Here is a 233,107-nt window from a genome sequence, read left to right on the forward strand (position 1 = left end):
GGTTTTGGCCAGTGGTGATCAAATGGCGACAGTGTTACTCAAGAATGAGGGATCGCCTTATCTTTTATCTGCAAAACCTCTGTCCTTTCGAAAAGATGCATGCACCCCAATGTTCACTGCAGCGCTATTTACAATAGCCAAGGCATGGAAGCAACCGAAATGTCCACTGACAGAGGAATGGATCAAGAAGCTGTGGTACATATATGCAATGGACTATTACTCAGCCATAAAAAAGAATGAAATAATGGCATTTGCAGCAACATGGATGAACCTAGAGATTATCATACTAAGTGAAGTTAGGCGGTGAAAGACAAACATCATATGATATCACTTCTATGTGGAATCTAAAAAAAGGATACAAATGAACTTATTTGCAGAACAGAAACAGACTCACAGACTTTGAAAAACTTATGGTTACCAAAAGGGACAGGTGGGGGAGAGGGGGATGGACTGGTGGTTTGGGATCAGCATATACACACTGAGGTACATAGAATGATTGGCCGGTGGGGACCTGCTATATAGCACAGAGAACGCTACCCAATATTCTGTGATAATCTATGGGGGAAAAGAACCTGAAAGAGAATGGATGTGTGTATATGTATAACTTAATCACTGTTGCAGAAATTATCATAACCTTGCCAATGAAATATACTGTAATAAAACTTGAAAAAAGTAAACAAGGGTGTTCCCATCATGGCGCATCAGAAATGAACCTGACTAGGATCCAAGAAGATGTGGGTTCCTTCCCTCGCCTTACTCAGTGGGTTAAGGATCTGGAGTTGCCATGAACTGTGGTGTAGGTCACAGATGTGGCTCAGATCCTCCATTGCCATGGCTGTGGTGTAGGCTAGCAGCTGTACCTCCAATTCGACTCCTAGCCTGGAACTTCTATACGCTGCAGGTGCAGCCCTAAAACGCAAAAAAAAAAAAAAAAAGGTGAAATAAAACATCTGTCTTATCACCCATGCTTGCCTCCTGGACTTCCTGACTCCTGGTTACTGGAAATGTCTTCCTCTCCTGGCCCCCTACCTTTGCAGAAGCCCCCAGTGGTCCTGACTGCTGGGTCTGCGGCCTGGTCCTTGTCTCCAGTGCCCAGGGGCTGCCATGGACAGGTCACTCATTCAACCACACCCAAAGGGAACCTTGGCTTTCTTTTTGGTGACCTGACTTTCACTGATGAAATTTCTCGGTTTGATTATAATGACCGTAAACAATATGTTTTTTCCCTGGTTGGAAAACCCGTCAAATGATTCCTGAATTCCCACTGGCTTGAGGTGGTTGGGCTAAACACAGAGTCTTGAGGTCCGCAGCCCCCACCGGCATAGAAAAGACAAACCATATCCAAATAAATCATAGATGTAGGGAGTGTCTTCCCTGTGAAGTAACTCACAAGAGATTACACACTGAATGGACAGGAAAAGAAGCAGCTTCTTACATGACAGGCACTGTTGTGCCTCCCAAACAAGGGATCTGGGTGTGTGGAGCCCGTTCTCGCCTTATCTGCCCTATAGGGGAACAGGCCCACGTACCTTGGGGTTTCCTTCTCTCCTGGGTCATGTGTGTCTGTGTGTCTCTGTGTGTATCTCTTCTAATGGGAAGTTTCCCATAACCTTCCTGCTATTAAGTCCAGGTGGCGGGTCCGTCATGGTTTGTCATGGTGAGAACGGTTGACATCTGTTTTCCTTCCTCAGCACCTGGGTATAGGTGCCATATTGGAAATACTGGAAATCCACGCGATAGCAAGGATTTTTTTTTTTTTTTTTGGTCTTTTTAGGGCAGCACCCACAGCATATGGAGGTTCCCAGGCTAGGGGTCAAATCAGAGCTGTTGCTGCCGGCCTACACCAGAGCCATAGCAACACCAGATCCGAGCCACAGCAGCAACCTACACCACAGCTTGGATTCGTTTCCACTGCGCCACAGTGGGAACTCCTACCACATCAACTTAGAATGACCCCCTCCAGAGCATCTCTCTGCCAAACTAGGAAACCACGAAAAGGAGAAAGATGGTGCTGCAAAACCATCTGGCGCTATGGAGTTCCCGTTGCGGCACAGCAGAAAGGAATCCAGCTAGTAACCATGAGGATGCGGGTTCAATCCCTGGCCTCACTCAGCGGGTTAAGGATCCAGCGTTGCCGTGAGCTGTGGTGTAGGTTGCAGACGCGGCTTGGATCTGGCGTTGCTGTGGCACAGGCCGGCAGCTGTAGCACTGATTTGACCCCTAGCCTGGGAACCTCCATATGCCGTGGGTGCAGCCCTTAAAAACAACAACAAAAAAAAACCCCACACATCTGGCTTTAGACATGTTGACAGCCTCGCAGGAGAAGCTTGTGCCTTTATTGGGCAGGAACGCTGTGTATATATACTTTCATCTGAATCCAACATAATGGATTTACTTTCCCATGTGAAAACAGTCATTAATCAAAGTTTCCTTTATTGACGCTTTTACCCGCTGGCTTACTTCTCTCCTGGGTAAATGTGGAACCATTGTTCTTAGTGTCCTTTGTTCTTGCTGCTGCTTATCCTGCTGCTGCCAAGAAGGAATGCAAGCCACGTCCTCCATCTGGCCCTAGGGTCTACACAGAAGAATGATACATGAGGCTGCACGGCCATCAAGACTTCATCAAGGAGCTCCCGTTGTGGCGCAGCGAAAACAAATCCGACTAGGAACCATGAGGTTTCGGGTTTGATCTCTGGCCTCGCTCAGTGAGTTAAGGATCCGGCATTGCCGTGGGCTGTGGTGTAGGTCACAGATGCGGCTCGGATCTCAAGTTGCTGTGGCTCTGGCATAGGCCGGCGGCTATAGCTCCGATTGGACCCTTGGCCTGGGAACCTCCATATGCTGTGGGTGTGGGCCCAGAAAAGACAAAAAAAAAAACAAAAAAAAAAAACAAAAAAACTTCATCAAGAGGTCAGGGGTGGAGTCTGGCTGCTGGCATGACTGACCCATCTTGGCTCATTCAGCTCCTCCAGTCCTTCCACTGACCCTACCCAGGACGGTACTGTGCAGTAAATACTTCTCTGTGGTCAAGGGCTTTGTAGTTAATAGATGTTGTTTAATGACCCTTAGGTCCAGGTGGTCTCCATTTAGTCTCCAAGGATGAAGGCCTTTGATGGCATATTCCTGTGCCCACCAGACTCGTCACCCATTCATAATTCTTGACTTAGGAAGGCACTTCCCATTTCCAAGCACCTACCCCCATACCCTAGGTTAACTAAAAAATTGCCCTCATGGCCCCTCAGCAGTGCAGAGTGAAGCTGCAAATGCCTTTGGATCATTGGCCACTGGATCCCACTCTGTGAGTGAGTTACCCTATAATAAACTCAACCATTGAATATATGGCACTGTTTACTTCATTTGGTGGTCTCATGATACCTTGTCAGTTTGGTAGGCCCCCTTTTTTTTTTAATCTTTTTTTGTCTTTTTAGGGCCGCACCTGCGCATATGGAGGTTCCCAGACTAGGGGTTGAATCGGAGCTGTAGCTGCTGGCTACACCACTGCCACCCCAACGCAGGATCCAAGCCGAGTCTGCGACTTACACCACAGCTCATGGCAATGCCAGATCCTTAACTCACTGAGAGAGACCAGGGATCAAACCCGAGTCCTCACGGATACTAGGCGCGTTTGTTAACCACTGAGCCATGACGGGAACGCCCGTTGGGCACCTTTTATTTCCTCCACCCTCTAATAGTCATCTCTTAATTACCTCTAAGCTTTTTTCCTCTGGAAGAGTGAGTCCAAACAGAAGACAGTTTTTGGCAGCTCCCTCTCTCCCTCATGATACATAATATCCCTGAAATAAGAACAGGATGAATGAGAAGTAGAATTTTATTTTATAATTTATTTTTCTTTTTAGAGCCACACCTGTGGCATATGCATGGACGTTCCCAGGCTAAGGGTTGAATCGGAGCTACAGTTGCCAGTCAACGCCACAGCCACAGCCACAGCAATGCTGGGTCCGAGATGCATCTGTGACCTATGTCCCCACGTTCGGCAACACCAAATCTGTAGCCCACTGAGCAAGGCCAGGGATCAAATCTCCATCCTCACGGACACCATGTTGGGTTTTTAAGTCACTGAGCCACAACAGGAAGTCCTGAAAAGTAGAATTTTATTATTTATTTATTTATTTTGCTTTTTTTAGGGTTGCACCCACAGCATAGGGAAGTTCCCAGGCTAGGAGTTGAACTGGAGCTACAGCTGCTGGCCTACACCACAGCCACAGCAATGCCAGATCCGAGCCCCATCTGCGACCTACACTACGGCTCACAGCAAGGCTGGATCCTTGACCCACTGATTGAGGCCAGGGAGTGCCAACCCTGCATCCTCTTGGACATTAGTTGGATTTTTTTCTGCTGTGCCACAAAGGGAACTCTGGTCCTTGACTTTGTTTAATAGCTAAACTATTATTATTTAGTCTTGCTCCACTGTATTTTTTTGTTTCTGCATTTTCTCACTTCTCTGATTAAAGTTATTCTTTAAAACTTGGGGAAGACCTAGGAAGCTGAAGTTTTTCTACAAACAAGAGGCAGGAGAAGGAGTTCCCACTGTGGCTCAGCGGGTTACGAGCCTGACTAATATCCATGAGGATGTGGGTTTGATCCCTGGCCTCAATCAGTGGGTTAAGGATCCGGCATTGTCATGACCATGAGCTGTGGTGTCGCAGATGCGGCTCGGATCCTGCGTTCCTGTGGCTGTGATGTAGGCCAGCAGCTGCAGCTCTGATTCGACCCCTAGCCTGGGAACTTCCATTTGTGGCCCTAAAAAGCAAAAAAAAAAAAAAAAAAAAAAAAAAAGAAAAGAGGTAGTGGAGGACGTGGCGGGGGGAGGGGGGTTTGGTCTGTTCTGGGAACAGCACCATGGGGTACTCCCTTACAGAAGTTTCTAGAAATAATTTTTTTTTTTTGTCTTTTGTCTTTTTAGGGCCACACCCGCAATACATGGAGGTTGCCAGGCTAGGGGTCAAATCCGAGCTGTTGCTGCTGGCCTACGCCAGAACCACAGCAACACCAGATCCGAGCTGCATCTGCGACCTACACCATAGCTCATGGCAACGCCGGATCCTTAACCCACTGAGCGAGGCCAGGGATCGAACCCACAACCTCATCAGTCAGATTCGTTCCTAGTCAGATTCGTTTCCGCTGCGCCAAGACAGGAACTCCACTGGAAATAATTAAAAATAGACAGCAGAAACTTTCAAAAGTGGTAGAATGGTTAAAAGATGAAGTCCATGAAATCTGGAAGGTAGAACAGAGCTCAGGGAGATGAAGAATCGGTCCAGAAAATACAACATATAAACAGAGTTCCCTGGGGCTCTTGCTGTGCTGCAATGGGATCGGTGGCGTCTTGGGAGTGCTGGGATGCAGGTTTGATCCCTGACCTGACAGGGTTAAGGATCTGCTCTAGCTGTGGTTTAGGTCACAACTGCAGCTCAGATCTGGTCCAAATGCCTCAGGGTGGCCAAAAAAGGAAAAAAAAAAAAAAAAAAAAAAGATGAAAGGAGCTCGCAAAAGAGAGAAAAACGGAAACAAATGACAACCACACACACACCCGTACAAAAACCAAAGGAAGTTTCTAGAACTGGGCATCTATTAATACATCCTTACTGTAGTAAAAATATCCAAAAGTGCCCAGAAGCAAGAATGAAAGACCTGCAGAGGACTGAGCATGTGAAAAATCAGAGCCCCAGGACAGAGAGAAGGCTCCCAATCATCTCACATAAGGAGTCTGGACTAAGAATGACTTGGATTCGCAACAGTAAACATGTTACTCCAAGACCATGGAGCCATGTTCCAAGTTTGGGGGAATATTGTTTGCAACAATATTCATTACCAGCCAGATTATTGTTGAAGAATAAGTGATGCTGTACGTTGGATTTAGGCTTAGAAACTGTTTGAGCTACATTTTTTTTTTTTAAAGAACATGATAAAACACACAAAACATAATGTTTACCATCTTCAGGGGGAGGAAGTGGGGTGATTGGGGAGCTTGGGGTTCATAGATACAAACTATTGCCTTTGCAATGGACTAGCAATGAGATCCTGCTGTGTAACACTCGGAACTCTGTCTAATCACTTATGAGGAAGCATGATAATGTGTGAAAATAGAGTATGTACATGTTTGTGTAACTGGGTCGCCATGCTGTACAGTAGAACAAAAATTGTATTGGGGAAATAACTGTTCAAAAAATAATAACAAAAAAAATTTACCATCTTAAATATATATTTTTTTAGAGCTGAACCAGCAGCATATGGAGGTGCCCAGGCTAGGGAATCAGAGCATAGCTGCCAGCCTACACCAGAGCTCACAGCAGCGCTGGATCCTTAACCCACTGATCGAGGCCAGGGATTGAACCCAAGCCCTCATGGACACTAGTCGGGTTTGTTACCGATGAGCCATGACAGGAACTCCATCTTAACCATTTTTAAGTACAAAGTTCAGATGGGTTAAGTTGGTTGTACAACCAATGTGTAGGACTTCTACATCTTGCAAAACTGAAACTTGATTAAGTCATAACTCTCCTCTTTCCCTTCCTACCAGGTCCCCACCCCAGGCCCTGGCAACAACCCTTCTGCTTTCTGTCTCTATGATTTTGTCTACTCTAGCCACCTCACATAAATGCAATTGTACAACATTTGCCTTTTTGTGACTGGCTCATTTCATGCAGCATAATGTCCTCTAGGTTCATCCAAGTTGTCTCATTCTGAGAATCAATCTTCCTTCCTTCCTTCCTTCCTTCCTTCCTTCCTTCCTTCCTCCCTCCCTCCCTCCCTCCCTCCCTCCCTCCCTCCCTCTCTCTCTCTCTCTCTCTCTCTTTCTCTCTTTCTTTCTTTCTTTCTTTCTTTCTTTCTTTCTTTCTTTCTTTCTTTCTTTCTTTCTTTCTTTCTTTCTCTTTCTCCCTCTCCCTCTCTCTCTCTCTCTTTCTTTCTTTCTTTGCCAGGCCTGTGGCATGCAGAACTTCCTGGGCTAGGAATTGAACTCACACCACAACAGTGACAATGCTAGATCCTTAACTGCTAGGCTCAGGGAACTCCTCTTTCTTCGAGGCTGAAGCATCTTCCATTTTATGCATATACCACATTTTGTTCATCTGCTCATCTGTTGATGGACACTGGGGTTCCTTCCACCTCTTGAGTATTGTGAATTCCACTGCTGTGAATACAAGTGCACCCATATCTGTTTGAGTCCTTGCTTTCAATTTTTTGGGGTATACACCTAGATGTGGGATCGCTGGGTCACATGGTAACTCTATTCTTAATATTTTGAGAAAGAGATGACTTCATTTAACCTCTGCTGAAAGGAGAGAGAGGACTCAGCTGTTCCTCCCAAACCCAGAAACCATGTAGCGGTTTCTGCAGTGTTTGGAGCCCAAAGTCTGCTCCCTGCTCCCAGAACGGGCCCACTTCCTTCCCTCTGCATGTGGCCAGGCAGCTGCTGCAGTCCCTTCTGGGAGAGAAGCATCGGATGCAGAGAGCAGGGATTTTTTGGCTTCCATCTGGTTTCAGCAGGACTTCCCCAAGCCCAAGACTGTGGTTCCACTTTCTGCGTTCTTGCTCCACTCTGCTGGCTTCCCTGTTTGGGCCCTAGCCTGTTCCCGGGACTGTGCAGCTCCTGCCCAGCCCTCCTTAGCCACCACCCCTACTGGTCCTGGCCCCTGCAAGACGTCTCGGGACTCTCCCCTCCCCCTACCGAGGGCCAGAAGCCACTGTGCCTTCCCTGAGACCTTGTGGGAGCTTCTCTGGGCTTGAAGAGGGCTTGCAGGTAACTTTCCATCACATGGGAGGGAGCAGAGTCAGTCCTAGGAAGCTTCACAAGCAGACATGGCTCCTCCTTGAGGAGATGCGGATACTGACTACCCTTTTCCCCCAGTGAACACCTGCCAGTGGGGGAGGCATCTTCCAGCAAGGTCTCCATAACCACCTCAGGGAAGCCTTGGCAGAAAGTTGCTCATGTTTATACACAGAAAATCTAGAAACCATGCTTCAAGCTCTGGGAGCATTTCTGGTCTCCGGTGAGTTTCCCACCTCACTCTCCCCAGGAGAGGGCAACTCAACATGTGTCTGCTCTGGTGGGTGCCCTGCACACCCAGAGGTGTCATCACGTGGCAGACTGCCATGGGACTTGTGAAAGGGCACATGTCTCACAGCCAGAAGGGCCCATGGCAGAGGAAGAAGCTCAGGGTAGCCTCCAGGCTCGGAGATGGATGCCCTGTAACCTAGCAACCAGCATGCAGAGGGCAGCTGCCTCCCTCTCCCCTGGACCAGAGGCATCTTCCTCCTCTCACCCACACCCTGGTCTTGACCTTCCTGACTGCTGGAGTGTTTCCCACCACCTTAGGCCAACGTGCCACAGCAGGCGGCAGGACACTGTCACCACCACATCCAGTGCGGCATCAGTGTTCGTCCACTCCCCGCCCCTGGAAAGCACACCCTGCCCCCTTGCGTGCTGCCGGAAAACCACAGGCCACGTGATAGCATATTCAAGACTGGATGATGCCAATGCAACAGCAGGGTCCCTAGTTACCCTGAGTTACCCCGGCCAGTCACTTTCAGATCCCAAAAGCCCAAACAAGACTGCGGAGGAAATTCCAGCGAGAGTCCCCAGCACGTCCCCAGCCCCTGCACGAGCCCGGGCTTCCCTCTCCACAACCCACGCAGCTCCTGAGGGCCCAGGGGAGGCCCAGGCCAGGGTTTCCCATCTGGAGAGGTGGAAGGGGCTCAGGCAGAGGCAACCCATAGGCCTGGCTTTGAATTCCATTTCCTCCATTTGCATGTTGTGTAACAGCAAACCAGAGTTTCCCACTCAGAATCTTATTTTCCTAAGATAGAAACAGGGTGCTTCATGAAGGAAACGAGAGCTGAGATCTCTGAGAAGTGTCACAGGGCACAGGAGGGCCCCAGGAAATCATGAGAACAGAGAGCTAGCACTTGGCATGTGCCCAGATGCCTGTGTTACATTCTCATTTGCACCAACACTCCTGTTCTGGCCAGCCCCATTATACAGAGGGGACTGAGACTCAGAGAGGTTAAGGAACTTGCCTGAGGTCACACAGCTAAGTGATGGAGCCAGGATTTGTGCCCAGTTTTATCTCCAAAGCCCATCTTTATATTCTTCATCCTCTCCTGTAATTCTAGGCAAAACTGGGCTGCAAAGAAATGTGGCAGATTCACATGGCCTGCTGAAACACATGGGGGAGAGACGAAGAACTGCCATTTCCTCCAGCCTGCTGGAGGAGCAGCAGAGCTGGGTTAAAATCCTAGCATCTCCACTCTCTCTTTGCATGATCTTAGGCTAGTCCCTTCACTTTTCTGAGCCTCAGTTTCCTCATCTGTAAAGGGGGAATGATTTTTGTCTTGCCTACTTACAGGGAGGATTAAACAAACAAGTGAAAGGTTGTATAGGGCCTGCTCAGAGTAGGTGCTCAGAGAATCCCTTGGTGATGCTTCTGGAAACCTGTGGAAATGTCCCTCTCCATCCCATCTGCTCTGCTTAGCCGACCCTCCTTCTGAGCCCGAGGCCCCTTGCATCCTCTGTGTTCTGCTGCTCTCAGCTCTTGCAAACGTCTCTCTCCTTCTTTATCTTGCTGGGCCCAGCAGAGACTCAGCAGCTGTTCACTAGGACTGAAATATACCCTTCGAGGCTGCAAAAACACACACACTGGAGTTCTTGTTGTGGTGCAGTGGTTAATGAATCCAACAAGGAACCATGAGGTTTCGGGTTCGATCCCTGCCCTTGCTCAGTGGGTTAAGGATCTGGCGCTGCCGTAAGCTGTGGTGTAGGTCACAGACGCGGCTTGGATCCCCCGTTGCTGTGGCTGTGGCGAAGGCCAGCAGCAACAGCTCTGATTTGACCCCTAGCCTGGGAACCTCCATATGTTGTGGGAGCAGCCCTAGAAAAGGTAAAAAGACAAAAAAAAAACAAAAACAAAAAAACCCCCAAACAAAACACACACACACACGCGCGCACACACACATGCGCGCACACACACATGCGCGCACACACACATGCGCGCACACACGCACACACCGTTTGACCCAGAAATTCAACTTCAGGAATCTAGTGCAAGGAAGTATTTTTCTGTCTAATGATTGAAGAGCAATTAAGCAAATAATTACACAGATAAGTGTAGTAGTCTTCTACTACTTTTAGAGTGACAAAAAATGAAATCGAGCTTTTTGCACAATATCCGTATCATCTCACTTAATCCTCACAACCAGCTCAGAAAAGATTCTTTCCTCCATTTTACAGATGAGGAAACGAAAACTCAAAAATTGAAGTGATTTGCCTAAAGTTATATAACAAGCAAGAGGAGGAGCTGGGATTTAAACCTCAGTTTGACTGTCGAGGGACAAGGAAAAGACTTATCTATTTCTTCTTTGTTCACTGGAAGTGGTTGGTCTCTTTCCTAAGCAGATTTTTAGCTCAAGGAAGAATTTTTCAGGAGAATTGTCCAGAGGGTAGAGCATCCTGGAAAGGTAATGAGTCCCCAGTGAGTAGAGGGCTTGGAGTGTCCCGCAGAGGGATTCAGGCGACCTGACGCTCTACCTCCCTCCTCAGACTCAAAAGGCAAGGCTGCTCCTTTCCTGTGAGACCCAGAACTACTCGGCGCGGGCGGACTTCCTTTCCCGGTTCTGCTGTGAGGACCGGGGGAATGCAGGGGGCGGGGGGGTTCCTTCATCTTCATCCTCGTCCTTCCTCCACGATGGGGTACATCACTGACGACTGGGCACGTGGGGACCAGCTTTTATTTACTCAGAGCCTCTCGGGGGTCAGGTCCTGATTTGGACCCTCCAAATCGTGCCACCAATGTGAGAGCCGGGTCCTGCAAACCCCCCGTAGAGGTCGGGGAACCTGAGTCCTGGAGAGGGAGGCGGCGCGTGCTGGAGCGCAAGGTCGCGGCCCTCACGCCCCTGGGCGGGGCTCTGGCCCCGACTCCGCCCCGCTGGGCCGGCCGAGGGGAGGGTGCAGGGCCCGGCGGCGGCGAGCGGGCCACTCGATCAGGTCCCGCGAGCTGCGCGGACCATGGAACCTGTGTCGCTGCAGGACTACGTGCGCGCCCTGGACCCCGCCTCCCTGCCGCGAGTACTGCGGGTCTGCTCGGGTGTCTACTTCCAGGGTGAGTGAAGGGCCGAGACCCCTCCGACCTCCCGACCCCGCTGCGGATCAGGTTCTCTCTTCCAGAGCGTTAGAAACCCGGGACGCTGTGCCCGGGGTTCGAATCCCGAAGCTGCCGCTGCCCAAGCTGTGTGCTCTGGGGCTACCCTGCAACTTCTTGGGGACACGGTTTTTTGCTTCTGAAGGGGGTTGGCCGACCCCGGTGATGGGACTTCAGTGAGCACAGATACTCAGGGGGGTGGAACCGAACCAAGCTGGGGTGGAACGGCGGTGCGCAGTGCTTGAGGTCGGACTCTGTGGGGTCGCAGCCCTAGGATGTTGGCGACGCCGAGCTTGATTCTGAAGCGACAGGTCAGCTCTCCCCTACATGTGACCTCCCATTCCTTCCCCTTCGACACCTGTCTACGCGGCCTTCCTTCAATCCCTCCATCCCGTCTTTGCTCTCTGCTTGGCTGCTTGGCAATGGATAGTATTTGATCTGATCAGCTCTTCAGGTCTCAGCTTAAATGACTCCTCCTCCAGGGAGTCTTCCTGGGTCTCTCTGCTCCTTGCCTGAAAGGGATTGACAGGCCATGAAGGGACAGGTGGCTGCTCTGAGGGTGAGGGAGGAGCTGTGGTCAACTGAGTGGGGAAGTGGGGGGTGGAGGAGAGAGGGAAGCTAGAGTCTGGGTGGGCTGGTGGGAGGCTACTTCCTTAGAGGGCAAACTTCACACCAGTACCCTGCCCATCCTGTTCCCTCCACCCTCTCCCTTGTTCTGCACCGCAGATCAAGAGTGATACATGCTGGAGGGCCCCTCACGGGAGCAGGACAGGCCACCACACCATAGCATCTTGCCAGGCCCACTTGGGAATGTAATGGGTCTGGGTTCGAAAGCTCTTGTCTCTCTGGGGGCTTCCTGCAGGCATCTTTGATCTATTTGCTCTCCTTCCAACATCCCCCACCCGCTGTGTGTCACAATACTTGGTTTCCTCATTTTGCCTAATGAGAAGTGGTGAGAAGTGGTGGGAAGTGGCGGAAGGGGGACGGTAAGAAAAGAGCTAGATGGGGTGTGGGGGAGCTAGAGGAGGGCCGATGGTGATACCCGTGGGGCAGGTGGCCGTGACCGACACTCAGCCACTACCACTCGACACTTGGCAGCGGTTGCTCTGTGCCAGCGGTGGAGGCAAACATCCAGGGCTGAGTCTTACTCTTTTTTTTTTTTTTTTTTTTTTTTGGCTGTGCTCACTGAATGCAGAAGTTTCCGGGCTAGGGATGAAACCCCTGCCACAGCAGCAACAGTGCCTGGTCCTTAACCTACTGAGCCACCAGGGAACTCAGTTCTGCCTCCTACCTGATATTCTTGTGCTGCCCATTCACCCTTGCCAACCCTCAGCTTCATTGTTTAAGAAAAGGAAATTGTCCTTCCCTCCAGCAGTAGGCATGGGTCTTAAATGCAGCAGCACATCTGCAGTACTGAGCAGAGTGCCGAGCATACAGTAAGCACTCAGCACGGCGGGGGGGGGGGGCTGCTGCTCTTACCAGGCCCGAGGTTCTGTATTCCTAACTCTGTGTTTTATGAGCCTGTGTGTATTTTCCTGGGGCTAGAGGTGGGATTTTCATCAGTTTCTCTGGGCTGTTAGGGAGGGCTCTGCTGGGGCTGTGCTGGGAGTGGGGTGGAGTGAGGTGGCCTTGAGGCTCGCCTACTGCATCAGCAGGATGGAGGGCCTGTGCACCAGCCTTGCATGAGAGCTCTTCATCCGGAACCTCTCATGTTCTGGACAGGAAGATGGGCTGCTTGCTTGAAGGTGGGGGCCCAGAACCCTGCCTACTGGGCCCATCCTGTTCATGGCCTGCCACTCTCTTCTGTGCTTCCTTTAAAAAATGATTCACCTGGAGTTCCCGTCGTGGCGCAGTGGTTAACGAATCCGACTAGGAACCATGAGGTTGCGGGTTCGGTCCCTGCCCTTGCTCAGTGGATTAATGATCCGGCGTTGCCGTGAGCTGTGGTGTAGGTTGCAGACGTGGCTCGGATCCCGCGTTGCTGTGGCTCTGGCGTAGGCCGGTGGCTACAGCTCCGATTCAACCCCTAGCCTGGGAACCTCCATATGCCGCGGGAGCGGCCCAAGAAATAGCAACAACAACAACAACAACAACAACAACAAAATGATTCACCTGAAAAAAAGAAAAGAAAAAAGGGGAGTTCCCATTGTGGCTCCTCGTAAATGAATCTGAGGAGTATCCATGAGGGTGCGGGTTCGATCCCCGGCCTCACTCAGTGGGTTAATGATCCGGCGTTGCTTCGAGCTGCGGTGTGGGTTACAGAGGTAGCGTTGCTGTGGCTCTGACGTAGGCCGGCAGCTGTGGCTCCTACTTGACCCCTGGCCTGGGAACATCCATATGCTGTGCTTGCGGCCCTAAAAAAAAAAAGAAAAAAAATTCATCCAAAGAAGGAAGCACCAGCATGAGTGTTTGGCTCTGTGGGACCTCCGGGCAGCACTGAAGATCTCTGGGCCTGACTGTTTAGCTGTTTAATGAGGGAAACAGGATTTGCTGTGTTGTTTACTTGTTCATGACTTGCTTCGAGGCTGGGATGGATCAGTCCTGCCCTGTGAGCTGAGTTCAGGAGGCGGGGGATGGGCCCACAGAGGGGTACAATCAGCATGCAAAGAAGGCAAGGGCGGCGTTTATGCTGGCTGAGGACGGCTGAGCCGGGGTCTGTTAGGCAGGGAGGACAGGGAAACGCATTCCAGGCGCTGGAACAACATGTGCAAAGGTGCGGCAGAGTAGCACCCATGGGAGAAGAGGGCAGGGGCCTCCCAGCGCTTGGCCTTTGCTGAACCGGTGAACCCGGGTCTGTGTCTCCGCAGGCTCCATCTATGAGATCTCTGGGAACGAGTGCTGCCTCTCCACAGGGGACCTGATGAAGGTTACCCACATTGGCCTCCAGAAAGTGGTCTGCAAGGACCCGGAGACAGGCCAGACCATGGAACTTGCTCCCGATTTCCAGGGTAAGGTCAGCGCCTCTGTGCCTTGGGCCTGGAACCTTCCAGGCACACCCTCGGACACACTTGACCCCAGCACGAAGCCACACGCCCCTCCCCAGTGTGTGAGAACACACGCGACTCTCACATCCACCACTCCCCAGCACTCAGGCCCGGATGTCCTGAGTGCTCTGCCGATGCCCTGAGCTGGCATGGCTGCCCCCTCTCTGTATCCGTCTCTGCCTTTTGGCCGGGACGCTCTTTGTACTGGGTCTTTGTCCACGTGCCTGTTTCTGTGTTCGCTCACACATTCACTCACCAAACATGTATGGACACTCCGGGTGTGCCAGGCCTTGTGCTGGGGGCTGGGGGGCGTGGGGCTCAGGATGAACTAGGTGCAGCCCTCTCTCCGGCGGGGAACTCCCAGGAAGGCAGAGATCAGGAAACAGGAGAAGTAGGCATGAGTTTAGAGAGGGCTCTGGAGGTCTTCAAGAGGGGCTTCCTGGAGGAGGTGGCACCTGAACTGGAGGAAGGATCCCAGCTGGAGGGAGTAGCATGTGCACATGTGGTGCTCCAGAAACCCCTGGAGTTGGGGGGACCATGGGCCCTGATGCTGAAGCCAGCAGCCTGGATGGGAATCCCAGCTCTGCCGGCTACTAGCTGTGGCCGTGGAGTTCTGTGGCCTCTGTGTGCTTCAGCTTCTTCCTCTTTAGTGGGGGTGATCAGGCTTGATGTAAAGATTAACTGAGTTGCCATGTAGGGAGCAGTTAGAAGAGGGCCAGACACAGAGCAGGCGCCCTCTGAGGGCTTGTTCTCAGTATAGTTTCCTGTGCCAGGTGAGGGCATGGGTTCCAGGTGGGGAGGTGAGCAGGAGCCAGACCACAGGGGTGGTGGGGGAAGGTCGTGTGGGAAATAGACACATTTTGGACTTTTTCGAAGGCATTGAGTAGCCCCTGAGGGCTTTAAATAGGGAAATAACAAAACCTTTGTATTTTGAGGTTTTGGGGTTTTTCTTGAGGTTTTAAAAATTTCGTTGAAATAATTGCAAGTTTACAGAAGGCTTGCTAGAACTCCTCCTGTACACCAATGATTAAACATTTTGCAACATTTGCTTCCCCCCATATATATACACATGAACATATATTACTATATATGTGAGTGTATGTGTATATATATATACATACATGTTCCCAAATATATATATATATATACATTCCCAAATCATTTTAGAGTAAATTGCAGACATGATGCCCCATTACATCTAAATATTACTCCTAATATTTGGTGTATCTCCTAAAAAACAAGGACATTCTCTCCCGAAACTGTAGCTCCAATTCAAGAAACTTACTATTGATACAATACTGCCATCTAACCCATAATCTATTCAGATTTCACAAGGTGCCCTTAATGATGTCCTTGATAGCTGGTTTTTGCCTTGATCCAGAATCCAGGAATTTCTGTTGTGGCTCAGTGGGTTAAGAATCCCAATTAACATCCACGAGGATGCAAGTGTGATCCCTGGCCTCACTCAGTGGATTAAGGATCTGGTGTTGGAATTCCCGTTGTGGCTCAGTGGAAACGAATCTGACTAGTAACCATGAGGACACAAGTTGGATCCCTAGCCTGTCTCAGTGGGTAAAGGATCCGGTGTTGCCGTGAGCTGTGGCGTAGGTCGCAGACGCAGCTTGGATCCTGCATTGCTGTGGCTGTGGTATAGGCTGACAGCTGTAGCTCCGATTCAACCCCTAGCCTGGGAACCTCCATATGCCGTGGGTGTGGCCCTAAAAAGAGAGAGAGAGGGGAAAAAAGGGGGGATCTGGTATTGCCGCAAGCTGCAGCGTAGGTCACTGATGTGCTGTTGTTGTGGCTGTGGCATAGGCTGGCAGCTGCTGCTCTGATTCAGCCCCTTGCCTAGGAGCTTCCATATGCTGAGTGTGTGGCCCTAAAAAAAAAAAACAACAACAAAAAAAACCATAATCCAGTCCCAGATCGCATGTGACATTTGGCCAGCCTCCTTTAGTCCCCTGCAGTCTGGGACAGTTCCTCAGCCTTCCTTTGTCTTGACATCAACTTTTTTTTTTTTTTTTTTTTTTTTTTTTTGCTTTTTTAGGGCTGTACCCTGGCATATGGAGATTCCCAGGCTAGGGGTCGAATCGGAGCTGTGGCTGCCAGCCTACGCCGCAGCCATAGCAATGCGGGATCCGAGCTGTGTCTGCAACCTACACCACAGCTCACGGCAACACCAGATCCTTAACCTACTGAGCAAGGCCAGGGATTGAACCCACGTCCTCATGGGTACTAGTTGGGTTCGTTAACTACCTGAGCCATGATGGGAACTCCCGGACATCAACATTTTTCAAGAGTCCAGGAGGTCAATACTTTTGCAGAATGTCCCTTAGACCGGGTTTGTGTGGTGTTTCCTTGAATTGATTCATTTGTGTTGAGTGTTTTGGGCAGGGAGACTCTGGGAGTGATATTATAACCAGACATGGGGCATTTTAGGCCTGTCTGGTGGCGGAAGCCATGGACAGGGTGGTGGGGGGTGGGGAGGGTTAGAGGGGAATGAGCAGTGGGGCAGCCAGATTGGCAGATGGGATTCGGGGTAGAGGGGGTGGTCAGAGGTCATTTGGCCAGCAGCTCCTGGGTTTCTAGCTTGGGAGAGAGCAACTGAGGTGCTCACCCACCCAGGATGGGGTGATACTGCTGGTGTGTGGGGTTGCAGCACTGGTGAGGTATCTGGCGGTGAAGACGGCATATTAGAGGCAGGTGGGGTCGCAGGGTGGGTAGATGCAGTGGCCATCAGTGTGTTTGTTGGGAGATGAGCGCCTGTTCTGTCGTCTTTGTGACAATCCCTGTGTCCATGCCTGTCTGTGTCCGAAGGAACTGTCCCCACCCTGCCCTTCTCTGTCCATTCACCCCGTGCACTTGCTGCCTCCCCCCTCAGCCCTGCAACCTGGTTACCCAGATGCTGGCCTTCTTGGCACCTGTCCTTGGGGGATTTTGGCTGGTTCTCTGCAGCCAGACCCGGGCATGGGATATGCAGCTCTTGGTGCGGCAAAGGCCTGCCCCATCCCAACACCCTTTTCTGTGCCCCATAGGTCTCTTCAGCCCCATCACCAGCCCCCGGAGCTATGGAACCCTGGAGGAGCTGGTCTCTGCTGCAACCCAGCATTCCAGGAAGCTTCCCATCTGCTTCATGTCAACCCACAGAATCACCACCGAGGCCAGGATGGTGACCGAGGCGCAGCCCCTCAAGCTTGAGGCTGTGGAAATGCACCACGGGACCTACTATGCCCGCTGTGTGCTGGGAACTGGAGTCCAGCAGGCTTTTCTGCGCCTGCCCCTGTCCCAGAAGGGGTGCTTCTGGGAACTGAAGCTGGGGGACCCTCAGACCCTCCTCCAGGTGCTACAGGACCCGGCCCTGAGGGACGGCCCCCTCACCTGCCCCGTCCTCCCCTGGCACTTCCTGACCCTGAGGCCAGAATATGAGGTTGAAGCCATCATGCACTGTGAGTTCCCTGGGCAGGTGGGTGGAGACAGGGGCAGGAGGCACAGAGGGGGCCCCAGGGATCTGCTCTGATGGAAGATGCCCCCCATCCCTGTGGACAGTCCAGGGATTCCAAATGGCTTACCCAGTGCACACGTTGTAATGGAGTAAAGATCCCTCAGGAGTGGAAGTTAGGTGTAGAAGGAGATAGGAAAATGAGACAACTTGAATGAGGGCCCATGTACTTTATAAAACTGTGCAACAGTTGGGTTGTTAGCTTGCTACAACCCACAATGGCGAGGACGAGGAAACCCAATGTTACAAATTGAAGCTTTGGAGTTCCCGTTGTGGCTCAGTAGGTAAAGGACCCAACTAGGATCTATGAGGATGCGGGTTCGATCCTTGGCCTCACTCAGTGAGTTAAGGATCCAGCATTGCTGTGAGCTGGGATCTAGGCCACAGATGCAGCTTGGATCCCACATGGCTGTGGCTGTGGCATAGGCCAGTAGCTACAGCTCTGATTTGACCTCTAGCCTAGGAACCTCCATATGCTGCAGGTGCGACCCTAAAAAAAAAAAAACAAAAAAACAAATTGAAGCTTTGACCATTTATTTGCTCAGGAGAAATATTTTCTGTCCCTTGAGACAGCAGGATCGTTCGTGAAGGTGCTCCTGACTGGAAGGGCACTGCCTGGGTGAATTCCCCAGCTGTTTTTTGGGCTGGTGACTGAAAACAAAGGATTTGGTGAGACGGAGGCAGAAGCTGGTCAGGTCCGGTGTCAGAGGCCAAGCTGGAGCAGAGGTAGAAGAATGGATGCCTAGGACCTCCTCCCTGGAGGACAGAGGGCTTGTGGTTCCGCTCCCTGGTGTTACCTAGAGGAGGGCAGGGTTGCTGGCAGACTCCAGAGTCAAGTTTTGATTCTTTGTTTTTTTTTTTTTTTTTTTTTTTTCTTCTGTCTTTTTGCCTTTTCTAGGGCCACTTCCCGCAGCATATGGAGATTCCCAGGGTAGGGGTCTAATCTGATGTGTAGCCACTGGCCTACACCAGAGCCACAGCAACTCGGGATCCGAGTGACATCTGCAACCTACACCGTAGCTCACGGCAACGCTGGATCCTTAACCCACTGAGCAAGGCCAGGGATCAAATCCGCAACCTCAGGGTTCCTAGTTGGATTTGTTAACCACTGCGGCACGACAGGAACTCCTCGATTCTTTGCTTTTTTTAAAAAAAAAACAACTTTAGGAGTCCTGTTGTGGTGCAGTGGAAATGAATCCGACTAGGAACCATGAGGTTGTGGGTTTGATCCCTGGCCTCACTCAGTGGGTTAAGGATCCGGCATTGCTGTGAGCTGTGGTGTAGGTTGACGGCTACAGCTCTGATTTGACCCCTAGCCTGGGAACCTCCATATACTGTGGGTGTGGCCCTAGAAAAGATAAAAGCCAAAAAAAAGAAAGAAAGAAAGAAAAGAAAAACCTCAAAACCAAAACAAAACAAAAACTTTAAAAACTGCTTTATGATGGAAAAATTCAAATATATACAAAAGCCAAGAGTAGCATAACAACCCCCACATCCCCATCATCCAAAATCAGAGTTGTCAACTCACAAGCTCTCTTGTTTCATCTCTCCCCACTCTGCCCCACCTGATTATTTCGATGCGGACCCCAGATATCATCTCATTTCTTTTGTAAATGATCCAAAACACATCTCTTTTTAAAGTGACTCTTGGAGTTCCCTGGTCACCTAGTGGTTAAGGATTCAGTGATGTCACTGCCATGCTTTGGGTTCAGTCCCTGACCCGGGACCTTCCAGATGCCACAGGCATGCCCCACCCCCCCCAAAAAAAAATTGTGGAAGTCTCAGGGCCAGGGATTGGACCCAAGCCACAGTGGCGAACCTGAGCCACTGCAGTGACAATGCCAGATCCTTAACCTGCTGTGCCACAAGGGAACTCCAGGGTAGACTCTTTTCTATTTCTTTTTTAACAAACACACAATGTCATTCTCACGTCAAAAAAGGAACAGTAACTCCTAGTACCACCGACTTGGAGGTAACATCCACTTGGTGTTTGAATTTCCTTTATTGTCTCATAAATTTTTTTACAGTTCATCCATATCAGAATCCACATAAGGTCCACAATATTGTTGATTGTTAGGTCTCTTAAGCCTCTCTCTCTCTCTTTTTTTTTTTGTCTTTTTGTCTTTTTAGGGCCATACCTTAAGCATATGGAGATCCCGAGAGGCCAGGGTGGAATCGGAGCTATAGCTCCTGGCCTATAGCAATGCCAGAGCCACAGCAATGCCAGTCTGAGCTGCATCGACGACCTACACCACAGCTCACAGCAGTGCGGAATCCTTAACCCACTGAGCAAGGCCAGGGATCGAACCCACAATCTCATGGTTCCTAGTCAGATTTGTTTCTGCTACACCACATTGGGAACTCCTCTTAAGCCTCTTTAATCTCTAGGTTTCTCTCCTCTTGTTTTTTTGGTAACTTACCTGTTGAAGGGACTAGGTCATTTGCGCTGTAGGCTTTCTCACATTTTGGATTTTGTGGCCAGCCTCCTTGCAGTGTTACCATGTTCCTCTGTCCCCTGCACTTTCTATTGTGTCCCCCTGAGACTACGCTGCATTTCAGTGATTCACTAGGAGGGCTCCCCGGATGCACTGCAGTGAAAAGACACAAGGCAGTCAGCAAAGGAAAAGGCGGAGCTTCCCAGAGTCCTCTCCTGGGGCAGTCACCCAGGACACGCTTCATTCCTCCAGCACTGAGTTGTGACAACACGTGTGAAATACCTTCTACCAGGGAAGCTTGTTGGAGACCCAGAGCCCAAGATTTTTCCTGGGCGCTGGTCACCTGGGGACCCTCTGCCTTGTACTTGCCAAAATCCCAGCCTCTCAGGAAGAAAGCTGGGGTTCCGCATCAGCCATCTTGTTTGTAGGTGTGGTGAGCCACTCTTATCGGGGAAGAGTGGGCACCCTCCTAAAATCCACCTTCCCACATACCAGCCAAGGACCAAGCTTGAGGGCGGGCAGGGCTTTCTAGAAAAGGCAGTGTCAGGCCAGCTAAGTTAGCTCTTTTCTGCCCACCTGTAAATGCGTACTTACCTCCAGCGGCCTGACTTGTGGCCAAGAAGGCATGTGGTTTCTCCTGGCTGCATGAGGTGGGGGCCAGGCATCCCCACTGAGCTGGGTCTGCCCCCAACCTGACTTTCAGCAGCAGCCCTGCCATGTGGTGTAAATCAAATAACACCATTGGAGTTCCCGACATGGCTCAGTGGTTAACGAATCCGACTAGGAACCATGAGGTTGTGGGTTCCATCCCTGGCCTTGCTCAGTGGGTTAAGGATCCGGCGTTGCTGTGAGCTGTGGTGTAGGTCACAGACACAGCTCAGATCTGGCATTGCTGTGGCTGTGGCGGAGGCAGGCGGCTATAGCTCCGATTAGACCCCTAGCCTGGGACCCTCCTCATGCCATGGGTGTGGCCCTAAAAAAAAGACAAAAGAACCCACCTGAGTTGGCTCCCCTGGATAAAGAGGCAATTCAGCTAATCCATAAGGCTTTTTTTGTTTTGTTTTGTCTTTTTAGGGCTGCACTTGTGGCATATGGAGGTTCCCAGGCTAGGGGTCGAATTGGAGCTGTAGCTGCTGGCCTACACCACAGCTACAACAACGCCGGATTCGAGCTGTGTCTGCAACCAACACCACAGCTCACAGCAACACCAGATCCTTAACCCACAGAGTGACGCCAGGAATCAAACCCACATCCCCATGGATAGTAGTCAGATTCATTTCTGCTGAGCCACGATGGGAACTCCCATAAAGCATTTTGAAGTAAAAAACAGAATAGTATAATGAACCCACATGTGCCCACCTCCCAGCTTCAACCAATTATCAGCTCATCTGGCACAGAGCAAAATTCCAATAGTGTGACCTGCAGGAAGTCACGGCCACTCCTCAGAGCCTCAGTGTTCTCATCTACAAAATGGGGAGAGAGCTTTCCTTGCTCTGTCTTCCACGTAGTGTGGCTCAGACACCGTGGGTGGGACAGTTTTCCTCATATTAGAGTTTATGCACAAGGCACTAATCAATGCCCAGAAGGGAAATTTTCCAAAATCATCAAAGTCAGTGTTTTTCTTTTCTTTTTTTTGCTTGTTAGGGCCACACCCTCCACATATGGAGGTTCCCAGGCTAGGGGTCAAATCAGAGCTGTGGCCGCCAGCCTACACCACAGCCACAGCAACGCTGGATCCAAGCCACCTCTGCGACCTACACCACAGCTCATGGCAATGCTGGATCCTTAACCCACTGATCTAGGCCAGGGATTGAACCTGCAACCTCATGGTTCTTAGATTCATTTCTACTGTGCCGCAATGGGACCTCCCACTAGAATAACTTTTTTTTTTTTTTTTTTTTTTTTTGCTTTTTAGAGCCGTACTCATGGCATATGGAGGTTCCCAGGCTAGGGGGTCTAATTGGAGCTACAGCTGCAGGCCTACAACACAGCTGCAGCAATGCCAGATCCGAGCCGTGTCTGCGACCCACACCATAGCTCACGGCAGTGCTGGATCCTTAACTCGCTGATCGAGGCCAGTGATCGAACTGGCAACCTCTTGGTTCCTAGTCAGATTCGTTTCTGCTGTGCCAGAGCAGGAACTCCTAGAATAACTTTTTAAAAAAGAGGTTGAGGAGTTCCCATTGTGGATCAGTGGTTAACGAACCCGACTAGGATCCATGAGGTTGCAGGTTCGATCCCTGGCCTTGCTCAGTGGGTTAAGGATCTGGTGTTGCTCTGAGCTGTGGTATAGGTCACAGAACACGGCTCGGATCCCGCGTTGCTGTGGCTCTGGCGTAGGCCGGCGGCTACAGCTCCGATTAGACCCCTAGCCTGGGAACCTCCATATGCCGCCAGTGCCAGAAAAGACAAAAATAAATAAATAAATAAAATAAATAAAATAAAATAAAAAGAGGTTGAAGGACAGATGGGCAAGGAATCTGGCCTAATAGGAAAATGCTGGTAGGAAAGGTCTGCCGACCTCTGTCGGGGCAGAGGGCATACCCCTGAGCCGACCTCTTCCCCCCTACAGTGCGCAGGACCGTCGTCAAGATCCCCTCCACCCTGGAGGTCGACGTGGAGGATGTCACTGCCTCCTCTCAGCACATCCACTTCATCCAGCCGATGCTGCTGAGCGAGGCCCTGGCCCGGGGTGGCCCCTTCCCCCTGTCCACGGAGATCCTGGAAGTTCCGGAGGGGCCATGCCCCTTCCTCAGCCCGTGGGTGGGCTGCTTGCAGAAGGGCCAGAAGCTCTGCATCCAAGGCCTGGCTTCGCCACCCTGGCGGTTCCTGGCCTCAACGAAGGGCCGGAAGGTGCCCAGACACTTCATGATCTCCGGAGCCTACCAGGGCAAGCTGCGGCGGCGGCCAAGAGAGTTCCCCACCACCTTCGACCTCCTGGGTGCTCTCCAGCCAGGCCGGCCACTCCGGGTGGCAGTCACGAAGGACTGTGAGGTTGACGGGTTAGAGACCCCCGGCTTCACGTCCCTGGCTATGGGGGACAGGCTGGAGGTGTTGGGGACTGGCCAGGCCCTTGGGGCTCAAGAGAGGGACATAGAAGTCTTGGTGTGTCAGCGGCTGAGTGACCAGACGGGGGAGGAAGAAGAAGAGGATGGCGAGTCGGAGGACCAAGAGCAGATTCTGCTGCCCCTCTACTTCCCTGGCAGCTTCGTGGAGGAGTTGAGGGATGGCCGGCGCTACAGCCTGCAGGACCTGACCGCCCAGTTCTCGCTGCCCTGTGAGGTCAAGGTCGTAGCCAAGGACACTAGCCTCCCTGTGGACCCTCTGCCCTCCTTCCCGGGCCTGCGGCTGGAGGAGAAGATCATGGAACCCTTCTTTGTGGTCAGCCTGGACTCCAACCCTGAGATGTGCTTCGAGATCTCTCCCCGGTGGCTGGACCTGACGGTAGTGGAGGCCAAGGGGCGGCCAAGCCAGCCGGCGAGGCCCCTCCCCGTCGCCACAGTGGAGGAGCTGACGGAAGCCTTCTACTATCGCTTGCGGAAGTTATCAGCCTTTGAGAGTCAAACCCCCCCGCCCAGGCCTCCGAAAAGTAAGAGCCTCGATGGGCAGAAGAAGCCGGGCAGAAAGGTGAAAGACGCGCAGGTACCAACAGAACCCAAGTGGGCAGGGAGGGGCCGCCTTTTGGGATCATTCAGGTCTTGCCGTTTCTTTTCCTTTTTTTTTTTTTTTTTTTTTTTTTTTTTTGCCTTTTGGGGCCGCCCTCGAGTTATATGGAGGTTCCCAGGCTAGGCGTTGAGTCAGAGCTGCAGCTGCCAACCTACACCACAGCCACAGCAATGGGTGATCCGAGCTGCATCTTCGACCTACACCATAGCTCATGGCAACGCCGGATCCTTAACCCACTGAGCGAGGCCAGGGGTCGAACCTGCATCCTCATGGATACTATTCGGATTTGTTTCCGATGCGCCACAATGGGAATTCCTTGCCGTTTCTTTGTCTGGCATCACGTTCCTTACAGTGGTGCAGAAACTGCGGTTTATAAAATTGCAGACGTTGTGCTATTATCATTCCGTCCCGACCATCCTGACGTTGGTGTGATTATCTATATTATATGGTTGAGCACATGAGGTCCCAGAGACTGAGACTCCCCTAAAGTCACAATTCAGAAATGGGGGGACCTGAACTGGAGCAGCATGCTGACTCCTAGTTCACGGCACCTCACCTCTCTGCTACCCCTGCTGTCACGCCCTTCGGGATTTTTCACCTAAATTGGTTCAGCAGCCACGTCAAACCCCTACCCACAGCTGTCAGAATGGCCTCCCACAGCCTTCCCTGCTCACAGGGACCGTGACCCCATCTTCGGTGGCTCCACATCCCTCAGGGTAACACGAACCCCCTAACGTGGCCTCCAGGGCCCTTTGGAGCCGTCTTCAGTCTCACCTTCCCAGGCCCATCTTCCACCACCGCTCAGCAGCCCAGGCTGCAGCCCCAGAGAAACTTCTGATGCTTCCCCCATATGCCAGGATTCCCGCCTCAGCCCTTCACACACACAGAGGCGAGGCTCCGATTTCCTCCAAGGCAGTGACGGTCCTCTCTCCTCTGCATCCACACTGCACTTCGTACTTAGCTTAGCGGTGGGGCGACGTGTGGCTTTGATTCGTTGTACTCGGACTCTGGCTAGAACGGAATTCTGTGGGGAAGGGGCCTCCCATTCCCAGGCAGGCAGAGAAAATGCCAGTGAGTCTGAACAGAACCAGACCGAATCACGAGGAGGGGAAAGAACTTTGGAGTCAGGAACGCCAAGTTCATGTCCCAGGTTACTCAATCTGTGGCCTGTACACCTTCTCTTCAGGTGAACCTGGGATAACATCACTCTCAGTGCTGTTTTGCCAGCCTCCACTCGTCGGGCGCTGACTGGGGCAGGCACCTTATAGGTACTGCCCCACCCAGCTCTCAGGATGGTCCCTCTGAGGTGGGCACTGAAAGCCCTTTCTCCAGTTGAGACGTCGAGAGGCACAGAGAGGTAAAGGAGTTTACCTGAGATCACACAGCTAGCAAGTGGCAGGCTGGGCAGTTGAAATTGGGTCTGAGCACACAGCCTGAGCTCCAGCCATGTTCGGCTGAGAACAGGGGTGGATGGGGTGTGTGTGTGGCGGGGAGCCGCACATACATGCGTCGGGGTAGAGGGGGATGATCTGTACAAAAAGCACTTTGAAGGAGTTCCCGTTGTGGCTCAGTGGTTAACAAATCTGCCTAGCATCCATGAAGATGCAGGTGCGATCCTTGGCCTTGCCGTGAGCTGTGCTGTAGGTCACAGACAAGGCTTGGATCCTGTGATGCTGTGGTTGTGGAGTAGACCAGTGGCTACAGCTCCGATTTGACCCCTAGCCTGGGAAGCTCCATATGCCACAGGTGCAGCCCCAAAAAGAAAAGACAAAAAAAAAGGGCTTTGCTCCAGGACTTGGAAAGACTTGCATTTTGTACCACGTGGGGAGGTAGTAGAACAGCAGTGGAAACTAAAGAGATGAACCCTGAGAGTCTCAGCCCCAGAAGGGGCTCGTATCTGTGGAGCAGAGGGTAGAGCGGTTGTTTGCTGACAAAACCAAGCGTGGACGGGGGCATCTGAAACAGGCCTTGGGACAGTGCCAGAAAGACTGTGGTACAAAGAATTGACATTTCAGTCCCTGCCATGGTTCCTGATGGTTCCGTTGGGCTCAGTTCTTGCTTGTTGCCCTAGAACCAGGAACTTTCCCTCCCCGGGCATCAGTTCGGTCCGCTGCTCCTCAGGGAGCTGTACTGTTTGCTCTTGAAAGCGCGGTGCTCGTGTGGTAGCCAGAGCAGCGGCTTGAGAGGACACAGCCATGGTTCTGGGTCTGAACCTTGGCCGGGCCCGGGATTCCGTGTGTCAGGCCTGACGTGGCACGTTCTCTCTGAGCCTGTTTCCTCACGTGTAAACGGGGAACTGAAATGGTTCCTCAGGCACCTAAGGGATGAAAGGAGCAGATACGCATACAGCCTCTGGCACAGGCAGTTCCATCCAAGGTGTCTTCCTTCTGGGGACCCCCCACCTCGGGCCCGCGCTCTGTTCTGAGGCTTTGTGACTGCTTTTTTCTTCAGCAACAGATGTGAAGGACAACCACCAAATCCCTGCGGAAAAACGCAGGGACACCCCGTCTCTAGTCCCCAACCCTATCGTCTCTCACCCTGGCCCCTCCCTCCCCTGCCAGAGGACATTTCATGTGCTTGTAGCAACACTCTTGGGGTCCTGAGAAGCCCCACCCTGAGAAGGAAGTGGAGAGGGGAGAAGGGGAAGTCACATGCGGAGGAAGTTGCATTTCATGGACTCCGCTGCCCGGTTCTCGGGACCCTGTTGACTTCTGCTTTTTCTCCTGCTTAGTCTTTTCAGGTCTTAGAATGGCAGGAACCAGCTCTGCTGCCCAAACCCAAGACGAAGACCTTGCCAATGGTCAGAAAGGATAGGTCAAAACTGTACAATGAGGTTTCCGGCCACAAGAAGGGCCCCAGGCCCACTCAGCCCATCAGGCAGGATACAGGTGAGTCCGCCAGTCCCTGTTCGTCCTTGTCCTCCCCTCCCCCATACCACTCCTCTGCTGCTGCTTTTGCCTCTGACGGTGCAAGCCATACCCTCCAGCACCCTGCCCAAGGGCAGACCCTTCTGCAGTCCCAGTGGGGTATAGACCAAGTGGGGTGGCCTTGGGCTAAAGGGTCCCTACTGTCCCTCTCCCAGGAGTTCCAGGGCCCTGGCAAGGAAGACGGGTTCATCCTCTAACATCCTTCCTTTCCCAAGGCGCATGGGGGAGTGTTTGCAAAGGGTTTAGGCACAACAAATTGTGGTTTCTTTTCTTTTTTTCTGTCGTTTTGCCATCTCTAGGGCCGCTCCTGCAGCATATGGAGGTTCCCAGGCTAGGGATCTAATCGGAGCTGTAGCCACTGGCCTATGCCAGAGCCACAGCAACACAGGATCCGAGCCACGTCTGCAACCTGCACCACAGCTCACGGCAACACCGGATCCTTAACCCACTGAGCAAGGCCAGGGATCGAACCTGCAACCTCATGGTTCCTAGTCAGATTCGTTAACCACTGCACGATGATGGGAACTCCAACAAATTGTGTTTTCTGGGCAGGCAAGGACCTTAGAGCATCCAGACAAAGCCCTTCCCTGTCCCCGGGGAAAGTGCCCTACGGAGGAGAAGGAACCTCTGGCCAAAGGTCCTCACTGACTTGAACTCTTTTGCAGATGATGGACATGATTATGAAGAAATACTCGAGAAATTTCCAAAAACCCTCTAGGTGCTACAGGAACCTCACTTCCTAACTGCTGCTTCTCAGGGAATCTGAGATACCAGCCAACTGTTACAAGCCTTTAGAAGACCTTGGACAAGGTCTCTCAGACCTCGGACCGCGGACAAGGAGTGGCCGTTTGGGGATTGGCTGCAAATGGGATGGACACTGCACCAGCTCCTTCCGGGTCTAGGTTCCTGCCATGGAGGGCGGGCTTCTCTGGGCCCAGACCTTGCATTTGGCTCCCTCAGCCTTGGAGCTTTGGTATTTAGTAGCCAACTGGGTTCTACTCAATCCTGTGTCCCCCATACCAGTTGTCCCACTGGTTACTGCACAAAGGGATCCAAGACACTGGCCGCCCTGGCGATGGCAGGACTGTGCCTCCTGCCTCTCAGTAAAAGGGACTCAATCCTGACCACACATGGCACTGAGAGCCTTTTTGAATGTTTGCTGCTCCCTGCTCCACTCTCTCCTCCCTTTCCCCCTCCCCCAGTCTGGCCCTGAGGGACCCGGACTGTCTTCCTCATGTCTGCGGCACCCAGCACAGGACACCTGTAGATGACTATCCAAGGTTACTTTAAGACCGTAGAATAAAAATGACACCTGAGCTTCTGGAAAAATAAGAGATCATCACTTATTAAGTTATGTCTGTGTCTGACTCTTTACAAACCCCCCTCTTTTTTTTTTTTTTCTTTTTCGGTCCCACCCTCGGCATGCGGAAGTTCCTGGGCCAGGGATTGAACCTGAGCCACAGTAGCGATCCAAGCTGCTACAGTGACAATGCCAGATCCTTAACCCACTGCGCCACAGGAGAACTTCACAAACCCTATCTAAATCCTCAGTGCTCTGAGGCAGACCATGGCTTGATGTTAAAGACAGGAAATAAGCCAGTCAAGGGCCTGGGTTAGGATCCTTGCTCACCAGCTATCAGCCGTGACTTACGAGTTATTTTAACCTCTCTAAGCTTCAGTTTCTTCACATGTAAAATGAAACTAAGTTAACTACCTCAAAAGATTGTTTTAGGGACCAATGGAGAGACTATCTGAAAGCATTTAGCATAGTGCCTGGGACATCGTAAACATTCAATAAATAGGTCACTATCATTATTGCTGACCAAGATCAGAGACCTGTGCCTGCCTCTAAAACTAACACTCTAAAAAAAGCATATATATATATATATATATACACACACACACACACATGCACATATATACGCAAACATGCACACATACACATAACAAAAAAAGCAAATGAAGATAAGAATAAAACCAATACCCTGTCTACAGGCTCACCCTATCCCCTACTTATGGAATTCATCCCAGGGTTTCAGACATACCATGTTTGGAGTTCCCGTCGTGGCTCAGTGGTTAACGAATCTGATTGGCATTCATGAGGATGCAGATTCGATCCCTGACCTCGCTCAGTGGGTTAAGGATCCGGCATTGCCGTGAACCGTGGTGTAGGTTGCAGATGTGGCTCGGATCCTGCGTTGCTGTGGCCATGGCCATGGTGGCAGGTATACCTCCGATTAGACCCATAGCCTGGGAATCTCCATGTGCTGTGGGTGCAGCCCTAAGGAAAAAAAAAAAAGATATACCATGTTTCTGGGCTGTGGAGACAGAGTATTCCAACTAGTGGGAGAGCCTCACTGCCCGGTATAGTGAGCTAAGAAAAGAAATATAATGAGTTCCCCTGGTAGCTCACCTGACTAGTATCCTTGAGGACGTGGGTTCAACCCCTGGCCCCGCTCAGTGGGTTAAGAATCCTTCGTTGGTACGGCTGTGGTGTAGGCCAGTGGCTACAGTTCTGATTTGACTCCTAGCTGGGAACTTCCAAATGCCACAGGTGTGGCCCTAAAAAAAAAGAAATATAAGCCTATGACTATGCAGAGTGGAAATCAGCTTCCAAGATCAGTTGAAGCCTGTGCAATGAGGTAAGACCGCAGACCTCACTTCCTAAAAGCGGTGGGACTTTGGTTTCTTGAGTCACTGAACTAAACACCATGGTCAGCAGAGGACAGAAGAGAGAGAAAAAGATGGTGGGAGTCTCCAGCTAGGTGGGAGCCGGAAGAGGGTCAAATTTCCAGTCCTGGATTCTAGGCACCACACTGTGTGTGTCCTTCCTTGCCTACCCACACCCCTCTGCTCTCATGTGCTTCGCAGGCCTCCTGGCTCCTGCTGAGCAGTTACCACATGCCGCTGCGCCAGTGCCCAGCGTCTCGCACCCATCCTCACCTTCACACTAGTTCCCATGCCCTCATCTACAGGCAGGAGGCTGCCGAGGTGGGAAAAGCAATAAGAAAGTGAGACAAAGTTCCTTCCTGCCACAGAAGCCCCAGGGGTTGGGACCACATGCAAAATGTCAACAGTTTTCACTTCCACGTTTGCACTGTTTGCATTTAATCTTGGCAACAAATGAGCAAGATCACAAAAGAGGGGGCAGAGGAAAGGGCCACCAGCTCCCACGAAAGGGGATTTCTGAGTAGCCAAATGCTGCATGAGAAAGGAAGCAACGTCAGAGCAGGGAAAGCTGGGCTAAAGAGGAAAACAAGTCTGAAAGCCACAACTGTGAATGTCTTCCCAGAGCGATGGGGCGGGCGGGGCGGGGCGGGGAAGGACCAAAGGCGGACCCCACCCTCAGGGGGTTTTATCTTCCTTATCTCTGGAATAAACCCCTGGGCGGTGGGGAGGGCTAGAGACACCCCTGAGCAGTGGTCTCCAAAGGACATCCGACCCTTGAACGAGGGGGTTAGAGTGCTGACACCCCCCTCAACACACAGTAAAAAATCCACATACAGCGTTCCCTCTGCACCTGTGGGTTCAACCAACTGCAGACTGTGTAGTATGTATTTATTGAAAAAAAATCTGCGTAAAAGTGGACCTGCACAGTTCAAACTGTGATATTCAAGGGTCAACTCTATTGGCATGTCCCTTCTTAATTATTTTCATATCCTCTTTCATTCCTAATTCTGTTTTGTACTATGTATAACATACTAATGTAGTAACAGATGTAAGGAGCTGCGGAAATCAATGAATACAACCTCGGGAGGAGTTCCTGGCACAGCTCAGCAGTTAACGAAGCTGACTAGTATCCATGAAGACACAGGTTCGATCCCTGGCCTCACTCAGTGGGTTAAGGATCTGGTGTCGCCATGAGCTGTGGTGTAGGTTGCCAGCTCACAGCAACACCAGATCTTTAACCCACTGAGCAAGGCCAGGGATCGAACCTGTATCCTCATGGATCCTAGTCGGATTCATTTCTGCTGCACCAGAGTGGCTGGTATTCTGCTGAGGAGTGTCCTGCCTCTGCTTGGCCCCACGGGCCTCCACAGTGTTCAAAAACCACACAATTCCCATGAGAAAGAGTAATGCTGAGGTGGCAGGGAATTCAGTATTTCTGAGCAGCTACTCTGTGTTATTGGCAACACTGAACCAGCACGTCTGAGATACCAATCTCTTAGTCTGCTTTACATTCCTAGCAGCTGACCAATGGGCTGACACAGTAGGTATGCAATAAACACTGAAATAATGAGTAAGCACTTTTTGACTGCTACATCATCAAATTTAAAATCAATAAAATCAAGAGAGAGGAGTCCCTGTCATGGTTCATCGGAAAGGAATCTGACCAGCATCTACGAGGATGCAGGTTTGATCTCTGGCCTCGCTCAGTGGGTTAAGGATCTGGCATTGCCATGAGCTGTGGTGTAGGTTGAAGACTTGGCTTGGATCCCGTGTTGCTGTGGCTGTGTTGTAGGCCGGCAGCTATAGCTGATTTGACCCCTAGCCTGGGAACCTCCATATGCCTCAGGTGCAGCCCTAAAAAAAAAAAAAAAAAAAAAAAAAAAAAAAAAAAAAAAAAAGATGAAATCAAGGGAGCAAAAGATTTCCACTCAGAACCACTGCTATTGCCCATTTCAGGGTACTTAGCCTGATAACTAGAAAGAGAAGTCCACCACCATTAACCTATCCTACCATGCATTCCATATTCAAATGCACATGCTTTTTAAAACTTGGTTTTTAGCTACTGTTCTTTCTTTTAGGAAACAATCAAGAATGGACATACTAAATCAACTATAATGGAAAAAATAAAAATCATAAAATAAAAAAATTTAAATTTTTAAAAAATGGATACACTTGCAAATAAACATACTGGTTGACTGATTTTAAAGCATCCACAGAGCTTCCCAAGTGGGAACTACTCTGTATGTCTAGAAAATAACCACATTGTTGTTCAGTCAGAAACCAAGGGGGTGGAGACTTCACAAGCTACTGGCAGATCTTATTTAGAAACACGGTTAAAGCAGTTATAGAACTTTTATTTGCATGTTACAGCTCATAACATTCTTAGGTGAAAAATGAAACAAGGCCTAAAAGGACAAAAAAATCAGGGAGTTCCCGTTGTGGCTCAGCAGAGACAAATTGGACCAGCATCCATGAGGATGTAGGTTCGATCCTTGGCCTTGCTCAGTGGGTTAAGGATCCAGTGTTACCTTGAGCTGTGGTGTAAGTCACAGACGCAGCTTGGATCTGGCATTGCTGTGGCTCTGGCGTAGGCTGGCAGCTATAACTCTGATTCTTTTTTTTTTTTGTCTTTTTGCCTTTTCTAGGGCCGCTCCCGAGGTACATGGAGGTCGAATCGGAGCTGTAGCCACCAGCCTACACCAGAGCCACAGCAACTGGGGATCTGAGCTGCATCTGCGACCTACACCACAGCTCATGGTGATCTATGCCACAACTGTGGCAATAGGGGATCCTTAACCCACTGAGCAAGACCAGGGATCGAACCCGCAACCTCATGGTTCCTAGTTGGATTCATTAACCACTGTGCCACAATGGGAACTCCTATAACTCCAATTTGACCCCTTGCCTGGAAACTTCCATATGTCGTGGGTGTGGCCCTAAAAAGCAAAAATAAATAAATAAAAAATAATAATAGGACAAAAAATCAGCACAACCCAGCGGAATCCAGACTTGCAGACTCCTCCCTGTCAAACAGGCCCATGTAACAGATTGAGATCCCTAGAACAAAGACAGTGGAAATGACTCTGACTAGGAACCATGAGGTTGCAGGTTTGATTCCTAGGGTTAAGGATCCAGCGTTGCCATGAGCTGTGATGCAGGTTGCAGACGTGGCTTGGATCCCACGTTGCTGTGGCTGTGGCATAGGCTGGCAGCTGTAGCGTCCATTAGACCCCTAGCCTGGGAACGGCCATGTGCCACAGGTACAGCCCTAAAAAGACAAAAGACAAAAAAAAAAAAAAAAGATTTAGTTGCGATGATACAGAATTAATTACAGCACTGTAAAAATAATGTTTTTACAAGTTACCGCAATAATAGAACTATTTTATTAAACACATAAATGCACTTATTTTGTACAAAACAGGGTAACACATCATCCTTTATTCTGCCCCACGAAGTCACCACTCAAGAACCTTATGTTTAAAAAAAACACACTTGCGGCAGCAATTATTATGACAAGATGAAAGTGCAGTTCTAAAAGTAACAACACACAATTAAAGCGGGGAACAGAAACAGGCAGAAGTTAGTGGGCCTCTTGGCTACCTCTGCTGACGGTCTTTAGTCCTGCTCATCTTCTCTCAACAGGAAACAATTTAGGAACACAAACTCCTGAGTATTATTTAAGTAACACCACCCAACTCTCTGGGATCCTCCCTCTTCCAATTCCATCTGACCTGATGCTGTAACTAAGTTGTAATTTCTTTAAGAAATTCTGCCCTCATTTATATCCCTTTGAGCTTCAAAAAACAGAAGAGGAGTAAGTTTCAAAAGGATGTCAGTTGAGACCTTTTATACAGGAAATTTACTTCCTAGAGTCAACTTGCCAAATATACGCACAGCTGGAGACAACAGATTGCGAAAATAGGTCCAGCTGGAAAATATCTCAGGTACCCGGTTAGATCCAGTTATTCTGCATCTGTGGATTTAAAATGATCATCATCCACAGTTGAATAGATGTGTCCCTCGTTGCTTAGAAAATCCACAGCTTGCCTAGAAGGAAAAAAACAAATGCTGAAGAAAGGAAACTGCCTTTTGGATATGGACGAATATGTAAATGTGACTCATCTCCCTACTTGCTATCTTGGCTGAGAAGAGTTTGTAGCCATTTTGCTCACAAAAAGCTCTTGCACAGAAAAATGCCAGTAAAATTGCAAAACCAAGGTAATCCATGGAAGCAAAGGTTTTTAGGGCTACAATGGATTTTTCTCGCAAACTGTGTAAAGACAAGATAATAGGATCTCATTTCAATACCAGTCTAAGCAAACTGAAACCAGGATCTAAAGCCGTAGTTTAGCTTGCAAGTAATATCTCCTAGTATAAACAGCTATTTAAAAAAAATAGCTTCAGGAGTTCCCGTGGTGGTGCAGTGGTTAACGAATCCGACTAGGAACCATGAGGTTGCGGGTTCAGTCCCTGCCCTTGTTCAGTGGGTTAACGATTCGGCGTTGCCGTGAGCGGTAGTGTAGGTTGCAGACGCGGCTCGGATCTGGCGTTGCTGTGGCTCTGGCGTAGGCCGGTGGCTACAGCTCCGATTCGACCCCTCGCCTGGGAACATCCATATGCCGCGGGAGCGGCCCAAGAAATAGCAAAAAGACAAAAAAAATAAATAAATAAATAAAAATTAAAAAAAAATAAAAAATAAAAAAAATAGCTTCAGAGTTCCTGTTGTGGTGCAGCAGAAATGAATCCGACTAGGAACCATGAGGTTGTGGGTTCGATCCCTGGCCTTGCTCAGTGGATTAAGGATCTGGCGTTGCCGTGAGCTGTGGTGTGGGTCACAGACACAGCTGGGATCCCGCGTTGCTGTGGCTCTGGCATAGGCCTGTGGCTGCAGCTCCGATTAGACCCCTAGCCTGGGAACCTCCACATGCCGCAGGTGCGGCTCTGAAAAGACAAAAAATAAAGAAAGAAATAAAAAATTAAACCACTCTGAGGTACCACCTTACACCAGCCAGAATGGCCATCATCAAAAAGTCTACAAACAATAAGTGCTGGAAAGGGTGTGGAGAAAAAGGAACCCTAGTATACACTGTTGGTGGGATTGTAAATTGGTGCAACCACTGTGGAAAGCAGTATGGAGATTCCTCAGAAAACTAAACAGAGAACTACCATTTGATCCAGCAATCCCACTCCTGGGCATCTACACAGAGAAAACCACGACTTGCAAAGACACATGTACTCCGATGTTCACTGCAGCACTATTTGCAACAGCCAAGACATGGAAACAACCTAAATGTCCAGAGGAGTGGATCAAGAAGATGTGGTACACAACGGAATATTACTCAGCCATTAAAAAGAACGAAATACCAGCATTTTTAGCAACATGGATGGACCTAGAAACTATCACACTAAGTGAAGTCAGCCATACAATGAGACACCAACATCAAATGCTTTCACTGACATGTGGAATCTGAAAAAAGGACAGACTGAACTTCTTTGCAGAACAGATGCTGACTCACAGACATTGAAAAACTTATGGTCTCCAGAGGAGACAGTTTGGGGAGTGGGGGGATGTGCTTGGGTTGTGGGATGGAAATTCTGTGAAATCAGATTGTTATGATCATTATACAACTACAGATGTGATAAATTCATTTGAGTAATAAAAAAATAAAAAAAAGAAATAAAAAATTTAAAAAAATTATAAAAAATAGCTTCTCGGCCATCCACTGACCTTCTAATTTCCCTCTGGGATATAAAGTTGCGGGAAGGAAAGAAAAGGTATGACACCTTCAAATCCTTTTAAGGCCCTCAAGATCAGCGTGAGTTAACACACTGAGTAACATTAACGATTTACAGAGCACCTACTGTGTGACAGCCATTTTGCACCTTATCATCACAGTAACTCTAAGAATTGTTAACCTCATTTATAGGACAAATAATGCAATTAGACCTGAGCATTCTTTTCCATCGAGACCTAGAATGTCAACTGATTCGTAGTAACAGCTATCATAAATACCATAGTACTTGGTTTGTTTGATTAGTTCATTGGACTTAGGAAGCTGCTTGTCTAACGGGTTATCAGGACAAGGATGCTGGAAAAATTGTTGAATTGCTTCAGGTCCAGATAGCATGATGCACATTCTCCACAGTGGGGCAGTAATGCCAATGTGATCACACACCTGAGTTCATTCCTCCAGACTAAACTCCACAAGAGGTATCACGTCAATTTTTGCTCAAACTTATGTCCCCTGCATGTCATGGGACTTAGTATTCATGGAATGAAAAAAATAAATGAGTGAAGTGATGGGTAGCATCATCTCTGTGAGTCCTTCTTCTAGTTTTCCTTGGCTGGGCAACTTCTCTTTGTCTGTCAACAGGTTTTGTTTTTTGTTTTTTAACTCACTTCTCCTTGCCAGGAAACCCTGCTGAAGGGAAATGGGTACAATTCCGGAGCCCTAGCTCACACAAACCAAATACTCACTTGATCGAGGCTACACTCATGTGTTGGAGCTGGTTCTTGAGATCCTGAAAGTTCAGTCCTTCAGGCCGGGGACAAGCCTTAATTAAATTCAGCACCTAAAGATTCAAATCAGAAAGATTTTGGCAACTACTTTGAATTAGCTCCCCTGTGTAAACCAGAGTCCCTTTATAAGAAGGAGTACTTAGCCTTAGCACCAAGAAGGAAGTAACACATTTTATGATTTTCCGTGTCTTACTTTTTTTTTCCTGCTGACTTTTTATTTATTTATTTATTTTTTCCCTAGGGCCGCTCCCATGGCACATGGAAGTTCCCAGGCTAGGGTTCTAATTAGAGCTGTAGCCACCGGCTTACGCCAGAGCCACAGCAATGCCAGATCCGAGCCATGTCTGCGACCTACACCACAGCTCATGGCTGATCCTCAACCCACTGAGCGAGGCCAGGGATTGAATCTGCAACCTCATGATTCCTAGTTAACCACGGCGCCACAACAGGAACTCCCCGTGTCTTACATTTTTAAAGATACTCAGGTGTTTACCTGGTTCTGGGCCACAGTGAGGCCATTTGCTGGCATGAAGCTATTCCCACCAAAGCTCCCAACTTCACCCATTCCTGGATTGCTGACAGGTACTCTCCCTGCTAGGAGCTGGATTAAGAAATAAATTTATAATATTAGCAAATTTGCCAATTTAAACACGGTCCTTGTTTTTTCAAACAGCTTAATAAGTGCTTAACAATAAACAATTTAAGCAGAGTTTTCCCAATAACAATTGCTTACATTGGAAAGGATAGCTGTTATTTAATGAGTACTTCCAAGCGAGGTAACGTCAGCCTCTGAAGAACATCATATCAGAGAGAAAGATACTTCTGGTTCCTCCTTTTCTTTGTGATGTGAGGGGAACCAGAGGAAAAACAGCACTGAGAAGAAAATCACCTGGAGATTTTCTAGAGTGGTATCTATCTTTTTGTGGGGCCTGGGGGCACCTGTGGCATACGGAGGCTCCCAGCCTACGGGTCTAATCGGAGCTACAGCTGCTGGCCTACACCACAGCCACAGCAACATCAGATCTGAGCCACGTCCGTGACCTACACCACAGCTCATGGCAACGCCGGATCCTTAACCCACCGAGTGAGGCCAGGGATCGAACCGCAACCTCATGGTCGAATTCCTTTCTGCTGCACCATGACAGGAAGTCCAAGTGGTGTCTGTCTTTGATGCTCAATGATGCAAGCATTTACTGTGTCAACTAGGCATGATGCATCACAGGGAGAGAAAAAGAGACATGGTTCTCCTCACTCTCTTCTTTTTTTTTAACCACCAAACTTTAAAAAAAAAAAAAAAAAAAAAAGATAGACTCTAGTCACTGTTTTCATTTCCCAGCACTGTTTGGATTCTCACCAAACACACCTTTGAAATCATTCTCACCAGTCACCAATGCCTTTTTTTTTTTTTCCATCTTTTTGCCTTTTCTAGGGCCCGGAGCTGTAGCCACCAGCCTATGCCAGAGCCACAGCAACGCAGGATCCAAGCTGCGTCTGCAAACTACACCACAGCTCACAGCAATGCTGGATCCTTAACCCACTGAGCAAGGCCAGGGATCAAACCCGCAACCTCATGGTTCCTAGTCGGGTTCGTTAACCACTGAGCCACGATGGGAACTCCTAGTCACCAATGCTTTTTAACCAACACACCCAGCAGCCCCTTTCAGTCCTGGTGACCCCTGACCTCTCCAAAGCAGACACTGTTGATCACACTCCGCTCGAAACATATCCCTCCGTAGGCTTCTTGATCCCATGTTCTTCTCATTCTCCAGTTAATTCTCAAACTGTACCTTCTCAGCAGCCCTTCTCAGCCTTTGCTACCTACCTCCCAAGAGGCTGATCGCTCTCCCAGGATTTCATCCCAGTCCTCCTAGGCTACAAATTTTTGTTCCCAACCATTTGCTGAAGACCTCCATCCAGATAATTCACATACTTCCAAGAGTTCACTACTCTCCTCCCCAAATGTGCTCGCCCTGCTATATTCAATCTCAGTTAGTAAACCTGAACCCAGTCCTGCAGACCTCAGCCATCTAAATCTCCATTTGGTCACCTTCCACAGTCTGTCAGACAACCTATTTTTATTTTTTTTTTGTCTTTTTAGGGCCACACCAATGGCATACGGAAGTTCCCAGACTAGGGGTCGAGTTGTGGAGCCAGAGTCACACCAGATCTGAATCACATCCGCAATCTACACTGCAGCTTGCAGCAATGCCAGATCCTTAACCCACTGAGCAATGTCAGGGATCGAATCCACATCCTCATGGATACTCATTGGGTTCTGAACTCACTGAGCCACAATAGGAACTCCACTACAGCCTAGTAACACAACCTTCAGCATAGCTCAAGTCTAGCCTCATCACCCCTGGTCTCCAGACTAGTCCCAGGGGCTAATCTCTCCTATTCCAATCAACCCTCCTCATTGCTACCAAGTAATAACTTCTGATCATGTCTCTTCTCTACCTAAAAGCTTTCAGCTGGCTCCCCCTGCCTGTGAAAATAATGTAAAACTCCTGGACATTCAAGACCCACTACAACGAGACATCGAAATCTGCATTTTATTCTTGACCACCCCCTTTCAATGCACGGACTGTGTGCCATTCACAGATGCTGCTGGATCTGAGCCGTGTCTGCGACCTACACCACAGCTCACAGCAATGCTGGATCTTTTAACCCATTGAGTGAGGCCAGGGATCGAACCTGCATCCTCATGGATACTAGTCAGATTCTTAATCTGCTGAGCCACAACAGGAACTACCCCAAGGGCTTAGAATAATGATTGGCATATACTAGGCCCAATAAAGTGAATGCATTTATCTCCATATCCCTAGTGCATAGCAACGTGCTTGGCACAGACTAGGACGCAACAGCTCATCAGTTCTCTAGTCCCTCCTACTGTAGCCAGTCTTACACCTTGTCACCAGAATCATTTAAGGGCACCCTAATAGGAGAATCAACAAATCCTTTGTGTGTTCCTGGATGGACTTGCCAAACTGAGTTCATATGACGGAAAATAATGTTGAGAAATTTCAATAGGAACCAAGAAATATAGTTTTAGGGACAAAATAATGGTGCATAAAATTTCTTGTTTAGCCAATAGGTTGGAAGGAAAGCAGCAAAATGCTGTCTTAATTGGGGTTTTTCTCTGAATATGGACCAACAACCCTGAAGCTAAGAGCTCAGCCTGTAACTGCGTCTACACCTGAAGGCCGTCTTGGCCTCAGCCATCCGAGCCAGTGGGTCAGGGGAATGTGGAATTTTGAGAGGCACGTGAGTGTTTCATATGGAATAAAATAATATGGTAAAGCTTATGGAGAAGAATTTTGAGGAATGAATGATGCTTTTCTTCTGGCTCAATCTTCAAAATGTCAAGGACATCAAAGCTAGAGCACAGAGTGGTCCATGGTCTTCTGGGGAAGAGAAAAAAATGAAGAGAGTGAAGCGGCTCACCTGGCTGTTAGACTTGTTCAGCAGCATGTGTGCATTGACTACTTCTAGAATATGTGTGGTGAATTCATTCATATCCTCCAGGGGCATGATCTTAAAAGCGACCAGGCTTTTCTTGTTCTATGAAAATAAAGAGAAAAATGTGAACGAAGGATGAGCACATGCTAGTCGATTTCAGGGCCAAACATCGTGGCTCTATTCTTGGTTGTAACATTTTACTAAATGAGAAAAACATGTTACATACTGAAAAATTGTACGTCAAAGTTAATTCAAGTATGGTCAATTAAATATAGTAAAAAACAAAAAACAAAGCTAGCTCAGAGATGTCCAATGACTTACGCAAGGTTATACAACCACAGTCTAGTCTCCAGTCCAGTATCTATTCTTCTGTACCTAATGAATCCTACCAGTGGCAACTGCAGGCTAAGATCTTGTTCTTTCTCTATCTTTCTGTTAGTGTTATATTGAGGGAAACTGTTATTTCGTTTTGAAGAAGAAAATTATGAAATAACTCCAACATAACTCCTACTGAACATGGAGTTTATTTAAGTATCCCAAACTTAAAGCATGACTCCAGAAATTGCTTCATGCAAATACATTTCAACTGTCATTTTTGCCTCTGACTTTACCTGAAAAGATCTCAGATGACCAGCTACTTTCACATATGTTTCTGGAGGAACCACAGTGTTTTCACCACTGGCATCCTAGCAGAAAACACACAAACATATCACTAAGGTTTTAATGATGTTGGTGCAAGCTTCTTTAAAATTTCTAGGTTATGTACAGAAAGAGAAAGTTACAAAGGGCTAAAGGATCCTAATGTAGCACGAACTAGTTTGCCTTAGAATTTAATTTTTAAAATAACATTAGGAATTAGAATAAAAATATCTTGGGAGTTCCTGTCGTGGCACAGCAGAAACGAATCCAACTAGGAACCATGAGGTTGTGGGTTTGATCCCTGGCCTCGCTAGATGGGTTAAGGATCTGGCATTGCCGTGAGCTGTGGTACAGGTCACAGATTCGGCTAAGATCCCATGTTGCTGTGGCTGTGGTGCAGGCTGGCAGCCGTAGCCCTGATTTGATCCCTAGCCTGGGAACTTTCATATGCTGTGGGTGCAGCCCTGAAAAAAAAAGCAGGGGGAAAAAAAAAACCCTCTAAAGGAATTTCCAGTTCCAAGTTCTATGTTACACACATCATTAAAAAAAGTAAACAGCACTCCCATTCTGTGCTCTCAGGCACACAACTTTTTTTCCTTTTTTGGCCTACTTGTGGCATATGGAGCTCCTGGGCCAGGGAACAGATCCAAGCTGCAGTTGTGACCTACGCTGTAGCTGTAGCAGTGCCGGATCTTTCAACCCACTGTGCCAGGGTTGGGGGTCAAACCTGTCCTGGTGCTGCAGAGATGCTGCCAATTCCACTGCGCCACAGTGGGCACTCCAGGCACACAACTTTCTAGTGGATATATTTATTGGCATAGCAATTCTGCTTTTAAAAACTAAGAAAATAATTAAGAACATGCATTAAGATTTAGCTTTAAGAATATTTAACACAGCATAGTGTTGTTGTTTTTTTTTTTTTGGAGGGGGGGCCACGGCCATGCCATGCAAATTCCCAGGCCAGGGATCAATTCTGTGCCACAGTAGCAACCCAAGCTACAGCAGTGACAACCCCAGGGAACTCCATACAGTGACAATCCACGCACCACCAGGGAACTCCATACAGCATAGTTTTGAATACTAAAACATTCAAACAGCCTAAATATCCAACAAAAGGTGCACATTCATATAATGGGATACTTTATACAGCTGCAAATGATAATGAAGAATTCTATTTATTATCTGTGAAGAACAGCTGTGACTCATGGAAAAAAGCTTATTCCCCATGTGGAGGAATATATACTCATTCTGGTGCAGAATCAGGACTCCAATAATAACTGTTGAATAAATTCTCCTGTATTTTTCTGGGGTACAAAAAATAAAGAAAGCATAACTATCAAGTTAATTCTTCACAGATGCTTGTGGTTTTTGAAGTGAAAATAGCTTACAAAGTACTTATTATCCAAATTGTCTACAATGAATTTATTTTAAAAACAACATCAAAAACCAAAAGCAGCCTTCTTTCCAATTGGAAAACAAAAAGGGTAAAAAGAAAAACAAACAAACAAAAATGGGTAAAAAGCATATAGTTTCTTTCAGTCTATTTTTATGCAGATACTCACACATGCTTCTTTGTAAAAGTGAGGCCACCCAATGGATACTATCTTTTTTTTTTTTTTTTGGTCTTTTTTGCCATTTCTTGGGCCGCTCCCACGGCATATGGAGGTTCCCAGGCTAGGGGTCCAATTGGGAGCTGTAGCCACCAGCCTACACCAGAGCCACAGCAACGTGGGATCCGAGTCGCGTCTGCAACCTACACCACAGCTCAAGGCAACGCCGGATCGTTAACCCACTGAGCAAGGGCAGGGACCGAACCCGCAACCTCATGGTTCCTAGTCAGATTCGTTAACCACTGCGCCACAACGGGAACTCTGGATACTATCTTTTACATGCTCTTCTTCTCTCCACAATTTATGGAAAACACTTCTTTGTGATGATACATACATTTCTATATCATCTGCGGTATTTTACAAATATACCTTGGCTTGATTTATAATCTATTGGTAACACTGAGATTCCTTTGCGTGTTCCATTATTATAAATAATGTGATCATCAACAATCTTACAACCAAATCTTTGCATGTGTCTTTAATTTTTTCCTTAATGTAAACTTCTAGCTGTGGAGTGCAGGTTCAACATTTCTGTGATGGATGATTTTGATCATTGGTTGATTTATGAGAAAGGTTACACTCATAACATCGACGAAGGATGGTATCCACTTCCCCAGATAAACACTGACAAATCACCCGACAAATTAAGTGCCTGTTGTGGTTCCCTCATGGCTCAGGGGGTTAAGGATCCAGTGTTGTCACTGCTGTGACTCTGGTCACAGCAATGGCATGGATTCGATCCCTGGCCTGGGAACTTCCACCTGACATGGGCGAAAAACAAAACAAAACAAATTAAGTGCTTATTGCTCTCAACAGAAGTGGACATTGCCATTTTTTCTTTTCTTTTGCCAATTTAATAAGTTTAAAATGGTATCGATGTTTATTAAACCTACTTTTATTGTTGTTGCAATCTGTATCTCATCTATTATAAATATTTGTGCATTTCTTTGCCCATTTTCCCAAGGTGCAGTAGCTTTTTGCTTTTTTCTTTTGACCACGGCATGTGCAAGTTCCTGCCCCAGGGATCAAACCCATGACACAGCAGCAACCAGAGCAGCTGCAGTGACACGCGGGATTCTTAACCCACTGGGCCACAAAAGAACTCTGCTTTTCTCTTTGTAAGAATATTCATTAATTAAAAATTTTAAATGTTTGTAATATGTTGCAAAAAAATTTCCCTCTCATTTAAACAGTATTTACTGGGGCCCACTATGTACTGATACTGATCTAGGGGCTGGGTGTACAGTGCCAACATAAAAACCCTTATTCTCTGAGTCTGTGTTTTAGTGTGTCCTGTCACTTGCCCTTTGTTTATTCTATTTTGGGAAGTTTAAAACATTTAAAATTTTTATGAAATCAAATGTATTAGCCTTTCATTTTAGGGTTTCTGCCTTTGATATCTTGTTTATGTTTTATTTTTATGAGGACCACTGTTAAAAAGTGAGACTAGGAGTTCTTGTTGTGGTGTAGCCAAAACAAATCCGACTAGGAACCAGGAGGTTGCAGGTTCGATCCCTGGCCTTGCTCAGTGGGTTAAGGATCTGGCGTTGCTGTGAGCTGTGGTGTAGGTTGCAGATGCAGCTCAGATCCTGTGTTGCTGTGGCTGTGGCTGGCAGCTGTACCTCTGGTTGGACCCCTAGCCTGGGAACCTCCATATGCTGTGGGTATGGCCCTGAAAAGCAAAAAAAAAAAAAAGTGATACTAAAAAAGTTCAACATCTCCAAAGTCCCAAAGTAACCCCACCCTGATTCAAACACAACTGCTTACATCTGTGTCAACCCACTGGCGGACATCCATGGGTGCAGCTGTCATGTCATCTATTTTGTAAACAATGTTGGTTGCAGCCTTCTCTGCATGTCTGATTATCCCCACAATAGTCACCTAGACAAGAAGAAAAATAAGTTTGGTTTTCTTAGAAACCAAAGCAACATGAATCTATTTTTAAATGAAGTAAGTTTTATTTCATTCTTCATATGATTGAGTGACTCTTCCACAAATTATTTTACATACCTGTGAAATCTCAACATTCCCAATTTTGAACACTTCATCAACCAGAGTAGCAGAAAGCAGCTGAGATATGGTACAGGGTACAATGTGCTGAGCTCGGGCTCTCTGAAAAAAGTATGCATAAATTCAATTAAGAAAATAATAACTACTGTCCCTTAACACCTCCTATATGCCCAGCACTTTACGGATATTGTAACACTAATCTTCAAAAGAAACCTCATTGTCCCTACTTCACAGAGAAGAAAACCAAGGTTATATAGTTAACCAACGCCATATTCTAAATTTCAAAACCACGTCTGTCTGACTCCAAAGCTCCTGATGACTGGATAAGTTTGTGCTATACTAGGGATCACCAAAATGAGTCAGCCAGAGTGTGGACAGCAAAGGAACATGACCTGCTTCTGGAAGAGACTTTGAAAAGGCAACTCCAGCTTTAGGATGAAGGCAAGCTTGAGCTGGCTTTTCATCACTGATGAGAAGAGATAGTATTTGGAAGGAATTTGGGAAATGGCCAGCAAAGACAGAACTCTGAAGCTCTTCTAAGTTAAAGTATAACAAAAAGTTGGAGGTATATAGCTTTAGGTAGATGTTCTGACAATCCCATGTGAGTATGAGGAAAATGGGATAAGGGCCTGGCCACACGGGACATCTTAAAGGGACAGGATGTGACGGGCAGAAGAGGACACCTAAATCACACCCAGAAGCAGCCTAACCATGTATACTCTTATGTTTGTCTCCCACTGGCCAGGGTTTGTTTGGGGGAAATAAAGATGAGTAAAATGGAACAGGATTTGCCCTCAACACATGCTACAAATGTAAATAACAAGCCTGATCTTGAAACACTATAGAATGTGGGATCTTGGAAAAATTTATTGGCAATTTCAAGAAGAGGGAGCATTTAGGCTGGACCCTGAAGCACGAAAATTTTGACAGTGAAAAAATAGTGAGTGAAGAATGTGCATTACAGGAGTTCCCGTTATGGCTCAGTGGTTAATGAATCTGACTAGCATCCATGAGGACGCAGGTTCAATCTCTGGCCTTGCTCAGTGGGCTAACTGCTGAAGCATACTTTTGAACGGTGAATATTGCCAGGATGGTAGAAAGTAAGCCCAGTCAACTACCAGCACACATGTCACAAAAGGTGGCAGCCAGCTGGTGGGCTGAGATTATGGCTCGACCACTCAGGAGCAGTGTGCTCTTGATCACATTTCTTTTTTTCCTTTCTGTTTTTTTTTTTGCTCTGCTTTTTAGGGCCGTACCCACGGCATATGGAGGTTCCCAGGCTAGGGGTCAAGTCGGAGCTATAGCCGATGGCCTACACCACAGCTCACAGCAACATCAGATCCTTAACCCACTGAGCGAGGCCAGGGATCGAACCTGCATCCTCATGGATCCTAGTCGGATTCATTTCTGCAGCGCCAGAATGGGAACTACCCCTGGGGCCATTTATTGAAAGCAACTCTGGGGCAGGCATAACTATATGTAATGTTATTAATCTCACAACAACCTTGTAAGATATGTATCATTAATCCCATTTAGTGGGTGCAAAACTGATTCCCAGTTTTGTAATTGTCCAATGATACCCTGCAAGCAGTGTCAGAGCAATAGTGGAACATAGATCTACTAGACTCCAAAGACCAGGCTCTTTCCACCTTATCAGATGACCTCATTACATTTCATTTAAAAATGACTTCCAGTATGTGAAGAATGTAAAATAGGCTACACATACAAGTTCGGTTTTTCCCACAAGACTAATTCATTAGTTATATTGGTAACTTTCAAAATAAAGCCAAGGAAACAATGTATGCAAAATTAGGAGACGTTTGATTTTTCAAACTTACAAGCACGTCCAGTTTACCACCCTTCCTTCCCCGCCTAAATTTTCTCACAGATGCGTTAGGAGCTTCAGCAGAGGTTAAAATAAAAAGAAATGCGCTTGCAACCTACAGATTTCTTTTCAGCCTGGGAAGGTGTCGGTGATCCAAAGCCCCCAGGGGACTGTGTGTAGCCGCCGGCTCCCCCAAAGGAGGAGCTGCTATAGCTTTCAAATCCACCTGGTTTTAAACAACAGCAGTATTAATACTTGTGCCACCCTCCAAGCCTCTGAAAAATCCGCAAGTCCCCCCAGACTTCACCCCAACCACTCCCAGAGTCTCCCTAACCTTCCCACCATCTTCCCTACGACCCGCACGCCCCCATCACCGGCCCTCGCCCGCCCCCTGCCGCCACACGCCTCCCCGGGCCCTCCCTTGCTAAATCCTTCTTGCGATTCTCATCAGGCGCCCCACTCATCATTACTATTCCACATCTTGGTCACTATTCCCTCAGTGTAGAGCTCCAGAAGGCTCCGGTCCGGTGGGTTAGCCGAACCCCCTCAGGACTCCGCTGTTGCAGCTGCGCTGTATCTACTTTTCGCTGGAGCCACAAACTCCTTCCCGCGAAGGACGGAGCCAATCAGAGTCCAGAGCGTTTCTCCCCTCAGCCAATCAATGCTTAAGAATCCCACGCCTTTTCCCGCCTTCCCGCGCCGAGCTCCGGAGAATGCGCACTTCGCTCCGGGAAGATCCGAAGCCTCTGCAGCCATCGTTACTTAGGGCAAAATAGGCTGCGGCTGCGGAAGGGAGACCTGAGAGATGCAAAGATAGGCCAGTGTCTCAAGAAAATAACCAATCAAGGAGTTCACTTGTGGCCCAGCAGGTTAAGGATCCGGAGATGGCTTGAGTCGGATCCCTCACCCGAGATGCTGTGGGCGGTTGCCCAAAAAGTAAAAGATGAGAACCAATCTGGATGATACTTCCACATCTCAGGCCGTTTAATCCCACCCCCGGCAACTGACTGACACTTTACATCACTTCCTTTGTTCCGTGTCTTGTTTCGTCCAAAACCTTACCAATCGAGTGATGCCTCCTAAAGCGTTATAGTAGTAGGACTTGCCATTAGCACAATATATACACATACGGGGAGCTCAATGTAGTAATTTCATTGCACCTCGTGGGGTTGCGTATTCTTTTCCATAAAGAGCCAGGTTCAGTTCTGGTATTGCCATCCCGTCGTCCTGATTCTCCGCAGAGAAGCTGTGAGAAGCCTACAGTCTTTTTCCCAGAATGGCAAAAGATCTGAGGATGACATCCCCCCAACCTTTCTGTCCCCACCCCAGTCTAGTCCGGATCCGTATCCTCGGTTGCTTCAACTATTCTTCATGTAATACGGTTGTGTCCCTCTTACGTTTTTCTTTTCTTTTTTGTGGTCTTTTGTCCTTTTAGGGCCGCACCCGCGGCATGTGGAGGTTCCCAGGCTAGGGGGTCTAATCAGAGCGTCTGCAGCCTACACCACAGCTCACAGCAACGCCTGATCCTTAACCCACTGAGCAAGGCCAGGGATCGAACCCACAACCTCATGGCTCCTAGTCGGATTTATTTCTGCTGCTCCAGGACGGGAACTCCGTGTCCCTCCTATGGAGAGTGGAACATGTCTGTCAGTTCTTTGCTCTAAATACTACTACACTGTTAGGAACAGATCCTCATTTATAAATTTAAAAATATTTATTGATATCTCTTGTTCCAAGCTTTGTGCTGGCCACTGGGATTCAGTGGCAAATAACGAAGACATGGTCCCTGGGTTTCTGGGCCATTGCATTTCCTTTTGCTAAAACTGCAGACACTTTCTTCTCTCTCTCTCTGTCTTTTTTTTTTTTTTTTTTTTGTCTTTTGTCTTTTTAGGGCCGCACCTGTGGCATATGGATGTTCCCAGGCTAAAGGTCCAATCGGAGCTGTGGCTGCTGGCCTACACACCACAGCCACGGCAATGCCAGATCGAGCCATGTCCATGACCTACACCACAGCTCATGGCAACGCCAGATCCTTAACGCACTGAGTGAGGCCAGGGATCGAACCGAAACCTCATAGTTCCTAGTTGGATTCCCTTTCTGCTGTGCCATGAAGGGAACTCCATGCAGGTATTGTCTTAAACATTTTACATTTTCTAACACAATCCTATGAGGTAGGTAAGTACTGCTGTTGTCCCTGTTTTTACAGATGAGGAAACTGAGGCTAAGTTGGGGGAGTCTTCATAAACCCAGGAAGTCTGATTCCATCAACCAATGTAATTACCATGCCTTCCTGAACATCCTAGAACAGTGTCACAAACTCAAAAGACAACTGGGGGAGTTCCCATCGTGGCACAGTGGAAACGAATCCAACTAGGAACCATGAGGTTGCGGGTTTGATCCCTGGCCTTGCTCGTGGATTAAGGATCTGGCATTGCCATGAGCTGTGGTGTAGGTCAGAGATGTGGCTCAGATCTGGCATTGCCATGGCTCTGGCGTAGGCCAGTAGCTACAGTTCCGATTAGAACCCTAGCCTGGGAACCTCCATATGCCACAGGTGTGGTCCTAAAAGGACAAAAGACAAAAAAAAAAAAAAAAAAAAAAAGATAACTGGGGTCTGCAGGAAAACAGAAGATAGAGTGGATTGGATAAGAGGGGGGATCTTTTTTTTTTTTTTTAAACTTTCCCCCTCCAGATTAGGAAAAACAACCACACAGGCATAATGGCAAATAGCAACTGACATAAAGAATGTGGGCTCAGGGTTGCCACGTCATCTGTTTTTTTTTGGCAGATGCTGGAAGGCTGCACTTTTATGTAAAAATGTCTAAATTTTAAGTGTTCATAAGTAAATTTTAAAATTAAAACACACTACATAGGTGTTCCCGTTGTGGCTCAGTGGTAATGAATCCAGCTAGTATCCCTGAGGATGCAGGTTCGATCCCTGGCCTTGCTCTATTGACAGATGTGGTGTAGGTTGCAGATGTAGCTCGGATTGCGTTGCTGTGGTGTTGGCTGGTAGCTGTAGCTCTGATTTGACCCCTAGCCTGGGAACTTCCATATGCTGCAGCCCTAAAAAGCAAAAACAAAAAAAACAAAACAAACAAACAAAAAACCCAAAAAACTATGTAAGTCAAAGAAAAAATATCTATGGCCCACAATGTTGCTTGTGTGCCATTTCCTTCCTGTGTAAGTTCTGTCAGCCTCCAAGTGATTGCTGAGAAATAAATAAGATACAACCAAGAACAAAAGTCATACCAAGATAACACTATTGTATTAAGCCTAACGTGATTGAAACTTATGTAGTCTGACAAGTAAGAGAATATTTATGATATGTGGGATAAAATATTTGCAATCAAGGGTATCTGGAAATTTAAAATGTGGGTTCACTTGGGGGTAATCAGCCTCATTTGGGGTTCAAGTAGTATAAATTCAGCTGAGAAGATCATAATTTTTTTTGTCTTTTTAGGGTTGCACCTGCGGCATATGGAAGTTCCCGGGCTAGGGGTCCAATTGGAGCTGGAGCTGCTAGCCTACACCATAGCCAAAGCAATGCAGGATCTGAGCCACATCTGTGACCTACACCACAGCTCATGGCAACACTGGATCCTTAACCCATCGAGCAAGGCCAAGGATGTTAGTCAGATTCATTAGTCCTCATGGATGTTAGATTCGTTTCCACTGAGCCATGATGGGAACTCCCAAGAAGATCATACTTTTAAAAATAAAGTGAGAATGTCTTAAAATTTAACAATGCAAAATATCAAAATAAGATTTTCACACATTTATTCAAGAGTTTGATGATCTATTTAATTGAGCAGAAGGCTCAGTTCTTAATTGGCTCTAAAATAATTGGCATTTACCTTTTAGGGGGAAAGAGGGGCAGTGAATTTGTCTCTCAAGGTTTAGTTTCATCAAGTCAAAGTCTTCTTGTCACCTGGAAGTGATTTCTGAGAGGTCTTCCATTTCCCTCTCCAGGTAGACTGCTATCAGGGAAAACCATAGCAAAACTGAGAAGAGGGGAAATCATCCTTTAAAAACAATCTGGTCTTGTTGTACAGCAGAAATTTGTACAACATTGGAAATCAACCATACTTCAATTAAGAAAATTTTTTTTAAATCTGGCAACACACCCATCAGGATGACTTTTTTTTTTTTTTTTTTTTTTTTTAGGGCTGTACTTGAGACATATGGAAGTTCCCAGTCTAGGGGTTGAATTGGAGCTGCAGCTGCCGGCCTTCGCCACAGCCACAATAGTGCCAGATCCAAGCCGCATCTTCGGCCTACACCACAGCTCACAGCAATGCTGGATCCTTAACCTACTGAGCAAGGCCAGGGATCGAAACTGCATCCCCATGGATTTTAGTTGGATTCTTTACCGCTGAACTACAATGGGAACTCCTAGGATGGCTACTTTTTAAGAAATAAAAAACTGGTTGTTGGTGAGGATATGGAGAAGTGGAATCCTCGGGCACTGTTGGTGGGGATATAAAATTGTGCAGCCACTATGAAAAACACTATGACATTTCTTCAAAAAATTGAAAACAGAATCATCATGTGATCCAGCAGTTCCATTTCTGGCTATATAACCCAAAGAACTGAAAGCAGGGACTCAGCTACTTGTATACCCATGTTCAGAGCAGCGTGATTCACAAAAGCCAAAAGATGGAAGCAAGTCTCTATTGACAGATGAATGGATGAACAAAATGTGGTATGGAGGTGCAATGGAATATTGCTCAGCCTTTAAAAAGGAAGGAAATTCTGATACATGCTAAATATGGATGAACCTTGAGGACATTATGCTAGGTGAGATAAGCCAGTCACAAAGGACAAATATTATATGATTCCACTTATATGAGGTACACAGAAGAGTCAAATTCATAGGAACAGGAAGTAAAATAGTGGTCACCAGGGCTTGGGGAGAGGGAGGAAGGGGGAGTTGTCATTTAATGGATATGGTTTCCATTTGGGAAGATTAAAAAATTCTGGAGATGGAGAGTGGTTTGTTTGGACAACAGGAATATAGCTAATGCCACTGAACTGTACTTGAAAATGGTTAACATGGGGAGTTCCCGTCATGGCTCAGTGGTTAATGAATCCGACTAGGAACCATGAGGTTGCAGGTTTGATCCCTGGCCTTGCTCAAGTGGGTTAAGGATCCTGAGTTGCTGTGGCTGTGGTGTAGGCTGGCAGCTACAGCTCTGATTAGACCCCTGGCCTGGGAACCTCCATATGCTGCGGGAGCGGCCCAAGGAAATGGCAAAAAGACAAGAAAAGAAAAGAAAATGGTTAACATGATACATTTTGTTATTAGAATTTTATCACACTGAAAAAAATTGAATCCACCTATGTTTACTGAGTGCATACCGCATGCCAGATACATGCATTATCTCTGCTAAATTCTTCACGGCATTATCTCCCCAAATTTTTGACCTGCCATTTTAACCTCTCAGTTGATCTTGCCGCCACATTATAAACACACATATTTTATTTATTTATTTATTTATTTGTTTGTTTGTTTGTTTGTTTTGTCTTTTTGTCTTTTTAGGGCCACAGCTGTGGCATATGGAGGTTCCCAGGTTAGGGGTCCAATCGGAGCTACACTTCCTGGCCTACCCCACAGCCACAGCAACATGGGATCCGAGCTGCGTCTGCGATCTGCACCACAGCTCAGGGTAATGCCAGATCCTTAACCCACTGAGCGAGGCCAGGGATCAAACCCTCAACCTCCTAGTTCCTAGTTGGATTCATTAACCACTGAGCCATCATGGGAACTCCTATGACGAATTTTCATTTGGACTTAATTTTCTGTTCAATTTTTTGAACAGTGAGGTTTTTTTGGTTTAGTTTTTTTTTTTTTTTTTTTTTTTTTTTTTGTCTTTTTGCCTCTTCTAGGGCCGCTCCATGGCATATGGAGTTTCCCAGGCTAGGGGGTCCAATCGGAGTTGTAGCCGCCGGCCCACACCACAGCCACAGCAACGCAGGATCCGAGCCGCGTCTGGGACCTACACCACAGCTCACAGCAACGCCAGATCCTTAACCCACTGAGCAAGTCCAGGGATCGAACCCGCAACCTCATGGTTCCTAGTCGGATTTGTTAACCACTGAGCCACGACAGGAACTCCTGAACAGTGAGATTTAACCATTTCAAATTTTTTCCATTTTCAATTTTGCAGAAATCATTTTTTTTTCTTTTTTCTTTTTTGGCTGCCCTGCAGCATATGGAGTTCCTGGGCCAGGGATCAGATTTGAGCTTCTCACTGGATCCTTAACCCGCTGTGCCAGGCTGGGGATTGAACCTGTGTCCCAGTGCTCCCAAGATGCCACAGATCCCATTGTGCCACAGTGGTAACTCAGCAGAAGTCGTTTTTATGTGAATCAGTTTTTTCTGGGGCAAACCTTATATTGAGGGTTAAATTCATGATTCAAACTTAATTCATATCACATGTTTCTGGTTTTTCACATCTGCTACTACGGTTTCCTGGGTGCTCATTTCTACAAGTACAATTTGTATTTGGGGGATTTCTGGTAGTTTCCAGTGTTATAAACAAGATGTGATGCTCTTTTTTTCTTTTTTAAACTGGATAGAGTAGCCATTTTCAGTTTTATATAGTACTGATTATTTCTACCAGTAATAATCATTATGGAATTGGATAATACTGATAGAAAAATGTTGATATCAAAGAGGCTTTTATAGGTTGTGCAGAACACCCAGAGGTATTGTTTAATTATTGAATGCTCAATTTATTGAACTCTTACAGCTAATAAACCCTAAAATCAATCTATTGGGTATTTAAACAAATGAATTTAAATATCTTTAATTTTTTCTAATGTTTTTAATTCAAATTTTAGTATGGCTGATTCTTATGAATACTTCAAATATCTTAAAGAGCAGACAAAATACAAAAATGATAGTTGATTCTGAAGCTAATGAAGTTTAGGTTTCAGGGCCTCATCCTTGCACAGCCTCTTCCAAGGCCCTTCTTTTGTCTAGATTCCTGTTTACTTTAATACCTTACTTTGCATTCTTTTTCCTAAATAGGGCCACACAAATTGTTTAAGCCTCAAGCCCCACAAAACCTGGAGCCTCCTGCGCCCTGATTCCTTCATTTATTTTGTTACTATCCTCCGATTTCTATAATATTATTTTTATTCCTTTCTGGGGTTTCAGAAATCCATAGGCCTGAAAAAAAAAAAAAGAGAGAGAGAGAGATTTTCTTAGTGCAATTCAGGTTATTGGATCTGGGTCTTCAATCAATTGATTTTTGGTCAGGACTCAAGACTTGCTTGTGTGGTCCAAGAGGACTGTCATCAGGCCACAGATGACTGAGCTTCCCTTTTGGGAAGTGACAACACCAGATCCTTAACTCCCTGCTCCACAAGGGAACTCCTGTAAGACTGTTTAAATCATACCTTTCTCTTAGGTTTTGTTTCTCAAAATCATGGGCTTGCAAACTATATCCAATCTCTTGGGGGCAGACCACGATAGAAGAGAATATAACAAAAGGATATATCTATATATATGTATATGTGTGTGTATATATATATTTAACTGCGTAACTTTGCTGTTCAACTGGCACAACATTGTAAATCAAATTTACTTTTTATTTATTTATTTATTGTCTTTTTGCCTTTTCTAGGGCCGCTTCTGCGGCATATGGAGGTTCCCAGGCTAGGGATCTAATCAGAGCTGTGGCCACTGGCCTACACCAGAGCCACAGCAACTCGAGATCCGAGCCGCATCTGCAACCTACACTGCAGCTCACGGCAACGCCAGATCCTTAACCCACTGAGCAAGGCCAGGGATCAAACCCGCAACCTCATGGTTCCTAGTTGGATTCATTAACCACTGAGCCATGACAGGAACTCCAAATTTACTTTAATAAAAATTAAATTTAGGAGTTCCTATTGTGGCGCAGCAGAAATGAATCCAACTAGGAACCATGAGGTTGCGGGTTCAGTCCCTGGCCTCGCTCAGTGGGTTAAGGATCCGGCGTTGCCATGAGTTGTGTAGGTAGCAGACGTGACTCGGATCTGGCATTGCTGTGGCTGTGGTATAAGCCAGCAGCTGTAGCTCTGATTAGACCCCTAGCCTGGGAACCTCCATATGCCGAGGGTGCAGCCCTAAAAAAGGAAAAAAAAAAGCAAAATAAAAAAATCTTAGGCTTTCAGTCTCACTAAGGTGGTGTTATATAAATTTTTTTACTGTTTGATACATTGATGGGAATTTTGCAAGTTTGAAACTACGTGTATTCCTATTGAGGTATTATGTTGTTATACTCTTAGGGCCGCCTGGAGGCTTCACGTTCTAGAAGAGGAGGTAGAGAATCTCTGGGCTTAGCAGGACTCTAGGATGGTTGGCTAATTAGCTCTTGGCGTGCCCTGTCATCCTCCCCTTCATCTCGGTTATTGTGTGTGAGCAGCCCAGCCTATCAGCCCGTCTTGTTCTGGGCACAGTTCCCATTGTCTGGAAGTATTTGACTTCTCAGAGGCCAGTGAATTGCTTCTTTACCCAGATGGGAACAGTTCATATGTATACTTTATAAATAGGCATCTAATTAATAAAAGAAGCAAAGTATCCATGTGTGTTTATTTATTAAAATAAAAAAGTTAGGGAGGCATTCCCATCATGGTTCAGCAGTTAACGAATCTGACTAGGGTCCATGAGGATGCAGGTTTGATCCCTGGCCTTGCTGGGTGGATTAAGGGTCTGGCGAGCTGTGGCATAGGCCACTGGCTGTAGCTCCAGTTGGACCCCTAACCTGGGAACCTCCATCTGCCTCAGGTGCGGCCCTAAAAAGCAAACAAACAAAAAAAAAAGTTAGGGAGTTTCTGTCGTGGCTCAACTACCTTTTGGTGCTCTTTTTCTATTTGGATTGCTATCATGAGTGCATGGCCTTTCACAGATACAAATTTTTCTAATAACTGTGATAAAATAACTATCATGTCAATATTAATGCCACAGTTGTCACATCTTGGCGAGTAAGGTTGGTTCCTTTGACTTACCAGCACTGCTGATTTTTTTTTTTTTTCTGGCACCAGGAAGACGTTCCATCCCATCCAGCCTGATTTTTTTTCTTTTCCCAAGACACAGACTCAGAGCCCCTCCTTTGAATGGAGAATGATACAGGGGACTGCTGCTCTTAGAGCTCTCTTAGTAGTCACTCAGGGAGGGAAACATTTATTTCTTTATTTATTTAGCTTTTTTTTTTTTTAGGGAACTTCCCGGGCTAGGGGTCCAATCCGAGTTACAGCTGCCAGCCTACACCACAGCCACCGCAGTGAGGGATCTGAGCCGTGTCTGCGACCTCCACCACAGCTCATGGCAACACCGGATCCCCAACCCACTGATCGAAGCCAGAGACTGAACCCGCATCCTCATGAATACTAGTCAGATTTGTTTCCCCTGTGCCACAACGGAACTCCTGGGAAACATTCATTTTTTTAAGGTTTGGAGTTTACATTTATTTTACCAGTTTAGCATAACATGTTGCTGTACCTCACATTTGTAACACTGATGGAAAAACCGTGGGTAGTTTTTTTTTTTTTTTAATATCTTGGAGCAAAGGGCATTAGATTGGCAAAGACGTAGGATCTTGGTGTGCCTCTGGGTTGAGAGGGCAGGATCAAAGGTTCTGCTTTATTCACTCAATCTTTACAACAACCAAATGAAGTAAGCACTGCTGTCATCCTCATTTTACAGATGAGAGCACAGTTTCCCAGCTTTCTCTAAGTCACAGTCACATGTAGAAAATAGCAGTCATGTGACCCCAGCACTAAACACATGAGGCTGGCGAGGCCAAAGGTGCCGGCTGACCAGTTTGCCTAGGGACTTCCCAGGTTTAAAACTCAAAGCCTCTTGTCCTAGACACCCCTCCAGTCTCAGTCAAACCAAGATGGTTAGTCACCCTTCAGAGATGTCTAGCCAAGGTCTCTCTGGCTGTACCACGCCCAGCCTGCCTGGCTGACCTATTGATGAATGTCTCCTTTCTCCGGTACTTTTAATGACGCACTGGTCTTCCTGGACCTTCCGGGTGAGACTGAGTAATCAGCTTACAGTCACGGAGCTAATAAAATGAGGAACTGAATTGCACCAGCTCTATGTGACTCCTGAGCCCAACTTAATGCTTTGTCCTTTCTGTGCCTCTGTGTCAGCGCTTCTTTACCGTCAATTGTTCAGTACTTTGGTACTGTTGCCACATCAAACAAAAAGAGGCGAAAAGGGCTTATTCTTTCTTACCCCCTCTTTTTTTTTTCTTTTTAGGGCCGCACCTGTGGCATTTGGAGAGGTCGAATGGGAGATGCAGCTGCTGGCCTATGGCACAGCCACAGCAACGCCAGATCTGAGCCATGTCTGCGAACTACACCAGAGCTCCCAGCAACACCAGATCCTTAACCCACTGAGCAAGGCCAGGGATTGAACCCCAAACCTCCTGGTTTCTAGTCAGATTTGTTTCTGCTGTGCCACGACAGGAACTCTGAAAGGGGCCTTATTCTTGCTTTTCCCCAACATACTTGCAATTTTAAAGAGTGCTGTGGGTTCATTGCAATAGCCAAAACATGGGTGTAACCTAAATGTCCATTGACAGATGAATGGATAAAGATGATACATACATACAATGGACTATTACTCGGCCATAAAAAGAATGAAATAATGCCATGGATGGATCTCGAGATTATCATACTAAGTGAAGTAGGCCTCAGCAGTGACCCAAGCCACTGCAGTGACAATGCTGGATCCCTAACCCACTGAACCACCAGGGAACTCTAACTATAAACTATCTCTGTTCATTTGAATCACCAGCACCCAGCCCAGGGCCCAGCACATGGAAGCTGCTTAATAAGCATTTGTTAAATGAATGAATGCACAAAAATAATGTGTCTCTGCTTTAGAGTGACGGGACTAGATGTCAGCGTTCATGGATTCTATCCTGGCCCTGTTCTTGACCTCCTTGGACTAAGCCCTCTACAGATTTGAACCCCAGGCCACCCACAGCCACAGCCTGGCTTCCCAGGGGCTCTGAGGCCAGGAACAGACAAAGGTCATAGGTACGCTGGCCCCCCTCATCCCATTAAGGCATTTGTTTTATATGCCCTGCTAAGGTGATAGGACTGAAAGGCCAACAGCAAAAGCATGAAGAATGCTTGCCTTTATCAGCTCTTATGCCGTGTGCTCTTCTTTCGAGTGATGGGGATTTTCTAGAGATTATAGTTTCCAAGAATCAAACAAGCACTTTGGACAATTCGAAGTCCAGTACCTCTGGGGAGGCGGGGGAAGGAGTGGGATGGACTGGGAGTTTGGGGTTAGTAGATGCAAACTCTTACATGGAAACGGATAAGCAATGAGGTCCAACTGTGTAACACAGGGAGCTATTCAGTCTCTTGGAACAGAATGTGATGGAAGATACTGTAAGAAAAAGAACGTATAGGAGTTCCCGTCGTGGCTCAGTGGTTAACGAATCCGGCTAGGAACCATGAAGTTGAGGGTTCAATGCCTGGCCTCGCTCAGTGGGTTAAGGATCGGGCATTGCTGTGAGCTGTGGTGTAGGTCGCAGACATGGCTCAGATCCCGTGTTGCCGTGGCTCTGGCGTAGGCCGGTGGCTACTGCTCCATATGCCACAGGTGCAGCCCTAGAAAAGAAAAAAAAGAAAAAAAAAGAAAAGGAACGTGTATGTCTGTGTATATATACATATATATGTATATATACGACTGGGTCACTTTGCTGTACAGCAGAAATTGGCAAATATTGTAAATCAACTACGCTTTAATAAAAAAGTTTTAGATTTTAAAAGAAGAGTGGCTGTTTTGTACTTAAGCAGGCAAGGTCCCAATCCTTTGGATTTCTCTGCCTCGATTACCTCTTCCAGCAAACTTAGATCCAGCAGACCAGACTGAGCTCAGGAAGAAGCCATTATCTTTTGGGTAAGTGGGGGCAGAGGGCCGAGTGGGGCCCGAAATGCCCCCTGGCTCTACCCCAAGCCCTGCTATGTCTCTCTGGGGTGGAGGCACCTTTTTCCTGTACATGCAAAGGGCTAAAGGGGTACCTTTTTCTATTTGTGAAAAATACCTTCTGGATCAGTGGTGGTGATAGCACTGGGGACTTTCTGGGGACATTAACCAAAAATCTGAGCCATTTAATTAATTAATTAATTATTTTTAATTAAAAAATTTAAAAATTTTTTTTGGCTTTTCTAGGGCCACACCCTTGGCATATGGAGGTTGCCAAGCTAGGGGTCTAATCGGAGCTGTAGCCGCCAGCTTATGCCAGAGGCACAGCAGCGTAGGACCCTAGCCGAGTCTGCATCCTACACCACAGCTCACAGCAAAGCCGGATCCTTAACCCATTGAGCAAGGCCAGGGACTGAACCCGCAACCTCATGGCTCCTAGTCAGATTCGTTAACCACTGAGCCATGATGGGAACTCCCCTATTTATTTATTTAACCAGCAAAAAGGGTTTACTCAGGAATGGCAGAGAAAATTTGGGACAAGCAATCTTGCCTGTGATTCTCAGGCAAGTCCAAAGAACAGAAGAGAGGGTCCTGTTTTTGTTCAGTTTTAGGAGAAAATTGAGGAAGTTTATTTGCTGTTTTGTTTGTTTGTTTGTTTGTTTTTAGGGCTGAACTTGTAGCACATGGAAGCTCCCAGGCTAGGGGTTAGGATTAAGCAGCTGGCCACCTACACCACAGCTACAGGAACGCGGGATCCAAGCCTCGTCTGTGACCTACACCACAGCTTGCTGCAACTCTGGATCCTTAACCCACTGAGCAAGGCCAGGAATTGAACCTGCATCCTCAGGGATACTAGTTGGGTTTGTAACCTGCTGAGCCACAACAGGAACTCTGGGAAGGTTGTTTTGAACAAAAGTTCATTGGAGAAGAACATTGTTTCTCATTGGCTGCAAATGGTGGTTAGAGCATTATTGCTGGCGCAGGGAGGTGCTGACCTGAAACGAAGAGACTACTGGATATTTCTCCAGAAAACACGGATTTATTTGAGGTCAGCGAGAACTGTAATTACGGGTGTGCAACCAAGGGAAGGGAAGGGGATGCTTTTATAGAAGGGAAAAGGAAGTCGGGAGGGCTACAGTAAAGAGTTTATGGATTTCATAGGTGGAATCCTTGCCAGTAAGGAGAGAGGTCTTTTTTCTTCCTGTTGGGCTCTGCTATTGATGCAGGTGATGAGAGCTTCCTCTTCTGCTCATCTGACTCTATTTAATTAAGATTTCTGGGAGTTCCCATCATGGCTCAGTGGTTAACGAATCTGACTAGGAACCATGAGGTTGCAGGTTCAATCCCTGGCCTTGCTCAGTGGGTTAAGGATCCAGCACTGCTGTGAGCTGTGGTGTAGGTCGCAGATGCAGCTCGGATCCCGAGTTGCTGTGGCTCTGGTGTTGGCGGGCGGCTACAGCTCCGACTGGACCCCTAGCTGAGAACCTCCATATGTCGCAGAAGTGGCCCTAGAAATGGCAAAAAAGACAAAAAAAAAAAATAAGATAAATAAAAGTTTTCAGTTCATTAATGTTTTACATTGGGGTGTTCCTTTTTCCTCTTTTATTTACTTATTTTTAAATTTTTCCTTTTTTTTTTCCTTTTCTTTTTAGGGTCACACCTGTGGCATATGGAAGTTCCCACGCTAGGGGTTGATTTGGAGCTGCAGCTGCTGGCCTACACCACAGCCACAGCAATGCCAGATCTTTAACCCACTGAGCGAGGCCAGGGGATCTAATCTGCATCCTAATCTGCAGATTCCTATTGTGGCTCCCCCTTCCTTTTTTTTTTTTTTAAAGCAAGAGACAAAATAGGAACTCCCCTTTCCTTTTTTTTTATTTTTTTCAAGCAAGAGACAAAATTCTTATGTGAAAATGTCCTCTCTTGTACCAGATGAAAAATAACATTCTCATTTTCCTTCTTCCTGCTGTTCATGAAGGCCGGAATGAGTGGTATCTGAGTGAGAGCTCTCCATTCAAGGCTTTCTGACTACATTTTTTTTCTATTGAAGTCTATTTGATTACTAACACTGTGTGAGGTGTTCCCATTGTAGCTCAGTGGTAATGAACACAACTAGTATCCATGAGGATGCAGGTTTGATTCCTGGCTTCGCTCAGTGTGTCAGGGATATGGCGTTGCTGTGAGAAGCAGTGTAGGTTGAAGATGCGGTTTGAATCCTGCATTGCTGTGGCTGTAGTGTAGGCAGGTAACTGCACCTTCAATTGGACCCCTAACCTGAGAACTTACATATGCAGCAGGTGCAGCCCTAAAAAGCAAAAAAAAAAAAAAAAAAAAAAGTTCTGCTGTACAGCAAAGTGATTCCATCACACACACACACACACGCATATATACATATGCATTCTTTTAATAAAAGAGTCCTTATTTTTTGAGATATATACTAAAGTGTTTATGGGCAAAACGACATGCTCCCTGGAATTTTCTTTAAATAATTCAATGGGATTGGGTTAGAGTGCAGATAAAGTAAGACTGGCTACGAGTTCATAACTAGGGTTGCTGGAGGATGGGTACTGGGGGTTCCTTACACAATTTTCTCTACTTCTGAATATGTTTATCAATTTTGAATATAAAAGAAGAGGGGTTCCCATTGTGGCTCAGTGTTAACAAACCCGATTAGTTTCCACGAAGTTGGTCTCACTTAGTGGGTTAAGGATCCGACGTTGACTTGAGCTATGGTGTGGGTTGCAGATGTGACTCAGATCCTGAGTTGCTGTGGCTGCAGTGTAGGCCAGAGGCTATAGCTCTGATTTGACCCCTAGCCTGGGAACTTTCCTATGACCCAGGGGCCGCCCTTAAAATAAAAAAGTAAAAAATAAAAAAAGAGATGAAGCCTGTGTCACCTCCTCCCAGTCACCTCCTGTCACTTTCCCCAGAAGGTTAGATCTCTCATCTGGGCTTGTCAAGCCACCTAACACGCTGAACTGCAGTCCAGTGGTTTACTGCCCTCTGGAGGGCAGGGCCTGCCCTGGGCCCCCGCCATTTCCCTGGGACCTGGTTCCTGGCATAAATGAGCAGATGACTCAAGTCTTGTTTCCTCTGTGGTCAAGCATGTCTATCTCCAACTAGCAGCTAAGTTCCTGTGATGGCAAAGGCCAGACATTTAATACTGGTCTGTTTGTTCTGTGGGCATGATACAACACGGAAACTCTGAAGTAGGTATTTGCCTGTCAGCGAGCGACTGGAGTCGGGTGCGTTTCCCAGAAAATCCAGTTGCTGACTGGACTGACATGCTCTGAAGAACTGGCAGGACGGGTGCTGCTTCCAACTTCAGAGTCCAAAGGCCTGGCAGGTGCAGCTCTTTGGGCAAACCCCGCTCACACCCCGCTGGGCAAAGGATGAAAAGTCAGAGGAGCCAGACGCCTCCCGTGATTTGGTACACCCAGTGGCAGGACAGAAAGTTCTGCTCTGGCTCGTGGCCACCAACACCTATTTAGGAAGCCCGTGGCTCGAATGACAGCTCCAGGAGGACCCCACGTTTCCGTGAGGCAAGCCCCAAGAATGAGGCTGCCTGTGCTGCTGATTTTCCTGGCCCACTGGGGAGTCACCAGAGCTGGACAAGGTAGGCACTGCGAATGCCTGTGATCTCTCTGTTTTGTACTCTGAACTTAGGGTTGAGGGCTGCTAGAAACTGCCCACGGAAAGCTAAAAGACTGCTTAAAATAGCAAGGCAGGGAGCTGGGCAGGGAGGCTGGGTGAGAGAGTTAGCGAGTGGTGGGGGTGCTGTTTGAGCCTGAAGATTTTTTTTTTATTAAAGCAGACTTGAGGAGTTCCCATAGCGGCTCAGCAGTAACAAACCCGACTAGTATCCATGACGTTGCAGTTTCCTTAACTCAGTGCAGTGGCATTATCATGAGCTGTGGTGTAGGCCAGCAGCTGCCACTCCGAGTCGACCCCTAGCCTGGGAACTTCCATGTGCCACAGGAGCAGCCCCAAAAAGAAAAAAGAAAAAAGAAAGTATATTTGATTTACAATATTGTGTGCCAATTTCTGCTGTAGAGCGAAGTGACCCAGTTATACATATATACTTTTCTTATAGAGCCTGAAGATTTTAAGTGGGGGTGACAGCTGGCCCCAAGAGGGACAGTGACATTGTTAAGAGGTGTGGGTACATAAAAGCCAGACAGCTGATAGAGGTAGAGGGTGGCAGGCAGATTCATGAATCATTCAACACATATTGGTTGGGGGCCTTCATGGATCATGGGCTATTCTAGGAACCAGGGATGTGGCAGAAATGAGAAGAAACAAAGTCTCAGTCTTGGTGAAGCATTTCTCCACTGGGGGAGAAACAGACCAAAAGACATGCCAACAAGAAAATACATATTCCAGGGAGTTCCAATCGTGGCTCAGCGGAAACGAATCTGACTAGCATCCATAAGGATGCAGATTCGATCCCTGGCCTGTGCTCAGTGGGTTAAGGATCCCACGTTGCTGTGGCTGTGGTGTAGGCCGGCAGCTGAAGCTCCGATTAGACCCCTAGCCTGGGAACCTCCATATGCCACGGGTGTGGCCCTAAAAAGACAAAAAAAAAAAAAAAAAAAAAAAAAAGAAAAAAAGAAAAGAAAAGAAAATACGTATTCCAGGAAATAACAAGTGTTATGGAGAATAATAAAGCAGACTCAGGGCCTCGCCAGGCTGACTGGAGGTTTAGGACTGACTGAAAAAATCTTCACTCACCCCCTGACTCCTTCACTTTTAAATGTTTTCTTAGAAGCCCAAATGCCAGAGTTCCTGTTGTGGCTCAGTGGTTAATGAATCCCACTAGGAACCATGAGGTTGCGGGTTCGATCCCTAGCCTTGCTCAGTGGGTTAAGGATCCGGCATTGCCGTGAGCTGTGGTGTAGGTTGCAGACTCGGCTTGGATCCCGTGTTACTGTGGCTTTGGTGTAGGCAGGCGGCTTCAGCTCTGATTCGACCCCTAGCCTGGGAACCTCCATATGCCTCGGGAGCGGCCCAAGAAATGGCAAAAATACAAAAAAAAAAAAAAAAAAAAGAAGTCCAAATGCCAGTGGGCACCCCCTTCCCAAACCCAGGGTCTTAGTGGTTAAGAGTAATCTCCCCTGCCCCAAGAGATGTTTGCTGCAATATTGTTTATAATAATGCTCACAATAATAGAATAGCTGAATAGATTATGGTAAAATCACCAGGCAGAAAAGTTTCAAGAGGAAATATTAAGTAGCATTTATTAAGCACTTATGTGGCAGGCATTGCAAACATTTTTACACAATATCCCTGCAATAGCCTTGGGATTTGGGATTGTCAGCAAGAAAAACAGAGCCTTAGAGAAGTAACTCACCCAAAGTTACATATCTGGTAAGTGTCTTGAGTCTGGACATGAACTCAGGCTGTATGTCTTCGATCCGCATATAAAATAATGTTATATGAAAACAAATAAACACTAAAGAAAATAGCTAAGAAGAGGTAACATTTATTTTCTGAGCACTTACGCTATGCCATGCTTGTCCTAGGTGCCTGATATATGTTGTCTTTTAAAAACAAAAACATATTTGAGGGTGGTGCCGTGGGTTAAGGAATCCAGAGCTATTACTGCAGGGGCTTGGGTCCTGCTGTGTTGTGGGTTCAGTCCCTGGCCTGGGAACTTCCACATGTGTGGGTGCAGCCAAACAAAATAAATAAAAATAAATAAATAAAACCTATTTGAGGAGTTCCTGTCGTGGCACCGCAGAAATGAATCCGACTAGGAACCATGAGGTTGTGGGTTTGATCCCTGGCCTCGCTCAGGGGGTTAAGGATCTGGCATTGCTGTGAGCTGTGGTGTGGGTCACAGACATGGCTCGGATCCCACCTTGGCTGTGGCTGTGGCATGGGCTGGCAGCTGTAGCTCCAATTAGACCCCTAGCCTGGGAACCTCCATATGCTGCAGGTGTGGCCCTGAAAAGGACAAAAAAGACAAAATAAAATAAAATAAAATAAAAACCTATTTGAAAAATGAAATGAAAAGACCGCCTTTGATTTTTATAGTCCCTGTAAGCTAGGTACTATTGCCATTATATCCATTTTGCAGAGAAGGTAGACTCAGAAGGGACACACACTTGCCCAAGATCCCACAGCTAGGAAGGGGCAGGGCCAAGTCTGCACTAGGCTGCCTTATCCATCATGCCCTTTGGGATGGTGGGTTTTAGAGGTACTATTTTTTTGTCTCCTCTCCAAACCAATGTAGGCATCTATAATCTAAAAATGGAATTAAATTGAAAAAGATTCCGTAGCACCTGTGTTTTCTTTCTTCCTTCCTTCCTTTCTTTCTTTCTTTCTTTCTTTCTTTCTTTCTTTCTTTCTTTCTTTCTTTCTTTCTTTTTCTTTCTTTCTTTTCTTTCTTTCTTTCTTTCTTTTCTTTCCTTCCTTCCTTCCTTTTTTTGTGTCTTTTTAGGGCCACACCCACAGCATATGGAGGGTCCCAGGCTAGGGGTCCAATCAGAGCTACAGCCACCAGCCTATGCCACAGCCACAGCAACTCCATATCTGAGCCAGATCAAACGAACCTGCATCCTCATGGCCCCCAGGCAGATTCGTTTCTGCTGAGCCACAACGGGAACTTCCTCTGTTTTTGGAAACCACGTCTCTTCCTAAAGTGCAGATCTTGGAGCCATCCAGATAGCAATCACCTGTGCTTTGCACAAAACAGGATGTTTCTCACTCTACCTTCCTTAGCCAAGAGCTAGGGTAGGGTGCCAACTTGCTGGCTTTGTCGTCTCCCACACAAACCCTAGGCAACGCTGTATTTATCCCTCTGCTTCTAATGACAGAGAAACCCAGGAGTTTTTTCAGCATGGACTAACCTGGTAGGAAAACATCTCCCTGGAGAATGATGAGCCTACCTGGTGGAGCCGCTGCGAGGAGAGGCAGTCCCCACAGCTAACACAAGGGAGCAGTAAATGTTGGTGTTACCAAGTGGACCCTCTGTGTCTTAGAGAGACTTATGAAGGAAGAATTTTTTCTTTTTTTCTTTTTAGGGCCACTCGTGAGGCATATGGAAGTAGCAGGCTAGGGTTCGAATTGGAGCTGCAGCTGCTGGCCTATGCCACAACCACGGCAATGTAGGAATCCAAGCCATGTCTGTGACCTCAACCACAGCTCACGGATCCCTAACCCACTGAGCGAGGCCAGGGATGGAACCCGAGTCCTCATGGATACTAGTGCGGTTCATTACCGTTGAGCTACCAGTGGGAACTCCTGGAGGAGGAATTATAATGGAAGCATTTGGGGTTATCGCTTAGTGTCAAAACAAAGGACTGAGTTCCCTGCTGGTCTAGTGGTTACGATTTAGCACTTTCAAGGCTGCCCCCTGGGTTCAATCCCTGGTCTGGAAACTGAGATCCCACATCAAGCCGCTGCATGATGCACCAAAAAAAAAGAAAAAAGGAAAAAAAAGAAAAAAGAAAAAAAGCCTACACAAAGGACTGAAACGGGGACCAAAATTGCTTTGTGGTGGGTCATACGCATAACTGAAAAAAGTCATGGAATCACTGCCAGGGCCCTCAGATAACCTTTGTGCAACACTCACATTTTACACTTGAGGAGAGAGAGGTTCCAGAGGAGACGAGAAACTGAGACTCAAGGAGCAGAGGAGCCCAGGGTTTAAACGCTTGGGCTGACAGGTCCACTCGTTGGCCAGGTGCTCATATGAGATGACCCCTGTCATCCATACCTCCACCCTACTGCTACTTGCATCATTATTCCTATTTGACAGGTGAGGAAACTGAGGCTCGCTGGGGAAATCTCATTCAAATTGCCATCAACTGTGGAGGAGCCAGGAATAAAAATAAGATTTCCCTGAATCCAAATCTCATTCACGCCCTTCCAAAAACATTCCACTGCCTTAAGCCAGAAGAGCTAGCGTCTACCTTTTAATATCTATGTGACCTTGAGCCTCTATTTCACTACTTATAAAATAAGGATATTAGCAGAGGAGAGAGTAAATGATAGTTAGGTGAGATCATGCGCTTACATTGCAACATGCTGTAACAGTTTAAGGAAACCCTTTTTTTTTTTTAATAGCCAAGGTCACATGGCTAACGAGTGGCAAAGTACACTGTGATCATTTTCTGTCCTGATACAATGGAAATCACAGGCCTGCCGCTATCGAGCTCAGTTTCCTTATCTGTAAAATGGGTACATTCATAAAATGGATTTCATATTTTGTTGTGAGGCTACATGGGCAGAGAGCTTGGCACAGCATCTGACATTCAGTAAGTGCTAAGTAAGTGGCAGGTGTCTTCCTCTCCCTTTTCTTGTCTCAGACCAAAAGCAAACTCGCGGTAGTGGCGGGGGAGAGAGCCAGGCCAGCTGTCCAATCCTGAAAGCAACAAAAGTTGGGATTCTCAGGACCAGGCCCTTTTTCCTGGTCTGCAGTGGGGGGTTGACTCTTGGCTCTGAGTCTGGGCAACACTGGAAGAGGAAGCGGAGGAGGAAGTGACAGCAACGGTGGAGAGTGAGGAAATTCCAGGCCTCACCCTTGTTTTAGTCTGAAACAGGATTTAGGGCGGAGGCCAAACCTGTTCAACCCTCCTTTGGTAAGCATCACTGAAACCATTTACGCCAGGCCCTGTGCTGGGTGCAGATGATAAGTCCACTCCATGTGGCCAGTTTCTTTGGATTCCCACTCTCTGCACACAGCAAGAGACTTGCAGCATCTCACTCTGCATCCAGAGTCACTATTGAGTACACCCACGATGAGAAATTCAACCCTGTCTGAATTTACATTTCTTCTTTTCTGGTCTAATACTCTCTGAAAAAAAAAATTTTTTTTTCTTTTTGGCCACCCTGTGGCACATGGAGTTACCTGGCCAGGGATCAGATCCCAGCTATAGTTGTGACCTAAGCCACAGCTGTGGCAATGCAATGCCGGATCCCTAACCTACTGCACCCTGGGCCGGAAATTGAATCTGAGCCCCAGTACTTCCAAGATGCTGCTGATTCCATTACACCACAGCGGGAACCCCTAGAAATTTTTTTTTTTTTTTTTTGGCTTTTTAGGGCTGCAACCCAAGCATATGGAGGTTCCCAGACTAGGGGTTAAATCATAGCTATAACTGCCAACCTACACCACAGCCACAGCTATGCAGGATCCAAGTCGAGTCTGCGACCTACACCACAGCTCACGGCAACACCAGATCCTTAACCCACTGAGCGAGGCCAGGGATCGATCCTGTAACCTCATGGTTCCTAGTCAGACTCGTTTCTGCTGCACTACAAAGGGAACTCCTAGAAAATTTTTTTAGAAGTTTTTTTCTTATGGCCACTGCAGTCGGATTCTTAACCCACTGTGCCACAGCAGGAACTCCTGGTCTAGCACTTTTTTTTTTTTTTTTTTTGTCTTTTTGCCATTTCTTGGGCCACTGCTGCGGCATATGGAGGTTCCCAGGCTAGGGGTCGAATCGGAGCTATAGCTGCCGGCCTATGCCAGAGCCACAGCAACTCGGGATCTGAGCCTCATCTGCGACCCACACCACAGCTCACGGCAACGCTGGATCCTTAACCCACCGAGCAAGGCCAGGGATCAAACCCGCAACTTCATGGTTCCTAGTCAGATTTGTCAACCACTGAGCCATGACGGGAACTCCCCTGGTCTAGTACTCTCAAACTCCATTTCCACACATATTCCCCGGGATAGCGCTGGTTATTAATTAGTAAGATCTTACAATGCAATTTGTAAGCCTTCTCCCAGATCAGATTTTTGTGTATATTTCTGTGGAGTGTGATAAGATTTGGCTCTAGTTAGGAGCTCAGCAAGGTGAAGCCACGTGTCCCTGGTCTCACAGTTAGTATGTGGCTCCAGAGCCTGGGCTCTTAACTCTCTCACCTTTGCTCTAAAACCAGCAGTCTGCTTAGAAATCCCACAGGGTTCTCGAGGGTTACACAGCCTAATCCCTCATGTTGCTTCTCAGGACACCGAGGAGGAGAGACGGAAAGGTCAGAGGTCAGGGGAGTTCCTGCTGTGGTGCAGTGGGTTAAGAATCTGACTCCAGCAGCTCTGGTTGCTGTGGAGGTATGGGTTCAATCCCCAGCCCGGTGGAGTGGGTTAAAGGATCCAGGGCTGCAGCTGCAGCTCAGATTCAGTCCCTATGCCAGGGATGTAGCCATAAAATTAAAAAAAAAAGTCAGAAGTCAGGAACAAAGCCAAGCCTGTTTTCTGCTGGGCTCAGGGCTTCTCTGAGCAGAGCTAGATGCTGGGTTTAGAGAAAACTTCCTTTCACCTGTGCAAGCTCCCCTCCCTCACCTCAGGGTTCCTGATTCCCCCACCCCCACCCCAGGCTCAGGACCCACATTGATCTGGGTCTCCTTGCTCCTGCAGGGAAGTTCTGGCACATCTCTGACCTGCACCTTGATCCGGACTACAAGGTATCTCAAGACCCCCTCCAAGTGTGCCCATCTGCAGGCTCCCGGCCGGTGCTCAACGCAGGCCCCTGGGGGGACTACCTCTGCGATTCTCCCTGGATCCTCATCAACTCCTCCATCTACGCCATGAAGGAGATTGAGCCGAAGCCAGACTTCATCCTCTGGACTGGGTGAGAGCTGTCACCACAGCTACCCTTCCCTGGGCCACTCTGTGTGCCACCTGCCCACCTGGCACCTTCCTCACACCATCTGCCTTAGTCCTTGACCCAGCCCTGTTGCAGAGAGGATGAACCTGAAGCTCAAAGCTTGTCCAGGGGAGCCTGGGCTTGGTTGATTCCAGGGTCTATGTCCTTGATTTTGTGTCTTCCGGGCTCAGCAGAATCCAGCTCTCACTGAGGCTAGGGACACAGGTCATGGCACATCTGGGCAGGTGAGCAACTGCCAGATTCGAAGCCAGGGGATCCCACTGGGGTTTAGGGACTCCAAGCCTCAGAGATCCAAATGCAGGGAGGAAGAAAGGAGGGCTGAAGGTGGTCCAGCACTGGGACTAAGTGTCGGGTCAGCTTCCCTGGCCCTGGCGGTTCTCACTGGTTGGAACGCTGCTCTGCATGGAAACAGCTTGAGGGGTGATTTCTGCTCAGCCAGAGAGAAGCCCTTTCTGCTGCTCCTCCAAGGATGCTGCTGTAAGTTGTTGGACTTTCCTCAGCACTTAGGTCCCTCTTCACTCAATTGCTCTCTCCTTCCCTCCCTTGACAGGTCAACCTGTCTTGTGCTCATCCCGGGGTAGATACAGGTGAACAGAGATGTTGGGACCTGGACCCGCCTTCAGGGAACTCATGGTCTCATGGGTGCTGCAGACAAGGCCACTGACCATTATTTCCCAGCAAGGAGAGAGGGTCACTGGGGGGTTGTGTGGGCTTCACAGGGCACTGGGCTTCTTCAGGTGGGATTGGGGAGGACTTGCTGCAGGAATGGGTGAGTCAGGGAGTGGGTGAGCAGGGCTGGCAGGAGCTCTGGCTTCTAGCACCCTCTTCCAGCCTCCATGGACACTTCTGTAAGGCAAGATCCAACCCACGGTGCCCGCAGCTCTCCCTCACATAAGTGCGACCGGGGAGTTCCGATTGTGGCTCAGCAGGTCAAGGACCCCACGTAGTGCCTGTGAGGGTGCAGGTTTGATCCCTGGCCTTGCTTAATGGGTTAGGGATCTGGCGTTGCTGTGGCTGTGGTGTAGGCCAGCAGCTGCAGCTGATTCGACCCCTAGCCTGGGAACATCTGTATGCTGCAGGTGTGGCCATAAAAAAAAAATTAAAAGGAAATAAAAAAATAAAAATGAGTGACCAGAATGGCCCTCAGATGGACCCTGTGGTCGGCAGAGGGAGGAGCAAGACTGAACACTTAAGAAATGTCACAGTATCTCAGGAAGGGCTCTGGCAGTTCTGGCTTCCCTGGCCCAGGAATCAGTCTAAGACGAGAGTGAGATTTGGGCCATGACCCTGGGCTCCTGCTTGTTAAGGAGGGGCCACTGGAGAAATGTATCAGGGTCTTAAAGACAAGATCCCTGTGGGAAATTCATGATCCTTTAACAGGAGCATGAATTTTCTGGGAAATCTCTTGGACTTGCCAAGATACAGAGCATTAAATAAGATGACCTGTAGGACCTTTTTTTTTTTTGTCTTTTTGCCTTTTCTAGGGCCGCTCCCACGGCATATGGAGGTTCCCAGGCTAGGGGTCGAATTGGAGCTGTAGCCACAGCCACAGCAATGCAGGATCTGAGCTGCGTCTGCAACCTACCCCACAGCTCACAGCAACGCCGGATCCTTAACCCACTGAGCAAGGCCAGGGATCGAACCCACAACCTCATGGTTCCTAGTCGGATTCATTAACCACTGAGCCACGATGGGAACTCCTCTAGGACCTTTTCTAATTCTTTGGTTTCTAAGAAACTTGACCTCCCCAGGAGAATTGCAGTCCTTTAGGGGATAACCTGTAGAGACTGGATGTATTTTCTTTCTTTCTCTTCTTTTTAGGGCTGTACCTGTGGCATATGAAGCTTCCCGGGCTAGGAATTGAATCAGAGCCGCTGGCCTACACCACAGCCACAGCCACGCTGGATCTGAGCCATGTCTGCGACCTGCACCACAGCTCGCAGCAACACCGGATTCTTAACTTACTGAGCGAGGCCAGGGACCGAACCTGTGTCCTCATGGATGCTAGTCATATTAGTTTCCACTGAGCCATAATGGGAACTCCTGGATGTATTTTCTATCACAGAATTAAATCCTCCAAACCAGGGAGAAAAATAGGATTTTGTTCTAATATCTTTGGATTCCTAACATTTTCGCAGGGAGGTCAGGGCTCAAAATGCCCTCTTGTTGCCCTAATGAGGGTATCAGGGGCACGGTAGGGGGGTAATGGATGCAAGCAAAGACTCTGGAGCCAGGCTGATTCAGTTCAAACCCTGAACTATCTATTTGTATACACTTAGGCAGGATTCTTCACCTTTCTGTGCCTTGGTTTCTTTACCTGTCAAATGGGACTAACACTAGGACCCATGCTGTAGGGTTATTGTGAAGAATAAACTACATTCTTAGAATAAATGGGTACAACACACAGAAAGTAGCTAGCGCATGGGGGGTGGGGGGATGTGTTTGGGCTGTGGGATGGAAATCCTGTGAAATCAGATTGTTATGATCATTATACAACTACAGATGTGATAAATTCATTTGAGTAATTAAAAAAAATGAAAAAAAAAAAAAAGTAGCTAGCGCAAAGTGAGCCAGTGGGAGCTGCCAGTAGTGCCCTTAGTCCTGGCAAGTATCTAGGCAGCAGTTGCCTCACCCTCTGGGTCCAGCAGGGATCTGAGGCTTTAGATTGTGGGAGCTCCTTGCATCTCCCAAACCTCCCTTTCCCCTTCCTCCCCCACATTGCTGCATTTGCTAAGGTAGATCCAGGAATTTAGGTCTGTCCAAGGGGGAGAGATGGAGCAGAGGGAGCTAAATGGTTCTGGGGCAGGTCCTGGACCTGCCAGAGTAGATCTGAATTCTATATTCTGAAGCCAGATCCAAACTCCTTAGAACCTTGGGGAAGGGAGAAAACTCAGACACAGCTTCTCCACCCTAAGTACCCTGGGGTCTTGCAGATGGGCCTGGAACCCCAAGAGCTTCCCTCGCTAGATAATATTAATTGCAGCTACTGTATTTTATATACATACCTTCCCCCTTTATTTTTGTTATTATTTTTTTGGCCATGCCCGCGACCTATGGAAGTTCCTGGCCAGGGCTCAAAACTGCACCACAGCAGCAACCCAAGCCACTGCAGTGTCAGCAGATCCTTAACCCACTGCATCACAAGGGCGCTCCCCTTCTCTCTTTATTGAAGCCCCACAAATACTCTGCTTGTAGATGCCATTATTATCCTTCTTTTACAGATGAACTGATGGACTCTCAGAGAGGTTAAACAACCATCCCAGGGACCCACAGCAGGTCCATGGCAGAGCCCAGGTTTGAACTCTGTTCCGTGTGACTCCTGGCTCCAGCCTGGCCATTCCCCCTTGACATACGTCTGAGGCCCAGTTCTGCTCTTTTTTCACAGTAGAGCCATCCCTTCCTTTCCTTGTGGTGCTTTCTGAGTTGCCCAAACTGACCTGGTGGTGTTTTGCAGTGATGACACGCCCCACGTGCCCGATGAGAAGCTGGGGGAGGCGGCTGTGCTGCAAATCATGGAACGCCTGAGTAAGCTCATCAGAGAGGTCTTTCCAGGTAAGAATACTCCCTAGGCCCCTGACCCCCACATGGTGCCTGGCACAGCGGGACAACAAAAGCAGCAACATGCAGAGGAATGACCTTTAACCGTGAACAGTGAGGGCTGCTGCTAGGTCCTGTGCCAGGCATTTCACAGCAATCGTGTCTTACCTTCCAACAACCCTTCAAGGAACAGAGCTTGTCAGCCGGTGGATACACACCAAATCCTATGAAAGGTGTTAAATTACCAAATTCAACTGAGTATATCTGAAGATCGATTTGGCTTTATTCAACGGTTCATGAGCTGGGCAGCATCCCATTAGAAAGGAGCTCCAAGGAGCTGTCTGAAATGGAAGGTTTTATAGACAGAATTGAGTAGAAAAAGGAAGTTTCTAGCAAAAAGTGGATTATTTCAAGCAAGGTTCCCTTCCTTTAGGGGAATGGGGGTGGAGTGGTGGTTGTCTGTCAGGCAGATTTCCTCACTCTTGTTGACTGTTTAAAGGTCATATTCTTGGGAGAGAATGAAACTGCAATTGGGTTAGGTATTAAGTTTTGGGTTGTCAACCTGGGACTTAGCACAAGTAACTCCATTTTGTCCTTTTTTTTTTTTTTTAAGGGCCGCACTGGTGGCATATGGAGATTCCCAGGCTAGAGGTTAAATCGGAGCTGTAGCTGCCAGCCTATGCCACGGCTACAGCCACAGCAACGCCAGATCTGAACTGCTTCTACGACCCACACCACAGCTCATGGCAACACCGGATCCTTAACCCACGGAGCGAGGCCAGGGACCAAACCCGAGTCCTCATGAATGCTAGTCAGATTCATTTCCACGGAGCCACAATGGGAATTCTGTAACTCTATTTTGGGCCTGTTTTCATTTTTAATAATGAAAATGTCTGACATTTCATTGGCTTCCACCCTGCCTGTTTAGCACCAGACTCACAGCCTCTTCTTAAAGCATCTAGAGTTCTATTTAGACACCGTCCCTAGGTAAGTCTCTCACGTGGGCTTGCACCCAGTGCTTGTGTTCTGCTGAGGCCCCACAATTACCATCTGTTGCCCTCAAACCGTCCCAGCTGCTGGGACTTTCGGGAGATGCTGATTCTCAGTCAATGTGCTGTTTCTTGATGCATCCCAAGGTTTTCAGAGCCTGGGACAAGAGGCCAGGACTGTGAGTGTGACAGCAGACCCATGGGACATGACAGAGAGGATGAGGTCCGGGTGTCCCCATCTAATGGCCATGGGAATGGTTTTAAGCAGGCTGTGTCAAACACAAGGCCCTGGGGACTGAATCAGGCTCTTGGGCTGCCAGCTAGGGACCTGTGAAAGCAGCCTTCCAGCTCCCACCCCCCAAGCTCTTTTGGGTCTGGCACAGCTCTAAGTCAAGCATTCCTCTAAGAATATTATATGCCTTAACTCTTTCACTGTCAGATAATCCTAGAGGGAGGTTCTATTACCACCTCTGTTTTACTGATGAGAAATGTGAGCCTTGGGGTCAAGGAAACTGGCAAGGCTGGGGATACAGATCCTGGTTTGGGGACAATACTTATCTTCTACCTCCACTGTCACTCCAGAAGTGGCCCCAGCTGCTGTCACCACCCCACATCTGTCCCAAGGGAACCTCCTTTCTGTTACCTCCTTCCCTCAACATAAATCAATTTGTGCAAAGAAGTGGCCTGGGTGCTTCCAGTCCATGTAACTCAACCCAACCCAACTCAGACGTGCTTGGGCTAGTTTGTATTCCAGCAGCATTCACTACTAGGGTCAAACAAGGACACTCTTCTCCATGGCAACAATAGGATTTTTTTTTTTTTTTTTTTTGGCAGAGCCCATGGCATGCAGAAGTTCCTGGACCAGATATGTGGGATTGCCCAGGCCAGGGATCAAATGCAAGCTGCTTCAGTGATAATGCCAGATCCTTAACCCTCTGCACCACAAGGAAACTCCCAACAATAGGCATTATTATTGCCAGTGTTTAGATAAGGAACCTATTGCTTAAAGCTAGTTGGTTCCGGAGCTCCCAATGTAGCTTAGTGGTTAATGAACCTAACTAATATCCATGAGGACTCGGGTTCCATCCCTGGCCTTGTTCAGTGGGTTAAGGCTCCGGTGTTGCTGTAAGCTCAGTGGTGCAGGTCGCAGATGTGGCTCAGATCCCTCATTGCTGTGACTGCAATGTAGGCCAGCAGCAGCAGCTCTGATTCAACACCTAGCCTGAGAACCTCCGTATGCCATGGGTTTTTGCGTCCTTCCCCCCAAAAAAGCTAGTGGTTCCCTGGGAAGAGATTCAAACTCAGATCCAATTCTGAGCACTCTTTTCTCTGCTCCACGTGGGGCTTCAGGAACAAAAGTGAAATAATGGATAAGAAAATGCTTTATTATTATGATTAAGCATTCAGGTGTAAATTGTAAGATTTTACAGTTCATAATTCACTTGCATATTTTTTGAATTTCCTAAATCCAAAATACCACTGACCATAAGATGTTTCATTATTTTGTGTATCACTAAGAAAAAAAATGTTGGAGTTCCCATCATAGCGCAGTGGTTAACGAATCCAACTAGGAACCATGAAGTTGTGGGTTCGATCTCTGGCCTTGCTCAGTGGGTTAAGGATCTGGCGCCATGAGCTGTGGTGTAGGTCATAGTTGTGGCTCAGATCCTGCGTTGCTGTGGCTGTGGCGTAGGCTGGCAGCTACAGCTCTGATTAGACCCCTAGCCTGGGAACTTCCATATGCCACAGGAGTGGCCCTAGAAAAGGCAAAAAGACAAAAAGACCAAAAAAAAAAAAAAAAGTTATCATTTAAAGTATGACACAGCACTTTCTTAGGGCCTCCATGGTAAGACACATCCCACCAGGAGAGCTATTAAGATGAGAATAAATTGGAGGAGGTGAAATTGAAAGCATACAACTCAGATTGGGACTTGAACCCACTTCTTTTTCACTAAAATCACACACAGGTTCTTTCCGTCTCAGGGCAGAAGGAATCTAGTGAGAGGCAAAGTAATACGGGAGAAGCAGATTTATTGAGAGAGGTAGAGTGTGGGCCATTTCAGAAAGTGAGAGGTTCTGAGATACGGGGTTGGTGAATTTTAACGGGCTGGGTAATTTCATAGGCTAATGAGTGGGAGGAATATTCCAACTATTTTGGGGAAGGGGTGGGGATTTCCAGGAACTGGGCCACCACCCACTTTTTGCCTTTTATGTTGGCCTCAGAACTGTGGGGGTGCCTGTGGGGGTGCCGTTTAGCACATGCTAATGTATTACAATTAATGTATATTATGAGGCTCAAGGTCCACTTGACGTTGAACCTCTGCCATCTTGAACCTAGTTGATTCTCTCCAGTTTTTGTCCAATCCTTAAGTGCTAGATCATTCTATTAAAGGTTGTCCCTGTCTGCTTCCCTCCTGTTTCAAAATGAGGCGTTATCTTATTTGAAAGCGGCAGCCACATGGGTCGAGCAGAACAGTCCCTATTAGGTAGATTCAAAAGCTGAAGCAACTTTGCTGGAGAGGTAGAAAGGACCGAAATTCCAGATTTTGGATTCCATGTCACCTGTTCCCCCCTGCCACGTGCCGCCTGGGTTCCCCATCAGAGTTGCTGTGAACACTGGCCCCTGCCTCTCCACTGAGGTTGATGCTGAACTCAGGCGTGTGAGGCAAACAAATCCAGGTCCCAATTTGGGCTCTGCCACCTTCCAGCTGGGCAATCCCCTGGACGCTCAGCGATCTCCCTTGCAAACTGCGGGATGATGATGGTACCTGCCCAGAGGGTTGTTGTGAGGATTAAATAAAGTAATCCATTCACTCACTTAGTCTGTCTACTATAGGTGAGACACCATTCTAGGCCTAGGGGGATTGGCTGTGAACAAGATGCCAGGTCGTGGAGTTCCCCATGGTGCAGCGGAAACAAATCTGACTAGGAACCATGAGGTTGTGGGTTCCATCCTTGGCCTCACTCAGTGGGTTAAGGATCCGGCGTTGCCGTGAGCTGTGGTACAGGTCGCAGATGCGGCTCGGGTTGGATGTTGCTGTGGCTGTGGTGTAGGCCAGCTCCAATTTGACCCCCAGCCTGGGAACCTCCGTATGCCGTGGGTATGGCCCTAAAAGGCAAAAAAAAAAAAAAAAAAAAAAAAAAAAAAAAGCCAGGTTGGGTCCTTGCTTGTAAGGAGCTTCTAACAGTGCCTGGCACACAGAAGCAGCAAAAACCTGTCACCCAAATACTGGGTTCCCTTTTTGGTGGGTGTCAAGCCAAAAGACAGAGGAGAATGAAGGATTTAATACTTGTAGCAAATAAGAACACTGGGGATCTTTGCCAAAGCAGTGTTCCCCTGAACAGCAACATTGGGGAAGTTTTAAGCTAAAGGTATATGCATATTCATGAAGGGATTTGATCAGGAGAATTCAACAGGGAACTGGAGCAAAGGTCAACAGAGTCCAAGCTTTAGTTGATTGAAGTCACAAGGATCAGAAAAGGTCAACACCTTTATCCCTTATATTCCAGTAAAGCTGGTGTTTAAATTCTATGAAACAGCTCAAGAAACTGCTTCAGGCTAATCTTTACCTTTGAAACAGAATTGGGAGTCTCTGCAGCTGATTTACTGTCTTTGCTCTTATTACTTTTCTTGCCTGCTAACAGTCATTTGTTCTTTTGTTCCCTTGAAGTCATTATACTGAGGAGTTCCCCTGTGGCACAATGGGTTAAGGATCTGGCATTGTCACTACAGCAGTTTGACACCCTAGGTGCTCAGTATTTGCTGACTCATGAATGACTGAAACTCCTAAGACCTTCCAGGGTGAAGCGGACCCCTTCACTGCTGTGGCGCAGGCTTGAGTCCTGGCCCAGGAACTTCCACATACCGTGGGTGTGGCCGGAAAAACAAAAAATCATTATTACTGAGCCTTGTTCAAGGGCAAGCATTGTAGGCAGGCTCAGATCCCAAATGACTTAGGCCCCAAATGGATTTTCTTAGGTCAAGAAAGTCATACCTGGTCCTCTTTCTCTGGGGACCCCCTACCTTATATGCTTATAAAACAGGAGAGATTCCCTCCCTTTTCATCTGCCTTAGGGATTCCATGGACTTGTGTTTTCTCTTCTGTTATCTCTTTCTTCCTGTCTGTCTGTCTTTTTTAGGGCCACACCCAAGGCATACGGAAGTTCCCAGGCTACAGGTCAAATTGGAGCTTCAGCTGCTGGCTGAAGCAACTCAGATCCAAGCCTCGTCTGTGACCTACACCACAGCTCAGGGCAACGCCAGATCCTTAACCCACTGAGCAGGGCCAGGAATCTAACCCACAACCTCATGGATACTAGCTGGGTTTATTACCGCTGAGCCTTGACAGGAACTCCTTCTCTTCTTTTTTTCCTTTTTTGGCCACCCTGTGGCATATGGAGTTTCTGGGCCAGGGATGGAATTCAAGCCAGAATTGTGATCACAGCTGCAGCAATGCCAGATCCTTAACCTACTGAGCTGGGCCAGAGATTGAACCCGCATCCCTGCCACTGCAGAGACACCATTGATCCCTTTCCGCCATAGTAGGAACTCCTGGAAACACTTTCCTAAGTGGGATCTGGAGATACCAGCCTCCCCCATTGGTTCGAGATCACTCCCTGGGGTAAACCAAGCTCATATAAGGGCAAAACCCTGCTCTGAGCTCAGAGGAGTTTTTGTAGATTGTCAAATATTTATTGAGCAACTACTACATGCCAGACACAGATGTAAAATAAAAGCAGGAACAAGGCTACTCATAAGGAGGAAATGAGTCTGATGGGTTTCCCTTCCCTTCCTGGGTTCATTCATAGGCCAGATCCTCAGGGAGGCCTCCCGTGACCCCTACTTCCATCTCAGTTACACACTCCCACAGCGAGTGGCTCTTTTTGTGACAGCCATTACTCAGTACCTGTCACCCCTACAGCACTGCAAGGCCTCTGGGCCTGGGTGTAGGTGCCTGGTTACCAGGTCTACACACTGGTACATCCTAGGTGCTCAGTATTTGCTGACTCATGAATGAGTGAAACTCCTAAGACCTTTCAGGATGAAGCAGACCCCTTCCCTAAGAGTAAGATGAATCTGGAACTGCAAAGAACAAGGAACACAAAATTACCAAGTGGCTGATTATGGAGCTGAGATTATTTAGATCTCCTTGCTTTTATCTCCCCATCTCATGCTCTGAACAGGAAGGGGGCTGAAAACTCACTGCCCTTCCTTCCTAGATCTGGGCAAAGTTCTGCCAGATTCTATAATGTGGTTTTCTGCTTATCTCTGTATTTTCCTTATCTGTGCTACTGCTTTTCCCTATTAGCTTTGGTGGCCAGTGACTGAGAATGACAAACTCCACTGAGCTCTTTTGCATTCACTCATTCATTCATTCATTCATTTATTCATTTATACTTCTTTTTTTCCTCCCAGATACTCAAGTCTATGCTGCTTTGGGAAATCATGACTTTCACCCCAAACACCAGTTGCCTGCAGGAAGCAACAATATCTACAACCAGGTAGCAGAGCTGTGGCGACCCTGGCTCAATAACGAATCCATCGCTCTCTTCAAAGAAGGTGCTGACATTGTTTGCTACCATAAGGGGCATTTTATGCCAAAGTCTGATCTAATTTCAGTCTCACGACACCCCCAAGAAGTAGGGATGGATTTCATCCCCATTTTACAGATAAGGAGACAGAGGCTTGAAAAGACCAAGTCACTTGGCCAAGTCACCCAGCTTAGAAGAGGTGGACGGGAGCAGAATCCAGGGCTGATTCCAGTGCCCATGTCACTTAACCCCACAGCACAAATGAGGGTCCTAAGTGAAATCACTGAGTGTTTCCTGTGTGCCAGGCGCTGCCCTCAGCACATTGCTAGAATCCTCCTAAGAACCCTAGGAAGGGGCAGTGACCTTCAGTTCAGGCTGGGTTTCTGCCACTGTTGACATTTTGGGCCGGATAATCCTTTGTTGTGGGGGCTGGCCCGCACATTGCAGGGTGTTTAGAAGCATCCCTGGCCCCTACCCACTAGCCGCTAGTTGTGAAAACCAAAAAATGACTCCGGATGCTGACAAATGTCCCCTTGGGGACAAAAATCTCTAGGTTGAGGACCACTATTTTGGAGACACAGGATCCCAAGGTGACTTAACCTCCTCTCCTTCCCTTCCTCAGTCCCCTGCTGCTGGGGCTCCCCATTGCTTAGACCCAACCAGAATCTCACAGCACAGAAATCCAGATTTAGGCCACCGCTCCCAGGGCAGAGAGCTGAGTGGAGTGGGTTGACCGTGGATCTGGATGGGCACACATACCTCCGTGTTATTCCATTAGACAGAGGAGGAAACAGGCAGAGAGAGGTTAATGAACTGTCCCATGCTGCACAGCTAGTAAGTGAGAGAGCCAAGACTTGAACCCACTCAGCCTGGCTCCAGAGCCGTCGGTGTTACCCATGATGCCCCTCCTTTGGGAAGATGGGAAGGGAGGATGCAAGGGAAGGAGAAGGTGGGGGAGTGACGTGGAGGGGGACTGAGGACCCTGTCAGATTCTGTGGCTGCTGTGTCCTAGGTGCCTTCTACTCTGAGAAACTGCCGAGCGGGGCTGGGCGGATCGTGGTCCTCAACACCAACCTGTACTACAGCAAAAACGAGCAGACGGCCAACATGGCCGACCCCAGCCAGCAGTTCCAGTGGCTGGACGACGTGCTGAGCAATGCCTCCCGAGCTGGGGAGATGGTATGGACGCCCTGATCCTCCCCCGCCCTCCCTGGGGTCACTTCCTGAACAAGTCTGCTTCGTTGCACAGATTCACCCACTCATGTCCACCCACTCACAGAAGGTCCTTCGTCAGCCTAGCACTGGAGGGGACTTCTTCTTCTTTTCCTTTTTTTTGGCTGCTCTGAGGCATATGGAGTTCCTGAGCCTGGTATCAGATTCGAGCCACAATTGCCACCCAAACTGCAGCCTCTGCAATGCCGGATTCTTAATCCATTGTGCTGAGCCGGGGATTGAACCTGCATCCCAGCACTTCCAAGATGCCGGCGATCCCAGGAGGGGACTTCTTCCATGCTCACAATAGCCTGGGAGGCTGTGCCCCTGGAGCCCCTTGTGGATGGGAGGCTCCCGATAGGCAGGGACAGGCTCAGATCACACAATGAAGTGGTGGGGCCGAAACTAGAACACCGGTCTCCAGTCTCCAACTCTACTGCTCTTTCCACAGCGTCAGCCACACTGTGGGCTGGACCTCAAGGGAATGCCCTGCCCTTGGGGTGCGTCCATCCAGTCTGCTAGGCGGGCAGCCCCCTGACAACTGGCCCTGTGTCTCATTTGCCTGAGTCCCTGCTCTGACCAACGCATCCCAGCGGGATCTTGTGGCTGGTGCTTTTGAGCCCTCGCTAGGCATCAAGACATACTGCTAAGTGCTTTCCATGGATTATTTCATTTAACTATCAAAACTCCACCCGTCAGGTGTCCTTCCCAATGAGAAGAGTGAAGCTCAGAGAGGTGACTCCCAGCTGGTGGCCAACTATAGTTTGATTCCAAACTCACGCTCTTTACTGTGCCCCTCCCACCCCTCCCACCATTCTACCTCTTGCCACGGGAGCCAAGGGCCCACACATTGCTAGCCAAGTGACTCAAGGAACATAAGACAGGACCACACATTACTACACAACCAAGCAAAGAAGGTTTCGTGAGGAGAAGCCTCGTTTCTGAAGCATCAGGAAGACTTCACGAGGAGGTGCCCTTTGAGCTGGGTTTTTGAAGCTTGAGTAGGATTTACAGAAGTGAAAATGAGAAGGGCCCTCCAGGTGGCAGGCACAGCATGGGCAGAGGCACGGAGGTGGGGCAGCACACAGTTCATTCATTGCTGGGTACAGAGAGATGCCTGGGAGGGGGAGGGGGAGGGGAAGGAGCTACCTTGGAGCCCATCTGCTTGCCCTTGGAGAGATGGGCAGGTTGTGAGGGGCAAAAGTGACAGGCTGGGGAAGGCGTCTCTGAACGCTTTCTGCGCACTCCTTCCTCGTAGGTGTACATTATCGGCCACGTGCCTCCGGGGTTCTTTGAGAAGACGCGGAACAAAGCATGGTTCCGGGAGGACTTCAACAAGGAGTATCTGAAGTTGATCCACAAGCACCATCGAGTCATCGCGGGGCAGTTCTTTGGGCACCAACACCTTGACAGCTTTCGGATGTTCTATGATGATGCAGGTACCCAGCCTGGAGGGCAATGGCCAGCCCACCTCCCTCCTTCTCTTGCCAGCCTCTCAGTTCCACTGTCTCTCTCCTCAAAGGTGCTCCCATCAGTGTCATGTTCCTCACACCTGGGGTCACCCCATGGAAAACCACGTTAGCTGGAGTGGTCAACGGGGCCAACAATCCAGGCATCCGGATGTTTGAATACGACCAAAGCACACTGAGCCTGAAGGTCAGGAGCCTGGGGTCTGCTGGGGCCAGAGGAGGAGGGAGGAGGGACCTGATTTCATCACCGCCTTCCCTAACTCTTCGCTAGCTAATCCACCCTCTACTGACCACTGAGCCTTAGGAAGGTCAAGTTACTTCCATCCTTCCAGAGCTCAGGATCAGAACCTTGGAGCTGGGAGTTCCCGTCGTGGCTCAGTGGTTAACGAATCCGACTAGGAACCATAAGGTTGAGGGTTTGATCCCTGGCCTTGCTCAGTGGATTAAGGATCTGGCGTTGCTGTGAGTGGTGGTATAGGTCGCAGATGCGGCTCAGATCCCGTGTTGATGTGGCTGTGGTGTAGGCCAGCGGCTACGACTCCGATTAGACCCCTAGCCTGGGAACCTCCATGTGTCACAGGAGTGGCCCTAGAAAAGGCACAAAGACCAAAAAAAAAAAAAAAGAACCTTGGAGCTGCCACCAAGTCAGATCAGTTCTTCCCCCAATCTCTTTTTGCCCTGGATCATTGTCAAGGAAAGTTTCCTGCCTGGTCTCTCTGCCTCCAGCTGGAGCTCATCTGCTACAGCTACAGAAGGGATTCATCTTGCTAGAGCACTTCTTGTCTCACTCTCCCGCTCAAAAACCTTCAATGGCTCCCCAGTACCCCCAAAATACATTGGAGCTCCTTGGCCTGGTATTGAAGGTCTCTCATGGTATGGCCTCAGGCCCACTGCACCTGTCTTCTCTACACGGACTATGCTGCAGCCCAGCAGGCCCCTAATTCAGTGAACTATCCCACTTCTCCTGGGAGGTGCTTGTGATTGCTGACATGACAAAGACATATTGTCCCTTAACGTGGTCAACAAAATGCGTTATGCATGTACCATGTGCCAGGCCCTGTGCTAAGCTCAGGAGATATACAAACAAAACGTCACTGCTCTCCTGGAGCTGGCATTCTTACAGGAGACAGACAGTAAACAAATACATAAAATCAAGTGTGGCACGAAATGGGTTCTAAGGAGAAAAAAAAGACAGAGAGGAGGCGGGTGGTGATGGTTATGGGGGGGTGTGCTGTTAGATAGGGAAGTGTCATTGATAGGGTGACATAACTTCTGAGTAAATTAAGGGAGGGAGCCATGCGAGCATTGGAGGAGGAAGAGCAAGTCAGAGGCCCGGGTGGGGTCTATGCTTGGAGTGTTAGGGAAGGAGCAGAGGCCAGCGTGGCAACAGTGGAAGTCCCAGCAGGATGGTGGGAAGGAGGTCAGGTCACGTAGGCCATGAGTAGGACTCTGGAATTTTATAAAATCACCATCCTGCTGGGTGGAGAACAGGCCTTACGGGGCAAGGGCAGAAACAGGGGGACCAGTGAGGAGGTGACCATAACCACTGAGAGGTGATGGTGGTGTGGGCAGGGTGGTAGTGGTGGATGATGAGGTGGATGGTAGCCAGATCCTGGAATGTATTCTGAAGGCAGAGCAGACAGGATTTGCTGATGGATTGGATGAGGGATATAAGAGAAAGAGAGGAGTCCAGGAGGGCACCAAGGCCCTGGCGGGAGCACCCAGAAGCATTTACTGAAATGGGATCACTGTGGGAGGAGGAGATTTTGGAGGAAGATTCGAAGCCTGGTTTTCCTGTTAACTTTGGGATGTCTAAATGCATCCAAGGGAAAATGCTGAGGGAAGAAGCAGCTGGGTGTTCAGGTTGGAGTTCCAGAAAGAGGTGGGTACAGAGATTTAATCTGGGAGTTGAGAAAGGACATTTAAAACCAGGGACTGCGTGAGATAACTGAGGCCCTTGACTCCAGAGTAAATGCAGATAGAGAAGAGGTCTGAGGATTTTAAGCATATGATCTGTTGTCTACTTGGGCACTCAGAGTTTGCAGAAGACTAAATGAAATAATGTAAAGTGCCTAGTAGGAAGCTGCCATCCCTCTATGGCAGCTCCACCTCTTCTGACTTGAAGCAGATCCTCAAATTTAAGTGGAAAGTGTTGGACAGATAAAACCTTCCAGATTCTAGTCCTGAAAAATGCACCTGAGTCCCAGGGGCCTTGGATGCATCCCAAACTCCCACCAACTACAGTTCTCTAACCTGGCTCAGTCAGGCATTACATTCTTCTGCCTTTTTTTTTCTTTTTTTTTTCTTTTTTTGGTTGAGATATTTTTTTTTCTTTATTGAAGTATAGTTGATTTCCACTGATTTGAATTGCTTTTAATCCATTAATTCTGTAAATATTTATTGAGAATTTTCTGTGTACTTAGGAGCTTGCCTGATGAGAAAACGCACAGGCCATGGGGTAAAAAACCTGGATTCCAATCCTGCCTCAGCTCCTGAACCCCTGTGGAATGGGACCCTGACCAAATAAATTAACTTCTTTTTTTTGTTGTTTTTTTAGGGCTGCACCCGCGGCATATGAAGGTTCCCAGGCTAGGGGTCCGATCGGAGCTGTAGCTGCCGGCCTACACCACAGGATCCGAGCCACATCTGCAACCTACACCACAGCTCAAGGCAACGCCGGATCCTTAACCCAGGATCCTTAACCCACTGAGCGAGGCCAGGGATGGGACCCGCCTCCTCATGGATACTAGTCGGGTTTGTTAACTGCTGAGCCACCAGGGGAACTCCCGAAATTAACTTCTTTGGGACTTAGCTTTCTCATTTGTGAAACGAGGATAATAAGTACAGTTAGCTTACCAGTTTCAATCAGAGAATGTCTGCCAAGCATACCTCGGAAATAGTTAATGCTCAATAACTAATAGCACTTATGACTGGGGCTGTTTAGAATCTGGGGGGCGAATGCAAGGTAGAGGATTAGGGGCAGAAGCGGCCAGCTGCTCACGGCCTGTCTGCTTCGCGCCCCTTCTGCAGGACATGGTGACCTACTTCTTGAACCTGAGCCAGGCGAACGAGCAGGGGACACCGCGCTGGGAGCCTGAGTACCGGTTGACGGAGGCCTACGGGGTGCCCGACGCAGGGGCCGGTTCCATGCACGCGGCGCTGGGCCGCATAGCCAGCAACAAGGACGTGCTGCAGCGCTACTACGACTACAACTCGGTCAGCTACGAACCGCAGCCCTGCGATGAGGCCTGCCGCGTCGAGCACGTGTGCGCGCTGCGCGAGGTGGCCTTCGATGCGTACGCCGCCTGCCTGCGTGACCCCGGCGTCGCGCACGCGCCCTGCCTCGCGCTCCTGCTGGCGGCGCTGCTGGGCCTGCGCGCGCTGCTCCTGCGGTGGTGACCTGGGGCGCCGCAGGTCGGATGACAGGTCTCGCCTGAGGAAATGGGGGCAGCATCACTCTCGAGTGCTGGACTTTTCCACCCTTTCCCTCGCGTTCGCAGAATGAACTAGGACGGACAGCCGAACAGGAAATGATGCACCAAATGCACCACCAGAAGCACATTTCTTTCAAGTTCCATTTATCCAAAGCACAATGCCTGTCGTGCATATTAGTCTGTGCATTATTCCTTTTAATTAGTAAATCATGTTTAAAGCAACTCCCATGCGCAGTTATTGAACGTCCTGCCCTCCTCCCATTCGGATAATCGGAGTAAAATGAGCTGCCAGGAAGATGCGCCTGGTTGATCCAGTGCCCTCGGTCTCCCCTGGCACACGGTCTGGACTCCAGCCATAACTGGCGAAGTCCTGCAATCATGGGTCGGAACCGGCCTTTGAGCTTTGCTGCTTTGTTTTGAAACAATGCAGACGGGAGACATCGCAGTTCTAGTCCGGGCGTTAATCTCCAGGCCATTTTCGCCTCCAGGAGCCTCAAATATGAAACAAGGCGATTAGAAGCTGCTAAACTAAGGGCATTGCGCCTCGGATGCTCGGTCTTCCAGCCCAGCGGTCCTCGGGGCCCTCAGGGCTTAGCGGGGTTCGGGATCTCCAGGGAGGTTGCAGCGCCAGGGACCGGTGGGTCGGCTGTTGCAGCGACCGCGGGGTCTGCGAGCTTGACTCCTCCCCGGACGCTGCGGGACGAGGAAGTCCCGCCCAGCGGCACGGGTCTGGGCGGCCCGGAGGGCTGTGCCCGCCTCTTTCCTGCCACTGCGGCCCGGGGCGGGGAGGGAGGGTCCAAGCTCAGAAGAGAAGGAGCGGGAGAAGCTGGCGGGTCATGCCCTGGTCGCTCCACGCCGTGCTCTTCAGGGACCTGGTCCTGGGCGTTTTGGGCACCCTCGCCTTCCTGATCGACCTGGGCGCCGACCTGTGGGCGGCGAGCCAGTATGTGCTTAGCGGTCGCTACCTGTGGGCCGCGCTAGTGCTGGCGCTCTTGGGCCTCGCCTCGGTCGCGCTGCAGTTCTTCAGCTGGGTCTGGCTGCGCACCGACCCCACCGGCCTGCACGCGTCGCAGCCCCCAGGCCAGCGCCTGGCGCTGTTGCACCTCCTGCAGCTGGGCTACCTGTACAGGTGAGTGGCCCGCCCTCGGGGAAAGGGGAGGAGGAACGGAGGTCGGCGTCACCTCCCGAAGCTGGGCTGGTAGTAAGGTGAGAGCCTTGACCTAGGGAAGGGGGCGGAAAGGAGAGGACTGGGACCAAGGAGAGGCAACTAAGCCCCTCTTAGTTTAGGGGGCCGCTTCTACCTACAGGTGAGCTCCTGGTCCCTGATGAAAGAGAACTTTGACTGACAGCCCTCGGCGCTCATCGGCCGTACTCTTCCTGGCACAGGTGAAGAAACTGAGGCCCTGAGAGGAAAGGGAGGCACATAACTTGGGAGTCAGGCCTCTTTGGGGTCTGGTCCTGGCTTTACTCCCTGTGGCCTCATTCCTGCCTTTCTCTGAGCCTCAATTTTCTCCTCTGTTAAAAGGAGGTAGTGATCTAGAGAGAGTGTGCCTGGCAGGCCTGGTGTGAAGGGAAGAAGGGAGAGTGCCCAGCACATGCCTGACTGGGGTGAACTCTGTTGGGATGGCAACAGACCCCCAAGTTCCTTTCAGCTGTGGGCAGGGCCTTGGGCAAGTCAAGTGATCCCTCCAGGTGTCCATTCACTCACTGCTCTAGGGGATCCTAGTGTAGGGATTAAATGGAGGCCTGTACATTGTCCTGGTGCAGAGTGAGCAGGTGACAAGTGTCAGCTAGCTGGGTCACCTGGGGTTTCAGCAATTCTGACCCCCCAGAGCAGTGCTTGTTCCCTCAAGGCTGGTGCCTCTCGCCCTGTCTTTCTCAGTTGTATTCTCCCTGAACACTTGCTCCCTGCCCCACCCCCACCCCCCAGAACAAGCAATAGGGCAGAGATGGGGTCTGACTCCTCTATGTCCCTGGAGCCAGCCAGGGTTGGGCACAGGCCCTGCCTCTCTTCAGAAGGACCTCTAGGGATGGGGGAGCCTAAAGGAAGGCATCAGTTCATGTGATGAAGTCAGGACATGATGTGCTCTGGGTTGGGGTGGGATGGCCAGAGTCAGGATCTGTTCTTTTTTCTTTATCTTTTTCTTTCTTTCTTTTTTTTTTTTTTAGGGCTGCACCCTCAGTATATGGAGGTTCCCAGGCTAGGGGTCGAATCGGAGCCACAGCTGCTGGCCTACACCACAGCCATAGCAGTGAGGGATCAGAGCCGCATCTGCGACCTACACCAGAGCTCAGGGCAACACCAAATCTTTAACCCACTGAGCAAGGCCAGGGATGGAACCCACATCCTCATGGACACTAGTCGGGTTTGTTAACCGCTGAGCCATGACAGGAATTCCCAGGATCTGTTCTTGAATCCATGTTTATAAATTCTGGGCAGCATCTCAAAGGAGTGGGTGAGAGGAGCTTTATTTTATTTAATTAATTAATTTATTTTGGCCACATGCATGGCATGTGGAAGTTCCTGGGCCAGGGATGGAACCTGAGCCACAGCGCCACAGCAGGAACTCCGAGAGGAGCTTTAAGTGTTGCAGTTTTGCCTGAGGGGCTGTGCAGGCATCAATAACAGCCTGAGTGAACATGAAGGGGCACAGTTATTCCAGTCTGGCAGCCTGCAATGAGCCCTGAATCTGTAACTCCATCATGTATCTTCTATTTATGCTGGGCGTGAGGCAGTCAGATTGTACCGAGCTTTGGTGGAAAAAAATGGGGTCTCTGTTCCTGCCTGTGACTAGGCTGAGGCCCCTGCCAAGGCACTGGGGGAACCTCCAACCTGGGCCCGTCCATCTGCTTCCTTAGCATGTGGTCAAGTCCATCTAGGGGAAGTGAGAGTAAGTATCTGAGGAATGAATTCTCAGGGAGTGAGTGGGCTCACCTCCCAGGAGCCAACCGAGACTAGTTCAGGGAGGGAGAGATCTTGGTGCATCCTCCACCCTCTCCTATGCCAGTGAGTCACCCTAGCCTGTCCATCCACCCTCTGGACTTTCTGCCTGTCTCTGTCCCCATCATTCTGGGCAGGCTTCTTAAACAGATCCCTGGGTACTCTTTTTTTTTTTTTTTTTTTTTTTTTTTTTTTTGGCCTTTCTAGGGCCACGTCCCATGGCACATGGAGGTTCCCAGGCTAGGGGTCTAATAGGAGCTATAGCTGCCAGCCTATGCCTCAGCTACAGCAACACCAGATCCGAGCCACATCTGCAACCTACACCACAGCTCACAGCAACGCCAGGGATCGAACCCGCAACCTCATGGTTCCTAGTCAGATTTGTTAACCACTGAGCCACGACGGGAACTCCATAGCACACCTTTCAAATTCAGCTTTGGGTCCAAATCCTGTTTCCCCAGCTCATCCACTCTAGTCCTGTTTCCCCATCTGTAAAATGGGGATGGTGTAAGGAGTGAATGGGACGAAGTCTGTGAGGAGCTTGGGGCAGTGACTATGGCAGGAGCAAGAGCTGTTGTAATTTATCCTCCTTTTACAGATGAAGAGAGAAGTTCAGCGAGGTGAGGTCACTTGCCCACGGCCCCACAGCATGCATGTGACAAGCTAGGATTGGAGCCTGTCTGCCTGCACCCGGAGGGTAGGGACGGAGAACGTCACAGGACACTAAACAGGCCCCTCGGGGCATTGTGTGTGCTGCTTAGGTGCGTGCAGGGGCTGCAGCAGGGACTGCTGGTGTGGCGGCAGGAGGTGCCCTCCCAGTTCGACTTGGACTACGCCGACTTCCTCTCCCTGGACATCAGCATGCTGCGGCTCTTCGAGACCTTCCTGGAGACGACGCCGCAGCTCACGCTGGTGCTGGCCATCGTGCTGCAAAGTGGGAGCACCGAGTACTACCAGTGTGAGTGATGGGCCGTGCCCAGCCCCTCTTGTATGGCTTGGGAAAGTTTCCCACAAATGGCAGAAAGGTTTCCGCTCTTTTGTGAAGGCTGCTCAGAAAATAGGAAGACGTCCTTTGAGTCAGGCAGGTCTGGCTTCAAATCCACAGCTGTGCTCTGGCCTTAAGAGTTTGGACAAATGGCTCCATCTCTCTGAGTTATCAGTTGGTTCTTATCTATACAATGGATATAATAAATGACCCTACCTCATAAGGTTAATGAAAGGTTTCAGCGAGGTGATGCATATAAAGCCAAGGGCCTAATAAATCTTAAGTGTAATTTTTACCATTTTGAAAATAACAGATAAAGTGTGTAGGGTGCCTGATGCATAATATGCAGTTTGTTAATCAATAGATAAATTATTGAGGGCTTCTATACACTCAAGTTTTGTTGTTGTATTTGGCTGCACTCAGGGCATGTGGAAGTTCCTGGAGGAAGGATCCAACTTATGCCACAGTGATCTGAGCCGCTGCAGTGACAATGCTGGATCCTTAACCTGCTGTGCCATGAGGGAATTCCTTAATATCTCCTATAGAGATGGACATAACTCCTGGCCTGCCTGGACCATAGACTGTAAAGTGGGTAGACCATAGACTGTAAAGCATGTTGAGGAATCTGAAAAGGGAGAGGCAGGTGGCCTCATAAACCACCAGGTTTATGCAATGAAGAGCTTTGGGAGGGTTCTCTTCCATAAAAGGGAAGTGAGTTGCCCAAGGTCACAGACCAGCTGGTGGCTAAATTAGGACTCTAACTCGTGTCTGATTCAGGGTCTAGGCTTCCCTTCCCCTTTTCTGGCCTCAGTTTCCACAACTACACAAGTTGGGGTGTTGGATTCAGTCTCCAAGGGCCCTTTCAGTTCGCTAATCCGAGTCTGCAATATTTATTGGAAAACCAAACCAAACCAGTAACAGCAGCTGTAGCAAGCACTATGTCAAGTGTTTTATTGTCATCACTGCTGACAATCACAGCACCCTCTAGGTTGGTCCTATTTTTTTGGGGGTCTTTTTAGTGCTGCACCTGCGGCATATGGAAGTTCCCAGGCTAGGGGTCACATCACCACAGCCACAGCAATACCAGATTCGAGCCGCGTCTTAGACCTACAGCACAGCTCACAGAAACGCTGGATCCTTAACCCACTGAAGGAGGCCAGGGATTGAATCTGTGTCCTCATGGATACTAGTCGGGTTCATTATTGCTGAGCCATGGTGGGAACTCCCGATGCTATATTTATCTCCATTTTACACAAGAGGAAAGAGGTGCAGAAAGGCGAAATGATTTGGCCTGGGACCCACAGCGTGCAGTGGGCACACACCATTGCCCCTCTCTCTGTGGTCCCACCCCCTCGGATGCAGAGGGCCTACTGTACTACCCCATTTTTTTTTTTTTTTTTTTTTGCTTTTTAGGGCTGCACCTGCGACATACGGAGGTTCCCAGGCTAGGGGTCAAATTGGAGCTGGAGCTGCCGGCCTACACCACAGCCACAGCAACGTAGGATCCGAGCCATGTCTGCAACCTACAACACAGCTTACGGCAATGCTGGATCCTTAACCCACTGAGCAAGGCCAGGGATGGAACGTGCATCCTCGTGGATGCTAGTCAGATTTGTTAACCACCGAGCCATGATGAGAACTCTTGTACTACCCCATTTTATATAAGGGGCCTGGGCATCCTCAGATTTGGGGAAACAACCCCCCTGTGGATACAGAGGAATGACTGTATTTTTGTTTGTCTCTTTGAGGGCGGTGGGTGTCCAGGACCAGGGCTACATGGAGACAGTCACACTGCGTGTGTGGAGTGGGTCGGGGTGGGGATTGAGGGAAGAGACAGATTTTCCCAGCTTTTGTTTAGCAAACATTTATTCAGCTGCTGTTATGTGCCAGATACTGAGCTGCTTGGGGATCCCAGGGGAACAGAATCTGTTTCCTATCCTAAAGGAGCTCAGAGATAAGGAAATAATTACTGTGTGATAAGACTCTAGACAGGAGTGGGGTGTTCCAGGACATCTGCACAGCAGAATTGGGTGGGGTGGGGTCAGGGTAGGTGACTCTAGGGGAGATTCAAGCCAGAACCTGCAGGGTAAGGAGAAGTAGGCCAAGGGGAAACAGGGTGTGAGCCTACCAAATATCAAGGGCACAGCTTGCCAGGTCACAGAACACAGCAGGCCGGACTGACTGCTGCCGAGACCCTGAGTGTGGGGTAGTTAGGCCACAGGTCTGATTCCAGGCTGGAGTGGGTTCCTGCCTGTACCTGGTTCCCAGGGAGGTCTATTGACTGAATGTGGTGGGGAGAGGGCGGGGAGGAAGTATTCTACCCATAGTCCAGTGCTGCTTCCGTTTCGCTTGGAGGGCCTGGCGCTTCTAGTCTAGGATGGGCCATCGGGTGACATAGGCTCCCACTATAAACTTCGGGTCCTGGAAAATCAAGACCGAGGCCCAGGGAGTTCCCTGATGGCCTAGTGGTTAAAGATTTGGTGTTGTCATTGTGGTGGCTCAGGTTCCATCCCTGGCCCAGGAACTTCCACATGCCATGGGCGAGGGCCAAAAACAGACAAACAACCCCAAAAAAAGGAGTTCCCTTGTGGCGCAGTGGAAACGAATCCAACTAGTGACCATGAGGTTTCTGGTTTGATCCCTGGCCTTGCTCAGTGGGTTAAGGATCTGGTGTGGCTGTGAGCTGTGGTATAGGTCACAGATGTGGCTTGGATCCTGCATTGCTGTGGCTGTGACGTAGGCCGGCGGCTACAGCTCCGATTAGACCCCAGCCTGAGAACCTCCATATGCTGTGCGTGTGGCCCTAAAAAGCAAAAAAAAAAAAAAAAAAAAAAAGCCTAAAGCCTAGCGTGCTGGTGGAGGGGAGGGGAGCAGGGGCTGTTCCACCCCTGTAGCGGGGAGGCGGCTTCAGCTAGAGGCCTGCAGCCACCCTGTGGGATTTCCTGATTCCCATTCTAAACTAAGAAGGGGGCACTGGACTGCTGATTTTCAGATCCAGGAAAGGCGTGGGCTCTTCCAGAAAAGGCAGGGTCACAGGGCCCTAGAAGATGCTCAGGGTATAGCCAAGGCTGGGGGGTGCTGTGCCAGTTGACAGGGGTACAGGTGAGGGTACATAACCCACACCCTCTCATCCCTGAAAAATGCCACCCTGGCGGCACCTGAGAAGGACAGCTCTGCGGTGCAGGGCGGACTCCATGTGGGTCCTAGCTCTGATTGGGGTTGTGTGGCCTTGATGTTCTCCAGCTGTAGTTTTCCCTTTAACAAACTGGGGGCTGTAATACCCATGTCAGCGTGGTTACCAGGGCCTCCAGAGCACCTGTGGCCTCTGGGGAGCGCCTGTAGGCTGCCCACAGGCCTCACCTGTCTCCTCTTACTCCTCTTAGGGGTCAGCATCTGCACGTCCTTTGTGGGTATCTCGTGGGCACTGCTTGACTACCACCGGGCCTTGCGCACCTGCCTCCCCTTCAAGCCCCTCCTGGGGCTGGGCGCCTCTGCGATCTACTTCCTGTGGAACCTGCTGCTCCTGTGGCCCCGAGTCCTGGTCGTGGCCCTGTTCTCGGCCCTCTTCCCCCGCTACGTGGCCCTGCACTTCTTGGGCCTGTGGCTGGTGCTGCTGCTCTGGGTCTGGCTTCAGGGCACGGACTTCATGCCAGATCCCTGCTCCGAGTGGCTGTACCGGGCGACGGTGGCCACCATCCTTTATTTCTCCTGGTTCAACGTGGCTGAAGGCCATACCCGAGGCCGTGCTGCCATCCACCTGGGCTTCCTCCTGAGTGACAGCCTTCTCATAGTGGTCACCTGGGCGACTCACGGTGCCTGGCTGCCCAGTGGGCTCCTGCTGCAGGTGCTGCTGCCTGTGGCCGGGGTCTGCTCCCTTTTGGGGCTGGCTCTCCGGCTTGTCTACTACCGCTGGCTGCACCCTAGCTGCCACTGGGAGCCTGACCGGGTGGACGGGACTCGGGGTCTCTACTCCCTGGAGGGGCGTCGGCTGCCTCAGAACAGGCGCATGGTCCAGTTGGCTAAGAACTTTTTCCCCAGGGATAGGGATAAGTCTGCTTTGCCATGGAAAGGAGAGGTGAATGGTGTCCTTTGAGGCTGGGTAAGACCAAGCCAGGGGACTCAAGGACAAGTGGAATCAGTTGGTAGATTTTAGGAGAAGATAAGCTACTTATGCTGCTATGGGCCCTGATTCACTCAACAAGTACTTGATGCCTGATCTGTGTCAGGCATCAGAGACAAGAATTGAGTCAGACAGAGGCCTGCCCTTAAGGATGAGAACAAGATGAGAAGGGTGCGCCCTGGAGGGTCAAGGGCCCCAGTTACGTATGAAACACTTTGGGGGGAAAGAAGAAATCTCCTTTCCCTCCCCCACAGCCTGTATAGCCGGTACCCAAAGTGTCCCAGGGTTGGTATTTTTACCTCCCTGGCTACCTCTGAAATAACTGGTGGAGATGCTGTCCCACCTTGGTTCCTCCATCCTGGACTGGAAGGCCCCAGGACCTCCAGGCTGTGTTCGCTGGAATTCTTCCTCTCCTGCCCAACCCTGGTCACTCACTTCATTCAGCAAATGTTTACTGAGGGGCATTTTCTGTGCCAGGAGCATTATTCTCGCGTTGGCAGATCAGCTGCCACTCCAGCTTCCTCCCTCACTCTCTCCAGCTGCTCCAGAGCAGGTGCTCATGCTGGCAGCCAGGGATGCCCAACTGGCTGGCCCTGCTAGCCCCCCTCCAAGGCCTTAGTGCAGCTGGCCCGGCCTCTGTCCCTGTTCTCAAGGGACGACCTTTCAATGAGGTGCCTTGTGAACTTGTGCTCTGGGCCATAACTCAGCCCGTTGAGTATTTTTTTTATACTTTCGGCGGTGTATTTTTCTACCTCAGAGTCTATGGGGAAGGAAGAGGTGTGTGTTACCTGTCTCCGTAATGAGAGACACGTGTATGTTGTTTTTGTTGAACAGTATTATTAGATTATTAAAACCTCATGAAATCCTCCTGGTTGTGTCATTAAACTAAAGCTCTACTCTTAAGTTCAAGGCTACCTGGAAAGAAGGGGTCAGGGGCACAAAGTCTACCTCTCCAAGTTGGGACCAGAGAAGAGGGCTGGCTTAAGCAACACTTCTCAACCTTGTTTTTTGTGTCAGGAGCTGGTGAGCCAGTGTGGGGTTGATTGCTCAGATCTGGGCTGACTCTAGTGTGTGCTCTGAACCAGCTCTGCTGCTGGGCCTGGCTGGGGTAGCTACAAACACCTTTGGTACCAAGAAGTGAATACAAGAGCGAAGGTGATGAAAGGTCTTTTTGCTGGGAGCTGGCTGGGAGGGTGGCAAGGATGATGGGGGATGTGGCTATGGGCAGTGATGTGGGGGAGGCAGAACCTTTCACTGCTCTGGGAGGTCTGCGGTTTGGAGCAGGAAAAGGGCGCTGGAGATAGAAGGAAAGGTCTGTCACCCCTGGGATGGGACCTGGGAGAGTCTGTTACTCATTCATTCATCTAGTGGAGACCGACTAAACAGGATAAGTAAAAGACTGTATCAGATTGTGTTAAGTGCTAAAAGGAAAATAAGATAGGGAGGGGGACAGGGATAGTGTGTGCTGTGGGTGGGAGTTACAATTTTATATCAAATGGTTGGGAAGGCCTCCCTGAGAAACTGGTAAGCCCTTAAAGGAGGCGAGGGTAGACATTGATGCAGATACACTTCATCCCAGATACCAAGTCCGCAGTGACAGGATGAAGGCGGGGCTTGTCACAGCTATATTGGCCTGGAGACAAGGCTGACACAGAGGTGAGGGTTGGGAGGAGGGAGAGGCCCCGGGAAGATGCTGCTGGTGCTTTTTATGTACGCAGAAGGGTAGAGGCAGAGAGTGTCTCCAAGACCATTCAGTCCAGTGATTTCCAGACTTCTGAAGTTCATGACCCAGTAAAACAGCCAACATAACATAGTTGCCAACTGAATTATAGTAAGGGCAGCGAAAACTACCACCATCTATCATTATCATCTTGTGAAAGAAAGGATGTATGACCTCAGAAAAAGGTATTTTTAATTGAATACACTTAAACAAGCACATTCACACACACACAAAAGTGCAATCATTTTTCTCAGCTCATAGGGGATATCAAATAGGGTTGAGAGCTCAGAGGGCAGGCGTGGCTTTTATAAATCCCTGGGCTTAGTGTCCAGCCTAGCCTGGTCCTTAGGTTCTCAGTTCACTAAAGCAAATACTCGCTACATTTACTTTTCTATACTTCTTCTTGTCACATACGGAGAAGACTGCGCCCGGAGGAGATGCCGTATATGCCTAAACAGAAGAGGCAGTGTTTTAGACTATTTCCCCTGAGAAAATCCAAAAAGATGTTTCATTTTTTGGCTAACCTCTGATCTATACTCTTCTAGACGAAAGGGTCAAGTGAGGGTAATAGGTATATAATTTCTTAAAAAGCTGTGGAATTTAGGGGTTGCCTCATTTGTAAATCTTACAGAATCAATTTAAAAAAGATGACAGTTGATGTTACTTTCAATTGAAATTTCCATTGAAGATTTCTGTCAAGATTTTTTTTATGGCCGCACCTGTAGCATACGGAAGTTCCTGGGCTAGGGGTTGAATCAGAGCTGCAGCTGCAGGCCTACACCACAGCCACAGCAACTCAGAATCTGAGCCTTGTCTGTGAACTACATGTGGCAACATGGGATCCTTAACCCACTGAGCAAGGCCAGGGACCAACCAACATCCTCATGGATACTAGTCGTGTTCCTAACCTGCTGAGCCACAATGGGAACTCCTAACAAACTTGTTTTTGAAGAATACAAAACCTCTTGATTTGCTCATTTTAACCTGCCACTGGAAAGATTCTTGAGAAACCTGCAGATGTTATACTTATTGCAGGGGGCGATGGAGATGTTTTCTCTTGGGCTTGAAAAGGAATCAGTCTCTAATACTTGTACTTCTGACCAAGGAAGGATACAGCAGTTAAGTTTGCTTCAACCACAGTATGGCTCAAAATGTAAAATAGAAGGCAACCCCCTCTTTTCTGGGGGGAATTAATTTGGGAAAAAATACATCTTAAGAGTCTGATCCATATGGTACTTGGGAGCTAGAACCCAATTCTAATCTCCTTCATTGGAATAAAAAGTAAAAGAATTCATTCTTGGCAAGACCAATGAACAGTAAGATTCAAATCTAAAGAAATGAAAATAGAAAAAGTAGTTGATGTGACATGAAAACAAGCCAAATCAAAGTTTGATACCAAGTGTCAGTTTTATTGCTTTTGCATTTTAAGCTCAGCACAACAAGGTATTGATTTCTTTAGTTATTAAATTTCAGCACATTTGACAACAAATCTCTTGGCATTCCAGTCCTAAACTTTGAAAAGCAATATATTTTAGAAACAATTAAGAAATAAACTTTTTCTTGCAAATTATTTAAAAATAATCTTCTCGTGTACATTTATTTATACCAAATGGGGTTTTTGTATGCGTGTGTGTGAAATTAATGACTCAGTTATTGGTAGGGTGCCAACTTTCTAATGAGCTCTTCAGATTTCTTGTAAATATCCTACTTAGGAGCCTATTCAGCTGGGCTGATCCTACTCAGAAAAGACACAGGAGCAAACCATATAGAAAATAAAAACTTTATTTTTTCAAGTTTATAAGATAGTTCCCATTACATATAACATGGTCAAGGACTCTACAGCCACAAATGCCCGCAGTCACATAAATATATCCAATCAATGCCTTTTCCTGCTAAGTGAGGCATTTGAAGTCCAGAGCGTTGTGTTTTGAGTGGAAGTCGTCCATAACGGGATGGCTTCCATCAGTGCATTGGGAACTAGCCAAGGAGGGCTGTTGACTCAGAGGAGAGGAAGGGACAGAGGGCCTGCTGATTGGAGGTGGGACAGAACTAGATCTTCTCTCATGGTTTAAGATGTTTTAAAACGTCAGAATTCAGATTTGGCTTCTACAGTATACCTGGGGAGTTCTAACTTTGGGATGAAAAAGGAAACCAGTTTAGTGGCAACAAACAGAAGCCTGCGCAAGAGGGGTCCTAACTGGCCCCTTCTGCAGGATCGAGGAGAGACGGTCCGGAGCTCACCACCCGCAGCTTGGACCGTCACTCTCCCAGCAAGAGGGAGAACAAGGCTCCGCCCCTCTACTCCTCTCCCCCATGGTTCAGTGACACTGACACCCATGCAAGGTACTGAACATCTAGGAGCTCCATATGCTACAGGTGGAGCTTGCCAGTGAGATTCTGCTTGGAGCTTTAATGTGAACAAGGTTGTGTGAACTGCGAACAAGCTGTGGCACAAGTCTCCTGGGACACTAGCTTAGCCCCCCGCAACTTGCAGAGCAGAAGACAGGAACCCCCCAAACCAAATAAAAGCCCAAAGAGGCATTTAAGTCTGGAGCAGGCATCCATTCTCCTGGACACCACCAGCTGCCCCAGGGGCACCAGACAGGGTGATGCTAAGGCACAGTCAGTTTTACATTCGAAAGTAAAGCCTCCTCTAAAACCCAGGACTCACCTGACACTCCACACCCGCTAGTAGAGATGATCAGTCCTAACCATGAAATGTGTAGACCCATCTTACAGAACTCACAGTGGCCAGCGAGGAAAGGATTTCACCATGTGGCTTATTTCATGGGTCCTCTTTCTGGTAAAGAGGCCTTCCCCCTTGACAAAAAGACCCACAGTATCCTGTGGAGCTCAGCCTCCAAGAGCTCTTGGTCCTGCCCACTTCTCTTCCTCTCCAGATCTCTGGGCTGGGGAGGAAGAAAACACAGGGTCAAAGAACAGCACTGTTCCCTGGACAGTTCATTTTGGCAAAGAGGAGCCAGGGAGTTCTCATTTTCTGTCTGCCCTCTAAACAACCAGAAAAGAGCAAAGGTGGCACTGCTCAGAGCTTCCTCCCCTCCTAACCAATTTCAAGTTCCTTTTGCAAAGATCTAAGCTGTGCAATCAGAGAAGGAGGGAAAAGGCCCTTGAAAAAGGAGTCCAAGTCATATTCTAGGAATAAAGAGCTTCTCCCAAAGGGCAGGGAGAGGAAAAGTGTGTGTGTGTGTGTGTACCTGTGCGCATGATGCGGGTACCGCTTTGCATCCACACAAGCCTGATGCACAGCACAAATAGGATGGCCTATGTCCAGGTAAGAAACCCACAGCTAAACTGCCAGTATGGGGAGGGCTTGGGGCCTGGAAGTAAAGACCCACCCCAGAGCTTTCTAAGATCAATTATGAAGCAAGGCATCTGGGCAACTATGGTGAACCCAGACCAAGAAGGTCCACCTCAGATTATGTATCCCCCGTCCAAAGGAAACAGGCCAAGAGCCAGCTAAGTAATGAGCACTGACTTCAGCTCCTCTCCAAAAACCTCTTCCCTAAAACTGAGTCATGAAGCCCTTTCTCAGTCAGTTCTGAAGGAATGTAGATACCAGCCTTTCTGGGTGATCTGGCATTGGAAGGAGTCTGGCCCCTTTGTGCTACATCATCTCTGGAAATGGCTATGCAGAATCTCTGAGCACAAGCAGTTAACAGTATGGGTTGGTCAAGAATGCCACCACCAAGGACCCAGACTGCTTCTCTCCGAGGTGCTTATATAACCATCTCTCTGTGCAACCTGGGAGAGGCTGAACTTCCTCAGCTCTAGGGAAGTTTATTTCGCCGAGCAGACGCCCAGCTTGGTCTTGGAGGGACGGGGCATCTGCACACACAACTGGGCTAGAAGGATGGGACTAGTGCCTGGGTACCCACCAATCTCCCCGGAGGTCAGGCTGAGAGATGTTCTTGCATTTGGCCCAAGATTAAAGTTTTCAGGCATGGAATAGAGGGTCCACAACCCCATTTAAATCAGGGAAGTCTTTTTGGCTTTCTGGTTTCCCATTTTAGAATGGGATTTGAGAAGCAGGAAGGGTGTTCCATGGGAAAACTTGGTTTGGATCATAGCAATCTGCTCTTCAGTTTCAGGCCAAAATCTGGGTAAATATACGCCCAGAACATCTTCATAGGGCTTAAAGGATTCAAAGGAATTCAAATCCCTTAGCAGTTTTGGCCATAATGTGGTTATGAGTCTGTTCTCAGACTTGATTTGACTACTTGGGTCTGAAGCCCAGGGACTGGCCAGAGTGGCATGGAAGTGGATGTGAGGTACAGATGGCAGGAAAGGGGCAGCGGTCCAGCAATGACGACAAAGAATGGGGAAGGCTGGGGGGGGGGCACACATCTGTTGGGGAGGGGTGCTTCTCTGTGGGGAAAAAAAGGTGGAATCTTCCTGTTTCAAGAGCCAAAGAAGTGGGAATTCCTAAGAAGCTCTAGTTCCTTCTCTCCAGTTTGGAGGTAAGCCTCCTGGGGCATCATCTCTGACTAAGAGTCAAGCTGAAGGCTTATAATTTACTGTCTCAAAGAAGGAGTTGCTAGGATTGTGCCATTTGGTGAAAGGGGAAGAGGGACTGGGAAGGGGACTGAAGCTTCTAGGATACAGCAAACAGCAAAGCCTAAAGTTAATCAGTGTCCCGTGCCCCCAGCAAACCAGGAGATGGAAGAGTGGCAAGGGAGCCACCTAGAGAGCAGACCAATGGAGCAGCTGAGGAGGTGCTACTGTCACAGAGAGGTATCTCAGATATTTCAGTTACGATTTTCCAAGGAAACATTACATACCCCTTTCCTGCTAGAAAAGAAAAGGGGCAGGAAATCTGCTTCAGAGACCAGACCCTTACCTATAAAAAAACATATACATTCACTGGGAATATGTTCTACAGCTAAGGAGGTTATAAAGACTGCAAGAGATGTTATTATAAAAGTCTGCTGTGTTTTATCCTATCACCACAAGTTAACAGCAGTTCTCAACCCGGTCATGGACACAGAGTGCAACTCTGCCCCAAGAATTTCCTTTTCTTTTTCTTCATTTTTGGAAACAAAATAAAACAAAACAAAAAACCTAGAAGAATTAAAAGCACTGTAGCTGCGGTGAGTCTATTGTTCTCTCAATCCAACTGTCTCCCGCTCCTGCACGAGGATGAACAAGGCGCTGCAGCTCACTCTTAGCAAAAACAAGCTTCGTCTCTTGCAGCTGTTGGTTTTGATTGTGTGCTCGCCAGCATTCCACGGAGAGAGAGAAAGTTCCCAGTTGGTTCCAGTCTCTAGCTCCCTTCAGGAGGGAAAAGGAGCTCGGGGGAAGGCTCTTCGTTCCAGTTCTTAGAGAAAATCAAGCTCCAAAGCCTGGTGGAGGGACACGAGGTCTCCGTGGTTTGTGATCCTCCAGAACGGCATGTTGTGCTGACGGGAGGGGAGGCAGGGAGCTGGTCAACCAACTTCTTTTGAGAGCTTACATTTACCCATCCCTCTTCCTCCCCAGACCTCTCCCCAGAGTACCTGGTAACCCTCTCTACTCCTGCCCACCTGTCATAAGGATCAAATAAGTCATACGTCTAAGGACTTTGTATACTATAGGACACCTACAAATGTGAGAGATTTTTATTAGGTTTCAGTGGCAACTCTTTTTATAAGAGATATATTTGTCCTAGCTACTATAGGAACCTCAGGATCAAATAAAATGGCCCAATTAAGAAACCAGTATTGATATTACATTTTCTTATGGACATTCAATTTTCTATAAGGTTGAGACCTACAAGGCCCAAATCTTGTCCATGACCAAAATGCAGAACATACAGATCTAAGCAATAACAATCCCACTATATTATATGATCAGAAGCATGTCTAAAACACTGTGTGCCATTCTAGAAGCCCCATTTTAAAGAAGGGCTGTGACAAATACAAGTACTGGGGAGTTCCCGTCGTGGCTCAGTGGTTAATGAGCTTGACTAGTATCCATGAGGGTGCAGGTTTGAGCCCTGGCCTTGCTCAGTGGGTTAAGGATCCAGCATTTCTTTGAGCTGTGGTGCAGGTCGCAGATGTGGCTCAGATCCTGCGTTGCTATGGCTGTGGTGTAGGCCGGCAGCTACAGCTCCAATTCAACCCCTAGCCTGGGAACTTCCATGTGCTATGGGTGCGGCCCCCAAAAGACAAAAGACAAAAGACAAAAAAAGAGCTGACTGAGATTATAATTGTCTTGATCAAACTGGTTATAAGTTACCTGGAGTACTGAAGCCCTAGAACACAGTTCTTTTGGCACTGTAGCTCAGTGCTTTTTTAGGTCTGCTGTTCACACATAATATTTAAAAGGCTTTTAATACACAGAAGAGGAAGCAGACTAGTTATGTTGTGCTCAAAAGTGCCAGACACGGACTAGGATGCGAAAGTTAGAGAAATTTTAGTTCAATGCAAGAAGGAACATCCTAACAGCTTGCCTAGCCCCTCAGTGGAACAGGATGCCTGGGACACAGACTCCTCATCCTTAGGTATATACTCAAGCAAGGACTTGAAAGTTTTCTGTTAAAGCAGCTGCAGAAAAGACCCCTCACAGGGAAGAGACTGATCTAGATGGAGCTTGAAGGCATTTTCCAATGGGTATATGCTATGGTAGATGATTATGAGCTTTAGCTTAGAGGCACAATCTCGCCTCATGTCAACTCCTATGACTTGAGTTGTTCTTTCATCTCCCTCACTCCCTTCCCCAGACTGGGAAGCACTGAGGCCTGCGTCTACTAGTATCTTCCCCAGAGAGCAACAAGCACTTCAGAATCAAAGCTTTAGAGGTAACATGAAAAAAATAAAAGTCACTGAATTGCTACATAAAGTGGCAAATGAAAACATAATGAGGTAATAATGCCAACTGATTACCAATGTCAGAGTTTATTAACAGCTGCTGAAGGTTTTGTGTGTTAACTGGATGGAGAAAATCAGAACAGATGGTCCTCAGTTGGCAACCTACTGTCTACAAGTCTAAGAAATAAGGTTGCTAGAAAAAAAGTGGGATAGAGAGGGAAAGAACTTCTACAGAAGACTCAAAGAGAATAAGTAAATTGTCCAAAGTCACACAGCTAATAAATGGGTGAGATATGAACTATCTGATTTTAGATTCCACAGCTAAAACTTTGTTGTTGTTGTTGCTGTGGCACATAGCAGCTTGATGTGGGATCTCAGTTTCCAGGCCAGGGATTGAACCCAGGCTGCAGCGGTGCGGAGAAAGCACTGAGTCCGAACCACTAGACCATCAGGGAACTCCCCTCCATAACCAAGACTTTTAAAATCTACTGTTTCCGGGGTTAAGAAAGGATGACCTGGAGTTGGGATCTCCAGTGAGGAGGTTAATATCAGAACCATCTTTCTAGGGCGCAGGAGGAGGAAGGACTTCTCTAAATAAACAACTCCCAATTGATTGCACTGGTTTTTTAAGGCTCCAAAGCCTGGAAAGGTCCAAATGATTGGCCTCTAAGCAGTTAAGTCTCATGCTCCCGAGAAGGCACTGCCCTCTAAGATGAAGCTGCAAAATGGGGCCCACATCAGGTTTAATGATGGGGGCCCTTGAAGGAGGGCTCAAAGATTTTATGATTTTTAGAGTGGTAGAAAGGAAGGGGAAGAGGAGGATGTAACACTTTAAAGGGAAAACTCGGAGTTCCTCTCATGGCGCAGCAGAAATGAATCCAACTAGGAACCATGAGGTTTCGGGGTCGATCCCTGGGTTAAGGATCTGGTGTTGCTGTGAGCTGTGATGTAGGTCACAGACACGGCTCGGATCTGGCGTTGCTGTGGCTGTGGCATAGGCCGGGAGCTGTAGCTCCGATTCGACTCCTAGCCAGGGAACCTCCATATGCTGCAGGTGTGGCCCTAAAAATACAAAAGACAAAAAAAAAAAAAAAAAGGGAAAACTCCACATGGGGAAAAAGAACGTTTCTTTTTCTTTAAAGTGAGAGAGGAAGAGGAAGAAGGGCAAACACTGTGTGTGCACAACAGATTGCTAAAATTTCTGAGTTTCACCATTTTTTCCAATTGCTCAGTGCATTCCCAACACAGACTATTTTCTTTACCATCGTTACCTGTTTGGCTGCAATTTCTTCATCTCGTCCATCTCCAATCACTACGTATGTGACTTTCTTTCCAAACCTTGACACAATTCTCTCGAAGCAGCTCTCCTTACCTGATGAGAAAGAAAAATTTCTTGTTAGGACATTCCTCCCTATCTTTTTTCCAATACCAAAGCAAAGGGCTGCTGTGAGGTTTACCTGCTTGTGCCTAGAGAAAATAGGGCAGCCCATGCGGTTTGCCTGGTGGGGATTAGGGGTGGCAACCAGAGATCCAGCAGGCCCTCTGCCCAAATAAGGTGGAACTGTGCCATTCATAATGTGGAATTGTGCCATTCATAATGTGGAATTGTGCCATTCATACACCAACACACTTTCTAGGCACTGTGCTCTCCAGGTTCTTATTTTAACTTTCACACTAAGGGCGAAGTCCCTAAGACCTTAGAGTGGGGAGTTTCAATAAAAGCAGAATGAGAGCTGTGCACACCAGCTTCCTCTTCCACAGCTCCTATACTTTACAGCATACAAGGCAGTTTTCAAGTTATTCTTTCACTTAATTCTCAAAATAATCTGGTGAGATGGGTCCCATCTGCTATTTTAACAGATGAAAATGGATCCAAAGGATTAGTGACTTGTTCCAGATCACAAACAAGCTAGTAGCTAGAATCTGAGCTCCTGACTCCAAGTCTAGGCTCTGGTCATTGCGCTGTGATGAAAGGATGTTTTTTTTGGAGAGGAAACTATTAGTTAAAAAAAAAGAAGTGGAAGCCCCTGATTTCTAGTTAGTAATAAGGAACAAAGAGCCATTTCCTTCCAATTCTACATTTCCCAGAAAGTCCTAGGCCTGGGTTTTATGTCTTTCAGGAGGGGAGGAGCCCCAGAGTACCACTGAATATGACAACAGCATTTGTCACATTTGGAATTTTCTATTACACTGTGTAATTGCAACTGAGATACTGTATCACTGAAACTGACCTTGGGAAATGGCTGATTTAAGTCCACTGAAGATGGTTCTCAGAAGCACGGCAATGTAACAAATTCAAATCCTACCTGGAACCAATACCTAAAACATGCACAGATGATACTGCTATGGCAAAGACACTGTATTTGCATAAATCCATAAAAAGGAAATTATTTCTCTTCCTCTTCCTTCACCATCTCTTATGCTTTATTTCCCTGCTTCTGCCACTTTCTTCTGAGCAAGGCCCTAACTTTGCTTCTTTTTTTCATCCTGCTCCATTAACCTTCTCATCTTTTCTTCTTGCCAGATTCAGTGACTTAGCACAAGAGTTCCTGTGTGAATAAGAAAAAGTGCCTCTTCCTCAAGCATTTGACTACCATCTGCTGGAAAACTTCTGTAAGAAACATATAAATATACAAATACACAAATCTAAGATGACTACATCATAATGGACAAGAACCTATATATGCACACTCAGAAGGCCTGGCTGGTACATCTGAGCAACTGCAAGTTTATGACATCCCTAGCCCAGGTGGCACCTCAAACCTGGACCAGATGCTGGTTCACTTGGGGCTTCAGTCTCCCACTCTTAATACAAGGTTTGGCTTTGGTACACTTAGATCCCTTTCATTGGGGGACAACAGTGTTGTCATGCCTTACATTCACATCAGGCATTCAACTGATGTTTGCTAAGTAAATACACATTAATTTCATGGGGATGATTCAGGGGATGACTTTAGTCCACGTTTTGAGCCTCAATTTAAACATTAAATAATTCAACAAATAACGAATTCTTAGTATGTTCTTACTAAGTGTTAAAGGGTTTTGTCTAATTGCATTCTAACTGTTACATCCGTACAACCTAAGCCAACTTCTGCCAGACCTGCAGTCTAATTTATGATCTACAGGAAAAATGTGTTAGTCAGTAGGATTTAGGGGGTGGGCGGCACGCACCCATGGCATGTGGAAGTTCCCAGGCCAGGGACTGAATCCGAGCAGCAGCTTCAACCTACGCCATAGTTGCGACAATGCCAGATCCTTAACCCACTGCACCTAGCCGGGACCAAACCTACGTTGCCACAGAGATAACACCGGATCCTTAACCCACTGCGCCACAGCAGGAACTCCAGTCAGTAGGATTTTAGAATTTTCTCCTAAGACCTAACAAAGGGAATGTCTCATATTTAGAGGACAGAGACACAGAGATGTTTTCATTGCCCTGGGCTGCAATGGTCAAGGATGAAAAACAACTAGGAATGTCTCTTCTAAAAGGATTAAGAGACTGACAGAGTTATTAACAGCTCAGAGTAAAGAGGTAGCTACATGAAAAAATAATGCCAACATAGTTGGTAAATACACTTTTTCCATTTTATAATTTATAATAATTCCAATATAATACTTCTTCCATTTTATACTTTCAAAACAATCCTGGAGATGTTCAAAAGGATGAGCCAATGACTAGTCAGCTTACCAAATGTCAAACAATTAAAGCTATAACTGGCAAGATCAATCACACCTTTGGAGAATATTAGGTTCCTGGGTTTCTTCTGTCAGAAACATTTCTGACATTTTCAGAAATGATTTTGAGAATTTTCTTTCATGTCCAGACCACAGAGAACTGCAATTCTTTTTTTGGTCTTTTTATGGCCTCACCTGCAGCATATGGAAGTTCCCAGACTAGGGGTCAAATTGGAGCTACACCACAGCCACATCGATGCAGGATCCGAGCCACGTCTGTGACTTACAGCACAGCTCACAGCAATGCCAGATCTCTGACCCACTAAGTGAGGCCAGGGATTGAACCCATATCCTCATGGATGCTAGTCAGATTCATTTCCTCTGTGCCACAACAGGAACTCCAGATCAGTTTTTGTTTTCAATACTATTTTAGGAGTCTCTTAAATGAGATCCCCATTACTTTAAGACATTTTCCTATATTTTCCTATATTTTCTTCTAAAAATTAAAATTTTGCATTTCATCTTAAATTGTTTATCCACCTGGAATTTATTTTTGCAAATAGGATAAAGAAGGAATACAATTCTGCATTTTCTTCCATATGGATGGCCCAATTATCATAACACCACTTGACTGAAGGTAAAGTTCCATAAGGATAGAGGATTTTGTTACTGCTATATTCCTAGTGCCTTGGGAATACCTGACAGTTTTTTTTTTGTCTTTTCTAGGGCCGCACCCACAGCATATGGAGATTCCCAGGCTAGGGGTCAAATTGGAGCTGCAGCTGCCGGCCTAGGCCACAGCCACGCAGGATCTGAGCCGAGTCTGCGACCCACACCACAGTTCACGACAATGCCGGATCCTTAACCCACTGAGCGAGGCCAGGGATCGAACCCACAGCCTCATGGTTCCTAGTCGGATTCGTTTCTGCTGCGCCACAACGGGAACTCCTGATACTTTTAATTTAGTAGATTAACAAATGAATAACCACAGTTCATTTTCAAACTAGAACCCTCTCCTTTGTCATAATAGGGAAGCAGGAACTGCAGGCACAGACTAAAGGGTCTGGAGGGGCAAGGAGATGGTTGTCATATTTTTCTTCTTCTAGACCACGTAGAGCACTGTGGATTAGAGGGAGATGTTCTGCCGCCTTATTAGTGGAATAAGTTGTATAAACCTAGTGCCAATTAATTAATCAATTCAGCAAATATTTATTAAGTACCTACTATTTCATACCCTTAGTACTGAATACATTTTTAGGGGATAAAAATTATCTTTACATACACAATCTCATTTGATTTTTAAAACCTCTCTGGTAGCTTCTCATTTTTACATGAGAAAACTGAGGCTTGGGAGATGCTGTAATTTCCCTAAGAGCTAATATGCAGAGGAATTAGGAATCTATCTTAGTCCTTAGTTTTGTTTCTTTATTTTCAAAAATTGCGGTAAAAAACACAACATAAAATTTACCATCCTTACATGTAAGGATAACCTGACCCCCTTGCTGTACAGTGGGAAAATGAAAATTAGAAAAAAAAAAAAATTTACCATCCTAACCATATTAAAATGTATGTTTCAGTAATATTAGGTAAATTCACATTGTTGTGCAAGAGTTCTCCAAAACTTTTCATTCTGCAAAACTGAAATTCCCTACCCATTAAGCAACAATGCGGTATTTCCCCTCCCAAGCTCCTGTCAACCATCATTCTACTTTCTGTTTCTATGAATTTGACTTCTCTAGGTACCTTATATATGTGCAAACATACAGTATTTTTTTTTCCCTCCTTGGCTGCACCTGCAGCATGCAAAAGTTCCCAGGTCAAGGACAGAACCCGTGCCATAGCAGTGACAATGCCAGATCCTTAATTTTGATAGGCCACCCGGGAACTTCTGTCTTTTTGTGATTGGCTTACTTCGCTTAGTATAACGTCTTTGAGGTTCCTACACGTGGTAGCACATGACAGGACTTCCTTCCCTTTTAAGGTTGAATTATATCCTACTGTACATATAGACCACATTTTGTTTATCTATTCATCTGATAGACATCTGGGTTGTTTCCACCTCTTACCTATTGTGAATAATGCTGCTGTGAACATAAGCATGCAAATATTTCTTTGAGATCTGCTCTCTCTCTTTTTTCCAACTCTTTTGGATATTCACCCAGAAATGAGATTGCTAGATCATATGATAGTTCTATTTTTTAACTTTTTGAGGAACTGTGTCACTGTTTTCCACAGTAGTTGTACACTTTACAATACCACCAGAAGTCCAAAAGGGCTCCAAATTCTCCATATCCTCACCAACACTTGATTTTTTCCTTTCTTTCTGGATAACAGCCATCCTAATGGGTGTGAGGGATTTAACCATTTTTAAGTATACAGCTTAGTCCTTGATTTTCAATCTAGTGCTTTTTGATTACACTAGACTGCAGTGCTCTCTCTGAAAGAAAAAACTGAAACAAGGCAAAAGTAGATTTCTAAATTAGATATTATGTTCTTTTAAATATTGTAAAAGAAAAGAGTATGACCAATTTTAAGTCCAACAGGCCTAGATTTAAATCCTATTTATTAACTTGCCAGCTGTGAAGTCCTGAACAAGCTACAAAACTGCTGAGCTGAACTAGCTCATGGGGAGTATCAGAGGAAGAGTGCTGTGAGGATTACAGATAACACAAAGTGTCTAACAGGGGGACTGGTAAATACTAAGCACATCCTAAGAAGGAAGTATCATTGCTAAGGCCAGTGACAAGAAATACAATAGAAACCACACCAATTTTGGTAGCACTGTAGATGTTTTCAATAGGAAATATTTCTCCTAGTCCGTACAGAAGAACCTTGGCCAGGGCTGGAACCAGCTGGGTTGTAGTGATCAGCACATTCACACAATTCTTTCTAGAAGGGAGAAAGAGGGAAAATAAAAGAAAAAAGGTGAAATCAAACCAACCTGGGAACAAGAATTCCAACAGGTCTTCTCTGTAGGATCTAACATGTGAAAAACTAGCCTCAAAGTGCCTGGTACGATATGTTCTGTGCCAATGTTCAGTCATTGCTCTGATTATATTAAAGGACAGATTTTACAATGGACACAGAGCAGCAACTTGATTCTTCAGCTCACTTCCCTTCTGACCATTCTAGCTCACTGCATTGTTAGCAAATACCACCAATCCACATCATTAATAGCACACTCTAGAAAGCAAGCAGGGCTTTTGGTTACAGTGCCATTTCATCTGAGTGTAACTCAGCCATTAAATGAGATATGATTTAAGTCCTCTCCGATCTTCACACAATAGCAATGTAAATTCTAGAATACACATCGGTTTTCACAAATCCTTTACTTTCACAGATATCTACCCCATGGTGTCAATTTACTGTACTAGGTAGTGAATCTGGAATTCCTGCTTCAAGGGAGGGATGAATAAGGGTATGTATTTCTCATTCTAAGCTTCAAGCTAAAAACTCCTTAATTCGCCTTTTTTTTTTTTTTAATTTTTGTCTTTTTAGGGCTGTACCTGTAGCATATGGAGGTTCCCAGGCCAGAGGCTGAGTCGAAGCTGTAGCTACCGGCCTACCCCAGAGCCATAGCAATGCCAGATCCAGGCTGTGTCTGAGACCTACAGCACAGCTCACAGCAATGCCAGATCCTTAACCCACCGAGCAGGGCCAGGGATTGAACCTGCATCCTCATGGATGCTAGTCAGATTCATTTCCACTGAGCCTCGATGGGAACTCCTCTCCTTAATTTGCTTGATATACTCCCTTTTCTTTTGAATCCTGCCTTCCTGAGTAGGTTTAGGTACATTTCGTTAGAGCTTCCAATACTCAGGATAATTGTGGTATGTCTCCTACATGTATTCTTTGATGTCACCAGGCCCACCCACTTCCTGGGCTGGAGATTCTGGGTCACTGGGTATAATTTTGTGAGCAAAAAGTAAGAGAAAAGAAAAAGGCTTTCAAAACTGTAAGGTGTGCCAGTATGAGTAAAATGACCCTGCCTCCCTAACCTAATACTTCCCAGCATCATCTGAACTCCTCTCACCCTGTCCCTGTTTTATTAGGGAATGACCTACCCTGGACTGAGGCAAGAGAGAGCATATCCCTGAGAGGATAAGACCTAAAAGAATAATTTCCATACCTGGACTGGATGAGAAGTAAGGACTTTAACGCAGTTCCTAACCAGGAATCTGTTAAAACTTCAATTTCTGCTCTTAGTCTCTGCAGTGCTTCCTTTCTCTGTGGACTGAGGAGACCTTTAGGAATAAAAGTAGACACATTCATTATCTAACAACACGTCCTTGCTGGCATCAAGGATGCAACTTCTAAATTCAATTTAGAAATAGTGGTGAGTAACTGATGTACACTAATACATCTCTCTCCTTGGTAAAACCCCAGAGCTGCCTACTCAAAATACCTTTCTGATTTTTTTCATCAGAACATTCTGTGAGGGGGGTAGAACCACACCAACGAAATCAGCGGACAGAAACCTTGCGATTAGGTTCTGACACAAAACAAGCTCTTTCTACAGCAATTCCAATGTCTCTCTAAAGAAACCAAAGTCCAGGGAGGAAACGGGGCTGCTTAAATATCCACACCCAGCTAGTGTTCTCAGAAGTCTCTGCACTATCAGACACTGAGGACTGTGCTTTCACCCCCTTTAGAACTTGTGAACCTGAGGTTCCAGGTTGACACTCTCTGAATGTCATTTATTTGTGCTGTACTTCTCAAACAACTCCAGCTGATAAGAGACTGAAACACTGTTGTAAGATCATATAATTAAGCACAAACATAAAGGAATTCATCTAATGGAGCATGTTACCAGAGAGTTATAATATTTAAATAATAAATATGGCTCTGGGAATTCCCGTCGTGGCGCAATGGTTAACGAATTCGACTAGGAACCATGTGGTTGCGGGTTCCATCCCTGGCCTTGCTCAGTGGGTTAAGGATCTGGCGTTGCCGTGAGTTGTGGTGTAGGTTGCAGACTTGGCTCGGATCCTGTGTGGCTGTGGCTGTGCCGTAGACCGGTGGCTACAGCTCCGATTAGACCCCTAGCCTGGGAACCTCCATATGCCAAGGAAGCGGCCCTAGAAAAGGCAAAAAGACAAAAATAAATAAATAAATAAATAAGGCTCCGAATTTTCTGTAATGGAGGCAAAAAGAGAAATCCTATATTCTACTACCAATACGCTATAAAAACAAGAGTCATTTCTATGAGTAGAACTGTATATGTTTGTTTTCAAATTGATGGTTTCACAACGCACGCCCAGAATTAGATGACTCAACATTTCTGATAAAACAAAAACCAAACCAGTATCCATTTATCATGTCTGACATATACATAAGCACACATGACAAATACTTAACTAATAATATGATGTGCTTCTTAGGTGGACATTACTTTTAATATGTTCCCCCAGGGTAGGCTTGGGGGATTCTCATGGAGGGTTAGATATCACTCTCTCTCTCTTTTTTTTTGCTTGTTTTTTTAGGGCTGTACCCATGACATATGGAGGTTCCCAGGCTAGGGGTCTAATCAGAGCTGTAGCCACTGGCCTACGGCACAGCCACAGCCACACAGGATCCGAGCTCAGTCTGCAACCTACACCACAGCTCAAAGCAATGCCTGATCTGTAACCCACTGAGTGAGGCCAGGGATTGAACCTGCAACCTTATGGTTCCTAGTCGGATTCGTTTCCACTGCACCACAAGGGGAACACTCCAATATCACTTTTGTCAAGAAACCTGGTCCAGACACTCACTGGGCAGAGAAAAGACCAGACATTTAGACTGTATATAAAAACCAACAAAAGAAAGGCTAATGTCTGTGAGAGGAAAAGCAAAAAAGACTTGGAGCTGTCAAAATAAAAAGTACTGGCTCTGAATTATGAGTAAAAAAAAAAGCAATAAAAAGGGGAATCTGAAAAAAGTAAATTAGATTCCCAAGGCCCAGATGCCTATCATTTTCACTGGTATTGGAGGGCTGTAACAAGACTGTACCAAACTCATCTTTGAAGCCCTATTTTTACTTTCTGCACCATACCGTAGTGGTAATGGTAGGCAGGAAGGCTCTCATACACTCTAGACAGACTATGGAATCCCTGAAACATGATGCAACATTTTGTGTGTAAGTTTTTGAGGGTAATGGTTCACAGCTGTCAATATTTTCTCACAAGAGTAGATCGCTAAAAAAGGAATTACATGAATGTAGCATGAACTGGACTAAGAGTTTGGGACCTTCAATTTTCTCAAATGCAAAATAAAGGGTTTAGATTAGTTCTCTAACATCTTTTCCAATCTGCAAAGTCTATGGCTAATTAATTAATTCTAAATAACAAGAGTTTTAGGCAGAGTAGCACCTAACATTTGAGATATTTCTTGGCAGAAAAAATCTCCAAGGCCTTCAAATCACAGTGCATGGATACTGCCAACCTATACTCCTGGACCTATTTTTCCATCCACTTTAAACCTAATCACTAGTTCTACCTGACTTGTCCTCATGGTATATAAATTTCTCAAAAAATATGGCAACTTAGAGTTCCCGTCACGGCTCAGGGGAAACATATCTGACTAGTATCCATGAGGATGCAGGTTCGATCCCTGGCCTCGCTCAGTGGGTTATGGATCCGGCGTTACAGTGAGCTGTGGTGTAGGTCGCAGATGCAGCTTGCAGCCCTCATTGCTGTGGCTGTGGTGCAGGCTAGCAGCTACAGCTCTGATTGGACCCCTAGCCTGGGAATCTCCATTTGCCATGGATGCAGCCCTTTTTCAAAAGAAAAAGAAAAAAATTTGGCAACCTATTAAATATTATGAACAGTAACTGTGACTCCAGAACAAAACACATCATCAAACATAATCTATGGAACACATTTCCTTTAAAAAGGCATCTGCCCAAAAAGAACAAGAGGACTTTGTGAAGTTATGCTAACAGAAACCCATGAGAAATGCAGAGCTTCCTCCCCAAAGGGCTTCAACCAAGCCTCTCCTTTTTAAAATACAGAGTTCCAATGTTACTGTGGTACAAATTCATAAGTCACAGAGTTCTAAGAAATCCCTGGAAAAGAAAACAGGGAATCAGAACAAAACAGAAAATGAGACTGGTTGTATGCCACACTTACCACCCACGTTGCTTTTATGCTTATCATAGATTTCTCTCACTTTTCGGTAACGGAAAGCCAATTTCCTCATCCAGTCCACACCTCCCTGGACACCCACGGAAGAACCATGGCTGCCACTGCCTCCTGAGCCACTGAAACCATCTGTTGAGAAACTGTAGTTGCTGCAGAGAGAGAGAATGATGACAATTAAAATCTACGCCACATGGAGTTTTTGGCTGAATGCCATTTGGGATTCTCTGTCCTGTTGCTGGTATCTGACATCAAGGTTTTGAGAATCTTCTGCCTTAACCATTGCATGTCTTCCATCTCACCCCTGGTTCTTCTCGTAAACAAAGAATGGAGAGGGAGGGAAAGAGAGGCAGGACCAGCTCAAGCACTAGCATCCCCTAGAGGTTGGTATCTTTTCACTAATGACAGAAAAATCTTACAGTGAAAAAAACCCTGAATATAAAATTTTTGTGTACACACACACACACACGATTGCAGCTATGTAAAAAGGAGGAATGTGAAAAGATAACGGAAGGAACTAACCTCAAATTCTACTAAGAGTAAGAAAATGGGAATGTTTTCCTTCAGTGATCTGTTGGCTAGTTTATTAAGTCCATGGGTCACTGTAGTGGCTATTAAATATGCCCACAAATTCTTTAATAGTCCTCTCTTCTAATTCTGCTCCCTTTGGGTAGAGACTGTATTTGAATGTAAACAGAATGTGGTGGAAGCGATGGTGTCAGACTCCAGAGACCGGGCTTCTCTTGCAGCACTAGCTCTAAAAGAAGTCAGCAGTCACACTACAACACTCAAGCTGCAAACACAGTGAGGACGGAGACCTCCTGTTATCAGCCACATGGAGAAGCTGGAAGCAGGTCCTCCAGCCCCGATAAAGCCTGCAGATGATTTTTAGCTCCAATTACCTTCAGCTTTCAATCTCAGAGGCTCTGATTAAGAACTACCTACCCAAGTCACTTTCAAGATTCTGATCTAACAAAAGTGAGATGATAAATGGTAATTGTTTGAATCTACTAAGTTTGGGGGGGGTACCTTGTTATATAGGTGATGACTAATAGAAAAAAAATGTCTGGGAGGGATGAATACTTCCTAAGCAGAGATTTTATTATTTTTTAATTTAATTTTTTTGTCTTTTGTCTTTTTTAGGGCCTCACCGTGGCATATGGAGGTTCCCTGGCTAGGGGTTTAATCGGAGCTGTTGCTGCCGGCCACAGCAATGCCAGATCTGAGCCGTGTCTGTGACCTACACCATAGCTCACAGCAGCACTGGATCCTTAACCCACTGAATGAGGCTAGGGATTGAACCCGCAACCTCATGGTTCCTAGTCAGATTCATTTCCAGTGCGCCACGACAGGAACTCCTATTTATTTATTTCTAATTTATTTATTTTTGGCCATGCCTGTGGCATGTGGAAGTTCTGGGGCCAGGGATCAAACCCATGCCAAAGCAGTGACAACAACAGGTCCTTAATCTGTTCTGCCATCAAGGGAACTCCCAAAGTAGAGATTTTAAAATGACTGACAGAATTATAAACAACCTGGCTCAATCAAGAGTCAAAATGGGAGTTCCCATCATGGCTCAGTGGTTAATGAATCTGACTAGGAACCATGAGGTTGCGGGTTCGATCCCTGGCCTTGCTCATTGGGTTAAGGATCTGGCGTTGCCGTGAGCTGTGGTGTTGGTCACAGATATGGCTTGGATCCAGCGTTGCTGTGGCTCTGGTATAGGCCAGTGGCTACAGCTCCAATTAGACCCCTAGCCTGGGAATCTCCATATACTTCAGGTGCGGCCATAGGAAAGACAAAAAGACTAAAAATAAAATAAAACAAAAGTCAAAATGGAGTTCAATAAGTGTGAAATTCTATATTTAAGAAAATAAAGCTGCCAAGACTTAAGATAGGTAATTACTTGTTAGCCATATGTATCAAAGAAAACAAACAAACAAAAAAAACCCCCAAAAAACCCTAGGGTTCAGAGTAGATGGAAATCTGCTTCAGACCAGGCTTCTTCCTAAGAAGGCCCCTAAGGTCTCTTAAGAACGAGACCTTCGGAGTTCCCGTTGTGGTGCAGTGGTTAACAAATCCGACTAAGAACCATGATGTTGCAGGTTCAGTCCCTAGCCTTGCTCAGCGGGTTGACGATCCGGCGTTGCCGTGAGCTGTGGTGTGGGTTGCAGATGTGGCTCGGATCCTGTGTTGCTGTGGCTCTGGCATAAGCCGGTGGCTACGGCTCCGATTGGACCCTTGGCCTGGGAACCTCCATATGCCTTGGGAGCGGCCCAAGAAACGGCAAAAAGACAAAAAAAAAAACCCCAAAAAACCAAAAACAAACAAACAAACAAAAAAGAATGTGACCTCTGCAGCTGTGCAAGACACAACATGCACCACCGGAGGCTGCTCCCAAAGTGCACCCTTTCCTCCTTCTCAGCACCACAGGGGTACATCCTTACTGACTGACTGTCCAGTTCTGCTCCAGATTTGAGAATTCACAGAAGAAACAATTTTAGGGTAGACACATGGAAAAACATTTTTCCTATGAAAAGGGATAAACATCAAAACAAATTAATATGAAAGGATGTGATAATATTTTTCTAAAGGTCTTTAAATATAACGTAGATAAATTTTTAGATTATTCTTAGCTAAGACTCCTGAGCCAAAATACAGTGGCCAAGAGAGAAAGGAGGAGACTGGGCAAGCACTTTGCCACTGAAACCTCATTGGTTTAGTGTCCACTGTGATATAAATGTTCAAGGTCATTGTCTTCCATAGGGTCATTCCTGACACCATCAGATCCCCCCAATTAATTTCCTTGGTGAAATCCCTAATGCTTGTTTTTATCTAAAACTGACCAATTTGAGGTATTTCCTTGTGGCACAGTGGGTTAAGGATCTGGTGGTGTCACTGTAGCAGCTCAGGTTGCTGCTGTGGGGTGGTTTTGATCCCTGGCCTGGGAACTTTCAGGTGCTGTGGGCATGGCCAAAAAATAAACAACAAGAAAATAAAACTAAGCAATACGGAAGCACACTTTTCCTGACTGAAAATCTGGCCAGAGAAAAACCAGGATATCCTTTACTTTGGAATGCTTTTTTTCTCATTGCAACAGGCTACCCATTCTTTAAAGTTGTACTCAAATTTCACTGTGCTGAGAAAGCCACTCCAATGTTGGCTCCCCCTGCTCCCCATAGCCATCAGAACTGCTTCCTTCTCTGTGTTCTATCACATTTTCTACTGTTACCTTCTCACACTGCATGCCATCATTAACTATGTTTGTTTCTATCACCTCCGACAGACTGTGAACCCTTTTTGGCCTGTGTCTTATTCATCTTTGTTTTCCTCTGAAACCAGACAGTGTCTTGCACATAAGAGGTGTACTGACATTTAAGACATCATTGTATTTATCACCTCAAGTCTTGGCCATTGTCATCAGAAGCCACATCTTCCACATGCACCTGGTCACACTCCTGTTAAAAGACAAAACCACACATTATTTCAGCCTGGGAGTAGAAGTGCTATCACCACCATGATATATTGTAAAAATACCATGAACAATGGCAGGATGATAAAATACCTTAAGGTCTCTCTTATGTGTGGAGGATCATTCTCACCCCTCTTACTGTCCAACTTCTTTTTAAGGCCTAATTTATGTTTCTCAGTCTTCATGAAATCTTCCTTAACCATCCCAACCCTCAGTTATGTTCTTATCTCAACAGTTCATTTTTTCCCAACAGTTCATGGGTATAAGCACAAGCTCCCTTATACTGTCAGGTGTGCCTATGTCCTACACTAGACTGCAAGTCCTATTACACTGCAGGCCTTTGACGGCACAACCAATACCTTACGTCTTATCCTTTGTACCCCTCTAGTCTAGTTCCCTTATGTAGCATGTACTCAGTACATTCTTACAGATGAAACAGATGTAAGAGTGTGTGGAGAGTGTGTGGTATCAAAACTGAGAAAGACTGAACGAGAAATTTGTAAATTCAATCTTAGGAAAGAGAAGTCATCTAAATCAATCTCCTTATATTCTAAAAGTAAGGTAAAATGATTTGCCCAAGGTCATAAAACTAGCGAGTGACAGAAAGAAACCTGAAGAAGCCTGAGTCTTCTAATTTGAATCCAAGGTTCTTTCCTCTAAGCCCACACTACTACTGTCATAAAATGCCACCCACTGTCTAACTGATTAGGGTGGTGTTGTGATGTCCACCTGCATCAGAATCCTCTGGGGAAGATTTTTAAAAATGCATATTCTTGAATCAGAATTTTTGTGAGTGAAGTCCTAGAATGTTCATTTTTAACAAGCTCCCCAGGTGATTCTTATGCCCCCTAAAGTTGAGAATCACTGACCTGGGGGGCAGGAACACATTCAGGTCAAATTCTTCACAGAACTTTCAGTCCTGAGTGAGGACTATGTCTAGAAAATCATTACAAATACAATTTGGCAACAATTATTGGCACACAGTAGGTTTTCAATAAATGTTTGCTGAATAAAAGCTATAATGTCCTAACTTATCAACATGTGAAGTTGAGGGAAGATTAAAGCACTGTGGAGCTTACATAAAAGTAGTGGAGTTTAGAGTCCTACTTATTTAACTTGTTTGAGAATTATCTGTTGAGTAGAACTAGACTGTATTTAAAAAGAAAGAGTATTACTTAGTGTTTATTTTATTTTGAGATTTTATTTATTTAATATTTCCACTATTTAAAAAAACTAGGTAATATATGTAGTACAAACTTCAAAATGATATTAAATGACAAATCTGCTCCTTCTGACCTGTGTCCCAGCAGCGCATTCTCATCCTCAGCTAGAACAACTATTACTAATTTCTTGTGTATTACAACTGCTTAACTAAAGCCCAGACTGCGGAGATAACCTTCCTGCCTCGGGACTCCCAGTCCTACGCTCTTTCCACTACACCATGTTCACCTCAAAGGTGAACTCAAATGTCAAAGCCAAAAAAATTTTACCAGAAAGCTCTCAGTGTTTTCTGGTTTCCCTCCACCTAACTATAAAATGATCTGCACCTCAGGGCTAACCAATTCATGGACAATGACTATGTATAAAATATAATGAGTTAGAGCAGTCATTCACAGATCTGAGAAATCAAGAGATTGTCTTGATTATCTTAAGACAATAAAATTGAAGAACAGTCAAAATATAATTAAGAGTACCAATAATCACAACCACCTTTTCTATATTATTTAACAGAGAGGAATAAGTTGGAATGTTGGCTTATATATATATCAGTGTTTTGCCTGATGGGTTGGCATTTCCCCCCTAGAACTACATCACTTCCTAACAGGCTAACAAAAATCAAATTTTTGAGCCAATAAAACTGAAGCCCAGAACCGAGACTGTGGTAGCTGAACCAAGGCATTATTCCTTCAAGACTTTTATGCCTAAGTGCCCAGCTGGCCGCTCCATACTCACCCCGTCTAACCATATTTTCTCTTAATACAAAAAGCACAGGCTCAGTAAATAGTTACTGAAAATGTATTTCACTGAAGCTCAGAAACAATTTAAAATGCTTACCTCTAAGTCATTGAAAAATAGATGTGTATCAGCCACTTCAAAAATCATTTCTTCCATTGTTAAACCTGAGCCAATCACTACTGTTGGGTCCTGAAAGATAATAAGAAAAATTCGCTTGACTTGGCACTCACAGCATTGGTTCTTGTCTTCAAATGTTTCAAAATTACTTTAGGTCAAGGCCAAAACAAAACTGGCTCACAATAGTGCTATCACTGATGCAATTTCATTCATAGTTATAAGTATCTGGGATTGTACAAAGTTAAAAATTTCAGGACTTTTGTTTCTAGGAAACTTAACCTACTTAAAACACACACACACACACACACACACACACACACACATACACACACACAATTTTTTTTGGAAATTCCGTTTCAGGAGAAATTCTATTTCTAAAATTCTGCTGTTGTAATACCCATTACCTTTCATTATCTTATACACACACACACACACTATAACACCAGAGGTCAGTAATCTGACAATACCAACAACCAATAAAGAAGTATTTGCAGGAAAGCCAATGCACTTAGCTTTAAAATGAACTATGAAGCTTTCACTTAGAGGTGGTATGCTCTTGTTTTATTTACTTTTATAACTAGTCTTGTTATATAGTGTATGACATAGGTACTAAAAGCCTATGGAAAATACCTCTGATAGAAACATTAGTGACAATAAGAAATAACGAGGAGCAGTAACCGTAAGAGAGCAAAGGAGGCAGATATTTTTATAAAACTTACTAACAGAAACTAAAAAACAGGAGCCTGGAGATAATTTAGTACAGAAATATACAGTCAATACCTCAAAAACAGCTCATCCCTCTATCAAAACTGATGTTAATACTGATGACTACAGTTAAATGCTGCTTGGTATATTTCACTTGAGAAGGTACATATCTATTTTGGAAGGATATTTTATATGAACTGGAGCCACAGCTGGGGCCTATGACACAGCAATGGCAACATCGGATCTGAGCCACATCTTTGAGCTACACCACAGCTTGTGGCAATGCCGGATCCTTAACCCACTGAGGGAGGCCAGGGATTAAACCCGCATCCTCACAGAGACCAAAGGTCGGGTCCTTAACCCACTGAGCCACAGTGGGAACTCTGATATTTTATATTTTAAATCCCCAGATCTGGCATATAGTCAGCGAAATGAAATGCTCAGTTTGAGCTGTCAGCGATTTATGGGAGAACGGACTACTTTTTTAGATAATCCTGAGACTCCACTCTGTTCTGAGCTTCATTCTCAAACTTAGAATTTACCAAATACCACTCTCAAACTTTTAGTACAGGTCCTGGGTCTGCTAGTCTCTAGCTTTATCATCAACTCTGCCTGACCATCCAGCCTGCCTAGTATAAACCATGAGGGGAAGTTGTATGTGAAAAGTGAAAGGTCAACAGGTTAAGATGGAGATAACAGAGACAGTGATTTTGGTTACCTGCACACACAGTCAGGAGAGGGACAGTTACAACAAAGGAAGAAAGATACGTATTACCTTTCCATACTTCTGGGCATAGGATCCAGTAAGAAGCGAATGGAAGATGATGATGGTTTCATCTAAGTCCCACAGAAATACCCGCTGGGTGAGGGAAAAAAAAATAAAAATAAAAAATAAAATGAGTGAGCATCCTTTTCAATCATAATGGAATAAAACAAGAAATCAACAGTAGAATGAAAACTGGAAAATTCACACATATGTGAAATTAAACAATACAATCTTAACCAATGGATAAAACGTGAAATCAGGAAATACCTTGAGATGAATGAAAACCAAAACACAACACACCAAAATTTATGGAATGCTTGTGAAAACAGTGCTAAGAAGGAAATTTATAGTTGTGAATGCATATCTTAAAAAACAAGAGTTCAATCAATATCCTAACTGCACAATTTAAGGAACTAGAAAAGGCTAGTAGAAAGAAGGAAATAATGAAGGTTAGAAGAGATAAAGTAGAAAGTAGGAAAAAAAAGAGAAACTCAACAAAAGCAGAAGTTGGTTCTTTGAAGAGATCTATGACAACTTTTAGCTAGACTGGCTAAGAAAAGAGAGAAGACACAAATTAGTAATTAGTAATTAGAAATGAAAGTGGGGGGATTACCACAGAATTAAAAAGGATTATAAGAAAGTACTTTGAAGAGTTATATACCAACAAATAACCCAGATGAGACGAACAAATTCCTAGAAATACACAATGTGCCAAAACTGACTCAAAAAGAAATAGAATATCTGAATAGATCTTTAACTGGTAGAGAGGTTGAATCAATAATAAAAAAACTTCCCAAGAAAATAGCCCAGGATCAGACGGTTTCGCTGGTAAATTCTACCAAATGCTTAAAGATGAACTGAAACCAATCCTTAAACTCTTCCAAAAAGGTGAAGAGGCAGAAAGACTTCTTAACTCTATGATGCCAGCATTCCCTTGAAAACCAGTCAGATAAAGACACTACAACAAAGCTGCTCATATGAACACTGATGCAAAATCTGCAACAAAACAGTGGTAAATAGGAGTTTTCTTGTGGCGAAGCAGGGTAAGGATCCAGCATTGTCACTGCAGTGGCTGGGGTTGCTGTGTGGTATGGGCTCGATCCCTGGCTTGGGGACTTCCACATGCTGTAGGCGTGGCGAAAGAAAAATATTGGCAAGCAAAATCCAGCAGCATATTAAAAGAATTATATATCATGACCAAGTGAGATTTGTTCCCAGAACGCAAGAACGGATCGACATAGAAAAACCAATCAGTGCAATATACCACGTTAACAGAACAGAGGAAAAAATCCACATGGTCATCTCAATTGATGCAGAGAAAAAGCATCTGAAAAAATTCAACACACTTTCATGATAAAAAACACTCAATAAACTAGTAACAGAAGGGAATTTCTTCATCATGATAAAGGCCATGTATGAAAAACCTACAGTTGATATCAGACTCAATAGTGAAAAACAAAGCTTTACCTCTGAGGTAAAGAATAAGAGAAGTACACCTGTTTTCATCACTTCTATTCAACAAGGTACTGAAAATTCTAGCCAGAATAAACTGGCAAGAAAAGGAAAAAAAAGGTACCCAAACTGGAAAATAAGAAGCCAAATTACCTCTGTTCAAAGATGACCTGATCTTTATTATTAAAAAACCCTTAAGAATCCAGAAAAAATTTGTTAGAGCTGATAAATGAATTCAGAAGTCAGCTGCATTTCTAAAGGAAATTTTAAAACTCTGAAAGGAGTCTTAAAAACAATAGCATCAAGACTAATAAAATAGGAATAAATTTAGTTAATATTTCAAGAATTGTACCCTAAAAACTAGAACATTACAGAAGAGAAGACAGATCTAAATAAATGTAAAGACATCCCAAGAACATGAACGGAGGACTTAATATTAAGATGACAATACTATCCAAAGTGATCTACAAATACAATGCAATCCCTAAAAAAGTCTTGTGTTTTTTAAAGAAACAGAAAAATTCATTCAAAATTTATATGAAATCTCAAGGGATGAAGAGCCAAAATAATCTTGAAATAGAACAAAAGTATAAGACTCACACTTCCTGATTTCAAAACTTACTACACATGGAGTTCCTGTTGTGGCTCAGAAGCTTAAGAACTGACTAGTATCCATGAGGATGCAGGTTCGATCCCTGGCCTTGCTCAGTGGGTTAATGATTCAGCGTTGCCATAAGCCGTGGTGTAGGTCACAGACGCAGCTCAGATCTGTGTTGCTGTGGCTATGGCACTGGCTCCAGCTGTAGCTCCAATTCAACCCCTAGCCAGGGAACTTCCACATGCCACAGGTTCGGCCCAGAAAAAAATAAAAAGAAAAAAACTTTCTACAAAGCTACAGTAATTAAAATAATGTGGTGCAGCATAAGGATAGCTACATAGACCAATGGAATAGAGAGAGCCCAGAAACAAACCATATATATATATATGGTAAATTGATTTTTTTTTTTTTTTTTTTTTTTTTTTGGTCGTATCCATGGCATATGAAGTTTCTGGGCCAGGGATTGAATCTGAGCCACAACTGTGACCTATACCACAGCTGTGGCTACAATGGATTCTTAACCTACTGCATTAGGATAGGGATTGAACCCTTGCTTCAGCAGCAACCTGAGTCGCTGCAGAGACAATGCTGAATACTTTAATCCACTTCGACATAGCAGGAATTCCTTGATTTTTTTTTTTTTTTGATAAGGATATCGAGACCTTAGAATGGGGAAAGGAAATCTAAAACAAGGTCCTGGGAAAATTGAATATCCATGTGTAAAACAATGAGATTAGATCCTTACTTCATACCATGTACAAAAATTAACTCAACACGGATCAATGACCCAAATTTAAGAGCTGAAACAATGAAATGCTTAGAAGAAAACATAGGTGAATATCTTCATAAGTCTGTATCCTTAAGTATGACACCAAAAGCACAAGCAATAAAAGAAAAACAGAACTTTATCAAAATTTAAAACTTGTAAGCATCAAAGGATACTTATCAAGAGAGTGAAGACAATCCACAGAAAACACATATCTGATAAGGGATTCATGTCTAAAATATATAAAGAATTCCTAAAACTCAACAACAAAGATTACAAACAACTCAATTTAAAAATGGGCAAAGGATTTGGACATTACTTCAAATAAAATAGACAAACAGCCAATACACACATGAAAGGATGTTCAACATTATTAGCCATTAAGGAAAACGCAAAATCGAAACCACAATGAGACACCACTTCACACTCATCAGGATGGATTATCCAAAAAATGAGAAATAGTCGGAACCCTGGTACATTGCTGGTGGGAATGTAAACACTGGTATAGTCATTTGGAAAACATTCTGGTGGTTCCTCAAAAAAGCTGAACAGAGAATTACCACTCCTAGATTTATACTCAAAGTAACTGAAAAGAGAGAATCAAAGGGATACCTGTATAGCAGTGTTCACAGTCGCATTATTCGCAACAGCTCAAAGGTGGAAAAAACCCCATGTGTGCATCGCAGATGAATAGACAGACAAAATGTGGGTATGTACATACAAGAGAATTATTCAGTCATAAAAAGGAATGAAGTTCTGATACATGCTGAAACATGAATGAACCTCAAAAACATTACGCTAAGTGAAGTAAGCCTGACACAAAAGAATAGATAGTTACGACTTCACTTATATGAAACATCTAGAACAGGAAAATTCATAGTGACAGAGAGCAGAATAGAGGTTATCAGGGGCTAACAGGAAGGGAGAATAGGGAGTTTTTGCTTAATGGTTTAGAGTTTTTGTTCGCAATCATGAAAAACTTCTGGAAGCAGCAGTAACAAACAACATTGAGAATGTACTTAATACCACTGAACTGCACACTTAATGGTAAATTTTATATTATACATACTTTGCCATAATTTTAAAAATGAGTGAGTTCTCAGTTTTTCCCAAGAAGTCTATCAGATCTTTAGACTTTCTCTCTCACTACTCTTTCTCCCCCCCAAGTCACAAAAGGGAAGAGAGGTTCCAAACACGGCCTCTATTTACCTATGTCTTATGAACACCTAACAATGGACTAATTTTTAAATATGACTTTCCCTCTTATTATAGAAAAATTGAAAAAAGATAAGGATTAATATCGAAACTCCATTCTTATTCTTTTGTATAACTTTCTAGTCTTTTTTCTTTTTTAGGGCTGTACCCACGGCATATGAAAGTTCCCAGGCTAGGGGTCAAATCAGCTGTACTCGCTTGCCTACACCACAGCCACAGCAACGCCAAATCCGAGCCGTGACTGTGACCTACACCACAGCTCATGGCAACCCCGGACCCTTAACCCACTAAGCGAGGCCAAGGATCGAACTCGAGTCCTCATGGATGCTAGTCAGATTGGTTTCTGCTGAGCCACAACGGGAACTCTACTTTCTAGTCTTTTTTAAAAAGCTAAATGTGTGCACATCATAAATTTCTATAGTCTTTAACCACAGAATAAGTGAGTAACAATTTCATTAATAAGTTACTAGATCTGGTTGCACGTTTCACAGAAACGTGGCCTAAAGCACTTTAGTTCTCTCATTTTACGTTGAGATTTTAAATGGAGAACAGTATGACATCACTTGTGACAATCTCTGCTTTCTGAATATGATGCACTGTTCTTTCTGTTCTCCTCTGGAATATAGAGAATAGCTTTTTTTTTCTTTCCCTTAAAAAGTTACCTGGTTACCTAAATTCAAATTTGATGCTTTTGGTGAAAAGGATCTGAAAGTGATATGGGCATATAGGAATGTGTCTGTACATTTCTCTTTTCACTTCGCCAAGTCATTTTTTCTTGCTCAGGAATTAAAGGGTACACAACATAGAACCACATAACCTTCATAAGTTTTAGATACATGTTTGCTAAACTTAAGTAATGAGGAAAAAAAAAAGAGTTAACTCAAATGTGTTTCTTCCCATACTTCTAATTCACTGTCCTGGGAAGAGCTGGCATCAGCTTTCCTCTTGCCCCGGTTCTTGCCAGTCATGTTTTTCCTACACTGGTCATCAGTATCTTTACTTGGTGTAGTCTGCGACAAAGATGGGCTTGTAGAAGGATCTCCTGGAAAGGAAAAGTGAGACATATGTGTTGCCAGTGTAGTCACAGGCTACGTAAAAACCATAGCATGAAGGTCAGCAGATTCTCTGCTCTTAGGAATCATGCTGCAGGGATAAGGCTGGAAAACCAAACTTCACCTAAGCAATTTGGAAATGCAGATGTAGGCACTCAGTATCAATAGCTCCTAACACCACAAAGATGGTTACCACGCCCATAGCATGGAGAAGGTCCCAGGCCAGGGTTCAAACCTGCACCAGAGCAGTGACCTGAGCCACGTGACAATGCTGGATCCTTAACCTGCTGAGCTACCAGGGAACTCCAGGGCCTGATATTTTTGTTGTGAGGGGATGTCCTATACTCTGCAGGATGTTTGATTAAGCAGCATCCTTGGCCTCCACCCATTAGATGCCAGTAGTACCTCCTTTCGTGTGACAACCAAAAAATGCTTCCATACACTGCCAGCTGTTCCTGGGTGTGGGGGCATGGGGGTGGAAGCAAGGGACACAAAAACACCTCTAGCTGAAAAACCACTGCTCTAGATCCATTTACCAATTCACAATAAAATAAAGAAAACAGTAGGGCATGTTAAACTACCCTATAAGGTTACAATCAGCAGAATTTAGACTGAAAAATGGTATGGGACAAAAAAAATCTAGTTTCTTTAACGAATAAATTACACTGGGAAATAAAGAGACAGGGAAATTTATAGGTTAAAACAAAATACATATCCACCAACACAATGTATCCACCTTACTTGGATTCTAATTTAAACAACCTGTAAAAAGAAAAACAAAATTCTTTAACACTTAAGAAAAAAACCTGAGGAGTTCCTGTCGTGGCGCAGTGGTTAACGAATCTGACTAGGAACCATGAGGTTGCGGGTTCGATCCCTGCCCTTGCTCAGTGGGTTAAGGATCCGGCATTGCCGTGAGCTGTGGTGTAGGCTGCAGACTTGGCTCGCATCACGAGTTGCTGTGGCTCTTTCATAGGCGGGCGGCTACAGCTCCGATTCAACCCCTAGCCTGGGAATTTCCATATGCCACAGAAGTGGCCCTAGAAATGGCAAAAAGAAGAAAAAAAAAAAAGAAGAAGAAGAAGAAAACTTGAAATATGAGTACTCTGTGGTATTTTATGATACAAAGGAATTATTGTTGAATTATTTTAGATGGGATAATGGCATTGTGGTTAAGTTACTGAGTATCTGTCTTTTAGAGATATGATACCTGGAATTTGAGCAGGGAACTAGATGAAGTATAGTTAAAACAAGATTGCCTCTGAGCTGTTAACTGAGGAAGATGGAGGATGGATACACAAGGACTCATTAGACTATTCTGACAACGACGTCTGTCTATATTTGTAATTCTTCATTATTAAAAAGTCAATATTGTTATGAAGAACAAAGATATATAGGGAAATTAACTCAAAACAAAGGCATCAACACATATAATTACTTCAAAGTTATGCAGGTTTGGAGCAGCAATCATCTATTTGTATATCCATTTACTTAGAAAACCAACAGAAGCAAGATGTGCAGAAAACTGCTTCAGCTGATGCTGACCAGTTTTTAAAAATGCGTCAGGAGTTCCCATTGTGGCTCAGCGGTAATGAACCTGACTAGTAACAACCATGAGGATTCAGGTTCGATCCCTGGCCTTGCTTCGTGGGTTGGGGATCCCAAGTTGCCGTGAACTGTGGTGTGGGTCACAGACTCTACTCGGATCCTGGGTTGCTGAGGGCTGGAAGCTGCAGCTCCGATTCAACCCCTAGCCTGGAAACTTCCACGTGCTGCACATATGGCCCTAAAAAGCAAAGAAAAAAAAAGTGCATTAGTGTTAGCTATTATCAGTCCTCCCTCAAGTTACATGATGTGACAGCAAACCACCAAATTTTCATGAAAAATAAATAAAAAGTATGTGCATATGTTTACTGAATGTGCGCATAAGCCTTTATATCAGGGTTTTTGAACATGGACATCATAATTCATTGATCCATTTCAAAGGTAGGGGCTTAAATTTGCAGGTTAAATTTTAAGTATTTCTTTGGGGAAAAAGGACCATAGTTTTCCTCCAAATCTTATTTTTACTTTATTTTTAAATTTTTCTTCTTTTTTTAGGGCCACACCGCAGCACATGGAGGCAAAGGGTAGAATCGGAGCTAAAGCTGCCAGCCTACGCAACAGCCACAGCAACGCAGGATGTGAGCCGCGTCTGTGACCTACACCACAGCTCATGACAATGCCGGATCCTTAACCCACTGAGCAAGGCCAGGGATCCAACCCGCGACCTCATGGTTCCTAGTTGGATTCATTTCCACTATGCCACGATGGGAATTCCTTTCCTCTAAATCTTAAAGGGAGCCATGACACAGAAAAAGTTAAGACTACCATTCTGAGACCTAAGCAGAAGTCCAAAATATGCACATACTAAAACTGGAGTCCTCCAACTTTTATAAAATGTTCTAAGATTCTTAAGTTCCCTGTGACAAGCATGTTAGAGCTACAGAGAGGATGGAGCGGGAGTCATAAATACAGTCTTTTCATTCTTGGTACTTCTCTGCTCACAGCATCAGGTATTATTCAGTCTGCCAACAACTCCTTACAGTCTGGCTCCAATGTTTAAATACTCTTCAGCTGAGAGGGAAAGCCAACAGCATGGTAACAGTGACTTAGACCAGAACAAAATAATCTTCACCATCACTTGTTGGATGAAATGCCCTTAAGCCAAAGTTGTTAGAGCTGCAGAGCTTACCAGAAGAAAGTCTCTGTGCTGCAGGCGCAGGTACCATGACACCAGGCTTCTCTGTCTGGTATGCGGCTGCTGCTAGGGTGGTACTCTCAGCATCACTGTTAGTCTGGCCCGTGACTCCAAAGCTGGAGCTGGGGTAGCAGGCCTGGTACTGACTCTGACCAAGGATGGTATAGGTGGGATAGTCCTACAGGCCAGAGGGAATAAGGGAGGAAAACAAGACTCTTAGAAAGAGCATAACATTAACTTCAACACAAGAGACTTTCACGTCCCTCTTATAGGGAATATAATCATTTCCCTAAAACAATAATTTGACTTCTCATTTACCTACCTATACAGTCTTCCACCTAAACCAATGATTTTTCAAAATGCATTCCGTGGAAACCTACAAGTCAAGAGGTGATACCTCAGGGGCTGTCTCTGAGATGTGGGTTAGGCTGAGAGGGAAGTGTCCCATAAATTGTACACACAATGTCCCTCTTCTACTACAATAGCCCCCCCACCATATGTATGGAATTTCTGCATAGAATTTTTGAAGGAAGGATTCCACTATTTAAGAAGTTTATAAACCACTGCAATAGATGGTAGTGGTTCTAAGGACAGATGAGTGTAAACAAAAAAGCACATATCCTACATTGAAGTTTCCCAGTTTAAAAACAGAGTACATCTCTTTCTTTTAAAATAATCAAGTTTTCTTTAAAAATAAATTTTCTTTGGAGTTCCCAACATGGCTCAGTGATAACGAACCAGTATCCATGAGAATATGGGTTCGATTCCTGGCCTCACTCAGTGCGTTAAGAATCCAGCATTGCTGTGAGCTGTGGTGTAGGTTACAGATGTGGCTCGGATCTGGCGTTGCTATGGCTGTGGCATAGGCCAGCAGCTACAGCTCCAATTCAACCCCTAGCCTGGGAACTTCAAAATGCCTCAGGTGCGGCCCTAAAGATGAAAAGAAAGAAAGAAAGAAAGAAAGAGAGAGAGAGAGAAAGAGAGAGAGAGAGAGAGAGAAAGATTCTTTTAACTATCTGAAGGGAGCTTTTGGTGGATTCATGGGCACATACATGACAAAACTCATGAAATTGTACAATTTAAATCTGTGTTTACTATGTGTCAATTACACCTTTAAAAAATCTGTAAAAAATACACACCTTAAAAAAATTCCACTGATACTGATACTTGTGATAAGTAGGAAGAAACTAAGTGATCAGATCAATTATTATAAAGAGTACTGAGCATCTACCATAAGCCAAATATAATTCACTGTGTGTGTGTGTGTGTGTGTGTGTTGGTGAATGGGCAGGAGAAGGGAATGTTCTACTAGCTAAACTCAAGGGAGTTACACTGTCAAACTGATCACGGGAAGAAGAGAAGAGCTAGCTAGATAAACCATATCAAACAGGATGAACAAAAGTAACACTGTACCTGGTTTGAGATGGTAGAAACTGCTGCTGCTGGAATATTGGCAATAGCAGATGAAGTGGATATCAGGTTGGTATTTGTGCTTGAAGCTATAAAATTGAAAGTGTTGAAAGATACTAAAGATATTATATAAAAGGCTAAAAAAAAATTGAAAATACATTCTGTCCTAAGTAAACAGATCTACAAGGAGAGAAAAACATTGGCAAAGGAAATAAATACTAGATGCTGGTTTTGCTCTTTTGCAGGCCATACCTTAATTTAGACTTGATTAGAAATAAAACAGTTCACACATTTTCTTGTTTCAGCTTAAGTCTTCAATTATTCCTACTAAAGCCCTAGAAGGATACAACACAATGCACTGGTTCATACTAATGATTCCAATGAAGTCAGAAACTAAACCAATCACTCTAGTCCATCTTCTCTGGCAGCTGTAAAATTACTCACCTGCAGTATGACCTACTGATACCAGTAGAAACAACAAGAGCTCTGGTAAATCCACATGTAATTTCTACTATGATATTTACTGCCACCTGCCCCAAATTATGCCTTTTCTGATGCAATACAGCTACTCTGAGAAGTTGAGGTGGTTCTCCAAATTCTAAAGTGCTTTGAGTTGCTTCAACAAACACTATGCTCTGGCCTTTAATGATTTCACCTACGAGCCTGGAAAAACCTGGAAAATATTAAGCATCATTCTGGCCGGGTGTGACAAGTATTTGCCACAGTGACTTTTTTCAGGTGGACAATGTAGGTGAAATTTTGAGGTACTGCTCTTGAGCGCCTCTCCTTCACTCACCATAAGCACACATGGTTTCTACTTACAGTCACACACACCATCAGGCAGACCAGATTATCTGACTACCCATCTTATTAGTGACAAAGTCCTCTAGAGGGAAAGCTATTAGGAAAACCTCCGGGTAGGGAGTTCCCGTTGCAGCACAGCGGAAATGAGTACCCACAAGGATGCAGGTTCGATACTCAATGGGTTAAGGATCCAGCATTGCTGTGAGCTGTGGTGCAGGTCACAGACACGTCTCAGATCCCACATTGCCGTGGCTGTGGCATAGGCAAGCAGCTGCAGCTCTGATTTGACCCATAGACTGGGAACTTCCATATGCCACATGTGTGGCCCTTAAAAAAAAAAAAAAGTGCAGATAGTCAAATGCAGCAGAGACTTAAGGGTATTGGCCAAAATCATAGGGAATTTTTATCCCTTTCTCCAAGGGTACTCTGCTTAGAAGAACACTTAAAAGAGACTGAGATAAATTAGATATAAGGAACAACTACTGCTGCAGCCCTAGCTCTCAGAAGAACTTGGGACAAATAAAGGAGTAATTTGCCCACAGTCGAGAAGTTAAAGGTAGGTAGTCAAAATGACAACTAGGATCTCCCAATTCTTCATCCAGTGCCCTTGCCTAAGAGTCAGTGGCTGAGCTAGGGATCAGACCTCCTCACTATCCAGGGAGATTTTCATTTCCATAGTACTTCTTCCCCCAGGTAAACTGAAGGATTCTTATTTACTTTCTTAAACCCAACAACTAAATGAAATAGATTTTTTTAAAAAAATTTTTTTAGCTTTTTATGGTCGCACCAGCAGCACATGGAGGTTCCCAGGCTAGGGGTCTAATTGGAGCTACAGCTGCCGGCCTATACCATAGCCACAGCAGCGAGGGAACCAAGCCGCATCTGCAACCTACAGCACAACTCTCAGCAACGCTGGATCTTTAACCCACTGAGAGAGGCCAGGGATCGAACTCGCAACCTCGTGGTTCCTAGTTGGACTCGTTTCCGCTGTGACATGATGGGAACTCCTGAAATAGATTTTATAATGTTATAGATGATATTTTCTTCCTACCAATATTTTCCCCCCTAAGGGGAAGTCACTGTATATAAACTAGATGACTCTAAGTACTTTTTAATCATTCTTTGGGAAAAGAATTTTGGGTAGATTCCAGATCCTATTACCAGTACATTATGCCAGGCAGGCCTGCCGGTTGAACACAGGTGATTTAATGTCCGAAAGAAAATGAAGACTTTATTTAATCTCTTAAGTTTATTTCTCCCAGCAAAGTCCTTTTCTTTTTCTTTCTTTTTTTTGCTCTTTAGGGCCGCACCTGCTACATATGAAGGTTCCCAAGCTAGGGGTCAAATCAGAGCTGCAGGTGCCAGCCTATACCACAGCCACAGCAACGCCAGACCCTTAACCCACTAAGCAAGGCCAGGGGTTGAACTCACAACCTCATGGTTAATAGTCGGGTTCGCCTCCGCTGTGCCACAACAGGAACTTCCTTCTTTTTTTTTTTTTTTTTGCAGAGTCCTTTTCTAGCTCAATTTTTCTTTAGTCCTAGTCCTAGTGTACACTCCTCTTTTTCTATACCTTTAATTCTGTTCTACCTTAATAATTTATAAATGGTTACAGGTACAACTTATTCATATCTGAACTCCACACACAGGGAAAAAAGGTTACTCTAACCAAAAAGGTAGTTTTATAAATTTACTAATTTTCAGATCACTTACTGAAGTAGTCTGAAGGTAAAAATGTAGACCTTACAAACAACTGGCCACATACTCTTATTATCCCTGACAGGAAGTTTAATGACTTGATCAGCTAGTTGCTGATACCAAGTTTCTTATCAAGTACTATACTAAAAATCATAAATTCCTCTCAGCAATAATGGCTTCTATTACAGGAAATGTTAATCTGCTAACCTACAAAGTTGATAGGGCTTGGACTTCCCTGGTGGTCTAGCAGTTAATGATTTGGCAATCTCACTGCTGTGGCATGGGTTGGATGCTTGGCCCAGGAAATTCCGCATGCCATGGGTGGGGCCGGAAGGAAGGAAGGAAGGAAGAAAGAAAGAAAGAAAGAAAGAAACTTTATTAGGCTCAATAACACTTTCTTCTTTCTCCAGCTTAATTAAATTATCTCTAACATGTGCCACCCATTCACTGACTTACTCATTCATTCTTTCATTCATTCATTCTGTAAACCAGGGTCTACTACATGCCCAGAAACTGTTCCAGCCACTAAGGAATAGAGCAATGAACAAAACAAAGTCCCTCCCCTCATGGTGTTTAAATTCTAGAGATAAAAGTTAGATGACAATTAAATAAATATATTTTTTTATGCTCTTGTAACCAGCACTGAACCCAAGGTAAACTCATCTAAAAATGTACAAAATCACAAAAATGCCCTACCCTCCATACGACTAGACTAAAAAGCCAGGCCCCTCAAAAAAAAAAAAAAAGTACTGCCCATCCTACCCAAATATAAATGTGTGCCTTAGCAACAAATTCAGTTGCAGATTTAAAAGAACAAAAGCAGGAGCAATAAAATATGCAACAAAAATAAATTCAGAGGATCTAATAAAACTCAAGTGGTAACTCCTACAGATATATATCTGAAGACTGTTAGGTCTCCAAAGCTAATGGCATGGCCATTTGTTTTGGGATAGTTCCCACTCCTATTCTGACATTTGAGGTGTGAAATTATAGAAAGACGAAGCTTCTGAGAACCATGCCCTACTAGCGGTCCACCTGAAACAGTCAATATACAGACAGCTCTAGTCAGAAGACTATGGTTACAGAACTGTGAGAGGCACAGTTGAGTTTAGTGCCAAAGCTTAATGGCACACAGAAGTTGGTGCAAAATTTTGTTTCTACCCAGCCTTCTAATTTTATATGTTTGTCTCCACCACCCTTGCTTACCCCTTTGCTTTCGAGTTACTCAAAATAAGAGAGGATCCTTCTCTCACTCGGACCTTTGTAATGTTGCTCTTTCTGCCTGTTCTCCCTGGCCCATCCCTCTTGCCCTCCCAGCAGGATGGCTCCTGCTCAACATGTCTATTCCCACAGAGAGACGCTCTGACTCCTCTATTAAACCTAACCGCTTTCTTGTTTTCCCAATCACAACAACCAACTCTTTTCTCCTTTCAGAGCACTTTTCAAAATCTATTTATTTACTTATTTGCTTGTTTTCTGCCTCCCCCACTACTCTATAAACTCCACGAAGACAGAATCTTACTATCTTACTTATTACCTCCAACATCTAGCAAAGCACCTGGTATAAGGTAGGTAATGCTCAATCAGTACTCATGGGATTCATGAAAAGCATGTCAAGGTTATCAAAAAACAAGCAAAGTCTAAAAAACTACAGTCAAGAGAAGCCTAAGGAAACATGATGATCAAATGAAAGGTGGTATCCTGGATGGGATCCTGGAATAGAAAAAGGACATCAAGTAAAAACTAAAGAAATCTGAATAAACTATGGATTTAGTTAATAATAATGTACCAATATTGATTCGTTAATCATAACAAACGTTCCATTCTAATGTGAGATGTTAATAACTGTCTGCAGGGTAGAGGGATATTTAATTCTCTGTACTATCTGCTCGATTTTTCTATTAAGCTAAAACTATAATAAAAAATAAAGTCTATTAAAATACAGAACAAAACAAATCTCACAGTCAGTGAAAGACTATTGTGTGTTATCAACACAGAGCCCAAAGACATTCACTGAAGGTCAATATGGGTTAAAATTAATTTTGAAATTTCTGAAATTAATTTGCTACTTGAATTTTAATCACTTAAACCACTTGAACTGAAGAAAATAACCAGAGATTGGGCAGTTACAGACAGTCTAGGAAAAAATATAAAGCTAAATCTATTTAGTCAAAGGGTTTTCAAGAGCACTGAAGTATAAAGAAAAGATTTTGATCAGAGATGATCAAGCCAGAAGTGGAATTTGCTTTCTGAGGTAATTTCCCTATTAACCTCTGCAGAGAAGATGGGTTATTGTCAACTGCTGAATGCTTCTGGAGGGGATGAGGGGACACTGCTGTTTCGATCACTTAAAAAAAAAAACCAAAACAATGCTCTGTGTTTTTATCTGTGGAATGCTGGGTAATTTACACAGGGGAAGATGAAGCTCTGGAGAGCTAAGACTCATTATCCATGCTAAAGGAAATGCAAAGTGGGAGTGAGGGGAGTGATAAAGATCAAGGCGAATTCAGGTAATTCAGATGTGCCAATGATACTCCTATTTCAGCCCATTATACTCCATTTAGCCCATTATTTCACCTTGTTTTCTACCAATTTTATCTCAGAATAAATGGCAAAAATCGATAACTTGATGGTTAACTTCTGCCTTAATTTTTACCCTCTGCTAAAGTTCCAATGAACAATATAATGGGCCAATAGGTTAACCAGGAAAAGGAAGGAAAATGAATTTAAATATTTGCTAGAATAGGTTCTCAATTATGGCAGTTGATATTGATACCATAACTTAAATATTGAAAATCATAAATACTATACACATGTGCTGGGATCAGACTGCCCAGCTTACATCCTTGACTTATTTATGAACATGTGTGAACCAAATCCATAAAATGAGATTAAACAGTACTTCCCTCACAGGTATATTATGAAGTTACATGAGTAACACCTATCTATTGCTAAAACAATGCTAAGCAGATAATAAGCACTTAATAAATACCAACAATGATGATTTATTAGCACAATGGAGGAAACTGAGTTCATCAATCTAAAGGGAAAAATGTACTAAAAGGTAACAAATTAGGATAGAGGTTAATGAAATTTAAAGGATATCTCCATGACTCTTTTAAAGCAATGGGTCTTGACCCCATAAGGCGGTTCCTCTTGGTTTATAAGGATGGAGAAGTAAGCATAGCTATCATGTTTCTCAAATTCAAGATACAACCACAGAGGAGCAGTGATTCTACACCCTGGGAGAAGGTTATTAATATTAAAAAAAGGTAACTCTTTGCTTTTCTTTCATGACCTAAGTGTAGTCATCCAGGATAAATCTGTTTAGGAGGGACCTGACTAATAGATTTGGCTGTAGTTGGATTCCAAAGGCCTACCAATCTAGAGAAACACTTTATAAAAATGAAAGGAGGTAGAGGTGAAGACAAAGTCATACTCTTGAGTTTTTTCCTCCTGGTTTGTTCCTATTTTAGAAAGAAAGAAGGGGGAGGGGACAAACAAAGAATGAAGAATAATTAAGAAAAGAGGAAACTCAGTAAACAATAAGAGATAAAGGTAGCTCAGAGCAAGGTCTTAGGAATGTAAAGACCACTTCTGTTCCCAATGAACGAAGAAAAAGTAGTTCTCAGTCATTTTACTGAAGACAGTTAAGACTGAAAATCAAAATATTTTGTTTAATATATCTTCATCAAAACATTTTTTTCATCATCAAAGTTCATCTCTTAAGAATACCTCAGACCAGTTTTTGCTGTCCTACCCTCACCCCTCTAGCACCATTTTATAAGGAATAATATTTAAAAGCTGGGAGCAATCAGGAGAAAGGAGGCAGATGAGAAGCCAAGTACATGGACATTAATTCCCAGTCTGGAGCAATGACAAATTCTCGGCATTGGACATGGAAGGGTGGGAATTAACTCAATAGCGCCTTTTGAGTTTCTCTTCATTCCTAATAGTCCTATAGTAATAATTCTAACATTTCAGAGGAAAAACTCAGGAAGGCAGAGATGTTTAGAGTTCAAGCTTTAATGCTATACTTTTAATCATGAAATAGAAACAAGACAACTTTTTGAGCAAGAAAAGTGCTCTCACCACAAAGTAGTAAGTGAAGGTGGAGGTATCACAAAACCACAGCAGAAAAGAAGCATTCATCTCACATTCCATTCTATTTGGACTTCACATAAAAGAAGTCAGCAAAGTTCTAACCTATGGAGACTTTTTCTCATTTATAGGACAAAATGCTACTGAGAACAGACTAAAACAAAATCAGACAGGTTTACTGGATACCAACATGCAAAAGGAGAGTCTTCCATTTTATTAAGCAATTCACAATCAAAGGCTTAAACTGCTTACGAACCACAATCTTTGGTTCCAGTTGGCCTAACACAAAAAGCATGCACAAATGCAAATATCCTGTATTACCTATGTCTGGAGATATAGGTAAATTAAAAAAAAAAAAAAACACAACAATAATTAAAAAAAAAAAAACAAAAACAAAACAAAACACACACAACCATGCCTGTTTACCTTGAATGGGATAAGAATAATGTGCTGGGCTTGGCTGGCTTGTGGTTAACCCTGTAGTGCAGGTAAGAACACTGTGTTGACTTGGAGATGGAGTCTGAATTAAACCACTTTCAGGTTTCATACCTGGCCACAATGCACCTGAATCAGATAAATTGGACCAATTACAAACAATACACTGGGACTGAGAAGCATGGTCATGCTTTTAAATATCAGCCAGTAGATTTAAAATCTAAATCTTAAAACAGAAATTTGCTTGTAAGAGAAAATTACTGACTCTCCTACTCGTAATATAACACAAGCAAATACGATTTCAAAGAACTGGGGAGGAGAGCCATAGAAACAAAAATCCTGTCAAAAACTCCAATAGTGATATGTATAGCAGTTCACTTCATTGGTTGGGGGAAATTGATCAGGATTCAGAAAAAGCTACTGACACCCAAACGTTGTAAAGAGTGCCTGATACTCACGTAGAATGATAAATCATTAATCTGCATTATCAAGGTGGGAAACATTCCACGTAAGTTTAAAATTCACTTACCCATTAAACATGCACCACATTTTTCTAAAATGTATTATATATTTCTCTGCCTTCTGAAGCTGGTTATTTTGTTACCTTTGTTTCTTCTGATTAGCAAAGACATATCTGCTTACTTTTATAAATTAAAAGCATTACAGAAATATGTAACTTAGAAAAAAAAGTCACATACAATCTCATCATCCAAAATTAACCACTATTAAGAGTTTGCATAAGAATCACTCAGATTTCTTCTATGTTTACTAATCTTTTTTTCTTTTCAATAAAAATGGGGTGTTTGAGTTCCCATCGTGGTGCAGAGGAAATGAATCTGACTAGGAACCTTGAGGTTGTAGGTTTGACCCCTGGCTTTGCTTAGTGGGTGAAGGATCCTGCATTGCTGTGGCTGTGGCGAAGGGTGGCAGCTGTAGCTCTGATTGGACCCCTAGCCTGGGATCCTCCATATGCGGCAGGTGCAGCCCTAAAAAGCCAAAAAAAGGGGGGGGGTGTTAACACGCTATTCATAATTTTCTTTTCCACATACCTCTGAGAGACATCTCTCCCTGTCAGAACATAGAAATTCATCTCACACTGACAGACATCATAGCTGTTCACTTTTACTTTTACCACCATGCTCCTGAGTGGCAATCTTTCTAAAATATACTTAAATCCTTTTCTGACTTATCAGGGAGGAAATAGTGAATATACCTTTTCTCAGAATTACTACTACGAAGATCAATACTATGCTGTGCTATGTATGTTACAGAAACATCCCCCAGAGGCTAGTGCCATATGTGAAGACAGTTGCTTAGTACTAAATAGAACTGAATTAGCGTTCTATGCTTTTTAGGTTCTGATAGCACTTTGTCTTTTGTCTGTGATCTGTCACTTCTTCACCATCTCCTGTTTCTGGCTGTATCTTTTTTTTTTTTTTTTCCCCATTTACAGTAAACTAGGAAACCATAAACAAAGCTTGCTTTGATATGAAAGCCTAAGGATATTCTTTATGAGTGAATAGTTTCTGTCATAATTTCGGCTATGCAAAAGTCTGTTTATAAATAAGCTCACTGTGCTCTGAATAGCTATGGCTGTTGAATCAGTGTAGTTCAAGCTGATAATTAGGTCCAAAAAGATTCATCAATCAAACACATTCCAGGTAAGAAATCAATACCATGGTCAGCCACAGCTTCAAATTCAATATTACCTCATTTCATTTCCTCCTAATTTGATAAGGAATTTATAGAAATATAGTGCTTTGATAATAAGGACCTCTGCTTCAAGAGACACTCAGATTATCTTGGTAAATTCAGACCTGTAGAATTTGATAAGTAAATATAAGAATAGTAAAAGGAGATGTGAATATCTTAAAAGGTTGACAGAAGGACATGGTAACTACCTAGTCTCTCTTTATTTATTTATTTTTTTTATTTTTTGTCTTTTTGCTATTTCTTGGGCCGCTCCTGGGGCATATGGAGGTTCCCAGGCTAGGGGTCAAATCGGAGCTGTAGCCACCGCCCTATGCCAGAGCCACAGCAACTCGGGATCCAAGCCGCGTCTGCGACCTACACCACAGCTCACGGCAACGCTGGATCGTTAACCCACTGAGCAAGGGCCGGGACCGAACCCGCAACCTCATGGTTCCTAGTCGGATTCGTTAACCACTGCGCCACGACGGGAACTCCTCTTTTTTTATTTTTATTTAAAAATCTTTTTTTGCCTTTTTGCCATTTCTTGGGCCGCTCCCGCGGCATATGAAGATTCCCAGGCTAGGGGTCGAATCGGAGCTGTAGCCACCGGCCTACACCAGAGCCACAGCAATGCGGGATCCGAGCCACGTCTGCAACCTACACCACAGCTCACAGCAACGCTGGATCCTTAACCCACTGAGCAAGGCCAGGGGTCAAACCTGCAACCTCATCATTCCTAGTCGGATTCATTAACCACTGTGCCATGACAGGAACTCCTCTAACTCTTTTTTTAAATTGTAGTTAATTTGCAATGTTGAGTTAGTTTCAAGTGTACATCAAAGTGATTTATATATAAAAATATATAAATATCTATTCTTTTCAGATTCTTTTCCATTACAGGTTATTACAAAATATTGAGTATATAGTACCCTGTGCTACACAGTAGGTCCTTCTTGTTTACCCATTTTATATATAGTGGTGTGTACATGCTAATCTCACTCTCAATTTATCAAACTCTTAAAGCATAAAAAAAGTCATATTCTTTTCTCACTTACTAAACACATGAAATAACTTATTTGAGGGGATTAAGGAATATCAACATCTCTAGCATAAATGAGGAAGGTTGGCCCCCCTGCTTCTACCCTTAGTTCATAATGTTTCAAAAGTCTTGTCCAGGTAAACCACAGACAAACTCCTTGCTACGGCTGACATTTTACAATAAAAATATTTTAGAATGCAGTTTTTAAAACATTTAGGATGAGAAATTTGAATGTCACTACTAAGAGTCCTGATGGCTATCACATTTTTTAGGAACAACTTGCCATTTCAATGACACGGTAACTTTCAGATTTATTGTTAACTGATGTGATTTTTTTCCCCCCAAACAGGTTCTAAACTCAAGACACCTGAGGTGTTGGACTTGTGAACATGTTTATTATTACACTGGCTTAAAACACTATCTTGCTAATAAGAATAGAACTGAGGGGGTTTTGTGAGTCTCATATTTAGTATATATTTTTAAAAATTCCAAAATGTAAAATTTCTATAAACTGGTCCTTCATATAAGGTCAAAAATTAGTGTAAAATGTTCAAGAAAAGTAGGGGAAGTAGCTAGTTTTGAATGTTTTGGGCCAGAAACGAGAAGTAGATATTTATTACTATTTCATGAAGAATAGAATAAAAGACAATAATGGCTACTGCCTCCAGTGTCATTGTTAGTCCCGCCTTTTTTTTTTTTTTTTTTTTTTTTTTTGTCTTTTTGCCTTCTCTAGGGCCGCTCCTGTGGCATATGGAGGTTTCCAGGCTAGGGGTCGAATTGGAGCTGTAGCCGCTGGCCTTTGCCAGAGCCATAGCAACGTGGGATCCAAGCCGCGTCTGCAACCTACACCACAGCTCATAGCAATGCCAGATCCTTAACCCACTGAGCAAGGCCAGGGATTGAACCCACAACCTCATGGCTCCTAGTCGGATTTGTTAACCACTGAGCCATGACGGAACTCCAGCCCTGCTCTTTTAAGTATATAAACATCTTCTTTCAAAAGCACTCTTCCCAGAATTCCAAGTAACATAGCATGACAAAATGATTTGATATAGAGCACTATAGCTGACAGGGAAGAAATAAAATCCTGGCTTCCTGACTCCCAATCCACTGGTATTTGCCCACAACTACAAACTTTCTCAAGTCATTTTAAGCACCAAGAGCCTGATGCAGAGCAACAGGTGGTCTAAAAATGGCCAAGAAAGTCTCTCTGACTGCTATTCTCCTGCTGCCCCACAGAGGGGTCTTATCACAAACTCTACCCAAGTTTCTCAGCACAAATACTTCACTACTGGTTAGTTACTAACCAAACTAATCTGAGCACTTCACTTTGTAGTAATACATATCAGAGTAGTGGAACTTTAGAGAAGCTTAGTTTGGTTAAGAGTTGAAGTACATGTAAATGCTAGGAAAAAACACATGAAAAAGTATCTTGTTGATTCAATAGCTCACTGGGATTGGCTTTTATAAATACTAAGTAATTTGAGTAATTTTCCTAATTATAAAATAACTAGACATATACTATAGAAAATTGGGAAAATATCCAAAGTGAAGAGAAAAAAATTGCATAGTCTCATCACACAGGAAAAAAAATACAGGCAGTTTTTTACTTTTGCATGGGACTGTGTTAAATGAAACCTGTACATACTGGAATTGTGTCCTCACTTTGCATGGTTCCATGGTAACTGGTATCAAATCTGTACTGCCTGTACTGTTAACATTCATTTTTTCCTACAAATTATTCATTATATACATATTTTAAAAAAATACTAGCCTAGTACATTATATTGTGTTTTCAGTTTTATATGCCGCTTTTTTTCAATTAACTTTTTTCAAGACATGAAAAATTCATTTACAGATATGATTTATAATGGCCACACAATTTTACATTCTATGAATACACTGCAATTTAACACATATCTTTCAATTCAATGGGTATGTTGTTGCATATCTTTTGCTATTATAAATAATTCTGTGATGAAAATCTTGGCAGTAAATTTTTGTGGTTATCTCTAATTAATTCCCTAGGATAAATCCTTAGAAGTGAAATTACTGAGGGAAATGGCATGAACATCCTTAAGGCTCTTAATACCTATTGTTAAATCTCCATCTCATATTGAAGTTCTTTTAAAAGAAGATAGAACAATGGCAGTTAAGTCAATCTTTTATGAGCCCCTAAAAACATAAGCACTCTTTTCCTCACCCATATTCATTCAGATTACTGGAAGTCAAACCTCTAATCTTCATTCTGCTGTCTCGCTAGATTTCTAATATTGCTCTGAAAAAATATGACCACTATCCCTTTACTTTTAAAGATTAGTCATAATATGGGCTTACTAGATTTCATTTTTTTTTCCTTCTTCAAGAGGATGAAACTTTTAAATTTCAAACAACTCAGATTAATTTTTTCATAGGGACCTAAATTTAACACTTCTGGAATTAAACAGACCTGAGTGCTTTTTTTTTTTTTCTTTTTAGGGCCACACCTGTGGCATTTGGAAGTTTCCAGGCTAGGAGTCAAACTGGAGCCGCAGCTGTTGGCCTACACCACAGCCATAGCAATGCCAGATCCAAGCCAGATCCAAGCCGCTGTGTCTGTGACCTACATTGCAGCTCGTGGGTACAGGGGATCCTTTAACCCAGTGAAGCAAGGCCAGGGATCGAACTCACATCCTCATGGATACTAGTCGGGTTCATAACTCACTGAGCCACAACAGGAACTCCAACCAGGGTGCAGTTCTAATCCCAGGCATTTACTAGTTGTATGGCTTCAGGTTAGTTACTTAACCCTTCTAAGCCTGTCTTCTCATCTATAAAAAGAGATAATGCTACCACTTACTTCTTAATGACTGTTCTGAGGATTAAATAAGAAAATCATGTAAAGTGTGAAGAACTTATTTTCAGCATACTGCTTGGCACAGTAAGCACTCAATATTATTACAATATATTATTATTACTTTACATATGTAATATACAATAATATTATTACAATAAGATTTACATCTGAAATAAAATAAGAGACTAGCTAATTTAGTTTTAGTGCTAATAGGCAACATTAAGATAATAAAATTACCAAAATCTTCACAAGAAAAAAAAGAAATGGAGTGTTTTTCTTAATTGAAATGTAGCTGATTTACAACACTGTGTTAGTTTCAGGTATATTGCACAGTGATTCAGTATTTTTGCTTTTTGTAACTTATATTCCATTATACATTATTACAAGATATTGGGTATAATTCTCTGTGCTCTACAATAAATGAAATATGTTATTAAGAAGACATATGTTAAAGCATAAGAAAGCGTCTTTTAAAAATAGTCACTTTAAAAAGTATTACATACACATACAAAAAAAGTATTATAAACATCTCTTTAAATTTTCCTTTATAAAATTTGAGAATATGCCATATCTATCATTTAAAGGCAAATTAAACTAATGAATAGTTCTCTCTGAATCAGTGATAAGAAAAATTAATAAAACAAGTTTCCCTCACCCCCAATCAGTAAACAGAAATGGATTAACAAAAGAGCCTGTTATTACCAGTATTTCTTTATAAAATAAACACAGTTTCCTTCAAGTTTTCAACAGGGGCATATTTTACAGAATTTTCTTCCTTTCTTTAATACAGGGAAATGTAGTAATGATAAAAGATACCATAATGTCTAGGACCCAGCACACGGCACTGTGCTGAGTACTCCATAATCTGAGTTGAGAGGTCTAACGGGAATTTTATTTAACACTTAACAGCAGGAATAATTAACTATTCAGCCATGTCGTAAAAGGCTTTGGCTTTCTAATACAGAATTTAAATCAACAGAGTTAAAAAAAAACAATGTGAAATACTTACTTTATATTTATTTGCTAGCCTATTATTTAGCCAGCTGTTAAAAAATCAGCTTTAATATATGCAAAAAGAAACAAACATATTTTCAGAGAGTACTGCTTCCAAAAGGGCTGCTCTGTCTTGGATGGTTAAATATATCACAAGATTTTAGTAAACTGGCTGATACTGATAGGCACTGAAGCATGGGTGTACAAACAGGGATATAAGAGCATTTCTGTTTCTCTTCACTCATGAAGTTATCAACAACAACTATCTTTAAATATAATCCCCAATTTTTATTTCTAGCAGTTATTAGGAGCCAAGGAATGCGAACAAGCCCAAAAGTAAGAAAGCTGTCACTATAATAAAAGAGTAGCCAAATAGGTCGGGACAAGTAGGAATGCTGAAATCAAAAGCAGGCAACATTCAGAATCTATGCCTATCTCTTTGAAAGATTTTTCTAATTATCGGCTAGTTTCTTTCTTTCTTTTTTTTCTTTTTTGTCTTTTTGTCTTTTTAGGGCTGCACCTGCGGCATATGGAGGTTCCCAGGCTAGAAGTCCAATTGGAGCTGTAGCCGCCAGCCTACGCCACAGCCACAAGCTGCAATTGCGATCTACACCACAGTTCTCAGGAACGCTGGATCCTTAACCCACTGAGCAAGGCCAGGGATCAAACCTGCAACCTCATGGCTCCTAGTCAGATTCGTTTCCGCTGCATCACGATGGGAACTCCTAATTATCAGCTAGTTTCAATGAAGGCTACAGAGTTATAATTTTATTAACATATTGCATATTTTAAAAAATCTAGTATTCTCTCAATTTTCTGATATTAGTTCTAGAAAAGCAGGGAAGGAGCAATAAAGTGCACTGAGCATATCTATCAGTTTACACACACAGAGAAAAACCAAAGATATTAAGTGCCCAAAGAACCTGAAACTGATTTCCAATTAATCATTCTAATTCATAGTTCATGACCAAAGAACAAAACTCTCTATGCACACGGAAAGCTGTACAAAATTGGGGGTTTCCCCTTCTAAGATGACTTTGTGGTTTAGCAGATGGCACAGGGGGAGAAGGAGAGGGAGAAACTGACAAAAAAGAAAAAAAAAAAAAAAGAAGAGAACGAGAAAACTATAAGCTATATTCTAGCTGGCTAGATTACTTGGTTTTCGCAAAAAAAAAAAAAAAAAAAAAATAACCATCTCTGTTTTGTATGAAATAAGTCAAATCAAGAGTAATTCCTCAAAGAGTTTTCAAAACTTGAAGATTCCAAGCTTTAGAGTCAAGGCATAGTATCTTGGGAATAGCTAAATTTTGGTAGATAAACAAGTGAGTATTAAAAAGTTATGAGTTTATATTACATGCATCAAATACCTTACTGGAAAATTGCATATTCAACTTCTGTCACACCTGCAACTGACCAGGTGCTCTGCCAAGAACAACCCACCTCTTAGCTTCCTGCTCAAATATGTCTGCTTCTTGGGAAAAGATGGAAGTTTCAACATTCTTAGAAAGTGTTTACAACAGGATGCCTTACCGAAAGGAGGTAGTCCATACGTTTGGGTTGCCTGAGGGTAGACAGCATAGGATTGAGACTGCTGCAGTGTTGGGTACTGAGTCTGCCCAGGATAAGCAGTTTCCGAAACAGGAACTGAGAGGATATGTGCATAAGGTCTAGGAAAGTCCAAAGAAACAAACATTTTCATGAGAGAAAAGCAGGGGAAATAGATAATACCACTAGGAGCAAAAAATCAGCAATGAGGAAACTAACTTGCCACATAAAACATCTCCTACTATGGTCAAAAAATAGAACTAGTTTTTCCTTTCCAGCTTCCTCTGTCACTTACCTAACAAACAATTTTACAGAAAATTTAAGTTTCAAATATCCTCCCAATGTCCAATCACTATGCTACAAACATTTGTGGTGTGCTACATGTAAAGACTCTATGTGAGATACAAGTATGGATTAAGCTCATTTACGCTTTATGTTTAAACGCAGAATAAAACCCTGAAACGACAGCAAACTGGAGAGAACAGGATTGGCAGCTGGCTCCATTTTTCACCTAGCCCTCTGGGCCAAACTAAAGTTCTGAGAGGGAAAGTAGGACTTGGAAGAGAGGTTGAGGTTGGCAGAGAAAAAGGAAAGCAACCTTTTTTTATTAGAAAATAGGGAGTAGGGGTGTGGCCCAATATCCCCAGATGAAGCCTATAAAATAGGAGCCATGAAACTAATATAATCTGAGAAGTCCTAGATAGAATACAGAATTGCTCCGCTGGTAGTTAAGCCAGAGTATACTGGCCACTGCTTGGTGCCGCCAACCACATCAGGTTTAGCTAGAGATTTGAATTCAACAGTGAACCTTCTGAGATTTTAAACTAGCTAGATGACCTGGTTGTTTCATCCATGGAATAAGGTGGTGTCACATTTTATGCACTGAATTTTTATTATTTATTTATTTATTTTTGTATGCACTGAATTTTAAGATACCAGTTACTTTATTTGGTGAGTTCTGCTGTACTTATAAAGCAAGAAAGTGTCATATGTACCATATAGATCATAAAAATAAAATACTGAGGCAGGGGTGTCTCAGAAAAGATTTTTTTTTTCAGCTGTGGGGGAGAAGAAAACGAAGGAAGGCTATAAAGAAGTGGTCCGTGAACTGAGCAGATTGAATGTGCAGAAACAGGAGAGAAAGGGAATTCTGGGAAAAGACAAAAACTCTGACAAAGGTACAGAGGAGGAAAGAAAGGGCTTCATCCTTCAAGGAGCACAGATTACATTAAGGGAAATTATATGAAGACAGACAGCAAAGACCTTGGATATCAGGCTGTAAGTGTTCAGACAAATCTGAAATAATTGGCAGTCACTGAAACTGTTGAGCAATGAATGGCAAGATCAGAACTGTTTTTAATAAAGATTAGTTTGATATTGCTTTGTAAAAGGGATTAGAAGGGGGGTACTTGAAAGAGGCAGTTAAAAATACAATGGTTTAGATAAGTGGTAAGAAGGTCTCTGCATTTAGAAGGCATAGCTAATAAGGTGTCCTAAATGCAGCAGGTATATAAATATTTTGCAAATGAATGAATGGATGAATTTCAAATACATGATATTCACATCTTAGTAAACTTTAAAAGACTAAATTTGAAAATTTCTATTCTTCTTAGCCAGAAGACCAGGAAATAGCTCGCACTATAGTTGTTAACCACATCATCTGGGAATGATTAAAAATCTTAGTGACTTCAAAAAGATTAATCTTCAGATATGATAAAGATCATAATAACCTTTTTCATACAGTTTCTTTATAGCTAAATTATTCTCTTATCTTCTTCATAATGATCTCAGAGAACCGGATAAGTTATTTCATAGAAGATGACGACCACATGAAAATGTCTGGCCCAAGGATGTGATTAGTTTTAATACCAGATTAGAATTTGGGGAACTCATTGTGTTCACTTTTCAGTTAGCTTATTTTTTAACTGATGCAAAATTCAAGTGGTACAAATGGGCACAAAAAGGAAAAAGCATTCTTTTTCAACAGCCACATAGGTATCGCTCTTCTCTGTTACCAATTTCTTTATGTATCTTGCCTATGTAAGCACATAAGAATTTGTCCTAGGTTAATAAAGCACACTTGTATCTATCTATGTATACAGGCTCACTCTTTTTTTTAATTTAATGATTTTTATTTTTTTCCATTATTAGACTCATTCTTCATCAATGCACACTTGGTAGCTTGGTATACACACTGTTTTGCACTTATTCATCTTAGAGATGATTAACTTAATGGATCTTAAATGCTGATATTACCTCAGGAGGCCCAAAATATTGCCTCCTAGTGACTTCAACCCACTAAATCTATCTAACTTCAGGCCTATTTCTACTCCAAGGACACTCCTAAATCAAGAAACTGAAGAGAGATTTCAGGCTGAGCCTGGCTTTAGCTTTTTCAATTGATCTATTGAAGTTGAACAGAGAGAGAATGATCAGAAGTCAATCAGTGATACGCTTTAATCACTAATGGTATTTTGCACTTTCAGTGCCTATTCATTTCCATTGAGCTCCTGTGTAACAGTGATCTATTCCTGACAACCATGTACTTTTTAAAAGGACATCACATAGACTCTATAATTAGAGGGGATAAAAAATTGAAGTAAGGACAGAACGAACAAGAAAGGTGAAAATTAGTTAAAGGTTAATGACTTTAATATTGTTAAATTTTGCAATGAATCTAGATAAAAAACATATAGATTCTTGAAATAATTGTTCAACTTACTTCGTAGAATACATTTGTGAGGTATAATCATTGGATGAGCGAGGGATGTAATCGGTGCATGTCATAACTGAAAGAAAGATATCACCAGGTAGAAAGTTAGAACATTTCAAAAACAAAATGGGAAATTTCCACGTCTCACTGTATATTCTTTCAAACTAAGTAACAGAATACAGCTGGGATGTTAGATTTTTAGAAAGACAATGCAGTAGGAAATAACTCACTCTTCTAGTAACGGGTGTGTAGACTTCTATAAAAATAAAAACAGCTGGAATGCAAGGGGTGTGGAAAAGAGCTGAAGGTTGGCACCAATTGATCTCTGCCTTCAGCCATCACTGCTCTAAAACCATAGAGGAAGCAACTCTCAGCTGTGCTCATAGGTGAACTTGAATTGCAAGAGTCATGTCTGAGAAACCACATTACACTTCTTCTTCAGCTTATTCATTCTCTGGGTGCCTACTCTGTTCTGAGTAAAAGGTCATAAGAATGATGTGCAGGAAGACAGACCTGGAGGAAGTGCCCAATTTTATTAGAAAACTGTTGCTAGTGCTGTATATAATCAACAGCAGAAAGACGCAAGTGTGCTTCTGTACTATTTTTTTTTGCTTTGTAGTAAATCTTTAAGTTTGGCAAAGCAGAAACAGACCTGAGGAACTGATATGATGCTCTGATAAACTACCAAGTACAGAGATTTTCATAGCTACTAGAAAGGAAATTAATTTGAATTCTCTAATGGTTCCTTCTCTGGTGACAAATACTTTGAAAAACCCAAAGCCTTTTCCTCCTCTGATTTAATTTAAACTAGAGATTGACAAAATATCCTAGGAGACCTAGGCCAATTTTTATTTCTCTGGAGAATGAATGCATCTTGATTTTTACAGTACTTGGGAACCATGAAAGGATTATATACAATTAGGCATAATCTTCTTAATTATACTATAACTTCTCTGCTTTCTCCGCAAGCTGTGGGACAGGTGCCTTCCTATTAAAGCATAAAGCAGTATTAAGCATGTGTCCTAAAACCCCAAGTTTTCTGCATATGAGGCAGGTTAATCAAGTTTCAATGACCTATGTAAGCTACACAACAAAGTCAAACCCCAGAATAAAATTCCACAAAATGGAAATAAAACTAAAATTTCTTTAGCATTGTGTAAATAAATTTGGATGTGTTTAACTTTGTATTGGTTAAAAAAAAAAGTAGCTCCAGTGGAGATGGGGCAAAACCTTGAAATACATTCTGAAGGTAAAACAGGACATCCTGATGAATTTGTATGTTAAGGAATGAGGAAGACAGGGGAATACAGAAAATCTCCAGTTTTTAGTTTGAGCAACTGGAGGGATAGTGAAAGCACTTCCTAAGATGGGTAAGTTTAGGAAGAGAACAGATTTGGTGAGGGCTAAGGGAATAAAAAGCTTTCACACATTTAACTATGACTTTCCATTTATTTATTTGATCATGCCTGAGGTATGAAGAAATTTTTAGGCCAAGGTTCACACCTGTGCCACAGCAGCACCCTGAGCCACAGCAGTGATAACCCTGGATCCTTAATCCACTGAGCCACCAGGGAACCGCATGAGTTCCCTCTTAGAGATTAGAAATGTCAGGTAAGCAGTTGGATACACAATGAGATTAGGGGAGAAGTCAGATGAGAAATACAAATTTGGAATTCATTAACAATGTATAAAGTATTTAAAGTAGTGTAATTGGTGAGAGGATACAGAAAGAGCAAAGATCCAGGCTAGAATCAAATCCTGAGGCCCACCAACATTCAGATAGTGGGAGAAAGGCCAGCAAAGGAGAAAGGTGGGAGAAAAAGTTGTGAGAGGGTGTATACAAGGAGAAAGAAATGTTCACTAGAACTAGTACTTTCTATTACTGAAAGTAACTAATGACCCCGACAAAGCAATTTCATTCGAAGAATGGTGACAGAAGCTAAATTTGAGAAGGTTGAAGAGTGAATGGGAGATGAGAAAGCAAGTGAAGACAACTCTTTCCAGAGGTTCCACAAGGTCATGGAACAAAGATAAGGTCTATACCTAGTGGGGGATGTGGAGGAAAAGAAGAGGTTTGTTTGTGTTTTAAGATGATAGATACTAGATCATGTCTCTTTACCGACAGGATGGATTAAGAAGAGAAGAACATCACTATGCAGGAATGGTATTAGGATAACCGCAGTACCAAGTCCTTGGGGAAGATAAGAACAGGTAGGATAGAAAGCACAAATAAAAGGTCTTACCTTTGACAGGCGCAATAATACCATCTCCATTCTGACAAGAATGAAGCGCAAGAGAACATGAGTACAAACACAGGCAGGTCTGACGATCTGGTGGGGGGGGTGCGTAATAAGGGAGCTTCCTATCAGACAGCTTCTATTTGAGAAGAAAGCATCAGTTAAATATGAAGAAAGGCGAAAGAGTACAGGTGCTTTGAGAGGAAAGAAGTGGTGTGACATATTTACTCATGAGTAAAATGTAGTAGGATTTTCAAGTACATTTAGTGTCCATTTAAGGCCCTGTAATAGAGTCAGCTAGGTGTATAATTTATCCAGTAATGTTTAGCTATTTGAATGCACTTAGAGAAAAGGTGGATAGTTGGATTAAATTAGGATTGGGATTTAGCAAGAATACAAGAGGCAAAATTATTGAATGTATTTGTATTGGAGTAATTATAATAAAGAACCATAGAATAGATGTTGAATAAAAAGGGACAGGAGGAGTTCCCACTGTGGCTCAACTGGATCAGTGGGATCTTTGCAGTGGCAGGATGCAGGTTCCATCCCTGGCCCGGCACAGTGAGTTAAAGGACCCAGCCTTGCCACAACTGTGGCTTGGATCTGATCCTTGGCCTGGGAACTCCATATGCCAAGGGGATGGCCAAAAAAGAGCGGGAAAAAAAAAAAAGGAAACAGGAGAACAAGAAGGAAATTATGGGTACTGGATAGGTCATCTACACGACTGTTGAAATCCCAACAATAATAAGGGTCTCGGTGGAGAAGAAAACAAAGAAGATCTGGTCTTTAAAGAGCAAAATAACTAGGAGATAAAATAGAAAGTTAGAGGTATAGACTTCAAAGAAACTAGAGTTTTTGAAGGAGAAAAAACAGAAACAATTTGCAAGAAGCAAAAAGACTCAATTGACTTCTGGGCCCTGATGTATATAAGGAAGAGACCTTTTTCTTGAGGATGAGTGAGATAGGAATAAAAGTAGAGGAGGGGTTCCCTTCATGGTGCAGTGGAAACAAATCCACAAATCCAACTAATATCCATGAGGATGCAGTTTTGATCCCTGGCCTCGCGCAGTGGGGTCAGGGTTCCAGCGCCACTGTGAGCTGTGGTGTGGGTTACAGACACGGCTCGGATCCCAGATTCCGCGTTGCTGTCACTGTGGTGCAGGCGGCAACTGTAGCTCCAATTTGCCCCAATTTGCCCCCTAGCCTGGGAACATCCATATGCCTCAGGGACAAGGCCCTAAAAAGCAAAAAAGAAAAAAAAAATTAGAGGAGACAATTTCTATTAATTAGAGCATTTTTCCATATGTATCAGAATACCCTAGCTATCCTCTTAAAAACGCAGATCAGGTCTACTGAATGATAATTACTGAAGAAGAGGCTGGAATTCTACGTTACTAACAAGCACTCCAGATGGCACTCAGGTACACTAAAAGTTTTGAGAACCACTGTAACAGCACCTTGGAGGAAATAATATATGCAACTCAAGACATACATTAAAAAAAAAAAAAGGAACACAATTTTTTAATACATGGGAATTATGTAAGGTTAAGCATAATCACCTTAAGATATCCCCCAGATAAATGTCTTTAACAAATTTACTCCTTTAAAGTGTGTGGTAAATATGGAAGGGCTCGGCTATTTAATTTAAGTGGATTCTATGTGATTCTGTTCCTCAGTTGGTATGTCAATAAGGCTTATAGGAGAGCACAAGGATGAACGTACACATATATGTGGCAATGAAAGGCTTCTGGATATTCTGAGACAAATAATGCATTCAGCGAAAACCAATTTTTTTTTTAATAAAAGAAAAGCATCACCTGGTCATAGGAATACCTCTTCCATGGTTCACAGAATATAGTACTTACTTTCCTCTGACATGGTAAGGTTTGAAGCAAGGCTTGAAGTTTCGGGTTTCTGATCATTGACTTCAGGGTTGCTTACTTGACTGGGAAAACCAAAATGAATATATTAGCCCCTGACTGATCTGTGGCATTGCTAAAAGTGATTAAATCACACCATTTCTTCCTAGGTAAGTAAGAGGAAAGGTAAGTTTACTTCGTGGTATCTTATTCTTGGTTTTTAGCAGCTACCTAAAGAACTAGGACCATGGCTAGTACCCTCAACCTTCTACTGTTTTTGTCATAGCCCTGGACCATTTCAGCTTTTGTATCACTCAGAGATTCCAGCTAAGCCACAGGCAAATCAGATTCTCTTAAAGACCACAGTAAAAGAAAAATTCCACAACACTTAAAAATGCTCTCACTTTATTTCCAAAGTACCAAAGAAAAGCAAGGAGATGCCTGATTTCAGACAATGGTCCTCATAGTCACTTAAGAAACTTTTTCAAATTATACATGCCTGCGTCCAAGAAGGGGTTCCAAACTTCAAAATGGTGCATCCCATTGTATTTCTCTTTTACCCCCATTAAAAAAAAAAAACCCAAATTTTTGTTAGCATACCCCAAACTTAGCACTATCTTAAAAAAAAAAAAAAAAAGACAAGACAAACTACAAAAGACAAATCATGTAAACTAGGAAGACAAGTCATTATGTTAGACACTTTAATATTGGGAAGATACTACAATTCTGAAATGAATGAACGAAATCCTCCCTCTTCCTTCTACCTTCTTTTCCACTTTCTCTCCCTCAACTATCAGTACAGCATAGTGCTTAAGAGTGCAGATTCTAGAACCAGACTGCTTGAGTTCATATTTCACTTTGCCAAAACTTTATGACTTTAGGCAAGTCACTGAACTCTGTGCTCCAGTTTCTTCAACTGTCAATGAGCGATATAGAACCTACCTTTTAAGGTTATTACAGGGATGAGTGAGTTAATATATGAAAAATACTGAGAGCAGAGACTAGAACAGACTAAGTACAAAATAACTGTAACTATTGTTATTAAATACAAATTCTCCCCAGCGCAGGTATCCTTCCCACATTTGTGTTCCCTACCAAGAAATCTGCTTTGCTGCTCTACACTCTAGGAGAAGTGGAGGACACTGTCCCTGACACTCCACATATCTGGAAACATAAGACTGACTAATAAAAGGTAAAAGTTACTTTTTACATAGAAAATTTTTTTAAAGAAATGTTATTTATAAAAAAAAATACACAGCATCAAAATTCTTAAAGCTGTCATATCTTTTCTGAATGGACCTCTAATATTCAAGTTACAATGTTGATAAAGGTTTTTTCCCCCGGTATATTCTGAATGTTCAAACAATTTTTCCTCAGATATAATTAATTTTTAAAGGTAAATCCCCAGATGAAGTTTATTTTAATCTACTTACTCAAATGTCTGTATTCTTGGAATAGCACTTAATATACTAACCAAGACATAACTATGGAAATTGAAGAGTAACGGTAAGAACCATACTGAATAGTAATATCACTATTTCCCCAAATGGTTATTTCTTGTAATTACCTGAATGACTGGTAAACATACACACTCTGGGCCCCACCTATGCCTCCTTAAGTGGGATTCCAAGGAGCAAGGTATAAACCCAGACAAGAACTTGACATTTCTGACTATGACTGCTCTTCTATGTGTACCTGAATAAGTCTGGATTCCACTGTTATACCTACTGTGGAAAGATTGTTTCTAGATCTTGTACCTTGTAAGGTCTGGTACACAATGGACCTATTCCTAAAACCCTATGGTCCTGGAATCTTACAGCCAAATTCTCTATTCAGTTGAGTACCTAGAGATTAAATAGAAACAACAGCACCAAGAGAGTGAATTAACTCTAGCACTTTGGTAAATATTTTAAATTATATACTGTCTCAAAATATAAACATAAATTTTACTTAACAATATGTGCATGATGGAAAAAAAATGTTCTAAAATAAAATGTCCCTCCAAAAAAAAAAAAAAAAAGCAAAAACACTCAAACTCTAAAAGTAAGCATCCAAATACCTCATTCTCATTCAATTAAACGCTTGTCAATAATTAGCACAATCAACCAATGAACAAATAAATAAAATATGGCATAGACATATAATGAAGTCACAGTCAGCCTTAAAAAGGAAGGAAATTCTGACACATGCTACAGCATGGATAAAGACATTATGCTAAATGAAAAGAGCAAATCAAAGAAAGACAGAAAATTTATGATTTCACTAAAAGGATGTACACGAGTAGTCAAAATCATAGAGATAGAAAGCAGAATGTGGTTGTCAGGAGTTGGGAGAAGGGGGAAATGGAGAGTTACTGTTTGATGAATGAACACAGTACTTCAGTTTGGGAAGATGAAAAAATTCTGGAGATGGATGGTGGTAATGGTTGCATAACAATGTGAATGTACTTAGTACCACTGGACTTTATATTTAAAAATGACTGAAATGTTGACTTTTATGTCATGTAATATTTTATTTTATTTTATTTTTCGTCTTTTTTTTTTTAAGGGCCACACCTGTGGCTTATAGAGGTTCCCTGGCTAGGGTCGAACTGGAGCTGTAGCTGCTGGCCTACGCCATAGCCACAAGCAACACCAGATCCGAGCCACGTCTGTGACATAGACCACAAATCACGGCAACATCGGATCCTTAATCCACTGAGCGAGGCCAGGGACCAAACCTGCGTCCTCTTAGATGCTAGTCAGATTTGTTTCCGCTGAGCCACGACGGGAACTTCTGTCATGTAATATTTTATAATAAAGAAGCTGCTGAGGAATTCCCGTCGTGGCGCAGTGGTTAACGAATCCGACTAGGAACCACGAGGTTGCGGGTTCGGTCCCTGCCCTTGCTCAGTGGGTTAACGATCCGGCGTTGCCGTGAGCTGTGGTGTAGGTTGCGGACACGGCTCGGATCCCGCGTTGCTGTGGCTCTGGCGTAGGCCGGTGGCTACAGCTCCGATTTGACCCCTAGCCTGGGAACCTCCATATGCCGCGGGAGCGGCCCAAGAAATAGCAACAACAACAACAACAACAACAAAAAAAGACAAAAGACAGAAGACAAAAAAAAAAAAAAAAAAAAAAAAAAGAAGCTGCTGAAAGAGAGAGAAGGAATAACTGCAGGAAAAGATGAAGCTGACAGGTTCCACTGTACAAATGGAGAGGTGAGCCTTAAATAAGAGCACAGGAATGAACTGCAGAGACAAAGGTAACAGAATATTATAGAGAAGCAGTTAAAGGGGTAGATATGGTGATAGACAAATAAGGTAGTTCCTTTCCAATTTCTCTTTTAATTAGGGAGCCAGATCCCCAGCTGAGTAAATGAAGTGGGTGGAGAGGGCAAGGGAAGAGGAAAGGGAGGAGCAGGAAGGAAGGGTGGGAAGCAGGAAGAAAGGGAGGGAGGAAGGAATGGACAAAAGAGAAAGAATTTTACAGACTGAGAAATGAACCAGGAAGAGTGGCTGGACCACCAAGAGTGTTTAAGATGTAATCATGAATGGAAACTGAGACCAGTCAGCGTAGTTTTGCATTTTTCTCTCACAATGTTCAGGTGATTGGGAGTAAGTAAGGAATAGGTGGACAGCAGGTTTTAACTAGAGCTGTTAAACCCTCGGTTAGGCTAGGGAAGGATGACAGAAAAACGGGAGAGGAAGTAAGGAACTGAATAGATCTTATAATTTGAGCAGCATAAGGAAGATACTGAAGTCTTTTTTGAGGGAAGGATCAATGCTTGATAGTGAAAATATGATAGATCATTTTATTGGGAATACACAGCCTAAGACGGGGTAGTGTGAAAAAAGAATGAGTGAGCTGGAACGATAGTGTGTGGTGCTATAAAAGTAGGATTCTTGAAATTAAGATGCTAGAAGTGACACAATTACTGGTTCATATGGTTGGTAGACAAACAACAGGAAGTAAGAACTGCGGAAAATTAAAAATCATGGTGTTGTAGAAGCCAGAGCATGACATGCAAAGAAGCTGCCTTTTTCTATAAGCAGAGTGGAGCTAATGAGTGCCTGGCATCCATTTGGTAATTAATGATTAACCCCTGGATATGCTTTATTTCTGTTTTTCCTATTATGTATACTGTACATCTAACTGAAAAATATTCACCATTGTGTCCCCTCCACATATCACAGGATCTGAGAGATAACATGAGGGTGGTACCTAGTGTTGAATAAATAATGAATAAATAAGAAAAAATCAGCACTTACACGTTTTACAGACAAACATTTATAGGGAAATTTTCACCTTAAACCAAATAATTTCCAAACTTAAAAGACTGACACTAAAAACCAAAAAGGGGGTAGTCAACCCACACGCCCATATACTAATAAGCATGTAAAAAAAAATTATAAGCAGGTCATTAAAAAGAAATTCAACTTGTACCTTAAAGTTTGCTCTCCTGATTCCTGCATCTTGGCTTTTTTCACCTGTAAAAATAAATATATAAAGACATCAATGTTGTGATCTATTTTTTAAATCATCTTGCTATTCGAATGGCAGTATAATATTATCTAATAAATTACAAGGTAACTGTTTCATTTTGTTTTGCTTAGATTTATTTAATTAACCTGTTATATTTTAGAGCTAGAAATGGACTTGTTTTTCATATGAGGGACTCTCTCCCCCTTTTTTTTAAATGAAAAAAAAAAAGTGTTTTTCAGATTCAAGGTAAAATGTTTATTAGGATTTTTCATTCAAGATAGCATGTTTACCAGGATGAGGTATCCAAACTTGGATATAAACTGGTTAGTTTTAAATTTTAACAGACACATAATTATATTTTCAAACAGTAAGTATGGCAACCTCACTAACATCTACTCATTTATTTAACAGAAATCTTTATATTTTAATTACCTACATGCCAAAAGTAAAAATAAATTATTATCAGGTTACCGGTGACTTAAAAAATATTCTTCACATTATTGTTTTCTCCCATATTTTCATTTTCTCTAATTCCTTCTAAGGTGAAAGCATTTCCACTGAAACAGTTTAATAATTCACAAATGGAAGATAATAGTTTTCTCTGTGTTTTTACACTACAAAGAATCTGATTTTAGAGTTTTCTGATTAGAATAGCAAGTTACAGTAGAAATATGCTTAGTCATACAAGTTATGAATACTTAAGAGCATTTTAAGCTGACAAAGTACAGAGTGCTGCCAACCCACTACAAAGAGCAAGTACTCACAAAAGCAGAAACTCTTCTAAACAATTTTAAACAAACATATCAGGTGGGAATAGAGCTATTTGATATGATTAAATTTAACATTTCAGACAAAGTAAATAATAAATAAAAGATAAATATAAGGCCCATACTCCTGGACATCTATTCCTCATGAGAAAACATGACAAAATAAATAAAACCAAACATTCCTGGTTCCTTGCTTATCAATACACATTATATAATGCTGCTTTAATTTTTGTTCCAGTAAAGATAAAATAGAAAAAGCATTTAAAAAAAACCCTCTAAATTAAAAAAAAAAAATTACAGAAGCACAGGAAGAAAAAAGAAAACAAAAACAAAATCCTTGAGACAGATAAACCCTTACTAAGCATGATATTAAATTCAAAAGCCATTAAGGGAGAAAATAGACTGATTATATAAACATTCAAAACTTTTGTATGATAAAAGATACCACAGACCAACTGGGAGGTCAAGGGAGTCCAGGGTAGTATACATATTGTGACAGAAGAATTTAACTGTATTACAAATATATGACATAGCCTCACTGAAAGGCATGGGGAAAAAATGTGCTGACAGAGTAATGTTGGAAAACAGTGTTTTGACTACAAGGCTAAAGACAAGAAAAATTCAACTCTCTAGACCATCTGCTGCCATAATTTCACCAAAATACAGGCTCTTGTTATAAAGTATGCTGTCCTTCCCACCTGAAGATGACAGTATTTACATAAGGTCAGATACTAACATTAATTTTCCAACAGTGGAGATAAAGGTATGCTTAGCTCACCCAAAGACCCTCTTTGCGATCAAAGAAATGAATTTGTGAGCTGCTTGATGGAGTAACCAAAACAGTCTACGGTCTCCAAACAGTAATCCATACAAAGAAAACTAGAGCACTGAGGAATCTAAACATCACAGTCTTAATTTTATTAGAGCCATAGAGTAACAAATTTAGCTAAGGAACTCAAAAAAAAAAAAAAAAAAAAAGGGAAAAAAAATCCCTCGAGCAAAACTTTTAAATATACCACAAAGACGACCTTTCAAATAAGAACTGTGCTTTTTCATTTTTTATTTATTACAGTGCCAACTCAGTATAGAGACTGTACACATAAAAAGAAACGGAGAAAATGTACATAAAGTCCTATCTACCAAACAAAAAGTCTGGGGGAGGGAAAAGAGTTATCAGCTAATTCCCTTTCTTTTTTTTTTTTTCCTGGTCTCTTTGGGGCTGCACCTGCAGCATGTGGAAGTTTCCACCCAGGAGTCAAATCAGAGCTGTAGCTGCTGACCTACACCACAATCACAGCAATGCCAGATCCAAGACATGCCTGTGACCTACACCACAGCTCATGGAAATATCAGATCTTTAACCCACTGAGCGAGGCCAGGGATCAAAGCCAAGTCCTCAAGGATTCTAGTTGGGTTCAGTACTGCTGAGCCACAACAGGAACTCCGTTATCAGCTAATTTTCATGCACAACTGTTTATCTTGATTTGGGCAATTATGTCCTCCCATAAGTCAGGGATAGGAAACGTGCCACGCTGGCAGTAGAGGCCGGTAAACTAACTCAAAGGATAACAGATTTCACTGGATTACAAAAAGATGAGTTCAAATAATACAATCCAGAAACTAAATGCAGCTATTCTGGAAAACAGTCTAGCATTTCCTCAAAAGGTTTAACAGAATTACCATATAAATCCATTGGTTCCATTCTTGACTATACAACCGAGAGAAATGAAAATACACGTTCCCACAAAAACCTGGACATCAATGTTCATAACAGCATTATTCAAAATAGCCAAAAGACAGAAACAACCCTAGTGTTCACGAATAGATGGATAAAAAACAATGATAAATAAAATGATGAATGGCAGTTCCCATCGTGTCTCAGTGGTTAACTAACCCGACTAAGAACCATGAGGGTGTGGGTTTGATCCCTGGCCTTGCTCAGTGGGTTAAGGATCCCGCGTTGAAGTGAGCTGTGGTGTAGGTTGCAGACGCGGCTCGGATCCTGCGTTGCTGTGGCTCTGGCGTAGGCCGGTGGCTACAGCTCCGATTTGACCCCTAGCCTGGGAACCTCCATATGCCGCAGAAGCAGCCCAAGAAATGGCAAAAAGACAAAAATAAAATAAAATAAAATAAAAATAAATAAAATGATGAATGATAAAACCCATTCAATGAGACCTTCAGCAATTAAAGGGAATGAAGTACTCATACATGCTAACACAGATAAACCTTGAAAAGATTTTGCTAAGTGAAAGAAGCCAGTCACAAAAGGATTAATTATTGTATGAGTCCATTTATATGAAATAACCACAAATAGGTCAATAGGAAAGTAGATCAGTAGTTGCCTAGGATTGGTAGGGGAAGTGTGAGAACTGAGATGATTGTTAATAAACACAGAGTCTTTTTTTTTTTTTGAGTGATGTAAATGTTCTAAAATTGACTGTGGTGAGAGTTGCAAAACTGTGAACATACTAAAAACCATCTAATTGTAAACTTTAAAATGGATATGAATTATATCTCAATAAAGTTGTTATTTTTAAAATGAGATAATCTTATGGGCATGTTATGACTAAAAAGAAAGAATCACTGGCAAATTCATGAATCAGAGTTCTATTTGTGCCTCTCCTAAAAAATAAATAAATAAATAAATAAAGCAAGCTTTAAATATAACATAGTGAAGGAATACAAATAACCAATACATGAATTCAGAATATCCAAGTTCAAGGCTCAGTTCCAAGGGATAATTCACTACATGACTATTTCTCTGCATCTGTTTTCTCAACTGTAAAAGAAAAATACAGCTATCCACTTCACAGGCCTGCTGTGAAGATGAAATGGGGGTCAGGGAGAGACTGGGGGAGAAAGAATGAGAGAGAGCTGTTTAGGAAAGACAAAGCACTGTTAAATTTTACTATTATCACCATAAGCAGCAAAGACAAATTTGAATTCCCAAAATTTCAAGGCAAGACTTAAAAATACCACTTGCTAGATAAATAAATTATAATATGTATCTCAAATGTCATTCCAGAATTATTCTGAGATGGCTTATAAGTATAGAATTATAGTGCCTCCTAAGTTTGAACAAGAGACTAAAGCTTACTAGGGCTTGATAAACTGTAATCTTATGAATAATAAATTCAACAGAAGTCAGCATGAAGCCTATAAAAAGGAGTATGTCTGTCAAAATTTATCCACCACTGTCCAATAAACCGTATCATTCTTTTTTTCTAGAGAGTCATTTTTTATATTCTATAAAAGGGCTTGCTCATAACCTAGATGAAATTACACACAAAACCCCATATAATACCACTTTCTTTGATCATGCTTACCAAAAGTGATCAAATTATTAATTTGACTTCCAGAACTTGTCATAAGGAAATTAGTATGTACAAAGTGAGAGTAAGCATTCCAAATTACTAGAAAGGTAAGTATCTGTGGCAGAGACAACTGCCTGTTCCACCACTGTATATAAGGTGTGACTTGCAATAAGAGGCAAAAAACATGTCTTTTAAGTTTACAGGCTACAAGTCCAAGTCACATCTGGACCTAGTAGAAACTAGCGGGCATCAGATTCTACATTTGATCTACACACAGAAACCGATGGAATTTTGGGCTGTTTCTCTTAAGAGGAATGTGTAGGGAAAGGAGTTACATCCTGTTTTTTTGTTTTTTGCTGCTTTACATATTATTCTCTCTCTCTCTTTTTTTTTTTTTTTTTTTTTTTTTTTTGCTTTTTAGTACCGTACCCATGGCCTATGGAAGTTCCCAGGCTAGAGGTAGAATCAGAGCTACAGCTGCCAACCTATGCCATAGCCACAACTTGTGATCCGAGCTACGTCTGTGACCTACTCCACAGCTCAAGGCAATGCCAAATCCTTAAACCACTGAGGGAGGCCAGGGATTGAACCTGCAACCTCATGGTTCCTAGTTGGGTTTCTAACTCCTGAGCCACGAAGGGAACTCCAACATATTGCTCTTAATGTACAAAAAATGAAACAGGTGAACCAAAGAGAAGACTACGACAGATTCACTTTTAAATACTCAGTAGTCTTTTCCCTCTTCCTGGGCACACAGGATGTTACAAACTGAATGTCGCTGTGCCTCTCCACTCTTAAATCCATATTTTGAAACATATCCCCAATATGATAAAATTTGAAGGTAGGGCTTTTAGAGTGATTAGGTCATGAGGATGGAGCTCTCATGAATGGAATTAGTACCCCTACAAAAGAGACCTCCTTTGCCCTTTCCAGCCATGTAAGGACACAGCAAAAAGATGGCAGCCTATGCAGGTCCTTAACAGCCCCCAGAACTGTGAGAAATAAATTAATTAATTAATTAATTGCTGTTATTTATAAGCTACCCATTCCAGAGCATTTTGTTATAGCAGCTGCATGGACTAAGACACAGAATGATTGCATTTTCCAGTCCCCCTTGATGATGGTTGGAACCATTCATGTAAGCCACTTTTTTTCTTTTTTGTCTATGCCCATGGCATAAGGAACTTCTGGGGCCAGGGATCAAAACTGCACTACAGCAGTAACCCAAACCATAGCAATGACAACACTGGATCCTTAACCTGTTGAGTCACCAGGGAACCCTGCATGAAAGCCACTTCTATAACAAACCCTTAAAAACATCTCATGTGATCCTTCAATACTCTCTTCCACTTCTTAGGCAACCATGTAGGCCACAAGCTGAAGATAATGGCAAGAAAGCAGGTCCTCATAAAAGCGGCCTTCAAGGAAGACTGGCCCAGGAAAGCTGTCAATCCAAGGTGATAGAAAAATACACTGCAGATTCTCCAATGTTAATTACCTATAATGAGAATTCTAGTTCATATTCACACTATCATTCATTCAACTGACTATTCTCTATCAAACCTTCCTGCTAGAGAACATAATGACAAATAAAATACAGTCCTTGGCCTCGAGGAAGTTACAGTCTGGTTGAAAAGAAATAGACAACTTCTAAAACAGTGAAATAATGATTTTGATAGAAATTCAAGGCTCTAGGGAACACACAAAAGGAGCATCAAATCCAGTCTTTTTATTAGGGGAAGATGGCCAGGGATTATAGGCACAAAGTAGGCCAGTAAGTCACCAAAAAACTTTCTGGCGGAAGCATTGTATAAGGCAGTGGTTCTCAAGGTTTCTTTCTTGCTGTACTTTGATAATCACTCTCACCAGCTAACACCTGTAATAACATTCTATGATTTCAATACATTAGTCTAAACTGAAACTTTAGGGATAAACTGGATTTAGCCAGGCAACGAGGGGGAATTTGAATTTGGAGGTGGGGAGAAGTAGAGTGATTCACACCCTGGGAACAGCATGAATAAAAAGGTTCACAGATGGGAGAGAGCCTTTCTACTGAGAATTCACTGACTGGGAATTATGTTTGAGGGGGGGTGATAAAAGCAGTCTGTGCAAGTAAAAAGAAGCGTAATCATGAAGGTCCTTATAAGCAAGATTAAGAAGTTCAATTTTATCTTGAGGATAATAAGGGGGCTGACTGTATTAGTATATTTAGTACCCATTAATCACAGGGCCAAACTAAGAGCCAAAATTGCTGACATCTCCCCTGTAATCCAGAGCCTATATGCTGAACCAGTTATTTTCCCTGCTCTAAATCAACCCAGGACCAGATACCTAGTGAGAACTCCTCTACCCCCAACCCCCCTGGAATTATTCAAACTAGCCAATCCTATATTGTATACCCTGCCTATATTGTATACTTGCCTCACCTAGCCTGTGGAAACCTCAGTTAAGGCTATGGCCTATGCATTCCCCTAGGATACATTCTAGGACTCTGCTATGCATCTCTGCCTCTTGACTGACATCGCTGCTTCTCCCTGTGACTCTGTGTGGCATGCCATGTCTCTCATTTCTAAGAGAACAGTAACATTAAACTTTTCTTTCAATGGCACTGACCTCTCTGTGTCGTCACTCAGTCATCTTTATAAGTTAAGACCCAAGCACAAATCAATTAAAAAAAATTATGCCCCTGACAATCACCATTTATAGTCAGCAGAAAATCTGTTTTTAAAGCACTTTAATTTTTCTTTCTCTCCGAAGCAACAATCAGGTTTTGCACAGTGTGGCAAGGAAATGAAGCAGAGCAGAAAAAAAATGACTCACCAGCAGGTCAGCCTCACAACTCTCATTACCTTAAATAGGTAAGGAGTAACTAACAATAACACTCATTTCAATAGTATGTCTTACCTAAGTCTTTTGAAATGATTAGACTTTTGTCTTACTACATCAAAGTTCAATGACATAATCTTCCTTGGAACATTTAATGTCTCTAATTCAGCTATTTGTTCTTACAGTGCATATAGTAAATACATCACTGAAGATAATTTTTAACCTTACCATTTCCCTGATTATTAATGTGCCACTAGGGATAGGGGATGACATTTTAAATGTTTCAAAAGGTCGTTTTACCAATTGTTTATGTCTTCCGAGTTTCATATTTACCTAAGTGAGAGGGCTAAAAGGATAACAGCAAAGTAATCACCAGTATGCACGTCTCAACATACAGAAAAGTATTAAAAATATATTAAAGGCCTTCATTACCTAAATGGAAGCTGGCATCCATCCTTCACTGATGTAAAGAATCATATTTAGAACATAAAACCATACTCTATTATCTGCTTTCAAAATTCAAGGTTTTTTAGGTTTTATAGAAAGGTAAACATGTACCACTCTATATTCTCTCTTAATATAAAATGCGAGAGGCTCATTCAGGACAGCAAACCGAATCAGTTCTTTATCTAATTTTAGAAAACTCAAGTCAAAAGGAAAAGATTTTTTAATATAAAAATATCTTAAGAGAATGATTACTACTGCCTTCCTTTTTTAAATGCTAAGAGTTAAAAAACACTTGGAAAGACAAAAAAAAATTAAAAAAATAAAGAAGCCATGGTAAGGGAGTAAATCTTTAATATTTGGGGACATTTAAAATGATTTTATTTATGTTAATTATTGAAAAGAAATTAAAAATTCAACCTATTCTCGAGGGTCTCATCTAAGAAATAGCGAGTGGCCAAATTATACTTTCTTCAACTACAACTACTTTAAAAAAATTTAGTCAGGGAAATTTAGGTAAAATAAAACTAAATTTTCTGACAGAAATTGTATATACTGTTCAGGAAATAGAGGTCCTCTTTTGTTTTCTAAAAACTGTAAGAATAGCCACTGATTTTTTAAAATGGTATTTCTACAGTACTTACTTTGTAATGCTGAATTTTCTAAGCAGACTCCTTGGCATTAAATTAGCAAAATATGAATTTAAGAACATACGACATTATCTTCTTAGAAGGAAAGTATTAAGGAGTCCTTTATTTTACTTCTAATTTAGAATCTGTAGAATAACTGAATAATATCTACAATCCCTTAAGATTAGCTTTTCTACAATCAACTTTAAATTGTTAAAGGAAATACTTACTGGTTGCTCTGGCAAATCTTGTTCTTCTTCCATGAGGACCAATATTTCTTTATTATGCTTATGTGACTGGATTGCAGTGTCTCTCAGCAGTCTTAAAGTCTGTTTAAAAAAGAGAGGGGGATTCAGAGCTTTATGTACTCTTAAAGCATTATCATTGAGGCCATCAGAGAATAATTTTTTTAATATTTTGCTACCTCAAGCTTTCTACGTGAGCTCCAATCTCAAAATCTCAAATCTGCACGTGGCTTTTCAAAATTGACATGCTGCACCCAAGTCAGGATAGGTTTACACAACGACTTTTATAATACCTTGCAAAGGCCAACACGTGGAACCACTTCTGCTTGTACTTCAAACACAGTTACTATAGTGCCTAATGCTTTAAACATTTTATAAGTCATGTGCAGATAACTAGACACAATTTTCTAAAGAATTAGTTATATTAAAAGTAATGATAAAAACCAGACTAGCCAGTCAATAAGTTATGATAACATCTAACCTGCTTTAGCGTGGAACATTTACATAACTCTTAACACACAGAATCACTTTAAATAGGGCACACTGGAGTATCAAGTAAAAATACTCTCACAACGAACTATCTGTATATGTGTATTCAATTTAAAAGAAAACTCAACTATTTTGGATTTTAATAAGACAAATAAGTAAAGTGAAACCTTGAATTTTTTTAAAAATTTTTTTTGTCTTTTGTGGGCCACACCTGTGGCATATGGAGGTTCCCAGGCTAGGGGTCTAATCAGAGCTGTAGCTGCTGGCCTGCACCAGAGCCACAGCTAAGCCAGATCCAAGCCGCATCTTAGACCCATACCACAGCTCACCGCAATGCTGCATCCTCAACCCACGGATCAAGGCCAAGGATCAAACCCGCAACCTCATGGCTCCTAGTCAGATTTGTTTCCGCTATGCCATGACGGGAACTCCTTGAATTTTTTTTTTTTTTTTTTTTTTTTACTTTTATTAGTATTATTTTTCTGGGCCATGCCCAAGGCACGCAGAAGTTCTCAGGCCAGGGATCGAATCCACACCACAGCAGTGACAATGCCAGATCCTTAACCCACTGAGCTACCAGGGAACTCTGAAACCTTGAATTTTATTTTATTTTTTTAACTGAACGAATTTTATCACATTTATAGTTGTACAACAATCATCGCAACCCAGTTTTATAGCACTGAATTTTAGAATTAAGGAAAATAATCACGTGAAGCTAGGACCCAACATTCTTCTGAAATGATGAGTTCCACTAAATATACTGCCTATTCAATTATTTAAGCAAAATCTTTACCTTCTTAGATCTTACTCTTCCTGTTCTGATTTTCAAACAAAGAAAAATAGACCTCTAAGCCCCATATTTACTGGTAAGGCCCACATTTATTGTGCCCTGATGCCAAAAGAGACAGATAGAGGTTAGAAAACTAAATAATTATAAAAACTAAAAACTCCATTTCTTTTAACAAAAATGAAAATAGCACTCCTCCAAAACAGACATGATTATTTATGCTTTTAATTAAGGTCACACCTGTTTTTTCTTCTTTTACCAACCATTGTAACCAACTTAATACATAGAGCTAAAGCAAGTACAGAATCTTACTGCAGAAGTAATGAATAAAAAGGGAAATGAAAAATCTCAATTATGCCAATTTATCACCACTCTACTCTGCTCTATCCCTGTGCAATACCACACACTTTATTTTAGAGCTACACTATAGAATGTTTAAAGGAGAGAAAACATGTATCAGGGATACAATTAGATTCAAAACTGTCCAACTCTGATAAAGCTTTATTCCCTGTCCTGATCTAGAATGTCCAAAAGAAGAAAAAAATTAAAGGTCAGAAGCATTTGATGCTCACCACACTCACGTGTAGCTCATACACAGAGCCTCAAAAGCTAAGTTCTCATGCTACATGACGTAGATAACTAGTGCTACAGAATTACAGCACGCAATAACTAATGCTCACAGGAGCTATCTTCCCTGCACCTGCACGCAAAAGAGCATAATAAATGTGACGTGAAAATGATTCACAACTGGGAAAGATAAAACATTTTTATATTTTACCAGCTTATACCTGTTTTAATTTTAAATTGAAATGTCTTTACCTATGGGACTTTAACAATGTCTACACGTACATAATGTACATATGATTTCATTCCATAAAGAGCAAAATAGGACCAAATTATTAGAGCAATGTAATGCCCTTAATATCACATTTGCTAAATTTTGTGTAACCAGTTCTCACCTAAACAAAAAGGGATAATATTCCATGTTTTACTTAATTGAAGGCCATAACTGTAATGATTGCAATCTCTAATTAGTAGATACTCAGCAAAGGAGAGGGAAAGGATATTCTTTCTCACGGAGAAAGGGTTATAAAAAAAGAGGTACTCAGTAAACACGTGCTTTAATTTTGTTTTAAACACAAAAACTTATTTTAAAAATATGAACAATGTTAAAGGAGAACATAGCTTTTTTTTTTTTTAATTGATCAAAAGGAACCCTGGGTTTTAAAAGGTAAGAAATACTACTCTTGATAGTGGGGAAACAAATTTTCAAGCTATATAAAACTAAATATTAAAATCTTGAATTTTTTTTAAGGAATATGGTAATATTACAGTGACTTTATATCAAAAAGTGAAGAATTTCCTATTTTTCTTGAGATAAATTCCATGATAAATTCCAAGAAAACCTTCTTTAAGGGACAAATTGGAAGATATTTCTTTCTACTTCTCCTATTTCTTCTTTGAAAATAAGCACCCTGTGTTGTTCTTATCTTAACAATTACCTTTATCTTCTACATTTTTCAATTTAGGGAAATAAAAGGTCACAGATAATTTCTATATTTGGAAAAAAAACTTTAAAAACCAAGTAATTAGTCAATGACCACCGATAATTTCAATAATTTTAAAATAAAAAAGCAACCTACAAGGGATGCTTTATTACAGAATTTCTGGGATTCTACTGGCAACATGTGATATATGTGAAGTTTGCAAACAAACATTCTGGTACATGTGCATATAAAATATATGAATAATGACTATAAATTACATAATTCCACCACAACAGGCATCTAAGATACTATTTTCCATCAATACGGTATTCTTCCTTCCATGAATTTGTAATGTCAAATACCTAAAATATACCAAATAAAAAAATGCAAGTATTCATCATGTTCCTAGCATTTATCAATGTGTGAATAAATTTACAGCATTTTCTATGAGTGGCACATGGCTTCCAATCAAAAGTCACATTTACTAATCACTGGATGAAAGTGTTATATAACACAGACATAGTGCTCCAGTACTTGATAATAAAAAAAAGTTCAGAATTACTATAGAAATCTTAGTTTTATCACTTCCGTGTAATGGTTCTAGAGTTTAACTGTTTGTTTTATCAATAATATAATCTGACGTTATTCTACATTTAATGAGATTCATCTTCTGAATATCCAATAATACAATGGTTTCATTTAGAAGTGGGAGTGGATTCTTTTTTTTTTTTTTTTTTTTTGCTTTTTAGAGCCACATCCACGGCATATGCAGATTCCCAGGCTAGGAGTCTAATCAGAGTTACAGCTGCCGGCCAAAGCCAGAGCCACAGCAACGCAGGATCCGAGCCGCATCTGCGACCTACACCACAGCTCATGGCAACGCCAGATCCTTGACCCACTGAGCGAGGCCAGGGGTCGAACCCACAACCTCACGGTTCCTAGTCAGATTCGTTTCTGCTGCACCATGACTGGAACTCCAGGAAGTGGAAATGGATTCTTAATGCACATAAATATAGTGTAGTGTACATGGATATAATTACAATGTAGTCAAACAGCCAATTAAATAAAACACATTCTGAGTTAATCTTTTAGGTACCTTCAAGGCATTTGAATAGTAATGTCTTTTCACAATGTTCTAGTTTCAATTCTTAACAACGGCTTCTATAGAGCTGTTTTACCACCTTTTGGGGAGAGGGTTTGTCAGTATCTACAAGCCTTCATGGGCAGAAATCTGGGAAAATCCATAATTGAGAACAGAAATAGTATTTCCTAAGACTTCACATTTCCCTACCTACAAATGCTAACAACAAAAAATAGGAATTTTGGTTTGATTCAAAAAGGTCACATAATTTTAAATATTGTGATTTCATATGCTCAAATATGAGCAGAATTCTTTTGTAATATGACACCCATAATTTTTATTTTTCATCCTTAAAAATTAGAAGCAAAATAACTAGTAACAAATATTTTATTTCAAAATTCTAATTAGATTCCTATTTCATAATTTCTTTTTTATACCAAATTCAACATACTATTTACCCTGTAATTGTAAATGGCCCCAAGCAAGAAATTAGGTTACTTCAATATGTTATTACAGCTCTTAAATATAGGAAGGGGAAATAAATAAATATTTTAAAACAGAATAAAGGTCTAATTGTTTTCAATGAAAACAAAATACACACCACCACTCTTAATTACAACATCAAGAGAAATGTCAAAATAGAACGGTACAGTCTGATTACACATCCCAGAAGGGGAACCTGCATGCAGCAAAGAGTGCAAAGAGATATTCAGTGGTTAACTGAATATCTTTCTTCAGCTGTTAAGGAGAAAACAGGTAGCTCATAAATTTGACAAATGACTACAGTGTATTTTAGAAGTCTGTATACTACCCCTTTCAAATCATTATATATATTTTTAGAGCACACCAAAGAAAAGGCTACAGAAGTTTCCCTGAGGAAAAGAACAGCATGCTTCTCAAAAATAACTATACCTCAGCAACAATAGTAGCCAAATAAAGATCAAACAGTGGTATACCATTGCTTAAGATTTTTATTAATATATGGATTACTTTGGGATTTAAAAGAAGTTGGTGATTAGCAAATGTTTACCTTGGTATCCTCAAATATAAATTATATGTGTGCCTTGAAGAATGAAAACAAATAGCAAAATGCTCTCTTTTAGGTGGCTTTAAGAAAACTGTGCCAAGTATTGTTACTTGACAATTACTGACCTCTTTTAAAGGCGATCTATCAATGAATTCAGAAGCAAGTGTCCTAAAACAAAGTACCAAACATAAAGCCTAAATATTTCTCTTCAAAATAAATTCTAATTTATATACTAGGAGACCTCAAAAGGCAAAATCAGAAAAGATGTCAGGAAAACGATTCCAAAACATAAAAAAAAATTTCTGTGGTCTCTTGTAGAACAGTACGCTGCACTAAGTGTCAGTGGGGATGATGCTTAATACTAATCTGGGCGTCATAAACTATAGAATACATACAGTAGGTTTCAAGTAAGGAATACAGGTTTATTCTAATACCTACAAGTTTCTTACTGAAAATCAGGCAAAAATAATGAATATCTTGAGGGAAAATAACCAAGATCTTAAGGAAGAGCTGTCCTACACCAGTCTTTAAGAGGGAAGGATCATTTACAGAGCATATAAAATCCACCAAGCATTTTTACATTTGTTGTCTTACCTAATTTTATCTCCACAACTATCTTAAATACAGTTGGTATCATCCTCATACTATGGACAGAGCAACTGGGATTCAGAGATTTAAATAATCTGCCTGAGAATAAAGCAACAATGCTTCAGGTTAAAGTAGAAATACATCAAGTAAAGAGACTAGAGGATGGTGGTGATGGCAGTGGAACACTGTGAATGTACTTAATGCCACAGAATGGTAAACTTAAAAATGGTTAAAATAGTTAATTTTGGTATGTATATATGCCACATGCACACACACAAAAAACTACAAGTGCTTGTAAGTGGAGAAACATTATTTAAAAAATATAGTCAGAAAAACTGAACATCAATGTGGAGAAAAACATATCCACACCATACATTATGAGTAATTCTAAATATATGAAAAACTAATAAGCATTCAAATAATTCTGGAGAAGAAAGAATAGCATTTTTGTTTCATCTGTGCAAAAGAGATAAAATTTTGAGCAATGAAAGGAAGTATAAGCAGCAAACTGAAAGATCTGCTTATATAAACATACTTTCATGCAATGAAAAATAAATCTCACATTAAAAGGATATAAAAAATGGAAGCAATACCTGCAGTATGACAGATAAAGCTCAACATGTGAAATATAAACCAAACCAATTCAACATTTACCAATCATCCTTACGTGGCAGACAATGACTAACACACACATTCGTCAAAGGATACAGAAAGATGGTTTTGGTAACCACCAAGATCAAATCAGTACTTGGGAAAAAAAGATTCTCACTGCTAACAAAATAAATTTTAAATAATAACCACTTCACACCAATTAAGCTTACCAAAAATAAATCTAAATAACAAAACCTAAAGTTAACCGCACCATAAAAACATAAATATTCAGGCACAAAACTGTAAAATTATATGTATCCTCAGACTATTCTCTGGTTAGAATATAAAAGAGGTCATAAAATTGCCCATAGCCTGAATAATTTTTCTTGGATTTTCCTCCCAAATTAGGTAAAAGGTAACTCTATATTTAAAACTAAGTTTGTTGTTCACAGAAATGAAAAATTAGAAACAACCGACATGTGGAGAATGGTTTACCTGTGTTGTAATTCTACTATTGGGTATTCTATATTACAATGAAACTGTAAGCTATTTCAATATAAGCTCACTTAAAAGGTAAAAAAAAATTAAGATTTTATATTAATTATATCATAATAATACCTTAAATATAGTTTGATAAGAATCAAAAACAGATACAAAGGGATACAAAGTTGTATGTTTTAAGGTTCATATAATAAATGTTTAAGAGTACACTATCTTTACAATGCTTCTACAAAAATGTTTTTCAAGACATTAAGCCAAATTTGGATGTAAATTCTACATTCCCGTTCCACTCTTTTTCCTCAGGAAAAACTGCAACTTTGAGGGAAAAGCAATTTAAGCTGCAGTAATCCTCCCTTAACCCCAAATTTTAAAGAAGTTCATAACAACACTATAGCCAGAAAAATTCATTCAATTTTCTTGCTCTGTTAACTCTTTCATAAGAAGCCAAGTTAGTCCTTGCACACAAGCCCAGGGCTGGTTCATGTTATGGTTCTTATCAAAAGTGATGAACTCCCCAGAGTTAAAGAATTTGATATCAGAAGACATTTCACATTGGTTTTACCCTTAGGATAGAAATTATTCACACTGTAACTGCTCGAAAACATGTAACATGGATGCTATGAGAAATACAGAGCTAGAGCGTCTGACTGTCAGACGTACCCTTATTTTACGGTTGAGTAAACTAAAACCAAAGAGGTGAAGGCACTGCTTCGTGAAGTCCACAAGTAGCAGAACCAGTAGTGGAACCAGAGCTGAAACTCCCTTTTCTGAAGCCTTTTTTTCCCCTTCATGAAGGACTGAGCATATGACCCTCACTTGTAAAATTACATTCCTAATGTTAATTTAAGCTATTTTTTCCATTTCCTTTGTTAAATCTCTAACCATTCTGTTACATTACTTTGACCTCATTGTCATGCTCTACAAGCTTTAAAATGTTTTACATTTATAAACACAAAACTCCTTTTTCAATGTGCTAACAGGCACTTTAAGGATCTTCTAAAAATCCTAAAATAAGATTCTTTTTTAACGCTACTTTTTAACTTCTTGTACAATTTAGCAAAAATAACAATTTGATTTGTCTTTATTAACTTAAGTCCTTGATTTACAACTTTCATCTACTGTTAATGAAACGGGTAATTTTTTTTTTTTTTTTTTTTGGTCTTTTGTTATTTTAGGGCTGCACCCACAGCATATGGAGGTGCCCAGGCTAGGGGTCGAATCGGAGCTGTAGCCACTGGCCTACACCACAGCTACAGCAACTCAGGATCCGAGCCCAGTGTGTGACCTCCACCATAGCTCAGGCAACACTGGATCCTTAACCCACTGAGCAAGGCCAGCGATCATATCTGCGTCCTAATGGATACTAGTCAGGTTCGTTAACCACTGAGCCATGACAGGAACTCCTGAAACAGGTAATTTTAATGATAAGATATATAAAAATAATTTTACCATTTCTAGTCAGAGATGAGCATCATGATTTTAGAAGAACAAACCTACTTACCTAACCTACCAAAACCTCAAAGTTATTAGTGAAAAAGCTTCCTGCATCATTATTTAATAATTAAGAATTCTTCAAAACTAATTCTCTGACCTCTATTGTCAGTTAACAACTCTGCTAAATCTGGCAGTCAACAATTCTGTTAAAACTAATTTTCCTTTTGTCCTAAGATTCCTGTGGAATCCTGATCCTCAATTCCACAACAGGAGAGACAATCTTCTTTTTAGTATCTAATAGGACATAGCAGTCAATCAATAAATATTTATGCAACCAAACACAATTTCTAGGCTCTTGATTCCTCTAAATATTCACTTAAAACCAGTTCATTAAGAACCTTCAATATATTTAGAGGCACAAAAATTTCAAATTGTCACTTTTCCCATTTGTCACCAGGAATGCCTAAATCACAACATTAATTCTTTACAAGGTTTTGCTGACTGATTTGAGAACATTATTTTGAAGTCTGTGTTACAAGAAAAGTTCCCTTCAAATAAAAGCAAGGAATGGCATACTTCAAATCTAATTTTAATATCACATACATAACAAGGGATCACAGCACAGGTACTATTTGCTGAGACTTGAGTTAGGAGACCTTATATTGTTGTCCCTTAATAGGCTTAAGAAGGAAGGAAGGGGGTGGGAGAGCGTGAAATTCCCTTTCCCAGACATAAATATACACAGCTATCATGAAACATTTCTGGCCAAAGACGCGTCCACATCCTAATTCCCAGAACCCATAAAGCTTACCTTATTTGGAAAAAAAGTCTTTGCAGAACAAAGAAATATATCTTATCACAGTTCTAGAGGCTAGAGGTCTGAAATCTAGGTGTTGGCAGGGCTGCACTCCCTCCATAAGCTCTAGGGGTGGAACCTGTTTCTTGCCTTTTCTTTGCAGATATAATTAAGGATTTTGAGATGAGGAGATTATCTGAGTTCATCTGGGTAGGCTATAAAAGCCACCTCAAATGTCCTTATAAGAGAAAGAAAGAAACCTAACACACACATAAACTGAGGAGAGGGTAATATAAAAACATGGAGACAGAGACTGGAGTGATATGGCCAAAGAATACCATTAACTACTAGTAGCTAGAAGAGGCAAGAGTTATAGTTTCCTGCTTTCATTCTGGTGCAAATCCTAAATTAATAGTGGAAAAAATTTCCAGGTAACACAGTAAAACTGGCAGTTCCCAAGTGTTTCATGGATCTTGAGAAGCCTTACCAATCCATCTAATGCCTTGAAAACAAAGAAGTATTATCTAAGACAGCATTTAAAAATCAGCACATAGGAGTTCCCGTCGTGGCGCAGTGGTTAACGAATCCAACTAGGAACCATGAGGTTGAGGGTTCGATCCCTCGCCTTGCTCAGTGGGTTAAGGATCCAGTGTTGCCATGAGCTGTGGTGTAGGTTGCAGACATGGCTCGGATCCCTCATTGCTGTGGCTCTGGCGCGTAGGCAGGCGGCTACAGCTCCGATTCGACCCCCTAGCCTGGGAACCTCCATATGCCGTGGGAGTGGCCCTAGAAAAGGCAAAAAGACCAAAAAAAAAAAAAATTTCAGCACATAATCACTGTACTGTACTGTCTGATGTGTTCTGCTCCAGAAAAAAAATTATTGCTAAAGTTAAACTTGAAAGATACACAAGTCCTTTCCAGTTGATCTTAATTAATAATCTTAGACAAACTATGCCTAAGGGGGGTTTTCAAGGCTACTATGGAGCTGGAAAGAGAAAGATGAGAACAATGCAAGTTAAAATGTTACACAGTTCACTGTTTTTGCTGAGATTCAGCCATTTTTCTTGAATAAATGTTCAGATTGCTACAAGTCTGTGGTTAATTTTCAGAGTCCTGAAAGAGTTGATTCTATTTTTACCAGTATTCTCATTGCTTTTATGGAGAAGAATTTTCAGAGGTTCTCTGCCATAACTGTTGACATCCTTTACATCTGATTTCAGCTCAATCTGTATACTTCTTTCTTTAGGGCCGCACCCACAGCATATGAAGGTTCCCAGGCTAGGGGTTGAATCGGAGCTACAGCTGCTGGCCTACACCACAGCCACAGCAACGCCAAATCCAAGCTGTCTCTGCGACCTATACCACAGCTTACGGCAACGCCGGATCCTCAACCCACTGAGCAAGGCCAGGGATGGAACCTGCAACCTTATGGTTCCTAGTCGGATTCGTTTCCACTGCACCATGATGGGAATTCCTCAATCCTTATACTTATTAATTTGCTATTCATATTTTCTGATTTTTAAAATTTCAATGTTCATACTTATTTCTTTTCATTTCCTCTGAAATTACTAATAATACCTATCTTTAAAATCTCCTTCAGTTTATACTATTTACTATTTCCTTTTATACTGGTTGCACCTGGTGCCTCTTTTCATAGTATTAATTTTCCTTAAATGACTGGTAAATCTAGATTATTAGGGCTTTTTTTCCCCGCTTTTTAGGACCGCACCCACGTCACATGGAAGTTCTCAGGCTAGGGTCGAATTGGAGCTACAGCTGCCAGCCTATGCCACAGCCACAGCAATGTGGGATCCAAGCGGCGTCTTCAACCTACACCACAGCTCGTGGCAATGCCAAATCCTTAACCCACTAGGCAAGGCCAGGGATCGAACCCACATCCTTATGTATCCTAGTGGGGTTCGTTAACTGCTGAGCCACGAAGGGAACTCCAGCTCATATTCGTACTTAAGAATTTCAACTATACAGTTTTTCCTCAGAGTGGATGAGAATCTTTGTTCCTCTGTTGTTATATGCAGGTTCTAGTTACATACATCTACTTCTGGTGACTATGGAAGAGGGTTGATATACAGTTAGGCAGTGTCCGCAGGCCACCTGCTTTCTGGATGTGAATTCCTGTCTCCTCTGAACATCACATTAATTACTATGGATATATCTGGTCTCCCATTCTAGGACTCTAACTTTAGAGAGTAGCTTCCGTAGCTTTATTCTGGGAAGAAAAGCTGACTTAATTACTCACTTTGCTTTTTGGTTCCTCTGCTTTTGTGTAGAAGTCTATAGTTTCTGTGCTTGCTTCTTTCTCTAACCTCAAAATTCATTCATTCATTTATAAAACATTTAATGAGTGTCTACTATGTGCCAGGCACTAGTTTAGATACTGGAAATTCATCGCTTCTCGGCCTTTTGGCTAAGACCAAGTGTAGATACTGGAAATTCAGTGATGAACACAAAAATCTCCAGCCTCATGGAATTTATATTCTAACAGAAGATAAACAAATACATAGGGTAACATAATTTGACAAAGTAATAGTACTTTGGAAAAAAAAAGAGAGACATGACTACAGGGGAACTTCTGCAGATTGGGTGATAATTTCTTTAAGGTGATAACACATTTCAGCAAATATATGAATAATGAAAAGTAGAAAGCTATAAGATGTGAAGGAGGGCTTTCAGAAGTAAAGTGTAAAAAAGGATAACACTTTGGCATGTTTGAGAAACAGCAAAAAGGCTGATGTCAGCAAATGAGTAAGTGCTAGAAAATGAGGCATGAAAAGTGGGCAAGGGCCACATTACACACAGCCTTACAATGGGTGCTTTAAGCAAGAGAACAGCAAGATTTGATTTATACACACTAAATACTGTGGGGAGAAGAGACTAGAAAGAAAACCCTCCCCAGGCAGATTGTTCCATAAGTTTGGAAAGCACTTCTCTGGGCTTTATCCAGGAGACAAACACCAGAAGCTCAAAATCAAGAGCAAGAGCAGGGAAACTGATGAATGCTCCAGGCATTTTCATTCCCTTGGAGTCCGGTATATTTCTGAAACGTCCACATATACTTCCAGCTGAGATTTCTTGTGGGTATTTTTATCAACCAATCTCACTGTTTCCTATCTTTCAGAATGTCACTAAAGGCTCATCAGCTGATGGTAACCTTTCTCAAATACTGCCTTTTAAAAAACTTAATGTAACTTGGAGCTGCCATCGTGGTGCAGCAGAAACAAATCCGACTAGGAACCATGAGGTTGCAGATGGCTTCCCTGGCCTCACTCAGAGGAGCTAATGATCCAGTGTTACCATGAGTTGTGGTGTGAGTCACAAACACACTCGGATCTGGCATTGCTGTGGCTGTGGCATAGGCCAGCAGCTGTAGCTCCGATTGGACCCCCAGCCTGGGAACTTCCATATGCTGTAGGTGCAGCCCTAAAAAGCAAAAAATAAAATAAAATAAAATAAAATAAATAAAACAATAAAATAAAATAAATAAAATAAAATAAAAAACTACGTAACATTACTAACATATCCGCTCAGAGTCCCTTGTACTCAAGAGCCCTGCTGAAGTAGACACAAATATCCAGCAGACCTACACTGGAGTTCCCGTTGTGGCGCAGTGGTTAATGAATCCGACTAGGAACCATGAGGTTGCGGGTTCGGTCCCTGCCCTTGCTCAGTGGGTTAACGATCCGGCGTTGCCGTGAGCTGTGGTGTAGGTTGCAGACACGGCTCGGATCCCGCGTTGCTGTGGCTCTGGTGTAGGCCGGTGGCTACAGCTCCGATTGGACCCCTAGCCTGGGAACCTCCATATGCCGCGGGAGCGGCCCAAGAAATAGCTAAAAAAAAGACAAAAAAAAAAATAAATAAATAAAAATAAAAAAAAATAAAAAAAAATATCCAGCAGACCTACACTAAGCTGACCTCCCTTAAGGCTCCCTTTAAAATAACCCTAAGAGAACCTTTCATCTCTCACAATTCAGGCATCAGCCCAAATCACATTTCTGTGGCCAAAAAAATTGCAAAAAACCTACACCTTCCCTGCTAGACTTTCTATGGACAGACAAACCACCATCATCATGCTGGTTAACTCCTTCTGTAAATAAACAGCCTAGCCAACTGACTGTGGTAAAGTTGGTAAATTCTTCTGGCTACTTAATTTAGGAGGCATGACTGACATATCATGGTATTGTCAGCTGTAGGAATATTTATAGTAACTTTACACTAAATAGAATACTACCAGAGCTTAACTGAGAAATAATTTTTTTAAAAATGCATTTAGGCTGTACCAAATTCTTAATAGGAAAAATATTTTATCAGGAATAGATTCTCTAAGAAGAATTGTTTTTATAATTTCTAACATTACTTCTTGGAAAATCATCCTCTGAAATTGTCTGTAATCTTTTAATAAAAATTAACACAAACACTCCCCCACAAGCGTCCAATAAAATTGGTAGATTCCAGAGGAAAAATTCCAAAACCACAGTAAAAAGTAGTGAGAAAGAGTAAGTTAATCTGAATTAGATGTGTCAACATGAGCTTAATAATAATAATCCAACTGTTCTACTACATTCCTTCCAACCCTCTGTGGAACTCTATTCAGTTTTTAGTAACTTGTCAATCAAAAAGCATTAAGAACTTCTTTAATGGGTGTAGATTGAAACTCCATAAAATTCTCAGCCTCCAAAATTTTATATCAACCCTCCTTTATTTTTCCTTATTTTTTTGCATTTTAGGGCTGCACCTGCAGCATACGGATGTTCCCAGGCTAGGGGAGCTACAGCTGCCAACCTACGCCACAATCACAGCAACTCGGGATCCAAGCTGTGTCTGCAACCTACACCATAGCTCACTGAAACACTGGATCCTTAACCCACTGAATGAGGCCAGGGATCAAACCCTCATGCTAATGGATCCAAGTCGGGTTCATTAACCACTGAGCCACAAAGGGAACTCCCTTTTTAAACTTTTTAATCTATTTTTTATTATAGTTGATTTCACCCTCTTTTAATCTAAAGTTAACATTTCTAAGAGAATCACTTTGTTTTTTTAAGGGCTGCACCCACAGCACATTGAGGTTCCCAGGCTAGGGGTCGAATCAGAGCCACAACTGCCAGCCTATACAAGCCACAGCAACGCAGGATCTGAGCTGCATTTTCGACCTATACCGCAGCTCATGGCAACACCGGATCCTTAACCCACTGAGCAAAGCCAGGGATGGAACCTTTGTCCTCATGGACAATGGATACTAATCAGATTCGTTTCCACTGAGCCACGATGGGAACACACCTAGAATCACCATTTTTACTGTAGGCGCTCTAGCCTGACACATGGTATACTTCAACATGAAATTCTATAAATGTGTTACTTCCAGTTATACAGAAAAATTTATACCCTATTCTATCCATTTTCTAAAGCCAAAATTCTATACAGTATTCTATGTATCTACATATCACAAGTATCTATCAATCTGCTCTCTAGTATTTAAGCAAAATTTACTATACACTATATTAACAGAACTGAGTTTTCTGAAATGTATGTCTTTAACTGTCAGGAGAACTATAAAATCTAGTTTCAGATCTTTTACTAATGTTTTACTTCAAATTTATTTACTCCTTCAACAATCCATCAGCCAAAACACCATCACTCAGTGCTGTCATTTTAGTACACAGAGTAAAGAATAGTGAAGTAAATTTTAGCACTTGTTATTTTACCCTTTTCAACATAATTCATATCTCTAACAGGCAGGTTTGGCAAGCTTGGAGCATCAGCTCTGGAATCTGACCACTTAGGTTCAAATCCCAGTTCTGGTACTCATGAGTGGTGTGGGAGCTTAGACAAGTTATTTAACTTTTCTGAGCCTCATTTACTTCATCTGTGAAATGGGAAAAACAGGGAGTTCCCTCTGTGGCTCAGCAGTAATGAACCTGACTAGTATCCATGAGGACGCAGGTTCAATACCTGGCCTCATTCAGTGGGTTAAGGATCCCGTGTTGCTGTTAGCTGTGGTGAAGTTTGCAGACACAGCTTGGATCCCACGCTGCTATGGCTGTGGTGCAGGCCAGCAGCTACAGCACTGATTCGACCGCTATCCTGGGAACTTCCATATGCTGCGGGTGTGACCCTACCAAAAAAAAGGGAAAAATAATTAGTGTCTTGTCATAAGCTTGTCATAGGTTTAAATGAATTAATATCCGTAAAGCTCTTAAGATAGTGTCTGGCACATAGTAAGCGTGATATAACTGCTAAAGAAAAAGAAAATAAGTAAATATCTTAGACATGAGATAAACAGACTTAGGACAGAAATCTAGTCTTGAGTGAAATTCAATTCATTAACTAGTTCTTCTTAGTTTTGTTTTTTTGTCTTTTTTGGGCCACACCCATAGCACATGATGGTTCCCAGGCTAGGGGTCCAATCAGAGCTGCAGCTGCTGGCCTGCGCCACAGCCACCACAACACGGGATCTGAGCCACGTCTGAGACCTACACCACAGCTCACAACAATGCTGGATCCTTAACCCACTGAGCAAGGCCAGGGATGGAACTCACATCCTCGTGGACACTAGTAGGGTTCATTAACCACTAAGCCATGACAGGAATGCCTAGTTCCTCCTAGTTTTTCAAAGGGCAAATATTAAAATTATTAAGGCCTAAATAACAAGAGATTCCCACAAGAAATTAAATAAGTTGGACCTATAGCTGATACCCTCTGTCACTGGATTTGATTCCAATACTCTATACAAGAACTTTTCCTCCAAGTCCTCAGGGAAAGCTGTTTTCAAGCCCTTGGGCAATGAAACAATGATGTCCATCTTGTCCTATTACTTAGCAAATATGAGGAACTAATCATGGTCACAAATACTTTTAGGAGATCCAACTGTGAGTGGTGGGTTATTAATAGCTAACATTTATGGAATGTCTTTTATGGGTCAGGCACTATGTATAAGTACTTTATATATTTAATCCTCTCAATAAGTCTATAAGATATGTACTATTTATTATTATCACCATTTTACAGATGAGAAAACTAAAGTACAGAGAATAACTTGAATTATATCCTTAGTAACTCATGAATTTGGAATTCAAACCCAGGCAGTCTAGCTTCAAAGCCTGAGGTTTCAAACCACAGCTCTGTGTCTCAGTATAGAACATCACAGACAGGACTGATGATTTTAAAAAGCTGATCAAGCGAAAAATGTATGCTATGCCATGCTACCGTCACTAACAGCCAGGTAATGGAAAGATAAGGAAGGCAAATTTTCTTCCTTATCCTTTCTCATTCTCATTCTTCTTCTAGGCCTTCCAAGCAAATATGAGTTAATACTGATTCAAATAGTACCTGGTGCTCATTACGAGCTAAGAAGAGATAGTAGTAAAAATAGTAGAGTATGCCTGCTGACCCTGCCTCATTCTAATAGCTGCAGCATGCGACGAACTGCGATATGTGACGAACTGTTGATGTCTCTACCATCTTTCCCTTTTGTGGTTACAGGAACAAATCAGGATAGTAAATGATACAGCCCACCGTGACAAACCCTGATGACCTTCAATTGTGTTACTTTCACCTGACCATATATATAGGAGCAAACAGCTTCACTCCCCTCCGTTCTCTTTTCTTGGTTTACAAAGACTGGACTGGGGCCAGAAAAAAGTGGAATAAAAGCAGCTTTGTAACCTTTTGATTAGTTGCCAAGAGCAGAGGCAAAGTTAGTGAAGCAACTTAAACTAATCTCTGACTGTTAGATGGAAACTAGTAAAGGACTCTAAATGATAGAAGCTCTACATATGACCAAGCATTTTCAACCTCATGATTTTGTACTACTGACGTTTTTTCACTTGATGTGCCTAGACACAGCAAAGGACAGAGGAGGCAGTACCAATAATCAGGGCAACAGTGTCTCCCTCTCTCAACTGTTCTGCACAATTATTTAGGTTAAAAGCTTAAGAGACTCAAGATACATTTCAGTGGAAAAGGGAAGAAAAAAAACCAAAAAACAAAAAACAAAAAAAACTAACAAACCCAAACATTTCCATTCCAAAAAGACAATACTGGAAAAAATCTAACAGTCACTAGAATTTTTCAAACTGCAGGACCAATGCATTACTGGGTTTTCATACTCATTTAGTGGAGACCAATAGCTTATCTTGAATGAGATACAATGAAACAAAATAGAAAATATTACAGTGCATCACCAGTAGTAAAGATAAATATTGTTTCAACTTGTTTCAATTTTCAACATTAATATGTACATATATGTGTATAAGTACTGGAAAACAATGAAAGTGGATCTTCTAGTTGACTGTGATCAAAAAAGTCTGAATGCCATTTTACCAGAAGGTAAAAAGAGAAAAAAAAAAAGAAAACTGACCTGTTAAAAGGGAGGAAAATATTCACTTTAAGCTACCTATGACACAACAGTCAGAGTTTTAGTGGTTCTCTAAATTACAGTGTTTAAAGGCAAGCCTCTGAAAATGAACAAAAAAGGAAAAAAGGTACCATCTGGGTAAGAAGCAATAGTTTACCCAGAGTTATTCCAAAGAAACGACAACTTTACAGAATGAGAGGTGCCGACACTAAATAAATACATACTATCAGGAGATACACAGAAATGAGATAAAGCAAAGGTTTTCAGTTCATCTAGCTACTAAATACCACACCAATATGACAGATGGTGCAAAAGCAAAAGCTCTAAAACTCACTCTCAAGAACACGTATTCATCAGTGCTATCTAATCACTGCTCCCTAACCTATAGCAAAGTTAACAATTGGTGACAAGGAAAAACAGATTTGAAAAATTCAGTGAAGTAATAACACACTGATTACTAGGGTATGTTTTTCAGTAAGATATGTATGAACTATTTGGTATCCTAAAATGTTCTCTAAATTCTAAAATATTCTAAGAAAAAATCATACACACACATCTTGGATTATGCTGTTGGTACAGAGAGAGATTAGCATTAATATTATCAATCTAGTAGGAAAAAATTAACATCATTTAAATGATGTGCTAAATTAAAATGCCCTCTTATTTTGAAAAAGAACAGGTGAATCTGACCTAAATCTTTTTCAACTACTATGGAAACTAAAGAATAAGTTCAATTCCTCCTAAGAGCTAATCATTCTAATTTATTCCCATAGTAACAGTGCTGATAGCAACAAACTACCAATTTTCCTAAATTCAGTAATTGCTACATTATTAAATTTCATTTGAAAGGAAACTATTGAAATTTTAGAAAATAAACTGGTTATCAAACCCACATATAAAAGTTTTGCTTTTAAAACAAAAATCAAATGTTTAAATCAAAGTCAAAAACATTTTAAATATCAATAGGGAAATCACCACAGCAAAGCTTATACTCTTCAGTTCAATAACAATACTTTTCTGACAAAAATGAAAAAAAATTAAGACCAAAGCTACTATAACAAATAGTGTTCTTAATTAATGTGTCTGAATTAATCAGAAGAGTTAATACTAAGAATTAAAATAAGTAGTATCCTTAATCAAGTGTACTTTTTACCAGAAACAATTATAGTTTCTAATTCTGTTAACTAGATTCCATGATGCTCAACTATATTCAAAATACTTAGAAAAATACCTTCTCATCACATGTAAGTCTCAGACTCTTGCATTAAGCTGCATGGCAACTAAGATAAAATCATCTCCTTCCCTTAGAGATGCAACAAAATTTTTTATTTGGAAATAATAAAAGCAAAAAATTATATTAATATGATTGATATTCTAAATGACTATTTGCATTTTTAATTTAAAAAGGAATTGTTTTATGAACATACACATCCTCTGTTCTAAAGTAAAAGTACAAACAGTGATATAAATATATTATTCTATACATGGTACTCCTAAAGAGATAGGATGCACTTAATTTTGCACAAATTTCCAAATTTGGAAATGAGACTAGAGGTAAGACAGAAATTTCAGTTTCAGAATTCTCTTTTATATTTTAAAGTTGTTAAATTCACATTATCAGTAAGATTTCAGAGATTAAGACTATCAGTAATATAGAATGCCTTTTATTAAATATACTGCCTTTTCTCCAAATAGCTTAAAAGTAATGAACTTCCATATGACAATTTTTTTAAAGAGAGGGAAGGGCATGGATATATTCTGCTTTCTTAATATGTGGGTTGTGCCATCTAAGAAATTTAGATACTAAAGGGTTAGCAATTTGCCTTAAACCAGCTTTTTTTCTTTTTTCTTTTTTTGTCTTTTGTCCTTTGAGGGCCGCGCTTGTGGCATATGGAGGTTCCCAGGCTAGGGGTCTAGTCAGAGCTGTTGTTGCAGGCCTACACCACAGCAACACCAGATCCAAGCTGTGTCTGCAACCTACATCATAGCTCACGGCCATGCAAGACCCTTAACCCACTGAGCGAGGCCAAGGATCAAACCCACAACCTCACGGTTCCTAGTGGGATTCACTTCCACCAAGCCACGACAGGAACTCCTAAGCCAGCATTTATGAACTGACTAGGTAACCACCCCCAAGGTTCCCAATCAAAAGCAATATTCTTTTGTGTCTCAGAGAAATTGAGTTTCTTAACATTTTTAACCTATAAAAGAAAAAAAGTCATTAAACCAGTGGAACTTGATACAAAAAGATTATGAACTCTGGAACCAGAAAGACTAAGTTCAAATCCAGCTCTCCTGCCAACTAGCTGCATTACTTTGGGCAAATTATGTAACTTCTGTGTCTTGGTTTTCTCATTTGTAAATGGAGATAAAACAGTACTTACTTCATAATGTTCTAAGGATTAAAGAGTTAATATACTACATGTAAACCACTTAGTAATTCCTGGCACACAGTAAATGCTACATAAAATGTGTTTTATTTTTTAAATTATTGTTTTACCACTACATTTCTACAATTCAGCTGTGAAAAATTCCCAAACAAAAATTATTTAACTGTAAGAAAGAACATGACCTTATATTAATTAAGCTGTGATACAAACTAATGCAAGTAAGAACCTTAAACTCAAATAATGAAATCACTGAGTGTTTCAAAAACAATAAAAAAATCATAAAATCTAGTTAGAAAAACCATATGCTATTGTTCTGATAAGAAGTGACATTCTTCTAGGATTAAAGATTATTTTAATTCTAATATGTTGTCTTTTTTCTTTCCCTACACCCTTGTGATGCAGGTTAAGTCTTATAGTTTAATTCAGATATATACAAATAAAGTCAAATTCAGAATTTAAGTATAAATGTCAGCCTTTTATAATGTCACCTAGTTTACACAAACAGTCTATATAAGTATATCACATATTACAACTGTACATAGTAGGTATCAAAAAATTTGCTGAAAGAAATGTATTACAAAGATCATTACTATTTTCTAGAGTGAATAAAAACAAATCTAACTAGTACAAACATTAACAAAGCTAATAAGTTAAAGTGCATCCAATACAACCTGTAGCAAGATCTTTAAGATATTAAGTACTATTGCCTTGGGCTGATCTGTTAACTTACAATAAGTCAGCAATGTCTATATAATACTTTTTCTAGTTTAAAATACTACTACATATTTAAAAGGGGGAAATAGCAAAGACAAATTTTATGAAGCTCATATTTCAAATATCTTTTTAATATACTATGAATAATAGAAAAATACCCTAATTATCACTACATTTAATAATTAGATACCCTAGGACCTAGGTTAATGGGATCAAATAAAAATTCAAAAATGGTTATGGTGTTCTCTGTCAATATTACACACCAATAAGGCAGTTTATAGCTTAAGCCATGTATTCTGTACAAGAACATGCACTGTATTTTAAGTTAATCAGCAGATAGAAAGTCCACCTATTTTCCACTTTACTATAAATATAACATTTTGGTCCCTTGGTATAAACCAATTAAATGAATGTATAGGAAAAATGAACTATTCCTAATATCCTTAAATACATTTTAAACTATTTCTATGTTAACTATTCTATGTTAAAATTGTTTGAACTATTCTTCCTACATTTAAATATCCAACTGTTATACGCAGAACACAAAAATCCTTTAGACAATTACAAAAAAAGATGTCTGTAAGCCTTTAGTCCATAAGCAAAACAAAGAGAAAGAACTCGTGAACTAGTGAGACAGAAACTGTCAGAGTGCAAGGTACAAATGGCCAGACATAGCGTAGGTGTAAAAATTTTAAATTTCTGAAAACGCATTTTCCTTACAACATATCCCAGGATTCAAGGATAGAAATTACAACATGTAATATGAAGTACAGTAGCAAGCAAAATAATAAAAAATAACAATAAAAATAATCAAATTAAATTAAAAAAAACTGGTAAGCATGAAACTAACATGCTAGAAATGTATTTTAAAATGAGCCAAGAGGGTTACAAACTAAGACTCTGACAAACTAAAGCAGAAATTTCTATAAAAAAGTGATAGTGATTCCTCTCGTGAGCTTTAAAAACACATACACTAACTTGTCTCTAGTGATGATTTTTTTGTTTGGTAGCTAGGTGAAAGGTGGAAGCTTTTCAGTCATTAGAAAGTCTATCAGCGTTCTGTAGGAAAAACAGGACCATGAACACCACTGCTCCAGTGAGACGGAGGATGTCTGTTTCATGTAAAGGCTTTTATGCACAACTTCTATCATAACAGACCAAGGTGATTTTAGATGAAAAAAGGGAGAAAGAGACTCCCTAAGACTTTTAACCTCTATTTCTGTACAACACAGTTTCTTCCTGGAGTCCCTCACTGAGACAAAACAAGTTCAGTTTTGGATTTTAAAATGTGCATCATAGATTTCTTACCCTAAAACTTTCATTCTTATGACACACAATTATTGAAATGAACCACTAGATACAATATTGTGCTCCCCCAGCCTGCAGCTTAGATAGTACCAAAACTCATTTCTCTAAGTGCATGAACAGGACTTCTTTATCTGTGAAAAATGACCTTGGAAAAACCACCACCAATCTAAACCCCAATGTCCTTATTTTGTGAAATGAAGGGGTAAGTTTAAATGCCATGGTCCCCCCCACCTATAAACTATAGAAATCAATCTAGGTTTAAACTTACACATGCAGAAGAAATAAAAAGTTCAGAAATGAAAAAGGTTGAAAAAGGGCCTTGCATCAATGCAAATATGGGTTTATCTACAGAATATCAGCCCATACTCATCAGGGTTAGCTTTCAAGGACTGGGAAATGATGAGGCCAGATTGAACAGAAGCTAGAGTTTCCAATGTAGGTGCTGGGGAGAAGGTATGGGCAAGGAGCTTTCAAAAGGGCTTCCCTCAGCAGTTAGATAAGTCCTGAAAGCCAACCAGAAGGGTCTTTCTCTGTGGCTGCTAGGACTAATATAGCCAAGCTCCAAAGTCCTTTGCTAAATATAGCTGAAGGGATCAGCCCAATTTTGGAATAAGCCAAGGTCTATGTTATACTTGCATATGCATATGTATCATATAATGAGGGAGGCTCTTCTGTAACTTATTAGTCAAAAGAAAAGCAGACGCTAAAAGCTATAATTATTCTGCTCACTGAAGTACTAACTTTCAGAGCACAATTTATGTGAGTACAGAAATTGATCACACAAAAACATCTGTAATCACAGGGAACTCTACTCAGTATTCTGCGATAACCTATATGGGAAAAGAATCTGAAAAAGAATGGATATATGTATACGTATAACTGGATCACTTTATTGTAGAGCAGAAATTAACACAACATTGTAAATCAAACATACTTCAATAAAATTTCTAAAAATTAAAAAATTGTAATCAAATGCTAGACATACACTATAAATATTGGAAAGGCGAAATAAAAATTGTACACCACTGTGTCTCAAAATATACCACAGGTAACAAAATTTGGGAAACAAGTGACTAACCATTATTAAAAGCCTACAGAGAAATTTAAGAAATCTTTGACAAACCTAAGTCTCAAAATGAGAAAAAGATGGTTTTAAGACTACGCTGGAAAATGTAAAGAAAAAATAATAGTCAGAAGAATATGCTAGGTAATAAAGTAATGTAATGTCTGGTTTATAAAGAAACAGGAAGAAAAACAGGAAACTTGTCAATACAGTAAAAATAAAGAAACAATGTATAAAGAGGCTGGATAAAGACACACATACACAATAAATTCAACTAAAGAATATGAAGTTTGAAATTACTATGCCGAACTCGTTGGCAGAAAAATTTTCAGTAACAGCACAGTGAAATTTCTGAAAATGAACTTACAAATCTGGGGCTAACAATCTCCCAAAAATCTGTCCTGTCACAGCAACTATTCTATTAAGTAAAGCCCATGCAGAAAACAGAGCTGATCGCCCCAGAACATACGCATTTTGGCCTCAGCTGTGCATATCCATTCTCATGGGATAGAGAACACGAAAATGACAGGACGTCCTCAGGACCTGTCAATTTAACAGGAGTACACAAATCCAATTGCCAGCAGTTCTGTGTGCCTGCCACCTGTTAGCCTGCGGTAGCGAAAGCCCCCGAAAGTGTGCTCCAAGGAAGAACTGGGAACGCCTTTGTTGCTCCCTAACTACTGAAGCTACAGTAGTCTGCCTCAGCACTTTAAAGAAAACTTACACCAGGTCGGGTAAAATTGCCTAGATCGGGGCTTGGGCAAAGGAAGAAAAGGCGGGAGAACACCAGGTGAAGCGCAAATGTCACCTAACCGTCCCGGGAGGGGGAAAGTTGGGGGACCAGGAGCTAGGACCCTAGAGAGAGACTTGCTGTTTCGCACTGGAGCAGGGTGTGCACAACGAGGAGATGGGCCGTCCTGCTGGGTTGAAAGAACAGCGAGATCCCGGGATTAGAGGCTGGGGAAGAGAGGTGCTAAAGTGAGAGCAGGGTCAAAACCTAGAGGCAGTAGCTCAGGGACCAGCTGAGGCGAAAGGCAAGAAACAAGGGCTTTTAAAGGGTGGATGAGGCGCAGGGAAAACAACCAGACGAGAGGTAAAGCGGCAACGAAACAATCTCAGCTGAGGTGAAAGAGGCGAGGCCAGCGTGGGGGAAAGAAACGAAATGAGCTCAGGAAGCACTGCAGGGACAAGGGACAGGCAAAGAGAACCCCCACCCACAGAGACCGGGACACTACTCTTGACCCGTCCCTCTACAGGCTGTACTCGACCGGCCGCACTCAGACCCTGTCGGTAGCGAAGACTCACCCAAAGGCTGCAGAGGCCCCACAGCAGGACATGGGGACTGGTCCAGACTCACAGGAGAACCAAGCGGCTGGAGGAAACGGCGGCGTTAGTGTGACCCGGAGGCGCATCCCTAGGAACCGGAAGTCGGCGGCTAGGGTCGTCTCACAAGCCACACCTCGTTCCACCCAAATCCTTTGGGCGCATGTGTCAGGCCTCACGGGGCGGGGCGGAGAAGAGCCTTGACCCCGCCCAGTCGACCGTCTTGGTAGCCCCGCTTCTGGTTCCGCCCGCGCCTCGGAGGTGTTTGGTGCGGGTAGGCTGGTATTTAGAACGCCCAGGCCCTGGTGCCGCTGGGCTACAAGCCGCCCCGATTGAAAAATACACAGCACTCATTTTTCAAGTTCTTTTGAAATGCGTGTAATCCCTGTCTCTCTAAAACGAAAGTGAAATGTTGGATGTATTTGGGAGGAAGAATGGCTGGGAAGTTCTGAAAGGCACTGGGAGGGGAGGTTTGCCCAAGGTGATTTTTTATTCCCAGTAGTAGTTTATTCTTAATAGTGTGTTGAGCTTACAATTAATTTCTCTTTCGGACACAGTATTTTAGTTAATAATTTTATCAGAAACAAGATTTTTAAATGCTTCATTAAGTTACTACCCCAGTATGGACAAGGAGCAGAGTTGAATTCAGGTTTTCTAAGGACTTGAAGTTTATTCAGTTGGAGGGCTCTCTTTAAGGAAATCCACAATTACAAGTACAATATTAGGTATAAAAATGAATCTTTACTGTGAGAAAAGAAATCACAAATTACAAGTTTTTTAAATTTCACAAATACAAAATCCAGAAAAACTAAACACTTTTAGTTGTTACACCTCCTAGGTACTTCTTTTCTTATGTTTTTTGATTTATGTCTTTTATCTTCTTAGATCACTTCTCTTTGTGACAATTTACTAAGTAATTTCATTTACTGAGATCCTTGACTCCTCTCTCTCCCTCACACCCTACATCTAATTCATCAGAAATTCTGCAGGATCTGCCTTCAAAATCTGTCCAGATTGCAACCATTTACTGCCTCTGTTGGTACAAGCCACAGTCAGTGTATGACCATTTACTCTTTTTATACCCTTGCCCTTCCAGGACAGCACCAGTCGGCTCCTGTTAAAACCTTAATCAGGGTGTTTCCGTTGTGGCTCAGTGGTTAACCAATACAACTAGGAACCATGACGTTGCGGGTTCAATCCCTGGCCTCACTCAGTGGGTTAAGGATCTGGCATTGCTGTGAGCTGTAGTGTAGGTCGTAGATGTGGCTTGGATCTCGAGTTGCTGTGGCTGTGGTATAGGCTGGTGGCTACAGTTCTGATTAGACCCCTAGCCTGGGACCCTCTATATGCCGCAGGTGTGGCCCTAGAAAAAGGCAAAAAGACAAAAAAACAAAACAAAACAAGACCCCTTAATCAGATCAGCTCCCTCCTGTAATGAATTCCTATTTCATTGGGAAGACCAAAATCCTTACATTAGCCTAGAGGACCATCAAGATTTCTCTCTCTCCTCTCTCTCCTCTCTCCTCTCTCCTCTCCCTCTCTCTCTCTCTCACTGTATACAACACACCCAATACAAATAACCTCATCTCCTACTCTCTCCATTATTCCTCTTCTCAAGGCACATTGGCCTATTTGCTGTTCTTCTAAGGTGCACATAGTTTATGGTCTTTGTGCTTGCTTATCCCTCTTCCCAGAATGCTCTTCCTCCAGATAACTGCATCAGGCATCCTGTCATTTTACATCTTTGTTCAAATGTCACTCTCTCAATGAGATCTTTCCTGACACTGTATTTAAAATCGGGAGTTCCCTAGTGGCTTGGCAGGTTAAGGATCCAGTGTTGTCACTGCTGTGGCCAGTGCTGTCACTGCTGTGGCGCAAGTTCAATCCCTGTCCTAGGAACTAACACATGCCACAGGTTGGGCGGGGGAGAATAAATAAAATTGAAGAATTACCATCATCCCTGCACTTCCTATCCCAGTCCCCTCACTTAATTTTTCTATGAAAACATTTATCCTAGCCAATAATTTGCTAGTGAATTTGGTTAAGATCTTTCCCCCACTCCCCTTGATTCCTCAGAATGTTAGCTCCATGAGGGCATGAATCTTTGCTATGTTCAATAATGTATTTCAACAACATAACAGAGCCTAGCACATTGAGAGCACCTAATAAATGTTTTTTTAGCTAAAAGTATCAATCTCTCATTTACTTTGGGATCAACGGCTCATTTGCTTTTTTTTTTTTTGCTCCTTCAAAAACCATGCAAGCTGAGCCACCACTAACTCCACCAGGGGGAGCCCGTGAGTAACCAATGTGATATACCCAGAAAAGTTACTCCACATGTAACTAAGGGTAAAGCATATGCATACACATAGTTCTAAAACACAGCTGTACCTACTAGCAGTAAAAACCCTCCAATGCCTTCACAGTCCCTTAAGAATAATGTCCAAGCTCTTTGCTGTGGTCTACAGGGCCCTTCTTGCCTGTCCTTCCTAACTCTCAAGTGTCATTTTCAGCCTCCCTTATCCTCAGGTACAGCCTCACTGTCCTCTTTCTGCTTCTTGTACAAACCAAGATTTCTTGCCTCGGGGTCTAAGAAAATACTGTTCCTGCTCTCTCAAACACTTCTCCAAACCTTCCAATGAATGGTTCCTTCAGCTTCTCTCAGTTACATTTCACCTCTCAAGGCTTCATATGGGCCTTCATGACCCCCATCTCCGGTCTAAAGTAGCTCCTACTCCCCCTTCCCATACCTTATCTTTTTTCCAATACCCCTATCACCATCTGAAATCATCTGGTTTATTGTCTGTCACTAGAAAATAAGCTCCAGGGGGTCTTTATCTCTCTTGTTCACTGTTGAATTCTCAGCACCGGAAAAGTGCCTGCCGTCTAGTTGGTGCTCAATAAACAAAACAAGTACTTGCTAATATTTATGGAGGTTTTACTATATGTTACTGTATGTAGTAAATATATAAATGTTCATATTTCTCCTTTAATCTTCCCACAAGCTTGGGAAGCATTATGATTATCTCTATTTTATAGATGAAGAAACTGAAGCAGGGATAGAATGAGTGATTTGCTCAAGACCACGCAACTGCCAAGAAGTAAACCTAGGACTTGAATCCAGGGCTGCAAGATTTCAGAGCCCATGCTTCCTCAAACTACAGGAAGAACAAGTATGGATTCATCAACTTACTAGTTTCTTTTCTCTGATTTCAGATATTTTTGCTTGCTCTGTGGTCAGTAGGAGTAGAAATGTTTGTTGGGCTTTTTCTCCCTGCCCTACTGCTCTACTCCTAGGACAGCTCTAGAGAAATATGCCAAAAATATGGCTTTGTTCAAGCTGAGTTGTAACTGCTTGGGCATTTGCTATATTATTTCTGTAGATTTGAAATCTTTTATTCAAATTTTAAAACAAAAGACTGCTTAAATAGTCCAAAATATTATAGCCATGTCTTTCTAAACAAAAGTCAAAATGTAAATCAAAACACAAGCCTAATTATACTAAAACTGCCAAAAAATAAGGTCTCTAAATTGTATATTTCCATTTAAAAAAGACATAAAGTTAAAAACAACTTGAGTCACATTACACTCTTAGTATAAATAACATGAAGAAAGCATATATCTCTGTTAAAAATTATAATTTATATTAAGACATTTTAGATATCACTGTAGTAAATTTTCCAACTGTAATAGCCAGTGTAATTTAACTAAAAAGAAAAAAAATGTCATGGGGATATATTGCACAGCATGGTAATTACAGTTAATAACACTACACTGCATATTTGAAAGTTGCTAAGAGAGTAGATCTTAAAAGTTCTCATCACAAGAAAAAACTATAACTAGGCATGATGACAGATGTTAACTAGACATCATAGTTATCCTCTTGCAATATATACAAATATCAAATCATTATGTCTGCACCTGAAACTAATATAGTACTTCAGTAATAAGATTTTTGTTTTGTTTTGTTTTTTAGGGCTGCACCCATGGCATATGGAGGTTCCCAGGCTAAGGGTCGAATCTGAGCTGTAGCTGCTGGCCTACACAATAGCCACAGCAATGCCAGATCTGAGCCATGTCTGTGACCTACACTACAGCTCATGGCAACGCCAGATCCTTAACCCACTGAACGAGGCCAGGGATTCAACCTGTGTCCTCATCGATGCTAGTCAGATTTGTTTCTGCTGAGCCATGACAGGAACTCCATAAAAATTTTTAAATTAAAGAAAAGACATAAGGGAATTCCCATCGTGGCTCAGTGGTTAACGAATCTCACTGGGAACCATGAGGTTTCGGGTTCAATCCCTGGCCTTGCTCACTGGGTTAAGGATCTGGCATTGCCATAAGCTGTGGTGTAGGTCGCAGACGCGGCTCAGATCCCTCGCTGCTATGGCTCTGGCATAGGCCGGTGGCTACAGCTCTGATCAGACCCCTAGCCTGGGAACCTCCATATGCTGTGGAAGTGGCCCTAGAAAAGGCAAAAAGCCAAAAAAAAAAAAAAAAAAAGGCATAATGAATGTATGATCAGTATTTTGTAATAATTATCAACTTAAACTCTCTTGATTGAGCTGAGAAGATAATGGTCTGGATTTTGTATCTGTCAATTTCTCTATTATACATAATGTGGCAATATCTTTATGATATACATGACAGTTGAGCCTCTAAAAGCAATCTGTTGTTGATGATATTGTCAAAATGGTGTGACCTCTATGAAAACAGTATGGTAGCTCCTCAAAATTTAAAAATTGAGGGGGTTCCCTGGTGGTCTAGTGGCGAGGGCTTGGTGCTTTCACCCCTGTGGCCTGGATTCAAGCCCTGGTCTGGAACTGAGATATCACTTTAAGCCACTGCAAGCTGTAGCTACCCCCCCCCAAAAAAAAGAAAAAAAAAAAGAAATTGAACTGCTAAATGACCCACCAATCCCACTTCTGAGTATACAGCCAAAAAGAATTGAAAGCAGAGTCTCAAAGTGATATTTGCACACCCATGTTTATAGCAGCACCATTCACAATAGCCAAGAGGTAGAAGCAACCCTAATAGCCATGAATGGATAAACAAATATGGTATATCCATACTTTAGAATACCATTCAGCCCTAAAAAGGAGGGAAATCCCATCACATGCTACAATATGGATGAAACTTAAGGACATTATGCTAAGTCAAATAGAATAGTCACAAAAGGACAAATGATATGATTCCACTTCTCTAAGGTATCTCAAGTACTCAAATTCATAACTATACCAGTGGCTAAAAGAAGGGAACAAAGGGGAAATTGTTTAATGGATATAGAGTTTCCAGTCTGCAAAATGAAAAGATTGAGGAGTTCTCTTTCACAAAAGTGTCCATATACTTAACACTACTGTTGTATACACTGAACTCTGTACACTTACAATGGTTAAGACGGTAAATTTTGTGCTATATTTTTACCACAATAATTAATTCTTAAGAAGAAATTTATAGCGATCTAGTCATTGCTGTAATAAGATGTGGGTCACTTTATACCCTCTTGGCCTGCTTAGACATTATTATAGTCTTTTTCACAGTTTTGTCCAAATTTATGCCAGTAAGAAGCCTTTGGAGTGGAATAAATTCGCATTTTCAAGATATGCAGTAACCATTGCTGTCTTAAGAGCAAAGCATTTTCAGTCGCCTGTGTATATTATCTTCCATTTAACCAGAGACATCTTTTCCACACAGTTATTGTTATTGTTCATATCCTGCCCCCCAACCAATCAGTATCATTTGGCAACATCCAAGATCTGTTGCTCTATAGAGAATGATTCTGGAACAAAACTCGGTTGTTTTAGGACACCTCACCATTACAGGATTAAAACTATCCCCAACAGAAGAAAGGGTGGGGGAAAAACTGTAATTGTAATGTATACATGTAAGGATAACCTGACCCCCTTGCTGTACAGTGGGAAAATTAAAAAAAAAAAAAAAACTATCCCCAGATGGAGTTTCCTGGTGGCACAGTAGGTTGAGGATCTGGCATTGTCAGTGTAGTGGCTTGGGTTGCTTCTGTCATGTGGGTTGACCCCTGGCCCAGGAACTTCCCCACACCGTGCGCACAGCCGAAAAAAGAAATCATAGCCCTGGAAATCTACATAGGAATAGATGGAATGTTTTCTGCATCCTTCCTGCAAGCAGCTCTGTATTCATTAAGATTATACTTGAAGTGTATTTGGGTTATCTACTGCTATGTAACTAACTATCCCAAAACTCAGTGATTTAAAACAACCGCTGTATTATATCTCACAAGTTTTTATTTTTATTTTTTTGTCTTTTTAGGGCCACACCCGTGGCATATGGAGGTTCCTAGGCTAGGGGTCTAATCAGAGTTGTAGCCACCGGCCTACACCAGAGCCACAGCAACGCAGGATCTGAGCCACATCTTCAACTTACACCACAGCTCACAGCAACGCTGGATCCTTAACCCACTGAGCGAGGCCAGGGATCCAAACCCACAACCTCGTGGTTCCTAGTCGGATTCGTTAACCACTGAGCCACGACAGGACCTCCTATATCTCACAAGTTTTGCGTCAGGAATTTGGGCAGGCCTCCATTGGATGATTCCTTTCTTCCATACGATATCAACCAGAGGTAGATGGTAATGTTCTAATTGGCAGCTAGGCTGGAGGATCATCCAACACAGCCTTGCTCACATGCTTGGCATTTGATGGGAATGGCTGAAAGGCTGGGTTTAGCTGGCCCCCTGTGTAATCTCAGAGCCTCTCCACCTTGTCTCTGCATCACAGTAGCTGAACTTTTTACATGATTACAGACAGATCTTAGAAGCTGCCATTCTTTTAAGGCCAGCCTGGAAACTGACACAGCATGACTTCTATCCTAATCTGTTAATCAAAGCAGTCACAGAGCTCATCTAGTTTCAAGGAAGGCAACATAGACCCAGACATTTGCAGAGTAATTTGGCCCTCTTGCCACTATCGTTATCCTTCTGACAGTCACCCAAAGAGCTCCTGAGGAAACATTCATTGTGATGTGTATCCACCTGTTATTTTAGCAACTACCATATAATATTCTAGGCTCTGAGGACACAGAAGAAAACAAATCAGACAGAAGTCTCTGTCTTCACAGAACTCACATTCCAATCAACCCATAGTTAGAAATCTGGTGTCTTGAGTAAGTTCAGTTGGAGTTCAGCATCCATCCCCACTTCCTTCTGGTGAGAGTTCCTAACTGCAGAAGTGGGAAGGTTCAAGATGACATTTCTCAGGCTTCCTTATAGCTCAGATTTTGGATGTAAACTAGGTCTTGCCAATTAGATGCACTTGGGTAGGATTTACAAGGTGGAAATTAAGAAGAAGCCATTTTCTTGCACTTTGTCTGCCTCTACTGGGTCGTCGCTGGAGACATGGAGTTTTCCTGCAGCACTTTTTCCCATTTCCAGGCTCCAGCCCCATGAGTTAGAAAGGCAGTTGTAGCAACAGTGGCCACCAAGGCAGAGTTACCCCATCCTAGCTTTCCGATTCCTGAATCTTAGCCATCAAAGTATGTTCTTGAAATTGGTAATTCCAGAGCTGGCCTCTGATTCTTTTCCAGATTTTCAATGATTCACAATGATTTTGTAAGCATTCAATTTCCTGAAATGCTTTCTGCTTAAAACACCTAGAATTTGTCTGTTTCTTATGCTGAAAGCTGGCTGAGAAAGTATGATATTAAAATTAAATACTCATTTCCCACTATCTCTGCCTTCTAGGTAGACCCTCCATATTTACCTGATGATTACATAGAATCCCTCACATGGAAATCTGAGCATCTGATGATCTTGCCTTTAACTCCTCCCAGACAGCTCTACAGCTTTCCAGGGGCAGGAAAAACAGGACCAAGCCCCTGACAGAGAGAAAACCAAGAGCAGAATGCCAAGTGTTATTGCAGAGAGCAAGTCCCAGGAATCATGTGAGCTTGGGAAGTATGATCACAGCAGCAAAGGGTCCCCAGGTATTTTCTCAGCCTTTTCTCTTGAGCAGGACAGGCTGGCTAGTCCCTCCCCAGCTCCACAGCGGTGTGCTCTAAAGCCATAAAAGGGGAGTAAGAATACTTTTTCTGGAGTTCCCATTGTGGCTCAGCAGGTTAAGAACCTGACTAGTATCCATGAGGACACGGGTTCAATCCCTGGCCTTGCTTAGTGGATTAAAGGATCTGGCATTGCCATGAGCTGCAGTGAGGCTCACAGACTACAGCTCGGATCTGGCACTGCTATAGCTGTGGCATAGGTCAGCAGCTGCAGCTCTGATTCGACTCCTGGCCTGGGAACTTCCATATACTGCAGGTGTGGCCCTAAAAAAAAGAAAAAAAAAAAAGAACACTTTTTTCTGATTCAAGCAACATTGTAAGCTCTATGGTACCACACAAATTTAAGGCCCTACAGGAGTTCCTGCTGTGGCACAGCATGTTAAGGATCTGGCTTTGCTGTAGCTGTGGTGTAGGTCATAGCTGCAGCCTGGATTTGATTCCTCACCCGGGAACTTCCATATGCCATGGATGTGGCCAAAAAAAAAAAAAGAAGAAGAAGAAGTATGGAGGTCTCCACAATATTATCAGGGACCAAGTGAAATCAAAACTACTTTAAAAATAATGCTATTATTAAAATCAATGTTTTACTTTTTCATCCTTATTCTCTCAAAAGCGTGTTGTTTTCCAGAGACTCTGTGATGCCATCACTGCTCTGTTGGTTAATGGAATATGTGTTGGCATAGTTTTTATTTTTTTAATTTCTTTTTTTGGGGGGCACACCCACAGCATATGAAGTTCCCAGGCTGGGGTCTAATCGAAGCTGCAGCTGCCAGTCTACACCAGAGCCACAGCAATGCCAGATCCGAGCTGCATCTGCCACCTACACCACAGCTCACGGCAACACTGGATCCTTAACCCACTGAGTGAGGTCAGGGATTGAACCCTCAACCTCCTGGTTCCTAGTCGGATTCGTTTCTGCTGCACCATGATGGGAACTCCTATTTTTTAAATTTCTGTTTTAATTTCTTTTTTTTCTTTCTTCCTTTATTTTTTATTTTTTATTTTTTCCCACACCATGGCATGTGGAAGTTTCCAGGCCAGGGATTGAATGGATCATAAGCCACAGCAATGGCAATTCCAGATCCTTAAACACTAATTCCAGGGAACTCTCTCTGTTTTAATTTCTAAAAAAGAAAATATTAATAGCTATAACCCACATACACAAAAGCTTTTGGGGGGATCTTCAATAATTTTTAGGAGTGTTAAAAGGATCCTGGGAGTTCCTGTCATGGCACAGAAGAAACTAATCTGACAAGGAACCTTGAGGTTGTGGGTTCGATCCCTGGCCTTGCTCAGTGGGTTAAGGATCCGGCATTGCCGTGAGCTGTGGTGTAGGTCTCAGACGTGGCTCGGATCCCACGTTGCTGTGGCTGTGGTATAGGCCAGTAACTACAGCTCTGATTAGACCCCTAGCCTGGAAACCTCCATATGCAGCAGGTATGGCCCTCAAAAAGACAAAAAAAAAAAAAAAAAAAAGTGTCCTGAAATGAAAACATTTGAGAACCACTGACTTAGGCCATTGTGTGTACCTATTATACTATCTATAACAGCCCTCACTCTAACCATTTCTAGATGCCTGATTCCCACTCATGGTCATACCCCTGCCATGTCCAATGCTCTTCTAGTAGGATGCCTTTCTATTTTGATTAACATACTTGAGACAGTATCTCCTTGCACAGTTGCCCAGTAGCAGCTGTCTTGGCACAGCCTTGGGATGCCACATAACTGTGAACTGTCTTCATGGGTAACACAAGGCCCACAGCCCAGCCCCTTGCCTTACGGGTGCTAGATCGTCCTTTCTGGGTTACTTGGTTTCTGCCCCTGCTTTCACCCTTTTTCACATTAACCTCAACCATTTTGGCCCCCTCTTCCCACTTGTGGTTCCCCTCCTGTTCAGGTGGCCACCCGCTATGGGGATCATTGGCAGCTGCCCACAACTAAACTGAGTCATTCCCACCCCTTATCCCTATCTAATTCAAGAGATGGAGCTGGGTCACATTGAAGCCTCTTGGAAGTCTCCTGCCAGCCAGATAATAGATTCATATTTGATTTTAATTATGGCTGTACCTTCCCCCAAGCATGTAACCTGTATATTTGTACTCTATAGTTAGATTTAAAATTAGAACATAAACCGTTAGCAATGAATGCTTTTTGTGGGTAGGATTAAGGCAACTATTCATTTCTATGTTTTATATTTATAAAGTTTGCTTTGTTTTTCTTTTTTTCCCTTAGAGTGAGAATGTGTAGAAGTTAAGAACAGGGCTCTGAAAAAACACTGTGTCTTCTAGAATTCCCTGGCTCTCCCACTGTTGGGTAACATTGGGTAGGTCAAGCAATTTCTCAGTGCCTCATTTTTCTCACCTATAAAATGGAGATTTTCTTTTTTGGCTGAGCCTGTAGTATGTGGAAGTTCCCTGGCCAGAGATCAAACCCACACACCAGCAGTAACCCAAGCCACAGCAGTGACAACACGGGATCCCTAACTGGTACCTAAAATGGAGATTTTAGAAAACACTCATCAAGGGAGCTCCCATTGTGGCTCAGCGGGTAAAGAACCCAACTACTTTCCATGAGGACGCGGTTCGATCACTGGCCTCATTCAATGGGTTAACAATCGGGTGATGCTGTGAACTGTGGTGTATAGGTCACAGATGTGGCTCAGATCTGGCATGGCTGTGGCTGTGGTATAGGCTGCTGGCTTTGGCTCGGATTTGACGGCTAGCCTGGGAACTTCCATACGACTAGGGTGCAACCCTAAAATGACAAAAAAAAAAAAGTTTTAAAAAGCAAAAACGCTTATTGAAGAAGAAGGGGGGGGGGGAGTAAGAAAGTCCCTAAAAGGTTGTATGAGGATTAAATGTATGTAAAGTGCTTAGAATTATGCCAGATACATATCTACATAAGGGTTTAAATGCCAGAACAGAATGGAGATACAGAAGGTACACTATGAAGCTGTCATGTGTTCAGAGATACAGAAAAAAATTATAATAAACCCTAAAGTCCTGATCTTTATCAGGAAATTTGAGATGAGACGCTGTTAATCCAAGTGCTTTAGAGAATGCCAAGCACTGGATTATCTACTCTCATTTGTTTGGAGTGATAAGGAAGAATGCTAGTGAATTTTTACATAGGAGTTGCCATAAAATTTAAGACAGATTAAAATGGATTCTGAATCATGTCATTATAAAAACAGTCTTTTATTAATTAAAAGACAAAGAGCTTTCTATAATATTGGAATGTTTGTTTTAATAATTCGAGGAAGTATTTAATTGTAACCCTGAGGCCAATAATTCTTTTTATAGAAAACTACATTTGTCAAAGAAAATTACATATTTAAAGGAATGTTTGGGAGTTCCTGCTATGCACAGTGGGTTAAGAATCTGACTGCAGGAGTTCCCGTCGTGGCTCCGTGGTTAACAAATTTGACTAGGAACCTGAGGTTGTGGGTTCGATCCCTGGCCTTGCTCACTGGGTTAAGGATCTGGCATTGCCATGAGCTGTGGTGTAGGTCGAAGACACGACTCGGATCCCGAGGTGCTGTGGCTGCAACATAGGCCAGTGGCTACAGCTCCGATTCGACCCCTAGCCTGGGAACCTCCATGTGCCTCGGGAGCGGCCCTAGCAAAGGCAAAAAGACAAAAAGAAAAAAAAAAAAAGATAAATTTTATTCCAGTTTGATGATAAATTAACTCCCTGTTTCCCCCTCTTTATGACCTCACTCATCTAGATCTAATTAACTTGACTAGTATAAAAGTCTAGGGAGAGTCTTTTTTTTTTTTTTGCTTTTTAGGGCTGCACCTGGACATTCCCAGACTAGGGGTCGAATAGGATGTATAGCTGCCAGCCACAGCCACAGCACGCCAGATTTGAGCTGTGTCTGCAACCTACACTGAAGCTCATAGGAATGCTGGATCCTAAACCCGGGGAGTGTGGCCAGGGATCAAACCTGAATCCTATGGATACTAGCCCAGTTCGTTACCACAATGGGAATTCCTCTATCACTGTCTTGAAATACTGTCATCAGCATTGCAAAGGAGAGATCCCATCCCTAAGGAAATAGCAAGGTTCCCCCCCCCTTTTTTTTTTTGGAGGCCCTGTGGCACATGGCGTTCCTGGGCCAGGGATCAGATCTGAACCAAAGCCTCGAACTAAGCTGCAGCAATACCAGATCCACCGTGCTGGGCCAGGAATCGAACTCACGTCCCAGTGCTTCCAAGCTGCTGCTGACTGCACTGTGCCTCGGTGGGAGCTCCAGCTTCCCCCTCTTCTACTGCAATTTCTACCTTTTCCCTAGTCACTCCTTTTATTTCTCTGAACCGTAGTCATTTGCAACTGGGGGTGGGACAACACAGGGAAGAGAGGCTGTCCCTGGGGCTCAGTCATTTCCAAGGTGGCCCTGCTCAGATGCCATTTGGTCAGGCAGTGAGATGCCAGACTCACTGCTTAGAAAAACACATCCTATCTGGGCACCACGACCTAAGGGAAAACTCTGAGAGGCTTCAAAAACAGCAGTAAAGATGATTAAAGAGTTACAGAAAAAGGCCTGTGAGGAAGGACTACAGAACCTAGACTGTTTAAGTTAAGAAAATGAAGGTAAGAGGGCAAGGCCAGGCTGCTGAGAAACAGTTTCTAAAGAGAGGAAGCCAAACAAAATACATAAAATATAATAGTAAGTCATTGCCATAGATTGGGAGGCGTGAGTGGCAGGGCAGCGGAAGGGCCTTGGCAGGTCCATTGAGGCAGAAGCCTGAAGTCAGGGGGCTTCTTGAAAAAGAACGCAAAAATCACCACAAAACTGCAGGGCCCTTCCTGCCCTTTGGAGCATATATGCAGGATATGGGGCCCTCAGCTTAAGCTCTGTTGCTTTTACCGCTAATCAAGTAAATTTACCTCTGATCAACCATATGACAAGTGAGCTGGTAATAGGTTTGGCAAATGGTGACAGAGTTGGATTGTTCTGCAAACTCTACCTGGAAACACCTTCTCTTTCTTCTTCCCCTAACCAAACCCTTTTTAGCCTGCAGAAGGCAACTCCAGATACCTTACCAGATGCTTCCCTTCCCCACCACAGTGGTTTGATGCTTCACCTTCACACGTGTCACCTGTCACCTGTCACACACTGTGCTCATTTGGACCACTCCACTTGTGCATTAGCTATCTATTGCCAAATGACACATTTCTCCAAAATGTAGTGGCTTACAACCTCATACATTAGCTCACTGTTTCTGTGGATCAGGCATCCAGGTATGGTTTCATCTTAAGGCTCAGTTGAAAGAGATCTGCTTCCCAGCTCAAAGATCGTTGGCAAGATTCAGTGCCTCCCAGGCTGTTGGACTGAGGCCTCAGTTCCTCAAGAGCTGCTGGCTGGAGTCCTTCCTCAGGTCCTTGCCATGTGGGCCTCTCCATTGAGCAAGCATGGCAGCTGCCTTCATCAAAACAAGCAAATGAGAGGGCAAAATGAGAGGCAGAGAGGGAGGTAGAAAGTGGAAGTCACAGTCCCTTATAACCTAATGACAGAAGTGACATCCCATCACTTTGGTCATCTTCCATTCCTCAGAAGCAACTCACTTGGTCCAGCCAAAATTCACAGGTAGGGAATTACACACAGTCATAAAAACCAGGAGGTGGGGATCATTTGGAACTTTGTCAGAAGCTGCCACTACAATTGTTATTCCTACCCCATCCTGTCACTGCCTGTCTCTGCCAGTCCGTTATGAGTGCCTTGAAGACGCAGACCACAATTTACCCATCTCTTAGTGCTCCTTAGTGCCTAGCATGGGCCTCCTGGGCTTGTTAAGTGATTAGGTAATGAATAAATGAATGACTCGTTATTCCGTGTAGCAGAAATGGAACCAAAGGCAAGTGTATCATTTTACTTAAGAGAGTGTGTTATTAAATTGTATTTTATTTTGTTGTTGTTGTTGTTAAATTTTAACCCAGTCACTTCATTTCTAGAAAATTAAGGAAATAATTAGGAATGTAATTGCAAGAATATATTCAGGGAGTTCCTGTCATGGTTTAGCAGAAACGAATCCGACTAGTATCCATGAGGATGCGGGTTTGATCCCCAGCTTCATTTGGTGGGTTAAAGATCCGGCATTGCCCATGAGCTCTGATGCAGATTGCAGATGCAGCTCAGATCCCACATTGCTGTGGCTGTGGTGTAGGCCAGCAGCTGCAGCCCTGATTCATCTCCTAGCCAGGGAACTTCCATATGCCTCAGGTGCGGCCCTAAAAAGACAAAAAAAAAAAAAAAGGAATGTATTCATAAGTTTACAGGCTAGTTGCAAGGATGTTGCATAGAATCGTTTACAACAAGACTTCCCCTCAAAAACAAAAACAGTTATCCTGTAAACTATCTGAATGTCCAATGATAAAGGATTGATTAACTGTATTAAGTTACAGTCATATAGTGGATATTCTGCAGTCATTAAAGTGAAAAAATGTTAAACAATAGCAAATGACAGGGAAAGGTGCTTATAAATTTTAACATTATACAACATCACACATTATTTATTGTATATCAGGAAAGCAGGTTACAAAGCAGTGGGTTTATTCCGCTTTTTTTTTTTTTCCTTTATAGGGCCGCACCCAAGGCATATGGAGGTTTCTAGGCTAGGGGTCGAATCAGAGCTACAGCTGCTGGCCTACTCCACAGCCAGAGCCACAGCAACGCAGGATCTGAGCTGTGTCTTCGACCTACACCACAGTTCATGGCAACACTAGATCCCCAACCCACTGGGCAAAGTCAGGGATTGAATCTGCATCTTCATGGATATTAGTCAGATTTGTTTCTGCTGAGTCATGATAGGAACTCCCTGTGTTTCGCTTTTTTATAAAGTAAATATATGCAGAGAAAACATTTGAAGTGATTTAACCAGTTTTAAATGGCCACGTGGTTCAGATAAACCAATTTGAAACTGCTTAAACAAACAGGTATGTTTGCGGATTTTTTTTTTTTTTTTTTTTTTTTTTTCCCGTATAACAAGACTAGGAAGTAGGCAGCCTCTGGCCTTGATTCTTTCTGGCTCAGTACTACCACAGTTCTTTTGGCCTTCCCCTCATGCTTGCCACCCCATGGTCATAAAATGGCTGCCCCAGCTCCAGGCATCTCACACACACATTCAAAGAAGGAAGAATAGCTAAGAGAACGTGCCAGTTATACCTAACTCTTTACTAGGAAAGCAAAATCTTTCCCAGAAGTGCCCCACTATACTTCCCTACCTCTCTCATTGGGTGAATTACATGAACATTCCCAGGTATATGGGCTGGGGGTGCTGGGAACACTAGAAACAGAAATTTCATGATTCGTTTAGGAAATCATGATGGATGCCCTAGTTACACAACCACCAATAAAAGTGAAGGTCTGCTAGCAAAGAAGGGAGCAGGGACATTGGGTTGGCAACTAGCTGATGCCCCTTTAGATAGGACATGGTGCTGCCCACTTTGTCACACAGTCACCTCACTCCTTCTAGTCTTAGACCCAGATTGCTTTACTCAGTTACTCATCTAGTCCCTGAGGCAGCTCGGCTTTCAACACATTGAAAAAAGACACAAGGTTAGAAAATGTGAAATAATTGCTGGTTGTTCGCCATTATCATTTCCTTCTTTTTTCTACTAACAAAGCAAATATCAACTGAAGAACCAGCAGGGCATATTGCTGCCCAGCTTGGGATCATATTTCCTAGCCTCCCTTGCAACTAGTTGGGAGTGACGGTGCTCACCTTTGGAAAGTGACTAGAGTTGACAAGAGCATCAGTTCTTCCGCAGCATATCCTAAAAGGAATTGTTAACCATCTACTTCCCCTTTCCTTCCTTTCCCACAGGCTGAGCGTGCAGATGTAGTGGTGGAGAGCTTGCTTCAACAATGTCCTAGAAGGAGTTCCCGTCCTGGCTCACCAGAAATGAAGCTGACTAGTATCCATGAGGATGCAGGTTCGATCCCTGTCCTTGCTCAGTGGGTTAAGGATCCAGCATTGCCGTGAGCTGTGGTGTAGGTCGAAGACGTGACTTGGATCCCGTGTTGCTGTGGCTGTGGCATAGGCTGGAGGCTACAGCTCCGATTTGACCCCTAGCCTGGGAACCTCCATATGCCACAGGTACAGCCCTAAAAAGACAAAAAAAAACAAAACAAAAACAAAAAAACGAGAATAGGCCAGAGCAACAGGATAGAGGGAACCTGTGTCCTCAAATGACCACATGGAGCAGAGCCACTTACATCTGGACTCACTCTTGATCACTCTCTCTCACTCATATGCTTAAAGAAATGAAACAACTATTCAGCAAGATATATTTTTAAAGTCTCCTGTATTTTTAATCTCTTTATGAAAACAGCTACTCTGTTCCTCAACTAATACAGAAAACAAATTGCAATATACTTAGGATTGTCATTTAATAGTTAAAAAAAGGATTGGGAGCTAAGTTGAGAAACGAGAGGAGTCAAATAAGGGCAGAAATAGAAGATGTTTTCTTTTTTAAAATTTTTTTAAATTACTCAGTGAATTTATGGCATTTATAGTTGTACAATGATCATCACAATCCAACTTTATAGGATTTCCATCCCACAACCCCAGCGCACCCCCCACCCCCTAAACTGGGAGAAGGTGTTTCTCAAGGAGGTCTTGGAAGATACAAAGTCCTACATTACTGGGGGAGGCACGTGAACTATTAACAGGCAGGACCCTAATGAAGTTGTCAGAAGCCCTGCTAGGCTCTGATTTGCCTAGAATAGAGTCAGTATGCTTGGGGCTGAAGCTAAATACAAAGACCAGGGTGAAGCTGAATGGCGCAGCCTCACGTATGGCATGAAGCCCCGTGGTTCAGGAAGGGTCTGTGCACCTATGAACTAAGTGATAGGGCCATCAGTGAGGGCCTCTAGGTTGCAAGTAACAGAAGGCAACTCAGACTCTCTTAAATAAAAGTCAGAAATGATTTTATTAGAAGGACACTGAGGAGATGAAAGAATCTACGGAGGATCTTGACAGCCAAGACAGCCAGGAAAGGACAGGATCCAGGTAAGCTCTGGGAATCCCACTACCAGAAACTTCTAATTGTCCTACATCAGAATCACCTGGGGGTACAATAGATGCAATTCAAACACAGCACTAAAGATAGTCATCCAACCACAAGAGAAGAGAACAAAAGGAAAGAAAAAAGGCCAAGAGATAAAGGGTCAGAGAAAATCAGCAGAAACAAATCCAAAACAATTAACAAAAGGGCAATAAGAACATACATATCAATAATTACCTTAAATATAAATGGACTAAATGCTCCAACCAAAAGACATGGACTGGCTGAATGGATACAGAAACAAGACTCATATGTATGCTGTATAAAGAAGATGTGTGAAAAAAAAAAAAAGAAGATGTGGGGGGGGTGTATATATATATATATATATATGTATACACACACACAATGGAATATTAGCCATAAAAAGAAATAAAATAATGCCATTTGCAGCAACATGGATGGGACTTAGATATACTAAGTGAATTTAAACAGTGAAAAATAAACATCATATGATATCACTTATATGTGGAATCTAGAAAAAGGTTAAAAATGAACTTATTGCAGAACAGAAACAGACTCACAGACTTTGTAAACAAACTTATGGTTACCAAGGAGACAGGTGGGGTGGGAGGAGGGGTGAACCGGGGATTCGAGATTGGTACATGCACACTGTATAGTGAATGCCTGGCCAATGGGGACCAGCTGTACAGCACAGAGAACTCTACCCAATCAATATCCTGTGATCATCTATATGGGTAAAGAATCTGAAAGAGAATGGATGTGTATATACGTGTAACTGAATCAGTTGTATAGCAGAAATTATCACAACTGGTAAATCAGCTAAATAAAAATTTTTTAAATGGGGGGAAAGAATCACCTGGAGGGCTTGCTAAAACACAGACTGCCTGGACCTGCCCCCAGAATTTCTGATTCAGTGGATGTAGGATAGCGCCCAGGATTTGTATTTCTAACAAGTTCCTAGAGGCTAATGATGTGTTCTAGGGACCACATAGGAGAACCACTTCTCTAGGTAAACATGTCAAATGACCCAGCACCAACTACCTTCCATCGCCAGTGTCTCCACTCAAGGTCCCAGAGTCCTGAGAAAGTCTAATTGACTCAGAGTTGAGTCATTCCTCTGGTCAGAGAGGTAGTGTCCTGTGATTGACAGTCCTGTGAGTATCGCATGGGATGGGGGGTGGGAGGGAAATTCCCCAAAGTAAGGAATGCTAGACAGACGAAAATAGATGTCCTCAAAGTGGTAACTGGCACGCTAAATGCACAGTTCTCTCCATCTGGAGCAAGATCTGCTGTAGCAGCTTCTCCTCTCAAAACAGAAAGTTCCAGAGGAGAGATTTAAAAAAAAAAAAAAAGAAGAGGAGGAGTTCCCTGATAGCTCATAGGGTTAAGGATCCCACATTGTCACTGCTGTGGCATGTGTTCAGTCCCTGGCCCCCGAACTTCTGCATGCCATGGGCACAGCCAAAAGATAACTAAATAATTTTTTTTCCATTTTCTTGGGCTGCTCCTGCAGCATATGGAGGTTCCCAGGCTTGGGGTCGAATCGGAGCTGTAGCCACCAGCCTGCGCCACAGCAACAACCACGCAGGATCCCAGCCGGGTCTGCAACCTACACTACAACTCATGGCAACTCCGGATCCTTAACCCGCTGAGCAAGGCCAGGGATCGAACCCACAACCTTGTGGTTCCTAGTTGGATTCGTTAACCACTGAGCCACAATGGGAACTCCAAATAAACAATTTTTCAAAAAAAGAAAAGAGGAGTTCCCGTCGAGGCTCAGCAGTAACAAATCAGACTAGCATCCATGAGGATGTGGGTTCGATCCCTGGCCTCACTCAGGGGGTTAAGGATCTGGCATTGCTGTGAGCTGTGGTGTAGATCACAGATGCAGCTTGGATTGTGTGTTGCTGAGGCTGTGGTGTAGGCTGGCAGCTGTAGCTCTGATTCAACCCCTAGCCTGGGAACCTTCATATGCCCTGGGTGAGGGCCTGAAAAAACAAAAACAAAAACAAAAAAAACAAAAAAAAAAAAAAAAAAAGGAAAGAAAAGAAAAGGAAAAAAAAAGGGGGGAGGAGAAGGTGGCCTTGTGGACCATTATCTTTATTCAGACCTCATTCTATTTTCCTGCCTAAGAGCGGAGACTCCTGCCCCCTAGAGGCGGGCAGTCAATTCCGAAGCAGCCTTGGTGACTTACAGAGCCCTGAGGAGACAGGAGACAGGCGACTACCCATGGCAAAATGTCATCATGCCTGCTGTAGCTTTTCTCAGCAGCAGAGAGTCCAGAACTAACAAATACTTCCCAAAAAGCCTACACATATTTTTGCATTATGTTTTACATGCTCACAAGGAATTTTTTCCTTCATAAAAACTTTGGTTTTTTGTTTGTTTGCTTTTTAGGGCTGCACCCATGGCATATGGAAGTTCCCAGGCTAGGGGCTGAATCAGAGCCATAGCCACCCGCCTACGCCACAGCCACAGCAACGCAGGATCTGAGCTGTGTCTGCCACCTACACCACAGCTCACGGCAACGCCGGATCCCTGACCCACTGAGTGAGGGCAGGGATCAAACCCTCATCCTCATGCCTACTAATCAGATTAATTTCCACTGTGCCGCAATGGGAATTCCCCAAAAAACTTTGTTGAGGAAAAAAAAATAGTAACCTAAGTAACCAAGCCTACAGTTAAGTCTAAATTGTTATCTATCAAATTGTCTTATGAGGTCCACCTGAGCTTATATGATAATTTAACATAGCACTATGGAGTGCGTTAAAAACATTGTGTTAATATTTACATCAATGACCAATGTAAGATGCCATATTAATGAGATAAAGGACAAAAAAGCACACAGTTATCTCCATAGATGCATAAAAAACATTTGACAGGAGTTCCCTTTGTGGCGCAGCAGAAACAAATGTAACTAGTAACCATGAGGTTGTGAGTTTCATCCCCTGGCCTGGAGCAGTGGGTTAGGGATCCCGTGTTGCTGTGAGCTGTGGTGTACGTAGAAAATGAGGCTCGGATCCCGCGTTGCTGTGGCTGTGGGGTAGGTGGGCAGCTGTCGCTCCCATTGGACCCCTAGCCTGGGATATGCCACAGGTGTGGCCCTGAAAAGCAAAAAAAAAAAAAAAAAAAAAAAATGCCCTTTGAAACAAAGGACCAAAAGTACATGATAAAAGATACTCAACAAGCCAGGAATAGAAGGGAACTTTCTCAACCTGATGGAAGTCATCTACAATGACTAGCATACTTAGTAGTGAAAAACTAAAAAACGGAATGTTTGCCCTTAAGCTCAGTTGTTAAGATTACTGGTTGCCAGGGCCTGGGTGGGAGGAGGGGAGGGGAATAGGAAGTAACTGCTAATGGTACAAGGTTTCTTTTGGAGGTAATAAAAATATTCTGAAATTAGGTAGTCACCGTGGTTGTACAACCTTGTGAATGAATGTACTGAAAACCACTGAATTTTTCACTTTAAAATGGTGAGTTTTGTGATTTGTTATATCTGGAATAACATTGTGATTAAAATTATATATATTTACACGGCAGCAACTAGTGATTGTGATTCTGTATAGCCGGAAGGAGAGGGCATCTCCTAATCCCTGGAAGATTGCTTGGGACAGAAGCAACAAGCTTGTATTTGTTACAATATTCTCTTTAATTTTCCAAAAACTGGTGGAAAGGGAACCCAGTCTAAAAAAAAAAAAAACAAAAAAAAAAAACAACAACACTGTACTTTTGGTCCTTTGTTTCAAAGGGCATTTTAATGAATGTTCAGTGGGTAAGCATCAGCCTGAGGTTTAGCCTGGGGTCTAGAAAAGAGAAGATAATATTTCGTGTTCTAAGTAAGAGTTTTAGAACAGACTGCTGGAGACTCCAGTGGAGCCAGAGAGACTGGAGGAGAGGGTAACAAGCTGATTCCCAAGAAAGGATTGAGCCAGAAAGAAATTCCTACTGGCAGTAGTGGCCATAAACCTTTAGAACAGTGATGTCTTATAGATATTGTTGGTGCCTATACCGTGCTGAACGTCTCCCTCTGTTTCACTAGAGCCTCAGCAGACCCTGCTAAGTATTAGGAATACTTGGAGAAATGAAGGAATCAGTAATATGTCCATGTTGACTGAAGAAAAAACGCACAACCTAAAAGTCAAGTGTTATTTATTCAGCGGACAAGACTGAGGACTTAAGCCAGGGACACAGCATCTCGGATGACTGAGAGACTGCTCCAAGGAGGCAAGGGAGAGCCAGGATATATGAGGGTTTTTGCAACAAAGACCAGGTAGTCGAAACATCAAAAGATTACTACTAATTGAAGAAAACCAGATATCTCAAGGAATTTAGCACTTTTCTATGTATCGGAAGAGATGCTGGGCTCTCATTTTCTTTATTTTTTTATTTTATTTTTTTGCTTTTTAGGGCCACGCTCACAGTATATGGAAGTTCCCAGGCTAGGGGTCAAACCAGAGCTGCAGCTGCCGGCCTATACCACAGCCACAGCAACACGGGATCTGAGCTGTGTCTTCGACCTACACCACAGCTCATGGCCAGATCCTTAACCCACTAAGCAAGGCCAAGGATTGAACCTGCATCCTCACGGATCCTAGTCGGTTCGTTAACAGCTGAGCCACAAAGGGACCTCCTCATTTTATTTAAATATGCACCTCAGCTGTCTGGGGTCAGTGTCCTGTGCTTTCTCCTTCTTAGTCTCCTCAGGGGACACCATCCAAGGGTGGCTGCAGCTGCTGACTGCTAGATGGAGGGCATCCTGTTTTTATCCTGAGTTCCCTCGGAGCTCACCATCTGGATGGCTGTAACATGATGGCTTGACGGCTGCAACATCCTTTGTTTACTGATGTGCAGGCAATATTTCTCACTCACATCAGAAGGGGCGGAGAGAAGCTGTGAGAAAAAATAGCACCACAGGGACAAGAGTAAAGTTGAAAAACAAACCTATGTGGGGGCCAGCCTGGGGGATGTGGCCCCAAGTCCATTTCGTCACTAAAATCACAAGAATTAGGGGGAGAGGGCCGGAGACCAAGTGGAGGGTGGTTTTGGTTACACGCATGATAAAAACTCAATTCAAAATTACTTAACCAGTAGGGAAATCATATTGTTTCCCGTAACAAGAAATCCTAGATTAGACTGGCTTCAGGACTGGTGAATCCAGCAGTTTAGCGATGACATCGAGGGCCCAGAGTTCTTTGCCTCTTGCTGCCCTGCTATTTGCAGCTTGTTGGCATACCTTCAGGCCACCATAGATCCAGCTCCCCAGTTGGCATATTAAAGTGAACCCATGTATTGATCAGAATGCTTTTGACTGCATGTGTCAGAAATCCAACCTAGATGAGCTTCAGGAAAATAGGAGTCCCAGGGGTCTTCAGGCATGTCTGAATCCAGGAGGGCCTCAGAACTTTCTTTCCATCTTTTGGTCTATTTGACTCTGCTTGGCTTCACTCTCAAACCAGCAGCAAGATGGCTACGGGCATGCCAGGCCTTCAGGGCATGTATCTCATGCTCAGAGAGAGACTGAGGCAGGGACAGAGAGCTCTTCTTTCTTTCTTTCTTTCTTTTTTTTTTTTTTTTTTTGCTTTTTAGGGCCATACTCGAGATATGTGGAGGTTCCCAGGCTAGGGGTTGAATCAAAGCTACACCTGCCAGACTATGCCACACCCACAGCCATAGCAACACAGGATCTGAGCTGTGTCTGCAACCTACACCATAGCTCATGGCAATACCAGATCTTCAACCCACTGAGCAAGGCCAGGGATCAAACCCTGCAACCTCATGGTTCCTATTCAGATTCATTTCTGCTGCACCACAACGGGAACTCCCAAGCTCTTCTTTCTTCTGATGTCTGTGTGACAGATTCATGAAGGGATTCTGATTACGTCACTGGCCCATCCCTTTCCCTTGACCAATCACTGGAGACAAAGGACATAGATCTTACATTGGCCAGCCCAGGGTCTTCTGTCACCCCTGCGACTTGGGGTCAGGACCACTCAAACCACAAAGATGGAGCTGAATTTGGGGGGAGGAACTCTTGCCAAAATATCAGCTGCCTCTGTACACCGATGACAAATAGACAGAGTTGGTAGAAACAGAAAAAGTAGCTTTAATTGCCAGGCAAAGAGGGGAACACATCAGGCTAGTGACTCGAGGACAGTGTCCCTCTTAGAGGGGTAGTGAGGAGTCTTATCGTGTTTGAGGAGCTGGGCGTGATCAGCTCGTGAACATTTTCCTGATTGGTTGTTGGTAAGGTCACTGGGAGTCAGAGTCATCAACCTTCCGGTTCCAACAGGTCTGGGGTCTACGTGCTTGTGGGCAGCATCCAGTGGGCTTCTTCCACCTGGTGGGAGCTTCAGCACCTGCTAAGCTGCTTCAAGGACATGGCTGAGAATATTATTTATAGTCTTTGAAGAGCTGAACGTCCTTGACTTTGTTGAATGCTAAATTATTGCTACTATTTTCTTTTTTCTCAATTTTTTTTTCACTTCCCTGATTAAATTGGTTCTTTGACTAAAGTTGTTCTATAGATAAAAAAGGCAGGTGGAGGATATGAGTGGGGTCCACTCTGGGAAGGCCTCCCAGGGTCCTGCTCGGTTACAGAACAATTTCCCATTGGAAGACAGAGCAACAAAAATGTTTCTGGTTTGTGTCAGAAGGCTGTCGGACCTGAGGACGCTGGGGTTCCAGTGCAAACCGAGGCTTCATCAGCATCGTCCGAGAAGCCAGAGGAAAGGGTGAAAGGACCTAGAATTTTGGGAGGCCATACTAGGTGCTTTCCCAAAGTCACAGAGCTAGGACGTGGCAGAACCTGGACTTAAATCCATGCCTTTTCAGTCCCAAAGTCCATGCGCTTAGTTCTTGGGGGATGGAGAAATCCTGAGGAGCCAAGACAGAGAGGAGCTGTACTGTTGTGACAGAGAAAGCCACCCAGAGCACTTAGCCCAGCCTGGAGTATCAATCAGGGAAGGCTTTCTGGAGGAAGAGATAATCGAACTGAGTTTTTGTGGGGTTTTTTTTGGCTTTTTTTTTTTTTTTTGGCTTTTTTTGCCATTTCTTAGGCCGCTCCCACGGCATATGGAGGTTCCCAGGCTAGGGGTCAAATCGCAGTTGTAGCTGCTGGCCTATGCCACAGCCACAGCAATGCGGGATCTGAGCCACATCTGCAACCTACACCACAGCTCATGGCAACGCCAGATCCTTAACCCACTGATCGAACCTCATGGTTCCTAGTCAGATTCATTAACCACTGAGCCACGAGGGGATCTCCTCGAACTGAAGCTTACAGGACCATAGGTGTTTATCAAGGAAATAAAGGACAGAAGCAAGAAAAGAGGTTGTTTGGCTAGGTGGGTGAGGTCACAAAGGCCAGAGTTTCAGCTTTGGAAAAACACGCCATCTCCATGGGGTAGGGGCTTTCTTGTCCTGTCTCCTCCCAGCTCTGCCCATGTCATCACACCACAAGCCATCATTTTTCTGACACAGTTATTCACATGGGGGTTTCCAGAAGCATTCGCAAAGTGGTGGAGGCAGTGGCCTGGGTTCTGCCATCTACCCTCTGTATAATTGTTAGCTAGTCACTTCCCCTCTTTGGGACAGACTTACCTTATGCATAAAGTTGTAGCAGGCAAGTTGACTGTGGTGATGGCTATACATATCTGTGACTATACTAGAAACCATTGAGTTGTACACGTTAAATGGGTGAATTATATGGTAGGTGACATATCTCAATAAAGCTAGTGGGTTTTTTTTTAAATTGCAGTGGCCTAGATGGGGGAAGTTTGGCCCTTAGGCTGTAGAGCTGATGCAATCAAGGCTTTGTTACTTTGTAGCCAGGTAGATTTGAGTAGCATTTTTTGTTTGTTTGTTTTTTGGGTTTTTTTTAACTTTAGCTCTCTGAACCTCATTTCACTCATTGTAAGAAAGGAATTATTTCTGTTTCTTGTTTAGGTGGTAAGGGAACAGGTACAGCTGGGGTTGGAGTGCTTAGAATTCCGGCTGCATCACTGACAATCTCTCTGTGCCTCTACCTCCTCATCTGTTTAATGGGGATAATGGTACCATCTTCATAGCTTGGGAAGCTGTGTTGGGAAGACAGTTGGAAAGATCATTGGGAAGACTGCACACTTTGATACCTACACAATTCCTAGAATTATGCCTGGTGTGTGGTTCAACTGTTCAATAAAAATTAGAGCTGGTTTATTATACCTATTTCATATCCTGGATTCTATTTGGGATCTTCTTGACGAGGTGTAACTGCCCACCCGAACCTAGAACTGGACTCCCTGAGGACTGGAGATTCCCTGTACCCGAGTCTTGCCCTAAAGGTAGCATCCAATTTTAAGGGTAGTCTGCCAGCCCATGTCCCTTTTTTTCTAAAAGTACTTTTCCAAGAGTTTCCGCTGTGGCGCAATGGGATTGGGGGTTTATTGGAGCTCTGGGATGAAAGTCTGACCCCCAGCACAGCACAGTGGGTTAAAGGATCTGGCAGTGAAACACCTGTGGCATAGGTTGCAACTGTGGCTTGCATCTGCTCCTTGGCTTGGGAACTTCACATGCTTCGGGGCAGCCAATAAATAAAATAAAATGAATTAATTAATTCAGTAAGTAAGTAAGTAAAAATACCTTTCCCATCGGAATGGGCTTAATTGAATGGACAAGCGTAGATCCCCTCATTCAGTTTGGACCAATCAATTTCTCTTCCAGAAATGTGGACTCTGGGATGTGTTAGTAGGTGACTCTGAAGCTGAGAGGTGACACAGCTTCAGGTGAGTCTGCCATTCGGTGCCATATGAATGCGGGTGCCAAGAACTTCAAGAGAGAACCATGGAAAACACACCGAGTGGCAAGAAACCCTGTGGCCCCAGAGGATGAAGGAGAGAGGGGTTCTGCTTTGAATCTTGGTGCATCTCGGTCAATCAACAAATGTATTGAGCACCTACTATGTGTCACGCCCAGGGTACGGCAGGGAACAAGAAGACACATTCCTGCCCTCAGGTATAATGAGACACCACTGGAAAGTTTTGTGCAAAGAAACAGCACAATCTTTTGTTTGTTTGTCTTTAGGACCAAACCCTCAGCATAAGGCAATTCCCAGGCTAGGGGTCAAATCAGAGCTGCAGCTGCCAGCCTATACCACAGATACAGCAACATGGGATCCAAGTCCCGTCTGTGACCTACACCACAGCTCACGGCATCGCAGGATACTTAACCCACTGAGCGAGACCAGGGATAGAACCTGCCTCCTCATGCATACTAGTCAGGTTCTTTAATGTTGAGTCACGACCGGAACTCCTTAATACATTTTTTTTCTTATTTTTTTTATTACTCAAATGAATTTATCACATCTGTAGTTGCATAATGATCATCATAATCCAATTTCATAGGATTTCCATCCCACAACCCAAGCACATCCCCCCACCACCCAAACAGTCTCCTCTGGAGACCATAAGTTTTTCAATGTCTGTGAGTCAGCATCTGTTCTGCAAAGAAGTTCAGTCTGTCCTTTTTTCAGATTCCACATGTCAGTGAAAGCATTTGATGTTGGTGTCTCATTGTATGGCTGACTTCACTTAGCATGATAATTTCTAGGTCCATCCATGTTGCTAAAAATGCTGGTATTTCGTTCATTTTAATGGCTGAGTAATAGTCCATTGCGTATATGTACCACATCTTCTTGATCCACTCCTCTGTCGATGGACATTTAGGTTGTTTCCATGTCTTGGCTGTTGCAAATAGTGCTGCAATGAACATCGGAGTACATATGTCTTTGCGAGTCATGGTTTTCTCTGGATAGATGCCCAGGAGTGGGATTGCGGAATCCTTGATACACTTTTAAAAGGTCACTCTGGCTGCTGTGTGAAGAATGGGTTGTAGGGGGACAAGGGGAGAAACAGAATGTCGCAACGCTTCAAGCGAGAGCTGATGATGGCCCGGACTAGGACTACAGGGAGTGGTGAGCAAGAGTGGGAGTCTGGATCTTTTTAGAAGTTTCCAGTTCCTGGTTCTAGTTCCTCATGGGACCTGTCTACTTCCTGCCCCTGAGTGTTCATCCAGTTTCTCCCCCTCCCCCATTTTCCTCCTCCATCATGTTCGTCTCGCGTTGGCTAGTGTGTGAGAAGGATTCTGTTCTTTGCAACCAAACCACCCCTAACTAAGATACCTTGGCTCTTCAGACTGGTCTAATTTACTAGAACATGACCAGTTTCATATTCCCTGTGTTGAGGAAAGTGTGTTCTCCTGTGTGAAGGATACACACAGGAATTAATTAACAGCCTCCTGAAGGAAACTTTTCTCCTGGGCAACTTGCAAAGGAGGCAACAATTTTTCTTTATGATGTGAGAAAAATGCTTAGGTATATCAAGTGCCATCTCTGGTTACACTCCCAACATCAGATAAGGGGGGTGTATAATGGTAACCGTTGCTAAAATGTAAAGCTTCTTTTAGTCCCAGCCTTGTCCTAAAAGCTTTGTACATATTAAGTCCCTTAAGCCTCACGGCAACCCTGTGAGGTAGGCTGTTGTTGCTCTTAGTTTACAAATCGTATCATTGCTCCTATTTTACAGATGAAAATACTGAGACACAGAAGGTTCGGTAAATGTCCAAGATCACAACACTAGGAAGTGGTCGATGTGTCATTCGGTCCAGGCGTTTGCGCTCCACGCTCTCCACCAGTGGTTGTCAACCAGGAGCCTGATGGCATTTCAGGTGGGATGATTCATTGTCATGCAGGACTGTCCATTCCACTCTTGTGGTTAGTTTAGTGTCCCTGGCTTTGTCTACATAAACTCAGATTAATCCTCTGAACAACCCTACGAATTAAGGGTTGTTATTGTCATCCCCATTCTACAGAAGAGAAAACTGAGACCCGGGGAGGTTCAATAGCTTGCCCCAAGTCACCCAGCTCATAACGGAGGGGAGTCAGCATTTGAACTCAAAAAAGTCTGACTCCAGGTCAAGTGCTCTTAACCTTCTGCTATCCCGCCTCACTAAGAGTTAAGAGACTAGATGAAGGCGTGGGGCACCCTGGGAGAGAGCACCTTAGAGTCCAGCAGGCCTTCCAGAGTGGGTTCAGCAGCTTGAAAGAGCCATTCTAGGCTGGAAAGGCAAAGAATGGCAAGAACCAGTGACCCTTTCCTCATGCAGGACCGGTAAGAGGGAAAGCAGTGTGGTTAGAAAATGTCTAACCTGGAAAGGACACAGCCCAGGAGCTGGGGATGGTCGAGAAGGAGGAATCAGGAATCCACGGCAGGGAGAAGCCAAGAGAATGTCAGAGGGGTCGGGGGCCCACCTTATCTTCCCCCACTTGTCCTTCAGCTCCTCCACCTGCAGCTGGTCCTTCTTTTAAAGGTATAAAGTTGCTGGGGACATCCTGGGCACTCCTTGGCCTGTAACTCTGCCCCTTCCTTCTCTCAGAGGTGCTCACACATGGCTAATGGCAGGGCTGATTGGCACCATTTTGGACAAAGCCCTTGGTAGCAGATACCAAGAGTCAAATATTCTGGCTCCATAATCCCACTCCAAAAACATCTCAACAAAAATCAAAGCCAGAGCTCTGGAGATGTTGGTGGCTATTGTCTCTGTTCTTGTACCTTTAAGTCAATAACACATCACAGGGTACAGAGTCCAAAAAGCAAAATTGCGAAAAGCGGAAGTGGGCTATTGCCCAGGACCCCACCTCATTTCAAATTCAACCTTCTCTTCAATTGCAGTTCAGCTCTGGGGCCCTGACCCTGACTCTTGACTCTGACTTCCATTTTCCGCCCTTTTCATGCCTTTGAACTTGAGGGGGATTTTGACTCAGACTCTCTGCTTTGGTTCCTCTTATTCTTGCCCACTTCAGGAGGAACGCCCCAATCACGCCCAGATCATTGGAACCGTGCTTTGGTCAGCAATCACTTGTTTGCAAGTAGAAGAAACCTACTCAAGCTAAAAGGGAAGAATTTATTTTGAGAACCCAGTGGTCTCACAGAACCCAAGGTCATAATTGCCTTCCTGTAATAGGATGTTGAAATGGGGCCTTTCCCTGCCTCTGTCTCTATGGAGATGCCATATGTGGATATCATATCCCACAATGAATGTGAGGCGACCTCCTATCCGTTGAACCCAACTAGCATCCATGAGGATGCAGGTCCTATCCCTAGTTTCCCTAAGTGGGTTAAGGATCTGGCATTACTGTGAGCGGTGGTGTAGGTCCCAGACTCGGCTTGGGTCCCACATTGCTGTGGCTATAGTGTAGGCTGGCAGTTGTAGCTCTGATTTGACCCCTAGCCTGGGAACCTCCATATGCTGCAGGTACGGCCCTAAAAAAAAAAGTTACAGAGGGAAAGTGTAGAACCAGCCATACCACTTTTAGACCTCTCAGCCAGATCAAAGATAGTGAAAGATGGTCAGAAGGTGGAAAGGGCAGACAATTTGATGAAGAGATATCTTTGAGGAGAGCAGTTGTCTGTACTGTTGTTCCCACCATCTTACCAGCCCAGAATGGGAAGGGAGAGAGGTCGAGAGGAAACAGCATACATTATTTCAAGCCCAGGGAAGCAGTTCTTCAATGGCGTGGTGACTCTCCATACTGTAGCCCAGGGCCTGACGTCTGAAGAGATCCTTAAGATGAGAGATGGTTCACTAACTACTTTAGCAACACTTATCAAGAATTTTCCAGGAGTTCCCGTCGTGGCGCAGTGGTTAACGAATCTGACTAGGAACCATGAGGTTGCAGGTTCGGTCCCTGGCCTTGCTCAGTGGGTTAAAGGATCCGGCATTGCCGTGAGCTGTGGTGTAGGTTGCAGACGTGGCTCGGATCCTACGTTGCTGTGGCTCTGGCGTAGGCCGGTGGCTACAGCTCCGATTGGACCCCTAGCCTGGGAACCTGCACATGCTGTGGGAGCGGCCCTAGATAAAGCAAAGCAAAACAAAACAAAAAAAAAGAATTTTCCAGAGTTCCCACTGGGTGGGTTAAGACCCTGACTGCATTGGCCCAGGTAGATGCAGAGGCTTGAGTTCGATTCCTGGCCAGGGGCAGTGGGTTAAAGGATCTGACGTTACCACAATGATGCTGGCCACAGGTGTGGCCATAAAAATATATATGTATGTGGATATATCTTTCCATGTGCTAGACACTGTTTTCCAAGCTTTACACATATTAATTCATTTAATCCTCCCAATAACGCTATATTTTGAAACATGATACTTTCACTCACCAACATATTGTGAATATTTTCTAATGTCAATAAATATTTTTCTGCCACATGGGTTTAATGGCTATACTTTCCTCTGCACAGCCCGAGGCCTATGGCCAAGCACGTGGATTCTGGAGTCAACCCTCTTGTTTTCAAATCGCATCTCTGCCAGTTCCATATGGTAGAGGACCATTTTTAGAAAGGAAATTGATGTATGTAGCCCAAGGGTTGGCAGCCCGGATGTCCCCCACATCTCCAGCCCACCAGGCTCACCTTTCACTTCATTAATATTTCTTGAACATCTACCAGAAGCTAGAGCTACAACAATGAATGAGATAGATGTAGTCCCTGCCTTCATAGAGTATGTATTTTAGTAAGGGAGAGAAGTAAAATAGTAACAAGTAAAAGTGCCAAAAAAGAAGAATGCAAAATAAGGCACATGATCAATTCAATGAAGCAACAAAGCAAGAGGCTGCTGAAATGGAGAAAACAGTAATTCTTGGGAAGTTTAGTAAAACTGGCTTGAACTCTCAGATCCTGGAGAGTGGGCGAAGTAGAGCTCCTCTCAGTATCTCTAAGGATGTGACTGGGTGTGGAGGACCGTGAATCTATGGCTTCTGGTCTACTCTGTCTCCACTTCCCTTCTCTTGGTTTTTTTAACTCCTTGTCCTCTGATGAACACGCAGAACATTGAGAATCATGATGCTGTTTGTTCTTGGATTAAATCCTCCTTGTCTCAAGTCATGTTCTGCCAACCAAGTCCTTGCAGGTCTTTGCAGACCCACGAAGTTGCTCTTTGGAGATAACCTGATCCCAATCCTCTTCTCCCATTTTACAGATGGAGAAACTGAGTCTCATCATTTTCAATACATTTTTTTCCTCAGCAGTGCCTGTGGCCCTGGGGCAGTTCTAGGGCCAGGGAACAAACCCGTGCCACAGCAGCGACCCAAGCCATAGCAGTGACGGTGCCAGGTCCTTAATGCACCAAGCCACCAGGGAACTCCTCATCATCTTCAATAATTTCCTAGAGAAATTTAAGCTTCTCTTCTGAATTGGAAAGTTGTCATGAGAAAATAATGTTCAAAGAGACCTGAAGTTTTATCAAAAGTTTATCTCAAGCTGTTAAATTGTCATCATCATTTACAAGGTCATTCCAGATCTACAAGAGTCAAAGCCAAAGGAACTGAACAAGATGCAAAGAAATGGATATCTCAGAAAAGAGAAGAGCTCGTGCTGTGGTGCAACGGGATTGGCAGCATCTTGGGAGCTGCTAGGAAGTGGGTTCAATCCCTGGCCCTGCACAGTGGATTAAGGATCTAAGCGTTGCCACAGCTTTAGCTTAGGTTTCGACTGTGGCTCCGATCTGATCCCTGGCCCAGGAGCTCCATATGTTGCAAGGGTGGCCAAAAACGACCAAACAAAACAAAACAAAACAAAAATTTAAGAAAAAAAAAAAGAGAAAAGAGAAGTAGCTGCAGTTGACAGGAAGAACAACATCCTCAATTTTCAAGATATTTACAAAGTGCATATATGGTTTTTTTCTAAGTTCCCTCTTCAAAGAAATTCAGTTCTGGTAAAATTTTACTTATAGACTTTCCCTCTTCACCTGTGCTGTGAAAGGAACAAAAGCAAAGTCACCTATGAGGCACCACAGTAATATTAGTAAAATTAATAATTAATAAAAATTTTAAACAATTATAATGGTCAGTGCTGGCAAAGATACAATAAATCCAGTATTTACACAATTTGTTCTTGACATTGTAACTGACATAACCCTTTAGAAGAGCAAATTTTTTAAGATGGAGAACACAATTTTACTCTAAAAATAGATCACAGTAACAATGAAATACTAAGAGCTAGTCATTATAATGAAAAAGGTAACAGGAGTTTCCTCTAATTTTTTTTGGTCTTTTGTCTTTTCAGGGCTGCACCTGCAGCATATGGAGGTTCCCAGTCTAAGGGTCTAATCGGAGCTGTTGCTGGTGGCCTATGCCACAGCCACAGCAATGCCAGATCCAAGCCAGGTCTGCCACCTACATCACAGCTCACAGCAACACCGGATCCTTAACCCACTGAGCGAGGCCAGGGATTGAACCCAAAACATCATGGTTCCTAGTTGGCTTTGTTTCCGCTGCTGTGGAAAGTAACATAATGTTTCTTCTATCAAAGGAAATCTTGGTTACTCCATTTTGCTTTGGTTTCTGCTGCAAGCCCTCCTGCGACCCCCTCCTGTTTCTCTCTCCTCCCGGTAACATTTTGTTTCAAATTAGCCAACAGAGAAGAATGTGCGCCCTGACCTGACCAATGGGAAGGGGAAAGGTACATCCCCTGTTTTAGGGATGAATAGGGAGGGTCTTTTCTTTGCACGTGCTCTTTGAGTACCTGAGCCCTTTTGCAGAAGTTAAGAGCCTTGTCGAGATATGTCCCCGTTCATGTGTCTCATTTTCCGACAGTGACGATCCGAGCCATGTCCCCAACAGTGCCAAGACGGAAACTCCCTGCTTTAATTTTTTCTCAACGATAAAGAATTATCACTATAATATACTGCCAACTCTCATTTATCTGTATTTGAATTATTCTTTTTATGGATTATCCAAGGAAATTTTAAAATCATAAATTGGATTCTGCCTAATATTTAGACATACACCTAGATTGCTTTTATTTTTAGGTAAACACATTCTCAAAGACGGCAAACGAAATTGAACATTTGCTGAAATAAACATAATTAGGAAGATAAAAGTGATGTTTAAGAAATGCACTCAAAAGTGAAATTCTGGTTTGCATCACTGTTTCCCTCAGTTTTTGCAGATAACCAAAAAAATTGGCTGTGTTGAAATACTGGTATCTGAAAGTAATAACTTGTACAACTTACATCCCGAGAACAGAGATAACTCAGTTATTTCAAACCAAAAGCACAGGAAACTTCAAAGGCAAATAATGACATTTAGTATTTAAAAAGTGGTTTTAGGAGTTCCCGTGGTGGCACAGCGGAAACAAATCCAACTAGGAACCTTGAGATTGTGGGTTCGATCCCTGGCCTTGCTCAGTGGGTTAAGATCCAGCGCTGCCGTGAGCTGTGGTGTAGGTTGCAGATGCAGCTTGGATCTGGTGTTGCTGCGGCTGTGGCGTAGGCTGGCAGCTATAGCTCTGATCAGACCCCTAGCCTGGGAACCTCCATATGCCACAGGTGTGGCCCTAAAAAGACAAAAGACAAAAAAAAAAAAAAAGTGGTTTTAGCAGTTCTCTTGTGGCATAGTGGGTTAAGGATCTGGCACTATCACTGCAGTAGATTGGGTCATTGCTTTGGCGGGGCATCAACCCCTGGCCTGGGAATTTCCATATGCCTTGGGTATGGCAAAAACAAAACAAAACAAACAAAAAAAAAGCCACTACCCTAGAAGTGGCTTTATAGCTTCATACTGCTAAAGAAACAAGTATTCAAGAAAATTTCAGACCTGTCCACAAGTTCCAACTGACCTGAAGTACTGAAATATCAAGAATGCAGGAGACAGGAGTTCCGATGATGGCTCAGCAGAAATGAATTTGACTAGCATCCATGAGGACACAGGTGCGATCCATAGCCTTGCTCAGTGGGTTAAGGATCTGGCGTTGCCATGAGCCATGGTATGGGTCGCGGATGTGGCTCGGATCTGGCCTTGCTGTTGCTTTGGTGTAGGCCAGTGGCTACAGCTCTGATTCAACCCCTAGCCTGGAACCTCCATATGCCTTGGGTGCGGCCCTAAAAAGACAACAACAACAACAGCAAAAGAATGCAGGAGGTAAAACAAATTAAATTCAAAAGGCCCCCATTACTATGAAATATATTCAAAATTCTTGATATGTGGCATTCTCTGAAAACCAAAAGCTGATCACAGGAGTCACATTTAATTCCTATTAAACATAAGTCCATGCGCATTAGAATTCTTAGCTCATTTTGGAACTATCCGAAATTGGTGTGATTTGCTTTAACCATCTAAGAGAGGAGAAATATCATCTGACTAAATACCTCTTTTGTCAAAATTTGAGCCTGAGTTTTGGGTTTTTTTCTTTTTGTTTTTCCATGTGTGGGTCTTCTTCTTTTTTTTTTTTTTTTAAATCAATGAATTTTACTACATTTATGGTTGTACAATGATCATCCTGACCTGATTTTATAGCATTTCCATCCCAAACCCCCAGCTCATCCCCCACTCCCCAATCTGTCTCCTTTGGAAACCATAAGTTTTTCAAAGTCTGTGAGTCAGTATGTGTTCTGCAAAGAAATTCATCATGTCTTTTTTTAAGATTCCACATGTAAATGATAGCATATGATGTTGGTGCCTCCCTGTCTGACTAGCTTCACTCAACATGATAATTTCTAGGTCCGTCCATGTTGCTGCAAATGCCGTTATTTATTTCCTTTTAATGGCTGTTAATAGTCCATTGTGTAAATGTACCACATCTTCTTGATCCACTCCTCTGTCGATGGACATTTAGGTTGTTTCCATGTCTTGGCTGTTGCAAATAGTGCTGCAATGAACATTGGAGTACATGTATCTTTTTGAGTCACGGTTTTCTCTGGATAGATGCCCAGGAGTGGGAATGCTGGATCAAATGGTAATTATATTTTTAGTTTTCTGAGGAATCTCCATACTGTTTCCCACAGTGGTTGCACCAAATTACAGTCCCATCAACAGTGTGATACGGTTCCCTTTTCTCCACACCCTCTCCCGCATTTATTGTTTGCAGACTTTTGGATGATGGTCATTCTGGCAGATGTAAGGTGCTACCTCATAGTGGTTTTGATATGCCTTTCTCTAGTAATTAGTGATGCTGAACATCTTTTCATGTGTTTTTTGGCCATCTGTATGTCTCCTTTGAAGATCATCTCTTTAGATCTTCTGCCTATTTTTAGATGGGGTTGTTTGTTTTTTTGGTATTGAGCTGCAGGAGGTGTTTACAAATTTTGAAGATGAATCCCTTGTCAGTATCTTTGTTTGCAAATATTTTCTCCCATTCTATGGGTTGTCTTTTTGTTTTGTTTAGGGGTTTCCTTTGTGGTGCAGAAACTTTTGTGTTTAATTAAGTCCCATTTGTTTATTTTTGTTTTTATTGTCATTACTCTAGGAGGTGGATCTGAGAAGATCTTGCTGTGGTTTATGTCAAAGAATGTTTGGCCTATGTTTTCCTCTGATAGTTTTATAGTGTCTGGTATCATATTTAGGTCTTTAATCCATTTTGAGTTTATATTGTGTATGTGCTAGGAAGTGTTCTAATTTCATTCTTTTACATGTGTCTGTCCAGTTTTCCCAGCACCACTTATTGAAGGGACTGTCTTTTCTCCATTGTATATTCTTGCCTCCTTTGTCATAGACTGTAGGAGCATGGGTTTAATTCTGGGCTTTCCATCTTGTTCTACTGATCTACATTCCTGTCTTTGTGCCAGTACCATATGGTTTTGATGACTATAGCTTTGTAGTATAGTCTGAAGTCAGGGAGCCTGATTCCTCCAGCTCCATTTTTCTTTCTGGAAGTTTTTTGGGTTTTTTTTGTTTGTTTGTTTTGTTTTGTTTGTTTGTTTTTTGCGTTTTAGGGCCGCACCCATAGTATATGGAGGTTCCCAGGCTAGAGGTTCAATTAGAACTGCAGCTGCCAATAGGTGGCATATACTATTTTACCCCTCATATACCAAATGGGGAAACTGAGGCTACAGGAAATGCTGTGGTTTGCCCAGAGCTCAACAGAGTTAAAACTCGGGTTGGAGGAGTTCCTATTGTGGCACAGCAGGAACGAATCCAACTAGAAACCATGAGGTTGTGGGTTTGATCTCTGGCCTTGCTCAGTGGGTTAAGGATCCAGCATTGCCATGAGCTGTGGTGTGGTTCACAGACTTGGCTCAGGTCCCGAGATCTGGTGTTGCTGTGGCATAGGCTGGCAACCGTAGCTCTGATTAGACTCTTAGCCTGGGAACCTCCATATGCCATGGGTGCTGCCCTCCCCCCCAAAAAAAAGCTGGAATTGGAATCCAAGCAGTCTGCCCCCTGGGGTCACATGCTTCACTGCTGAAATTTGCTGCTTCTGCCAAGTCCTCTGTCTCAGCGACCTCTTGCTCCACTGCAATTTCCTGTTTCTACATGCGGCCCTCAGCATGATACTGATATCTTGAGCTGACAAGAGGTTTATGAAAATCTTCAGCAAGGGCTGACTTAGTTGAGGAGTAGTAAGGATACAGCTCTCCTTTCCCTTCTATGGAGAAGGGACAGAGGGCAGCCATTTCTCACACCTCGACAAGGAGTTAGAGACTACAGATAGGTCATCTTATTGGGTCTTTTCAGCTCCAAGGTGGAGGATCACTAGCCTCTTTGACAGGTATGGAAACTGAGGCTCAGAAAGGGAAGGTGACCAGCTCAAGGTCACACAGCAAGTAAGTGATAATGGACCCAGAATCCAAGCCCAGGTTTTGTGATTCTAGAACCCAACCTCCTTCCAGGCTGTCTCTGTGACAGAGATCCAAAATAAAATTACCGTAGTGGACTCAGACATGGGGAATGTTGGGCTGGTGGAGGTGGGGAGGATATTTGGCAGATATGTCTAGGGGACACTTACCCAGTTCCAGTGGCAGATCCAGGACAGGAAGTAAGGCAGTCCCAGGTTTGGGATTCAAGGAGAGGTGGGGAACTTCGTGTGGCCTTGGCAGATGCTTGACTCGTGCAACTAAGAGGAAGGTGATATGCAAAGTCTCAAGATATGTTTGTGTGCAAGTGGAGAACTATGTGGAGAGATAGAGGCAAAATCTCAATCAAGGACTGGGGACAACATGGTAGAAGGAGAAGGCTGCAGCCCAATGGATTTATGGGTCCCCAGAAGCATCCACCAGCTTTAAGCCCTCTTCCATGTTCACAACCCTTTTCCCCCCAGGAAAGAAGGGGTAAGGGTCAGGGGCAATGACAACAGCTGACTCATCTCAGGGAACTCACCCCCTCCCCTGTCCCCCCACCCAGAAGCAAATGGATGCTGAAGACAAACTTGTGCACTCTTGGTGGGAATGTAAATTAGTGCAGACACAATGGAAAACAGTGTGGAAGTTCCTCAAAAAATAAAAATGGAACTTCTGGGGGAGTTCCTGTCGTGGCTCAGCAGAAACAAATCTGACCAGCACTCATGAGGACACAGGTTTGATCCCTGGCCTCGCTCAGTGGGTTAAGGATCTAGCATTGCCGTGAGATGTGGTATAGGTCACAGATGCAGCTCGGATCCCAAGTTGCTGTGGCTATGGTGCGGGCTACAGCTCCAAATTCAGCTGCTAGCCTGGGAACCTCCATATGCTTCAGGTGCGGCCCTGAAAAAAAAGACAAAAATAATTAAAAATGGAACTACTATATGATCTACTTTTGAGTATTTACCCCCCAAAAAAAACATTAATCCAAAAAGATGTATACACCCCAGTGTTCATTGTAACATTATTTACAATAGCCAAGATATGAAAGTAACCTAAATGTCCATTGATAGGAGAATGGATTTTAAAAAAAGATGTAGTATACATGTGAAAGGGAATATTACTCAGTCATAAAAAAGCATGAAATTGTGCCATTTGCAACAACATGGATAGATCTAGAAGGTATTATGGTAAGTAAAATAGACAGAGAAAGACAAGTACCATACGATTTCACTTATATGTGGAATCTAAAAGAGAAAACGGGAATTCCCGTTGTGACTCAACAGTAACGAACCTGATAAGTATCCATGAGAATGGGGTTTGGTCCCTGGCCTCGCTCAGGGGGTTAAGGGTCTGGCATTGCTGTGAGCTGCAGTGTAGGTCGCAGACTTGGCTAGGATCCTGTGTGGCTGTGGCTGTGGCTCTGGCGTAGGCCAGCAGCTGCAGCTCTTATTCAACCCCTAGTCTGAGAACTTCCATATGCCACACGTGTAGCCCTAAAAAGAAAAAAAAAAAAAGAAAGAAAGGAAATTTCTAAACCCTCCCACCGCACTTACCCATACCTCCTGCCCTTGCTGGGCTTGGCCCAGGTGCCGAGCTGGGTGGGCTTAAAGGAGGGACCTCAAAGGCAGGAGCTGGGAAGGAAGCCAGCCTAGAGGAAGAAAACCTTCCAGTTGTGGGCTTGTCCTCCTCCACCCTGGAACATTATGACATGAATCAAGAAATTCTATCCATATTGCCAAGCCATTTGCCCCTCTTCTCTTAAGCCAGTGGCATAGCTTTCTCCCTTCCTATGTAGCTCTCAAGAACCAAGAATTGTGCCAGCATGGGGCAAATAAGGAAAATTGAGTTCAGCTTTCTTACCCCTGCTCTCCACCCCAACTCTACCCCCACCTACAGCTGCTGTGCCCTATGTTGCTTCCCAGGGATGAGAAACTCTGGAGTGCATGGGAGATGAAGTCCTCCGGGGAAGGCACCTCAGGATCAGTGATTCAGTCCTCTGAGTGCAGAATGAAGTATCGAGATGTGTGGTTCTAAACACCTTGTAAGAACGGAGCAGACTCACCTTGGAAAGGAGCCAAACCAAGCTGTGGCCGAGACCACCCACACCAGAAGCACTGGCTCCCCGGCGTGGCCCCAGTTGGAGTCTGAGGAAGGCAAGGAACGAAGAATGAAAAACACGCAAATATTGAGTACCTACAGTGTGCCAAAAGTGTTACTCATCTCATTTAATCTTCACAACCCTCCCAAGAACTCAAGATTCTTAACTTTCCCCCATTTCACAGGTGGAAAATGGAATTAGTTCAGCTTCTTTACATGGGTATCAACAATCCACTGTAGCGCACTTTTCTTGAAAAGGGGTGGGTGTGGGAAAGGGGTATTAAGTTTAAGGATCAAAGGTTGTGACCTGGAATCCATGGACATGGATTTGTACTCACCGTGGATTAGACTGTTCTATGCACCTTATTTAGCCATTATGGCAACCCCACGAAGTAGGTATTAATATTGCTCCCACTTTACAGATGACTCAGCTAGTAAGTGATAAAGCCAGAATCTGAACCAAGGAAGTCTAGAGCCAGAGGTTATGCCCTTAACCATTACACCATCATTACCTAGCTGTCTGATAGCTGGCTGAGCCTAAGAAATAATCTGGAATGAGGGTTTTATTCTTCTCTCCTGCTAAAGACCATTTCTCTCTGGTGGGAAATGGTCAGAGCTAGCTCCTGAGTGTCTTTCTCCTCCATTTAAGAAGCCAACCAGAACAAGACTGGAATTCCAAATTCCTATAGAAGAGAATCTGATTGGCCCTTTTTGGTTCAGTTCCATACCCCTGGTCCAATCAGTTGAGACAGTGTTGGAAGAGGGAGACAAGGTCACATAATATAGACACCCCATCACATGAAAAATGTGAAGATGAGAGGGACAATTGAACCAGATATTCTAGTGATACCACTGAATTTGGACAGAGACCCATTCTGGAAAATGGGGAGGCTACACGGAGAAGTCATCCAAAAGGTTTTCAGGAAATGAGGCTTTGGGAAGACTGGATAATGTGCCCAAGGTTGCTGGTAATAAAGATGAAGCCCAGATTCAAACCCAGGTTGATTGGTCTCCAAAGTCCTTTCCTCCAGAGCACACAGCTTCCCCATAAAAGGGAAGAACTTTGGTTAGACACATAAGGTGAGTTCACAAGGCAATTTTCATTCAACCACTATTTGGTTTTGTTTGTTTATTTGTTTGTTTTGGCTGCCCTGCGGCTCATAGAGTTCCCAGGCCAGGGATCAGATCCAAGCTGCAGTTGCAAGCTACCCCATGGCAGCACCAGATCCCATTGTGCCCAGATTGAACATGGGTCCCAACGCTCCAGAGATGTTGCCAATCCCGTTGTGCCACAGTGGAACTCCAACCACCATTTGTCAAGCACCTGTTATGTATCAGGCACTGTTCTAGACAGTGGGGCTACACAGTGAACAAAACAGACAGAAGTCCCTGTTCTCATGAACCTGATATTCTAGTGATACCACTGAATTTGGACAGAGGCCCATTCTGGGGGGGAAAAAAAAAAAATCTCCTTTGGCCAGTGTCCCAGGTGGTGTTGAATATAGACAGAAAGAACTTGGACTTGGATGTCTGTCGTAGACAGAGGCTCCTTTTAGACATTTCCCTGTGGATTGCAAAAATGGCACCAATTCTTCACCTTTCCCTGTACAGGCTTCCCGCTCTTTCCACTGGGGATTGGATCTAGGGCAACCACCACCCCAACCCACCCCCTAACATGGATACCAAAATCCACATAGTATTTGCACGTAACCCATGCATATCCTCCCATACACTTTATCTTTTTATCTTTTTAGGACCACACCTACAGCATATGGAGGTTCCCAGGCTAGGGGTCGAATCAGAGCTGTAGCTGCTAGCCTACACCACAGCCACACTAATGCCGGATCTGAGCCGCGTCTGCAACCTACACCACAGCTCACAGCAACGCCAGATCCTTCACCCACTGAGCGAGGCCAGGGATCAAACCTGTGTTCTCACAGATACTAGTCCTGTTCGTTAATCACTGAGCCACGACAGAAACTGCCCTCCCATACACTTTAAAATCATTTCCAGTTTACTTCTAATACCAAACACATTGTAAATGCTGTTTAAGTAATTGTAAATACAATGTAAATGCTACATAAATAGTCGCCCAGTGCAGGGAAAATTCAAGTTTACTTTTTGGAACTTTCTGGAATTCTTTTTTTCAAATACTTTGGATCCGTGGTTGGTTGAATCTGTTGTGGAACCTGTGAACGTGGAGGGAGCACCAACTTAAGCCACGCCATTTACCGTGAAATTTTGCAGTGCTCTCTCACTCTGATGTTGGCCTTAGTCATGGGACTTGCTTTGACCAGTAGGATATTAGCAAATGTGACGTAAGCTGGGCCTTAAAAAGTATTTGTGTGATAGGGTTTGCCTCCTCTCCCCCCTCTGCCATTACCCATGAGAACATGCCAGATGTAGCCCCCTGGAGGAGCAGAACCGGAAGGCTTAGTCCTCCCAGCCAAGGTCAGGGAAGATGAGCCAGTAGCCAGCCAACCTCCAGACATGTGAGCAAGTCCAACCAAAATTAGCAGAGCTGCCTAACTGACCCCAAAAGTATAAGCTTCTTGTTGGATGCTTCAGAAGCATGTGATTATTTGCTCTGCACCATGATTTCAGCAACAGACAACTGATATATCCGCCCTAAGCAATGTATTATTTCCCCTGTGACCTTGATGGAAAAGTAACTCTAAATGACCCATGCCACCCATCCCTCTTCTCACCCTTGAGGACAAGGCTGTGATGGACACTAACCCTGTCAAATACCTTCTCCTGAGAATTTGAATTTGAAGATGGTGCAGCCAAGATGGGCGATCTTGTTGGAGGTCATTCATCGTGGTAGCTGTGGCAGCACTAAATGTGTCTCCAACCTGATCCTCGACCCTCCATCTCTCCATTGGTTCCTGTCTGTCCCCAGACTTGCGTCTCCAACTACCCATAAGTTCCTGAGCCTCGCCCACATCCCTCCAAGAAATTGTCTTTTGCTGAAAATTGGCAGAGGTAGTGCCTGTTGCCTGCAGCTAAGAACGCTAACTGCTACCCAAATTCAAGTTCAAGTCTCAGCCTTACTACTTAACAGCTGATCATTGTCCAAGGATTTGATGGATAAATGACATTCCAAGAGTTCATTAACCCTAGGGTCACCCAAGAACTATAATGGGGAGATAAGAGCAGCAGTGTCAGGGGCTCTTATGTAAACCCCCATTTTGTCATGAAAAGGGGCAATTATCTCCTCTCCCTACAACTAGGCAGCTGGAATCCAGCTAGGTGACTATATTTCTTTCCTTTTTTTTTTTTTTTTTTTTTTTTTTTTTAAGGAGCACACCTGCAGCATATGGAAGTTCCCAGGCTAGGGGTTGAATCGGAGCTGCAGCTGCCAGCCTATACCACAGCTATAGCAACACAGGATCCAAGCCACATCTTTGACCTACACCACAGCTCACAGCAACTCCAGATCCTTAACCCACTGAGCGAGGCCAGGGATCAAACCCACATCTTCATGGATGCTAGTCGGATTCATTACTATTGAGCCACATGGGAACTCCTAGCTTATTTCATATCATGTAATATCTTCAAGGTTCATCCATGTAACATGTGTGAGAATTTCCTTCCTTTTTGGCTGCATAATATTCCACTATATGTATACACTACTTTTGTTTATCCGTTCATCCCTCAGTATACACTTGGATGGCTTCCACCTTTGGCTGTTGTGAATATTGCTGCTATAAACATTGGTGTTAAAATCCCTGCTTTCAGATCTTTTGGGTATATAACCAAAAATGGAATTATGGGTACATAGAGTAATTCTGTGTTTAAATTTTTTAGGAACTTGGAATTCCTGTCATGGCTTAGGGGTAATGAAGCTGACTAGTATCCATGAGGACACAGTTTAATCCCTGGCCTCACTCAGTGGGTTAAGGACCCTGTGTTCCCATAAGCTGTAGTGTAGGTCACAGACGAAGCTGGGATCTGGTGTTGCTGTGGCTTTGGCGTAGCCAAAAGGTGCAGGTCCGATTCGACCCTTAGCCTGAGAACTTCCATACTCTGTGAATGCAGCCCTAGAAAGACAAATAAGTAAATAAATAAATGAATTTTTGAGGAACTGCATTTTGTTTTCCACAGCAGCTGCATTATTCTACATTCCAATTTTTAGGGCCACTGGTGTGGCATATGGAGATTCCCAGGCTAGGGGAATCGGAGCTACCCCTGCCAGCCTACACCACAGCCGCCGCAACACAGGATCTGAGCCACGTCTGCAACCTACACCACTGCTCACAGCAACACTGGATCCTTGACCTACTGAGTGAGGCCAGGGATCGAACCCACATCCTCATGGATGCTGGTCAGATTCATTTCCAATGTGCTGCAATGGGAAATCCCCAACTGTTGAGCATTTTTTCATATGCTTGTGGGCCATCTACATATCTTCTTTTTTTTTTTTTTTTTTTTTTTGTCTTTTGTCTTTTTTGTTGTTGTTGTTGTTGTTGCTATTTCTTGGGCCGCTCCCGCGGCATATGGAGGTTCCCAGGCTAGGGGTTGAATCGGAGCTGTAGCCACCGGCCTACGCCAGAGCCACAGCAACGCGGGATCCGAGCCGCGTCTGCAACCTACACCACAGCTCACGGCAACGCCGGATCGTTAACCCACTGAGCAAGGGCAGGGACCGAACCCGCAACCTCATGGTTCCTAGTCGGATTCGTTAACCACTGCGCCACGACGGGAACTCCCATCTACATATCTTCTTTGGAGAAATGTCTCTTCAAGTCTTTTACCTGTAAAGAGTTTGTTGGGTTTTTTTTCTTTTTTCTTTTATGCCTTTTCTAGTGCCGCTCCCGCGGCATACGGAGGTTCCCAGGCTAGGGGTCCAATCGCAGCTGTAGCCACCAGCCTACGGCACAGCCACAGCAGCATCTGAGCCACGTCTGCAACCTAAACCACAGCTCACGGCAACACTGGATCCTTAACCCACTGAACAAGGCCAGGGACCGAACCCGCAACCTCATGGTTCCTAGTTGGATTCGTTAACCACTGCGCCACGAAGGGAACTCCCTAATTTGTTGGTTTTTTATTGGTGAGTTGTAGGAGTTTTTCCCATATTCTGAAGAAGATCACTTATCAGATTTGTGATTTGCAGATAACTTCTCCCAGTCAAAGGATTGCCTTTGATAGCGTCTTTTAATGCCCCATCCATTTATTTATTTATTTATTTATTGCTTTTTAGGGCCGCACTTATGGCATATGGAGGTTCCAAGGCTAGGGGTCTAATCGGAGCTACAGCTGCTGGCCTACAGCCACAGCCACAGCAACACCAGATCCAAGCCGCGTCTGCGACCTACACCACACTTAGGGCAACACCGGATTCCTAACCTGCTGAGTGAGGCCAAGGATCGATCCTGCAACCTTATGGTTTCTAGTCAAATTTGTTTCCGCTGTGCCAAGGATGACGGGAACGCCCATCCTTTCTTTTAAGGAACTTATTCATTACTTCCTTCCAAAAGCCAAAATCCCCTGACTCTTGCATGTAGCAATTCTTAAAACACTCTCTGAATGTATTTTTGAATGACCCAGGAAGTGAAATTAAAAAGAAAGCCAGACTAATCACACTCTGTTCCTCTTTTTAAAAAACAAAATTTGAGTAAATTATAAAGATCTTCCTGGCTCTTTTCAATAATTCCTGGATTAAGCAGCATCCCATCTAACAGAGAGAAAGGAGCTCTGAGGAGTCGTACAAAATAGAAGATTTTTATGGGCAGAGGGGAGCAGGGACAAGGAAGTTTTACTAGCAAAAAGCAGATTGGTTATGGCAAGGTCACCTCCTTTCGGGGCCAGAGAAGGCAGGGGGTTATCAGGCAGATTACCTCACTAGTATTATTTAGTTAGTTAGTTAGTTATTGCTTTTTAGAACCTCACCTGCAGCATATGGAGGTTCCCGGGCTAGGGGCTGAATCAGAGCTACAGCTGCTGGGCTGCACACAGCCACACCAGTGCAAGATATGAGCCTCAACTGTGACCTACACCACAGCTCACAGCAACGCCGGATCCTTAATCCACTGAGTGAGGCCAGGGATCAAACTGCAACCGAATGATTACTAGTTGGATTGGTTTCCGCTGAGCCACAATGGGACCCTCCTACCTCACTAGTATTGAGAAATTAGGTAATTTCAGATTTACTGGTTTAAGAGTCCATTCCTGGGAGAGGCTAATACTGTAATTAAGTTAAGTGTTAAGTCTTGGTTTGATGCCTTGGGGTTTAGCCTAAGTGACTCCATTTTGGACCTGTTGTCTTGTTTTTAACCCTCTTTAACGGTGTCACAATTCTAAGGGAAAATTCCTATGAATATACCACATGAACTTCATGAAAAAGGGGCTGGGGAGATGGGGGGAGATGGGGAGAGTGGAAAAGAAGGCCTTTTGTGTACATTGTAAATGAATTTTCCAAGAATACATTCAAAGCCAAAGACATTTATTGAACATACTAGACATATTATGTGGGATGAGAAATAGTATGAGAATGGTGATGAAGGAAAATAACGTGCAATCAAATGGAAAAATGGATGAGAAAAGAATTTTGTATAATGAAGGTAAAAGGAGTTCCCATTGTGGCTCAGTGGGTTAAGGATCCGATGTTGTCTCTGTGAGGATGCAAGTTCGATCCCTAAGGATCCAGCATTGCCACAAGCTGAGGTATAAGTTGCAGATGTGGTGGCTCTGGTATTGCTGTGGCCGTGGTGTAGACCTCAGCTGAAACTCTGATCGACTCCTAGCCTGGGAGCTTCCTATGCTGCAGGTCCAGCCATAAAAAGAAAAAATAAAATAAAACAGAGGTTAAAAAAGGCTCTGTGGGAATTCCTCAGTGGCCTAGTGGTTAAGGTTCTGGAGTGGCTACTGTTGTGGTGCAGGTTCGGTCCCTGGCCCAGGGAGTTATTGTTATGTGACCATGGATAATCATTTCTTTCCTTGATATTTGTTTTCCTTATCTGAAAGATGGAAGAATGTAGGGCTTCACGTTCTATGTCATGAAGAAGGTCTGCAGAGGAAGTCAGTGCGATAGGATGGAAAGGGCATGGCCTTCAGAAACCACCGAGCCCATCACTGTGTGGCCTTGGGGGAGCACTTCAGTCTCTCAGCTTGTTTGTTTTCTGTTTTTCGTTTTTTCCTTTTTTTTTTTTTCTCTTTTCTTTGTCTTTTTGTCTTTTTAGGGCCGCACCCGCAGCATATAGAGGTTCCCAGGCTAGGGGTCTAATCAGAGCTATAGCTGCTGGCCAACGCCAGAGCCACAGCAACGTGGGATCCAAGCCAGGTCTGTGACCTACACCACATCTCATGGCAACACCAGATCCTTGACCCACTGAGTGAGGCCAGGGATCAAACCTGCAACCTCATGGTTCCTAGTCGGATTCCTTAACCACTGCGCCACAAGGGAACTCCACTCAACTTGTTTTAAATGAAGTGGCCAGGCCTCACTGAGAAGGGACTACTTAAGAAAAGTCTTCTTTTGGAGTTTATTTTTGTGCATGGTGTGAGGGTGTGTTCTAGTTTCATTGCTTTGCATGCAGCTGTCCAGGTTTCCCAGCAATGCTTGCTAAATAGACTTTCTTTTTCCCATTTTATGTTCTTGCCTCCTTTGTCAAAGATTAATTGACCACAGGTGTCAAGGTTTATTTCCAGATTCTCTATTCTGTTCCATTGGTCTGTCTGTCTGTTTTGGTACCAATACCACACTGTTTTGATGACTGTGGCTTTGAAACAATCCAAATGTCCATCGACAGATGATTGGATTCGGAAGATGTGGTATATATACACAATGGAATACTACTCAGCCATAAAAAAGAATGACATAATGCCATTTGCAGCAACATGGATGGAACTAGAGAATCTCATACTGAGTGAAATGAGCCAGAAAGACAAAGACAAATACCATATGATATCACTTATAACTGGAATCTAATATTCAGCACAAATGAACATCTCAGAAAAGAAAATCATGGACTTGGAGAAGAGACTTGTGGTTGCCTGTTGGGAGGGGGAGGG

General features: G+C 43.6%; 5 protein-coding genes across 11 annotated transcripts; 3 read left to right on the forward strand and 2 right to left on the reverse strand.

Moving 5' to 3' along the window:
• Nucleotides 1-10,992: 10,992 nt before the first annotated feature.
• On the forward strand, nt 10,993-27,996 carry THEMIS2 (thymocyte selection associated family member 2). The gene is made up of 6 exons (XM_005653378.4): nt 10,993-11,117; nt 13,964-14,104; nt 17,176-17,586; nt 22,647-23,716; nt 26,472-26,628; nt 27,333-27,996. The coding sequence occupies exons 1-6, from the start codon at nt 11,024-11,026 to the stop codon at nt 27,383-27,385; spliced, it is 1,926 nt and encodes a 641-aa protein (XP_005653435.1). The 5' UTR covers nt 10,993-11,023; the 3' UTR covers nt 27,386-27,996.
• A 4,701-nt stretch (nt 27,997-32,697) lies between these two features.
• RPA2 (replication protein A2) lies at nt 32,698-45,987 on the reverse strand. The gene is made up of 9 exons (NM_001244942.1): nt 45,871-45,987; nt 45,520-45,626; nt 43,576-43,677; nt 43,333-43,446; nt 39,928-40,002; nt 39,302-39,418; nt 36,351-36,458; nt 35,816-35,910; nt 32,698-33,384 (listed from the first exon to the last, which is right to left on the reverse strand). Exons 1-9 carry the CDS (start codon nt 45,878-45,880, stop codon nt 33,300-33,302), a joined length of 813 nt encoding a protein of 270 aa, NP_001231871.1. The 5' UTR covers nt 45,881-45,987; the 3' UTR covers nt 32,698-33,299.
• Nucleotides 45,988-60,439: 14,452 nt separating this feature from the next.
• SMPDL3B (sphingomyelin phosphodiesterase acid like 3B) lies at nt 60,440-84,355 on the forward strand. The gene is made up of 8 exons (XM_003127737.6): nt 60,440-60,960; nt 67,711-67,924; nt 71,415-71,512; nt 77,903-78,046; nt 79,031-79,197; nt 80,489-80,669; nt 80,753-80,886; nt 83,730-84,355. Exons 1-8 carry the CDS (start codon nt 60,852-60,854, stop codon nt 84,096-84,098), a joined length of 1,416 nt encoding a protein of 471 aa, XP_003127785.3. The 5' UTR covers nt 60,440-60,851; the 3' UTR covers nt 84,099-84,355.
• Nucleotides 84,356-84,901: 546 nt separating this feature from the next.
• On the forward strand, nt 84,902-93,047 carry XKR8 (XK related 8). 3 transcript variants are annotated; one of them, XM_084963589.1, is made up of 5 exons: nt 84,902-85,262; nt 85,441-85,519; nt 87,536-87,694; nt 87,836-88,032; nt 91,443-93,047. In XM_084963589.1, the coding sequence occupies exons 3-5, from the start codon at nt 87,630-87,632 to the stop codon at nt 92,150-92,152; spliced, it is 972 nt and encodes a 323-aa protein (XP_084819715.1). In that variant the 5' UTR covers nt 84,902-85,262; nt 85,441-85,519; nt 87,536-87,629; the 3' UTR covers nt 92,153-93,047. The 3 variants fall into 3 exon arrangements, with proteins under 3 accessions (XP_084819715.1, XP_084819716.1, XP_003127784.3); XM_084963590.1 differs by lacking the exon at nt 85,441-85,519 and having other exon boundaries at nt 87,673-87,694; XM_003127736.5 differs by lacking the exons at nt 85,441-85,519; nt 87,536-87,694.
• A 2,240-nt stretch (nt 93,048-95,287) lies between these two features.
• On the reverse strand, nt 95,288-186,427 carry EYA3 (EYA transcriptional coactivator and phosphatase 3). 5 transcript variants are annotated; one of them, XM_021095661.2, is made up of 18 exons: nt 186,320-186,427; nt 162,373-162,471; nt 154,124-154,167; nt 149,706-149,785; nt 145,613-145,679; nt 142,876-143,012; nt 134,777-134,914; nt 127,751-127,836; nt 126,332-126,515; nt 123,448-123,587; nt 118,524-118,607; nt 117,026-117,115; nt 114,898-114,956; nt 111,490-111,650; nt 108,510-108,624; nt 107,148-107,269; nt 101,977-102,077; nt 95,288-99,316 (listed from the first exon to the last, which is right to left on the reverse strand). In XM_021095661.2, the coding sequence occupies exons 2-18, from the start codon at nt 162,403-162,405 to the stop codon at nt 99,236-99,238; spliced, it is 1,722 nt and encodes a 573-aa protein (XP_020951320.1). In that variant the 5' UTR covers nt 162,406-162,471; nt 186,320-186,427; the 3' UTR covers nt 95,288-99,235. The 5 variants fall into 5 exon arrangements, 4 of the variants coding, with proteins under 4 accessions (XP_020951320.1, XP_005653436.2, XP_084819697.1 ...); XM_005653379.4 differs by lacking the exon at nt 134,777-134,914; XR_014807367.1 differs by lacking the exons at nt 107,148-107,269; nt 108,510-108,624; nt 111,490-111,650 and having other exon boundaries at nt 98,833-99,316; nt 101,977-103,907; nt 114,461-114,956.
• Between the last annotated feature and the right edge of the window lie 46,680 nt (nt 186,428-233,107).

This window comes from Sus scrofa, chromosome 6, assembly GCF_054392235.1.
Source record: "Sus scrofa isolate SSC_HxYL_T2T_F1_AM1 chromosome 6, Sscrofa_HxYL_maternal_Yorkshire_Landrace_v2.0, whole genome shotgun sequence".
Taxonomy (NCBI): domain Eukaryota; kingdom Metazoa; phylum Chordata; class Mammalia; order Artiodactyla; family Suidae; genus Sus; species Sus scrofa.

Bases quoted from the DNA above. Each gene is read 5' to 3' on its own strand.
- THEMIS2 (XM_005653378.4), top strand. From the start codon at position 11,024: ATGGAACCTGTGTCGCTGCAGGACTACGTGCGCGCCCTGGACCCCGCC. The intron at 17,587-22,646 runs GTGAGTTCCCTG...TCCCCCCTACAG, and splicing joins GGTTGAAGCCATCATGCACT to TGCGCAGGACCGTCGTCAAG. The intron at 23,717-26,471 runs GTACCAACAGAA...TCTCCTGCTTAG, and splicing joins GAAAGGTGAAAGACGCGCAG to TCTTTTCAGGTCTTAGAATG.
- RPA2 (NM_001244942.1), bottom strand. The intron at 43,678-45,519 runs GTAGGTTGCAAG...TACTTTTTTCAG, and splicing joins CCCAGGCTGAAAAGAAATCT to AGAGCCCGAGCTCAGCACAT. The intron at 36,459-39,301 runs GTGAGCCGCTTC...TTCTTAATCCAG, and splicing joins TGAACAAGTCTAACAGCCAG to CTCCTAGCAGGGAGAGTACC.
- SMPDL3B (XM_003127737.6), top strand. From the start codon at position 60,852: ATGACAGCTCCAGGAGGACCCCACGTTTCCGTGAGGCAAGCCCCAAGA. The intron at 60,961-67,710 runs GTAGGCACTGCG...TTGCTCCTGCAG, and splicing joins AGTCACCAGAGCTGGACAAG to GGAAGTTCTGGCACATCTCT. The intron at 78,047-79,030 runs GTGCTGACATTG...GCTGTGTCCTAG, and splicing joins CATCGCTCTCTTCAAAGAAG to GTGCCTTCTACTCTGAGAAA.
- XKR8 (XM_003127736.5), top strand. From the start codon at position 84,970: ATGCCCTGGTCGCTCCACGCCGTGCTCTTCAGGGACCTGGTCCTGGGC. The intron at 85,263-87,835 runs GTGAGTGGCCCG...TGTGCTGCTTAG, and splicing joins CAGCTGGGCTACCTGTACAG to GTGCGTGCAGGGGCTGCAGC. The intron at 88,033-91,442 runs GTGAGTGATGGG...TACTCCTCTTAG, and splicing joins GAGCACCGAGTACTACCAGT to GGGTCAGCATCTGCACGTCC.
- EYA3 (XM_021095661.2), bottom strand. From the start codon at position 162,405: ATGGAAGAAGAACAAGATTTGCCAGAGCAACCA. The intron at 145,680-149,705 runs GTAAGTACTATA...TCTTTCTTTCAG, and splicing joins CCTTACCATGTCAGAGGAAA to TTATGACATGCACCGATTAC. The intron at 107,270-108,509 runs GTATGGAAATTA...TCTCCCTTCTAG, and splicing joins TTACTTCTCATCCAGTCCAG to AAAGAATTGTGTGAATGTGC.